The 273,601-nt window shown below is 39.4% G+C and overlaps 7 protein-coding genes and 3 long non-coding RNA genes across 15 annotated transcripts; 4 read left to right on the top strand and 6 right to left on the bottom strand.

Moving 5' to 3' along the window:
- Nucleotides 1-2,574: 2,574 nt before the first annotated feature.
- LOC119796658 (calpain-12-like) lies at nucleotides 2,575-9,235 on the bottom strand. Its single transcript, XM_038305305.1, has 3 exons — nucleotides 8,910-9,235; nucleotides 4,283-4,352; nucleotides 2,575-2,762 (listed from the first exon to the last, which is right to left on the bottom strand). Exons 1-3 carry the CDS (start codon nucleotides 9,159-9,161, stop codon nucleotides 2,575-2,577), a joined length of 510 nt encoding a protein of 169 aa, XP_038161233.1. The 5' UTR covers nucleotides 9,162-9,235.
- Nucleotides 9,236-13,097: 3,862 nt separating this feature from the next.
- Nucleotides 13,098-18,799, bottom strand: eif3k (eukaryotic translation initiation factor 3, subunit K). Of its 2 annotated transcripts, none has more exons than XM_038305265.1 (8): nucleotides 18,626-18,799; nucleotides 17,746-17,844; nucleotides 17,449-17,569; nucleotides 17,094-17,168; nucleotides 13,938-14,004; nucleotides 13,785-13,862; nucleotides 13,566-13,691; nucleotides 13,098-13,195 (listed from the first exon to the last, which is right to left on the bottom strand). In XM_038305265.1, exons 1-8 carry the CDS (start codon nucleotides 18,685-18,687, stop codon nucleotides 13,164-13,166), a joined length of 660 nt encoding a protein of 219 aa, XP_038161193.1. In that variant the 5' UTR covers nucleotides 18,688-18,799; the 3' UTR covers nucleotides 13,098-13,163. The 2 variants fall into 2 exon arrangements, with proteins under 2 accessions (XP_038161193.1, XP_038161192.1); XM_038305264.1 differs by having other exon boundaries at nucleotides 17,094-17,171; nucleotides 18,626-18,798.
- An 11,775-nt stretch (nucleotides 18,800-30,574) lies between these two features.
- LOC119796638 lies at nucleotides 30,575-35,647 on the bottom strand. Of its 2 annotated transcripts, XR_005282497.1 has the most exons (3): nucleotides 35,547-35,647; nucleotides 30,712-30,767; nucleotides 30,575-30,634 (listed from the first exon to the last, which is right to left on the bottom strand). It is a non-coding gene; the product is annotated as an uncharacterized LOC119796638 (long non-coding RNA). The 2 variants fall into 2 exon arrangements; XR_005282496.1 differs by lacking the exon at nucleotides 35,547-35,647 and having other exon boundaries at nucleotides 30,712-30,852.
- Nucleotides 35,648-35,863: 216 nt separating this feature from the next.
- On the bottom strand, nucleotides 35,864-36,033 carry LOC119796639. Its single transcript, XR_005282498.1, has 2 exons — nucleotides 36,001-36,033; nucleotides 35,864-35,923 (listed from the first exon to the last, which is right to left on the bottom strand). It is a non-coding gene; the product is annotated as an uncharacterized LOC119796639 (long non-coding RNA).
- Nucleotides 36,034-49,846: 13,813 nt separating this feature from the next.
- On the top strand, nucleotides 49,847-135,614 carry LOC119796656 (mitogen-activated protein kinase kinase kinase kinase 5-like). 2 transcript variants are annotated; one of them, XM_038305302.1, is made up of 32 exons: nucleotides 49,847-50,113; nucleotides 84,465-84,522; nucleotides 108,473-108,563; nucleotides 108,647-108,711; nucleotides 112,385-112,440; nucleotides 112,566-112,613; nucleotides 113,574-113,616; nucleotides 116,133-116,205; nucleotides 116,445-116,576; nucleotides 119,196-119,258; nucleotides 119,495-119,576; nucleotides 122,112-122,228; nucleotides 122,370-122,451; nucleotides 122,666-122,718; nucleotides 123,632-123,678; nucleotides 123,773-123,814; nucleotides 123,901-123,921; nucleotides 124,106-124,184; nucleotides 124,844-124,997; nucleotides 125,443-125,543; nucleotides 125,693-125,734; nucleotides 125,825-125,903; nucleotides 125,988-126,064; nucleotides 126,201-126,261; nucleotides 128,357-128,459; nucleotides 128,544-128,602; nucleotides 128,749-128,837; nucleotides 130,488-130,665; nucleotides 130,750-130,818; nucleotides 132,674-132,766; nucleotides 132,950-133,076; nucleotides 135,026-135,614. In XM_038305302.1, exons 1-32 carry the CDS (start codon nucleotides 49,988-49,990, stop codon nucleotides 135,120-135,122), a joined length of 2,607 nt encoding a protein of 868 aa, XP_038161230.1. In that variant the 5' UTR covers nucleotides 49,847-49,987; the 3' UTR covers nucleotides 135,123-135,614. The 2 variants fall into 2 exon arrangements, with proteins under 2 accessions (XP_038161230.1, XP_038161231.1); XM_038305303.1 differs by having other exon boundaries at nucleotides 49,848-50,113; nucleotides 124,139-124,184.
- Nucleotides 135,615-138,659: 3,045 nt separating this feature from the next.
- Nucleotides 138,660-151,736, top strand: zmp:0000000529 (WD repeat-containing protein 20). The gene is made up of 4 exons (XM_038305300.1): nucleotides 138,660-139,360; nucleotides 141,885-142,067; nucleotides 146,948-148,354; nucleotides 149,941-151,736. Exons 1-4 carry the CDS (start codon nucleotides 138,977-138,979, stop codon nucleotides 149,986-149,988), a joined length of 2,022 nt encoding a protein of 673 aa, XP_038161228.1. The 5' UTR covers nucleotides 138,660-138,976; the 3' UTR covers nucleotides 149,989-151,736.
- Nucleotides 151,737-156,510: 4,774 nt separating this feature from the next.
- hif1al (hypoxia inducible factor 1 subunit alpha, like) lies at nucleotides 156,511-170,912 on the top strand. 2 transcript variants are annotated; one of them, XM_038305271.1, is made up of 15 exons: nucleotides 156,511-156,667; nucleotides 163,959-164,149; nucleotides 164,488-164,633; nucleotides 164,795-164,879; nucleotides 164,969-165,084; nucleotides 165,583-165,767; nucleotides 165,856-165,962; nucleotides 166,553-166,700; nucleotides 166,806-167,062; nucleotides 167,141-167,295; nucleotides 167,374-167,469; nucleotides 167,561-167,724; nucleotides 168,323-168,434; nucleotides 168,637-168,751; nucleotides 169,448-170,912. In XM_038305271.1, exons 1-15 carry the CDS (start codon nucleotides 156,633-156,635, stop codon nucleotides 169,513-169,515), a joined length of 1,980 nt encoding a protein of 659 aa, XP_038161199.1. In that variant the 5' UTR covers nucleotides 156,511-156,632; the 3' UTR covers nucleotides 169,516-170,912. The 2 variants fall into 2 exon arrangements, with proteins under 2 accessions (XP_038161199.1, XP_038161198.1); XM_038305270.1 differs by having other exon boundaries at nucleotides 164,485-164,633.
- Nucleotides 170,913-185,529: 14,617 nt separating this feature from the next.
- On the bottom strand, nucleotides 185,530-195,395 carry zgc:152863 (uncharacterized protein LOC562658 homolog). The gene is made up of 5 exons (XM_038305268.1): nucleotides 195,244-195,395; nucleotides 190,461-190,567; nucleotides 189,403-189,603; nucleotides 187,218-187,353; nucleotides 185,530-186,863 (listed from the first exon to the last, which is right to left on the bottom strand). The coding sequence occupies exons 2-5, from the start codon at nucleotides 190,552-190,554 to the stop codon at nucleotides 186,536-186,538; spliced, it is 759 nt and encodes a 252-aa protein (XP_038161196.1). The 5' UTR covers nucleotides 190,555-190,567; nucleotides 195,244-195,395; the 3' UTR covers nucleotides 185,530-186,535.
- A 13,215-nt stretch (nucleotides 195,396-208,610) lies between these two features.
- Nucleotides 208,611-265,320, bottom strand: pak4 (p21 protein (Cdc42/Rac)-activated kinase 4). Of its 2 annotated transcripts, none has more exons than XM_038305288.1 (11): nucleotides 265,154-265,320; nucleotides 231,964-232,203; nucleotides 230,015-230,232; nucleotides 229,734-229,929; nucleotides 229,033-229,266; nucleotides 226,725-227,180; nucleotides 221,930-222,063; nucleotides 220,848-220,974; nucleotides 212,745-212,870; nucleotides 210,154-210,288; nucleotides 208,611-208,974 (listed from the first exon to the last, which is right to left on the bottom strand). In XM_038305288.1, exons 2-11 carry the CDS (start codon nucleotides 232,162-232,164, stop codon nucleotides 208,819-208,821), a joined length of 1,983 nt encoding a protein of 660 aa, XP_038161216.1. In that variant the 5' UTR covers nucleotides 232,165-232,203; nucleotides 265,154-265,320; the 3' UTR covers nucleotides 208,611-208,818. The 2 variants fall into 2 exon arrangements, with proteins under 2 accessions (XP_038161216.1, XP_038161217.1); XM_038305289.1 differs by lacking the exon at nucleotides 265,154-265,320 and adding an exon at nucleotides 249,630-249,786.
- Nucleotides 253,774-254,566, top strand: LOC119796648. Its single transcript, XR_005282501.1, has 3 exons — nucleotides 253,774-253,821; nucleotides 254,257-254,345; nucleotides 254,435-254,566. It is a non-coding gene; the product is annotated as an uncharacterized LOC119796648 (long non-coding RNA).
- Nucleotides 265,321-273,601: the final 8,281 nt, after the last annotated feature.

The following is a 273,601-nucleotide window of genomic DNA, read 5'->3' as shown; positions in this document are numbered from 1 at the left end:
ATTCCGTCCATAGACTTCCATTATAAATTTGAAAATTTGTAAAAATTGTTTAAAAGTTTGAAGCTTCACTGAAGCAAAACTGTAAAAGTTAGCTGAAAGCCGAGTTAAACAGTAATAGCAGAAAGACACGGAAACATTTTAAAAGTTGAATGGTGTTTCTAGCTGAAAGTATGCTGAAGTAGTTAAAGGGCAAAGTAGCTGAAGTTTTAGTGGAATTTTTGAAGTTTTACATGCATTTCAATGGGGCCAAAAATCGCAGAAAAAGCTGAATATCACGAAAAGTACAAACAATATCTTTACCAAAAGATATAGCAGAATTCTCCTGAACAAGCTGAACATTTTGATACCAAATTTGTTTAAGTCGGCTGAAAACTGTTGAACTAGTTAAACGAAGAAAAACCTACGGAATAATAATAAATATAAACAGAAAAACAATAAGTGGGAATGCATAAGCATTCCCACTTGAATATGTAATTAATACAGTGACATTTGTTTATAGAGTTATAGGAAGAGATTTAACAAAGAATAGGTCCATAAAAAGTCTGATGTGCAGGCCTAATGTTTAGCAGGGGAGGCCACCCCACTCGCCGGTGTAAACTGTAGTACCACCAGTTTAGCATTTCATCCCATAATGCACAGGCAGCGACATATATAAAAATCACACAATAAACCTCTTAATGATGAGTCTTTATGATTTCTACAGGCAGATTTACCACAATAGTAGATTCAAACCCTAAAATTATTTTAACCCTAAAATTAACCCTAAAATAACGTTTAGAGGTTTGGCTTTGTGCTTCAGCAAAAGCACAAAGCCAAACCTCTAAACTTTTATATATTTTTTAAAAGCACACTGGGAAGCAGCTGATCAATTCATCTAAGGGAGAAGGAGAGTCTACAATGGGCCATGAAGAGCTAGCAAAAAAAAAAAAATCCTCAAATTCCTGGGAAGCCAGTGCAGTAAATCTATAACGGGTTCATGCTTGCGATCAAAAAATAAAAGACGTGCCTCAGTATTTGTCTTTTTTGGGGGATTTTTACAGCACTAGTGCCTAGTTTTTTTGATAGTGGGCTGACAAGAAAGAGGGTATGAGAGAGATAGGCAGCTAGTTTTACTCACATGCCTGGAAGAGTAAAACTAGCAGCAGTTCAGTGGACAGTATGAATGAATGGTAGCCGGCACGTGCGGATGACGTCATACACACTTTTATAAATATAAAAATTATAACCGCGGACGTCTGGGTGACAGTGATTCGCCTACATGCTGGCGTACCATAAAGAATAAATTATGAACAGTTTAGTTTGTGCCTTCAAGTCGTTGCCCATAGGAAGACGTTACTTGTATATAACGGAATATCTTCAGAACTGCTCCAAATGACACAAAACTCATATAGGTGAGTAGAACATGATGTAATAACGTAAAATCAAGGGCCCAATAAAAAAACACAGCATTCCCCTTTAAGTTATGACATGTTAGCTGTTAATTAGGGTTTCCATTTTTCTTTTTGAATGGAAGATAAAAACAAAAACAAAGAGCAAAGAGAAAGGGGGCTAAAACTAGGCCTTGTGACATCACATTTGACAGACAGAATATTTGTTTTATTTATAAAAACTATTTATTTTTCAGCTTTTTTATGTCAATATGTCAAACAACTTATTGTATCTATGCAGTAGTTACTATAATTGGATTTCTACATGTGTGAAACTTAGTCTTAAGTTTAACACCCCGGCCTTAGACAGATATTATATGGTAGCTGCAGATGATAGCTCACTCTGACTACAAAGCTGCAGCCGTACTGATCCAGAGCGGGCTTGGCACAAAAAAACACTTAAACTGGTGTAGTGAACAGGGCCACTCATCGTTCTGGCTGCAGAAACGGCAGCCGTGGCAACAGAAGTTAATATTGGTACATGATCTTTCTGGGAGTTTTTAGGGCAAAGCTTACTGTCCGTGTCAATAAACAGACTTTTGCCTCCCTACTTGTGTTTTCATTTTGCCATCTTCTTTACACCAGCCAAGTTGGCATATGTTTTTGTGTTGATTATACATCTAATGCGTTAATTAATTTCACCAGAACTTTCTCCAGTCTGGCACCTGACTTTTCCTGTTTGGCTTGTAAATCTCAGAGGCTTAACATGGGGGTCGGTCAAGCAGCCTTCACGCAAAATCATAACCTTACTGTACCATGCTTAATGTTGATTGTAAAAACTGATGATTTAGGTTACTTGCACCATCACCACAGCAGCATGAGCTCGGCATAACGCAGCTTCAAAGGATCTGAAGTTTTCCCCTCTAAGCCTTAATAAACTCTAAAAGCATAAAATAAATTAGAATAAAATTATCTGCAAATTATATTTGCCATTTAAATACCTTCCACTGCATTTTGCATTCGTTTTACATTTATGCAAATAATTCCTCCAGGAACAGCCTTATTGTTTTGTAGGATGCATTTACTGGACCCCATAAAAAATATCCATAGTACACTACAATTAAAATGACACCATAATATTGCAGGGCGAACGTAGAAATATTTAAAACAAATCAAAAACCTTTAAACTATGTAATCAGGATTTCTACTAGACACATTGAGACGCAAACACCCCATGATTGGATCGTATAAATGTACTTATAGTATAAATACATACTCTGAAGGTGAAGCTGCCATTGTAGTCCTTCTCGAAGCTCTGAGTGAGAGGCACAACCTTCTTGAGCAGGTTGGGGTGTATAGCCAGAGATGCTATAGCGGAGAGCACCCAGCAGTCACCTGCAGAGGACAGGCCAAGACATCAGAGGCTGACATAAAAAAAAAATCTTTATATTTAATGAGCATAGTTCTTATTTAATTAACTTCAACCTGTTCGATGCAAGTATGAGAAGTGAAGTATCAAGCGTCTTTGGCTAAAATAACTGTCGTTATTCATGTTCCTAATAAAAATGAATCTGGTAACACAGTTTCAGTGTAAGACAAAAGTATGCAACCTGCAAACTGTGATAGATGTTAGTCTCATAACACCTAAAAATAAATACCACTTATTTAGAAAATTGCTATTGATTTTATTTTGACACTCTACAATCTAAATATAAACATTAACCAGTTTAGCTCATATTTCATTTCAAAATAAAATACTTTCCTGCCCTGGCAGATTGAAAGAGTTGGTGTTCACATTTAAGGCAACATTCGGCCTAAAAATCCCCTTATATGTATGTTGAAAACCGGTCTGTCTGGGTCGTCACTCATTATAATTCTTCTTTTGTATTTCAAAGTGTTAAAGACGATTTCTGAGCACAGTTAAAGCCTTTGCTTAATCATAACTCACGCTCTAGCACTTACAGCTCTGGACGTATACACACAACCATTGTGGGTAAAACTGTAGCGTTAAATCTCATTTTTGAATTGAAAAAGCTTCCTGGATGGGAAGCGAAACCTTGGAGACAAAGTCCAGTGGATTGTTTTTAATTTTCTTTTTTTGGAATGACTATGACTTGGATGACTGAGAATCTTCACCGGCATGTAGCGTCAAATATTTGAGCCTTTTCTTGTCAAATGGGGTATAATGATTATAAAGTAGGGGTGTAATTCGATTCATTTCATTTTATTACATGTCATGTTCACTGAGCCAGTCCAATAGAATCAGATTGGCAAAATGTTTTCTGCCAGGAAACCAGCAGTGAGTTAATGAGTTGCAAAACGAGCCTGAAGCAATAGTTGACAGAAGCTTGCATCGAGTTTTTGCTGCAATCCCTCATACCGAGCATGCATGTAGCGACATGATTTATTTTGAAAATGCACAACACTGGGCGAGTGTTCTTTCCCCTAAATGAGCACCTTAATGCTCAGATCAAATATGCAGCTGCCCACGTACGGACAAGACTCATCTGTTCTAAAGGAAACCTCATGAGTGAGAGGAGACGTTCTTGAAAAATTGACAGAATGCCAAAAAGTGGCTTTCAAATCTAAGAAAGTGTGTACCAACTGCCAAGCATGGTGGAGGCAAAAAAGTCCTAAATCTCCAACTTCACCTCAAATCAACATCTAGACCAGAGGTGTCTGATGTTATTATCTGAATGGTTCAGAATGAACCATCAATGGATCACTGGGTCTACGCAGAATTTGATCTGCAGAGGAGCTCATTCAACCATTGGAATTAACCTTGATAAAGTATTGCAATAATAATCACTATGAAACATTCTTTTATACCAAAATCTGGACATTAAATCAGCAGATTGTGTCTTAACTCCAAGCCGTCTGTATGATGTGAGAGTTGCAGGCAGAAGTTCACTTACTCAGTTTTCCCTGGCAGATATCAAGTCTTGAAGCTCCATCCACTATGAACTTTGGTGACATACAGAGTTCCTGGAGCAGTCAGATGAAAAAAAGAGAAAGAAAATTATCAGTAAATTGACCTTTGGAGCTTGTCGGAAACAATTTCCTCCATTTTTTTTTCATGTTACAAAACATGCTTTGCATTTGGACTTAAAACAATTCTGTGGTGTTGCAAAAAAATCTTGCTTCAATCAAAAGATCTTACCTTAGCAGATGGCTCAGTAATTCCGAAGAAGCTGTACTGCAGGCTCATGTTTAAATTATTATTATTTAGTCATAAAAATACATATATTCAGAGTGTTTATTTAATAGACCTGTGTTGACAAAACACAAATTTATTAAAAACAAAGTTAGTGTCCCTTTTAAAGGTCTAGACCAGGAAACAAGGGACGATTCTGGACTTTTGCACAGAAATTAGAGTAAAGTTCATGTTCTTGATGTACATGACAGGACTAAATAACCAGGATGAAGGTGTGGTAATATCGCTGCTTTAATTCAAACAGCATTTTCTGTTCTTCCCTGAACGAGTCAGTGTTTTGTTGGTGGAACAGACAAACCACCTATATTTACACCTAAAGGGGATGTAGAATAACACAGTAAACTAACACGTCAGAGGAAGTGGAAGGAGCCATAATGGAAACTCTATGCTAGAAAACCTCCAGGATTCAAACTTAAAGCACTTTCTTGTTGCAAAGTTGCAGTGCAAAGAAAAAAATTTTTCAGACAGAGCAACACGACAACCAAACAATGAGCGCCCTGCATACCGGTGTCCGTTATAAAAGAAAGCAATTAACGCCTGGAAGTCATCCAAGTGAACGGATGGACGGGAGGTGTGCCAGAGCAGGGAGACACACAGCAGGATGTTCTTCACAATGTTCACCAGACCGGTTTGCTCATCCTGCGGCCTTCACCTCAAACATTCATTGTTTGGAGAACGGTGGCTCATGAAAGACTTCTTCACATTTCCTTTAGATCATTTTCATGAGACTTCACAGACGCCATGTTATGGTGTTTTCTTTTGCTCTTTTATTTTTTTACATCTTTAAGCAAAATGTGTAATCAAAATGTATTTGTTTGGGGAAAAGAAAAAAGAGTTTTAGTTTTCTCTTATTACAAAGATATAAAGTAAAATAAACTCTCCAGGGACCAGGAACTGTGAGCTTTGGTCAGGTGATACTAAGATGGAGACGTTCGAGAACAAACACCCCTGGTTGGTCTGGTGTGACACATGGGAGAAATATTTGGAATATATAGCCTTGAATTTGTACAGTGGAGGAAGTGTGATGCTGTGGGCCGTTGTATGAGTGTGTAAGGAAATACTTGAGATCTCCCTGGGTGTGTCAGTGTCATCATGGTTGTTAATTATATGACCCAATAAATACTTGAATTTTTCACTGGACCCAGAATCAACGTTCTGATGGAGCATTTAGAAGATCAATAGGTCTAGAGGTGGAAGGAGATATGCCTCTTTTGGTGCTCCAACCCTCTGAAACACTACAGAGTAAAATCTTTATGTCGAAAAAGCAAAAGGAGGCTTGTACAAAGAAGACAGCAGGGAAACTAATAAAAAAACATAAAAACTATACCATCCGAAGATGTACTGGGTTTAACTTAACAGCTCATTTTTCATATCAGCTCTTGTTTCTGTTCTCAGGCTTTTATGACCCTAAAATAGGCCAACCTCCTGTTCCCATTGAACCTGGGATAACATTCACTGCTTTGAAGTTGGGCCATGTGGCTAAAAGTTGAGTTACAAAGCCAGTCTGGGCATGTTTGGCCTTAGACTAGGTTTTCAGCTCCAGTAGTTATTCTCAGGCAGTGGCGGCTCTAGACCAAATGTACCAGGGGGCCAGGAGGGGGCCAGAATGTTTTCATGGGGGCAAAGAAAAACATGAAATAAAAAACAGGGCAAGGGATTCAAATATTTTTAAGATACCTGCATGAAGTGAAATGTATATTCAATAAGCTTTGATTAAAATTTTATGTCATATTAAGTCAATATACATTCCTAATTTAGGATTTTTACATATTTTTAACTTAATTTAAGTGAAAATTACTGTTTTTATATCAAATCTGAATTAGAACTCAAGAGAAACTGATAAATTCACCTGTAAAAATTTGAGTATTTATTTTAATTTTTTTTGAAAAATAAAAAACATTTAGCAGATGAAAACTGTGATGTTATCTTAATACCACTGAAGCTATCACCTTATTGTTATTAAATAATTAGTGAAACAGAATTTGTAAAGAAAAATCCTGAAATAGATCCAAAGGACCTGTGAGTAACATTGTCTGCTCCTGCGCATATCATCATTAGAATTTCTTTGAGTATTATATCTTCAGCACAGGGGTCATACAAGGGGGCAAGACATGATCTACAACAGGCTCAGACTGGGAACGATTTTGGGCCCTGGCATTTTTCCATCTACACCGGCCCACTTATACTAAAGTCTATTGATCTCTTAGGCCATAAATCTAAAGAAAAACATTTTTTACCCATAGACGGCCATCCTAAACTGCCAGATTGGGAAAAATCCCAACCTGGCAACATTGCATGTAAGACGGGAAACGTTAGCCTTTAGATGCAAAACCTCATCATGCAACGCAACATATTTTTGCAAAATATTTTAACATAGATTCGCCAAATATAAGAGGAACATTGTAGTTTGGCTTAAAGGAATAGTACACCCAAAACATGATTAGCCTTCATTTTCTACTCACCCCCATGCTGAACAACACTCTGGAGTACTTTTTTGATATCTCAAATGCATCTGGAGATCTGGGAGGCTTCTTGCTGTCTGCTGACATTCAAATAATGGAGGTCTATGGCGCCCGAGGCAGAAAGGTCCATAAAAGTCCACAAAAAACGTGTCAATATTCCTCCATACTGCTCGTCCAATGTATTCCAAGTGTCCTGAGTGGGTAGCGTCCAGAATTTACTCCAAACGAAGTCATTTAGAATGTTTTTAGAGCATTAACAGTAGTGGATAGGATTTCCTAAAAGCGCGCGCCTGCGAGTTCACGAGTCTACGGAAACTGCGGCAGACCAAGCCAGATGAAAGTGCGCATTCAGCATCTGCTCTTGATAATGCAAGCGTAGAAGAAGAAATTTGCTGTTTACCTGTGCAAAGAAAGAAACAACGAAAGAAAAATGTCTGAGGACTTCAGTGTTGAGGAAGAGCATGAGTGAGCTGAATGCGCACTTTCATCTGGTTTGGTCTGCCGCAGTTTCCGTAGGCTCGTGAACTCGCAGGCGCGTGCTTTTAGAAAATCCTATACACTACTGTTTATGCTCTAAAAACTTTCTAAATGACTTCGTTTCGAGTAAATTATGGACGCTACCAACTCAGGACACTTGGAATACATTGGACGAGCAGTATGGAGGAATATTGACACGTTTTTTGTCGACTTTTATGGACCTTTCTGTCTCGGGCACCGTAGACCTCCATTATTTGAATGTCAGCAGACAGCAAGAAGCCTCCCAGATCTACAGATGCATTTGAGATATAAAAAAAGTACTCCAGAGTGTTGTTCAGCATGGGGGTGAGTAGAAAATGAAGGCTAATCATGTTTTGGGTGTACTATTCCTTTAAAGAAAGCATTTTAGTTTTATTATAATTTAGTTTGTTGCAAGGATTTTACAGTTTGAAGAAATAGAAAACCGTCACAACGATGTGCATGGATTGGAAGGCCTTTATATATACTGCAGCATCAATTAGGTAATCAACATTGTATTACTTCTTGAGCTCTTTGAGTTATTTACTGTCACAGGTAGGAACTTCGCCTGGAGAGTAAGTTTTAGGGCCGGTTTGATTTAACCCTTGCACGCTGAAATTAGGTATAACAGATTACCAGGTCTACAGGAGCACTGGCCCCTGTTGGCCCCTGTCTAGCACCGCCCATGCTCTCAGGAGCCCCAGCTTCATGTTCAGCCGACAAAAGTTCCCAAACTTCTCACCTTCTGACATATAAAATGATGCCAATATCATAACCCAATCTACTGCTTGATTCTACAAACATTTCATCCATCCATCCATTTTCAAACACGCTTATCCTAAGTGGGGACGGTCAACGGGCGAGAGGCGGGGTCCACCCTGGACAGGTCGTCAGTCCATCGCAGGGCAACACAGAGACAAAAAACCATTCACAAACACACACTCACACCTAAGGAGAATTTAGAGAAGCCAATTCACCTAACAGTCATGTTTCTGGACTGTGGGAGGAAGCCCGAGTACCCAGAGAGAACCCAGGCATGCTCAGGGAGAACATGCACACTCCATGCAGAAAGACCCCGGGCCGGGAATCAAACACAGAACCTTAATGCTGCAAGACAGCAGTGCTACCCACTGCGCAGCCCACAAACATTTCTACATATCTAATTAATTAAATCTAATAACATTAAAGCTTCAACAAAAATGTTTTTGTTTGTTTTTTTGTCCATTTTAGGCAATTGTTTCATCTATTCCTTATGATAAAGTCTTTATTGCTTAATTTCTGTTGTGGATTTAAAGAGCCCACACAGATGATCAGGGACACTAACTTTGGGAACCAGTGGACTGATTATTTTCCCACATTTTGATGTTTTACCTTCGGTCGCTTCCACCTGACTCCAGACTTCATCTCGAGGTCTCCCACGGGGAAGGTGTAGTCCACGTAGAGACCGTCCCGGCCCACGGAGCCCAGTTCCCCGCTGTCTGAGGGCATGTCTGAGGCCATCAGGTCCGCCAGCCAGTGGCGGGACTGGGAGCCCATCAGCTCATCGGAACACACCGAGTCCAAGTCATCGCTGTCCGGCGGAGGCAGCGAGTTTTCAGAGGACACGCTGAGGGACTTGATCATCTTGAAGCAGGGCAGTGTTTACCTGAGCACCGCTCTGCAGGTAGATAAAAACACCTGGAGGCCCTGCCCACCGGGAACAACCACCTGCTTTATTAAGGTGTGGCTCCTCTATGGTCTCAGCAGGGGCGGACCATGCAGGCAAAGGAAGCAACCGCCTGGGGCCCCAAACCAGCAGGGGCCCCACCTCTGAGAGGGCCCCCTGGTTGCCTACACCCCTAAACAGCACCCGTGGGATATTTAAACATGTTTGAATTAAAATCCAATTATTTGAAATCCATTATTCTGCACAAAATAAAAACAAGGAAATATCCACAGAGTTGGATTCTGGTCCGTCTTTGCACCATCTTTGATCCGTCTCTGGATCAACCAGAGCAAAGACAGCGATTAGACCTTTATACCGACTCAGAGCAGGAAAAAAGTCAGATATAGTTGGTTATATATTAACCCAGCATGACGTCAGGTGGAGGTTTGGTCTAAGAAGAGTCACTGCGGTCACCCAAAAATATTATATCTGGAATAAAAGACATTAAATACAAAAATAAGACAATCTTTCACAGAAAATGGTTTGATAGAGGACGATTACTTATAAAACCAATTGCTAAATCCAAATGGTCATTTATTGTCTTACTCTGACTTTGTTATTTGTCCAATTTCCTGTTACCCCTTGGATATGTTGTTGTCTTTGATGCAATCCGCAGTGGGTCATTAAAGCTTTCATCATCTTTACCGACACGTCAAATTCACTCCATTTATATTTATTATGATTTTCCTTATAGAAGTAAGAAAACAACCAATAAAAGGCTAAGAAATGTTTTATTACAACATGTTTTTTCCACCAGCTTGTATATTTTACTGATCCAGGATTTTAAACAAATATAAATTGGAAGTGGATTGGTTGCTCCTTAAAAACATTTAATAAACAATAAAGTAAGAGAAGTTTTATTTTTTTTTGTTTTTCATAATGTTTATCTTGTTAAAGTATTTTGATGAAAAGATATGAATGGGGTTTTGAAAGAAAAATTAAGAAAAGCTTATTAATATTTTTTGGGGATTGTAAATATACCAAAATATTCTGGAGACATATGTCAATTTTTTTTTAACAAAGAAATCGCAATATTACTTTAACGGATAAAGATGTTTTGCTTGGGACAGAGAAATGTGATCTGGTTAAAACAGATTTTTTTATGTTGTTAATTTTATTATTAATGGTAAATATCATATTCAAATCTATAAATATTTACAACAAAAAAACACATTTCCAGATTTTATCCTCTTTCATGATCAACATTGAACCCTTAAAATTTAGCTCAAATTCTAAAGTCGTTCAAATGATAACTGCCCTTAAAGAATTGCAACCCTCGAGTACAGATTTTATTTTAACATTGTAAAATACACTCACCGGCCACTTTATTAGGTACCCCATGCTAGTAACAGGTTGGACCCCCTTTTGCCTTCAGAACTGCCTCAATTATTCGTGGCATAGATTCAACAAGGTGCTGGAAGCATTCCTCAGGGAGTTTGGTCCATATTGACATGATGGCATCACACAGTTGCCGCAGATTTGTCGCCTGCACATCCATGATGCGAATCTCCCGTTCCACTACATCCCAAAGATGCTCTATTGGATTGAGATCTGGTGACTGTGGAGGCCATTTGAGTACAGTGAACTCATTGTCATGTTCAAGAAACCAGTCTGAGATGATTCCAGCTTAATGACATGGTGCATTATCCTGCTGAAAGTAGCCATCAGAAGTTGGGTACATTGTGGTCATAAAGGGATGGACATGGTCAGCAACAATACTCAGGTAGGCTGTGGCGTTGCAACGATGCTCAATTGGTACCAAGGGGCCCAAAGAGTGCCATGAAAATATTCCCCACACCATGACACCACAACCACCAGCCTGAACCGTTGATACAAGGCAGGATGGATCCATGCTTTCATGTTGTAGACGCCAAATTCTGACCCTACCATCCGAATGTCGCAGCAGAAATCGAGACTCATCAGACCAGGCAACGTTTTTCCAATCTTCTATTGTCCAATTTCGATGAGCTTGTGCAAATTGTAGCCTCAGTTTCCTGTTCTTAGCTGAAAGGAGTGGCACCCGGTGTGGTCTTCTGCTGCTGTAGCCCATCTGCCTCAAAGTTCGACGTACTGTGCGTTCAGAGATGCTCTTCTGCACACCTTGGTTGTAACGGGTGGTTATTTGAGTCACTGTTGCCCTTCTATCAGCTCGAACCAGTCTGGCCATTCTCCTTTGACCTCTAGCATCAACAAGGCATTTCCGCCCACAGAACTGCCGCTCACTGGATGTTTTTTTCTTTTTCGGACCATTCTCTGTAAACCCTAGAGATGGTTGTGCGTGAAAATCCCAGTAGATCAGCAGTTTCTGAAATACTCAGACCAGCCCTTCTGGCACCAACAATCATGCCACGTTCAAAGTCACTCAAATCACCTTTCTTCCCCATACTGATGCTCGGTTTGAACTGCAGGAGATTGTCTTGACCATGTCTACATGCCTAAATGCACTGAGTTGCCGCCATGTGATTGGCTGCTTAGAAATTAAGTGTTAACGAGCAGTTGGACAGGTGTACCTAATAAAGTGGCCGGTGAGTGTAATTGCTCTATATACTGTAAAGCCCTTATAAGTTGTATTTGAGTATAATTAGTGTTTTATGTTGTTCTTGTATGTTCTTTGTTTGAAAATAAAAATAAAAAATGAAATATAAATTGAAAAGATCACTGCAGTCGCCATGAGATGAACTTTACCTGCAGCTAAAAGCTCTGGTCGAGATGGCAAGCTGTAAAAATCCTCTCTGAGAGCCTCTAGCTGGATTTACCTCAAGGTAAAAAAAATATCTGTACCTTATTTCAGTAATAATACTCTATGGTATTGCTTTTAACACAATAAAAGATCCTTTACATCATCACATGACTGCAGTCAGTACAGTTATACATGCAGACAGAATACATGTTTCTCAATAACGTGGGAAAAACAACCTACTGGTGTTATTTTTTCTGTATTGATTCTAAACATTAAGGTGCTATATTCAAAAGATAAGCAGCCTTAAAGCAATTAATCAGTTCATTTATTTGATTACCTTTTAATTTTTCTGAGCAATGTGTAAGAAAAAAATAAATACCATTTCATGTATATCATTCTAGATAACTGAAATATTGATAAAGAAAAATGGTTCAAGAATAGGCTCTTTATTATACTTAAGGCCCAAAAGTTAACGCCATTTTCTCTAGTTTTATAGCTGCTACAGACGCTCTAATCAACGTTAATCAAATGTTTGAAAATATCTCGATATAAATAAAATAATAAAATGTGTCTTTTACATCTAAAAAGATTCAATAAACTGAACTTTATATCAGTTTCTGAGATTCTCTGAGTTGAAAGACGTTTGTTGATCAGAATGATCAAAAATTCAGATAAATACCTCAGAAGCCTGACGAGCTTCACTGAGGATCTTACAGCTACTTTTATAAGTGGAAACAAAAGGTAATTTTCTGCACATTCTTGTTTGATAAACTTCAATTTACAGCAAAGTATTTATTGCTGAAACAATATATGAATGTTCACTATATACAACTATGAAAATACATTAAATCTGGTTTATTTATGAATTAAAACAAACTTTAGTGAAGTTGAAGTAAAAAGGAATAAAAGGGCAAGTTACGATTTTCTGCTTGAAATTTTGATTTTCAAAGTATTTCAGTGAGTCAAAGTGAGAGTTAAACTTTAAATTACTTGGAGGTGAAAAAACTATCTGAAACGGGCAACAAGCTCTTTGAATTCAGATGGTTGAAAACTGCTAATATCATAACATTAAATTAAAGATGCTCATCCTAAAATCACCTAATTCACTCCTGATCTGTAGATCTAAAGGAATGTTCAAAAAGTCTCTTTTTTAAAAATGAACTGGAAACAGAAATTGATTTTTATCATCATTTTATTTAACTTTTATCAATAATGAAAACAGTTGTTGGGTCTGCGAACGTCACTGAGATGTAGCCATGATGCTGGAAACACCTGCAGGGAGAAAGAAAACAATTAGGAACAAAAAAAATTAAATAAAATTATAAAATAGAAACAATCATTTAGAAACATCCTGGTAATTGTTATTTTCTTCAGCAAACCTGGAAATGTTTGACTTTTCTCCTTTTTGCCTTCAAATGATAATTTTACAAATACTAAAATGTTAAATGATAAAACTTTTAAAAAAATATTAAACTAAGCTAAATGTTGGACAGAATGGAGTAGTTTTAGTTATTAGGAAAGAAACAGACACAGGAAGAGGATTAATGGCATGAATCGAACACCCCGATTTCCATCGGGGTGTTCATGTTTGATCCGTTTGGTTAAAACACACAAAGCCGAGGCAAAGTTCTCTATTCCTCACTCTCAAAATCTATCTTCTCCACGATGTTTTTGGGCTTGATGCTCTCCTCCTGGTTGTAGATGAAGATCTGTCCGTCCTCGTTCTCTGTCCAGCCGTACTTATTCATCCACCCCTTTAGCTGCGTGTCTGAACAAACAGGAAGCGTGTTTGTTTTCTGACCGAACTAAAACATCACAAACACCTGAACCCTGAAGCAAAGCTGAGAGCTTCTGTTCTCACCCAGCGGGTCTCCCAGCATCTCAGCCAGCAGCTGCCTGTCGATGGTCTGGTAGGTGATGCCAACAACATGACAAATGACTGAGGAGAAAAAGGAATTTATTGAACCAGCTCTAAGTGGCTTTTATCACCGTTCAGTCAGAAAGTCAAACTCACACTTCCGGACGGAGTCCTCGAAACCAGTGATGCCGTCGATGAGCTCTCTGTTCTCCTCTAGACTCGTCTGTCAGGAAGACAAAAGGCTTCCAGTGAGTTTAAGGAGCTATGATTGGTGGTCTGTCTTCTTTTTGTTAAGTCTGCCCATCCCAACATCTTTAATCAGGCGGTTTGTTTGTTACTGCTAGCGCTGAAACAATTAATAAGATTAATCATGTTTAATTGACTATTAAAATAATTGTCAACTAATTTAGTAATCAATTAATCATTAACTGGAGTTAAGAGACGGTAAAATATGCTTTTAGATGACGGAGCAACGCAATTAGAGCAGCAATTATACCAAAATATAAAACCTAAACATTAAAAATGTATAATAAAAAAAAACATTTTATCTCTCAATATATTCTATCCAGAACTCCTCAAGTGGAAAGTTTTGGTTTCACCTGGTTGAATTTTGCAAAAAGTCTTCTTTAAGGAACCTTTTTCTATCAGCTTATTAATCGAAAAAATAATCAACAGATTAATAAATTTGCAGAATAATCATTAGTTGCAGCCGTAATTACTGCCAACACACACACAGTTTTTGCAGTGGTGTAGTTCACCGTTGTGTAATTTCGTAAATGCATGATGCAGCAGGAGAGGATAAGCTCCCTCTGTTGGACGAACAATGAGGTCTAGGCTCTTTTAAGCATTTTTGCTAAACATTTAGTTAGAGTAGGCGACACACAATGATGGCATCTATGCCACGATTGCAGCCAGACTGGCCGAAACTCATTCTTTACACCATAAAGCTGGTGCAAGCTCAAAAAAAAAGGAAGCAGGTCTTAGAAGAGACTGAAGGATAACAATCGTGGCAGATCAGACTGCCGGTGTAGGTACCGTGCTCAGTAGCTAACAGGTTAGCCTCTTTTAGCTCGGTTAGTTAGCCATATTACGCTACAATCCTTTTAACTTTGTGTCAACAACAACCCTTCATTTTCCACAAGTAAAACAACAGTTTTATTTGTCTAAAATCTCCACGAAAGTAATTTTTGAGATGTCCCATTTGTCCTTCCTGTCCTCAGATCTTAATAAAAAAATTAAAATAAGCGGAGACTTTTTCTTGTCACCTTGTTAAATGGCAGAGCTCAATCTTAGAACGCAGCACTTTCTTTCAAGACTTAGAATTATTTTCAATGAAATGTAAAATAATAGCAAATATAGGCAATAATATGTTGAGACTCCAAAAGAGATTTGATTCTTAAGAAAATGTTGCAATACAGTTTGTCCGAGTGGACAAAGCTAGTAAAGACTCTGCATCGTCAAATATGGACGCGGTTAGCCCAGAAGAGCGCTTGGATATGGACTGCAGTTGGAGTAATTGGCCCGTTCTCACATGTTCTTAGTATATCTTGCCGCAGGAGCAGGGATGGTGAACAGATACTCGCCTGCGTGCACACACAGCAAGTTACGCTGCATTCATGATCACGCTCCAAAATGTGGTGGTGTTTACGTTTTTTGGCGGCCACATCAGTATATTAATTAGCATGGCTTTCAAAGTAAAGGAAGCGGAATATGACGAATCACCCGGGTGATACACAGCCTGGGGGTTCCAGTGGAAAACAGGTTACTGAAATCTAATCTGCACCATTTCGGTGTGTGTGGTTTGATAAATGAGCTGCAATATTATTATGTAGATGTAATAATGTTTATAGTAAAAGAAAAATAAGATGTTTTAAAAATGTATATTTTTGCACAATGACAGTCTTCAATTGGCTAACAAATAGGTATCAATTTGAAAAATAAGGCTTTTCAAGCAATTTATAAAAAAAAACAAAATATACTTTGCAGTAGAATTAAACAGGCGTTACACTATTCCAAAAAAAAAAAAACACCCTGCAGGACTGAATTTTGTCACCTGACATTGACTTTCATGTGGTTCCAGCCTCTGATGTTTTCCTTCTGCTGAAATGTCTGTCCCGTGTTACATGTGCTTTTCTTGTGCCGATTTTCTTTTTTATATTTGACACTGTATCCTTCCCAATGTGGCTCCTTTCTTTCAACAGAGAATAAGGCAGCGCTATAAGGAACGACCCCCGGCTTGGGGCCCTTGGCAGCCGTAAGAACGCGCCAAAGGCAGCATTCTACGGCATTCATGTCCTCAGTAGATCGTTCTCCCTGTCAGCCCCCCCACCCCAATGTATGTGAAGAATGTGATAAACGGTTTGTACTGAAACTGAAATCTCAATTACAATGTCAATTGTGGTTGACAATTTAGAAATGTATTAATTAAATGTTAAATGAAAACATGTAAACCATGCAGGTAACATCCTTATAGCCCTGAGAAATTAAAAACGCGTTGACTAAAGGAGTGCTGAGATTATTATTTAAGGGGCTTCTTCAAATTTATGAAATAAAAAAAGCTTTTGTTTCTGCAGATATTGAGCAAATCACAGAAACTTTTAGCCTTTGAGTGCTTTACTGTAGGAAATTCGTCATTGCATCAGTGTTTCTGCACCTTCATCTCTCCTGTGTTTAAGGCATGTCGAACACCCGCTCAAATTACAGCCCTTTAGCCAATCAGCATCATGTATGTCTCCATTTCTGCTCCCTCGCTGTCCTGCAGCATAAACATCACCCTGCTGTCTAAAAAAAGTCACTAAATGCTGCAGTTGTAGTACCGCCCTGCGTTAGATCACTTTTTCAATGACTTACTAATGCAGTTACTGCCAATGCTGCTCACAGGAAACAGCAGGAAGCAGAGCTGAATGGCTAGAAAAATATCATACCTTGGCAGCAGTCATTATCTACTGCAAAATAAAAAAAATAAAATCAATTACTATCAATGTTGTTTTTCTTTAAATTAGTATTTTCAAAAACTTCCAAGGGCCGTGGAACTTTTTTTCCAAGGATTTTAAGGACCTTGCAGATCCTAGTACTCAATTTTATGTGGAGAAATTTACCCCTGCATTAAAACTGTCAAGTACGGTGGTGGGCGAGTGGTGATTGGGGCTTGTAATGAAGCCAGAGCACCCGGAACCTTTGCAGTGATTGAATCGACTATGAGTTCCATATAATGCTAGGTGTTCTGTGCATCAAATCCGACACCCTAACCCGACTGAAATGCTGTGATTAGAACGAGCCGAACAAAAACATGTTTGTGTTTCAGAGTCGTACCCAGAAGCTCTGGAAGTGGCAGGTCTCCAGCAGGTTCCCCAGGTAGAGGATCTGTCTGATCGGTCGTTCCTCTTGCTGCGACACAGTAGTCAAGGAAACGCCCCCTCACCCCAAGACAGAACCCAAAACCGGCTTACAGCTGTGTGCTTATAAACGCAGAAAGAAAGAACCTTCTGCTCACAGATCAAAATTTACATGAACAACACATCTGATAAAAGAAAATGTTAGATTAAAACAATAGCCTTTATGAAAATGTCAGGGAATTCATATATATATATATATATATATATAAAAAGAGGAACTTTTTTGTTTTGAGTCAGAAGCAATGATGGACGAAGCAGCACCAAAGGGATACGTGTGTCTGGTCGATCATGCACTTGCAGAGAGTGAAGTCTGTGTGTGGCAGGTTGGTCAGAGCCTTCAGCAGAATCTGGGAAGTCACTGCAGTCTGGAAGTAAGCTGGATTGAACTGGTATCTGTGGGCGGAACCGACAAACAGTTTAGCTGGCATGTTGTTTTAGCAGGTAACAGAAGAATGTTTCTTGAGTTCTATTCAGATATATGGACATATTTTAAAGATATTTTGTTATATACAATCTTAATAACTGTTTTTAAAGGTCTTTAACACCCAATCAGTGTTACTTTTACTTACAGTTTCAGCACAGCCAGGTTTGCCTCCAGGTCATAAGCGTTTTCCCGGGCTTGCGTCTCCACGTAGCGCTCCAGCGTGGCGAGGTTCTCAGGGTTGTACCTGATAAGAGGAAAGACAGCTGTTACCTCCAATATGCTGCTAAGAAGAAAACAATTTCTCCATTTGGTTCCTTCTCATCTTTTATCAGGACATAGTACAAATCATTGTGTGTAAATTCTGAGCTTATTTTGTTTTAATCATACAGGTCTGGCAGTAATCATGGCTGCTGAGAATCAGACAGCTTCCAAAAAGCTCCCAAGTGGAGCTGGAGGAGGTGGGACTGCTGCTCCCACCACCCAGTGCCAGCTGAGTAACAATCAGGATGAAAGAAAATCAACATTTTAAAAGAGCATAATCTATTAACCCAGCTTAATATTGAATGCACGATAATCTCAAACATCAAATCTCGACCCCCTCCAAAAAATAAAAGCACTAAAACAACCTTAATGGGAAAACTTTGCCGCATCATACATCTTCCCTTAACATGAAACATTTCAGTTCCAGCTAACGTGTTGCAGACAATACGCCAGTAATCATATTTTAATCTGTCAATATCTGACGTGAATCAGAAACCGTTAAACAATAATTTAGCTTTATCAATAACTTCAGTTGAGGCTTCCAGCATCAGAAGCAGACAGGTTTAAATTATAATTATAGAAGACGCCATTACTTTTAAAAACAGTCCAAATCAAGACTAAAACAAGTGAAGATGACAGCTATTCTCGATTAAGAGTGTAAACTCCTTTTATTTAACGCTCATACTCCAAAGATGATCTGAAAACAAGCTAGGCTACTGTTAGCATTGTCCGGTTTATCGACTCCATTTCCGGATTATTTGTACCTATCGATTCCTCGCAGGAGTTTCCCCACGTTCGCCCTCATCTGTTCGAAGCTTGACGCCATTTGTTCCGCCGTTGTAAGGGTAAATAAGAATTAAATTAAAATTTATTTCACACGTGCGCCGGTAACAGAAAAGATAGCAGCGGGGGAAGGAGAAAAGGGCCGGACCGGAAGAAGAGGGGACAGAAAACTACGACCGACAGCCTGAAGCGTCACGTCAACATTATTAATGAGAGAACATTTTTATGTATAAAGCAAATATACAAATTATTCAAAAATTATTTAAATCAAAAATTCATCTGTTGAAAACGATTTACTAGCTTTCCATCATTCACGGTGAATTTCCCTTAGAACATTAGAGGTTCATCACAACCCTTTGTTTACATTTTACACGGATGCTATTATGATTTATTAAAAAATATTTTATATACGTTTTTAAACAAATAAATAGAAAATTTAATCAGTATTTAATATTGCTGGTTTATAAAAAGAAATGGTTTACATTCAGATATTTTTCTCAACTGAAACGTTGCAAAAGTTGTAGTGGAGTGATTAGGTGTTTATTTTAATCATGACTTGTGTTATAATTAGATCAATTGTTCTCAAACAAAAATTGCATAACATCCAGAATTTCGAAAAAAAAAAAAAGAAAAAAAAGAAAATTCCTTTAAATTGAAATGTTTGAGATTACCAAACCGAACCTTATCAGCTGTTAATTTAATAAGTAAAAGAAAAAGACATTTCAAAATATCATTGTATTTATTACAGGAAATAGCTTTCCAACCCAACTTGGATCTGTTAAAGATATATTTGCCACAATGTTGAACTATGGATCAACTGTTATGTACCAATTTATTTAGTTATTTTGGAGATTTTAGTTTAACTTTATCTGATTTTTACCAGATCTGCAGAACGAACCAATCATGACGGATCTAAAACCAAACTCTTCAATCCCCAAATTAAAGAATTTCAGGAACACATGTGGAAAAACATTGCTATTATCATTATGAACTGGGGGGCAATGCAACTGGGAACCTTCTCCACTATCCACACCAAGCTCATTTTTAATCTACTGTACAACAGCACTTCCTATAAGTCAATTTGTTTTATTACATTTTAAAAGCGTAATGTACCCAGTTAATTCTTCACAGAAATATTTTTGTCTACTTATCACATATTAATCACATATCATATATATATATATATATATATATATATATATATATATATATATATATATATATATATATATATATATATATATATATATATATATATATATATATATATATATATATATATATATATATATATATATATAAATGGTTGTCAATCATTTCAATTCAAAAGTACTTTATTGATTCCAAAGAGCTAAAAACATTCACTTCCTCAAAATGTAAAACACCTGTAAAGATTTTTAAACAAACTTGTCAGAGTTGGATTATAATTACAACCTAAAATCTTCTAAATAGTGATAAATTATATTCATGAAAAAATAGCAACTCTTTGTGTACTACATGACAGATACCATTGTTACTCAGCGGTCTGTGGATTTACAGATGCGGATAAAGGAGTTTATGTGTAAAACAAGAGACAGAAGAAAGATTTGTTTAAGAGCTAAAAATAGCCTCCAGTGTCTCAACCTGTTGCTAATACCTGTTAGCATCGTTAGCTCCCCTTAGAGTCTCTTCAAGCTATTTTTAGGTATTTTACAGAGAACATACAGAGTTTACTTAAAAGAGGGGTAGAATAGTTTAATAATAAAACGACAAATTGAAATCAACAAGGACTTTATTAGACAATCAGAAGATGACATCCAGTCATCTGAAAATGTCCTACTGCCCTCTGGTGGACGCGGTGTGTAACTACAATAGCAGCGAGATTGAATTTATGTTTCTTCCTTTTTAGTTCCTTTTAAGAAAAACACTAAACGTGTCACACATGTACATTGATTTTATTGGTTCAACTATTAATGATGTTTTTAAACCTATATTAGCTTTGTGGTCAAGATTTTAAATACTAAAATTTTTGTCTGCAATTCTCTACACTGCCCTCCTGTGGTCACAGATTGTAATTACACCCTAAAATCTTCTCAATAGTGATGTATTATATTCATGAAATAATAGCTACTATTTGTGTACTACAAGACATATGCTGTCATTAATCGTCGGTCTGTGGATTTACAGATCCGGATAATCAGGTTTATTTGCAAACAAGAGACGGAAGAAAGATTTGTTTAAGAGTTTTTGAAAAAGCCTCCAGTGTCTCAACCTGCTGCTAATATCTGTTAGCATCATTAGCTCCCTTAAGAATCTCTGCAAGCTGTTTTCAGGTCTGTGGAGCCACGTCAAACTCACACTTACAGACAACATGTAGAGTTTACTTTAAAGGGGGTAGAATATTTTAATAATAGAAAGAAAATGAAATCAAGAAGGACTTTATTAGATCAGATTAGATTAGAAGATGACATCCAGTCGTCTGAAAGCATCCTACTGCCCTCTAGTGGACATAGTGTGTAACTACAGCCAAAGCTAGCGAGGTTATATGTTTCCTGTTAGTTCCTTTACAAACTCTTAATACTGTTCAAGGGTGTAACTTAGTGATAAAAGTTGGTGGAAACGCTCAAAAGATAGGGGCTGATGGACCTACAGCTACTCAACCCGAACTCTTTCAATAGGGTTTATATTTTCCAAAAATGAGCTAAAAAATATATTTATTGAATGCTTTCCTATTGTTGAGAAAACAAGAGAAACACAGTACACTGATATTTATAATGGATTTACAGATCCGGATGATGTTTGTTTCTATGTTTCTGAACCCATATTAGCTTTTTGAATTATAAAAGAAACAGTTACACAACTTTAATTCCAGTAGTTGTTTTTTTTTCTTTCTATACTGCCCTCCTGTGGTCACAGATTATAATTACAACCTAAAATCTTCTAAATAGTGATGAATTATATTCATGAAAAAATAGCAACTCTTTGTGTACTACATGACAGATACCATTGTTACTCATTGGTCTGTGGATTTACAGATGTGGATAATGGGGTTTATGTGTAAAACAAGAGACAGAAGAAAGATTTGTTTAAGAGCTAAAACCAGCCTCCAGTGTCTCAACCTGCTGCTAATAGCATAGAGTCTCTTTAAGCTACTTTCAGGTATTTTACAGAGAACATACAGAGTTTACTTAAAAGAGGGGTAGAAAAGTTTAATAATAAAACGACAAATTGAAATCAACAAGGACTTTATTAGACAATCAGGAGATGACATCCAGTCATCTGAAAACGTCCTACTGTCATCTGGTGGACATAGTGTGTAACTACAACCAAAGCTGGAAAGGTTATATGTTTCCTGTTCCTTTACAAACTAACTCGTACTAATACTCTATGTACTTTAAAATTTTAGCAACAATTCTTGACATGGTTATAATTATTATTTCATAACAATTCCAGAATAATGGTGTGAATAATTATAATGATTTTAAATATATTTGTGAAAAAAACTTTGGTAAAAGCATTAAGCTTGCAAAAAAAGAAAAAAAAAGAAAAAAACATTAAAAACAGATCTTCTTAACATCAAAACCAATGTTAAACATCAAAACCTACATTAAACGTAAGATACAGGTTTTTTTTATTGATCAACAAGATGCTTTTTCTATTTATTTAAATTTTTGAGGTGAAGAAGTGCTTAGAGCTATAAACATCCTCCACCTCAGGGTCTCAGCCTGTTGCCAGAGTCTGTTGCCATTGTTAGCTTCTGCTCTGAGTCTCTGTGGGCTGTGTGTGCTCTGTGGATCAGCCTCAAATTCATGCATTGAACAAAAAAATAAAAAATACAATTGCAGGTTATGGATTTACAAATTGGATAATCAGGTTTATTTGTAAACAAGAGACGGAAGAAAGATTTGTTTAATAGTTTTTAAAAAACCTCCAATGTCTCAACCTGCTGCTAATATATCTGTTAGCATCATTAGCTCCCCTAAGAATCTCTGCAAGCTGTTTTCAGGCCTGTGGAGCCACGTCAAAATCACACTTACAGACAACATGTAGAGTTTACTTTAAAGGGGGTAGAATATTTTAATAATAGAAAGAAAATGAAATCAAGAAGGACTTTATTAGATCAGATTAGATTAGAAGATGACATCCAGTCGTCTGAAAGCATCCTACTGCCCTCTAGTGGACATAGTGTGTAACTACAGCCAAAGCTAGCGAGGTTATATGTTTCCTGTTAGTTCCTTTACAAACTCTTAATACTGTTCAAGGGTGTAACTTAGTGATAAAAGTTGGTGGAAACGCTCAAAAGATAGGGGCTGATGGACCTACAGCTACTCAACCCGAACTCTTTCAATAGGATTTATATTTTCCAAAAATGAGCTCAAAAATATATTTATTGAATGCTTTTCTATTGTTGAGAACACAAGAGTACAACAGTACACTGATATTTATAGTTATAGACAGACTCCTGCCTTTAGTGCATTATTTATAAAGGGCTCAAAAACATTAATGTTTAAAGAATGACAAATAATAGCCAATATCCGATGCCAACAGCAATATATCGTGCATCCCTAGTGTGGACCGACTTCAGTTCCATCCATCCATCCATGCATGGCTTTCCTTTAAGCTGCATCAGTGATTATCCTCATTCACAAGCAGCAAAATCAAATTCACAGCCAAAGTCTATATTGAACGTTACATTTCAAAAATCATTTAACACAGATTTTTTTATTATTTGTGCTTTAATTCTTGTAGGTTTCTTATATTTTGATTTGAAGTCTGTTTCCTGTGAGTCTGGCTGTCTCTGGGTTGGCTGGCGCAGCTGAACTGGCATTCTTGCTGAACTACAAAAGACATCATAGACCTATTGGGAATAATGCATAACATCATTTTACATGGTGAGAAAATCATCATTCCTGTTTTGTTGTCTATACAAAGTTTTGTTCCGGCATTAATAGGCAAATAGAGGTGATGGTTAGCAAATATTTGTATTGCACATAGACTTCTCAACACAGTGAAGTGACGATATGCCAAGACACACCAAGATATGTCAGACAAGCCTTAGCAGACAGCTGCTACTGATCTGTTTTTATGGAATAATGACAACTATTTTATCACTGGGGATTACAACAGTAGATATTTTTATCTAGAGAAGCTAAACAGCTTGTCAGCTAGTCCAGCTGTTTTTGCTTGATAAGGTACATAAGATATGGTGACGTCTGATAATTATCATCAGTACAATCATCACAATTGGTATAATTTATTGAGTTTAAAACTTTTGCTAATGCTTTAGACTTTAATTATGTCACTGAAAAAAAACTGTGCAGGTTTCCAAGTCTTTGTTGATTATAATAACAAAGCTGATGATAATGATGTTTTTATATAGCCCTTGAAGAGTACCACAATACACCTGCGGACAACTTTAGATCTCCGGCACACTTATAGAAGAGTTGCCTTCTGTGATCCATTTTGCTAGATACCCTTCAGCAGCCTTTGTTGTGTTTGTTTTGTTTTTGTGTGTCCTGTTTTGCTAAAGTGGATCTGGTAATAGATGTTTCAGAGCTAGATTATAGCCCAACAGGTTTGGTTTCACAAGCAGTACATTATGACAATTGCTATAAGATTCTGCTTGATACTTGTATATGAAACCTTAAAGGAATAGTACACCCAAAACATGATTAGCCTTCATTTTCTACTCACCCCCATGCTGAACAACACCCTGGAGTACTTTTTTGATATCTCAAATGCATCTGGAGATCTGGGAGGCTTCTTGCTGTCTGCTGACATTCAAATAATGGAGGTCTATGGTGACCGAGACAGAAAGGTCCATAAAAGTCCACAAAAAACATGTCAATATTCCTCCATACTGCTCGTCCAATGTATTCCAAGTGTCCTGAGTGGGTAGCATCCAGAATTTACTCGAAACGAAGTCATAACAGCATAAACAGTAGTGTATAGGATTTCCTGAAAGCGCGCACATGCACGCTCACAACGCTACGGAAGCCGGCAGACCAAACCAGATGAAAGTGCGCATTCAGCGTCTGCTCTGCCAATAATGCAAGGGTAGAAGAAGAAATGTGCTGTTTACCTGTGCAAAGAAAGAAACAACGAAAGAAAAATGTCTGAGGACTTCAGTGTTGAGGAAGAGCATGAGTTCTTTGCCGAGCTGAATGCGCTGGTTTGGTCTGCCGGCTTCCGTAGGCTCGTGAACTCGCTTTCAGGAAATCCTATACACTACTGTTTATGCTCTAAAAATGACTTCGTTTCGAGTAAATTCTGGATGCTACCCAGTCAGGACACTGGGAATGCATTGGACGAGCAGTATGGAGGAATATTGACACGTTTTTTGTGGACTTTTATGGACCTTTCTGCCTCGGGCGCTGGGCAGCTCCATTATTTGAATGTCAGCAGACAGCAAGAAGCCTCCCAGATCTCCAGATGCATTTGAGATATCAAAAAAGTACTCCAGAGTGTTGTTCAGCATGGGGGTGAGTAGAAAATGAAGGCTAATCATGTTTTGGGTGTACTATTCCTTTAATGAAAATTATTTAGAGATTATAGCTATATACAATGAACATGGAGATAGAAACGGAGGTGAGAAAAAAGAGGGTATAAGAACTAAGGGTAGAGAGAAAGAGATAGAGACAGGAAATTGTGCATGAAAAGAGAGAAAATAAAACAAAACAGCTAAAATAAACAACAGAGAAGATATACAGTAACTCCTAGAAGCCTGCTTTCACAACCGTATCGGATAAGAGGAACAGAAAACAGAGAACATAACAGCGAAAAGAAGAAACAGACAGTTAACATAAAAACAAAAGCTTTAAGAGTGGCAGGTATCCCTTAGATATCTATGTTTGGAAGGGAAAATATATATATATATCTGTTGCTGCAGCTTAGTATTTAATATTAGTGTTTATCCGTCAACACCCGGAACCAAACTCCCCTGGTATGTATGCATTGGGTGTTCATGTGTATAAAGTATTTGCAAAGCTTCTTCAGAATGAAAATATGCTTAATAGCAGGTGTGGACAGCCCCAGATTACCCTAAGGGCCCAGGACTATAAAGAGGTGATCCTGGCCCCAAATATTCCCTCTTCAAAGCGCCAGGAGGGCCAGACTGGCAGCCACCAGGAATAAGACAGTGCCCACTGGTGCAGCCAATCCTGCACCTAGAGAACCACCAGCACACCAGCAGAGACAGGCACCTGTCTAAGACTCTGAGAAGTGTTCATACTTGGGGCCAAGGATGTTTAGTAGGTGGGGCCGGGGAAGCAAACACCCAACCTGACAGGTAGACAAAAACAACTTCACATTCATCCAGTCATATTCACACAATCCCACCCTTACACCCATAATCAAATATACAAGCAGTCAACGCAGCAGGAGCACGCACTAAACATATTCTTACACTCCACATACATACACCATCCTCCCAGTTCTGGGGGCCAATCCCAGGCCCACCCAATCATCCCCAGACCCCCCAGTTTGGGAAGCAGGCATTCAAAAATTAAAAAAGTTGGGCAAGGATCAGGTGCCACCATATGGAGGACAGCATCAGTGTAGCCCAGGACTAACCCCAAACCAAGGGCGTAGGTTTGATCTTAACTTTGGTAGGGACACTATTGGTTTTAAGTTGAATTGGTCTGATGTCATTGGTCCTACTCATTATGCATGCTCCTGATTTTTTAATGCTCGATGTGAGCATCAGGGCACATTTCATTTAAAGAGAAAACAGCATTTTTTTCTACATTTATATAAATGTTATAAGCACTACACACACAATATGCTGTTTATCAATGTTTGAAGCATCAGTGGCTCAGAATAATCTAAAATTGGGACAACTTAACACTTTGAAAAGGGTTACATTTGAACTTACCAGTGACTAAGACAGAAGGTAAATACATGCCTTTTTAACCAAATACAGTCTAAATATGTCTGTTGTTTATGTATTTATCGGGTTTTTTTCTTTTGCAGAAATAGAATTGTGCAGCAGCAAACAGAGGTAAAACCCACTCATTTAAAAAAAATATATTTATCTAATATGCTGATATTCTCTGTATTGTAAAACAAAGCAAAATAACATATTCAAGGGACTGCAAATAGATGTATTGTATTACGGGAACTATAAGAAAAACTGACACTGAGCATTGAAAATATTAACTTAGATATACAAGTTGTGAGAAAAGAAGCACCTGCTGCAACATCACTGCATTGTAAGTTATAAACATGTTATTCACATAGAATTATTGGTAGGGACAAGTAGGTCGGGCCAAAAGTTTGATAGGGACATGTCCCTATGGTCCCTATGCAAACCTACGTCCATGCCCCAAACCAAACCCCAGGGGGGACAAGAGGTTGGAAAGGTGTGGACTTATAAAGTATTGTTAACGGTGTAGGAGAATCCCTGCCCTAAATTAAAATTTAAATTATGTATTTTATTTGATAGTAAGCTGTAAATTCTAATAAAATTTCTGTCTTAGTTATTTATGTATTGTATGTCAGGTCATTAATGTCTATTAATTTTAACTGGTATTCTGTCTAGAGCCAGTCCTATTTCTTACCACTTATTATAATATTAAAAGTAAGGTGTTGCTTGGCAACCCTGTTTGCTACATACTTTTGGTTGCTGTGATTATAAATACTGGATGGGAACAAATGTCTGACAGAAAAGAAACCTTTATCCGCTGTTATGTGTGAAGAAGTGCCTGCCAAATTAAGATGATAACATCAAGTTGCTTTGTTATGTTTTTTTTGTTGATTCTGCTAAAATATTGCTTTTGTTTTGCATACAGTCATAGGAAAAACTGATTAAAGCCTTTTAAAAGTAAAGTTTTCTTATTGTGGGAGAAAAGTAGCAGCCCTCCATGTGATTATAGGTGGATATACAAACAAAAAAACTTTGGGTTCCTCATAAGTTAGGCTATAGAAAAATTCAGGCAGTTTATATGTTTAACGCAACAAAACAGGAAAACTTAGAAGCAAGCGGAAACTGTCCAAGCTAAATGGATAGTTTGTATATTTTTAGACAGATAAAATGCTGTAATGAAGATAATTTAAATGATATAAAAACAACTGCACTCAGAAGCTATAGAGCTGGTTTAGTTGCCAACATTTCTGAAGCGTAAAAAACTCACTTTTTTCACTGCAGTTCTGAAAGCGTTTTGCACGTCGTTTGCATTCAATGTATTGACGATACCTGGTCTGACTAGGGTTATCCGTGTTTCATCAGTTTCCAGTCTTTCCTCCACACAGACTCCTCTTAAACTTTCTTTGTGTGCACTTGTGTTAACCAAGCTTTTCCTTTACAATGTTCAATAGCAGGTTTGGGGGGCATGAAACTGTAGCCTGGGTGCCATTCCGAACTTAGTCCCGCCCACAACGTTTGAGGTCGGGAAGTTCGGTCTGGCATTGCTCAATATTAGCGCGAGTATGCTCGCACAATATCTGGCGGGCCAATCAAATTGTCAGGGCGGGCTTTATACGATGATGGACAGATGATCAACAGTAACGTAATCAACCACGTCACCAAAGCACACTTGGGTGACAACGGTTGAGGTTGAGGTGAGTAGATTCTGCTATTAGGTCTGTTCTAGAAGATATCGACAGCAAATTAATTTTAAAAGAGGAACAGAGAAACGCGATCAAGGCTCATCTTCTTATTCTAGGCGTGTAACTGCACGCTTTGATTTTTGTTGACAACAACTATGCCTCGCTTAGCATACGTCACGCACTCTGTTGCTCTTATTGGTTGTAGGTCCATCCAATTGAGTGCAGAGGCATTTTTTTTCCTTGTTCGTTCAAAACACGCCCCATAATCACAGCTCTATGGAGCAGTATCAGACTCATATTCTCACTAGAATTGAGTAGGACTACATCAGGCTAATGAAACTGTCCCCTGGAACACAAAGCAGACACTTGGCAAAGCTAGTTTATTTATATAGCATATCTAAGTAGCGCGACAATTTAAAGTGGTGTACATTTAAAAAAATGAGGTAAATCTTAGTGACAGAATTAATTTAATAAAATTAAGGAGGTTAAGAGCCCTGGGAGGAGGAATGCTGCATAGTTTTAAAATGAGAAATAGTCAAAGTAGATGAGAAATCTGAAAATAGATTGGTCTTCCGTGCATCCAAATAACCATTTTAATCAACCCAGAAATTCTATAAAAAAGTGTGCCAACTTTCCCCTTGGCTCCCTTCTGGTTAGTTCTATACACACCTGCTCCATATTAGCTAATAACCCCATTCTTTGTTCTGTTCCCCCTAAAGGCACCACCACTACAGTTCCTGATATATGGTTGTTTTGTTGCTTTGTCTTCTTTGTCTTCTCCTTGCTCCTTGCTTGTGTTCACCCTGATGTTAAATGGATTTTCGGTTTTCAGTATTTCGGATTTTTGCCTTTGTTGCCTTGGACTTTTTGTTAAATCACAAAACACAAACTCTGCCTCCTCATCTCTGCTTTTGGGTCCTGAAAACCCTCTACCAAATCGTGACAGATATATTTGATTAGGGCATTTCATAGCGTATATTTTTTAAAGGATCCCTGCAAAATTGATACAAAGAAATACTTTGAATATGATCAACTAACATGATCAACTTTCAGCACATATACCAACATAAACCCCTTTCAGTTCTGACCTGATGAATGGTGCAATTAGAAAAGTCCTGAGGCTGTAGGACAACTTTTATTGTCACTTTGTACACACAGAGTGTATACAAAACAACACTTTCGATTTGTACAGCTTTCAGACAGTGTGGATCTATCTATTCCATTATGTGACATTTGAAAATATGGTCATGTCATTTAAAATTAGCCTTCTAACTCAATTCATACAATGGCCAAGTCAGCATACATCAAAAGGTAGGCATTTTACTATGACATATAAGACAGAGAGGAGTAAGGGCTACACAGTTTGTGATAAGCCTCACTAAGATGCACACTATCCTGAATGTGAAGGCAATGAGCAGAGACATTCATGTAAAATGTATTATCCGGTCCAAATTCAAGATAACAAGATTATATATACGTAGCTATTTATAACTAGATTTCCATTCAGTTATAAATACATTCCTTTAGCCCCTGATCTAAGGTTAGCTGAACATCAGAAAGACAGAAGAAATAATCACTGAATTCAGAGAGTTAAGGTACTTAAAGCGCTTTTGTTCATTCGTGGTTAAATTTGACTAACCTTAGAACTCTTAATTAAGTCAAAACTGATTTTTGAAAGATTTTAGAAGCTAAAAACCAAAATAATTTTCATACCATGACAAGTAAAACCCTCCAAAGGTCTCTTATGTTTTTTTGTTTTTTTAACTGTGTGTTTCATGTGTGTGTGTGTGATGGAGAAATGTGTTAAACATTATTTGCATGTAAAATGTTAAGGTCTAAATATACATGTGTACATGTATTTAGAAAATAATTATCTAACACCTTTCAGCACACATAACCTCACCTTTAGTTTGCTGTTTGTCTTTACCCGAAAGCTTTTAAATAACCTAGCACCTTTTATTTCCTGCTTCCAGCCATATGACCTATGCCCATAATGCAATGAAGACATGCAGGTTATCTGTCATAGAAGTCGGATTAAAGGAATCCACTTTTCCCATAAACATCCATCAATATCACCCCAATAACTGACTTATTTAGATGTGAAATTGCATGTAGATTATAACACAATGTATATATGCTAGCTGCTGAATAATTAAACAAAACAAAGTCATAGTTTAATATAAAGTTTCCAGCTGTTTTTTTTTTCTATACAAGAAAATCTTCTTCAAGACCTGGCAGATAGCCTAAAGCAGGTGTGGAGGTTTCTCCCATTGGATCAAATACTTTCTTGTCTTCTTTTAAGTTACTGAATGTAATGAAGGTCTTCATTACTTGGTGGTACAACACTTAAAATGTGTTAAATGATAAAAGAAATGCATGATGAAGGAAATGAACCGGATACAAACTGATTGAAATGGTTTATTAATGGTGGTTTCGGTGGCATCTCAGCTGGAACTGATTATGTCCTGTTAAAATACAACAAAGGGATGATATAAGTATTGATTGTTTAAAATGTTTGAAGGCTTGTATGGGTGTGGCTTACCTCTCTCTTCCTCTGCAGGGTGTTCAGGCTAAAAGATTCCCCGGGGGCCTGAGTACCTTTTAAAGGTTCCGGAAGAGACCAAAGCAGACGGAAGGGGGGGAGCAGAGAGTTAGACATTTTATAAACTTAATGTTGGATTTGTATTTATAATGATAAAGATGTGTTTGTAGAGATGCTGAAAATGACTAGCATTGGCAATATATATTTTGAGGATTTTTGGTAGTTTGTCAAACCTTGTTTGTGTGTATGTATTTTGTTTTACCCTGTTTCTTGGTGGGTTTGTGTATTGGAACAGCCAACAGCTATAAAAGGCTGCATGTTGGCCATATTGAGTCGTTGCTGCTGAGACCCTAGGCCAAAATGAGCAGAGTTTGTTTTGTTTGTTAAATGTTGGTGAATAAACACCCAGTTGGGGCTGCACAGTTTCTCTGCCTCAAGTCTCCTACCTCCTCCAACCGCTAAAGGCCATTCTAACAAGTGGTGTCAGAAGCTGGGGCCGGAGTCACAAAGTGGAGTTGAGGATGACAAAAGACAGAGAAAGGAGGAAACAAGACCAACAGGAGGATCCTGATGATGGAGCAAAGTCATCTGATGACCAGGTGGGCGCGGCATCCAGCAACCCTGACAAGATTGAGGAGCTTGCAGATTTGGTGAAATCCCTCATTCAGTCTCAATCAATGAGGGACCAACAGCTGGCAAAAGAAGCTTCCCGTCAAGAGCATAGATGGAAGAGTATGCAGCATCAGTTTCACCAAATACAGCAGCAAGTGAATGATCTGACACAGGATTCTGGTGGTGACCGGCTGCAGTCTGGAGCAGCACAGCCTCAAGATGACATGGATGATCCAGAAGAAGGGTCAAGTCAACAGTCTGTTTGGCCTGAGAGGGACTTCAGCATGCACAGAGAACCTAGGCTACATCCTCTATTGCCTAATGATGACATTGAACATTTTTTGACTACTTTTGAAAGAATGGCCAAAGTCTGTCGATGGCCAAAGGAGGAATGGGCTATCCAGCTAGTTCCCCTATTGACGGGCAAGGCACGAAGTGCTTATGTCTTGATGGATCTTGCAGACTCAGATGACTATGACAGAGTGAAGGCGGCCATATTGCAAAAGTATGAAATTACAGCTGAAACCTATCGGCGACGTTTCCGTTCCTTGGACATTCTTCCTGGAGAGACTCCACAAGAGCTGTATGTGCGCCTCAAAGAAATGTTTTTCAAGTGGGTTAAACCAGACAAGGCAACAGTGGAGGAGATTTCAGAGACAATGATTCTGGAACAGTTCCTAAGAATGGTTAACCCTGAACTGGAGGTGTGGCTTCGTGAGCATGACCCAAAGACAGCAGAGAAGGCGGCACAACTGGCTGAGGTCTTCACGGCAGCTAGACGAGGGACGAAACACAGTACTTTTGGCCGGGACTCCAACTTTGCCCACAAAAGTAAGTCCAATGGGGATGACCGGGGTGGTGGTCAGTTGGAGAACAGGACATTTTCTAGTGGTAGGCAACTTTCTGCTAAGTTCAAACCTGATTCTGCTAAGAATCCCCCTTTTCGTTCTGTCAAGCGAGATATAAGATGCTTTTTATGTAATGGTCTGGGCCACACTCAGTATTTCTGCCCTCTTACTAATAAGTCTAAGCCATCACTGTTTTGCACTGTCCCCAGACCCACTACCTATGTCTTTCATGATGTTGCTCATACTGCACCAGTTTTGATTAATGGGCAGCGTGAAACAGCCTTGCTAGATACAGGAGGATTTCAGACTGTGGTTATGTCTTCCTTAATACCTAGAGAAAAGTGGTCTGAGGAGAAATGTCACATAAGCTGCATACATGGGGATAAGCATGAATATCCAATGGCTGACATATATCTAACTGTGGGAGGACACACATTTTTTATGGCGGTAGCTCTTGCAGCAAAGCTGCCTTATGCTGTTATTTTGAGTAATGATGTCCCCATTATTGCAGATCTCATTCAGCAAGCAGAGCTACATCCTCCCAAAGTACTGAGGCCCACACACCCAGACAACTTTCCCCCCCAGAAAGTGACTGATACTCTTTTAGCCCACACCATAGAGTGCCCATGTAAAGTAGCCTCTTCAGGGCACAACATGGTCACCACAAGGGCTCAGAGTGCTCAAAACACCTTGAGAGAGTTACCATTTTTTGAGGAAGTATGGGAAATGGGGCCAGTTAAACCTTATTAAACCAAGGCTGAGAGAAGGAGGGACAAGATAAGAGGTTCAGCCAAGCAAACTGACACGTTTAAACCATTCCAGCTTCTAGATGTTAATCTTCCAGCTAATGTGGGTGAGCTTCAGAGACAGGATCCAACTTTGAAATGTTGGTTTAATAAAATCATAAAGGGGGATGGGAATGCGCAGGGCACTGCAGGGTTTCTTGAGGAAGCTACTTATGTAGTAAAACGGGGAATTTTGTATCAGTGTTAAGGGGATGTGGAGTCCTTAGCATTACCACAACAGTTCAGAGAGAGAGTAATGGAGCTGGGACACACAGTTCCATGGGCGGGACATATGGGATTTCAGAAAACACTGTGTAGGATTGCCAGAAGATTTGTGTGGCCAGGAATGTATACTCAAATATCACACTTCTGTAAGTCCTGTGTTAAATGTCAACTCACTTCAGGAAAAAAGATTCCACAGGCCCATCTTCAGCCCTTACCAATTATTGGTACTCCTTTTGAGAGAATAGGGATGGATGTAGTGGGTCCTTTAGAGAGAAGCTCAGCAGGCAACAAGTACATTCTAGTTATATGCAATTATGCAACTCGATATCCTGAAGCGTTTCCCCTGAGGTGTGTGAAAGCCAGAAATGTTGCGAACTGTCTGATACAACTGTTCTCCAGAGTAGGGATACTGAAAGAGGTTTTGACTGACTGTGGAACAAACTTCAGGTCTAAGCTGTTACAACAAGTCTACCGGTTGCTAGGTGTAAAGGGAATTAAGACCAGCCCCTATCATCCTCAAACGGACGGGCTTGTTGAGAGGTACAACCAGACTTTAAAGAATATGCTACGCAAGTTTGTTTCCACTACAGGAGCAGACTGGGACCAGTGGTTGCCCTATTTGCTGTTTGCCTACAGAGAGGTCCCACAGGCTTCAACTGGATTCTCACCATTTGAACTGCTCTATGGACGCCAAGTGAGAGGACCATTAGACCTCCTGAAAGACTACTGGGAAGATCCTGAATCAGCAGAGGAAAACATCGTGGCATATGTGGTCAAGATGTGACAGAGGTTGGAGGAGATGACAGCTCTGGCACAGGAGAGCATGAAGATGGCACAACAGAACCAGAAAAGATGGTATGACCAGAAATCTAAAGAGAGGGTCCTGAAACCAGGCCAACAGGTCTTATTGCTGTTACCAACCTCAGATAAAAAGCTGCTTGCCAAGTGGCAGAGTCCATATGAAGTGACTCGGCAAGTGGGTAAGGTCACATATGAACTGTTTATGCCTGACAGAGTGAAAAAACATCAGACATTTCATGTGAATCTGCTGAAAGAATTCCAGGGGCGTCAGAGACCAGTGCAGCAGCTCTTGATTTGTGAAGTTCAAGATGAGGAGGTGAAGGAGAAGTTTCTGCCCTCCGACGAAACACAGATCGGGGTGGTTGATCTGTCTCATCTGTTAGCAGTCCAGCAGGAGGAGGTTGCAGCCCTTCTGGATTCGGAACTCTTTTCAGAGGAGCCAGGTTTTACAGACCTGGTACAACATGACATCCGTCTCAAGGAGGATGCACCAGCTCGGCAGAGGAGCTACAGGATTCCTGAGCGGTTGGTGCCAGAGCTCAAGAAAGAGATCAACTTTATGTTGGAACTTGGCATCATTGAAGTATCAACCAGTGAATGGTGCAGTCCTGTGGTTCTTGTACCTAAAAAAGATGGTTCACTGAGGTTTTGTATTGACTTTCGTTATCTGAATTCTCTGTCTCAGTTTGATCCTTATCCTATGGCCAGAATAGATGATCTGTTGGAAAGAGTGGGAGGAGCAAGATACATTACTACACTGGACTTAAGTAAAGGATATTGGCAGGTGGCGCTAGCACCGCAGGCCCGCAAGCTCACTGCATTCAGAACACCATTTGGTATGTATCAGTTCAAAGTTATGCCATTTGGTTTATAGGGAGCACCTGCCACTTTTCAAAGACTTATGGACCATGTTTTGAGAAATGTGTCAGACTTTTCAGCAGCCTACTTGGATGATGTGGTTGTGTTCAGTCAAACCTGGAAGGACCACATGTTCCATGTACAACAAGTGTTGGGATGCATCAGAGCAGCTGGTCTGACCATCAACCCCCAGAAATGTGCCATTGCCCAGAGAGAGGTGGCCTATCTAGGCCACATCATTGGTTTTGGCAAAATTAGACCACAGGTGGGGAAAGTGGATGCTGTTCGTACTTTCCCTGTACCTACAACAAAGAAGAAGGTGAGGAGCTTCTTGGGCCTGGTTGGATGGTACAGGAAGTTTATTCCTCATTTTGCAGAACGCTCAGTTGTGTTAAACAACCTGATAAAGGGCAAGTCCACAAATAAGATCCAATGGACTGAGGAATGTAGCAAAGCGTTTGAAGATCTTAAAAATGCTATCTGCACAGACTCTGTTTTGCCCACCCCTGATTTTGAGAAGTCTTTTACACTGCAAACAGATGCTTCGGGAGTGGGTCTTGGGGCTGTTTTGTTGCAGGAAGTGGATGGAGAGATGAAGCCGGTGGTGTTTCTGAGCCGTAAGCTTCTGGACAGAGAAACTAGATATTCAACGGTGGAGAAAGAATGTCTAGCCATGAAGTGGGCCATCGAATCGTTGAGATACTACCTGCTGGGACGACATTTCTTTCTGGAGACGGATCACCGGGCCCTCCAGTGGCTGCATCGGATGAAGGATGCGAATGCACGGATTGCTGGATGGTACCTCGCTCTGCAACCATATAACTTCACTGTCCATTACAAGCCTGGAAAAACCAACACTGCAGCTGACTGTTTATCTAGGATTCCTGAAAGTTAAGGTACTGTGAGCTTAGGGGAAGGGGGGAGGAAATGTAATGAAGGTCTTCATTACTTGGTGGTACAACACTTAAAATGTGTTAAATGATAAAAGAAATGCATGATGAAGGAAATGAACCGGATACAAACTGATTGAAATGGTTTATTAATGGTGGTTTCGGTGGCATCTCAGCTGGAACTGATTATGTCCTGTTAAAATACAACAAAATGATGATATAAGTATTGATTGTTTAAAATGTTTGAAGGCTTGTATGGGTGTGGCTTACCTCTCTCTTCCTCTGCAGGGTGTTCAGGCTAAAACATTCCCCGGGGGCCTGAGTACCTTTTAAAGGTTCCGGAAGAGACCAAAGCAGACGGAAGGGGGGGAGCAGAGAGTTAGACATTTTATAAACTTAATGTTGGATTTGTATTTATATTGATAAAGATGTGTTTGTAGAGATGCTGAAAATGACTAGCATTGGCAATATATATTTTGAGGATTTTTGGTAGTTTGTCAAACCTTGTTTGTGTGTATGTATTTTGTTTTACCCTGTTTCTTGGTGGGTTTGTGTATTGGAACAGCCAACAGCTATAAAAGGCTGCATGTTGGCCATATTGAGTCGTTGCTGCTGAGACCCTAGGCCAAAATGAGCAGAGTTTGTTTTGTTTGTTAAATGTTGGTGAATAAACACCCAGTTGGGGCTGCACAGTTTCTCTGCCTCAAGTCTCCTACTTCCTCCAACCGCTAAAGGCCATTCTAACACTGAAACTTGTTAGATCAGTTACAGCAGATTTTAGGCTTTTGGTAATTTGTTACATAGACGTATATATTTTACGTTGCCTAATAAACATTTAATTTTGTCTGAGAAAGTAAATTGCAGCCATGCTGATCTGATATCTGAAGCATCTTGCTGCAAACACTGAAGGACCTAAACTTCCTTAGGAAGTACAGGCTTCTCTGTTCTTTCTTGTAGACGGCTTGACAGTTGTGTCTCCAGTCTAGTTTGTTATCCAGGTGAACATAAAGGTATTTATACTCCTTCACCACCCCCACTTCTTCTCCCATTATATGAATAGGATTCAACTTGTACCTGTTTCTTCTGAAGTCTACAGTCATCTCCCTCATTTTGTTGAAATTCAGGATATTGGTCCCACACTATCTCACAAAACATTTCACCGGCTCCTTGTACTCATCTTCTTGTCCTTCTTGATGCACCTAACAACTACAGAGACACCCAAGTATTTCTGTGGATGACAAGACTCTACTGAAAGTCAGGTGTGTACAGAGTGAAAAGGAATGGAGAGAGTACCGCCCCCTGTGGTGCTCCTGTGCTGCTGGCTACTTGATTAGACAGTTGACTGAAGGGTCAATTGTCAGGTAGCCTTTGATCTAGGCGATTGTTAATGCCTACACTTGAATCTTGTGGAGTTTTTCACAAAGTGAGGCCCCGTCCACACGAAGCCAACCCCTGGCCTAAACGCACAAATTTTTCACCAAACCAGCCTCTCATCCATACAAAGCCGGCGTTTAAGGGTCTGTAAACGATCTTTGATTTATTCAGCCTTCAGAGTGGGAAGATTATGAAACGCCGTTTTCGCGTTTCCATCTTTAAGCTCTAACCGCATTTTTTTTTTTACACGCATGCGTCATAGCGTCGCCTCTAAACACGCATGCGCGACACAGTATCACAACAACAATGGCGCCGTACTGTGTTGAATGGTTGCTGCAAATGCTACTCACCCTGCTGTCGGGCTTACAACAGAATCTTCTTCTTCTGGAATATCTCCAAGAAGAACAGAGCAATATCGACGACATAGTTCAGCACCTGAATTTGACTAAACCACGAAAATGGACCCGCAGGGCAACCATGTATAAATATTAGTGCGCATGCCCAACATTTCGTCACCTATTTTTGCTTTGTCACCACAGCGCCACTTATAGGCCTGGCATACATTTTGCAGCGTTTTCATGCATTCGTGTGGACGATCAAATTTATTTTATGTCTCCGTCTTTACGACAAACGTTCTGGAAAATATTAGCGTTTCGTGTTCGTTTTGACTTCGTGTGGACGGGGCCTAAGTCAGGGTGAATTGTGCTAAACGCACTGGGCAATAGAACAGGATTCTCACAGTGATGTCTGCTTTGTCCAACAACTGCTCCAGAGCGATAAGCAAACTGCAGGGGGTCCTGATAGCTGCTTGTTTGCTTGCTCAGTTGAAGCGACAGAAGTCTCTCTAGGACCTCTATTACCCCGTTTACACTACCTTGAGAAACCGTGTCGAGACTGGTCCGAGCTCAGTAACTGAGATATCTTATCGTGTGTAAATGTAAATGGAAAGCAAACTGAACTAAACCGAGCTAGACACAACCTAACCGAGCTAACTGCGGACCAGTTCCAGAGGTGGGCTCGGCTCGGTTTTTCCCTGGCTCGGTTCTCTGATAACAAGAGCGCATGAGCAGAACGCCTCATCTCCATCTGGCTGCCCATCCCGATTCACACTCCATTCCAGTAGTTGGCGGTAATGCCCCTCCGGAAGTTTTTTGCCAACCAACACAAAACAGAAGAAGAAGAACAACTAAGTTAAGGCGACTTTCTCAAGTAAATCCACGAAAGGTTGCCGTCTTCGCCTGACCCTCCTCAAACACCGAAGTACAGTAATAATATTAAGACATAACGAGATAGCATGATGTGTAAACGGTCGTCAGAACCAAGCTCGGCCTGGATAACTGATCCGAGCTCGGACCGGTCTCGGCATGGATCGGTTTTTCAAGGGTAGTGTAAATGGGGTATTTGATGTGGGATATCAGAGCATCAGGTCTATTGTCTTTGAAGATTTGTGGCTGAGTTTTCTTTGGAAGTGGAAACAGGCAGGAGGTCTTCCACATCAATGGAACTGTCTCCTTGGTCAGGTTAAAGGGCTAGTTATACTCCAGCAGCAGTGTGTCGCAGTGAGCTTATCGCTGGTATGACACACATATTTTTGATTTATGCCCAATATTGAAGTGTGGTCTGCATCCTGTTATTCCACACCAAAATGCAAGAGGAACAATCACAAACTAACTATGGGTCTAGATATGGCCGAGTTTGTGCGACAACGGAGGGACATCGAAACAGAGCAGGGATCCAGGTGGAAAATGGTCCCAGCGATCTCGTGCACCTCGCTCTTCTAGCTGGTCAAAGTCGTTTTCCACAATGGCGGTCATACAAACAAGCCGGTAAGGTACCAAACAGGAAATACGCATAGTGTAGAGCGGATGTAGATTTGACCAGTAAGAGGCCTCCTGTCTGGCACTGTCTGTGGTCACCTACAATTTAGGAGAGGTGCCCCAAAGTGTTTGCGGAAGTGGCGGGAGCATATCTGCGTTCATTGCGTCACACAAGCAGACGACCTGGTTTCTGAGTATAAATCTGCCTTAAGATTGAAGAGGTGCTGTAAAATCCCACAGAGCTGCTCTGCACAGACCTTCAGGACTCCAGGAGACTGATACAATCTGGACCTGTTGACATTAAAATTCAGTCTCTACAGTTCCCTCTTCCCTTGACTTGAGGAGACAGACAAGTGGAAAGCAGAGGAGGCATCGCCATTTTCTGACTAATAAACAGACACGCAGAGTTTTTACAACAGAATGCAACCTTGCCAACATAGCCATGTTTACTATAACAAGGTACATTTCCACCTTAAAACAAAATGGCCAACATTCTTGAAACATTAGTTGACCTGTTTTTAATCGTCAAAGGAAATTAAAGAAGCCATCATTTTTATGAACCAAACTGATGAGGTCCATTTGCCTTCATTTTTGCATCGTTATGTTCTGTCCAACATATATCAGATTATGAAACAACAGACATCCTGATTAGACAAAGATCATTTTGCTCAATAGAAACAAGCTATACATTTTCACCCTACTTTATGTGTAAAAATGACAACCCATTTTTATATTTATTTGACATACATCGCCAAGATGGTTGTCTAGCTCAAGTGGTAAGTCCCTCGTACTACAAAGAGGTGGCCTTTGTTTGTATCACAGCTGCCACTGTTGGCCTTAGGCAAGACCCTTGCTATTGCCTGCTTTGGGTGGCCTAGTGGTTAGGGCATTGCACTTGTAATCCTGAGGTTCTGAGTTCAAGCCCACTCCAACAGTGTCATGGTGTTGGTTCTGTTCCAGTTTTATCTCTGAGTTTTCATTTGTCTTGTTTCCATTTTTGTGTTCTAGTTATTTTTGATCTCCTTTTCCCTAGCTCCCTTTTTGCCTCTGTTCCCACCTGCTCCCAATCTGCTAATTAGCCTGGTCTTTGTTTCTCTCTCCCATATATTCTAATTACTATTCTAATTAATTGTTCAGTCACTCTTGGCTGGTTTGTTGTAATTTCTTTGCCTCCTTGTTTTAAGTATTCCCGTTTTTCAGTATTTTTTTATTTTTGTGGATTTATGTTTTTGGATTTTGCTTCTGTACCCTTTGTTTTGTTATTAAACCTTCAAGAAGTGTCTGCATTTGGGTCCTCCTTCAAACCTCCATCCCCACTTGACACACAGACTGCCACTGAGCAAACCCTTAACCACACACTGCTCTCCGGGCGCCGCACAATGGCACTGCTCCCCAAGGGGATGGGTCAAATGCAGAGAGTTCATTTTGTTGTTCTCTACTTGTGACAGTGCAAAGACAATAAAATACTGGGGGGGGGGGGGGGTTGGGGGGGGATAGAAAATAGGAATAGTAAGCACAATTAAACTAGTTTCACACATAATTTATTTTTGCCTGACCTTTTGAATCTTAATGTCACTTAAATAGAATCCGCATATCAACAGGAAGTAGGCTAGACAATCTCACATATTAATGGAGTTATTGACATTTTTATGTCTGAAAAACATCACAAAGCCAGTTATCATAGTCTTAATAGCCTTCTCACTTAATAAATAAAATGCTCAATAGAGCATGCACTTTGAACGCAATAATTTTTTTCTCTGTTTAATATTAAAAATGTATTATAAATTTTAAGAAGGATTCAATCTTAAAAGACGGCAAACATTTTTTTTTATACTTCTGTAAATGCAAATATATAATCAGATGAAGTAGAAGCTTTGCAACCTACTTTTAGATGCAGTTCATTTAGCTTAAAAGGTGTGAAAATGTTGACATGGTTTGCATTTGGTAAAGACTTAATTTCAGACTGGGTGACATACATTTCAGCACGTCGGATTGAGCCTGATTTCTATTGCTCTATGTTATGAAAACAAGAATGAGGGAAAACAGATAAAACTATCTTGATCTAAATGTTTGATGGCTGCTTTAGAATCTCCAAACAACTTCCCAAACCTTTTCACAAAGTGCTGTGGTTTGCTTGAACTCATGACCCTGTTATGCTTTTAATCCTTGTTTTTTACAATTTAATTTTCTTTGCTTCAGTCCTCCCTTCTCATCTTATTTGTGGCTGAGGCAGTTATTTGTGGTTAACTGGCCTGTTTTATGTCTATCACATGTGGGTGTGAATGAACGAGTATAACAGAGCTTGTGGGCTGCCTGCAGAGTTGTTTGCCCTGAGATGATAAATGTCAAATGATGAAGATGCTATCCATACTCCGCAAAACCACAACCTTGTTGGTCCTTTTTAATTTGCTTGCTTTTTTAACCTTTAATGATCCCACCCATGTTATATCCTACTGAATCTTTTTAACATCTCTCAGTGTCTGCGGTTTTTCTGAAACTTGCTTTCTAAATGTCTTATATACCCAAAGCTACCAAAGATTTGTCACACACTGTTTTGTTTTTGTTGACTCATTTCTCATGCAAAAGAGATGGCTCATTTTTATTTAGCTCTTCTCTGCACAAGTTTTCAGAAAGAGCTGCATACGACCATAAAACAGAACAAAGTTATCAGAAAGATCAACACTGCACACTTAATCCTCTGAGGCCCTTCTGCTACTGCCTGTGTGCATCTAAGGACTAAGTGTTTATGTTTATGCATTTAGCAGACGCTTTTATCCAAAGAGACTCACAAAGCAGACACAATGTTACAGTTATCATAAATAAGTTCTCTTAAGGGAAAAATCCCTTGTCAAAATCAGTGGTGACAGTAGAGAGAGAGAGAGGGAAGTGCAGAAGGAGTAGTAGAGAGATAGAGAGCTATGGGTAAGAGTTAGGATAAGAGATGTTCTTTGAAGAGGTTAGTCTTTAAAGTCGTAGGGAAGCGGCTGTTCCAACAGTACCATTTCCGAATTCTCCCGAGTGGTGCCCGACTTTATACGAGTGAATATGATTGGTCGATTCTCAAGGGGGCTGGATTGTTGTGGTGGAAGGTTCGCAAGCAAGTTTGGTTGTGGCTGGTTTGTTGAAAGCATCTTGCTAACCAGTTAGCAACTTAGTGCTAGTAGGTTCCCAATGGGAAATTCCATTGGGACCAATTAGCACTAAATTGGTGACTTAGAAACAACACTGTCAAGGAACGCTATGGACAGAGGAAACATGCAAGAGGAGGAGAGTTTTGTGTCGGAGGTTGTGGATGAGTCTCCTCCGTCATACATTTTTTATTTAGAGGAGGAAAGTGGGGAAGAAGATGTTGTGGAAGAGGACGCCAGGGCGCCAGAAGCTTGGTTTGGTTTAGAAGGCTTACAGCCTTACCTGTTTGAGCCCTTGCCTCGCAATGCTGCCAGTTCTGTTAACTCTATGGATCTCAATGGTAAAGTAAATGATTCTATTTTCTTATTTCCACCTTTGCGTATATTAGCTGCGACATATGAATCAAGATGCTGTGACTGAAAAATTTTGATTGACAGATGACTGTTGAAATATAATTGGCCGAATTTAGGTGTTCAGGCTGACGTATAACTAACTGGCCTGCATAGTTTAATTTTTAAGATTTTAAGACAGGACTTTTTTTTTAAATAGAAATTTTCTAAATTTTGGGACAATATCGTGTGATAAAGAGTACATTTATATACATGTTTAAGCCAGAATGATTTGACATTCAAATATGACTGCCGTACAACTTTAAGAGTTTCCTAAAGATAGAAAGGGGCGCTGCTGTTCTTGTAGCGCTTGGTAGTTAATTCTGCCATCTTGGGATGACCCACGAAAACAATCTGGATTGTTTTATGCGTGGTGTAGGAGCTGCTTGTGTGAACTTTGTGGTGCTGACATCCTTGATGCATTTGTTGATGTAGGCTGACACAGTCATTTTATACTCATGGGTATTGATCTTGTTATCATAATTTGCTGCAGCTTTGAACATTGTTCAGTTAGAGCATTAAAAACAGTCCTAGAGTGCCAATCAGATGGTTTTCCTTATAGAAATATGTTGAAGAATATAATTGTGTTACCTGTATAAATAAACTGAATAATTTTCTAATTGCTTTTCTCTGTGTGAGTCTCTTCAGCTTGAATTTATAATCATAAAATTCTGATTGTGCCAACAGGGTCGAAATGAAATTTAAATCTGTAGGGTGGCATGCATGTTAACATTTGTCAAGATCAAGTTTTTCTGGATGAAGCTTTCAGAATATTTTGATTATCTCTATGTGATCTTTTTCAAACCCTTTATTCACTTGAACTTTGTCTGATTTTATTAATTCCTACAGCAGATCCAAATTAGAATGATATGAGGATAAGATGGAACTAGAAATTGATTTTATCACTTAAATAAGATAAAATGGCACAGAATCAGTGCTGAAAGCCTGCAGGTTGATAAAACACACCCACACAGTCAATTAACAGTACAAGAGACCCAATCTTTGGGTCGCTCCAAGTTTTAAACTAACTGGCTTTATTTCCTGTGAGAGGTTCTCAAGCTAATCAGTGAAGAATAGTACCATTTGTGTGAAAAATAGTATTTTCACACAAATGGTCTTATCTTTTAGGAACAGATGTTTGCTATGTATCTATTTCTACATGTACTTCGTGGACACTCAGAGAAACAATGTGTTCAAACTCTCCAACAACCCCCAGTTTCCGTTTCATTAAACAAGCTACAAGAACTCATGCCTGCAAAACCGTTCACCATGACCTCATCTTACAAGCCAAAGCTTGGCTAAAATGAAAAGTATAACATTTACATGCGATATGTGTACAAACAACAGCAGAAGGCGAGAAAAGGAGAGTCATCTTCGGTTTGAATTGAAATTGGTGTTCTAGTTGTAACTGTGTCCCTTTGTTTGGACTTCAAAACTGAGAGAATCTTCATTTCTACTCAGAAGATGTTAGTAATGTAGTTGCCATCTGGGTCAACTCATTTAATTATGTTATTTTTAAAAATGAGAGTTCATTCATACAGGTGTTGAAATTAAACGTTCATGAATAAATAACTGTCAGTAAATTTATGTTGTTAAGGTTAATGTAGTTTATTTAAAAAGCACATTAAAATGTAAGGAGGAAACTATCTTTTGTTCTGCATGACAGGTTGTTGCCCATGGAAACGATTGCTTGATAGAATTATTAGAGAGCATCACTGGGACTGTTTTACAAGAAGTTTCTGTCAGGATTCCTGTCTGTGTGTTTGTGTTCTGTGTTTGTCTCCCTTCCTCCACCAGGAGGCGCCTGGTTGTGGTCCGCCTCCTCACACACCTGCTGATGGTTTCCTCGTTAGACGGAGTGTTCTTAAGCTGCTGACTGCCACTACCTCGAGGCCAGAGTGTTTGTCAGTTTTGGGTACTCTCGCCAAGCTGAGTTTTGCTGAGTCAAACTGAGCTCTTGTCAACCTGAGTTTTAACATTGTTTGTCTTTTGCCTCTCGGCAGGAAGTCATTCTGCAAACTGGATTTTTCGGGCCTTCTCTCCCTGAAAGGATCAACTGAGCTTCAAACTGAGCCGGGGTTCAAACAGGAGGTTTGGATCCACTTTCCCCAAGAGATTGTTTGAGCTTCACATTGAGAAAGGAATTCATCTCCATTATGAACCGTTCAAGTACCGCAGGAAATCTGAGTGCCAGTCACCTACAAACAACCGCATTCTGGGTAAACCCTGTTCCTCCCTCCATCGAATCAGACAAACACTGGAACTACAGCATACAGGCTGGAGTCAAAGATTCAACAACTTCTCTGGAAACTTGAGTCAGCAACCAAATCCTCTTCTCCAAGTTCACAAATCTATTTTCCCACTGAGCCTGAACTAATCGCTTTGTCTTCCCCTCACTTTTCAGTTCCAGTTGAGCAGTGTTCAGAGCAACACTTCTCTCTGTATTATCTCTTCAATAAAACCTGTTAAACCTTTTCCCCTGGTCTCCTGGTCTTCGGCATTTGGGTCTGAACTTTTGTAAAATCATGATTGTTTCACCAGAAAACATAAGGTTTATGCAGCCATTGAAATCACAGCTTTAATAAATCAAGCCTGGATATGATAACCTAAACTCACCCTTCCCTTATACTCTACAGAGACATTGCACTACCACGACCTTTACTGTAGTGATCTGCTCTTACCTTCATACATGCAGTAAAAACAGGTTGGTGATGATAGTCACAGAAAACTGTTGTTCTTAGAAAATCATCACTTGTGGAAACACACACTGTTGATCACAAAAATGAAGGTTTGTCCTTTAAAGACTGAAACTCTGTATCCATATTTTAGACTCTTAATTTAAAGTAAGAAGGGAAGTAGTTCTTAAGCTGGTCTGTTAAACTGCTGAAGTCTGCTAATAAAAAATAGTTAAAAATTGCAAGTATTTTGTACTTGAAGAAATAGGATTTTACAGTTTGAAGAAAATTACACCATATGCCAACCGTCACAAGGATGTGCATGACAAGGAAGGGCTATTTATACTGCATGCATCATTTAGGTAGTTAATATTGTATTACTTCTTGAGCTCTTGAGTTATTTACTGTCACAGGTAGGAGCTTCGGCTGGAGAGTAAATGTTGGGGCCAGTATTTTTAAAGGAGGGCCGGCGCTTGCACGCTGAAATTAAGACCGGCCCACCGGGCACATGCTCGGTATCACAGATTACTAGTCCGAGCCTGTGTGGAGCTGTCCCCCAGTTGGATATGCTGGAAGAGGAGGAGCCTGGACAGACTTGGCAGGCCCAAGCGAATACTGAGGGTCTGCTAGGAACATCTGGTTGAGCCCTCGATCAGGGGCATGCTCAACTCTCACCCCCGGGAGGCTGGAGAGTCTGAGTGGACCATGTTCTCTGCCTCCATTGTTCATGCACCCGCTGTAAATGTGGCCGTAAGCACTGTGGTACCTGTTGTGGAGGAAACCCCAAAACCAGGAGGTTGACACCGGCAGTAAGAAATGCCATAAAGCTGAAAAAGGAGTCTTATCGAGCCTGGTTGGCACGTGTGCCTCCTGAAGCCGCAAGCAGGTATTGTTTGCCTCTGCGGTTGCTGAGGCAAAATCTCAGGCCCAGGATGAGTTTGGTGGGACCATGGAGGAAGACCAGCAGCTGAACTCAAAGCGATTCTGGGAAACCTTTAGTGCCTCATGAGGGGAAAGCAGTACTTTGCTAACACTGTTTTTAGTGGAAGTGGAGAGCTGCTGACCTTGAAAGAGGACATTGTAGGATGATGGACGGAATAGTTTGAGGATCTTCTCAATCTGGCTGATACACCTTAAATTAAGTTTAGATGAAATTGTTCAAAGGAACCAGACAATTTTAGTCCTTTCTGTGAATTCATATCATACCAAATTGGTGTAGTATTATGTTTTCAGTACAGGGACCAGAAAATGGGCCAGAACTGTTCTACAAGAGCACTGGACCCTGTCTAGAACTGTCAGTGAGCTACAGTAACCAGAGTGTGCCTGTAATGTAAAGAGAAAACAACAACAAAAAAACTCACTTTTTCCGATTGGGGAGGGGAAATGTGAAGCAGATCGTGATGATTCTGTTTCAAAGTTAGGACGAAGTAGCTACTTTAGCAAATTGGCAAAAAAAGAAAAAAAGAACAGCTACAAAATAATAAAAAAAAACTATGAATGATAGGAAAAACATTATAATTTCTGTGCGGCTAAAACCCAAGCAGCAACAGAACAGGTTCTGTCTGCTAGGGTCACAGAGCAGGAGGAGTTCTGACCTCAAATGTCTCCTGGGAATCTGCTTCTGCTAAGGTTTGGTTAGATGAGGAGATGCCTTGTCATTTGAGCATTTAAGAATAGATTAAAGGTATAGTGGAGGATTCTCTTTTTCCGGGTGGATCATCAAATAAGTGGTTGTCCAAATTGTTAATCATTCTGATGATATGTTCACAAAGGGCCTTCCTATGTGCTCGTCCCCGTAGCCAGCTTTCTCTTTATGCACATGCGCACTTTTAGGCGTATATCTGTGGTGAGCTATGGTTTCAGCCAGTCATTGTAGCTCACCTTTCTCACTATGGTGGGAAAGTGTCTCCGAGAAACAAGACCAGAGTGTTTTTGGGAGATTCTTTCACTCGATGGCGTGCACTGAAAGCACAGGTCGGGCTTCCCGCTGATGCCTCGGTTCAAACACCGACTTGGTGGCAAAATGTTTCTACTCAACAGCTAAAGTTTGGCATGATATTTGGAGAAATCCATTTCACATCACTGCTGGTAAAAGTTATCTACTTCTACATTGTAACTTTCCGGTGAAAATAAGTTTATTTATTTTATAATTTGCATTGTTAGTAGTTATTCGGTGGCCACAGATCCTTATAAACCCTGCAAACATGTCCAAGTTTCCAATGCAGCACACATACACATAAAAGCAGGTCAGGGTTTTTTAATATTCCAGCAGTCTTTTTGCAGGGAAACGTTTTATAAATAAATATGTGAGAGATGAGATCCATCTGAGCCACCGTCTTATTCGGCACCTCCTCATGGTGAAATGAGCCTGTGCATGCACTACACACGTTTAATAGGCGTTCCCTCACGTGAGCGGCTAAAGGGTATTGAAGCATATTGCATTCACCAAAGAAAAAAAATCTGATCTTATCTCATAATTATGAGATAAGATCTCATAATTACGAGATACCGATCCCGTAATTATGAGATCCTGATCTCAATATTATGAGATCTTATCTCATAATTACGAGATAAGTTCTCATAATTATCAGATTATATGTTGTATTTAGGACATCAGTAAAGACATTAATTGCCGAGCTACGCTACATTAAACGTGAACAATGAGCGGTCTGTCAGATTTAGTATGCTTTTATTTCCTTTTAGGTATGCGACACTGGGAAATACTGAGTTTTCTCAATATGGATGGAATTAGTTTTAGTTTGTCAGAACTGCGCAGTAAGTCCTTAGAATTGTTTAGGCAAAAAAAGCCCACTGTAGTCTGACTCGCTGGAAGTCGCACTGTTCCTGCAGGAGCAGTTAAACCAGCACGGGATGCTTTATGGCGATAAATTAGTGCATTTGAAATCCATTTCAGCTGGCTGGTGTCAAAAAAAACTGTCTGCCGGTACCTTCTCTCCTAGATCCTCAAAGAGTACAGCTGAGGCTCCAGAATCGTTTAAAACGACCAGGTCCCAATTTTATGTGGCATGTCAATTTATATGAAAAACTAAAACCATACAGAATCTTAATTAATGGAGCTGTTGACGTATTTTCACGTATGGTCTTAAGGCTGCATGCTTAATTCACAAGTAGTAATCCCAGGGTTATAGCTAGGTACGACAGGGGCGTTGGTTGTAGGAGTTTGCCCTGAAATCGAAGGGTTGGTTCAGTCCCCGACTCCGACTTTCAGTGTCGTTGTGTCCTTGGGCAAGACACTTCACCTGCATTGTCTACTGATGATGGTCAGAGGGCCCGGTGGCGCCAGTGTACGGCAGCCCCGCTTCTGTCAGTGAGCCCCAGGGCAGCTGTGGCTACAATGTAGCTTGCCACCATCAGTGTGTGCGTGAATGGGTGAATGAATGTAGTGTAAAGTGCTTTGGTCAAGTCTCCTAACTTGAATAAAGGCGCTATATAAGTACATGCCATTTACTTTGTAGATAAAGTGTAAAACAGGAGCAGAGCTCGTACGCGTATCAGGACAGACCTGGGTACAGAGAACTGCTCAGTGGAACAGATGCAGATATTTTTAAGAAGTAATCATGAAGACCAGTTTTCTTAGAGATGCTTTATTACTGGCTCAAGTAATCAAAACCAAATATATAGACAAGATCATGTAATTATGAGATCTTATCTCGTAATTATCGGATAACATCTCATAAGTACGAGATACCAATCTCGTAATTATGAGATAAGCTGTTTTTTTTTTCATGGTGAATGCAGTACGCTTCAGTAAAAGGGTTGAGCATGTGCATTTTTTTTTAAGTGAAAGGGGCAGGTCTTTTCAAAAGTTCGCAAAAATCTCCCACTGTGCCTTTAAATTCTTAAACTCAAGCATTAAACTTACAGGTATACAGCCCAAGGAGGACATCATGGAGTTACTAATGGGGTTAATAATGTGTTGTTGTTAGCTGTTAGCAGATGGTCAGTTGTCCAACGGAGTATAAGGGAGAGCTGCATTAGTCCATCATAGAGGTAATAAATGCACATATATCACCATCTCAAGACCCTTTAAGGTGAACAGGGTTGAATTTATCGGATTGATCTAATATGATGAAAGCTAAGATTCTGATTATATTCCTCATACTAAGATGAAGTAACTTTAGGGACAAACGCTTCTTTAAAAAGTCAGTAAAAAAATCATTTCTGATGAAACAATAATCAAACAAGATAATGTTTTTTTTCACTTGTTAACAGGATGTAATGGGTGCCCCTGGTTTGAACAGGATATGAACAGGAAGCAGAAAAGGGAGCTCCAAGCATGAGTGACTCTTTCTGCAGAGATGCAGCTCACACACCCACACACGCACACACACACACATCGATCCGTGGGTGTAAAGCTCAGACTGAAACCTGCACCAAAAAAACCCCCAAACTTCAGTTAATCAGCTAAAACGCACACATGTGCAAGAAGTCACACAAGCTTAAAGCTTGTCCTCATATGTGTTAAACTGTGAGAGCAGAGACAGAAAGAACTTTGCAAACTTTTTTTTCTCTAACTGCCATTATATAAATATATATTCATATATCTATATCTCACAGGCACACAAAAGCACCCACTGAACAGGAAGCAACATTGGATTATGCAAATTACTACAAAAATGCCTAAGAGAATAGAGGGAGGTGTGAGATAGGCAGAGGGAGGGAGGGAGTGACAGAAGCAGGGAGGATCTGAGGCAGGCTGAGAAACAAACAGGAAGGTGTGTGTGCAGCAGCGGTTGAGCCAAAGACGAATCAGACGCAGCAGCTCATCTCCTCCAAGTGCCCCTCAGTCTCAGATGTGAATGACAGCGAATGAATGAGGTGCTGCACTGACATGCCTTAAGGGGGATTATTAATGTCAAAAAACTTTAGAATGGATTTCCATCAAAGGGCAGCTCTGGATATCTCCACAAAGAACCCTCAGGATGATTTTGAGATTCTGCTGAGAGTTGGAGGAGGAACTTACGGAGAAGTCTACAAGGTCAGAGTCCTCATCTCTGCTTCTTACAAGCTGCTTAAACACAACTGAGCTGCAACGAAAATCATAAATAAAATCCACATCCCAGAAACTTTCTAAAACAGTTTGATCGAATTAGATGTTAAGGTATGATGGTCGGGGTTGAATTTTGGTGATCATAAGTCAGCCGAAGAATCTCTTCTGCATATTTTTACTGTTGCTTATAGTTCCTGCTCCTCCAAAACAACAAAGTGTGAGGTTTAAATCCTGCACATTGAGTTCGGTGTGTTTGTGAAGAGTTATGAAGACTGTTGTTGAACTGGTTTATCACAATTTCAAGTTCAGTGCTTCTCTCCTTTCTAGATAGAGGAAGTGGTCTAATGTGAAGTGAACACTGCAAAAACAATCCAGAAATAAGTAAAAAATGGCTTAAATTAAGTATATTTAGCCTTAATTTGAGCAGGTAAATAAGATGATTTGCCAATGGAATGAGTATTTTCACTCTTAAAATAAGATAGTTAGATAATATTTACTTGAAATAAGACGATAAAATAGTTTTTTCTTATTTTAAAAGGAAATTGTCTTGTTCCATTGGCAAAGTGTCTTACTTACCTCCTCAAATCAAGGAAAAACACACTTATTTTAAGAAAAAATAACTTATTGAGATTTATATTTTTTGCAGTGTAAGTATTTATATGAAGAAATAAAAAAGAAAAATCCTGCAGTTAATGTGTATTATACCTGGAAAGGATTACATCTTCTCTTAGGAATCAGATTGTAAACATTCAGATGTGTGAAAAGAAGTCTTAAGCTGCTTTAAAACTCACCCTGCTTTGGGGGGATTTTTGATTATTTAGTTTTTATTGAAGTAACACTTAAACTTCCTCATGTTATAGTTGTAGCACAGCACAGCTGCATCTGTTTACTCATTAGTTTTGGGGTTGAACCCCACATTTTCATACACTTATAAATTGTATATTGTCTGTAACATACCTTTTATGATAACAGGAATTCACCAGAAATACATTTCCATGCTAAGCTCATTTGCAGCTCTCATTTCTGGATAATGGGGCATTTCCTTTTTCTTTTGGGAAAAGAAAAAAAAAAACTTTAAGAAAAGCAACTAAATCTAAAGTATGAGGCTGCAAATGTTTAAGTTGTGTGTAAATCTGGGAATTTTGGCGGAAATATTCACCAGTCTCTTTAGTCCAGGAAGTTCTGGAGTATATCTATGCCAGATTTGTCCTGGACATTTGCTGACACTGGATGATGTTGGGATTAGGAGATTTACAGGCGGTTGCTAAATGGATCTTTGAGTGTCTTTGGGCCTGCTGTTACTGTTCAGGCCGTGCTTTGTCTTTGGCAATAATAGGAGCCAAATGTTTTAGCTTTAGAATAGATATTTCTGTTGATGTTCAACCAAAATGTGTCCTTGGAATGAAGATTCATGGAGAGATTTCTCACTCTAGTTGCCTTCCAGTCGGGCCTGGGATTCCCACTTGGTGTGGCGATTGTAAAGATCCATGTTGTGGATGCGGTAGAAGACAGTTAATCCCACTAATCCAGGGAGATTTACACAGCCAAGTTGGAAAGTTGATGTGAAGTGAAATCAGTGTTGATATAACCAAAATCACCACTGTTAGTTGTTGATTCTTTAATCCCGGCTTCTTGATGCAGGCGGTCTGCAGAGCGTGATCGGGTGGGGGATGTCTGAAGCAGTTTAAAGAAGCGTTCATTTTCTTTCACTCATAAAACAAAACTGCCTTTTTTAAAGGCTTACTCGTGCTCATGTTCTCTATTAGTTATTTTACATATAATGTGTAACATACCAAAAGGATGTTTTAAGATTAAAAGTTTGGGTTACAGTCAGTAAAAATAGAAAAAAAATGTTTTATGATTTCCTTATATGGACACCTACTGGTAAGTTGGTAAAATGGTTTTTAGTCTGTTGGCTTTTTAAAAAAAGAAAAACGACGAGCAAAGTTGGTTTGTAAAAAAACTGAACTGCAGATATTTTTATATGTACTAAAATTTGCATAAGGACCCTTTGGGTTTCGTTATTTACCTGAGCTGAAGCATTTTTCCATCGTTTTGCAGATTCCGTTTAAGGGTGGCCCTGGTTTCTGCTGCAGACATTGAAGTAACTGTATAAGACAAATATTACAAAGATTTTATAGTCATGTTGGTTTTGTTAGTTGTTTTAGATAACATACTAAATTTGACAGTTTAAGCTAATATTCCACTGACAACTACATTTGAAATAGAGGCTGTAATTGTTTTGAATTATCAAAAAGGTGACAAAATGCATATTTTTATACATTTAATTAGACAATAAATCTTAAAAATTACTAAGAGTATTTTATCACCAGGTTATATTTCATCAGTAGACTACTGGCTATTTGGAATATAAAGAAAGAACGTGTCAGAGTTTACTGTTTGAATTGTTTCTGTCTTCTCTATTCATCCGGCTGGTTGTGTAACCGAGAAACATTTAAAGCAATGACATTTTTTGGCTCTGCAGCTCCACACCTGAGCTCATCTCGCCATTTTAATGAGCTGTGTTGGATGCATGAGGACATGCACGACACCAGTGCTTTGTACTTTATCAGATTTTCTGTTGCTTTTTCTCTAAGACAGTAGGCAACAGTAAGCTGCTGCAGCCAGAGCTCACATCATTATCACAATCATCTGGGAAAACGGTTTCCCTATTTTAACCATCTGCTTTTTGTATGTTAGCGTTTTTTCTTTGTAGTTTAAAGGCACACAATCAACAAATAGGACTCCTCGACGAAGGAAGGGTTGGGTTTAATAAACCAAACTAATAAACCTACATTTTACATTAAATAATTGATAGATTAAATATGTTTACTCAGACTTATTGGATGCAATTCTTGTGATCCTGTGTTCATAGTTATTTTAAGGTTGTGGTAGATGATCCAGAAAGTAGTTTTACTGGCTCCTGGTAGGTAGGAGTTTGACTGAGATTGTCTTTGAAACCTATGAAGGTATGTGGTGTAGAGTTATAGTGGCTGCAAAGTAACATTGATATACTTTATTATTATAAATGGGGCCTATATTTTATAGACAGATTTTATTTATGTTTTATTTTTTTATATTATAAGTGAAAATGTTAAAACTGTAAATTTACCGTCATATGTTTACATAATATTTTTATATACATTTCTTTACAATTTTTGAAGGTTGCACTTTAAAAAAAGATGAACTGGCCAGAAATTTCTTTTTGTTTTACACTTGTGTAAACAAAATGACAAATAAATCTGTCTAAGTCTAAGTCTTAATAATGAAAGTTAAACCATAGGTAGCTGTTGGTCTTTGCTGAAAAAAGACGGCTACATTATTGTCACATTTACCTTCTCCGCTTTGTGTTTATTTATAATATATATATAAATAAGTATATATATATATATATATATATATATATATATATATATATATATATATATATATATATATATATATATATATATATATATATATATATATATATATATATATATATATATATATATATATATATATATATATATATATATATATACTTTAAAAAAACAAAAAACAAACAGAACTTATCCATAATATGAAATTTGGGCTTAGAGAATAGATCTTTTGTCATCTTGTTTTACCTTCCTAGTTATATTTAATACAATAGCACAGTGTAGTTGAGATAAAATGCAGTCTTTGTTTCAGACACTCTTTTCAGATTGACTTGGAGATAATTATCTCCTAGATAAGTACAGAAAAACACACACTCAAATAATACCTCTGACTTAATTCACCTAAAAAAAAAACACAGTTTATGGGTAAAACAACACACAGATTAATGTTTTCAAGTATTGATAGGAATATTTTTCTTATAACAGCCAATAAAACATCAGACCAATAATGACACATATTTAGTTCAGAAATGTGAGTAAACATGTATATATTTAATGTTAAGTTGGGTAGAGGTTTTCTACAGGAGCCAAATGCGGACACTGAAGCTGAAGGTGGTTACTTGAAGATTTAATTCAACAAAAAGGGCAACAGAAGCAAAATTCCAAAAACATAAATCCTCAGAATCCACAAAAATACAGAAAAAAGGGGAAAACTCACTTGAAGGGGATGAAATGACAACAAACCAGCAACAGTGACTGAGCAGGAGGTGCATATATGGGAGAGCGAAACAGAGACCAGGATAATCAGCCGTTTGGGAGCAGGTGTGAACAGAGGAGTCTAGAAAGGAGCTAAGGAAAGGAGACTGATACCGGAGGGCAAAATAGGCCAAGCAAGAAATACCTAAGAACTCAAATACATTTTAAAAAATCACCCGAATAACACAAACTGGAAATAAAACCAATGAAAACTCAAAGATAAAACTTAGACAGAACCAATAACATGACATTTAATATCCGCTTAAAGGTTTTTTTAAATCTGCAGCCAGCCTAATCTGAATATGATTGCATTTGGTCTGGAGAGACAACATTGCATTTCAGGTTAATGTTCGTCATGAAGACTGAGGCAGACGGTAAAGACAGAAATAACCAACTCTTCTCTAGTCAGGGTGGTGATCAGTTACTTACACTTCACTAAGGCTGATGCTACTTCCACATATCACTTGTGTTTACACTTCTTGTTGGTTCAGTAGTTCCTATATCCCTTTAGATTTTTAGGTATAAAGATGTCGTTAACCTGGCAGACAAGATAAGCTATTAATTCGTACATTCCTCAAGTTTGACAGGGACCTGTTCTTATGTGTTAAAATCCAATAAAATCTGTTTCTGTTCATTCTGGGTTATATTTTCAAACATCTTAAGTGCACAACGGAGCATTATCACAGATCCTTCCTCCCAGTGGTTAGACTTTATAACCATCTCTGCTCTGAAAAAAATAAATAAGTGGTTAGATCCTTTTTTACAAGTCTTTTTATTTCTTGTAATCTTCTTTCTTGTAATTTTTTAAAACATCTATTTTTTAAATCAAGTCCCTTCAACATCAAACTTTAATCTGGAGTTGATATTAAAATTCATTCTTCCTGTCTCTCTTGTCTGTTATTTTTTTAATAAAATAGATATATTTTACTGCTTTATCTGTCAATTATATACCTTATCCACATTTCTGATGAATGACTGAGCAAAATGTGTCAAATTCAAGCAGGTCAGAAATGGAAAGAGTAAAGTGGATGTGGTGCATTTTCAGAATGAGAGGAAGGCTGTTTGGATGCATGAGTGGATTCTACATGCATCAAGTGTACAAGGGACATGGGATGCATTCAATGTGAACATGGCCTAAGGACATTTTTCTCTTTATATAGACCAGTTTGATTGAATTGCTTTCATACCTAAATCAAGCCTATTGTTGAATATCATGGAGAAGAATCTTGGAGGCATTTAGCAATGATAAAGAAAGTCATTATTCTTTTTTTTATCTAGTTTAATTGTAATTCATATTGCTTTTTGCTGTTTTTAACACTATTATCATGGCTAAAAAAATCCCTGAAAGCTCCTGGACATGATGGTGTGAGTCCCTGCTCACAGCCAGAGCTGACCATCTGGGACAGCTTCACCCACATCTAACAGCTCTATGGAGCTCTGGTTCCCATCTGCTTTAACGCTCCACCATGATCCTGCTCACCAATAAGTCCAACATATAAAACAAGCACTTTTTATTTATTTATTTAACCTCTATTTAACGAGGATAGTCCTGTTTAGGTTTAAGGAATCCTGCTGTTTTTACCTCAGAGGTCTGGTCTCCATCGAGCAGCTGGTGTTAAAGAATCTGAGCGACACCACAATGTAAATTCCTTTATGTCCCACAATGGGGAAATTAATTCTCTGCATTTAACCAATCCCCTTGGGGAGCAGTGGGCTGCCATTGTGTGGCGCCCGGGGAGCAGTGTTAAGTGTCTTGCTCAGGGAACCAGCGCGCAGTCTGTGGGGATCGGACCAGGTACTTGCAAACTTCTCAAAGCATAAGCGCACTGCTCTAACCACTAGTCCAACACTTCCCACATGTTTCCATCAATGTTTTTCTAATACAAATTTCAAAGTATTGAGCTCTCTGACATCATAAAAAAGTACAACTTTCCTGATTGAATTAAAACCTTTCTTCATTACTAATCTGTAGTACGTGCTAAATTGCTAACTTGACTTCCTGTTTATTACAGCCAGGCCAAACCCTAAACCTACGACAGCCTAACACTTTGCATTGCCTGGTTAATTTGCTCCGATTTGCATTTCCTTTTTTTTTTTTTTTTGACATTTCAAAAATGCGCTCAAAATTGGTGGATGATTGACATAGAAAATGATCCCCCTGCAGTTTTCTTGCTGGATAAACAGGCCAAAGATGATGCAGTCAGTCTTTGACACCATCTATGCAATCATCTTCCACCAGAAGCTCACCTAGAGCTCACAGTGTGGGCCTCCATCTGTTGGTGGATCAACAGCATTCCATCAGGTCAGACTGGGGAGCATCCTCTCCAGCACAAAACCCATTAGCAACCCACTCCCCTTCTTTGCCCTTCACAAAAATGACTGTGTGTCACGCGCCCCGTTTCTAAAACTATGGTTGTTGGTCACCTTAATTCATTCGGTCCTTTTAAAGTTGTCTGTGTGCAGAAACTTTTATAATATTTTTTTTAAACCACTGTTCTATGTTCACTTAAAACAGTGAAGTCAGATGGATCACGGTTAGAACTTCTGGAACCTTTTAGTACTTTATAAATCTATGCATAGATGGATGATTTACTATATGTAACAGCTTTAGCTTTGGTTGAATATAACGGGGGGTTTAACTAAAGTTTCACCACAGGCAGAGTTTACTGTGCCTCAGTGCGTCAAAGCAGCTGCAGTGGGGCTGTGCTGTTCAAAGACGTTCCTGTTAAGAAATGACGAAACTGCTCAGTCTGGGCCGATTGTTGATATTGTAAAGAAAGGAAAAGGTTGTGGGTTTATCTGCTGGCTGATAATATTAGTTTATCTTCTGCTGAGAGAAACTGTTGGAAATCAAAATGTGTGAAACTTGTAAGATGGGTTTTATATATATATATAAAAAAAGAACAAATAAAAATCTAAAAAAGCTACTAGGTTTTAGACAACTCAGATTCTTCAGTGAAGTAAGGAGAGCTTTTATTGTCATATTTCACTGCTACGCCATGTAATGGTGATCCAGGGAAAGCAAAAAAGTGTCCTCTTTAGAACTATTTAACGCAGAATCAATGTCTAAATACTTACATACTTTTTTGCTGTTTAAGAGGAGAAAGATTTCAAGCTGTCTTTTATAGAGTTGAATAATACATTTATTTAAGGGGACAGTGTGTTCTAAATTACAAGGTTCTACAGGGTTTTACCGACATAAATGTAATATATTATCTATATGTGTGTTATTTATGATCACCTGTGAACTGAAACATGTTTACCTTGCCTTAGAAAATGTTATCTATAATAACATAGGTGTGGGTTCGCATTTGTGGAGACCGACATCTTTTGTACTATGGCAGCGTAGAGCTGACAAACTAATGATTATATAGAGATTGCCATTATGCTCAAATGGGACTGCGGTAAGTTATAGACCTTATATAGAATCCTACAAAGACTAAATACATTTATGAACGTATCTATTTAAACTAGACAAACACCATTGTTATTATAACTATGACTACAACAGATTCACATCTTTCTCCTTCGCTCGGTCCATGTTATGGTCAGAGTGACCAAAACAGGGGAATGAATCTCCTGGACAACAGAGGTTAAGGAGAGACGGCGTTCCTGAGCTCAGGGAGGAGCACCAGGGAATCAGTGTGAGAACAGCGACTGAGAAGCTCCAAAACCTCCGGAGCTAAGAAACCACAGTGGCAGAGGTGGCAGCTCACTGCTGCTAGCTCAGGAAGAGAGGCGAGGAGCACTGCAATAGCTCAGAGAGGCCTGCTGGGAAACAGCGCTGATGGCCTGGAAGAGACTACAGCTGGCCTTGGCTAACTAGAGACTAACCACTGAGGATCGAAACAGGACGACATGAGGATCGGATTAGTCGGCCAGGTGGAGAGAGGTCCTAAGACATGGTTAGAGTGGTTACTGTGAGGAGGATGGCGTAACATCGAAGGAGCCGCCAGGTAGACAGAGCAGGAAGAGACAATGGCAGGCCAAGGATAGCCTGTAGAGGCTAACTGCTGGAGATAGACAGAGGACCGCTCAGGATCAGAGGAGCGTGCGCCCAGAATGACCGGGGGGGGGGGGGGGGGGGGGAGGTGTTCATGACGCTGTAGTCTGACCATTAGATGTCGATAAAAATTACACATTACAGCTTTAAAATTTATGTATAGATCCTCTTTAACCACTGAGCCAGTGTTGCCTCCAGAAATTTAGCCTCATCTATTTGGGCATGTAATTTTTTATTTTTTTTTGCTAAATGTATTTCAGCCTAAATCTTACACCTTAATAAATAGCAGATTGTTTTACTCCGTGTTCTGCAAATAAACAGACTTTTACAAAACAGATGCAAAACTAGTCCAGTGTAGAGCGAACAGACTTCCTCTCAAACAGATTAGATGACCTTATTCTTCTGTTCTGCAGAGGGAGATTTGCCTCTTTGGCCGTCGTTCACAAGAATCAAATAGGTTCCCATGAACTTATGTGATGCACAAAGGAACTGCAATGTGTTTTCTATCGAGTGTGTAGTTTCACACCATGCAGCTTATGTCACAATGGAGATGCAACACTTCTGCATCATCAGGAGTTGAGAGAAACCAGCTCTTTCACATGAGCATATTGGCTTTTCTATATATAATAACCATTAAGGCTGCAATAGGGATGTTTTATGTTTTTATTTCAGAAAGAAATTAAAGATAAATATATATTTATAAAAAAATATATTCAACGCATCTTTATATACGAAAGCTACTGGAAACTGTTGGTGCGTAACAGAAGAAAAAATATCTATGAGCTTATTTAGTAAATTACATATTGGTTGAGTGCTTTAGATAAACAGGTTCAGGACACTTTTTCGTTATGTGTTAGGAAGTTACATTCCTTCTCACTGACTGGGGGAGCAGGAGTTTCTGGTATGTGCCCCATCAGCGTCATCCAGTTTATTTACAGTAAATGCGTCACGTGGTTTATACAGTCACATACAAATTCTATTTTGGGTATTTTAGTATATCATGAATACTACTATCTGCATTATATTCAAATCAAGCCAGTTCAATTCAGTTTATTTCTATAGACCCAATTCACAACACATGTCATCTCTAGGCACTTGAAAAGACAATTCAATAAGATCATCCAGTCTGATTGATAAAAAGTTTCTATCCAAGGAAAACCATCTTACAAGCATGTGTTGACAGTAGATATTAGCATGCATTTTTTTGTTTATTCTGCAGCAATTACATTATACAGAACAGGCATGCAGTGACAGGAGAGAGGAAAAACTCCCTTTAACAGGACGAAACTGTCAAGACTCAGAACGTTGGACCCAGAATTCAGGAAGACGGAAGTGATTTATAAAAAGCATTTATTGACTGCACAGAGATCTGCAGCTCAGCAGTCAGGACTAGATGGCTGGAATCTCCGCAGAGCGAGAAACACAGGTTAGATACCATGTAACTCTGACGGAGGACGATAGCGAGCATGTGAGTCACTAACCTGGTTATAAAGTTCAGTCCGAGCCAAGAAGTCAAGGAGAGAATCTAGTTATGATCTGGCAATCAGAATAAACACACTGGTTAAGCTAGAGAGCTGTCACCTACGGCTCATATAATCTGGCACTGATGGCTGGGAGAATTTTGATTTGGAAGCTTTAGTGAGGGACAGAGAGAACGCTGGATGAGCTGATAAGGAACGAGGAGAGACATCTCTCCCTGAGAAATGCAGTTAATAGAAATATGAAAAATAAACTAGGAAGCTTGACTCTACCAGCAAAGGAGTGGTCGCCCTGCAGCTCCTAATATCTACAACACGCTAATGAGGAAATAACACACAAGAACAATCCCTCTGATCAGAGGGAGGACTCACACAAACGCATATGACAAATTCATGTTAAAGAAGTTTAAACTTGGTGGAAAATGGATTTAATAAAGCTTTTCAGCTAAATGGGGTCAGTTTGTCCCTTTTGTTGGTTTCCTTACGCTTGAGTTAGATCGTGAAGACAAACCACAGAGTCTGTGTTTCTGATAAAGTAGTTCATCTCAACACCTTAAACCCTTTTCAGCAGCACTTAAATATGGTCATATCCTATAAGTGGGTTAAGATTTGAACATGTAATCCTTCTATTATTTATATTCTAAGACGCTTTTTTTTACCCATAGCTTCCCACTGAATAATAACAGGACCATGCTTGTATTAAGATAACCTTTACCTGTGATTCAAAGAAACTATCCAGACCTCTCAAGTAATCCATTGGTTCTTCAGATGTTCCTGTCTGATAATCAGATTATTAATACTGTTCCAGGGTTTCTAAGGGTCTAAAGTGTTTATATTTGGATTTTCTTTTGGATTTTCTTTGGCTGTTTTTTGGATAAATTTAAACAGGGAGGCCTTTGATATTTGCTAGTAAGTCTCACAACTTTAGCTGTAAAATATGTAGGTATTTAACAGTGACTAAACTCAATAGGTTAACCACTGTATCGATGGCAAGAAACCTGTTTTTATAGACTGAACCCAACTTTTTCTATGCTAGTCATTTGCGTCCTCTCAAGATACTATAAAAGACTGATAGGCTGGATATATAGGAATGAGTCACTTGGAAAGATTCAAGTTTAAGTGTTTCCCACCAGTTCATATTTTTATCAAATCAGATGGTCGTTTAATACAGGGATGTCAAATTAGTTCCAGAAAGGGCTGTGTGGCTGCAGGTTTTCTTTCCAACCAAGTAAAATACCACACTGGACTCTATTCTTCTCATCAAGTCATCATGTTAAAACTGGACTCACATGATGAGATGAATGGAGTCTGGTCTGCTATTGCTTGGTTGGAAAGAAAACATGCAGCCCTTTCTGGAACCGGTTTGACATTCCCGATTTAACACCAGTTGAGGAAAAGCTGTGTATCTAAAGAAGGCCTAGTTGATTACATCAAGTAAACAAGCTATTTTTAGGTTCTGTGCAAGAATTTCTGTTGATTAAGATAACAGTTTGACCAACAGAAAATATGATTTAGTAATAATTAGTCAAATCTAACAGAGCTTTCAAAAAATGCTTGACATGTCGTCAACAATCAGTTGTCCCAAGTCTCTGGAGTAAAAGTCCAAGTTATTTTAAATGTCTCTTTTTTTTTTCAAGTCATGGCTAAAGTTACAGAAATAATCATTCAAGTGTGACTCAAGTCCAGTTCATGTGACTTGACTCCCAATTTCAACATTTCAGTATGAAAAATACATTTGTGTCAGAATTAAAACAAGCTTGACTCAGCCCATTGTCTATTGAGCAGTCATTGCTGGGAACCAAAGCAGCGAGCTACTCTTTAGTGTTTAAAATTGGCTAACATGATAAGTACATCTAGGATAATTTTTTTTTTACTCCCTTTAGCCAACAAGACCACTGCCAAACTGTTGTTTGGTGGCATTATACTGACAAGGCAAATTAATAAGAAAAGTGGAAGAATATTAAACCTTTGTACTGGGCATGCTAATACAAGTACAGTTTAAATAGGTTAGTAATGATCCTCTCTTCTTAACATTAAAGTAGCAAACATCCTCTCAAGGGCTGATTTAGGACATTTGGGGCCCTATGCAAAGACAGGCATGGGACCCTCTGAATTGAGAAGACCCATTGTACAGATACAGAAATTTGAATAGAATAGACATACATTTTGTTCTACCTTTACTCCATCTCTTCTTATCCCTTTTCTTGTTATTTTCCTCTCTATGTTTTCTTTTGTCCCTTTTTCTTTTCATATTGGCAATGTGCTCAGCTGACTTTTAAAACCATCTCCAAAGGAATCAAAGATATTCCGATCACTAAGCCAGTTCTAAATTACCTGATCACTCCTTCCAGTGTTTCCAAAAAGGCAACAGAAAAAGTCAATAACAAAGTCCTCCTTTTCACTCTAGACAAGCCATGATCTGCTTATCTGTTCTCAATTTTTCATTTAAATGAAATAATAGCTGCATGAATCATGACAACAGACAAGATAGTGGAGAGCAGGAGGCAGCGTTACAAATCTACTTGCTCTGGAGAGCAGAGTTCGGTGCTTTTATATGTTGTCGCCAAAGTCTCCAGTAACAGAAAAAAAGTTGCTAGATTTGGCACTAAGTGCTTTTTTGGAATAAAAGCACTAGAGGAGTCTGAAAAGTAGCTAAATGTAGCAACAAAAAAAACGCCAAGTTGCAACACTGCTCTTTCCGCTGTTAGTTTGGACCTTTCTGAACAAATGGACTGATCCAATGTGGTGGACACTGAAAGTGTATTTATCAAAAACATAATTAATGTGCACAAATATTTAATAGCTTTATTAACCATACATGTAAAATGAGTTGTATGAGGCCCCCAGGAACTTGGAGCCCTTGTCAACTGCCTAGTTTTGCCTAATGGTAAATCCGCCCCTGCATCCTGCATAAGCTAATTTCAGCTGTTTGAATTTTAGCTACATGGGGACAGCCCCATTACTGGGTTAAGTTGCAATTTAGCAGGAAAACATGCATAGAGAGACAAAAGTTTATTCACATTAGTTCTTTATTAAAGGTAAACGAATAGATAAAAATGTTTATTTGTCATTAAAACTTTCCATTATTCCAATGAAATTCCTCGTTGGGAATAAAACCATCACTTTAGGGAGCAGTGTGCTGCTACTGTGATGCATCTGGGAGGCACTTTGCAGCCAAGGGCCTTAGCCGTGGGGTTTGAACATGGAAACTGAATTACATGTAATACTTTAAATACTTTACATTAAATACTTTAAATGGATGCAAAAAAATTTTCGCCTTATTGATCCCTAGTAAAGACATTGTACATATTGTCCGTCTAACTGTAGATGTTTATACTTTTTTGTTTTATTTAAAAGAAGAACCCTGCAACGTCACCACAGGTTGTTAGATGCTAGGAAGTTGTTTCAGCAGTCCAACAGACTCAACAGGCTTGCTGTTTTTGGGTTAAAATGTTTGGTTCGTTCAACTTCATGAATCTCAGGTTGTTACAATATCTATTTTGTTATAATTCTAGGACTTTCCCTCGAATGCCCTTTGTTTAATGTTGAAGGTGAACATTGTTGTTTGTTTGTTTGTTTTGTAGCTGAGTTTTCTCATCAGCAGACATAAAACCAGAGTTGACTGTGTTGCACACAGAAGGAAACAATATTTCTGAAATCTTTGTGAAGATATCTGGTATCTTTGCACCTCCATTGTCGGTCTGCAACAATTCACTGCTTTTAGCTTGCACTCTTTCCTTCCTACTTTCAGCCTCTGATTGCCACTGCACTTTCTTCTTGTTTAGAGTAAGTTGTTTCTCTCCACTGTTGTCACATGCTTAAATAACTCTGTATTTGACCTGGCTCCTTAGTCTTGGGCTAATGAACAAAGGACCTTTTTCTTGACAACATATTAACAGCAAGTTTTGTTGCATATCATGGAGTTGTGGGAATTTATCACCTTCAGTCTCTGACAGCTCCTTTCTCTGCAAGCAGGCAAAATGCAGGCTCTGCAAAGCGGAGCTCTTTTACAGCTAATGCAATGCATGAGCAACTAAAATATGAGCTTTGCTTAGCCATAAGCTGACCCCAAACCTGTAAAACCCCAAGATGTTAAATCCCACTGAGGCCATCTGCGCTTAGTACAGTTTTATGCACGTCATTATGGTTTTCTTTCACAATCTCTGACAGTTAAGAATTAAGAAAAAACCAAAGCAAAACAAACAAAACAAAACAAAATAGCTAAAGGCTCTAAGGGAGACCCAACAAGATGGTCAAAGAGAGTAGAGATGGGTTTGAAGTATCTAAAATTTCACTACCTCTTACCAATGGGCGGAGTTAGCTGACATTAACCTTCAACGAAAAACCCACAATTAGAATTAGATTTGGACATACATAAGCATGTTTGTATTCCTTTGAGATTAATCTGGAGCTGCTAAATTAATAGACTTAAGGTTATAATAGTAGCATCTGGTTCTTGTTTTAATAGATTGCACTCTGTCAAATTCAGGTTTATCAAGACTGCTTTTACTGGCTGCTTCTTCTATGAATCATGAGTCCAACTGGATCACAGCCTAATCTTCTCTGTTTTGGGCACTGACTCAGATTTCAAAGAATATAGACTCTACATCTTGCCATGTCAGGATCTTCCTTCTCTTACAGTAAAAACTCTGACTTTCCTTATCTGATGTGGCTTGTGCTACAAAGCTGCTCTATAACAAGCTGCACCTCTGTAGTTTCAGGCTTAGAGCCCCGCAGAGGCTGCAGGCTGCACCTGGTGTATGCACGACCTCAGCAGCAAAATGAAGAAGTGAGATACAGGAGAAAAGCACACAAGAAAATCTGCCTGCAGAGACATAATAACCGTGTCAGGTTTCTGCTGAAACAATGCGGTCTGGTGTGTTGTGTTGGTGTGTGTTTGTGTGCGTGTGCATGTGTGTGTGTACATATGTGCATGTATGTCTTAAGGATGAGTTGAGCTTGATTTTTGGTTGGTTTGGATTTATCTTTAACCCTAAAAGAGGAAGAGAGTCAACTTTTGATGCTGAAAACCTCAAACAAATTTCAGTCAAATGCCACCTTCAACCAATACTGGCATCTGTGCCGTTTGCCTGAGTTTGTGTTTGGTGCTCTTTTTGGTTTAAATGAGAAATTCTTAAGAGAATAGTAAAACTTTACCTCATGCTTAATGGCCTTTTTTAATTCAGCTGAAAAACTGAGATTATTTAAGTTTTTTTAGTTTCCTTTGAGTAAGAAAAAAAAAAAAAGAAACACAAGAAACAGCCCAAACAAAAGCAGCAAAAACCACCAGCACGATTTTAACATAGATAGAGTCTATTCTCTGCACTTGCATTTTACTTTCTACCATTTCAGCATTTCATTTTGAGCATTATTGATCTAACTTTTAAATGCCTTTAAACCCATGCTCTCACTTTGACACTTTACTGTTGAAGTCTTTAATAGCATGCAATGGTTTTATTTGGGGAGATTTTAAATAGCTGCTGCTGTTCCTGTGTGTTTGTTCCAGCTAAAAATTTGCAGCAATAGATATGCTATTTGTTTTCCCTTTTTTTCAGTTCTGGGCCCTTCTGCCCTAGCATCCAGGGGAGTTTTGATAAGGGGAAGGCCAAAATCCAAAATAAACTTTTGTTTTGAGACCAAGCTGCACAAAATTTTGTTGTCAGTCTTGAAGTCATTGTCGCTGGGCTCCACATGGCGATTCCAATATGCTGAATTTTTTGGTCTTTTCCACCTTGAAGCGATCTGAGCACATCCGAGATATATTATCCCATCTCACTTCTGAGTTCAAAAACCGCAGCCAGCTTGCGTTCCATCACATCTAGCTTACGCCATAGCTCACAGTCCTATTCGTTCACAGCCTTTGTGATTACATCAACTGCAGCAGGCAGCCTAATCATCGTCCAAATTGCTTCCGGCATGCTCTATAATTGTAGATACACCAGGTATGCTCCAAATCCAAATAGAAGAAATCCGAGTGTCATACATCCAAACATGTATATGTCTTTCATGTCCTTGACTGACGGCATCGTAAAACACACCATCCTCCAAGCCTTCCAGGAGTCTAGGGTGTGTCCCACGAAGTATGTCCCCTCTGGACATAAAGGGTCCCCTTTACCCTGTCTTCAGGTTGAGAAAATTTGATCAGTTGCATTGAGAAACAAGCTGACCAGATCCATTATTTAATGCAAGTAAAATGAAGAGAGGACTCAGAAAGGCAAGACAGAACAAAAAGCAAGGACAGAGCAGGCAGGTACAGGAACAGCAGGAAATGTCTCCGCCACTGCCGAGATGTGTCATTCTTTCAATCACGCACTATTTAATATACAGGTATTACTGAATTTATTTACAAATCCAAATCAGAAAAATCCGCTTCTGGAAATAGGTTAGGGATTGAAACACCGGGACAGATCAGGTACACACAAATATTACAATACCTCTCATAAATAGCTTTGGAAATTGGTAATGTTGGTCTGTTTTCATATAAAGATATTGATTGTGATCCGGATGTATTGCTGGTTGTGCAAGCAGAAATTAGGTTATCGGGTAGAGTCAGGGTTTCTGTTGCTACTTTAGTGTTCAAATGTATTTTCGCCCATGTACCTCGTTCCTACCCGATTTATCCGTATGAGATATTTTTTGTTTTGTTTTCAGATTTGGGCTCTCCCTTTGTTGTTCCTTTTCTGATCAAATGCTCTCTCCTTACGTACCATCCTCTCTTCCTGGCATTTGGTATAATTGGATGGGGATGTATTAACAGTTATATCATCTTGAAAGCTCTCGCTACTTTTTCTTAATACAATGTCTGGACAAACTTGTTTTTGTATCACGGTGTGTCTAAGTCATTGGTTTGGTCAGGATTCGGATTGGTGTTGTTGACTTGGAGAAGGGGAGATTTTTCCCTCTTCTTTTCGTAGTCAGAAATTATGTTTATTTCAGATGCAGAAATCTGTAATATGATTAGTTTTGTTATAGATAGTTTGAGAATCAGAGGGCAAAAATATGAGGAAATATGAACCCTCCTCCCCTGCCATTGTGTTGCTGGTGGGTTTTCATGTGCTGGTGTGACGTAAGCTAGAGTGAACATGACTTTCTCTGAGTTGAGTGTAAAGAATACTGAGAAGTAAAACTGACTTATTTGTTGTTTTTGTAATGACCTTAAGATTTGGAATTTTCACAAGACTCTTCAGTGATGTGGATTAGGGTTGATATGATGCAAAAGTTTCAAACAAAACAAAGTAGAATACCCATGAGTATTTCCTATTCTCCAGAAGAAAAAAAAACATGTTTTAAAGGTTAAACTTTCTTGGTCATTAGGATTAGAACTGATTCTCAACACTTTGCTCTGGATGATACAGAGGCATCAGTGGGTCAGCTGCAAGATAAAGCTGATAATTAGGATGAGAAGCTGGAATTGATTATTATAGCTGAGGAGTGAGGGAGGCAGAAACCTGCAAGGTTTTGTTTTACATAAGAAACCTCAGCAGAGGAAGCACTTCCTCAGGACGCCAAAACAAGTGAAACCCTAACCCCCTCACCCCCCGCATCTTTAGCACACTTTTGAGTGCATTGTAAGAAGATGCATCACATCTTGATACAGTAAGTGCAGTGTGACTTACAGGAAGCATGTAATGTGTTGTGAGACAGGGGAACCAGAGCTGTTGGGGTCTTACTCTACTTCTCAGAAACCTTTCAAAGGCAGAGGCTTTAAGGTTTCCTTTGGGCGGGTTAATCTTCTGCCATATGGTAGAAGATGCTGTTTCTTTGACCCCACAGCAAAAAGAAAGAACAGCTATGTCACTCCTCAGACTGGAGGTGAAACCAAATGCTTACACATTGTGTGTGGGTGCAGCACACCTTAATCTATATAGTTTTATATAGATTTTAGTTTATTTTGTGGGAATACCTAAAAACATATAAGCAAGGAAACAGCTTAAGAACAAGCAAACAAGAAATTTGGAAGAGAAATTTGGAGCTCCAAAAATCTTGTGTAATCCTTGCTTGTTTACAAAGGTGCCACATTTGTCTATTCAAGCATTTATATATGGGTATTAAAGAATGGGAATGTCCAGCTAGGAAGGCGATGGGTCACAGACATTAATGCGTTTAGATGTGAAATGTGTGAGTCGACCCCATAACAAAGCCATTTGATGTTAAGATGCAGGCTGAAGAAGGTTAGAAAATGTTGTTTTCCAATTTCCTATGTCAGCGCATGCTGAATGGTCAATTAGGAAAGCTTGGTTGTCCAAATAGCATACCACCAAACTCTCTACAAAGTGGCTTAGGGACAACAGATTCTGTTTTTAGTGGCCACCATGAATTCCTAATCTCAATACAGTAGAGAATGTGTGGGCAGAAGTAAAAAAGTGTGTGTGGGTGTGTGTGTACATGGCAACTAAAGGCAGGTTTATACTCAGAAACCAGGTCGTCTGCGTGTGTGTTGAAGTTAAAGCAGATATGCCCCCGCCCCTTCCGCAGACACTCTGGTGCCGGTGACAGTGCAGGAGGCTTCTGATTGGTCAAATCTCCATCCATTTTACACTATCTGTATTTCCTGTTTGGTACCTTACCGGCTTGTTTTGTTTGTATGACCACCATTGTGGAAAACGACTGGTTAAAATGGACCAGCTAGAAGAGCTATGTGCGCGAGAACGCTGGGACCCTTTTTCCACCTGGAACCCCGCACTTTTTCACCCTCATGTCCCTCTGTTGTCACACAAATGGCTATATCTAGACCTACAGTTAGCTTATGATTTTCCCTCCCTCATTGTGGAGTGGAATAACTTAGCGCAGACCACACTTTAAAAATTGAGCGTAAATCAAAAATATTTGTCTCAAGCTCACTGCGACACACTGCTGCGGGAGTATAACCAGCACTTGAGAGACCTCACCCAGTTAAACCAGTTCTGATCGGAGGAATGAGCTTAAAGTTCCCTCAAACTATTGAGAGAAGCTGGTAAAGGACAACTATTATTCTTTCATTTAGCAAATAATGATTATTTAACAATCATAAATGTCAGTGCAATTCCAAAATTAGCCTTGCTAAAAGAGAAACGGGTCTTTTTTTTTTTACTTGCAGCCAAGAGTTCAAGCATAGTCTGTACAGTATCTCTATACAGATGGACCTCAAGTTGGACAAAGTAATACATAAATGTATCCCTTTTATTCACTGATCACATGCTCAAAAGCAAACATACTTTGGCACAATGAGGTGTCTGCTCCCAGGACCCACCAAACAGATTTACAATCCTCAGTGGATCAACATCTAGTGTATGAACGTTCTTCTCCTTTATCGAAAGAGCAGATAACATCCTCACGTTGAATATCAAAGCTCTTGGGAAATTAGTCTTGGAATGATTACAAAATATAAAAGATCTCCATTTTTTTCAACACTAAATAAACTGAGAAACTATTTTAATAAGGACTTAATAGCAGGAAAACGCAATACATGCCAATGTCTGGTGTTCATCATTACTTCATTCTTTTAACCTTACTTTGCCCAAAAGGCATACATATGTTTTATTATATTATATATAGAGGAAGATGGGCTAGGTTCTCTCTATTTCAGGCATCTTTAAAACCCTCTCTTATGGCCCTATTGTGTTCAGATTGGTTTAACATTAAGAGTTAAATATAGCTTGAAGCTTAGCTACAGCTTTGACATGTTTGGCAGCCAAACCAACTTCTAAAACCAACTTCTAAAACATCCTGTTGTCGTCACTGCTATATTTTAATCTCAAATTTTCACCAACTACAGATGAAGTATGGGAAACAATTTTATCGTGCAAAATGTAGAAAAGTTATAACTCTTCAAATCTGATCTTGATGATGTGTCTAATTAAAATGTCGAGTAACAATGCCAGGACTGGAGGGATCAGAAACAACAGTGTCACTCTACTCGTCTCTATCCCTCTAACAGAAACTTCATAGATAATCTAAAAAATGTTTCACTCTATTTTAAGGAGAGTGGTTGCAAATGAAAAACCTAAATCTAGTCTCACCTCAATCTAAATGTTAAACTGAGGAAGCCAGAAGAAAAATTGTTGTTTCAACAGGATCAGAGCTCACTTTTAGTTTGCAGCAGCGACTCAGAAGCATGAGTGGCTAATTTAGTTAAATATAAAGATGCAGGTTTTGTATTTAATGTGGGATTTTATTTAGGGGTTACAGTGCATAGTTTTAAAAAACTGCACTGTTGCAATTCAAATAGGTGCTTGCACGCCGTCCACATTTTCTTGTTTAATAATGGGGGCGACAGTGGCGTTGGATGTAGGAGTTTGCCCTGAAATCGAAGGGTTGACAGTTCAAGCCCCGACTCTGGCTTTCAGTGTCGTTGTGTCCTTGGGCAAGACACTTCACCTGCATTGTCTACTGATGGTGGTCAGTGAGCCCCAGGGCAGCTGTGGCTACAATGTAGCTTGCCACCGTGAGTTGTTTGCGTGAATGGGTGAATGAATGTAGTGTAAAGCACTTTGGTCAAGTCTCCTAACTTGAATAAAGGCGCTATATAAGTACATCCCATTTGCCAATGGATATTCATTTGAAATCATGATTTTTACCCCTCTATTCACAATAATCTACAAACCTAACAATCTACTTGTTTAAGATATAGTAAATGTTAAAGCAACACTGTGTAACCTTTCACCCAAGCATTACCTTAATTTTTAGAAATATTAAAGGATTTTTCAAGTCAGTATACAACAGTTGGTGCATAACCATACTCTATCTATCGCTGGAGGGGTCATGTTACCCAGAGCATCACTATATGAGGTCTGCTCAAACAGCGGCATCATCCAATGCATCATCCAATGCTAGTGCACACCTAAAGTTTGCACTAGCCAACAAAACTGGTCAATAAGTTTCCAGCTTCCAGCTTAACCCACTGGTTCCTGCAGAGTACAATAACATAGCGCCACTTCTGCAAGCAGGGGTTCTCTCTTTGCATCGGGCTGTTTATTCCCCAGTCTATGACCTGTGTTGTGACGTCTGAGCCGTGATGCCTGATGGGAGATGGAGTTGCAGTCTGGTTCTTTGTGGAAGGTCAAACATGCTAGTCACTACATCTCTTATAGGCTTCCCCTAAACTGAAGGCTGACGGTTGAAAAATAACAATGCTGCATCTCAGAAATGGAACATGGAGTTTCTGTATTAAGTTAAAATGCTAACCCAAATATATTGTTTCTTCATATCCTGTTCTTTATAATCATTCACATTACAAATGAAGCTTGTATATTTATTCCTTTTTAGAAAGATATAACTTCAAGCAACCGCTGAATATGAGAATCAGGAGGTTTTGAAGACTTTGAGGGTTCATTGATATTCAAAATAGGGCTAAACCTGGACGATAACGGATAGATGTGGTCGAGAGTTGGGTGTGTGGTTTTATAAACAGTAGCAAAATGTAAGAGAGAAAAGTGGGTAAGAGGAACACATTCTTTCTGCTCTATAGTTCTATGTATCAGGTGATAATTAAAGTGAACAGTTTTATACCAGGTTCCAGACTTATAACAGATTCCCCAAAGTTTTTAGTTCTTACATTTACCTTTAAAGATGAAAGCAAATGGACTACTGGAAATGTGAAAAACTGTTCGCCTTTGCTGTCCTGACAGGAAGTGAGAGGGAAAGTTAATTAACTGCACCTGAATAGTATAATATCGCTGCTGTAATCTCTATAAATGCAGGAAAATCATCAGTTTTAGACATTTACTTCTCTTGACCTTACAGGTCTCCATTAACATAATGCTAGAGCACAAAGACATCAGCAATGACTTTGGAAATTCAAATATTGTTCCCCATCAATTCAATCAATAATATGTGAATAAATCTGTGAAACAATGCACTGTGAGGAAGGACCAGAAATGTTGCGAACAAACATAACCGGTAACCAATACCTGATAGTGACAGATACTCAAAATTATTCAGAATTAACATATCTTGAAGAGTAAACTTAAAAAAGATTTTGTAAGTTGTACAATGCGGCAGCAAGGAAAGCGGTTACTAGGAAATGGCTCAATCCCCAGCTAACAACAATAAAAAATTGTGGTTTGATATCATATATGATATCTTAAGGCTAGAAAGATAACATTTAATATCAGATTAAAACAAGGCAAATTTAAAGCAAAATGGAGTACGTAGATTGAGTTCATCATGACTTTAAGGGAATATTTCATTTTAATTCGATGTAAACTGATTGCATTTTATGTAAATATACTGGTGTACATCAGAGACATGCCCTTGGCATTGTTGTTTTTGTTTATTTTACTTTGACAATAAAGAATAAAACAAAAACAAAAAGCTGCACATTTCCACTACATACAGAACCCAGTTGCAAATTTGCAGCGAACACCTCAGAAAGGAAACCTTTAGACAGCAAGTAAGAAGCTTCAACAGCGCTGCATCAAGTCAGAGTTATTATGCAGTTGCTCCTGCTTTTTTCAGTGGATAAGCTCCCCAGTAAGTGTCAAAGGCCAGTCTAAATTTACTGTTTACACTTCAGGAATTCTTTAAGTATTTCTGGCATTTTTATCAGAGATAACTGATATATAATCTCAACAAACCTCTTTTTTTTCCTGAAACATCTGGGATTTTTTTTTCTTTCAAATGTCTGACTATATAATATCAGAAAATAAATAGCTTTACAATTTTGCCTTTAACTGTGGAAATATCTGATTTTTTTAAATAAAAAATGCATTTTCCAAAACAGATATTTTCTTAGTTTTTCTGAAAGCTCTAAATATCAAGGTATTTAAAGCTACACGGCTTTCGAGCCAAGTATTAGCTTAGCTAGAGATATATCGCATAATCTTTCAGATCAATATTCAGTGCCTAGCTACCTTAAGAGGGTCAGATCACTGCACGAGTCATGTGATCCCTATGTTCATGCAAAGCGAGTATCCCTGGCATAATTTATTGGACGTAATGATGTTTTACAAAGTTTAAACATAGAAAGCAAGTGTTGTTACAGGTTGTTCATTAGCTGATTTCATTCAGTGCTAAATGCTATACGATAAACACTGAACTTAGCCTGTTAGATCTAGATTTAAAGATTTTTTTATTTAATCAAGAAGTAGGAAACAAAGCACATATTCCCTGTTCTTGTCTCTGGTAGCACAACTGTAAGATGCAAGCTAAAAAAGTTGCTTATAGCTGTATGTTGTAACTGAATTAAGTTATTTTACAATGTGCACACGTCAAACTTTATGGTTTACTAAAGTTAATTAAATCCACATTTCATAGTGTATCATAGAAAGATCTTATAGGATCGCTTAATTCTAACAGTTTAAAAAGGCCATTAAGGGACCAATTCTAAATGCTTCATAGTCCATCAAACAAGTGGAAAAACTGTTGCTGTAAATAATCCCAGCAGTTTTAGGTTGGATTGTGCAATGTTCGTAGTAATTACAAAAAAACCTATGAGCTCCATCTCAGACTCAGTGAGCAGTAAAATCCTGCCAACTAAGCAGACAGAAGGGTTGAAGCACAGAGCAACATCTCTCTAAATAGAATATGACAGCACAACTCATGATTAACTACTAGAACAAGCTCCATTAGACAGATGAGGCAAAAAGCAGACATTGTTGAACCAATCCTAAAAAAAAAAAAAGGACATATCTGCACAATTAGTCATATCAACTTTCAGGCATGGTGGTGGAGGTGTGATGAGTTGGCATTTGGTCTACCTTGCTGTTGCCAAGTCAGTCATGAACTCCTCTGTCAAATTTGGGGCAAATTCTCCAACATCAGAAGCTTGATCATCAACAGAACAACGATGCCAAACACTGCAGATCTACAGTGACCCAGAATGCAGTCTTGGAGCTGAAAAGAACTGAGACAGACGCTTGTACACCTGAGAGAACTAAAAAGTAAACACTCCTCCACAGCAAGGTGAAAGAAGGATCTTGCCTGCTGCTACTAGTGATTCTCTAAGATGTTTGATCACAGCGTGCACATAGTTTTTCACACACAGCTTTTCTGTTTAGGCCTCAGGTTTGTTGAACAGATGACAGATCAGATTGTGTTTCTATAAACCTGTGACATTTTAGAGCCTAGAAAGGACCAGATCCTTTTTATATTTTGATGCTTGATGTGTAAGGTTTTAAGAGGTTTCAGAACTTTCACCCTGTGACCTTTGTGTTTGAGCAGGTCACATCTTTATGATTCGTAGTGAAAGGAAGTAGGCAGGATTCACTTCCTTATTTCTATCTCCTTTGTTAAAGGGGATTGTAAAGATCTGAATTGTTTAACCAGCTCAAGTAGAAAAATCAGAGCCTCTCAGTGTTCCAGGAGAAGGAACCCCCTCCCCCAGCCTGAGCTGACATGACTGAAGAGGGTGGTTAACAGCCTGCGGGGTGGAAATGTTTGGTGGAAGGTCCACAGCTTCCGCTGTGACATTTACCTTCTGTGTGTTTGCTTGTTTGCCTGTTTACTGTTTTTTTCCCCCTTCGTTGACCTCTTTGGTTTGATTGAGACCAAGACTTCTTTATCTCAACACATTTTCCATTGTTGTTACCTTCATGATCTCTAGTTAGCTTTAAGCCTCTAAATCCTACAGCTGAAGAGGTTCTTCTCGAGGCTTCCCAGAAGATATTTAGCTTCTTTGAAGGCTGCTTGTGGCTCACTTAATCAGAGTTATTGTGCAAGAATCATCAAAACTTTGCACCAATACCTGCAGTCTGCTAAAGTATGACTAAACCTTCCTAGAAAAAACAGATCAGCATCAGGTACAGGTTAACTTCCATCATCTTCACATTCACACAAAATTCACTCTCTCACACAAACCTCCTTGTCTTACTATATGAAGTGAGGACACTGTGTTGACTACCATGGACTTCCACTGAATTTAAGTCATTTTCAACCCTTCCTATACACTAGCACAGAGGTGGCTCGCTAATCCAGGCTCAACCTGATTTAGAACATTTATAAATGACGGCATGTTGTCCGACAACAGTGTGTGTTAACAGTGCCTGTTTGTACGGTAAAGCCCTCCAGGACCAGGCTGCACGTGATACAAATTAGCCAACGAGCTGTCAGTCTAGGCTGTTGCCGCTAGCCACTTTTAGACACCGCAGACAAACCTGTGGCAAGCCGGGCGATGGGAAAGAAGGAGAAGACGATGAGAAAAAGTGTGGACTGCTGGAAGAAGAACTGTGGTGAACTGGTGAAAAAAAAGTGAAATGGCGTGCTAAAAGATGACCCTGCACATTTTGAGTATGTTTGGCTCAGCCTTCTGCTGTGAAGCAGGATTCTCCATCATGAATAGAATAAAAAATGAATATGGATCCAGGCTCAAAATGATATGTGCTTTAGAATGGCTTTGTCTCCATTCAAACCCAGGTTTAAAGCCTTGCAGGGCAGCATAGAGCCCACTGCTCTCATTAAGACAGAAAAAAAGAAAAAACAAAAACAAAATCAAAAAACGGTCAGTTAAGGTGTTTTATAAGATATTTGAATCAGCAAATTGTCTATATACCAAACCGAATGATCGTTGTTGTCTACTTAAAAAAAACACTTTAAATTTAAAAATGTTATAAAAAAAAAAATTTATGTTTAAATATATATATATATATATATTTTTATTATTTTTTTGATGCATGGATGCATAAATATAATTATTTCAGTTTTAAATTATGTTTAAAGTAACAAATTATAATTAGAAATGTGTCTGGACCTTTACTGGTTGTTGATTCGGACCCTGCTGATTTTTAATTGGTTACCCCTGCCCTAATCCATAACAATAACCTGAAACCTAACCATTACTTGCACATACCTAACCCTAACTTTTATCTAAACCCAATTTACACTTTATTCCTAAATCTAAACGTTAGCAAAATATGAGGTGAGGACCAGTGAGAGGTCTCATTTTGATGGTTAAACTGAGGAAAGGAGAACTTTAACACAGAGAAAAAAACATATATACCACCTAACTCTGTTGATATTTAAAATGTTGGACTTAATTGTTGGAGTTCCATAAAACAACATGTTGTAGTTGTAACTACACAACGGAAGCTGGTCCACTTATTTTTATTATGCAAATGGGTTCAAATTGTGTGGTCAACTTTTAAAAGGGGAAATCTGACAATTATTGTTGTGGATGCAGATGTGAGGGAATCACCTAAAAATATACATACCCCTATCAGATTATGGTATAAAATGATTTTCATTCAAGTTGAAAGTATTCAGTAATTTATTTTTCTCTCCCAAATGCCTTGAAAACCTTGGTAAGGGATGCTATCTACAGCAGAATAACACATTGGCTGCAAAGCAACATATCTCCTATATTCCTTGTTATAAATTGCTTAAACTGTAGTGATAATAGCTCATTATAACATACCATGCATTCAGGTTGTATTTTACCACTCACGTCTGGTGATGTTTGAGTTTTAATACAACTGGAAAAGTTTCAGGAGGTTTTTGAGGTTAGGGAACTAGTTACTATGTTATTTCCAAAAGTTCTGATGTGAGCCTGAGGAAACTTTAGGTTGAGGTTTAGTTGCATTCATGAAATTATAGAAATACAACAGAAATCAGATTTTTTTTTTTTTTATTGTTATATTATATATATATATTTTTTTTTGAGGATTTGGGGGAAAAAGTGGAAGAAAGTTCAAATACCTGCATAAGAGCTCTACCTGTTTGATATGTGAACACTTTTCCATGTTTGCAACAAAACTAGCAACAGTAGTGGAGTTCGGAGATGCAATCTTAAATCTTCTTCTTAAATCTATCTTTGTGCTCCTCATTTATCCAGAAGTTCTGCAATTGCACTTTTTCTCTCATTCCCAACTGGGTAGTCTGCGGTATATTTAGCATGTCTTCCCTGGAAATGCCTTTCCAAATTACTCTTTTTATTATTTGATAACTTTTCATTATAAAACAAACATGCATGCAGTCCTTCCGCATTGGTAATGAATTAAAAGAAAGGTGTATGCTGGTGAAGATTCTCAGTCATCCAGGTCATAGTTATTCCAAAAAAGTCAATTGTTTTGTGATTGTTTTTGTTGGGCTACTGTAATAGAGTCTCAAACTCAAAGCTATTTCTGACATTTTGAATTAAAAATGCTTCCTGGATGGGAAGTGGAATGTTTTTAAACTTGGAAACAAAGTCCACTGGAATGTTTTTAACTTTTTTGGAGTGACATTGGTAATGAAAGCAAATAGTTTGGTCCATTCTTCTTTGAACCATCTGTTCTCATCAGCTATCTTCTTTTTTTGTTTGTTTACAACAGTGACTTACTTGCCTGGCAGCACTTTGTGCTGAAACGTGTTTTGCAGGCTATGATGCAAATCTTCGTTGAGTGAAATCTTAAAATGTATTGTTTAAATTTATTTGTACAAATTTCATACAGCAACAATGAATGTTTTTTTCACCTCCTGCACACCATATTAAAACAAACAAAGTCAATCTTTTTCCATTTTCATGCATTTTTGAAAAAGCTCCAGGGGGACGCTAAAAAGCGACATGCAGCTCTCGAGCCGCTCTCGGCCGAACCCTGTTATCGATCAATAGACTATGCTGCATTTTTGAGTGCAATAAGTGGGCATGTTGCTTGTGATCTACAAACATTGCTGTACCCAATAAAATGCAAAGGTGGTGCAGTAACTAGTTACGATTACGCAGTTACATTTACATGATTCTTAAAAAAAAAGACTTACTACTTTCTGCTCTTATTTAAGTAAAAATAGGATGCAAGTTTACTACTCTTACCCGAGTAAAAACTCTGTTTGCTTTATTTATTGTGAGTAACTTTCCTTATTGTAAACAAACTCCTTTTAAGCAAAAATGCACCAGAGAGACGTCTACTTTTCTTTGTACTTTCCATCTGCTGATTAATTTAGAGGTCGAGTGAAAACACAGTTAACACCATACTATAATTTACTCAATTCTTACATGCTGCAGCTATTTATTTTATAAGTTTTATGACTCAAAAAATGTTTTGAAGTGTTCCTTCCAAATAAATGTGTAGTGATGCATTAAAAGACATTACCGTATGTCTTTATATATCTTTTATCTCATTCTTTGAAACAGCTTAAGTTGCAATTTCATGTTTCTCTGTTAAAACAAGTAGATTGGATGTACTTGCATTTCAGAGTATCTGTAGAAGGAAAATGAGGTTCTAAGCCATGTAGTTGGAGGTAATAATGAAGATTATTGAAGAAATGATAAGGAAAATACTAAATGTTTTTGTGCGCTTCCCATAGGTAGCCTTTTTTTTTTTTTTACAGCGCTATGAACAAAAGTACAAAATAAAATGATTAAAATAACTAAATCATCAGACAGAGGAGAATGGGCAGATTATGCTTTAATCAGCTGGATTTATTTCCACCATCTCCTCTCAACCGCTGCTTGAACCAATGTACTGCAAAACAAGGTAGGCCCAGAACTATTTTGTATGGAGATGATTAAGATAACTTTTGGGAAAAGAATAATCCTCCTACCCCCATGTCTCTGCAGGCTCTTTTAATATTCTATTTTTGTTTTTTTGTTGTTTTGTTTTTATAAACATGCAACAATATTCAAGCTCAGACATTTTTGTCATTCTAGTTTAATTGTATAAAGACTGTCTGCTCTCCCTCTGCATTATGATTGTTGGCCCATGTGTTTACATCTCCACAGACTCTCTCTCCATCCCCTGGCATTGTACCTTCTTTGTGGTAACAATGACAACAGAAATTTTTGCACTTGGTTTTCAGAACCAAGAAAAAGACACAAAAAAAAAGACACAAAAAAAAACCAAACTCTGCAGCCACATTTGACCTTCAGATTTGGAAAATTACTGTGCAAGAGGTAAATGTTTAAATGTACCCATCATCCTCCCTTGAATTTGCACAGTTTGACCTGCATATTGATGAAGGCACACACAAAAAAGGCGACCATATGCTGCCTGCGAAATTGCAAGTGCAAATAACTTTGTACCTCTTTGAAGAATCGATCTGCATCTCCAACCGCATTTGCACCTGTTTTAAGATACGCAAACCCTCTAAAGATCAGACCTTTGTGTATCCATAGCACCATCCTTGTGTTATTATCAAATAGTAGAGGCTTTGTAATTGATTAAAGGGTGTTTACAGTAGGGGGCACCAGTAAGAGGTAATTCAGGTGAACAGGATTGTAACATTTCCAGTCAATTAACATTCTTGGGTTCTTTGAGTTTTCTTTATTAATAACTTTAATAATTGCAGTGGAGTTAAGACAGAGGCCATTTCTCAGTTTACAAGAATGCGAGTATGGACTCGTGTCCTCGCCAAGTATGTTCTTGAGAAGAACACAGCAAAGTATGGAGTCTGGGAGAATGGGAGCATAAATCTGGGTCAATTGGAACGGAAGCGTACTTGTGATGTCACCACACGCTCAGCTTGTCTGCAACTGGATTTTACCTCCTGTTATTAATAGACTCTAGATAGTTATACTTTATGACTTTGTTCATTTATTGGGGCAATAATAGTTAACGCATTAAGATAACCGCAAATCAAACCAACATTTTGCCAAATAAAACAAAAAAACTTGCAGAAGCGGTATAATGTTCTCGCCTCAAATTATCTTAAAACTTACTTTTATTGAACAACAGCAACAGAGAAGATAACTTTTAATTTAATACTCTGAGCTCTGTGAGCGCTCCATTGAAAGCTGCTGCTGCAGTGCATGCTGGGACAGCTGTCAATCTCCAGAATGGACAAGTCTGTTCTGATGCATGCTGGGTAGAGAGGGAGAGGCAAAAACAGCATCCGGGGGACTTTGTCCATTCTCTGTCTTCTTGTTCTTGTTGCTGCAAGATTCTTTTATGTAACAAAAAGTTTGCCTCTAGTGGTAGGCGTAATAACAAAGTGGCAAAGGGGATGGAAGGAAGACAAATAGAGTCAAACAGTAAATAAAAAAAAAATCTGACTCAGATGTTAGCATCAACTTGTCTAATAAGAAAAGAGCCCGAAACAACAGTGTGAGGTTACTAAAATACGTAGCATTTCAGGTTGAACTGAATTAGGTGTGCACCATATGGAAACCCCAAAGCAGGTTTAGCAATGAACATAAAGTTTTTAGTTTTATAATAAGGGAAAAATTGTCCCTTTTGAACTCATTTTTCATTCTGAACTTCTTATTTATTTTCATCTCATTTTGGTTGAAGCTGATTTGTCATTTACAAAAGTCTTCTCTTCAGTAAGCAAAAATGCGATTGGCTCTAAATTTGATGTTAAGTTTAACACATTTGAGTCCCACTAAATGTTTTTGAGCAATGAATCAAGCTGAGGTTCATATAATCAGCAGTGATGGGCAGTAGCTCCGCTACATGTAACGAAGCTATTAGTTTAACTACATTTTCCAGTAGCTTGACCGTTGCGTCGCTGCTTTATTTATCAAATAACTTTCCAGTAGTGACGTTATTATTTTTATCAAGTACCGACGTAGCGTCCACAAACGCTACAAAATCCAGGGCATAACTAAGTAATGCAAGCAGGTTTTCTATTTTTGAAACAACAATCGGAGTTATTTGTTGGACATTCACGCATGAGCCTCTATTCTGCCTCTCCTGTCTGTGTCTACGAAACATGCGCATGCGCACTGTAGTGGAACTCAATGAACGACACCCACAGACACACAGAGCCACACACACAGGATGGAGGAGGAGACATTTTGAAAACTTGTTGAACCCTCTGATAAAAAGTATGTGTTCAAATTTCTGTTCTTGGCCATTGAGAGCTCATGTGGCCAAGACTAGCCATTTGTTTTACATAGCCAAACACTCATTAAAACAATCAACTGCAGTCAATTTTTTGAAATAAAAATGAGAAAAATATAAATATATAAACAGCTTTAACTTTATTGGCGCCTTTAATTTCCAAATAGTTAAATCTGATGAGTGCCACTAAGATAATCTCATTAGAGAGCAGTAGCCAAACTTAGATATTGTATTTTCATGGCCTAATTTACCAGACAGGATGTTTACATAAATCTAAAGGCCTATTTGCACAGATAAGATTTTTTAGGTATGGAGGAACAGCTCTCCCATATATAAAAATAAATACATGCTCAATAAATAAATAAGCATTTAATTAATAACCCCCCCAAAATACAATGAATAAATATGTAGTATGTAATTAGCTTCTTTATTTTTTCACCTTTTTTGTAAACAGTTTCATTTGTTACTTGAATCGACTGTTTAATTGAGGTCTGAAGAAGTTTTCTCTAAGGGAGACCCTAAAGAAATAAGATGCCTTTTGTAGGGTTTTGTTTTCCCTAGAGATGTCCATTGAATGTAAACTCATAGCCATGTCTCCATGTGTAGAACACTACACAGTACCTTTAATTTGGTTCTAATAACAGCAGATTGTTTACTAGTTTGTCTACTAGTAAATACTTCAGTTTCTTTTTTATTATGCTGATCATAAAGCAATGTTTACACTGTGATTTGTCATTGGCTGATCTTTAATAAATGTTTTAAATAGTGTGTCAGACTCATTTTGAATTGAAATTACCTTGGTACAACGTTAAGTAGCTTCTGATGTAGTTAAGCTACTTTTAACACATTAGTGTAACTTAGCTTGCTATAATTCTTTAGGTGGTAGCTTTTGTGTAGTGAAGCTTAATTTATTGTTGAGTAACTGATAGCTTAGCTCACTACACTGGACAAGTAGCTTGCCCAACACTGATAATCAGTTGTATTTAGTCAAATTAGATTTCAATCCTGTAGATGGAAGGTAAAATCCCATGACCTTATGGTGTGTTTGCTGTCGGTCAGAGAGCATGAAAGCTTGGCTAAGGTTAAGTAGGTAAGTGTTTATCTGATGAAATATTTTTTTGACCCCCCCCCCCCTTCTGCAACCGCACCACGCTGACTTTCCATTTTAATGTCACAGCTCTGCTTAAAGCAGGCTGAAATGTCGACGCCAAATGTCCCCGACTGCAAAATGTCGGCTTCCATTACATTAAAACGCCAGCGGTTGAGATTTTCCGACTAATTGAACCCTACACGCAGAGGAGGCCGCCGTTGCAGTCCAGTCGCTAAAAAGAATTCCATTCTCCTGTTTATGATAAGACACATTTAACTTAGTGATGAAGTTTTTCTCATTACGTTAAACCGTAATTTACCTCTGACCCAACGACTCAGCAGCATAATGATTGTAGACAAGAGTTGAAATTCTTTAGCAGTACATAAATGATTGTAATCGCCCTGTGATGACTACGTTATTGGCTTAAGAATGAACTTTATACTTTTTTAATTACTTTTCTGGCATCGTTGCTTTGGAGAGAATTGAGCTTTAAATGCCACGTGGGGTGTTTTAAAACCTCCCTCTCTTAGACTCTGAAGTTTCCGTTTCATTCTGTACAAGCTGTCCTGCCCCGGGTGGCTGGCTAAGTACGCCTATGACTCTTTTCTATTTAAGGAGTTACAATCTGAATCGGTGTTTCCTTCCCTTGCTGTGGGAGGGTTGCTCTGCCATGTGTGAAAAGTCTAGTTATTTTGGCTGCATGTACCCACTTTATAAATTTAATTGTTTTTCTACAGTATATGGTTTAGAAATGCACAGGGTTTTGTGTTTTGATATACATTTTATTCTGATTTTAATTTGACTTCATGGAGCGGATTGCAGATATTAGCTGGTAGCAGATTCTGACAACATGACAGCTTCACTATTTAGACAAAAATCTTGACAAAACTTGTAAAAAGGTCTAAAGCATTCTGGTTGACCTCATTTGCATACAGTCTTAGACTGCTGGTAATCTCTGTTAAAATGTCAGACTCTACAGTTAGATTATTTGCAGAGCTGGTAGTTTGGTGCAAACATTTGTCTTTTTCTTCTTCTACATAAATTTGATTTAATTTGGACACCAAATTCTTTTACTCATCTCTTTTGTTAACCAAACAAGATGTCTTGGTTGAGTTTAATTAAATTTGCTGGCTTCCTGTCGTGGACCCTGCTTTCAAGCATGGAGGTCAATAAGGTTAATGTTGCATCTTAGGCTCTCTGTCCCAGAATCGGTTTAAAGTCTGTTTGGGATCATTCACATATTTGAACTGTGACCAAGTTTAAAAAATCTAGCTTAGCAGTTTGCAACCTTTGAAATCCAAAGAACCATTTTGTCCTTAGTACAACTTTATAAAAGGTGTTTAGTAAAATTACATGATCTTTTGATAATAAAACACTAATTATTTTTGTTAAATAGCTATTTTAGTAAATCTGTTACCATTTTAACAGATATTTTGTAATTTTAGGTTTTCAAACATGGAAAACTTTCTATAACATATTTAATTAAAGAAAGAACAAAATTATGACCAAAATTATTTTAAAAAATCAAAAGAAAAACAACATATTTCTTGGTAATTTTAATGTAATTCTGTTGTGAAAATTAAATTCAAAATGTCTTTAAACAAACTGCTAAAGCTTCTAAGATTGATATATTTCTGTTATGCTTGATTCAAAAGCATTAGTTGGCTTATACGGGTATATAATTTTTAACCTCTATTAAGAGCCAAGGTAGAAGGTCTAAAGAGCAACTTGCAGCTCTGGAGCTGCATATTGCAGACCTCTGATCGAGCTACTGATTTGACTTTGAGAATGTAGAAGAAGAATGTAGAGGTTGTCCCTCTTCTACTCTTTCCCATCTTCTTTTAGTCAATGCATAAATAACGCGGAAACATGATGCTGGCACCACCATGCTTGTCAGTTGGTAGAATGTTAAGTTTGAAAGCCAATCTATCGATTGTATTATACTGGCTAATCCTTACAGAGAAGTTTGGGGTTTGGTGCCTGTCACCTAGATGATAGGACAAGAGGTTAAAGCCTGGAAAGTTTACCACTCTGTCACTGGGTGACATAGAGACAGCCAATCTTGCACAAATGCCCTAATGAAGGGCATTTTATTGAGACCAATCAACGGTTATGTTGTTTGGGAGAAGCTGGAGTCCCCAGAGAGAACCTAAACACGTAAAAGAAGAGCCTGCCTGGCTTTTAAAAGAGGTACTGTTTCCATTTCATGGCTGATTTAATCCTCTTTGCTTCTTTTCTTGGTCTGCAATGTCCAAAACAAAAGAAGTAAACTCCCAACTGCCTGAGACATGCTGGAACCCCAGTGGAGTTGCATGGGAGACCATAATCCAAATGTAAATCCTCAATTCCTCCCAGAACCAGTCTCTGTACAACAAAGAACCTGTATATGGTTCATCATTCCAATGCTTTGCAATACGTTTAAGTGAAATACAAAAGCAAAAGTATCTAGTGGTTTAAGTGAATTTGGTGTTTGCCTGGGCGGGAGTTTCTAACTGGTTAGCACCCAGATGTAACTAAGATAAGCCGGAGTGGTTTCACTATACTGGTGGTTGTTAAATATTTTCACAGCAAAGCTTTGCTGCTTTTCTGCTATCATTTACTTCCTGCAAACCTAATAAAACAACAACCAAATACAAGGAAATGCTAATTTCTACTACTTTGCACAACAAAAATAGCTTTCTTTTCATATCTGTGACGATCTTGTAAACAGAAATATCGCCATCCTCTGCTATCACGCCTTTAAAGGTCACTGCATGCATGTGCGTATGACTACATGTACACATGATCCCTTGCTATAAATGTAGACTTTGTTTATAATGCCACAGAGAGATGTGGGTTGTTTCTTGCTCTCCACAGATCTGGACTGCAAACCTGCAGATTCCACTGTTGCACAAGAAAACTCAATTACACAACAACTCCCGTATAACTCATGTTATGGTGTGTAACATTAATATTTCTGTGATCTGTTTCTTTTTTTTTTTCAGGCCCGCAACAAGCAAAATGGAGAGCTGGCAGCTATTAAAGTAATCAAGATGGAGCCAGGTAAGGATATTTATCTTTATGTTTTAATATAATGTCATCCCAAATAACTGTTCTTTTGTTACAATTTACATTTACTTTTTTTTGCTAAACATTAAAATGCCTTTTTCATCTAAGGCACTGTTCATTGTCTTGTTAACTTGCATTAATACCTCAAATTAGTTTCAAACTCAGTGAGGTTTTTGCAAAATATAAATCCCTTTTATAGTCCCACAATGGGGAAATTCACTCTCTGCATATGACCCATCCTCTTGGGTTGGGTCAGGAACCCTGGAACCCAGTGTGCAGGCTGTGGGGATTGAACCTGGAACTTGCAACCAAGCGCACTGCTCTAATCACTAGGCCATCATTTTAATTTATCTGATAAATTCAGATAAACAAGCTTTAAATAAATCAAACCATTTTTATTCCCTTCGTAGAAGGACCAGGCATAGATGGTTCTAGGTGTAGCTAAAGTTGTCATGATCGGTTTAAGGAATCTGACCCACATGCAGAGAAACCACTCAGAGAACACGGGGGAATGTTTAACAGGTTTATTTGATGTAACGTATACAGGAGTAGGATCTGGAACTCAGTGGACTGGTGAACCGGAACTGGAAGGTCTGATGGGGAGATCAGAGATCAGTTCAGGGACCGTAGGTAATTTGACTGCGGCTTGAGTAATGCTGGAGAGGGACTCACATTTGAGGTGGCTCTTGTCAAACCTTGAATCCAGTCTGTCTGGGGGTAATCCAGAGAAGGGGGGAACTCGTTGGACAGCAGACAGGTAGACATTCGTTGGACCCAGAGAAGTAATGGAGCGGACTGTCACTTGGATTTCCGATGGGAACTTGAACTGATCATGTGGAGGTTTTCCCCTGCTCAGTGTATTCACAGTAATTCCTTCCAGGGGGAGAAGGTTCAGGAAATCAGTTTTCACAGGAAGGCTTCCTGTCGAAGAGCGAAGACAAAAACAGATTAAACTCAGAGAAACAAAGCGTAAGTTAGACTCTGCTAATCTCAGCTTGGCTAGAGTACCCAAAACTGGCAAACTCTGGCATCGAGGTAGTGACAGCCCACTGCTCAAATACTCCTCCAGTAATGAACCAATGAGCCGCAGGTGTGCAGGGAGGACCAACAAGGACAGGGCACCACCTGGTGGTGGAGAGAGAACAAACACAAACAACCCACACAAACTGGATTCCTAACAAAAGTGACACTTGGGTGTAATTTTTCCAATGGATCTAGTACACATTCCTCTGAGTGGAAAAAAAGTAACACATCCTACTGTGTTAAACATTTTGTTGGATTAGAAAAAGAAATTTTGATGAATTATCAACAACAATAAAATCACAATGTATACCTTAAAATCAGGAGAAACATGAAACTTATTGAAGGGAAAATTTCCTAAGAAAACAACCCGAAGATTAGAAATTCTGGACTCCTTGTTGCGTTTAATGTATTATCTATGTTCTAGTAACAAAAACCCAAGTTTGGATCTTAAGCAGACGTTTCTATGTAACCAGTTAGAAGTCTCAGACAGCAGCCTGTGGCACACAGAGCTTTGAATGGTTTCTTTTTTTCACCCTCTGACAGATTTATTTCATTTCTGGCCTTGTTTTGTCGCACAGAAAAAAAAACATCTATCAAACATAAGAAATGAATAAAGATTTTATTTATTAAGACAAATAAAGGGATCCTAAAAAAGTGAAAAGTGTACTTGCTCCTTAATCCAAACAACTGTTTGTTCTACTGTGGGCAACAGCAGCTGACATCAAACACTATTTAACTCTTTGACTTCAGTCAAGCAAACAGGTGGTTTTGTTATGAAAACATCTTAATGGGATTCAGGTCTGCTACTAGGCCATTCTAGAGCCTTTATTTTGTGTTTTGCTGTAATTCAATGATTGATTTGTTGAGGTGCTTCAGCTAATGTTCCTGTGTTATTATCACGTCCATATTGTCACGTCTTGGTTATGGTTTAGAGGACCCAAATGCAGAGGCAGAGAGGCTCAGGTGATTTCTTGTAGTTTTGATGCAAACGATAATAACAGAGGCAAAATCCAAAATCCAACTAAAAATGTAACACAGACCAGAACCATGGAGACATCAGGGGAAAACACGCACAAGGAGCCAGGAAGAGACGAGGTGAGCAGAGTACAGCGACGACAGGACCAGCAACAACAAGGAACCAACAAGGAGTGATAGCAGAGGGAGAGTATATGTAGCTGACTGAGGCCACACGAAATCAAAACGAACACGAAACACTAATATTTTCCAGAACGTTTGTCTTAAAGACGGCTACCTCAAAGGCTACCTGACAGTTGACCCTTCAGTCAACTGTCTAATCAAGTAGCCAGCAGCACAGGAGCACCACAGAGGGCGGTACTCTCTCCATTCCTTCTCGCTATGTTTACACCTGACTTTCAGTAGAGTCTTGTCATCCGCAGAAATAGTTGGATGTTTTTGTAGTTGTTAGGTGCATCAAGAAGGACAAGAAGATGAGTACAAGGAGCCGGTGAAATGTTTTGTGAGATGGTGTGGGACCAATATCCTGAATTTCAACAAAATGAGGGAGATGACTGTAGACTTCAGAAGAAACTATTCATATAATGGGAGAAGAAGTGGGGGTGGTGAAGGAGTATAAATACCTTTATGTTCACCTGGATAACAAACTAGACTGGAGACACAACTGTCAAGCCATCTACAAGAAAGAACAGAGAAGCCTGTACTTCCTAAGGAAGTTTAGGTCCTTCAGTGTTTGCAGCAAGATGCTGCAGACTATCAGATCAGCATGGCTGCAATTTCCTTTCTCAAACAAAATTAAATGTTTATTAGGCAACGTAAAATATATACGTCTATGTAACAAATTACCAAAATCCTAAAATCTGCTATAACTGATCTAACAAGTTTCAGTAGCTTAAAAGAAGACAAGAAAGTCTTTGATCCAATGGGAGAAACCTCCACACCTGCTTTAGGCTATCTGCCAGGTCTTGAAGAGGATTTTCTTGTATAGAAAAAAAAAAACAGCTGGAAACTTTATATTAAACTATGACTTCTTTTGTTTAATTATTCAGTAGCTAGCATATATACATTGTGTTATAATCTATATGTAATTTCACATCTAAATAAGTCAGTTATTGGGGTGATATTGATGGATGTTTATGGGAAAAGTGGATTCCTTTAATCCGACTTCTATGACAGATAACCTGCATGTCTTCATTGCATTATGGACAAAGGTCATATGGCTGGAAGCAGGAAATAAAAGGTGCTAGGTTATTTAAAAGCTTTCAGGTAAAGACAAACAGCAAACTGAAAGTGAGGTTATGTGTGCTGAAAGGTGTTAGATAATTATTTTCTAAATATATACATGTATATTTAGACCTTAACATTTTAGATGCAAATCATTTTTAACACATTTCTCCATCACACACACACACACAAATGAAACACACAGTTTAAAAAAAAAACATAAGAGACCTTTGGAGGGTTGTACTTGTCATGGTAAGAAAATGTTTTTAGCTTCTATAAACTTTGAAAAACAAGTTGACTAAATTCTGAGTTTTAAGGTTAGTCAAATTTAACCACAAATGAACAAAAGCGCTTTAAGTACCTTAAGGCCCCGTCCATACGAAGTCAAAACGAACGCGAAACGCTAATATTTTCCAGAACGTTTGTCTTAAAGACGGAGACGAAAAATAAATGTGATCGACCACATGAATGCATGAAAACGCTGCAAAATGTATGCCAGGCCTGTAAGTGGCGCTGTGGTGCCAAAGCAAAAATAGGCGAAAACAGGCAACGAAATGTTGGGCATGCGCAGTAATATTTATAAAACAACCAAACCGGAAAATGGCCCTCCGGGTCCATTTTCGTGGTTCAGTCAAATTCAGGTGCTGAACTATGTCGTCGATATTGCTTTGTTCTTCCTGGAGATATTCCAGAAGAAGAAGATTCTGTTGTAAGCCCGACAGCAGGGTGAGTAGCATGAGCAGCAACCATTCAACACAGTACGGCGCCATTGTTGTTGTGATACTGTGTCGCGCATGCGTGTTTAGAGGCGACGCAATGACGCATGCGTGTAAGAAAAAAAATGCGGTTAGAGCTTAAAGATGGAACTGCGAAAACAGCGTTTCAAAATCTTCCCACTCTGAAGGCTGAATAAAAAAAAGATAGTTTACAGACCCCGAAACGCCGGCTTCGTATGGATGAGAGGCTGGTTTGGTGAAAAATTTGTGAATTTAGGCCAGGGTTTGACTTCGTGTGGACGGGGCCTGAGACAATGGCAGGGCTAACGAGCTGACAAGGAGCAGGTGTGAGAGGAGACAACGAGGGAGCCAAGGTGAAAGGAACACACACACAAGAGGGCAACATGGGAAAACAGAAAAACCTGAGAACTAACAAATCTAGAAACTACAACAAAATAGGAATTAAACCAATAAAACTAGGAAACATGGAGCAAAGTAAAGGACAACAGAACAAAAACCATGACACATATAATTCCACACCATCAGTCTACCACCACCGTACTTGACTGCTTCTCTGAAATGCAGTCAGTTTTAGGCCAGTAAAGCCACACTTACCTTCTAAGAAGTTTCTTTTTTATTTCCAAATACCTTTACTCCATACATTTTGAGGAAAATCAGACTTTTTTTGGTATATTAGTGAAGTATTTATGTTTTTTTGGGGTCTGCAATGGTCCTGGTCTTTAAACTGCTCCATTTTGTTGCCCATTCTATCTTTCTTACTCTTGAATCATCAACTCTGACCTGAATTAAGTCAGCTGGGTCCTGCAGGCCCTTACATGCTGTGACCTCCTGAATGAGGTGATGATGCACTCTGACTAATTTGGGCAGGTCACACACCTCTGTTTTCTGCATTAATTTTGGATAAATTAATATTTCCCATTCATTAAAATACTTTGAAAATCCTAAAATACTTAGATTTTTAAATACAAATCAAGTGTATAACTCATCATTTCAAGTTTTTCTGTCCATACACCAAAAGCTATAAATGATGTTTTATTTAATCTTCTTCAGAAGTCAAATTACTTGAAGCAAAGATCCCTTTTCAGCATAAAATTAGTCATCTTTATTGCCTAGGTCACAAAGTTAGAGGAAGAAAATAAGGAGTTACAGAGTGACCTGGGTGGGTCAAATGATGACACCCCCCTATAAGACAGAAACACACATGGTGACACATGGTTCACTGAGGTATAAAGACTAACAGGAAATCCTTTTCTTGGCTCATCTTCATTCTTTTGACGTCAATGACTTAAAGAGTCCAGAGTTATAAAAAATGCATATCATTTTTCAGCTAAACTTAGACCGAAACATCTTAAAGGTTAAGTCTTGTTTAAGAGCTGTTAACTGTAAGAACAATTATTACTGAAGATTTTATTTAAAGAGTAAGTGGCTTCAGGGATCGAAAGCCTACACAACAAAAAGTATGGCTCTGTCTAAGCCAGTGAAGAAAAATAGGCATTGCTATGGTTTTTAATGGAGAAAGTAAATGTATTAGCTTAGTGTTTCTCAAGTGAGTGGCAGGTCTTGCACGAATGGCGGCCTGGGCGAGCCTTGCTTTCCGGCAAAAAGAGTCCCACAACCAAACACGGCTCACTCAGGCACAACAGACAGATGAGGGTTTGGTTTTCATTTGCTTGTGGGCAGAAAGCCGTATCCCCCGTATCAACACTAAAAACAGCTTATAGTTATTCATTGTATCAATGATAAAACCATGTATACTTCTAGAATAAATTATGTTTTACGATTTTTTTCTTCAAATCTTGGCATTAAGCTGCAGAGCAACATCAACCGTCAAACCTTTTTCTTTTGTTTAGTAATAAAATGGTTGGGACTTCATTCATAAATTTCTGTTTTTTTTTTTTTTCTCTGCATTTTCTTTATGTTGCATTGACTCTTTTTTGTTTGTTTCTATTTTGCTTATAACGGTTATGGCAAGGCAAATTAATCTGTATTACACAGCTCTAAAGTAATTGATTTTGGGCTTGATTTAAAAGAACAAACTTGTAGTTTTCTGGAAGTTTGTTAAAAGATTAGTGGAGCATAAAAACTTAATGCTGCTTCTCCTTAAGCTATACTCTCTTCTTTTATCATTTTTTTTTGTTGCTTTTGTTTAAATCCATTTTGTTAGTGTGGGTCTCCATGATCATTTATGATAAGCTGCAAAAATCAAAATGATCTAATTAAGTAAATCCTAAAACGGATAAAAACAAATGCAAAATGAAGGCTGCAGCAAGTACCAAAAACAACAGCAAGTTTATAAGACTTCCAACTAAATAAAAACCAAATAAAAATAGAAATGCATCAGATCATTCAGGGATGTTAACCTCCACATCAGACCAGACATGCCTTAGAGGCTGATAAAGACCAGGCCAGCCCATTTCACTGCAGGTCACTTCCTGCCTTTTGGGGCATCATTATAAAGCTTCCTTACTCACAAAATGACTTGAATTCTTCATACCCCGCTGCTTGGATTTTTGGGTGTATGTAGTTCATACATCAGGATTATTTTGGTTTGTCATTGCATGTATGGTAGACAATGATGGCACACATGTTTACTTTATATGGATTATGGATTTCACGATCTAATATTGATATTGCATATCAGTTCAAAACCAGGCAAAAAACTAACATCTGAATATATCGTCTTGCACCTAAAATCTCTGATATTGGCATGCTGATAAAAAGGGTGCTTCAGTCTAAGGTTAATTTAACCTGTTGATTAAGAATAAATGGGTTAGTTTACCTAATACCTATTGTTGTTGACTATTGATCTCTCTTTCACTAATATTACTTGATCAAATCTTTTCAAACATTTCCCTCTACATAATAAGTATCAAAGTATGTATGATTATAATGGGCCAATATCGCGGTCAGCTCTCAAAGGTGCAATCATATCAGAAATGGAAAAATTTTATCAGGACACCCCTATTATGGATTATATGCATTTTTTTTTTAATAAAATGGTGGATGTGAATTTCTAAGAAGTGGCTCCTATTTAAGCAGCGAGTGTTTGTACTCATTCATATATTGTTAACTTTTGAAGAGCCGCTTCTTGTTGTGTGGCAGGGAAATTATACAGTTTCTAGTGTTTGTGTCGGATAAAGAATGGAGATAGTTATTAAAACATTGTTTTGTAGATATTTTAATAGAAATAGAAAAATAGGCCTGAGAGAAAATTTGCCACATTTTTAAAGTTTGTTGCCCTGCGATGGACTGGCGACCTGTCCAAGGTGTTCCCCTGGACAGGTCGCCAGCTGGAGATAGGCACCAGCACCCCTCGCGACCCCAGCTGGGATAAAGCGTGACGGAAAATGGATAGATTTTTAAAGCATGGAGGATTAGTCGTCCTTGACAGGTGACATAGAGGGCTCTTCTGCTCCTTCCTGATTTTGTCTGGGTTGCTGATGCATATCCTTAAAAGGCTATCAAAGTTCATTTTATAAAGTAATATAATTTTAGAAAGATGAAACTAAACAGTGACGTTATTTATGAATAGCAGCTGAAAATGAGAGCCTTAAACCGACGCATCTGCTTATTATCTCATCTACACTGCTGAGAAAATGTTTTTACAAATCACAAAGTCATGCTGCAAACCTGTTTTTTTTTATTTAAACCAATGTTTTCAGTCTACGAATAAACATCTAAGATACAGATTCCGGTTGTGTCTCTATTTGGGAGTTTGTGACATGATTTCGGATCAAGACTCTGGCGCAGCAGCAGTACGTACGACAGGAGAACTGGGTTTATTTTAAGGGTTTTTATTGTTCAGACTGGAAGCAGAGAAAACAGGAAAATCCAGAGCGGTGTCTCACTGCAAAACAGGTTAGGTGATCAGTATGAGTACCAGCTGATGTTGAGATGAACAGTGAGGCCAGACTTACTTCTCAGGGCTTGGAAACAGGTTGAGGGGGAGCAACAGTGTCCACAGAGAGGGGGGGATGAAGACCTTGGAGTTACCAGTTTCTTTAGGCGTTGGAGGGTGGACAGGCAGGCGAGTTCAGCTTTTGCAGATCTTGAAAGACAGCTCTTGGGGAGGAGTGGAAAGCACCGTTGAGGGAGGAACAGGAGCCAGCCTTCAGCAGGAGGAAAACTAAAGAAAAACAGAGACAGGACTGGTAAGTAAGACTATCAGAACAAGTTCAACTTAACTTGGAAGTCTTGAAGAGGGACCCAGTTACCACTGGTATAGGTAACCATCTGTCGTCTGCCTCAGGGAATCCACTCCTCTAAATACTGCTTGCTTGATTGTGGCTGATGAGTAACAGCTGGGAGCCTCACCTGCCTGGCACACCCTGAAAATGAAGGGGAGAAAACAGAAACTCCAAACCAAAGCAGCTCTGTGAACACAACAGTACCCCCCCTCTCAACGGACGCCACCCGGCGGACGACCAGAGGAAGAGGCAGAGCGACGCTCAAAATCCGAGATGAGGGAAGGGTCCAGGATGAAAGAGCGTGGCACCCAGGAACGCTCCTCAGGACCATAACCTGCCCAATCCACCAAGAACTGGTGCCCACGCCCCCTAGGGCGAACATCCACGATGCGCCGCACCGTAAAAGCAGGATGTCCATCAACGATCCGGGCGGGTGGAGGGGGCTTGGCAGGAGGGCACAAGGCACTTGACAGAACTGGTTTGATTTGTGAAACATGAAACACAGGATGAATGCGCAGATGAGAAGGAAGGTTGAGACGGACGGTCGTGGGACTGATAACTGTTTGGATGGTGAAGGGTCCCAGGAACCTAGGGGAGAGTTTCTTTTTGCAACCTTTGAGAGGAAAGTCCCTTGAGGAGAGCCAGACCTTTTGACCCACCGAGTAGTCTGGAGCTGGGATGCGTTTACGATCTGCAGTTCTTTTGTTCTGTGTTGCAGTGCGATTGAGTGCAGCCTTGGTCTGGTTCCAGATACGATGACAGTTCTTAAGATGAGATCTGACTGATGGAAGAACTGTGTCCGGGAAGGAGGAAGGGAGTAAGGAAGGTTGGAAACCCAGAGATGCTTCAAATGGAGAGCGCACTGTGGCAGCTGAAATATGGGAATTGTGGGCATACTCTACCCAGGGTAGATGTATGCTCCAGGATGATGGATTGGAGGCACAAATGCAGCGAAGAGCATTTTCCAGCTCCTGGTTCAGCCTTTCACACTGACCGTTAGTCTGTGGATGGTAACCAGAAGAAAGGCGGGATTTAGCTCCAAGAGCGGAGCAGAAATCTCTCCACACCTGGGAGACAAATTGTGGCCCCCGATCTGAGATTATTTCAGTGGGTATCCCATGGAGACGGAAGACGTGGAAAAACAACAGACGAGCAGTTTCAGAAGCAGATGGTAGTTTCTTAAGGGCAATGAGATGACAGGATTTTGAAAATCTGTCGATTATGGTCAGAATGGTTGTCTTATGGTTAGAGATAGGCAGACCAGTGACAAAATCAATGGCAATATGAGACCACGGTCTGCTGGGAATAGAGAGAGGTTGTAGCAGCCCTGCGGGAGGACGGTGAAGGTTCTTGTTCTGGGCACAGTTGGTGCAAGCAGCAACAAAGTCAGCAACGTCTTTGTTAAGGGAAGGCCACCAAAAGTAGCGGCGGAGTAACCCTATGGTTCTGCTGACACCAGGGTGACAAGAGAAACGGGATGAGTGAGCCCACTGGATGACCCGAGAACGAACAGACATAGGGACATAGAGGCGATTGGGAGGACCGCCTCCTGGATCAGGCTCATCTTTAAGAGCCCTTTGGATGAGAGTCTCAAGGTCCCAAGAAAGCCCCCCAACAGTGCAGGATGGGGGAAGAATGGGTTGGGGAGATTCTGAAGGTTCGTCAGGAGAGCACTGACGTGACAGAGCATCTGCCTTCATATTGCGAGAACCTGGACGGTAGGTAATGTTTAGGTTGAACCTGGAGAAAAATAGAGTCCATCTGTATTGCCTGGGGTTGAGTCGCTTAGCATTTTGAAGGTAAGATAAATTTTTATGATCTGTCCAAACAATTACAGGGAGATCAGTTCCCTCTAGCCAGTGCCTCCATTCCACAAGGGAAAGCTTAATGGCCAAAAGCTCTCGATCACCAATGTTGTAATTTCTCTCCGGAGGTGTAAACCGGCGGGAGAAGAAGGCACAGGGGTGCATCTTCTTGTCACGTTGGGATCTCTGAGGGAGGACAGCTCCGACCCCTGAATCAGAGGCATCCACCTCCAAGATAAAATGCTCTGAGGGGTCTGGGTGGATGAGAATGGGAGTTTGAGTGAACATCTGTTTTAGGTCAGTGAAGGCCTTGTCTGCCTCGGGTGACCAGGAGAAGGTTCTCTTAGTGGAGGTGAGAGCTGTCAGGGGAGCAGCAATCAGACTAAAGTTCCTGATAAACCTCCTGTAAAAATTGGCAAAGCCCAGAAAACGTTGGAGCTGTTTCCGGGATTCAGGAACCGGCCAGTCCACTACAGCTTGGAGCTTGGCTGTGTCCGTCTTCAACTGTCCACCCTCAAAAACAAAACCAAGAAAAGTTATGGATGGCATGTGAAACTCACATTTCTCTGCTTTCACATACAGATGATTCTCCAAAAGTCTTTGCAAGACCTTTCGGACGTGTTCCTGGTGCTCTTTGGGGTCCTTAGAAAAGATCAGAATGTCGTCAATGTAAACAAAGACAAAAATGTTCAGGAAGTCCCTTAGAACGTCATTGACTAGGGACTGAAACACAGCTGGGGCGTTGCAAAGCCCAAATGGCATAACGAGGTATTCATAGTGACCAATGTGTGTTTTGAAAGCCGTTTTCCACTCATCACCTTGACGAATTCGTACAAGATGGTACGCATTGCGAAGATCTAGTTTTGTGAAGATGGTAGCTTGTCGGACTGGTTCGAACGCAGAGGAAATGAGAGGAAGGGAATATTTATTTTTGATGGTGATTTGATTAAGCCCTCTATAATCAATACATGGACGGAGAGTCCCATCTTTCTTCTGTACGAAGAAAAAACCTGCTCCTAGAGGGGAAGACGAAGGTCGAATGATACCAGCATTGACAGAATCAGATATGTATTTTTCCATTGCTTCTCTCTCTGGTCTGGATAAGTTAAATAAATGGCTCGAAGGCAGAGGGGCCCCAGGTAAAAGATTAATGGCACAATCATATGGTCTGTGAGGAGGGAGAGAGAGAGCCAATTCTTTACAGAAAACCCGCTGCAGATCATGATATTCTGAAGGCACATTGGCTAGATCTGGAGGAGTGGGTTTTGGGGGTGGAGAACTGGGTGGAAGAGCTGAATGAAGGCACCTATTGAGGCATTTAGGATCCCATGACTCGATGCGTGACTGAGACCAGTTAATGTGTGGGTTGTGCTCCTTGAGCCAAGGGAAGCCCAGAACTATAGGAGAGTTCCTTGTAGGGAAGATAAAAAAAAAGATATGAGTTCATGGTGATTGCCTGACGTTATGAATGTAATGGGTTTGGTTCACTGAGTGACTGAATGGAGCGCACTACCATCTAGTGCAGATACTGGAACCGGTGCAGGGAGATCCACAAAAGGGATCTTGTACTGGTTGACGAGTTCAGGACTAATTAGATTCTGTTCTGAACCAGAGTCAACAAGGGAGAGGACTGTATAAGTCTGATTATTGACACAAACAGTAGATGGGATAGAAAACCGGAGATTATCTTTTAAGAACTGCTTGCCCGCCAGTACCCCCAGAATTACTGGCGGGCTCTGGCTTTTGGTCGCACAGGGCATTGAGGAAGGAAGTGGTCAGGCGATCCACAGTACAAACAGCTGCCTGAGTTAATGCGTCGCTGGCGTTCCTCAGGGGTTAGGTGAACGTGACTAATTTGCATTGGTTCCTGAGGTGGAAGGGGAGACGGATTAACAGGAGGTTGTGGCAGAGGAACCTCTGAACGAAAGGTTGATTGAGAGGGCTGTGGCTTGAGTCTATTTCTTTCCCGCAATCTATTGTCGATGCGGATAGCTAAGGCAATCATATCATCCAGAGTATCTGGTTCATCCCGGCTAGCAAGCTCATCTTTGAGTCTTTCGCATAGGGCGTGAAGGAATGCTCCTTTAAGGGCAGGAGTGTTCCAGCCTGAACACTGCATGAAAAGTGGGATTTTCGTCAATATACGGCACTGTAGATTGTCGTGGAACTTCAGGTTAGCGGCAGTTTACGGCATTTTGCAGGCTTCGCCGAAAACTCCCGTAAATTGTCAGAAATTGACGTGGAATTTCTTAGGCAGTGTTCCCCCCATGCCTCCCCCCATGGAATTCTAGGGGAGGCTTTAACATGTAAATGAACATGCTGTGAGCTATACAAATGCAAACCAGGGTTGCAGGGGGGGTTTTACCCCAAGTGACATCTTTCTGGGTAAGAAAATCTCTGATACAAAGAGATCAGGTATAGCCCCTTACATTTTAGCTTGAATTGATTTATTTAATTAAAGTATAGAGACCAAAACAGATCTTTAGCTGACAGAGCAATACATTTAGAGCAGTAATTATTTTTTTTTAAATTTGCATTTAAGATAAAAAATAAAATGTTGTCTGTCAATATTCTCAATTCACAACTACTTAAGTGGAAAAGTTTCAAGAAATGATTCTGAGATGATTCACTTTATAACATGGCGCATTATCCTGTTGGAAGTAGCCATCAGAAGATTGGTACACTGTGGTCATAAGGACATAGGTCAGCATGCTAAATTGGTATTAAGTGGCCCAAAGTGTGGCAATAAATATCCCCCAAATAGATGGTAGAAATAGATCAGGCTCAGTATAGCCTAATTATAGACTCTTACATTTTAGCTTGAATTGATTTATTTAATTAAAGTACGCTAGATTACTGTGTATGCAAATGTTATGTAAAAAAAAATACACAAAATAATTTACTTCAAAAATTAGTTTTACTCAGAATCAGTTGGCTGTAATGGTTAATTTTTTTTTTTAGATTTCCACTTTTTTTTTTTTTTTTTTGTTATTGAATATATAAGAAAACAATAACAATCTCAAATAACAAGTCAATAACAAATATTTCAATACAAGAAGAAATATCACAACTCCTGCTTTTGAAAAATAAAATTAAATGCACAGGCTGGAACAAAGTATAAAATAAAATAAAATAAATAAAAATAAATAAAATAATAATAGTAGTTAAAGTAAATTAATCAGTGGGGACTACCAACTGAAATTCTTCAATTAACTCAAACAATTTAATTGCATTTAAATTCTGCATCTTTCTCAGACATCTTTTGAAAAGGGAAAGTTCATTTTTGAGAGCAGAAATTGAGAGGGAGCATTTTGCATAGCGACATTTATGGATATAATACTTTGTTACAATTATTAGAATATTGATTAAAAATTCCAATTTTTTTTTCTTTAATGGATAAACCGAATCGAATGTTTTGCCAGGAAATAAAATCTAAATTTATTGTTTTAGAAGACAGAAAGGTTCGAAGTTGATCCCATAAGTTTAATAGTTCTTTACATTCATAAAAAAGATGTTTAGTTGTTTCCAATTGAGTTGTACAAAAGCCACAATTCTCAACATTAAACTTAAATCTCTCTCTTAAAAACTCATTTGAAGGATATATGTTATTTATTATTTTAAATTGTAATTCTTTATATTTAGGAGGAATTGGGAATTTCAAATAATTTGTCCTAATTTTGACTATCATAGATTTCTTAAAATTTTGTAAGAGAGCTGTGCTTTTTGTTCTTCCTGGGTACATATTATTTATAGAATATTGATTCAAAAACTTGTTGTTGCATTTATTATCTCTAATGTCCACCTGCTCAAATTCAATCTTATGGAGACAAACAATTGCAATTGCAAACAATTTATAGGTGCATTACCGCCACCTTCCAGAATGGAGCGACGCGAGCTCTTCTCGCGAGTCCTTCCGTATAACAATGACGTCGTATGTGATTGGAGGAGCCTGATGAGCCTTCGGCCCCATCGTCCAATCACGTGTGAGCTTTTGTGCACTTCGACTACTCGCGAAACCAGCATATTAGCAGACATGTTTGTGTTACTACACTCAGAAGAACTTCATCTCCAGTTACCGGGTTTGTATTTTGTTGTTATGTGAACAATGGCTACACGACGTCTCGCGTTCAACTCGCCTCCAACTGCTCTTAGTCCACAACTTTCGGCCAGCCCGCAGACTGACGAGAAGAAACTGCTGATTGCTATCAGCGGACTGTCTCATCAGCTTGCCCAACATACTGCCGACATGAATGACCGCCTCACTCAGCTGGAGAATTCGATGCACTCCAGGTTGCAGTCCATAGAGGACAAGATGGCGGCTCTGCAGTCGAGCAACTTTGCGGGATATACGAACTCGAGGAAGAGAAGACGGGTGCACAACGCCATGCTAGCGGTAAATATATGTTCGATTACTGGTAGCTATGCTAAAAGCAGCCTAGCTTAGCTAGGCAAGCTAAAGACAACCTAGCCTAGCTAGGTAAGCTAAAAGCAGCCTAGCCTAAAGCTTTATTAAAGTGTATTTTTTGTGATTCACAGGAAGCAGTATGCCGTCTTCACAACTCGGAGACTAATTGCAGGCGCTATGAACCGGAGCAGGGGTAAGGTTTAAAGAATATGCTTTCATTCTGCGGTAAAAGGACATGGATACGGATAAATACCGACCATAGCTGTACTTTTTTTTTTTTCACAGACTACAGTCGCCTCACAATGAGGCGGTGACCTCCTATTTGCCGTCTCGGCAACTCCAGATTTGCACGATGTTGATAAAGACGACATTGTGTGTAAGTGACTTGTTTTAATGTTTTCTCCTTCCTTGTTACTGTGACTTGCGTTTGATTTTTTTTTTTATTCATACCACTCTCATTTAATTGTTTTCCAGCTGCCTGTAAGACGTATTATGAGACGGTATGCAGGAGCTTCAGATACACGCTGCGTGCGGAGGCTGCCAGGCTATCTGCTCGGAGTCGGGCCAGAAGAAAGAGGGTAAGACTTTATTTGGTGACTGTTTTTCAGGTGCATTGATAGATGTGTTGTGTCCATATGCAGTGCGCTGATTCATTGTTTTTTTTTTTCAGCTGCTGAAGGCGAGGCAGAGTGTGCTGGCAGATGAGGAAGTGGAACTCTGTAAGTCCGCCACCGTCGACCTCATGTCCGACGAAGAAGATGGCGTCGGCGGCGGTGTCTCTGGATGGATTGTACGGTCGCCGCCATTTCGTAGGCCGGATCTCACTGAACTCTGTGTTAAGCTGCAGTCCCGGTTAGAAGCGATGCCGAAGTACAGGGCCGCGCACAGTAGGCGTCTGCACATCGGACCTGCCTCGGAGGGAATGCTGCCTGTTACCTCCAACCCCGAGGAAGCAAACGGACCGTTCACGGACTTTTAATTTTTAGAAACGCATGTGTTTGGATACGCGTTGTATATAGTTGTGTGTGTGTTTTAATAAAGCTCTTTCTATGCATAAACAGCTTCCTGGCAAATCTTAATTTCCTGTATAAATTCATTCATGTCCTTGATGGTAGCATAATAATTGTGTAGTAGTGTAGGATAACATAAATACACAGCATATGAATGAATAAATATATGAATATATATATGAATGAATAAATATATGAATATATATATGAATGAATAAATTTATATATATGAATAAATATATATATGTAAATATATATATATATATGCCAACCAATCACGAGCGACTTTACTTGTTTAAAAAGAAGTGGTTCCGTCCAATACTCAGTAAGAAAATTAAAGCCTGGCGTGGCCACGTGTGGTTTTGCTGCCAATCACGAGCGATATCATTTGTTTGAGAATAGTGGTTTCAGCCAATACTGAGAAGGTTATTCTGGCCAGCCGCGCGGGTTTGCTGCATTCATATGCTAATTAGGGCCATTAGTACAGCTGATCGCTCTCCACATACGTCATGGTACGTTTCCGACAATTTGTGGCACGACAAACGCGGACAAGCACGGGTTGCAAATTGTCGGAAACTGACGAAAATCAGGCAGATCTGCGGGAGTTTACGGGGGTTTACGGGGACGAAAATCTCACTTTTCATGCAGTGGAATCGGCAGCAAGGGTCCGAAATTCGATCACTAATTCAGCTGCAGATCTATTGCCCTGCTTGAGAGTCCAAAGCTTCTTGGCTGCTTCTTCCTCACTAATTTTAGGACTGAATGTCTGTTTGAACAAATCCAGAAAATCATCATAGGAGTACCGATAGATTTTTTCTTCATCAATGATGGCTTCAGCCCATCTAAGAGCTTTGTCACGTAGTAAACCAATGATATAGGAAATCTTAGAAGCATCATCCGGAAAAGACTGAGCGGACCTCCTGAACACTAGGGAGCACTGTAACACAAAACCTCTACACTTACCCAGTTCCCCCGAAAAGGGTTCTGGAGGTGGAGAGGCGGCGTCACGGAAAGCAGCAGGGGGGGGCTGAGCCACCGGAGCGGGAGAAGGAGAAGCAGAAGCAGAGGATTAGGAAACAGAAAACTTGGCACTCAACTGTTGCACCTGATGAGAGAGCTGAGTAAGCGTCTGCAGAATTGAAGTCTGTTGTTGGGCCATACTAGTGATAGCATTTTCGTGATGCCCGAGAAGAATCCCCTGTTCAGATAAAGCCGTACGTAACGCAGCTGCAGAGTCGGTTTGGACAGATGGTTCTGACATGATTTCGGATCAAGACTCTGGCGCAGCAGCAGTACGTACGACAGGAGAACTGGGTTTATTTTAAGGGTTTTTATTGTTCAGACTGGAAGCAGAGAAAACAGCAAAATCCAGAGCGGTGTCTCACTGCAAAACAGGTTAGGTGATCAGTATGAGTACCAGCTGATGTTGAGATGAACATTGAGGCCAGACTTACTTCTCAGGGCTTGGAAACAGGTTGAGGGGGAGCAACAGTGTCCACAGAGAGGGGGGGATGAAGAACTTGGAGTTACCAGTTTCTTTAGGCGTTGGAGGGTGGACAGGCAGGCGAGTTCAGCTTTTGCAGATCTTGAAAGACAGCTCTTGGGGAGGAGTGGAAAGCACCGTTGAGGGAGGAACAGGAGCCAGCCTTCAGCAGGAGGAAAACTAAAGAAAAACAGAGACAGGACTGGTAAGTAAGACTATCAGAACAAGTTCAACTTAACTTGGAAGTCTTGAAGAGGGACCCAGTTACCACTGGTATAGGTAACCATCTGTCGTCTGCCTCAGGGAATCCACTCCTCTAAATACTGCTTGCTTGATTGTGGCTGATGAGCAACAGCTGGGAGCCTCACCTGCCTGGCACACCCTGAAAATGAAGGGGAGAAAACAGAAACTCCAAACCAAAGCAGCTCTGTGAACACAACAGTTTGAATAGTTGATAAGATTAGGTATTAAACAAGAACTGAATATCTCAGTTCTGCTATTCAGACTCTCCTTTAATCTGTTTCCAAAATTAAGTTTTACAGTGTTAGTGTCATGGTCTTGGTTCTGTTGTTCTTAACTTTGCTCCTTGTTTTCTAGTTTTATTGGTTTTATTCCAGTTTGGTTGCAATTTCTAGATTTATGTTAGTCCTGTTTTTCTGTCCTCTGTTGCCCTCTTGTGTGTGTGTGTGTGTTCCTTTCCCCTTGGCTCCCTCGTTGTCTCCTCACACCTGCTCCTTGTCAGCTCGTTAGCCCTGCCATTGTCTCTGTCAGCTATATATGCTCTCCCTCTGCTCTCACTCTTTGTTGGTTCCTTGTCTTTGCTGTCCTCCCATGCTGTTGTTCACATACCTCGTCTCACCCTGGCTCCTAGTGTTTGGTTTCCCCAGATGTCTCTATAGATCTGGTTTGCTTTTCTTTATTAGTTTGATTTTATCCACAAGAAATCCCCTCAGCCTCTCTGCCTCTGCATTTGGGTCCTAAACCACAACCAACCCTGACAATAAACACTAGGAGCCAGAGGGAGACGAGGTATGTGAACAACAGCATGGGAGGACAGCAAAGACAAGGAACCAACAAAGAGTGAGAGCAGAGGGAGAGCATGGCTGCGTCTCAATTCGCAGGCTGCGTACTTGGTAGTACGCATTTTGAGGCCGGTGACGTCACAACGCTGCGCGGAGGCCGTCCCACTAGGCAAAAATTCTGAGGACGCTTAAAATGCAGCCTTAAAATGCGTCCTCCTTTTCCCCGAATTCTGAGGATGCATCGCTACCGTCCTTAGTGGCCTCGCCTCCCACAAGATTTCCCCAGGTGCTTTGCGCGCTTCTTTTTTTTTTTTTTTTAGTAGTTGAAGAAGAAGAAGAAGGTCGGATTTTCTTCAAGTTACGGACAACCGAAAGCAGCAGCAGCGCCGACAGTAGTGGGGAGAACACCTTTAAATGTAAGTAGTTTTTTTTTTTTTTTTTTTATGAACATCTATTAAAATACATGACGGTAACGGAGCCACCGGAATGTGTAGGAGCAGCTAAAGCTAAAGCTAAGAGCTAACCTGTTGATACGTAATGTTCATCAACAATTAAAAGCCTTCATACAAATGTCACTATTTTTTATTTTAACCTACATCTTACTGTTCTGATAGCCGTATCCCTCACTAATCAGATCATTTTATTCCCAGACAGTTTATTACAAAGGATTAGAACTGTTAAAGCTTAATGCAGCTGAAGAAATAACATTAGTCCAGCTGTACTGGGCTATCAATACTGCAAACGTTTTGTTTTAATACTCAATAACGTATAGTTTATTTACAGTACAGTATAATAAGGTTTAAAGTATAATTCGCTTGAAGAACAATACAGGCATAATTATACAGAACAGTCATTTTGCCTGTTGACTTAACAGAAATATGCTTTACATGTCATTTTATTCCAGGGAGCAGACAGAGGAGTGGATAAAATGACCACCTTATCATCGGGGCCAAAAATACTGCTGCAGGCGGATGGAGGGAAGAGTTGAGGCAGAATTCCATCTACATGTTGCATTTCTATGTAAAAGTCACACAAGTTAAAAGAAGTCCTGTTCAAACACCAACATACAAATATAATCTTTTGATCACATCAAATGATGCCCAGATGCCACTTTTTGTAAATCTCATATTTGTGATAGAAGTGATCCTTGTGTGGGACAACTTAAAAAAAAAAATACAAAGTATGTTCAGGTTTGGATAATGTAATGAAACACACACACACCTATATATATATATATATATATATATATATAATGTATGTATATGTATGTGTGTGTGTAGGGAAATTACATCTTACATTTATTATATTCATGTTAATTTACACTTTGAGTAAGCTTGAAAAAGTAATCTCCAGGTTACCATTCCAAAGTCTTTTTCTGTAGAATTTCATCAATCCATCCAAATCATGAAACATTCCTTTTTTCGAGCTTTAAAGAAACACTACAGAAAATAGCATCTGTTGCTACAAATTGTTTTCCTCTACTATAGGAATGCAAAGATCCAGGGCAGCGGGTCAGTGGGAAGCCTACTGCTGCCACCTGGCCCTGGTTTGTCCTTATGGAGGAGTTATTAGGACAGAGGCCCTCTGTTGCCCCACCTGTCCTAATTGCCTCCATCCCTGAGGACACACCAGGGCCAGGTGCTGCAGAGGCTGAGCAGCTTCAGGGTGAAGATGAGGAAGAGAATGAGGATGAGGGAGGAGGGAAAGGAGGAAGAGAAGAAGGAGTGACAAGTTGTTGGATTTAATCAGGGAGGATATCAGATGGCAGAGGGAGGCGGGAAAGGACGGACAGATTATTTCAGTTATTGGAGAGGATGGTGGACAGATGTTATAATTTTTTTGGTGTTTTTTTTTAACAAGTTGAAGTTCTGTGTTGCTGTTATTAAATTAAATTATTAAATTGTTTATAAACGTTATTGCTGTCGGTGTATTCTTAAAGTCTTTTAACCTTTTTACATGATCTGTTTCATCACTTCTTTGTAATTTAAGCAAACTTAGAACAACTTCTCAGTGAGTCAGAGTTTATTTTTAGAGAAGCAAGTATTTACAATAAACTATTAAACATTTTTAACTATTCACATTAGATTTTAAAATTAACTACTACAACTATTTACAGAAGATAAACAGTAAATATTACTAAAGAACATATATATACAATTGTGACTGAGCAGGAGTCCCTGGTGGTGCTGGACTGGATGCGATGCCACACAGATGAGCTTGGAGTCTTCTGACTGCGAGTGGGACATCATCTGGGGGGTGGGGGGTGCCTCTCTCCACTGCTGATCTAATCGATGGCTGCCATGTTACTAAAATTTTTTCAAAAAGACGCGGAAAATAATGACTTTACTAAAACTGTTTTTATAACCCTGAAATAATAACAGCTAAAATGTGATTCTACTTGCCATCTAAATGTAACGGTGGTCAGGTAGACCCTCCTCCAGGGCAGACACCTCGGCAGACAGCTGGTCCCTCCAGTGAGCACCACTGACTGCCTCCTACACGTTCTCCCCCTCCTCATCCTCTGGCATGTCGTCCTGCTCTTCATCCTCTGGGGCTGTTATGACCTGTAGAAAAAAAAAAGACAAAAATATTAATTTTTATTCAGTCATCTATCTTTTTTTCCTTATCTTTATTACATGATTTATTAGAAATTAAATTTAACTTCATCTAGATCCACTATTTAACTTAGTTTTTTCGTTTTTATATTTTGATTTTTTTTTCCTGTATTATGTTTATATATATATATATATATATATATATATATATATATATATATATATATATATATATATATATATAAAATTGCAAATAAAATCAGGCAGTAAGGGGATAACAATTTAGACAATGATTTATTTCTCAACAGTTTGGCTTCTCAACACAACATTAGTGACGGTGAAAGTAGTGATTTAAGTCAGTTATTTACAGGGTTTGTACACATTTAACTATTCAATTCAAATTACTAAAGTTACAAACAAATAAATCACAAACTTACACAAAAATATAAAACTTGATATTTAAACATATTCATCAATCTGCTGACAAGCATTTATTTAATAGCTGGTATATTCTGATCATTAGCAGGCCCCTGTGGGTTAGAATAATAGCAGGTAAATCTTACCTCTCCACTGCGCTCTGCCAGCCCGAGAAAAATCCGTCGCAGGTTTTGCTGCCGCCGAAGCCATCAAAGCCGACTCTCCTCCTCCAATAACAAGTAAATAAAAAAAATAAAAATTTCCATATCTTTTTTGTTGTTTCTTTCCGTATTTCTCGAGCTGTCGGATTTTGTTTCGCGCTGTGTTTGGGGTAAACGTGATGACGTCGTGTCGCAACCAGGAAGTGCTCCAAAGGCTAGACCGTCCCATTTACCAACGGCTGAGGATCCTCCGGAGCAGCCTACCGAGTCTGGGTCCTCCGGAGGCTAGGTAGGCTGCGTCCTCGGAAGTACGCAGCCTGCGAATTGAGACGCAGCCCATATATAGCAGACAGAGACAAAGGGAGGGCTAACGAGCTGACAAGGAGCAGGTGTGAGAGGAGACAACAAGGGAGCCAAGGGGAAAGGAACACACACACACAAGAGGGCAACAGAGACAGAAAAACATGACTAATATAAATCTAGAAATTACAACCAAACTGGAATAAAACCAATAATACTAGAAAACAAAGAGCAAAGTAAAGAACAACAGAACCAAGACCATGACAGTTAGCCCTCGCACAGTCTTTTTTTATTTCAGAATAAAAAAAACTTTAAATGAAGCTTTAAATGAAAAAAGTAAGGTTTTTGATTATTTTCTGCTTTGCAAAAACATTCACGCCCCTTCAATTTGTTCATTTTGTCCCACTGTGATTGATGCGATAGTACACCACAAAATTCTGCATCTTTATAAATTAGAAGGAAAATTAAAGTGTTTTATAAATAAGAAAACACGATTTATATTCCACCGCTTTTTTCTCTTCCACCCATAGATCAAAGTCACGTATTAAGTCGAGCCGAATTGTGTGATTTATTCTCACTATAAAAGCTGCTGTTTTGTTTCAGAGAAAGGAACAGAGCAGACAGGTCAGGGAGAACAAGATGGAGGAGTTGAAAGCAGAGTTAGCTGCTAGAGGTCCTGTTTGTTGTCTTGCCAAACTGAAAACACAGCAAATACCTTTCGAAAAGTGTCTTCGGTTAAAGGACGGCAGGTTTAAATGTTATGCCACACAAGCAAAACGCTGTATGATTAGAAAATCGTACTGCTTGGGAAGCCTCTGATGTTTCAGGGCCACATTCAGAGTGATATAGAGCTAAATGCAAGGTGTAAAAAAAAAAACCCTAATAGAAAAGCAACAAACTGGTATGGAGTTTTCTGTATACTGTACCAGTCTGCTTTACCAGTTTTAAAATTTGCAGATTTGGAGCAGGTGTGGACAGAGGAGTCTAGAAGGGAGCTAGGAAAAAGGAGACTGACACAAGAGGGCAAACAAGAAATCTCTAAAAACTCAAATGCAATCAAAAATAACTAGAACACAAAAAAGGAAATAAGACCAATAAAAAATCAGATATTAAACTTGAACAGAACCAAAACCATAACATTACCTCTCATTACTGGTTGCGGATATTGTGAAAACTATGGTTTATCACACCACCTGCTTTTTATTCAGATACTTCTTTCCTTCTAAGCCTCTCAATCATCACAGAGTGTGCTATCAGGCTTTTTTCTCCTTTTCTGACAGAGTGACTGCTGGTGGATTCAACACAATCTTAAAATACCAGGAAAGAGACTTGTTTACCGTCTTTGTTCAATTGTATCCCCACTTTTGGTTAGTTCCCGTTATGAAAATAGGTTTTAACATCGCTGAGGTTTTGGTGCTCGGTTGTATAAAAGTAAATACAACATAACCGTGGGATGAATTAAATTAAAGCATCTCTGCGTCAGTGTTGGGAGTAAGATCAATAAAGGCATTGTATAATAACGGCGTTAGTAACAAAACTATTTTTTAGTAACAGAGTAATCTCACAAAAGTATTTTTAAATATTGATTAACGGCATTAAGTTGCTTGCAATCTACTTTAACTTGATCAATCAAAGTAGTGTTTCATAAGCTAAGTCTCTTTCAGTGCATACATACAATTGGCTGAGGGTGGATGTGGGCGGGTGGTCGACAGGCAGAGGTGGCTCACAAAGGGAGGAGAGACATGAGGAGATGGCAGACCTGCAGAGTCAATAACAGCTTTCCTAAACTGGAAGGCATTCCTTACATGATTTAGACTTTTTTTATGGAACACCGATTCATTAAATTGCCTAAAAAGCATTATTTTTTGTAGTATTACTGTTATGTTTTAGAGAGGTAAAATCTGTTAGTGTGAATTAATATTGAGTTCTTGAACACAGTAGTAATTATAACTTGTTACTTTCTTTAAGTGACGTTCCCAGGACTGCTCTTGATGGTCTAGTCAAAGTCAAAACTGAGGATCTTTAATTGAAAATACATTGAGGTCTGTGGTTTTAGGTTGATAAAATATTAAAGTTTGGTGTGTTAATATTTCTTTGTGTAATGTCATTGATATCTTTCCATTTTTAGTTTTTTTTTTTTACTTCCCAGCCCATTAAACTATAAAAAGCCTGCTTTATGTTTTTACTTACCTTCATGTTTGCTTGATAGATAAAGACAGGATGGAATCTGGTGAACTGATGAAAAACAGGTCGTTGTTATTGCGTCCGGACTCTTAAAACCCCAGAATGGAAGGAGGCTGCACTTCCTTTTTTTTCCCCTCCCATGACTCTGAGTTGTAATTTGTAAACGGGAGGAACTGTGGTTGGAAAAAAAACAGCAACAAAAAATAACACAAACCCTTGCACCCCCATCTTAAACATGACCACAGGCATTTAGACTGAAGAAGGTATCAGAAAAACTTCAGAGCCGCAAACAGGTTATGCTTTTATAAACAAGTTGCAGCCTGATGAAACTAACCGGATCAGGATGACTCACCTGTTTCTTTGCGACAGAAGAGAAGAAATCGGAAAGTGTTGCTGCTTCTATGTCGTCCTGAAAGCTTTTTTGAAACCGCTGTTTCTCTGTGTTTGCCTCTGCAGAAGATGATTTCTCCATCATCCAGCAGGAAATCGTCATCGTTAAGAGCTGCAAACATCCAAACATTGTGGCTTATTACGGCAGCTACATACGGTCAGATATTTGGCTTCCTTTTTATTCTTATTCTTTTCTTCATTAACACAGTGGCTAATTTGGATCTTTCCATCTTCCTGTAGAGCCAACAAACTGTGGATCTGTATGGAGTTCTGTGGAGGAGGTTCCCTTCAGGATATCTACCACGGTGAGTAAAGGACTGGCTGGACTGGAAATATGTGATAAACATCTAAAGGGTTTTCTCTAAGAAATATGCCTTTGGAGAAATTAGTTTTATTTTATTTTACTTTTCAGTCATTTTAGTTTATAGCTACAATATCAAAATCATCTTATTACCATAGGAGAAAAAATGCAACAGAAATGTAATTTTTCTAGCTGCTAATTTTGTTAAACTTAAAAAAGAAAATAATTTTAAAGATAACATTTCAAAAGGGGGTTTAAAAAAAAAGTGCTGAATGTTGGAACTGTAAACCATATACCAGTCTTATGTTTACGTTTTGTCACCGCTGCACTCTTATTCCAATCTTATTGCACCTTTTTTAAGAAACTGAAAATTCAGCTGAAGGTTATCTGAGGAAAATATTTCACTTTTTAAAAGCTAAATAATTTAGTTTCTTTGTTGTTGTACTAATAAAAAGATGGCTAGAGCATTTCTTTTCTCCCCATACCAGCAGAAGAAACCACTGTTTGGGAATCAGAGAAATTGAAAAGGAAAACAAAAATGTTCAAACCTTCTCATAGGTTTAGAGACCTTTATGATTATTAAGGCAATGAGAAAGTTAACTGAAAAACATTAAAACATTTTTAAATCTGTAGCATACATTTCTTCAGGCTAATGTAACAAATGTGATTTATGGAAGACAAAAATAACTGTTGACATCTGCTCTCAAATGTTCTCTCCTTCATTAAGCTCTGACACAAAGAACAAACAAAAAATACTCCATATCCTGATAAGGGCAAACAAAATCCTTCTCTGCTCTAGAAGCTCACTAACAGCCATTCCTCTCAGTGGTCTGGCTGTTGAGTCATAATTAGAACCAGAATTGTCTTTATTATCATTCTGTGTGCATGTTATGCGCTACAGAAGTCAGTTTGAGAAATCACAGCTTTTACAACTCAAGAGTGGGTATAACATTTAGCTTAAGGAGCAACAAACTGTGCCAACATGAGTAGAAAAAGGGTTGGTTCTCTGAAAGCCCTAGGGAAGAAGTTGTCTTTAAGTCTTTTAGTCTGTGTTCTGATAATCCCTGAAGGCAGCGGCACAAAAGAGGAGATGTGAAGATCCAGGAGCTTGATCATAACATATGTTCTGTAATTCCCTTTCCTTTGTTTTACTTGTTTATTTGAAGTTGCTTTTGGTCTCTCCAAATCCACGTTGAAAACTGTTAAACTTACGTAGTGTTTACAAACATAAACATTAATATGACAATGTAATGGTCGCAGCCCCGGTAGCTGATATATTCACTCACTTCATTCACCTGCCCGCTCCCCGCTCTCTAATTACCATTCATCTAATCCACCTGCTCCTCCTGCTTTAGATACGGTTCAGCCCAGCTATCAGGGCCAGATCATTAGCTATTCATGTTTGTGCAATATGTTTTTATGTTTCAGTAATTAAGTTCTTGGTTCACGTCTTTGACTCCTGGGGGGCTGTGTGTCGAGAGGGTTTAGTGTTTAGTGTAGTCCTGTCTCCTTGTCTGCTTAGTGTGGGGGGGGTGCTCGGGTCCTGGCTCCTCTTTGCGGAGCCTGTTTGGCTCGGCTTGTGGGAGGGAGTCAGGTTTAAGTCCTGTGATCCTGGCCAGTTTAAAGTTCTGCAGTTCTCCAGGTACCATGTCTTGTCTCTGTTCCTCTCAACCACTGAGCCCGCCTGTCTCCATCTAAGCGTGTCCGTCTTAGCTCGCTGCTGGACGCATGGAATTTTGAACCTGCCTGGGCGCTCCTTGGATTCCTGGAACCCTGGATCTGTCTTTTCCTGTGTGGATCGTAACCCCTGGTCGGGCTGTGGACTCCTGAATCTCAGAACTGTCCTGTTTTGAACTGTTTTCCTGACCTGGATCGGTCTCCTGCCTGCTCACTGGGGTTGCTACATCAGGGACACTCTGGACGGCTCAGCGCTGCATCTCTTTGGAAATGCATCAGCTGGATCCTGCCTCCCCCGAGACGATGGACTGAGCTGTTAAACCAGAATGCCAGTGATGGATGTTACCCCGCCTCCCCCCGGAACCGCTGCATGTCAGAAGATCCACAGCAGCCTGTTTCTGTTCAGTTTTAGTTTTGTCTTTGGTCATTAAATGTTTTGAAACTTCCCACTGTCTGTCTAGCCTGAATACTGGGTCAATCTGCCCCATTTTATGACAGACAAATAATAACTTGCAGAGCATATTAAATAATAAAAAAAAAAAAGATATACCTTGTTGCCTGCATGCTGCAAGGAAAAGGAAATTATCAAAAAAATCTTTAAGATGATGTTTTCATTAAAGTCCTTAGCATTGACCTAACAAAAATCCTCATGAAATGCTTGTTGCTTCTTTTGTGAGAGCTCAAAGGACACCTTTTTAGACTTAAAAAAGCATTCTTACTATGCAGTAGATAATGTAATATAAAGCAAAGACAACTTACCGGTAAAAGAATTCTAATCTGAAAATTACCTTTGAAAAGAAAAAGAAAGAATAGAATTATGTTCAATAAGCATAAATGCAACAATTACATGTTCTGTCTGCCTGGACCTCCCGAAATCCACAACAATCTCCTTTGTTTCGCTTAATTTCAGGCTTATTGTCTGAAAACAACGGATCAGTTGGTGTTTCTTCTAGCTGCAGTCAGTCTCGCCATCATCTGATCCAGCTGTTTGAGTTAGCTATACCACCAACCATTCTGTCTGTCTGGGAGAAAAAAGCATTTCCAACAGAAATATTCTTCTTTTATTGGTTTTGAAAAAGTCCATCTTCCCTATATGTGTTTACCACTACCTATGTTCCCTGCACTGATGTGCAGTAAAGTTGTTTACTTCATCCATCTTCTGTTTTTGCTATAAAAAAAGACAGTCAACATATTCTGCTTACAGGTTTTTCTTCTCTAGAAAAATAAACTTATCAGTCTAAAGACATGAAAAGATTCAAGATGAAAGCTGCTATGGATACTTATCTTTTATGTTTAGTAAAGGCTTGCCTTTTTAAAGGGCATAGCTCTAAAGGGTTTCTGGTTTCAAAAACCGGTTTTAAATGACTTATCTGTTTTGAAAACCATAGAATAGCCAGATTGTGGTTTTACGATGAACTCTTTAAGACTGATGTCTTTGAAGTGAAATATGACACAAGACTCCCTTCTTCGGCTTATTTGACATGTTTTTTTTATCTAAATGATTCATAATTGAGGTTAGTGGTTTCATCAGCGGTTTATTTTTTAGTCCCCAGCTGAAAAGTTGGAGAACAAGCAATTATGTTACAATTACAATTAAAAATATCAGCATGTCCAGTTTGATATGATAGAAATGTATTTTCAAACTGACAAACTTGTCTTAATAAAGAAAGGACGGTAGGACCGTATATTTGATGCACAGCTGAGTTCAGTTTGAAAAGACTGCAGGAGCATCAAGCAGAAACAGCCAGTTTGTTGCAAAATCAAATTAAATGAAATATTTGCAACTCATCATGTTAATGCGATGCTACATTTCAGCTCTGCATGCAACAAAAAGCATCGCACTGTTAGAATGTTTATGACAACTGACTGCTTGATTTATGCATTTCAGGCTGTGATTTCTTCATTTTATGTTTTACTTTTTGCTCTCTATTGTCTTGTATTTCATTATTTTCTTCCTGTGATTCATTTCAAACATAAAACAAGTGAATTTTGTCCCACAGTGACAGGTCCTCTCTCCGAATCACAGATCGCCTACATCTGCAGGGAGATGTTACAGGTAACAACAGATTTTATTCTTCACTTTGCTCTTTGTAATCCAATAGCAATGCTGTTTTTAAAGTCGTTGCAGTTTTGGGGGAAGTAAGAACTTGAGTTGTGTTTTTTGTTTGTTTATGCACCCAGGGTCTGGACTACCTACATGCACAGAAGAAAATCCACAGAGATATTAAGGTCAGCATGGCACTGTTTGTCTGCCGGTGTTTCCTTCAGACTTTAGATAAAGAATTCAGATTAAAACAATGGTTTGCTGCAGTTACAAAAAGAAGAGAGAAAACCAGAAAAACCAGAACCTGATTGCTAAGAACCTGAATAATCAGGCTAGACATATTCCTGGAAAACATCAGTCAGAAGATCTTCGTTGCCTTTTGCAGAAGTAGATTAGTGACAAATTCTGTTCTGATGACCAGAACTTTATGATTATAAGCTCTAACAGCTGCATGGAAGAAGGAAGTGTGATGATGCTCCTTTGTGCATCTACAACCTAATATCAGAATGGTCAATAATTGGTCAATATTGGTTGAATTTTGCCAATCTGGTTGGTAGTAATGTGTCCACATATATGTGTAGTGCCTTTGAAAAAGCCAGAATATCAAGACTAGATCTACCAACACTACGGTGCAGAGCAAACTCCTGCATCTCATGCCACTGTTGCTACTAACATTTCATGGAATTTAATACTAGGAAATGCTAATGTTAAGTCAAAGGTTAATGCCATTATTTGCATGCTGTACATGGAGCACATCACAATAATTGTTCTCGAGGTCGATAACTAATACACACTACCATTAACTACAACCAACGCAGTACACCATCAGTTACCATTTTTATTGGTCGGTTGGTTAACCTATTATTTGGGTTGATCCGAAACCAATGGCTTAATCATCATATTGGTTAAACCAAATTTAGTTTAATTAAGTAGAGGTTTTTCCAACCAATCTTTTCTTAGACTGTAGGATGCGGCAATATGCATAAATAATCCAGTTTCAATCCAAACTTAAGGTTGATATTATCTCTTTCTCCCATGTGAATTTGCTTACAGATCTCTGAGCAGAACACAGAGAACAGAATTTTGGAGAAATACAAAGTTTCTGTGTTGCATCTGTTCTCATGATTCACGTCTTTTCCTTGCAGGGTGCCAACATCCTTCTGAATGATCAGGGTGAGGTCAAACTAGGTAAGTGGAAGTTTGCAGAGTGTGCACTGCACTGTATCAGAGTGTGGTTAGCATGAGTCACCCACCACAAAGGTAGCAGCTCTCACAACAATACCTCTGCCTCATTAAATCATGGCATGTTTTACGATGTGTAAGAACTAATCAATCAATTGGTTGTTGTTTTTCTTTTTGTTTTTTGATTCCTGGGAGAAAAAATGAAAACATTTCTGCCTCTTTCTTCCAAAATAAAATAATTGGAGTGGCAGAGCAAATAAGCTGGTTCTCACTTATGTGTCCTGTTAACGTTTGTTAGTCAGTCATTTAACAATCAAAATTTTCTCTGTAAACAGCAACTAAACACAAAAGTGAACCCGTAACATTGTGGTGTGTAAGAAGAAGGGCTTGGTGCACCTCACCTTTATGCTGGTGCTGGAAATGAGTGTGGCACAACAAAGTAACCAGAATGAGGACATCATTTAACAACCAGTCATAGACTGTTTGAGGACAAGCTGGGCTTTATTTAGATATTATAAGCTACATTTCAATGTCCAGATTTTTATTAAAAGTAGATTTAAATCTTCTGAAAGTGTTAGAAACAGAACTACACTGAAAAACAGCCTGAGCTCCAACATCTATGTAAAAAAAAGTGTTGATGGTAGCAGCACAGCTGACATTTCTCTCAATGATGGTGTCACAGCCAAACAGGAACAGAACAGATGAAGCTACTATGAGAAAAAGCAGAGAGAGTATAATGTTAGAGATTGAACTAGCAAATTATTCAGAGTGGGAGAATAGAGATAGAATGAAGCATAATGAGGAAAAGAGGTCCCTATGTCTTCCAGCAGTCTGACCTATAGCAGCATAACTATAGAGATACAGAGAACAGACCTGAAGACATGTGGAGGGCAAGGGAGCAGCGATGAGCAGCGCAAAACTTTAAGGGAGGGTAATTTATTCCACCCCCTAATATGTAACCTAGGAACAGCTTTGTGGAAAGCAAAAATGCCTGAACTGCTCCCAGAATCATTCTGGCTTAAACATGTAAATGTACTTATTATCAGACAATATTGTCCCAAAATTTAGAAATTTCTATAAAAATAAAAAAATCCTTTCTTAAAATCTGTGGGGGGGGGGGTTTCGTTATTTTATGCAAGCAGGTTAGTTATACGTTAGCTTCAGCTGATTTAGGTCACTTTTTTTTGGTCATTGCATCTTGATTCATATGTCGCAGCTAATATACACAATGGTTGAAATAACAAATAAGAATTATTTATTCTTTATTACTTCCACATTGAGTTCCAAGTGTTCACGGGGATGGACGTCTGTGTCTTCAGCAGGCATAGATCTAACAGAACTGGCAGCGTTGCGAGGCAAGGGCTCAAACATGTACGACTGTAAGCCTTCTACACCAAACCAAGCTTCTGCCGCCCTGGCGTCCTCTTCCACAACAACTTCGTCCCCGCTTTCCTCCTCTAAATAAAAAATGTATGATGGAGGAGACTCATCCACGACCTCCGACACAAAACTCTCCTCCTCTTGCATGTTTCCTCTGTCCATAGCGTTCCTTGACAGTGTCGTTTCTAAGTCACCAATTTAGTGCTGCTTGGTCCCAATGGAATTTCCTATTGGGAACCTACTAGCACTAAGTTGCTAACTGGTTAGCAAGATGCTTCCGACAAACAGGCCATAATCACACTTGCTTGCAAACCTTCAGCCACAACTATCCCGCCCCCTTGATAAACGACCAATCACATTCACTTTATTCTCTTGTGTAAAGTCGTGCACCTCTCGGGAGAATTCCGCAGCAATTCTGGAACAGTTAGAACGGCCGTTTCCCTACGACTTTAAGGAAATTTGACAACTCTGCTTCTACGGCAAATAAAGCTTGGTGCAATTAAACACCCATTATTTTTGCAATTATTTGATTTTTAGGTCATATAAACCGGTGAATTCAGAAAAGCTTTCTTTCTTGTAATCCAAGCACATTTCATTCTGATTAAAGAATTTCACACATGTAAACATAGTTAATGTCCTCAGCCAGGTAAACAATCAAAATGACTAATATTTGGAGGTGTAACGCATGACTCAGCTCTGCTAACAGCTGTTGGAGTTTCCTCACTTTGAAGTGGAACAAGGATTGAGGCCTCACTGTTGTTCCAGTCACTGCCTAATCTCTGCTGTGCTTCATGCCATATCAGATCACTTCCCAAAGCTTGTATATTTTTTGTTAACAAATCACCAAATTCGACTCATTTAAGGATTTGGTTCAAACCGTCATTCAGCCTGAAAGTGCTCTGAAGGTGCAGTGGAACGGCTCTGTAACATAGCAAGCAATGTATTAATTAGACACCACAAACTGATAATGATATGTGTTGGCTATAATTTCTAATTAAGGATTTTTATCCATTTAATCAGATCATTGTTGCAGTCCTATTTCTTTGCTTCAAAATATAACATTTAAAATACTGGCTGTTTATCTATTAAATAGATTTTGAATATCCTTTTTAAAATATTCTTTTATTTCCCCTGCTCTGCAGCCGACTTTGGGATCTCAGCTCAGATCACTGCCACTCTGGCTCGGAGGATGTCCTTCATTGGGACGCCATACTGGTAAGATCCACACTTAAAATCACCTCTCTTTCTCTCCGCAGCTTTGCATTAGGTTCAAATCTAAAGCAGTTGATCACTAATTTAAAAGAAACAGTAAAGATTATTTAATATTGCAGCTTTCAGCCATCTGTGTGCCTAATTTTCAAAAGTTTTGCCAAGATTGGATAAAAATATACCCTTTTTAATCTAACTTTATGCATTTTTTATCTTTACCTTTGCTCTCCCACTCCCACCTCCAGGATGGCCCCAGAGGTAGCAGCAGTGGAGATTAAAGGCGGCTACAATGAATTGTGTGACATTTGGTCTGTGGGCATCACAGCCATCGAGCTGGCAGAGCTGCAGCCTCCAATGTTTGACGTCCACCCGCTGCGGTGATTAAACTCTGACAGACACGACACCACCTTTAAACAAACATTTAGCATCAGCATCTCAGTATGAGGTGTAGTTTCTGGTTTCTTTGGAGGCAACCTTTACTGTTTTTATGGTACATAGGAAGTATGCCTTTTATTTCTATGATTTTAAGCCTCAGAAATAAATAGAATAAACAGTATTAGGTTTTAGGTTATTATTGTTTTTCTATATTAAACACATATTTCACCCTTGCTTCTTTGCGAAGGTTTCAGGGGTCACCTGAATTGTTGTAGCTGATTAATAGATGATTGATAATGATAACAGTGCTGTGACCTCTGGGATATTTGGTGACATATGAAGCATATTCAGAAATAAACTAAACCATGAAACAAGTGATGCCCACCAACATGGGAAGGTTTATTAGGCTAAAAATGGGTCAATCTCACCCAGGAGAAGAAAGTCCAGGACTTTCATCATAATCTTAGTCAGTGAAATGCTCAGAGGAACATGACCCAACAGCTCCACCTCAGACTCTGCTTAACTCATTTAGATTGTTAAATGTTAAAGTTTACAAAGGAAAATTTCATAAAAGACCGACTTGTTTGGAAAAGTTGCAGGAGGAAACTTAATCTCTGATAAAGAAATATGGCAGCACAACTAATGTTTACAAAGCTGCAGCTAAATGTACCTGTAGACTTGTCCTTTGAGTGGATGATACCATAGCAGATTTTCAAATTTGTACAGATGGTCTCTTCTTTAACACTGTGAGGGACCAATCAAGTTAGTCCTTTATATGACAGCTGTTGAGCTGTTAAATCGTCTGGTATAATTAGTTTTTACTATCCTGTACTTATATACAAGCACACTTTGAAATTTGTAGTGTGCTTTCTAAACACTAGATGTTGGATTAAAGTATATGAAAACCAGAGCTTTATTTATATGTCCTAATATGTAAAACCTTAGAACTAAAACAGAGTGTGTTGTTCAACATGTGCACATAGAATAAACACAGGATGCATTCTCTAAATAAACCGCTGGTGTGACTTTCTGATGTGAGGTGGACAGAATAATGATTCTTTTTATAGTTTTCTTTAATTTTTGCTCCATGAACAATTTTTTTTAACCATTTTTTACCATTCCTTTCAAGCCCATTAGTAATCCTTCAAAAAATATCTCACATGTTTAATAACAAAAACAGTAAAAATAGTATATTAAACTGACAGAATCAATGTTAGTATGCAAAACTTTAATTAGTTTTGTACCAAAAAAAACAGATGTTGAAATGGTTTCGCTTTTCTCTTTAAAGAAAAGTCACTTTTTTTTTTTTGATTTTGGCCCTTCCTGCCTCTTGTAGCTTATTAACAGGATTACTTTATTTGGCAGAACCAAGCTCATTTCTTAGCTCATAATATGGTGTATTTAGTTAATCCTAAAAGAAGATCTGTGGCACGTGATTATTGATTGATTGATAGAAATGCCTGAAACTGAAGATAGATCAGTAAAATATTGAATGAAAAGACCTTTAAAAGTTCAGAATACTCAAACGTTTGTGGAAACCAAAGTTTTTGTGTAAGTTAGAATAGTTAACTTTAAAGTACTTTTATTTTTTACAGCATGATTCTGAAGTATTACACAACAACCTCTATTTGCAGCTATTTTGGCAGCAAATTGCACCAAAGACAGAAGGAATTAGGTTAGAATAAAAAAAAGCTTTCTGCAACTTCCAGGTCTTCATATGAGGAACAACTCAAAACTAAAAGAATAACAGCTGATGTTATCCAGGAGAAATTTTCTAAGAAATTGTGTTTTTTTTTTATATACACTTAAATTAAAAGGAATTTAATGCTTTAGTCCAGTAAATTGTTAACACAAACTAATATTTCTTCTTAGCTTCAGAGGGTAAATTTAGGACAAGATGTTTCTTTGTTTGTGGTTTAAGAATTAGATAAACAGGCTTTAACCCAGTCTGTACAATCATCTTTCTTTTCTTTATGTGCTTCCACTCAAAAAGTAGAAGATGATGAGTAACCAGTCAAAACCAAATAGAGCAAATTGTGCTCTGAGTCATTGTTCTGCTGCTTTACCCAATTAGTTTGTGCTAAAAGAATTCCGCTTTCCTTTATTTACCGTAAGTCGTCCAGGTTGAGAAGCAGAGAAGCCATCCCAGATCATAATGCTACCACCGCCATGCTTCACTGTGAGAATGACGCCTGTTTCCTGTAATCCGGCTTTATCTTTTAACTTAGCCTGACCACAAACGTCTAATTTATCTTGTCAAATTAGAACAATTTTGGGGGGGAATATGAAATAGTCCTTTATGTTAAGTGGAACCATAACTAAAAATGTTTGAAACTGTAAATGTGTGATAAAAATGAACTAGAATTGAAACAAAGTCCCTCATCAAGCCCATAAAGCATGCAGCCATGGACTGCTCTAAAACGTGATCGAAAAAAACAAAACAAACGTGAGGCGAGGATCAACCTCAAATGTGCACAGAGGCGGTTTCCTTCTTTGTGACGTCAAACTTTTCCACCACCCACACGTCCAGCTTCACTGTCCTCACTTTGCTAAACGAAACCCAGTAGAACCGAGGGTCTGTGTCGTTGTCTCACCTTTCTTTTTCTCTCTGTCCCCCATAGGGTCCTATTTCTCATGTCCAAAAGTGGCTACCAGCCCCCGAAACTGAAGGACAAGTCCAAATGGTAAAGACAAAATCCACAAACATTTTAAACAGGACTCTCATTTAAACACCTAGCAATGATCTACTGTTGGGTAAATGAGTTGTTAAGATAAATCTTAAGCTGTAATAAACCTGCTTTGGTCAAATAATTAAAAAAATATTGGTTCTACCTGCTCCATCTGATCTGTTTGTGTTTTTAAATAACCAGTTTGCATATGAAAGTGGTCTCTGACCTCACCACTTGCCTCCTGCCCACAGGTCATCCAATTTTTACAACTTTGTGAAGGCCATGTTGGTGAGGAACCCCAAGAAGAGACCAAGCGCTGCCAAGATGCTCTCGGTTAGTACTCCATCTGTACCGTCCGAACTGTTAGGATGTCTCAGCTGCATTAGATTCACCTGCTGGTTCCGCTCAGATGTCAGATGTAGGATAAATCTTTATTGTCATAGTGCAACTCCACAACATGTAGTACAACGAAAAAGTCAACTGACTAGTGCACAGAGAAATTAACAAAAACTTTAAACAGAATAAAAACAAAGTGAAATCATATATTAGATTAATATATGTGGTTAAGGCATAGAGCTTGGAATCCTGAGGTTCTGAGTTCGAGCCCCACTCCCACAGACTGACACTCTCTGACTGGGTCCCTGAGCAAGTCCCTTAACCCCACACTGCTCTCCTGGCGCCCCACAGTGGCAGCCCACTGCTCCCCAAGGAGATGGGTTAATGCAGAGGTAAATTTCTCCAATGTGAGATCAATAAAGTTCAGTTATTATTATTAGAAAGTCAGCAAGCTCTGAATGAAGAGGCGGTAGAAAACAGCAGCTTGAGTTTTAATTTGACCATTATCGAGGATTCTCAGAAAGTGGAGAGGTTGCTGGGCCTTCATGATAATCAGCTTGATGTTAAAGTATCATGGGTCTGGGTGTGCAGGTGGTACAGTGGTTAGTGCGCATGACCCATATATGGAGGCCTTAGATCTCAATGTGGCCGGGTTCATATCCAGCCTGTGTCGTCTCTCCCCCTTCTCTCATACCCCCCTTCCTGTCAGCCCACTGTAAGAAAAATGAGCCACTAGTGCTGTAAAAACTAAATATTTAGGTAGAAACATAACAAGTGACACTTATTAAGCATCCACAGATATGTTTTGTCCACATTTCAGTGTAGATTAACTAATGATATAAGTGCAAAGTCACAACATATTATTAAAAAGTTTCCTTTTCTTCTGCTTGGTAGTTTTCCTATAAATATTTTCTAAAAATCAAACTAATTCTGTGCTCATATTTTAGCAAACCACCCAGAGCTGTTTTTCTCCTTGAAGTGTTAAAGCATCACTGGGTAACTTGTCACCAAAGTATTAGCTTTCTTTGAGATATATGAAAAGATTTAGGTCAATATACTGTAAATCTCTTTGCATGTATGCAGAATCTTTGAGAGCTCCCCTTCTCAAAAACTCGCCTGTATAACTTGAGAGGGTTACATACATCAATGAATGAGTGATGTGACCCAGAGCTCTGCTTGACGGCAGTCTGAGTTCCCCTTAAACATGAGGGCTAACTAACCTAAGAGTTGTTTTTAGCAATGGAATTCTTTTTAATTAGCGAAGAGTTAGATGCTTTTTTTCAACGAAAAAGAAAATATCAGTCTTGTCTTTATATGTTTATTCAAAGGCATTGCAGCATTAGGGGACACAACCAGTGAGAATGTCGCCCAGAGCTGAAGCTTTCCAGACTTTTTATAAAGTTGGAGCAAACACATACAGAACAGGCCAAAAATACAGATATGAAAAGTTACCCAACATCCAACCTTTAGGAGATCTGGCTAATAAAACTATGAAACTCAAAGTATCTTCAAAGAACAAAAGTAAGGTTTTTGCAGACACCATGGTAATAAACGGCCAAGATTGGGGGGCAGTCAGTTCACATGAGGTCAGCATATTCTAATTCTTCTAATTAGTAAAAATATATATTGTCATGCACAAAATTTCCCACGACATATGACAAAACAGATATAAGCAGATGTTTGGGCTATTTTACATATTTTACAAGTAACTCTATGACTTCTCAATCTGCTGGTCAAAAGTGGTCTGCTATCAGATTTCAAAACATGGAGGCAGACTTAATTTTGAGACACTACAGTGTTGCTAGGGTGATAAACCTGGAGGGTACTGCAGTAGCGCCCCCTGTGGTTAATAGTAACACAGTGTTGCCTTAAAAAGAATCACAATTTGGCCGAGGACATGAGGCTACATGCAAACCTAAATCATTAGTCCTCCTCCACCGTGCTTGACAGTTGGAATTGTGTTTTTATTTTGAGTTTTCCTGATGCGTTTTTTATTTATTTTGTTTTTTTATTTCTCCACACTCAAGCTGTGAGTTGCGGCCAAATGCCTTGATTTTGGACTAATCTGTCCAAAGGAAATCAATACTGGGTTTTTGTGGTTAATTCAGATGCAACTTTCAGAGATTCTGTCATGTATTTATTTACTTATTCTTATTTATTTTTTATTTTATTTTATTTTTTGAGAAAAGAGCTTTGAATGTATTCTTTTTTATTATTTTTGATTTTTTTCCATTTAGTCTGTTTTTCTCCCTCATTAATAAGCGTTACTATTATAGATTTGTGACATGCAGACAGTTTGCAAATGGCCTTAGAACTCATCTCAGATAAATCCCAAAACTTGCTTTTGATATGAATATTAAACATGATCATTTATGTGCATTATGCCTGCATTAAAAGCTATGCTATTAACCTCCTGTTTAAAATCCCTGCATTGTATCTCAGTGTGTCTCAAGGTTTACTTTCAAACCGATCAGCGGTTTTATGTTTCTCTTAACTTGCTCTGATGTTTTGTTTTTTTCTCTGGGTTTGCAGAATCCTTTTCTAACCCAGCAGTGTCTGAACCAGGAGCTGACTCTGGACCTGCTGGACAAATTCAAAAACCCTGAGAAACACAAGAGCTGCTTGTCGATCGAGGAAGACGAGATGGAGGTAAAACAAGCTGTGGGTTTAGTGATTGATGCTGGGATAAACAATATATAAGCTCCATATAGCCTCCCTTATATCCTCACATCAGAAACCTGCCATTAGTTGGGTTTTTAAGAGTATTTCTTTATTTCTTTGGGATTTAAGGTGGTACCTCCTGCATCTTTAAGAAGAATCCAGTCTATCAACAAACACAACCGAGCCGAGAGAACTAATTCTGACATCAGCTGTAAGAAACCGGCCCAGTTTTGTATTTTTTTCTCAATTTTAAAAGAATTTTTTTTTTTAGCTAAAACTGAATATTTTCTTTTTGTTTTTTTGTTTTTTTCAATTATTGTTTTGCTGTTTCAGTTAGAATAACATTTGTTCTGCTTAAGCTCTGATTATTTCCATTTCCGGATATTTTGCTAAAAATGATCAAATCTTTATCTGCGCCCGCTCAGTCGAACAGATTTACACTCAGAGGCCGACGAAGACCAGATCACCAAATGTAACGGTAAGCATTCGGTCCTTTGGTTTTGATATAACCTGGTTATACATCTTCATTGTGAGTCTCACCTCAAAGCAGACAGGTTTCCTTCTCCTCTGTTCAGGTTTTAATCAGATTTTTTCCATTTTACTGTTAATCTTCAAAACACTGGAAAACAAACTAAGTTGAAATTTTGGAAAATGCCAGACATACCTAAAAATGACAGTTTGAGATTAAGGTTAGCTCCAAACTGTTTATCCTGAAGGGTTAGATGTTGCAGCTCTTAGCTCCTATTTTAGTTCTTTGCTCCTGTTCTATACAGATTTGGCATTCAGATATGATTAATATTAGATTTTATTCAGAAAAGGCTCCAGATGTTGGCAACGTCAATCCTCGCGTGCCACTGTGCAGGCGCACCGTGGTCAGGCTAGGTGCTTCCTGAAGGATAAGGGTTAAATCACCTCTATGTAGAAATGTCCCATCTCCTCGTTTAAATAGGACAGGGAGGAGCTGCTGCCTAGAGAGCAGAACTCCTACCCAGAGATGCATAAATTAACCCAGGATTTTGCTGAAGGGATACAATTATAACATAATTAAAAGCTTAAAGAAGTTGATACAGGCCCTTTAAAACATGCTGTCCTTTTTTTTAAGCATCGAAAAATATAAATATTTTAATTTTTGTCAGGAAACAGCTTTGAAATAGTTAAAGTTTATTTCATTCTCCAAAATAAAGCAGCTGCTGAACTGAGGTTCTGATCAAGAAAAAGAAAATAAAGCCTGTTCTGACCAGATGACCTAAGATAGTTAGTCCAAAGAGTTTGTGTCGACTAATAACCATGTGTGAAAGTAAATAAGGTTGAAAGATTAAATCAAAACACGATTAAAACTGCTGTCCAATTAACAATAGTTAATGGTTTTCCACATCTTTCCATTTTTTCAGCTGAGGCCCTCCACAGGATCAACAGGCAGCATCAACAGCCCACCGAGGTAAACAATGAAACGATCTGGTTAATCTCACACATGCGGAACAAATGAATCAGCTCCTTCTCTATCAACTGATTAATATCTTTTCATCTCTCAGGGATCAGGAATCAGACTCTGATGACTACGACGATGTGGACATGTAAGAAAACACTCTCATGAAGTGAAAGGCCAGTTTTCCAGGAATTGGTTGTTTTTTTAACGGCATGATATTTTCTCTGTCTTTAGCCCTACGATGCAGCCCGCCTGGTAAGATGAACCAAGTCAGACTTTTCTTTTTGTTGCTGTAAACTGTTCATAACAGTTGGGATATGCTAATCAGCAATAACTGCACTGCACTCCAGACCCTCCTTTGCAACACGAATAATACACTCACTGATTTTGCCAATTAATATCAGAAATTAAACAGCTTTGCTTTGTTTCTTACATTAAGGCGACAAGTGACCCAGCCTTCTCTTTCTCACAGCATCATAATGCCAGAAGATGAAACTCCTCCTCCGCTTCCTCCAAAGGTGACAATAAACCCCAACGCTAGATATATTTCCATTAGGCTCATTAGAAAACGAAAGTGACCCTCTTTAATATTATCGTTTTTTGGAATAACAACAAAATAAAAAAGGATCTGGTTCAACAGCAGGTTCTAAAGTCATTTACATCTAAAGCATGCAGTCACATCTTTAACACTTTGATTATCTGTGGAGCAAGGGTTAGGTCAAATGGTACAGAGCATCCCTGATGCTTCAGCTGGATTTATGAGAGAAAATAGCTGCATTTGCTGTCAATAAACCACTTTGAGCACTTCTGTATTGGTGCATTAGAGCTTATTGGTGCATATTAACAGAGACAGAAAGGAGAAGGAATCTGCAGTGAGCTTAGAGGACAAACTGTTGCTGCACATCAATTTAAAAACATTTAAAGGACATTTAAAGAGAAACATTGAGGATCACTGTGGATTGGAGGTCTCAAAGCCAGGACTCTTTATAACAAAACATTCTTGAATGGAATGAGGCACTCTATTTGTTTTGTTTTAAAGCTGTCCAATTACTAAAATCAGGATGTCATGATCTAGTTTTTATTTAAAAAATGACTCTTTCTGATCTGAAAATGGATCCAAAATGTTTTTTGTAAAATTTTATATATTTTTTTTATTTTTTTATGTTTCTCCTTACAGCCAAAAGCTCGGACTAGCTCAGAGGAGAGCATGGCAGGAGAGGACGATCGGTTGAGGAAACCCAGCTCCCTGTGTGCCCCCTCCCCTCTCATCAGGACCTCTAGTGGGACCCATGTTCGACCCACACCCCACCCACGAGCCTCACGACACTCAGGTGAGCTCCCCCCATCCGGCGGTCACTAAATCCTCACAGTTTGGAGACCTTTTTTAACTTGTGTAAATATTATGTTACATCTAATAATGGATAAACGGTAAATATAAAACAATGAGATAAAATGTAAAGAACTCAGTGTATAGGTGTATAGTGTTTAGAAACATGGGCATTTAAATTATTTCATTTTCTGTTTTATTGTTTTATACTTAGTGTTATCCTTAATGCTCTAAAAATACTTCTAATGTTTGTTAGTAATTGTACAACCGTCACTTTAAAGCAGCTAAGTTGGGGTTTTTTTGTTCGTTTGTCTGGCTGCTGTTAAACCTACATTTCTGTTTAGGGCCAATATAAATTATTTTGATCTATTTTGTTATTAACATCTCATCAGAATGATTCTCTTGTTATGTAAGTTTTGTGAAAATGTTTGTATCGTTGTGTGATTCAGATCCTCCATCATTACCGGCTCAGATACATAACAGCCCAGCAGAACCACTTCCTCCTGAACTCCCTCCTAAAGACTTCCGGAGACGGAAACCAATTTCAAAGGTAGAAGAAAAGATGAAGTTTGAAAGAAAATCTACATTTTCTCATTGTTTCTTTAGTTTAAAAGCATCTTCTCAGAAGGAATAATTTAAAAAATGTATTTCTTCCCCCCTGACTTCATCCTGACAGACTCTTTTCTTCTCTTTTCTCAGGATCCTCCAGACTGTCCCAGCCCTGTATTGAAGAAACCTCCTGTCAGTTCCTCCTGGATTCAACCTCTGCCAATGAGATGTTTTAAATATTTAAGCTGAACGTTAACCCGTCTTTCTGCTTTGTGTCTTTAGGTCTATTTTAAAAAGATATTTCATGGCTCCCCTCTGAAAATAAATTGCTCCACAACCTGGGAAAACCCCTTGTCTAAAGGTTGTTTCTCGTTCCAAATACCCAGCTGTTTTTACCTTATCAGACATCTAACTAAACATCATGTCACCGCTCTTCCTCCTTCAGAGCAGCATCTGATCCTGGGGGCCGAGGAAGGGATCTACACCCTGAACCTTAATGGCGCCGAGGCCACGTTGGAGCTGGTAAGAGCCTGGTCTGATTTACTGGAAGGCTCTAAAATTATCCCCTTATATTTGTCAATAAAAAATCAATGCTGTGGAGAAAAAATGCAGGAGCGCATAGAAATAAAACCCTGGATGTTTGTGTCGTCTCTTCCAGTTATATCCTGGGAAATGCACCTGGGTCTACACCATTAATAACGTCCTCATGTCTGTATCAGGTAAAGAAAAAGGTTGAACATGTCTACTATTATCCAAATGCAAGATCAGAATATGTGATTTTGGGCATAAAAGTAATTCAGAAAGGTCAAAGTTCACACTAAAATAATATAAAAATAATGTTCCTGAGCACAACCCTTAACCCCACACTGCTCCCCGGGCGCCACACAGTGGCAGCCTACTTCTCCCCAAGGGGATTGGTTAAATGTAGAGAGTTAATTTCGTTGCTCTGTACTTGTGATTGTGTAATAATAATAAAAGCTGGGGGGAAAAAATAAAATAAAATATCTCCAGTTCAGATGCTCTTTTTAAGATGCCAACCCCCTGTTCTTCATACCAAACCTGCAGTCTTTGTGCTTGCAGCACCATCTCCTGGAAGAAAGAAAACTGGGGAAAAAAATAGGTCTCTGTTTTTCTCTGATTTATTTGGATATATGGATATTTAAGTTGATTTTTAACAGGAATAAGAAAGTCAACCATACTTGAACTGAGAGTAAACATCATGATGAGAGATCTGAAGAGGTCAAATGGACCCCTGTATGAGCATTAACCTCATTGAGCAGGCAAATATAAAAACACCAGTGCTGACAATGAAACATGAACATGCAATTGTCATGGTTTGAGATGCTTTTCATTCTATTTTCCTTTAATTTTTTAAGGCACGAGTGGTCTTTTGTTTATTGTTTCATTATTTTTGATGTTGTGTAGACAGCAAATGGGTCTAAGAGAGAGGGGAACCCATTCCTCATTGGTCATCAAGCCAGCAGACTGCTGCTTGGGGCCCCAAGTTAACTAGCGTGCTTCCAGCAGCAAGTAAAAAATATACAAGTATTTATTTTGTATGTATGATGAGTTCTCAATGGTTACAATGACTAAAGCGTGCCATTTTACAACAATAGAGTATATTTGATTATTTAAAATAATTATTATAAAATTATTAAAGAAAAATTGAACTGGTTTTTGGGGTACAGCTTGACGAGAAATGACCAGCTTTAGCTTTTCTTATAAACGTATATTTTTTAGAAAAACCAGACAGTAAACTCTCTACAGAGATGGAAAAACCTTTAAAAACTCTCTGAGGCACAGATGATGGCATTTGAACTGCTCACTTCCCTCTTTTACAATAATACAATAATTGTGAGTTCTACCCACATCTTTGGAGAACTACACAGAAAGCCTGCACTCCCTCTGCCACTGTTGCATCTGCAGAGAGAAACTTTTCTGAGCTCTAATTTATTAAGAAATATGTTAGATCTTCCATCTTAGAACAAAGACTGAGTGGACTGGCAATATTTAGTATTAGCAGAAAAGTTTAAAGGAAATATTTTTTAAATAGTTTGTTCAAAACAGAGGAAGAACAGTGGTTTAGGTAAAGATAAAGGTAATTTCATTACTTTTCCAAAGGTTTTTCTATGGTTACATACGGTACATTAACAGAGTTTTAAGACCTGCTTACTGATTACTTTTCATTTGGATGAGGTATAAAGTGTGCTTAATATTGTATTCTATTTGATGGTGACTGTTTTAATGTAATTCAATTATTTTTTACTTTTGCTGTTATTTTTGCAATGCAGATTATTTTTTTCCACATTGTGCCAGATGGCACTTTACTGTAAATAGATTGCATATTAAATTACAATGTGTAACACATTGGACAATATGAACCTGTGTGTGAGTGATGTGATCACCTGACTGTTGTTTGCAGCAATAGATGTTATAGGCAGAAATAGAGGGCCCAGAGATTATTTTAGCTTAGGGCCCCTTTGGGGCTTGGTCCGGCCCTGCCCTGATGGCCTCCATTGATGGGCCCCTCAGCTTCCGTCAAGAACTTTACCGTTTATCAGAGGGACCTTGAGGAAAAAATTTAATAATTTATAAATGAATAAAAACAGAAAGGTAGAAGATGTTCCACAAGAAGCATGTCCCTGAAGTTATTTCTGCTCAGGAAACTGAATTTCTTCTTCGCCTTTTATTTAAAGTATCTTTATTTATCATGATCATTGTCATCATCATAAACAGTATTAATCAGGGGTTTAATCATCAACACTGTGTCCTGAGCTGTGCGCTTATGTGACTTTGTTTTTTTTTTCTTTTCAGGTAAATCATCACAGCTTCACTCACATTCACTAAAAGAATTATATGAACAGGCCCGGAAAGATCAGAGGATGGTTCCCTTACCGACTCCCAGGCTGTTGTCAAGGTACCATTGGACTTTATTTCATCCTATGTTCTTAGCTGTAGAGAGGTGGAAGAATCTCCCTCATTAACACTTTCTTTCCACTAGAAAATGTCCAGTGACAAGCAAAATACCAGATACCAAAGGCTGCAAGACCTGCGCAGTCGGTGAGCAAAAGTCCATTATTACAAAAATATTTCAAGATTTGATTTTTTTTTCTCCTTCATTGTTGTCTGTTTTAGCGACAGATATGTGTGGAGTTTTAATATGTCTCAGGAAGAAAATACAAAACCTTTGTGTTTTTCTGCTTTAGGAGGGAACCTGTTCCTCTGCTGTGCTCTGGACTCCAGTGTGGTTCTGCTGCAGTGGTACGAGCCCATGCACAAGTTCATGCTAATCAAGGTAGGCTTCATTTAAAGCATTTTAAAGCATTTCATAAGAAGAGGAAAAAAACCTGTAATGTTAAATGTATTTGTTGGTGACTGCATGCAAAGATCAAACAAGTCCTGATGGGAATTTCAGGCTGTAATCAGTAAATTCATGCTTGTCTAAAAAACTGGGACTAACTAATATGCACTAAAGGATAGAAGCAAGGGTCAAAGATAATAGATTTGCCGCAATATATTTTTGGATAGTTACTGATGAGGAAGAGATTAATTCAAGGTCCAGAGGAGAAGATGAAGATGAGGCTCTTCAAAAACAGGTTAAAACTTAAAAAAACTAGACTAGAAATAACGTTCTGTCCTTAAAACAACCAAAAAACTAAACTAATTGATTGTTGTCCAGTTGTTTTGTTTTGATTTTTTTTAGAGTTCTGGTAGATTTTCAGAACAGGAAGATTATAACCGATAAACAGGAAATGTAGTAAAAAAAAAAAATAACAACAGCACAGCTAGAGTACTAAGGTATGACTTTATATTCTAAACTGGAACCAGAGCCACGATGAACAGAGGACAAAACCTAATAATAATCTATTTTTATTTATCAGAACATAGTAGGAATCATCTAATCTGCACCAGCCACTGAGAATATTTAGATTTTACTTCCTGCGTTTAAAAAAAAAAAACAGATTCAGTTATATTTTTTACTTGTCAAAGAGAGATAAGGCCAAAACGCAAAAGCTGCTAGACTTAAAATAAGTTCTCCTGGGTTTCTGAAAGACTTAATTATGACTTAACTATGCTTAATTAAGACTTAATCATGCCAATTTCTTACTGCAAAGATTTTCAACCTTTTGTATTGAGTTTAGCTCTGGTCTTTGACTAGGCCATTTCCACAACTGTATTCTTTTTTATTGACAATGTTTTGCATCAGATTTATTTGTCCGGGAACATTCTGGTTAGATCTACCGGTTACCCCTCCACCGCGAGATCGACAGTAGGAACAAACATCTTCACTTTGGTCCCATCTCTCTAAACATGTTATGACTCAGAACTTAGGACCCAATTTTCAAGGCGAGACCGACAGTGGGAAGATTCAAAGCATTTATTAAATAACAGAACGTGGAGCTGTGGATCTGCAGCGGCTGCGGGGGGAGGAAGGGTGCCGCCCATCTCTGGCAACTCTGGTTAAACAGACAGAAAATTAGATTAAAAGGGAGGGGAGAGACATTTGGCAGCGGGACTTGAACCTGCAACAGCCAATATATGGGTCATGTGCTCTAACTCCATGCCATAGCAGCACTATAATTCCTTTTTTTTCATTTGGTTGTCTTTTATGAGGAAACAGCCACTTCCAGAAGAATATTAACTGTATTAAAAAGGTATAAATGTAGATTGTTTTGGGGTGCCCTGACATTTCCAGCAGTATCTATAGCACCCCTTGGCCCGTCTCTGGGGCCGCCACTGAAGCCCATAGATTAGTGTGAACATCTCAGACAATTTGAAGGAACCCCTTTTCCCTCCATCCTTAACAAGCTTCTGGATTCCCCACAGTAAAGCTGTTGCTGGGTAGATAAATATATTAACCTGTAAAAATCTATTTTTTTTTTCAAAAGTTTTGTCTTTTCACTCTGAGATTTCTGAGTGGACTTTCTCTCTCTCCATCATATAGAATTTTGACTTCCCACTGCCCAACCCTCTGAAGGTGTTTGAGATAGTGGTAAAGCCTCATGAGGAGTACCCAATGGTGTGCATAGGTGTGTCTCGGGGGTCCAACCCCAACATACCGGTCGCCATAGAATACATCAACCTGAACTCCAACACATCCTGGTTCTTCAACTCAGGCATGGGTGAGCCGATGTTCCCCTCTGTTAATTCTGTTTCGATTGATTCTGCTGTTCCTGACTGTGAGGTTTCTTTATATGTCCCTACAGAGAAACCTTGTCCTGACATAGTTCAGGTAAATCAGCTGGACAGCAACTCACTGCTCGTGCTCATGGAGAGTAAGTAGCTCCCTAGTATTGTTCTTCCAGTATAGACCAAAATCCTCCTAGGTATAGAAAACTAGAACAGAAGCTAAATACACTATAGATCCAGAGCTGCTTCTAAGTCTTTAGCACTCATTTGTGCTTTTATTACCATATTATTATAATGGTTGGTAACAAATAACTAAGGTCCTGTATACAAAATAAGTTGCCACACAAAACAAAGTCATTCATTCATTCATTGATATTCGTTCAAAACATTTTTTAACAATTTTTTTTCAAAATTTCATTCTAAAAAAAATGAACAGATTAATGTTTTCATTGTTGTATTTCTTTTTTTTGTGATCCAGGAAGCTTAATCTGATTAGAATGCAATTCATAAATCTGAAAACCAGAAATTGGAAAATAAAAGTTGAAAATATAAAATCTGTGGAAAAAAATTAAAATGAGAAAAAAAATATTTTATATTTTAAATCTGTAAAATTATTTTTTACATATAACATTTAAAAAATATTATAATCGGAGAAAATGGCAAAGTTACTCCCAAAACCGTTTTTTAGTATACATTTCCGGATTTTATTATTGTTCAAATTTTAAATTAGAAAAAAATCGAGGAGTTATTTTAGCTCATCTAAGAGCCAAAATGCATCCTGGGTTGTTTGTGGGAAAAGAAGTTGCTGCAACGAGACAACCGCGGTCGGAATAGCGCATTTCAAAACATAACACAGAATATGCAGAACTGTTGATGAAGTCAGAGGAGGAAGAGCACAGGTACACTGTAAGCACACTAGCAGCTGGAGTTGCTCAACTGTCCTTCACCATGCTGCACCTGATACAAGTTAGCCAATGAGCTGCTGTCAGTCTGGGTTGCTGCTGCTGCTGTTACTTTTAGACACAGCAGGCAAACCTGTGGCAAGCCGGGCGACGGGAAAAAAGAAGAAGACGATGAGAAAAAGTGAAAGAAAGTGTGCACTGCTGGAAGAAGCACGGTGAACTAGTGAAGGAAAAGTGAAATGGTGCTCAAAGATGACCCTGCACATTTTGAGTATGTTTGGCTCAACCTGCTGCTGTGAAGCAGGATTCTCCACCATGAACAGAATCAAAACAAAATATGGATCCAGGCTCAAAATGAGCTCCTTGATCTGTGCTTTAGAATGGCTTTGTCTCCATTCAAACCAGGTTTAAAGCCTCGCAGGTCAGCCTAAGGCCCGCTTATCTTTTTAAGCCATTAAAAAAGAAAAAAAGTGGCAGTTAAAAAAAAAGAGAATCAGGAAATTATCTATATACCAAACTGAGAGATTGTTGTTCTCTACTTTAAAAACAATTTAGATTTTAAATTGGAAAAGCCTTCTATTTTTGTTTATTTTTTATTTAAAAACTCAATGTATAACATGGATTCATAAACACCTGCATTTTATTTCGGTGTTAAATGCTGTTTATAGTAACAGATTATAATTAAAAACGTCTCTGGACCTTTACTGGTTGCTGATTTTCTTTATTTGGACCCAGCTGATTTTAAATTGGTTACCCCTGCCATAAATGAATAGGCGATTACGATAATGGATGAATGTTCTTCCCGTTTTTCCTTTTATATATTTGTTTTTATTTACTTTGTAATTTTTTTCCTTTTTTGTCATTTTTCATCTTTTTTCTTATGTTATTTTTACTTTTTTCTTTTGAATTAGGAAAAGCATTTAAAAGATATATGAAACTCAGGTCTTTAATAAATTGGAGACAGACCTACTGCACATATGACCAGATCTCGTTGTTGCTAAGAAATTAAGTTTTCATAGTTTGTTTTTATGAGGAATTGATAAATTGCACACCCCCTGCTATCTGCTCTAGCTGTGCTCTAAAGGTGTCTTTTCTACAGGGTCGGTACAAATGGTTAACCTGGATGGAGAGCTGAAGAGCAACAGACACCATCCACAGGAGGCCACTTTCTCTCATGAAGTTGAATCTATAGGTGAGAACAACCAGCAGCCATCTGCTGATAAATGATCACTTGAGAACTCGTTATTTTCTACATAATTTTATATTAAATCTGCGTATTTGTTCAGAAAACAGACCTTTCCAACAGATGTTTGCGACGTTCATAACGTTTAATAAAGAACAAATCAGCTTATCAGAGATTTGCTTTTGTCTGCAGTGTATATCGAGGACACACTATTGGCTGTTTGGCGTCACGGCTGGCAGAGGAGAACTAAAGGTTTCACCGAGGTTCTGGAGGAGATGACAGACCACAAAAAGATCTACAGAATAGTGAAGTCAGACAGGTATGTCCCATCTACTGTCCCTCAATCCTGCCACAGATAAATGTGGATCTGGAGATGATGCTGCTCCAATCCTTTGATGCAATTTATTGCAGCTTAGTCAGCCAAATGGAAGCAGGTAGCATCAGCCAGGAAGTGGGTGCAGATTATACAACACAAAGAAAAAATTATTAAAAAAGGTGCTGTTTTATAAAAAAGAGATGCTAATTGATTTTCAAGGCAAGCAGCCTACGGCATCACCTACAGTCTTTGTTGCAATTGTTCCCAAACTTTTCTTGCTAGACCAACTTCACTTTACAAGAAAGTTACTTGCAGCAAAATACATATTGCCATAAAATTAACTACAATCTAAATCTCAAAACCTCCACCTTTAAAGAGTGATTATTTTAGGTTAAATTGTCTATTTTAGTGAGTAAAAGAATTCAACCCTGGTGTGTACAATGAACTCCCTCTAGGGGGCGTGGACCCCAATTTGGTAACTCCTGCATTAATTATATATTTTAGCAGCATTCTGGACAATAAATCAGATCAAAAAATGAAGAAAAAAGAGGGTTTATTCTTTTCTTATTGAATCTGTCAAAAATTTTGGAATGATCTAGTGGTTTGATGACCTTCTGCTTGACAAACAGGAAAATTTATGGGCATAGTTAAAGGGACATTATGTAAGGATTACTGTCATCTAGTGGGGCAACGGGGGTATTTCACTTAAACAAAACACTATACCAGAGGTCACCTTGATATGTGCTTGAGAATGGCTTTGTTCCCATTCAAACCCAGGTTTAAAGCCTTGCAGGTCAGCCTAAAGCCCACTGCTCTCAGTAAGCCATAAGAAACAAAGACATTTTTTTTTTTAATGGTCCAATCAGGTGTTTTATAAAATATGTGAATCAGGAAATAAATCAAACTGAAAAATTGTTCTTCTCTACTTCAAAAATCACTTTAGGTTTTAAAATGGAAAAATTTATATTTTTTTTTATTCGTTTTTTATTTTTAAACTCAATGTATAACATGGATGCATAAACACCTAATTTTATTTCAGTGTTAAATTCTGTTTAAAGTAACAGATTAAAATTAAAATGTCTCTGAACCTTTACTGGTTGTTGATTTTCTTTATTCGGACCATGCTGATTTTTAATTGGTTACCCCTGCCCTAGCACCCCTGCCCTAGCCTTAAACACATACTGCAGCAAAGGTAGGCGCCGTTTGTCAAAAAGCCTCGACATCGTATACGTAACCATGTCCTCGGAAGTGAAGTCTCTAGAAGCTGGAATTTAGTGTGAGAAAAAGTCAGCATTGAAAGTTAATAAACCAAAATAAACCTACAATTCTATACCAACAAGATCGGTATATATTTGCAGGATCTTCTGTCTTTATTTTATGGCAACAAGCACCACTGACTAATTAAACCGAATGGAAAAAGTTAGCTTTACGCTAATTAAGGCAGAAGAGTTCAATCACTTGTCAAGGAGATACAGTACAACATTACCTGCATTTTTCTACATTCATGCAGAGTTTCAGTTGTTGGGTTAGCATCTCCAAATGATCTGCAAGCATCGTTATTTCGTGTTAGTATTATGTTGTCCCTCGTTTGTAATTTCAGGATGGCAAACTCTCATACCGCTTCCCAAACGGGTGACATATAAACTAAAGTTAACTTGTAGCTTATAAAATGTATCTGAATATTAGTGGAGGTAATGATACACCAATAATAACATTTATGTCAATGCACTTATCGATTTCAGGCAGTAGAAAAGAGAAATTACCCCTTTAAGGTCTGATACTGACCAAAAGGAGAAACATTGTTGCTTAACGACCTTTGTGGTCCTCAGATTTCTACCATCAGGAAGAAGGTTAACTTATACCTAAACAGCAAGATTAACCTGGGACGAGATTGTAAACAAGTCTTTGAATATGAGGTAGTTCCTCTGAACCCTCTGATCTTCTCCCTGCAGGATGGTGGTTTTGGAAACGCGTCAGGTTGACGACCAGCTGGGTCTATCCAATCTGTATCTCCTGGAAATCGCTGAGAACTACGTCCTGCTGTCCTGACTCTCCTAACACTCCTGGGAAACCTTCCTGATTCTCAGAAATCATCTGGGAACAGCAAGAAAAAACACCAGGCATGATCATTTGTGAACGTTTGTTTACGGTCGGTAGGCGTTGCTGTGACTCTGAGGAGGCAGAGGAGGAAATTATGCCAGAAGGAGATTGTTTGTAGCTCTTCTCCCTCCACCAGAGGGAGTCTGCTCGTTTATTTATGCTCTTTTCAACTCTGTTGGTTACATCAGGAAAAATCTGGAGACACCAGAGAACTGAGAAAAACCCTGAAAGATTAGTGAAAAATGGTCCCACTTTAGGAAATGAAGAAGAGTGTCTCCTTCATTCCTGCACAGTATTATAGATCACAGCATGCAGGGACTGACAGATATGGCTTCCATACGTCACCGGCTCTTCTGCTGTGTTGTGTGACCTGAGCTTGTGTGTCAGCGTTGTATTGTGTGTGTTACTGGCATTACACTCTAATAAAGGTAAATAACACAACATATGCTTGGCTGTGTCTTTATTTAAAATGGGAATAATGGGGTGGATGTTAGAATTAGAGGGTGTTAGAAGGATTTTAGAAGGTTTAAAAAATTAAGCCCCTTTTTTTTTTTTACAGTGTCCTGTCTGGTGATGTGGCAATAAGAATAACTTTCTTGATGCCAAAAAAAGAGCCCAACAGATTTTACTTTCATAAGTGGAGCAGTACGGCTATCGCCATAGTGTTCTGCTTGTTTTATGCATATAAATTGCTTTATTATAATTATGCAGGGAGTTTTACAGATTATATGGGCACTGCAATGTAAGTAGAACAGGAAAGGATGAAAGAAAGAGGAGATAAAAGGGAGATAATGATAAAACATTTTCAGTCTGCTTCATCACCTGCAAAGAGATGTAAAAAGAACAGCACAACCAACAGACATGGTATGAGACATACGGTACAATAAAGCAACACCTAGATACTATTGCTGAAGTATAAGTATTATTTAATCTGACATGTAAACTGTGGTAGCTGAATATCAGAATATCGGCTTTCTTTATGGAAGTGAATATCTAAGTACCTAAGTAAAAATGCTTAATAGTGGTTATGAAGAGCCGAAGAGGCGCCCCCCGAGAGCACTGAGCCCAGTGCCGGTGCCCTGGCTGGGGCTCCTACCGGCCAGGAACAAGCCAGTAGCCACCCGGGCATCCATCCCCAAACCCCGAGCTCCACCAGTGCCCCTTTTCAATCAATATATTCAACTGGTTCAATATTTAATAGACAAACACAGTACTGAGGACACCTCATGCTGATAACCTGTAGTTGTCCTTGATGCTCTAGTCACTAGGCCACCAGTCGCCATATAACCTGTTCAACAGTAATTCATTAGTTTTCACTTGTCAGCTGCACTCACATACACTCACAACTTCTATGCTGTTTATGTTTCTTGTCAGCTGCTCCTTTGTTTAGAGTCACCACAGAAAGTCAACGTTCACACAGATTCTGCAGCAGTGGTGACTTCTCATTGAATACTAGGGAGGCTAAACCCACCTTGTAAAATTCGTAAAATGATTGGCCAAATATGCAATGCTAAACTTCATAAATTTAGTCATTAAACTGCATTAAATATGCATTGAAATTTGCCTGATTTCATGAGTATGTTGGTCTTTAGTGTGAAATAAACAGACTTAATCTGCTTAATCGTTAGGAGATACATCATTTCTAGTTTTATATCTTGAGGTAATCACCCAGTTATTACAGCAAAACAAGCTCTGGGACTGGTTATCTCCTGCTAGTGAGATCATGAATTTGTTATCAGGACAGAAACAATACTTCATCTCTTCATCTGAAGGTAAGACAAAAGAAATACCATTGCCCTGTGATGGACAGGTGACCTGTCATGGGCGTATCCTGCTTTTTGCCCATAGACTACCAGAGGTAGGCACTGGCATGATCAAAGTTATGCCAAACTGTGCCAAAATGGCACGGTAGGGGTCCACCTGAGTTTTTTCAATCTAAACATCTATAAATTCTCAGCTGCTTGCTGTATGGTGTGAAATAACAATAATGAAGAGTGTGTGGACCGGGCCCTCCGTGCGAAAGTTGAAGGGAAGGTCATGAGAGAGATGAATAAGTGGTTAGGGTTTAACTAGCCTCCCTCGTGGCAGGAAAGGAAGACAGCTGCCTTTCCTGCCATTTTTTCACTTTCACTATCTTTCATCTGGCTAGAGAAAGATGTAGGTCCTTGATGGACTGAAGTTGTTTTTCTTGGGAGTAACCAATGTTTGTGTGTAAGACGGTTTTATATATGCAGGGGTGCAACCACCCTGGCAGAGCACACTGACAGTGCACCGAAGGTGTCTCTCCATCTGCAAACGTAAAATAAATCTGTGTTCTTCCTTGCACCGTTTATCACAGTTCTCTACTACTTCACAATGGACACTGCACTGTAAGTAGAACAGGAAAGGAAAAACAGAAAAAAAGGAAAAAAGATTAAAGAAAGAGGAGATAAAAGGGAGGCAACAATGAAACATGTTTAGTCTGCTTCATCACCTGTAAAGAGATGTGAAAAGAACAGCACAAATAATGGATATAGCACCTTAGTACCATCGCTGAAGTATAAGCACTATACTACTATTTAACTGATCTGACATGTATACTGTGGCAGATAAGAAAATGGGCTTTCTGTATGGAAGTGAATCTCTAAGTTCCGGGAACCAAGCACCTGTAGTTGTTTGTGAGACTGCACTTGTACATGCAAAGTTTATCCAAAGTAAAAATGCTCAGTAGTGGTTGTGAAGAGCCGAAGACACGCCCCTCCAGAGCACTGAGGCGAGCGCTGGGGGGCCCAAAGCCCCAGACGCCCAGAGGGACCCCAAGAGCAAAGGCGCCCAGGAGGGACCAACCAAGGAAATCCCCCCCACCAAGGGAGGAGGACAGACGACCCCGAGGAAATCCCCAAAACACTGCAATGCTGAAGCCCCCGGGGAGCCGTGGGGACGAGTCCGCGGGCTCCGCCGGCAGCCAGCCACCCTAAAGTGGATCCGGCCATGGGCCCCAGGGACCAGAGGCCCCGGGGGGCACGCAGCCCCAGCCGGGCACTGGGGGCCCAGGTCCCGTGGAGCAGCCGGTACCCGCCCGGGAATCCAACCCCAAACACGGAGAACCACCATCATTTTTCAACTTACTTTCTTCATAATATTCATCATATTATGACTTTATTCTAAAAAAAAAAAAAAAAAAAAACATAAAATAAATAAAAACTCTCTAGTCTGTCCCTAATACTCTATTGTAAACTATTGCCCTTTTGTTTAATGATTTGGTTTTTTTGGGGGGGGGAGGGGGGCAGCCCACCCATGTGATTTTGTTTTAGAATCGCCATTGTACACAGATTTTTTGTTTCGTTGATTTGTTTTATTTTGTTTTGTTTGTTTGTTTTTTTAGTTTTATTTAAAATAAACTAGACTTGCAATCCCCTTGAAAGGAGCAGCAATATCTAACAAAGGTGCATCAGCAGCACCATCTAGCCGCCCTCCCTCGGACCTCCGCCGCAGTGCCAGTTTCCACCACCAGCAGCAGCAGCAGCAGCTCGTCTCACTCGCTCCACCTCCCCTGGATGATCGGAGGGACACACCGGCCCAGGATGATGCTTGCACCGGCTCCCAGAAGCTGGCTCTGCGGGGTTGGGCAGCAGGCAGCAGCGGAGCGGCTGTAGGATGCATCGGACCGGAGCGGCTGTGCTGCAGCGGGCCTGGCTGAGCTCGGCTGCTGCTCTTTCCCATCAGTCCTGATTCGGTTCTCCTTTTATTTTTATCGCAGTATTTTTTTTTTATTATTTCCAGGTCAGAATCACTGTTTCCTGTGCAGCTCGTTTGCACTGAAAATGGCCGGAGATGGCGGCGCTCTGAAGGATATCAATGAGATTAAATCCCAGTTCCGGACCAGGGAGGGCTTCTACAAGCTGCTCACCCTCTCAGATTCACAGCAGCGGGGCGGCCTGCCACGGGGCCCGACCGCCGGAGCCACTCTGGGGCCCGGGGCCGGACCCGGACCGATCCCCGGAGCAGGGGTCGGGCTGCTGCAGGGGCCCGGGGCCGCCTCCTCCTCCTCCAACGCTGCGGCCAGCTCCTCCCCGGCGGGGTTCCTGCCGCCGGTCCGGGTCTCCATGGTGAAGCTGCAGCCCGAAGACCCGAGCGAGGAGTCGGAGCGGGTTTGCTTCAACATCGGCAGGGAGCTGTATTTCTACACCTACACCAACATCAAGAAGGTGAGCCTCCTCTGCATCCAGCTTAGCCCAGAATGATCACCTGCTGATCGGCTGCTTGCATCCCAGGTTCATCATGTTTAGTCTGGGGGGCCTCCTGGATGAGATCTGCTAAAATGGATGCAGCTCATCAGGAGGCTCAGCAGGAGGCCCACGGTGATGCTGGAGGAGCAGGAAGTAAGCAGCTCTGCCTCCTCCCCACCAAAGCTCCTCTACTGCTGCAGCTGCTTTTCAGTCTCCAGAAGGCAGCTGATGGACCATGGAAGCTGAAATACTCATCAGCAGCTTAACAGACTACTGTTGATTTAACAGAAAGAGCATTTAGGCGTCTAAATGTGGACATTGGTGAAATTATGCCTGAGTTCCTCAAAAAGGCCCAATTTTACATTCAAGGAGTTTAATCTGGATCTATTTCCTCACTAAGCATTTTCCACAACCAACAGATTTGATTCTTAAATATGAATTAATGTTTTCTACAATATTTACCATCTCTAGGAGATGTTTTGTCCTTTCCAGAAGTCCTTGAACCTTTCATCTGATGGGGGTTAAAAGGAGGTATTAAAGAAAAATACTGATTTTTTCAAATAATAATAGTAATAATAATTTAACTCTATTAATCTCACACTGGAGAAATTTTAACCCATCCCCTTGGGGAGCAGTGGGCTTCCACTGTGCGGCGCCTGGGGAGCAGTGTGGGGTTAAGGGTGTTGCTCAGGGACCCAGAGTGCAGGCTTCTCAGTGCACTGCTCTAACCACTAGACCAACACTCCCCCAATCAAAATTAGGAATTAAATTACCAACCTGGAACGATGTGGAAACATAATTCCCCCCAAACCTAAAATCTGGTTCCTGCACCTTTAGTGATGACATTGATGATAATGACATGACAAGGGATTGCTCTGTTTTCTTTTCAAGTTGCTGTAATTCAGCCACACTGGAGAAACGTTTCAGTATTCAGAATGACCAAAAGCAGGGATTTTTACTCAGGACTTTCTGATACCATGACACAGTATTGTTCTTGAAAACACTCTCAACTCTCAACACTCTGAATTTTTCACCCAAGGGTTCTTTTTTGGGTAGAGTGCTTCAGGCACAGTTAGGTGTTCTGGTTGAACAAAGATCGAGAAAGACACTTTGCAACAGAATCCCACCTGATACCCGTATAAAACGTACAACTATGGGTAGAAGAAACCCTGTATTATTTCAAGGGTGTGGGCAGGGGTATAAATTAACAAAATGCGGGCAGGTATACAGAAGCTTACAGCATGAAGTAAACATAATTTTTTTCTTATTTATTAACTCTACATTAAAAAAATTATGGATTCAAGAATATCCAGATAACCTGATTTGGGCCAATTTACAGCTGTTAATCTGTGAGCACATCGCGCACTGGATGTGTTTGTGAGGCAATGATCTTTTCTGCCTCTCATATTATAAACAGGTGTGTATAAACAGTCCTGGTCAGGTGTTAAATAGGGATAATTGCGGGTAACGGATTGGGTCTTAGTTCTGAACTCCACGGCTGCGGGTGGCCCTGGGTTTTAATTCGGGATAATTCAAATCAATTCAGTTTATTTATATAGCGCCAATTCACAACACATATCATCACAAGGCACTTTCCAGTTCACTAGATCATACAGTCAAATTGATTCAAAGTTTTCTATCTAAGGAAAACCAGTTGATTGCATCGACTCATTGACTCTAAGGCAATCCATCACACTAAGCATGCTTGTAGCGACAGTGGAGAGGAAAAACTCCCTTTGAACAGGAAGAAACCTCCAGCAGAACCAGGCTCAGTGTGAGCGGCCATCTGCAGAGGCCGACTGGGGTTCAAGGAGACAGAAGCAGAGATACAAAAATCAACTATAAAAGGCGGCTCCATCCAGGAAACACAGAGCCAGGCAGTCGAGCTCCAAGCCAGCTCCCATGTCAGAGGATGAAGAGAGCACATCCAGCCAGTCACAGTCAGAGAAACAGAACTACACTGGAAAAACAGGCTGAGCTCCTACCTCTATAAACTAAGCTGATATTTCTCTCCAGGATGGCGTCACAGCCACAGGCGAAGCTACTATGAGAAAAAGCAGAGAGAGCATAACATTAGAGATTGAACTAACAGATTCTGCAGAGCGGGTATCAGGTCTGGTGTCGGTTCTGAACTCTACAGGTACAGGCGGATACATTTTTGAAAAATCAGACCCGTGTAGGACTCTGCTAGGAATGCTAGTTCTGGAACGACTCAAACCATTAAGCTACTTAAGGAACTTTCCTGAAGTCATGACCTCCGCTCTAATAAAAATGATTAATTCTGCTTAAAATCCAGGCTATCCAGGAAATGATTTCAGATTCTGACAACAAGAACTGCTGAAAATATAAAGTCATTGAGGTGCAGCAATCTAAGAAAGTTGAAGATGAAGCCTGACTCTTAAAACACCTCCTATTGTTAGATATTGACCTGATAAAAGAATATGTCTTGAGTGTCGATGAGGGGTTAAGTTTTGCTCACAGGTCTCTGCTCTGCTTTCTCCAGGCCGTGGATCTCAGCAAACCCATAGACAAGAGAATCTATAAGGGGACTCAGCCGACATGTCACGACTTTAACCAGTACTCGGCCACAGCGGAGAGCGTGGCACTCATCGTGGGTTTCTCCGCTGGCCAGGTCCAGTATCTCGACCCGATTAAGAAGGAAACCAGTAAGCTCTTCAATGAGGAGGTATGATTTCTGTTGCATGTATTTTGTTTTAGAGGAAATGGCAGAGGACATTCCTCTAGTTACTAGAGAGATCAAACTAATGGGAACTATGAGTAGAAAACTTAAAGCCTCCATCATCCAGTAGCCTTTTCACGATTGTGTGTTTCTCACCTTGTTGTGAAGGATTCTTGTGTCCAGCTCTCCATTTGACTTTGGTACAAAAAGGAAATAATGGTCAATCAGTGGTCCTGTGGCTGAAAAACAAGTCCAGATCATCATGTCTCCACCACCGTACCTGTGGGTTGCTATGAAGAGTTTGTGTTGATATGCTGTGTTTGGTTTTATGTGCTTAAAGAAAAATCTCTGCTGTGATCTATCTAAATAACTTTACCCAGAATTCTGGTTGTTTATTTAGATTTCACTTTAAAAACCTACGCCAGGCTGGAAAATGTCCTTGAGATAGAAGAGAGTTTATTTTTTAATCCCCTAAAAACAAGTTAATGGGTTTAGTCTTTTGAACTCTGACATCTGACATGCAGACTGAGGCCTAAGGAGTCTGAGATTAAGCTCTTGGCTTTTTTTTTTTTTTTTTCTCATTCCACCGTCAGACTTTGAGGTTATTTGCTTGGACATTCTCTTCTGGGTAGATTGGTAGGGATTTTAACAAATAATCAATTCTCTATTGATGGTTTATCAGATTACTTTTTTTTTTCAACCAAATAATTTATAAAGGTCACTTAAAAGGAAATTATTTCAATTTTGTAGTGTTACTGTCGTCCACTAGAGGGCACCGTTACATATTCACACCACTGATCTCTACTAATTCACTGGATTGCTGATTGCCCATAAAAAGTGAAGCCACCATCCGGCATGTTGGTACTCCCCACTCCCACAGAGACATGCAGTTAAAATGCCTTCATGTGTAGCATTTGGCTGGAAAAACAAGCAGTTTCCTGCTGTGGGAAGATGTTCCACAGGTAATTTCACAGTCAGTGGATGTACTAACCAAGAAAAACCATACATATGCCGATGTATCCCATAGTATAGTATGTAGCGTTACATTGGTTTCGCGACATACAGTGTTTGTTGTATTTGTCATTTGAAAAAGTCATGTGCTGAAATATACTGCATGTCATAATGACAGAAAAACAGCAACTTGATCATTTGACCCCTATATATATATATATATTAGTGCTGTCAATCGATTAAATTTTTTTAATCGCGATTAATCGCATCAATGCCTGAGTTAACTCGCGATTAATCGCATTTTAATCGCAAATTTTTTTTCTGATTGAAAATCATTTAAATACTCTCGATGACATACAAAAAATACATACAGGCTAGGTTTGTGCCAATGTTCTTTTTTTTAAATGAGAACAGGTCACAGATACTGATTTATGCCATAGAAACATATGGCAAGAAGATGGGGAGGCATGTAGCAAAAAATAACAAATATGTAGCCAAAAAAAGGCCCTGAAAACAGGCTGATGTAAAAGACAGTCTTTACAGTTAATACAGTCTTTTGAACAAAGACAAGCATTTTACCCTGCTGCTATAAAATGTAGTAGAGTTAACATTAGATGTTAATTAACCAAGGTAATAATGAACAATTTTCAATCAATACATCAAAATCAATAGACCGACATCACTAGATGGAGGTAGTCTATGAAAGTTACTTTTCAGACTCTTAACAAAAATGAGAACACACTCACACCCACCCACCCACACACAGACACACCCACCCACACACACACACGATACCGACCTGTGACAGCAAGAGTGCCGTAGCAGATTCCATTTCCCCTCAGTAATCTGTTTTCTCAGCGTATTTCAGGTTGCTACTAGTTACCAGACACTCAACTTGTTTGTTGGTGGTGGGGCTTAAAGAAAAGGCATTAGCGTCACCCAGTGTATGAGCGTCTTTTTTCCTTGAGGAGCTCCGCTCTAGAAGCCTATGAGAAATGCATACACTGGGGGAAAATAGCCCCGCCTTCCCGCAGGCTGCAGCGGGATGTACTTGGAAAATTTTACCATAAAACCACATAGCGTTAATCTCACGTTAAAAAAATTATCGCCGTTAAAATGGCCTCGCGTTAACGCGATAATAACGCGATAATTTTGACAGCACTAATATATATATGTATATATATAATCATGCATGCACAACTTGCAAATAGAAAAATACGATAGCATTAACAGACATGTAATTGTAATTCAGTCTTTATGTAAAATCTTGAAACTATGTGTAAAATGTAATTACCATAAAAATATAATACATGTACATCATCAATTTAGCACTTTTGGCACATCTGAATTTTTATGCTCCATTAACACATTAATTTTATTGTGATGGATTTGTATAATATGTTATTTTACATGGTTTAGAGACTTCATACTGACTATGTAATGTGATGTGCCTATTTTTTTTTATTATAAGTTACAGTAATCTACTTATTCTATGAAACAGCAAATGTGTGTGACAGTGATGAAGTTATCTTTATTTTAAAAGTCTGAAAATGGGAAAATCATCGTTGTTCATTGCTGTAGTGCACATACGGTTTACATCACGACTGCTCTAACAAGGGAGTACCAATATGGCGGCCAGTGGCTTTACTTTAACCCCGTACTACCAACGGGCGTTCAGCAATCCCATGAATAGAGATCAGTGATTCACACTGGTACCTGCAAGAAAAGACATCCCAGAGAGGAGTTATGCTGGAGCAGAAACATGATCCAGATTCTGGTTCTACATTATTTTCACTTTTTTGTAGCGACAAGGACACAGATTGGCTATTCTGTTTCTTTAAATATTTGCCTAATTATAAACCATTTAGCCATGCTGCTTGGTGGATCATTGTAACTTCTCTGCTGTGCTCCTGAGGCAAGGATGTGAAGGTAGAACAGTGGAGTTTACCCAAAATTTTAAATTATCACACAGTATTTGAAGACGGCTTTAGAGACGTCTTTAACATTCATATCAGAGCAACCAAACCCACCTGTTAAAAACTATGCTAACAGCAGAAATCGCAGCACTAAATAATGAGATGATTATAACGCTAAAAACAGAGATAAATCACAGTTTTAGTACTTTATCACCTCGCTAACATGAACTTGTTTATTGCCAGACAGTATTTTTAGAGCGACATACCCTGGTTTTTTTAAATAATTTAACATCTCTGTACATCTCTGAAATCATAAATATTTCACGTATTTTATTAATCTCTTTTTATATTCAGTAACCTAATAGGTTCCTGTTTTGTTATATATTATGAATAAGTTTGATAACATGTAATAAAAAAAAGTTTTTGTTTATTCAATCAGTATTTCATACAGCTAGAACAATACATTATTTAAATATAAGGATTTAATTTAGATTTTTAAATGTGGCATATTGTAAAAAACTATTTAGCCCCTTTTATTAAAGATCCTCTTGATATAAGAGAGAAAACTCATATATGATCAGTTAACTTTAGATTAACTGATCAATAACGTGCGTACTTAATAGCTGTTTTTAATGTTTTTTGCTTTTTGAGTGATTTTTCCCTCTATTTTGCCTTAAGAGTTTGGAAATAACCATTTAGACTGATGGGCCTCATCAGATGCAGATAGACTTACCACCACTGACTTCTGGAGCCGCGTCTTTAGGACAAATGAGGGCAGAGTAGAGGTGATCAGGCAAAATACATGGCACAACGTTTGGAGGAAACCAAACACATTTTATCAGCTTTAAAACACGGTGGAGGAGGGGTGATGAAGGGGGATTCTTTATCAGGCCAACATCGACACCCATCTCATTTTGGCCTTCATCTGTGGGTCATTAAATCCATAAAATACAGTTTTTTTTATTAAAGTTGTAGGGAAATCATATTTAAATGTCAAATCATTCCGGCTTAAACATGTTTAATGTTTAAATTTGTGTTTTTTTTTTCATTAACTTATGCAGGCCAGTTAGTTATACGTCAGCCTGAACACCTAAATTCAGCCAATCATATATCAATGTTCATCTGTCAATCAAATCTTTCCGGTCATAGCATCTTGATTCATATGTCGCAGCTAATATACGCAACAGTTGAATTAAGAATAATTTATTCTTCATTACTTTCCCATTGAGTTCCGTCCCAGTGTTCACGGGGATGGACGTCTGTGTCTTCAGCAGGCGTAGAGCTAACAGAACTGGCAGCGTTGCGAGGCAAGGGCTCAAACATGTACGGCTGGAAGCCTTCTATACCAAGCAAAGCTTTCCGTAAAAGTTTAAAAAACAATCCACTGGACTTGGTTTCCAAGATTTGAAGACGTTACAATACAAGGCGTTGTCTATATAAAGCCTCAAACTCACTGCAGATCCAGACATTTGAATTGAGAAAGCTTCCTGGAGAGGTAGCGAAACGTCTTCAAATCTATAAAACCAAGTCCATTGGATTTTTTTTTTTTTTTTACTTTTACTGAATGACTATGACCTGGATGACTGAGAATCTTCATCAGCAAACAAAGCTTCTGCCGCCCTGGCGTCCTCTTCCACAACATCTTTGTTACCGCTTTACTCCTCTAGATAAAAAAATTTTGATGGAGGAGACTCATCCACTCCGACACAAAACTCTCCTCCTCTTGCATGTTTCCTCTGTCCATAGCGTTCCTTGACAGTGTCGTTTCCAAGTCACCAATTTAGTGCTACTTTGGTCCCAATGTAATTTCCCGTTGGGAACCTACTAGCACTAAGTTGCTAACTGGTTATCAAGATGCGACCAATCACATTCACTTTATTAGCTTGTGTAAAGTCGTGCACCACTCGGGAGAATTCGGAAACGCAACCGTTGGAACAGCCGCTTCCCTACGACTTTAAAAAACAAGCTTAAGGTTTTTGTAATAACTTCCTTCACATGAGACTCTTTTCTGTGTTCTAGAGGTTGATAGACAAATCCAAGGTGACGTGCCTGAAATGGCTTCCGAAGTCAGAGAACCTGTTCCTGGCCTCCCACGCCAGTGGCCACCTCTACCTGTACAATGTGGACCACCCCTGCGGAACAACGGCACCACAGTATTCTCTGTTGCGGCAGGGTGAGGGCTTCGCTGTCTACGCCTGTAAAAGCAAAACGCCACGCAACCCTCTGCTGCGGTGGGCCGTGGGTGAGGGAGGCCTCAACGAGTTTGCGTTCTCCCCGGATGGCGTTCACGTGGCATGCGTGGGTCAGGATGGCTGCCTGCGTGTTTTTCACTTTGACTCGATGGAGCTGCAGGGGGTGATGAAGAGCTACTTCGGTGGGCTCCTCTGTGTGTCCTGGAGCCCCGACGGGAAATACCTGGCTACTGGCGGTGAGGACGATCTGGTCACCGTCTGGTCGTTTGCTGAGAGTCGAGTGGTGGCGAGGGGCCACGGCCACAAATCTTGGGTCAATGTTGTGGCGTTTGATCCCTTCACCACTTCACTGGAAGACGAAGAGCCGATGGAGCTCAGCGGCAGTGAGGAAGACCTCCATCAGGGGGCACAAAATAACCCCACGCACTTTGGCCGAGTCCGAACAAGCAGCACGCTGTCGCGGCTCTCTCGGCACAGCTCTAAAGGTGGTGGTTCGCCTTCTGTGACCTACCGGTTCGGCTCGGTGGGGCAGGACACCCAGTTCTGTCTCTGGGACCTGACGGACGACGTTCTCTACCCCCGTCTGCCCCTGTCCCGCGCCTTCACTAACACTTTTGGGCCGTCACTTCCCAATTCCACCAGCGGGGGGCTCAACAGCAGCTCGGTTGGAGGAGGGAGCAGCGGGGTGGAGGGGCATCACCACCCACCGAGCACCACCACCAGCTCCTCCAACCCACCGACGCTTCCCTTGCCGCTGCCTCGCTCCCTGTCCCGCTCCAACTCTCTGCCCCACCCAGCGGTGGCGAACGCTTCCAAGGGCCAGGGCGCCTCCGAGGGCGGCGGGGGAGGTGGAGGAGGGGGAGGAAGCAGCAGCGGTGGGAACAGCACCCCGTTCAGCATCGGCCGCTTTGCCACGCTGTCCCTGCAGGAGCGCAAGTCGGACAAATCTGGGAGCGGAGGGGTGGAGAAGGAGCACAAGCGGTACCACAGCCTGGGAAACATCAGCAAAAGCAACGACAAGATCAACGTGGCGCCCAGGAGCAACCGGCTAGATGGCGCCAAAGTCCTGGGGACCACGCTGTGCCCTCGCATGCATGAAGTACCGCTGCTGGAGCCGCTGGTCTGCAAGAAGATTGCACATGAGAGGCTGACCGTCTTGGTGTTCATGGACGACTGCATCATCACGGCCTGCCAGGAGGGTCTGATCTGCACCTGGGCGCGGCCGGGGAAGGCGGTACGTCTGAGAAGTCTGCCTTCTGAGATTCTGCTGCTTCAGATTTCTCTCTAGATCGGGGGTCCCAAACTTCTGTTCTTGTTGGCGACAACATTTAGAAATGTCCAACACAGACCAAATGGCTAAATTATTTCCTCATCATCCAGTCAAGTTATACAGATTCCTCCTGCTGACCTCTGTCTCAGAAACATTTTTTAAAAAAGAGGGAAAAAGTTGCAGGAAAAAAGTCTCCATGTGGGACTGAAGTTTGAGATTCCTGGTAGATGATTGAAGTAACAATTAGATGATCTGTCAACAGAATGAGTATTTCTTTCCCTTAAATAGGATAATTAGATATTATGAACTTGAAATAAGATAACAAGGTTGTTTTTTTATTCTTTTAAGCAAAAATAACCTTATTTCATTGGCAAGTTGTCTTATTCACTTGCTAAAGCAAGGAAACATACACTTTTAAAAAATGAACTAATTTCTGGTGGAAACCAGATGACGGAGGCTTGCAGTGTTGGTCTCCCCAGCATCTTTGGGGCAAAATAAAATCAAAGAGGAAACCAGCTGCAGGTCGTTTTTCCGGTCCCACCACTTCAAGATCCAACCATCCATCCATTTTCTGTCACGCCTATCCCAGCTGGGGTCACGAGGGGTGCTGGTGCCTATCTCCACCCGTCTACAGACGAGAGGCGGGATACACCCTGGACAGGTCGCCAGTCCATCGCAGGGCAACACAGAGACAAACAGGAAAAACAACCATTCACGCACACACTCACACCTAAGGAGAATTTAGAGAAGCCAGTTAGCCTAACAGTCATGTTTTTAGATTTTGTGAGGAAGCCAGAGTACCCAGAGAGAACCCACGCATGCTCAGGGAGAACATGCAAACTCCATGCAGAAAGACTGAAGCCCCTCTATCTGGCTCATGCACAGCCTTCATTCTGCTTTAAATAAGTCATTTTTTTAAATATATATATATATAATTGTATGCTCCCTGGTTTTGAGCAGATAAGACAATTTACCAGTGGAATAAGATGATTTAGATTTAACATAAGACAAAAAACATCTGTTATCTTTCAGGTGCAAAATATGTAATTATCTTATTTAAAGAGGAAAAATACTCTTTCTATTGGCAGATCATCTTATCTATACTTTCTATAAAATAAATATGATATGAAACAATATAATATGTGAAACAAGTTTGAAAAAAGAAAAATCTGAAATCATATATATAGCATATGCCTGCATATATTAAGCGCTGTAAAAAAAAAATTAAAAAAAAAGATGCAGGACAGTTGTTCTGCAGAATTGGACCTGATGACATTTTATAGCATTTCATATCCTCATAAACACAAGTGAAAACACTGATATAGCTTTTTAGTTTACTTGTCATTGTGTACACCACAGAGCTGGAGTTATTTGAGTTATTTTTCTTTAGGCTCCACCCAGGATAGGAGGGCGCCCAGAGCAGAGAGCACTATTATCACCTCTGTTGACCTCTGCTTTGATTTATATCAGGAATAAAGTAGTTTAGACTGTATATAACTCAGCTACTCTGACCCAGATGGTCTAATCCCTGTTTTCTCTCTTCTGTTCAGACCCTGACAGCACAGAACGGGAACTCTCCAAGTGGGACGGTGGTATAGCTGGAGGAGAAGCTTTGCACTCATTCCTTCCGCCCTCTTCTTCGGTTAACCTTTTTCTTTGTTTTTTTGATGCCACCTTCCATTTCTTAAAACCTTCTTTTTGGGGCCAACAACCAAAACCAAAGCCCCTCCCTCACCCCCTCTACCACTGCAGTATTAAACCCTGATGTGTTTCTGCTCTCGCTGAAACCAGAAAGTTGGGAAAAAAAAACATCTCATGAAACCTGGAATGCTGACGCAGATTCCTGGACATTTTTGGATAACAAATCCCATATTTTGTTTTTTTGTTTTGTTTTATTTTACTTTAGTTTATGGTCAGAAAATGAGTGGTTGTACGGAGTAGTTTGGAGCAGCTAGCATCTTACCTGCAGCAGACTGGAGTCAAATAAATATTAATTGAAAAGTTAAAGGAGGAGAGCTAATATTGAGAGCAGAAACCCATCAGTTAAGTTTTAAATTTGACCTGCTGAAGTCTAAACATTTCATTCTTCAATCAGCGGGTTTTATTTTAAAAGCACTTCAAAACCCATCTCCTTAAAGCCTCAAATTACTCCTGGAGGACATCTGCAGTATTACAGCTTCCACTGCAGGTTAGATGGTAACTCCTCATACAGACGCGCTCAGAATGGTAACCCTTTGTTCATTTATTTGAATCTAAACCCTGCAATGGAAAAAAAAGACATCTGATTCAACACTGTTATTATTTATCATACAAAGATGAATCCTTAAACAGAGTTTAGGGATTTCTTTTTGAAGGGAACGCCTGGTGCTGCTAATGTAACGCACCTGATCCACTGTCATTATTTGGAGGAGCAGGAGGTCGGGTTGCAGATACAGACGGTCAATCAAGAATCTATATTAAAGCTATTTGGAGAATTTGCTCCCTGATTAAAAGGCACATATAAAGACAGAAGAAGTTTAACTTTTAGCCTGTCTATTAAGTGTGATCCAAGTAGAGATGTCTGGAAGTAAAAACCAAATAAGGATGGGTTTATTTTGCTGCTCTGTAAAACAGTAAGGAAACATTAAATTAACAAGCAGATCTGATAAGTTTTGTTTTCCTGAAAGAATTCAAGTATATTGTGTTTTTTTTGTGTGTGCTTTTTTTCCCCTCCATCCGGATTTAAAGGAAGTAATTGGATTTATTACAGAACGTATTTGTTTTAAAATGCTGCAGTGTTTGGACTTCAGGAGGAGTTTTTATTTATTTATTTTTTTTTATCTTTTTTCCAGCCCTCCTTATCCTCTTAACCAGTAACCCTGAAGGAGCTTCATCTCATGCAACAGACTCTGAAAGCCACGGTCATCTTATTTATGTTATTTATTTTATCACAGGACTGCGTAGTAATTTATACTGTAAATATTAATGCTCTATAAATACAGTAAGGAGAAAAGAGACTCTGCAACGACGAAGGAGTAGAGATGAAGAATATTAATATATGAAGAAGCTTCTATTGTACATAGCAAGAGCAGGTGTAAACGGACTGGCTGCTGGTTTAGGGAGCCTGCAAACGTCACTGTGTTTTTATTCAGTGTTTTTTGTTTGTTTTTTTTCCTGTAAGCAGTCGGAACAGTTTGGATTCATGCCGCTCCGCACAGAACAGCACACCCACAAACAAACACGATCCGACACAGAAACACAAGCCCGTCACAGTGTAGCATCATTGACCTACTGTGTCACCTGAACTGCCTCTTGCAAGAATTTGCACATCCAATAAATCCACAGTGCACACCACTGAGCGGCTACAGTCAGGGTGGTGGTGTTTTGTTTTATTGTTGTTGTTTTGATTCTCACTCTGCAGGGAAGGCCTGGTTTCGCTCTCTGATCTGATTCTTGCATCCAGATCTGCTGCAGGCTCGGTCCAAGCGCTGCAGAATTCAACCCTGATCCTTTGCTGCACAGAGAGAGATCCTGGAAATCCATACTTTTGTTTGAATTTAAAATGCTAGTAAAAGATCTTAAAAAAGCCAACTAGAAACATAAACAAACTGCCTTCAGGGTAACCAGGGGATGGATGGATATATATATATATATATATATATATATATATATATATATATATATATATATATATATATATATATATATATATATATATATATATATATATATATATACATTTTTCAGGTTTAGATAACAATAGCTAAAGAATGGAATCTGCAGATGTTTATTTTCAACTAAAATCCTGGTTCAGCTGTTGAAATGTATTTCCTTTTCTTTATGTCCTTTTATTCCCCTTCCCTCTTTCCACTCTTTCTTTTCTCCTTTGTGAACTGGTAAAAATCTAGACTCATATTTTGTTAAAATAAGTGCATTTGTTCTTGAATTGAGGAGGTAAGACACTTTGCCAACGGAACAAGACAATTGGCATTTAGAATAAGAAAAAAACAATTGCTTTGTCTTATTTCAAGAGTATATTATCTAATTATCTTATTTTAAGAGTAAAAATACTAATTCCATTGGGAAATCATCTTTTTTAACTGCTCAAATTAAGGGTAAATACTCTAAATTTAAGAATGTTGACTTATTTCTAGATCGTTTTTGCAGTCTGTCATTACCTCTTTCCCTCTCTGTTATTCCCTTCCATCCTTCCTTTCTATCCATACTTCTCTCCTTTTTTTCCGATGCCAAGTCTGTTCATATATCCTACCTCCCTCTTTATTTTTATTTCTTCCATCTTCACTTTTGACATTCCTCTTTTATTTGTTTTCTTATTTATTTCCTTTGTTCTTCTCTTCCTTGTGTACTTCCCTATCTTTTTTCCTTCTGTCTTCAGTCCTTGTGCCCTCATTTATACCTCTCTTCCCTCATATTTATTTTTTCTTAATTCCTTTTTCTTGACTTCTCCCTTCTATGTTTCATTCCTAAAATCATTTTCTGGCCTACTTGCTCCTTTCTTTTGTCCTCCTGTCCATTCCCTCTTCCCCCTCCTACCCTTTCTTTTATAGTTCCTGTTTTCCCTTAGTCTTTCCTTATGTCTTTCATCTAACCTGGTCCTAAAATGCTGACAGGACTGGATTCCTCTCCTTTTCTCTTATGTTATAATGTTCTAAAATATATCAGCTTTACTGGGATTTTATTGATTTAATGAGCAGATAATGGTGAGTTATTGCCATGATAAATGGGATGCAGCTACATTGCTGCCAAGGCAGCTATTAGCTGAAATCAGATCAGGTTGCATCTAGCTGCATAGTGCTTCCGTTGCTGAAGCGGTTACAGAATCCATATGTATTAAATTGAAGACCAAATGTAACTAGATACTGAAGCGCTCTCTAAGTCATTTATTTCTTATATATATATATATATATATATATAAACCTTCAATTTGAAACATTTACATTTTTTCTTCAGGATTTCACTGTTAAACAGCAGAGCTGCTTACTTGACAGCAAGATGACCGGTTCGGACCTGCTGCAGAGGCATCAGATGCCCCGTTGTGTTTCTCATCTCTGTTGTCAAAGAAACGGCATGTCCTATGAGCTCAGCTTCGGATTTAAAGGCTTTTCTGAAAGTTGGTTTCAGATCGATGCCTTTTTCCCAACATTGAAGGCAAAGACACAGTTGTGTTTTCTGCAAACAGATTTTTTTTCTTAAAGCTGATCACAATGACTGCCAGAATAAACTGGAGTATCTTGTTTCTTTTGCCTTGAGTCACAACATGATCTCTATGATTCAGAACAATTAATTCTATCGGCACAGATTTTATTTAGACAATAATCACAAAGAAGTTAAAATCCTTAGGAAATGCCAGGCTTGATGTGACAAATACCTCTGTAGAAGTGTTTGAATTTTATTTTTAAAGTGTTGGAAATTTCCAGAAAAGGGAACAATTATGCTAAAAAAAAAATAAAGGGGGCCTCAAAAACAAAACCTGCCAACTTGAAGACAACTTTTGATTTCAAAAGGCTATGGAGAAAGTACAGTTTAATAAACGTATGCCGTCCAGTATCTTCTTAGAGGTTAGGGTTCAGTCTCCTATTTGCAGCTGGTACAATTTCCTGCAAGAATGAGCTTTAAAGAAGCAATTGCATGAAATCTATATAAAGAATAAATGTCTCCCATTTTAAATATTAGTAGTTTATTGATTGCTCTGCAGCTTTCCAGGAGATAAGGGTCCAACATGGGTTTTTCCCCAGGAAAGGGTGGATCATCTAGTTTGATCCCATGCTTAAAATAAACTAAGACTTGGCCAGACTCCAATGAGGCAGTGCTTATAGCACGAAGAGTGGGACTAATGAATGAAAAACATCCTGAAACAGAGGCAGTCAAACTCCCCAACACATGTTTTTCACTTTCCCAACTATCCATGTTAGCTTCTGTATAGAAGCAGGACAGAAACTATTTCTTCACTTTCTGTTTTTCTCACAAAAATATTGCTTCCAAATGGTTTCACATCCACATGATGTAAGTAATTTTCTACTCTAGTAGAAGAACAAATCTGCAGGATCTGCCTCACAGGGAGGTGCTTCTCTCCAAATTCCCTAAAGCATGCTTCTTTTCAGCTGAACTTCTCACATGATGATTCAGAAAACCTCAACCCTCATCAGCAGATTCAATGTGTGCATGTTTTTCTTCTGAGGTAAGTGATTGAGTCAAGACTTACAAATATGCAGCTATGTAGACTGATGGAGGGATTTTACGTGGACTCAACTGAATCACCTGTGTTGGTGAGAATTACAGGAATGAAGATAGTTAATTGTTTAGAATTAATAAAATGTAAAGTGCTTTTTTATTAGGTATTTATTTTTTTGAAAAATTAAAGCTTTAACCAGTAAAACATTTAACACCTTATATCTACACCGGCTCAATACTCACAAAAAAGGTTGACCCTTATCTATGACCGGTGTTGGCCAGTAGGGGGCGGCATTATCTACTGTAGGGAAACAGCCATCTAACGTTATGACCAATTTTAAAAAGACATGACCATTAATAAAACTGTTTATATCAAATAGAATATATAAAAATGCAGGTTATATTTCAATGGAAATGATAATGTCATAAAGCACTCAATAAAAAAACTTGTTTAGAGTCTATTGCTGTTGTCATATATCTTGTACAAGACATTATCCTGTCCAAGGATGACAGAAATCGCATTTACATAGATTTCTTTATAACTATTAAACATTACGATTTAATTAATTGGAATCACTAGGAGCTTATACGAGCTAAATGTATATGATATATATAGTATCATATAAGTAAAGTAAGTATAATGCATTCGTTTTTATTTAAACAAAATGTTTTTCAATCTCATTTTTTGTTTTTTATGCTCATAACTGCCCCAAACTTTCCGATTGTAGCTGTGCTGCCTTTTTGCCTTCGCGAGTTTTTCTGGCTCAAAATGGTGTCAGCCATTTTACATGTTTACAATTTTTCCTATCCTATGTAAGATAACAATCTTGATCTGCTGATACAAATGTGGTTATATGCGTCCAGTAAATGACTATCTCTAGGAAGTCGATTAGTTTCATTTTGGGTTTTTTAGAGGGGTCATACTTCTTACTTCTTCAAAGTCAACCACAGGAGACGGAAACAGAAGAAAATGACCGATCAATTTCAGCTGTTATTTTGAAAATATGGTAGTTTTGACATTTTTTTTATCTACTCGTGCAATGAAAAGAAAAACAATTCCTTGCCTCTTATATGTGCAGAAATGTGTTTGCATATACGAAATGGCCTACAGTTACCTTTATCAAAAGGGGGGCGTGACGTAGTGCGGGTGCGTCATAGCAGCCTCAAAAGAGTCAAGCTAGAAATGAGCAGCACGCGAAATCTGGGGAGCAAATGAAAAACAAAAGCCTTCATCAAAGGTGACCTACTTTCCAGGTGCCTTCAATGTCACTGGGAAATCTAGGATTCTCAATTCCCCATAAAACTATTCCAAGTCAGAGTTGTAGAAATAAGTAGGATATGTTATCCAAAAAGGCTGCGTTTTAGGTGAATGGTTTTGCAATGGTCACAGCAATCGATTTTATCTTAGTAATTTGGATTTCCATCCAGTTAGAAAAACAGCAACAGTTAATTACCATGTTAGCGTGGCATCAGAATTAAAAGAACGCACGGAAATAGCACGTTTTATCGATACTATATTAGTCTGAACGGTTCGCACAACCACGAGGTTGGAGTAACGACATTTAGCAGTTAAAATTTCGAGGTAACGCGAATGCCTCGTGTGAGTTTAAGTGCAGTACTTTTCAGTCTGAATCCTGAGGAAAGAAAGTCAGAATTGTGCGATTAAAGTATGAATTCTGACTTTTTCTTAGAATTCTGACTTTTTTCTCATATTATACTGTAATATAATTTAAAAATCAGTTCACTTTTTGTATTTTTTCAGTGGCCCTAATCCTCTTCGTAACTATACGTTGGTTTGGGCTTTTTTGTGTTTAATGCACAGTTAAACTATTACACATATTGTAAAACTGGCCCAACGGAGTACCGTAGATATTAACGTATTGTTGTATAGCTTTTATTCGAAGCGGCGCCCTGACTCTGTGCAGATTTTATTGTGAAAGGTCTAGCGGAAGTATCAGCCTTGGCCATCATTTGGCTCCGCGCGCAGTGATATCAGCTCATTCGTTGTTTTGCTTCGCTGAAGTCAACGTCGATAGAAAACACAGCCTTCGTTTTGGTCTTCTGATGAAACATGGAGAAGGAGGACGGGGTCCCGGCGGTTAAACGGTGAGATTGTTCACTAATTTAAATGAAATGTACGCGTTTAAACGGGTCAGTGGGAGAATTAGCTCGAAACGTCCGCGACGACCCGGGGCCACGAAAGCAGCAGGAACAACGACTGCTGCTTCCTGCTGGATTCTAATTAAATGAAGCAATTCCGCTGCTGAGGTTTTCTTTTGCTATTTCCATCTTTTAACTGCACGGTTTACACTGTTAAAAGTCGTATTTCTAATATTAAATGATAGGGGGTCATATATGGGTGGGCTCTGCTTGCCGTTTCTGCGCCATTGTTTACACCACAGGCAGATTGGAGGCTTTCTGCGTGGATCCACTTTTAATTCCTGTTTTTGCTCTGAGCGGAGGCGTGGGCTGAATGTTTGCTCATCTGCTGCTTATTTACAACATATCCGGTTAAGTAGTTCCTTTTTTTTCTTTGATCTCATTCAAAGGAAAGGTGTCAATATTAATAATGCAAAGTTAATTTTGATTTACATGGAAAAATGGCGCTGTGAAGTCATGCCTGGTCTCTGTGCTTGATCCATCATTGTTGTTTTAAGCTGATTTCATTTCTCATGTTTGCCTTAAAGTTTGTTTTTGTGTCCCTCCTCCTGCTGAAAGAAGCTGACCCGATGGCAATCCTCCATTATTCAGTAAACACACCTCACCCACATGGCCACAAACCAGATTATATTGTCAGTCAGGCTATGGACGCCTCCAACTGGAGGCCATGAACACACACAGACATTCAAATCAACAGTTTCATTGAGCAATAACAGATAATGGCCACAGTTTGTTCTCTGATCCAGGACAGGGTGTTCTCTATAACTCCTCCCTGGTGCCAAGTTTTTTCCTCTACTTCTTCCTTTTGTTAGTCGGATATGGACTTTAGGGGTCTGAATGTTTCCAACTCGCTTCCTGTTGTTTTTCACTCATTTTAAAAATGTTCAGATCACTTTTGGTTTGATATATTTGCAGCAGAACTGCACTTTTCTTCTGTTTCCTTTGCTTTGTCTTCAGGATCCAGTCAGTGTTTTGCTTTTAACGCTGACATCCATGAGGGTTGTTAGTCAGAATAATAATAATGCTGTTCCACCCACAGTCATGCTTGCTACCTTAACAGAGGGGAGGGGTAGTCTGTGTGCAAAGCAAAGGTGTTTTTTTTTTTTTTTTGGATTTTGAGGTCCAAGTTCTTCCTATATTAGAATCATTTTTGGTTCCAGTTGGTTTTTCTTCACTTTAATTCCAAAAAATAAAAAACAATCCAGTGGACTTGGCTTCCGAGTTTGAAGACGTTTCGCTTTTTAAATTCAAAATGTCAGGAATAGCATTGAGTTTGAGACATTCAAACTATTCCTGACATTTTGAATTGAAAAAGCTTCCTGGATGGGAAGCGAAACGTCTTCAAACTCGGAAACAAAGTCCACTGGGTTGTTTTTAATTTTTTTTGGAATGACCTGGACGACTGAGAACCTTCACCAGCATATTCCTCACTTTAAGAGTCAAAAACCGAACTAAATGAGACAGTAAACTCTTGATTGCTGTTGTAACATCCACTTTTTGAGGAGGATGTCCAAATTTGACATTTTAACCTTCCTGAATTCAGATTTCTAAGCAGATCAATTAGAACTACAGATTAGCTCCAGTCCCACATGGCCCATCATCTAGCCTCCATTCCATCGGCTTAAGGACTCGGATGATTGAATTACTTGCTCAGTATGCTACCTTCCTTTACAGGTGGATTGAAGCAGTACTTTATCTTATTTCTGCAGGAAAGCAGCTCTTGGTTATAGCATGTCTGCTGTGTGGAAATTGTTGATAGTTACAAACTTCTTTTTCACATAAATACAGAGAACAGTAAGTAATCCTGTTGCCTCTACTGCAAAGATCAGTTTGGATTTGTTCTTCTGTTTATTGTGATCATGGTGGATGGTCTTAGAAGTTTTGTTTTACACGAGTAGTGAAAGCCCCCCGACCCCTCCCTCCTCTCCATTAGTCATAATCATATGATTTGTAACTACAAGCTCTGTGAAACATGATTTTGTTTTGGGTCATTTCACTAAATTACAGTGAAGACTTAAAAGAGAGTCTGACTTAGAGCTGACTGGGTAAATAGGTGTTAAGTAGGGGACTCAGCTTTGTTGTGCTGCATTTTACAGCCTTTTTTGTGAATTTTATGGTGGCTTGTTGGTGTCTCGGTCAGTGAGCTTGTAAAAGGCTGAGGTTTGTCTCTGCAGCCATATCTGGAGGAACGACCAAAGAAAAAGGCCATTATTCACAATGAAGTTTGATTTTAGTTCCAGGAAGTCAAACTTTTAGCTGTAAAATGTATACATTTTATGTTTTAAAGTCCTTTATTCTATTAAAAAAGAAAACAGCCGTTTTCATGCCAGGTTGTTAGGTGATATCAACAAATTAGAACCTGGCCTTATACTTTCACTTTTTTGTCACCATTTGACGTAAATCTCCTGCTTATCGACAGGACTTTCAGTAAAAGTGTTTGGGCGCTTTGTGAGGAATGCTGTCGCGGATCGCTGAAGGGCCGGTGGATGCTTTCAGATCTGAGAGAGAAACGTTTTGGAATAGAAAACTCCTCAGGAATCCAGATCTTTGTTCGACAGCCTAGCAGTTGTGAAACTTTCCTGCGACGACGCAGCAGCAGGTCGGACATTTCAGGAACTTCTGTGTCTGATGTGTGGGACGACTGCATGTTCTGTTGCTGTGAATGTTGAACCATGAGCCGTTCTAGTGTCTGCGTTCAAAGTCCGTTTAAAGGCTGGAAGCTAGGCCCCTTCTAGTTTAAAGTCCCCTCAGACATGACTGGTTCTAGTTGCTTTGCATAAATTATCCCAAAAAGCTCTAATGTGTCTGAATTAATACGTTTGACTTCAGTTTAATCAAAATGAAAAGCGTTGCTGTTTTTCTCTTTGCCTCTCAGTCCTCTGTCAACCCCCTGAGTTCTTGCGGTGACCTCTGGGAGTGGCTCTGAAAGCAAAAACACATTCCTCTTTCAGACTCTGAAGCTTCCTCCATTTAAATAATCTGCTGAGCCGCTGCTGTGTGGAGCTTTTATGAAGCTCATTCCTCCAAACTCTGAGGCCTGGTGAGGATTCAGGACAGCTGTGGGAGTGGGCATGACTTGGCAAGCAGAAGCGTGTCCCCGGGGCGGCCTTTTTGTTTTTAGTTTGTTTGGCCTGTGATCTAGCTCTTATCTGCCTCCGTGTTGTAATGAAACGTGATCAAACTGAAATATGTCCCGAGCTGCAGTGTTTGTTTACGCGGCACGTTTCTGTTCTTTAAAAAGCACGCCAACACTTCCTGTTCTCGGTACACGGAGTACTTCTGTTTGGGCCCAGACAAAACAGAAAGGCGGAGGCGGGACTGATTCCTCTGCTGTAAACTGGTTAAACTGTAAACGTAGAAACAGAACAGGGAAGTTTTGCCTGTATGATTGGAAGCTGTAACTATGATAAATCATTGTTGATCCAGGTTAAAATCTAAACCTTCGGCACGATGATGCTGCTGAGCCTGCAGTAGATTAGCTTTGTGTTTTATAGACCCTATCAGAAAAGTTTAAATTCTTTTAGATTAAGTTCTTATTTGTTTTGGCAAATAATGTATGTATTTAGGCATTGAGCTTGACCAGATCATGTACGCTTTGGTCAGAGCCATTCTGCATGTTTAGCTTGGTTGTACAGCTTTAGGTTGAACCACCAGCCCAACCTCTAACTTTCTACCATTTATCTGATCCTGTTAAGGACACGCCTTCCCTCAGCATGACTCTGCCATCACCATGTTTTTCTGTTTAGAGTGATGTGCAGTTTTTACCTCTCCTGTCACCTAGTTGATGCAAACAAGTTGAGATGTTCGCTGCGTGTTTGTCATCTCCCCTCCATAGCTCATGTTGACTCTGCAAACAGGACGTTTTTTTGGGGTTTTAGCCTTCAGGCTTCTCTTCATGTTCAGATACATGGACCAGAGGTTAAACCCAACGCATTCTACAGTCTTCCCAATGCTGTTTAGAGAGAGTCTAAAAAACAGCCCTTAGCATGAGGATGAATGGATGTAAATCGACGTAATACTGATGAGTCAGCATGTCTGGACTGATCTGAGTTTTGTTTTGGGATGTTCTGACATATTTCAAGTGGATTAGCTGCAACAAAATGTGGGTGTGTCTGCAGCCTTCTGGTTCCTGAAGCCATTCCTCCAGAGGTTTCATTAGACTGTAATCAGCTCCAGGTATTTGACACCTGACCCGTCTCTGAGGTCATATGTGCCGTTGAAACACGCAGTACGCATGCAGGTCATCAGGTTTTCTGAGTTCAGCATGCCTGCCGTGTTTCTTCCTTTTTAAAGTAAAGAGGCGAGGAGGCTCTCTGCGGTGAAATGGAAGGGGAGCAGGAGGAGGGCTGCAACTCCAACTCTCACACACATCCCTCCTCCCCCCTGCGGGAACTTTCACAACGTCCCTGCTTCACGTGAGCACGTGTTGGCTTCATGAACCTTCAGGCACACGCCTGTGAACGGATCTGTCGACGTCAGAAGATGGAGCCTCGTCCAAACCGAGGAGAGGGAGTCGGGAGTTCTGCTGCAGCAATCTCCTGTTGGCTCTGAAGCCTGATGGATCCAATTTGACTGATTGGTAAACAACAGTGAAACCTGCTGCAGCCTGATGACATCATTGAAAACTCCCTGTTATTTTTTTCCTTTTTCTTTTGAATGCATCAGGCTGTTTATTTCAAAATCTCACCACCAGAAATCCTCCTTTAGTTTTCCTTCTTCCACCTTCCTTCCTCTGAGAGAAAGATTAAGGTCTCCAGAACAGAGTCTGATCTGGTCCAGAGAGGCGACTGAAAGCAGGCCCAGTTCCTGAGTCATTTTTTTAAATGTTTTTTCCCCTTACAACCTGGGAGTGTCTCTGATTTCTTCCTGATCTGGTTCTGATCCTAAACATGGACCCAGGGTTGTGGAGTCTGCAGGGTTTACCACTCGTCCTCCCCCTGTGGAAGCTCAGAGAGGCTGTTCAGAAGTCGGGTTGCTGCAGCGTTCTGTTTATGCCTGAACTCAACCAGAGGAGGAGGAGGAAGAGAAGGAGGAGGAGGAGAAGGAGGGCTTCAGGCTGAGCTTCATGTCACAAGTTACAGATCCTGCTGGTATTTTTCCACTGAGCTGAACAAAAGAATGTTTTGCTTTTTTGGATTGTAAAGTGAGTGTTTGGGTGGAAAAACTAGGCCTCAGATTTTACTCAGATTAGCTCAGACTGCCAGATTAACAATTTTTACCAATATCAGGATCTTCTTATAATTCATGACCAAATCAAATTTGGATCCAATCAAATCAACCGGTTGGTCTGGAAGGTTTTTACCGCATTTTTGCATTTAGAGACAAACAGAAATGATTCAGATCAAAGATGGATCCATCAGGTTTTTACGACCCAGAAATCAAGATCCCATCTGCTGATTTGGATTTAAAATTGTTTTTAACTATTATGGCAACAAATTACAAACACATTTTCAGTCCATTTCTTCCAATCCTAAAAAGAAAAAAAACAAGAATTAACCAGAAAAGGACAAGAAACTTGCTGCTGGCTCATAAATAGAAGCCGGTTTGGACCAATCTGAAAAGAATAATAGATAATTTAATTAATAGAGCAAGATATATTTCCTTAATCAGACTGGAGCTGAACTTGCATTGAAGAACTTGGTTTCAGAGACAAAATAAAGAAGTTTGTTTCATTTTAATAACACTGAAAAATTTGGGTTTTTATCTTTGCTTTCATAACTACCCTCAGTCTTTAAAGTTACATCAGCCATCCAATCCGGTCTGATCCGGTCCAGTCCTGCAGGAGAACCAACCTTTATAACTATGGAAAATTTTAGAGAATATTTTATTATTGTTTTTTTTTAAACAGGATAGAATAAATGCATCAAGTTGCAAATAATAAAATTGACATTAAGTTATGAAATTAATTAACTATTAAAAACAGGAAATTAATTTAAATAATACATATTATTGTAAAAAAAAATATTTAAGTCAAAATAAAGAAGTAAAAAATGCGAAATACATTTTTTAACTCACAGTAGTTCTTGTTTAATAATAGCTAGTCCTCTTAGCTTAGCATTAATTCAGGACAGAGATTATTTTGTAGCTAGAACAGAATATTGTAGAAATAACCTTCATTGTCACTCAATGTGTAAAAAAGTGTAACATTTATGGAAACCTGCAGATACATATAAAATAATCTTAATAAAAAATAATCTAAAATCTGTAAACAAACCTAAGGTTTAAGGAATAACATGCTTAGCCTTTTTTAGATGCAATCAGCATCATTAAAGAGTTTTAAGAAATGTGCAAAACCTGTTTGCTTATTTCCATATAAATAAAAAATAACAGGAATTTGTTCAAGAAAATGTGATGATCTGAGTCCTCAGAGTGGGTCAGATTACCCTGAGTGGGCTCCTCTTGTCAGTTTAATCTAAAAATGGCTGTCAGATTAGTATAATGGATGTTATTATGCTTTAAGCCGCCCATCCCCCAGACCAGTGCCGAGCTCAAGCTTCAAGGAGAAACTCATTGAATACAAAATCAGAGGGAAACACGACTACATCCACATTCAGCTGAGGGTTTCTGAGACCAGCTGCTTTTCTTCAAAGTGAGATTAATTATTACGATCCACGTTTATTGGCTGTGAGTCTGTGGGGACTGTTGTTGTGGCCCTATACCTGGATGTTGGGCCTGAGCTGAAAGCTGATCTGTGTCTGTAAATAACTACAGTCAGATCTACGGCGCTGCTTCACATGGCGTTCTGCTCTGCTCAATCTCTCTGAAGACATGTCTAAAGTGGTGTCCCGTGTCCTCGTTGTTTTTCTTAGGCGTGAGACACAGTGAGCCTGTTTTTATTGCTCCGATTACGTTCTGCTCTTGCTGGCTGATGGGAACGGAGGCCAGAAGTGTGCAGCTCGATCTGGGTCAAAGGGAAGCATGAAGGGAGCGGGGAGGGTTGAACTATCCCAGCAGCTGAGATAGAAAAGGTTTTCTTCTCTGCCCAGTTTCAGACGTTTGGTCTCCGTTCTGGTCTTTTATCTTTGACCCAGTTCTGTTTAACGAGTCCTGATCACAGAACATAATGCCTTAGGGATTTTACGATCCCAGCAACAAGAGAACTCTCTGACTGTACCGTCAAAATATGGTGGATATGTTCGAAAGCACTTTTTTTTTTTTTCAGCCTCAAAATCATCAATTTCATCTTTACTGTTTTTGTTTCATCCCACCCCTCCCGCTTCTCCTCTCCCTCCTGCAGGAGCAGCTCGGAGCAGAGGAAGCTCCGCTCTCGTGACGCCGCCAGATGTCGGCGCAGTCAGGAAACCGAGGTGTTCTACGAGCTCGCCCGCACCCTGCCGCTGCCGCGCCGAGTCTGCACTCACCTGGACAAAGCCGGCATCATGAGGGTCACCCTCAGCTTCCTGCGGATGCAGCAGCTCCTGCGACCTGGTGAGGCAGTGTGACGCTTCTAAAATGACGTAACACTAACCTCAAATGTGGAAAAACTCATAACTTTGGATAAGCCAAAAAGGAATCCACAGAACAAGCCCATATCCTCACTCCTTCGCCTCCATGCAGCAGCATTCATGTCAATAAAAGGCCGTCTTTAACCTCTACCTGAGGTCCAGTTAACATTAGGGTTTTATAACTGCTGTTCTATCAAGCAAGCTCAGTTCCACCACATTTCATGTCCTTGTTGATGTCTGATACTTCAGGTCTTTAATCTTTTTTTTGTGGTATAAAATGTACCAGATTCATCAGAAGGTTTTTTGTTGTTCCATCAGAAGAAAGCGAAAAAGAGGAGGAGACAGATGAAGATCCGATGGACGCCTTCTTTCCTCAGGCGCTGGCCGGCTTCATCATGGTGATGACCGAGGAGGGGGACATGGTCTTTCTGACGGAAAACGTCAACAAGCACATCGGCATCACTCAGGTATGAGAGGTTCTATAACGGGATCAGGGTCATAGGGGAAGAAACGGGGAAGCCTACCTGTGATTGGCTCGGTTTTAACCGTTTAATTCACCTCCAACAGCTCAAATGTTTTTAAGGGGAAAGTTGATGTTCAGTGTTTTTCTGTTACTGTTCATACACAGCTGGAGCTGCTGGGTCAGAGCATTTACGACTTTGTTCATCCCTGCGACCAGGAGGAGCTCCGGGACCTCCTGACTCCCCGTCCAGGTCAGGCCCGCCGTTAAATTCAAGGCTTTCTCTCCGTTTGGATCTGATTTCTATTTTTGAAATGCTGACACTCGCCTTAACACCCTCAGGTCTGAGTAAGAAACTGATGGCAGAACAACCGAGCGAGAGAAACTTCTTCCTGCGAATGAAGAGCACCCTGACCAGCAGGGGGCGTACTGTCAACATCAAATCTGCCACCTGGAAGGTAAAGCTAAAAATGTTTCCAAACCGCTTCATTAAGGTTGAAGTTAGGGTGGAAACAGTTTCTCCTCACTGCTTGGGGGTAAAGCTAAATTTATACCACATATGTGGGGCTGAAGTCCAGCATGAAATTGATACAAGTCGGTAATTGCTTGTCTGGAGTGGAGCCAGAGTCCCCCTACGTTCCTGTCCGTCAACACGTCCTCAGACACTCAGAACACGTCCTGCTGGACTCAGCAGAGGAGCGGATCCGTCTCCCTTTCAGTTCAGACAGGTTTCAGCAGGACTCTCTGACCTTATGAGAAAGGATCCGAGCTGGTTGGAGGAGAACATTGGTGGATATTTGATAGTATAGCATTTAATAAAAGCCCATTGATTAAATTATTTAACCCATATTTTGTTGACTTTCAGCATTTTTTTTAAAGCACACATGTTCTATTGAATTCTTTGCTTGAACTGAAGGAAGCCACCAAAGCGTGACGTCTTTTCTGTTCCTCTTCAGGTCCTCCACTGCACAGGCCACATCCGTCCATTCGGCGGCAGCTCAACATCGCCCCCTACAGCCAGAGTGATGACGCTGCTGTGCGAGCCCATCCCGCACCCGTCCAGCGTGGAGTTCCCTCTGGACACCTGTACCTTCCTCACTCGTCACACCATGGACCTGCGTTTCACTCACTGCGAGGGCAGGTGGGAAAACTCCTCCTTCACTCCTCCTGGATAGGAAATGAAAACAACTAGAAACCCTGTTTTTATTCGCCTCCATGTGTGTTTTTAGGGTCACACAGTTAGTGGGATACAATCCTGAGGACCTGATTGGACGCTCAGCTTACGAGTTTTATCACGCACTCGACTGCGATCGCATCAAGAAGAGCCTGCACACCTGTGAGTAAACGGTCCTAGAAAAATAAAAAAACATTTTAAAGCAACATAAAAATCTATTCAAGTTGTCAAAGGAAAATATTAGAAATACATTTCATAGAAGATTATAAAACTAGAAAGAGAAAACGATGCATTTCAACTGCTGCAAAAATAATCAAATGAAATTCTTAAAGATGATCCAAAATGTTGATACAAAAAATGGTAAACGGGATTAAGATAAATTAGTAAATAAAATTAAAAAAGAATAAATAAAAGATAAGACTAACTATTAAATTAAAGATATAAAAGAACATCTTGAAATATTTTTTGTTTGTCAGTTTTGATAAATGTTAATAATTCAGAGAGATCAACTATTGGTTGTATAAAAATGAACTTGATGGGAGGATTTCCAACCTTCACAGCTTGTTTTTATTGTTATAAATAAAAATCTTAAGAAAACAAAGGTATTAATTAATCTACATTACAGCCCTTAAATTTAAGCTGACATGACCCAATACATCTGCCTTTTTCCAATTAGAAAAATTAACTTTTGCAACATTTGAAGGATGTAAAGGTGAACATCTACCTTCCTCTCCCTTTGCTCTCTGCTCCAGTGCTCTCTAAAGGTCAGGTGAACACCAGCCGCTACCGTTTCCTGGCCAACAATGGTGGCTTTGTGTGGGCGGAGACTCAGGCGACCGTCCTCTACAACAACAAAACATCGCAGCCCGAAGCCATCGTCTGCCTCAACTTCATCCTCAGGTGCTTGGAGTGACAGAGCTCTTCTTTTCAGAGCTTTTAGAGGAGCAGGTCGGGAAAGAGGGAGAAGAAGCAGCTGCTCCTCTGACCCCCTGTGTCTGATTGCAGTGCTGTGGAGCAGCCAGATGTGGTTTTCTCCATGGAGCAGACCCGCGGCAGCCTCCTAATGAATACCGAACCGCTCTCCCCAGAGCACTCTGCAGAGGACAGCGGGATATCGGACACCTGCGAGTCGGACACGGAGCCCAGCGGAGAGAGGGACCCCAGCAGCCTGGGGAGGCTCTTCCTGAAGCTGAAGGAGAAGCCGGAGGAGCTGCTGCAGCTGGAGAACGAGGCAGGAGATGCCGTGGTGCCGCTGACTGGAGGTGAGTCCGGTGTTCAGAGAATGGAGTCGGATTGGTGCGATCGGCTCTTTTAAACGCAGCTCATTTTGTCTCCCTCAGGTTTGGTGGAGCTGTCGTTCGCCAGTCCTCCGGGTCCAAACCTGGTTCCGGAGCATCCTAAAGACCTGTGCAGCCCTCAGCTGAGGCAGCTGCTGTCCCCCATTTTTGATGGTCTGAACCCATCCTCATCTCCGCCCTCTTCTGAACCGGACCTGGTAAGCCAACCGCTTGCTTAAATAATTTCCAGCTGCTGGAGGCTTCTGGTTTAATAACTGGGCTCCGCTTGGTCTCAGAGTCCCTGTGAGGAGGAGGTGATGGACACCAGCGAGGTGGAAAAGTTCTTCACCACCTGCCCGGAGGAAACTCAGAAGAAGAAACAAGCTATAGAGGTGGGGAGCAGTAAACAGATCAGACCAAAGTTCAGGGTTACTTTTATCTGATCCTGGTTTTTAACTCACACTTACTTCCATCTCTTCTCAGGACATCGAAGGGAAGGAGCTGGAGATGTACGCGCCTTACATCTCCATGGACGACGACTTCCAGCTGACCTTCCTCAGCGATTTACCCGATAAAGCCGACCAATCCTCTTCGCTGTTGTTTGAAGGCTCCAATGGGCTTCCTGCTGTGACCGTTAGCAGGAAGAGGTGAGTAGGATCTCCTCCCATCAGAGCAGTAACAGGAACCCCGGGGATGTGGCTACGACCAGAGAACTTTATGGTTTAAAATACCAAGGAGGAAACTTTTTAACTGATAATTTCCTTCATGGAGATTTTTTACTCTAAAAACAAATTTTTAATGTTTTAAAGAACAATTTAATGTCTGTCCTGAAGAGGGCGCCAGAGGAAAAGGTTTCCCCCTCGAACGCTGTCGCTGAAGTCAGATCAGAATAACAACCTGAAGACTGAATCTGGATGAAATAAAACCACAGGTTGTGTTTTCTAAATGTCACAAGCGGTTAAAAGTTTTTTTTTTTTATAATCCGATTCTCCTCCTTATATCTGCGTTTATCAGAGGGAAGGTCTGCATGGCTTTTGGAACAGAGATGGGCTCAGTATCACAGATCCCCTTTTAACTATAACAAATATTTGACTCGATAATAGAGAAGAGTTAAATGAAACAGATAAATATAGAGATTGGAAATAAGTAATAAAATGGTCAGAGTTTCAGTGAAGAAAACTTTCCAGCTTTAGTGTAACTTTTTTTCTGTTTAGAGTTTGACCGTTTTGTCCGTCTCTCGTTCAGGTCTCACGACTTGGACAAGGAGACGCCGCCTCAGCTGAGGATCCAAGACAAGAGACAGAAACAAGATCTGCCCTCCATAGAAGAGGAGCTTCTCCTCAGCCACAGGCTGCTGGTGAGTCCAGGAGGATCTGCTTTACTAGAGCTACTAGCATACAGGAGCATTTAGGGGTCAGCAGATGAAGAGTACCTTTCATTTTTAATTTCTCCCTAATATTTAGATGAATTTAGATGAGGAAACTAACCTCACTCCTGGAAGGCTTAAAGTATTTGATTTGTTTAGATTTAGAATTAATTTTAAAAATGTTTTTTTTCAGGGTTCCCTGGAAGACACCGACCAGCCGGATCTGATTCTGGACTCCGGACGCAGTCAGCTGCTCACAGACAGGGACCCGGTTTTGGGAGGCGCGCCTGAGCTGTGTGACACCGCAGGTAGAGACAGAGCAGATTCTCAATTAAAGATCAAATTAACAGCTAGAAAAACTCTGAATGGACCAAAAACAAATGAGAAAACTCTTGGGTCTGACGCCCCCTGGTGGCCAGACACACACAAACAGCAAATTCCTTATTTGCATTTTTTTATTCTGAATTCCTCACTTCTTCTTTTCTTTTCTACATGTGGTTTAGTTAACTTTGATCACAATCAAAAGAGTCATGGGTACTTGTAAATTGCATTGGTACTTGTAGAGCATTAAAAACATTAAATTAGAATTATTCATTCCTGTATAAACCCTTTAATTACTAATTACCCATTTGGTAAAAGCTCCAAGTTAATTATTTTGGCGGCAGCTTAATTTTACCTTTAAAAATATAAAAATACTTCATTTATTTTGAGGTGGGTAAATATTTAGGCGTATCCTGCTTTTGTGAAGAGAATTGGGCCCCAAGCATTACAGTTCACCACTGTACCCGACAGCGGCCATGAAATTCATCCCAAATGTTTATCAGACTAAAGCACACACTTCAAATTCTCAGAGTTTAACTAAATCTATGTTTTTAAGAGATGAACTGATTAATTTCTTTATATCATTGCAATAAACATGGATGAAAACAGATTCAGCGTGAGATTAAAGCAGCATCAATCCTCTCCTCACCTGTTTTTGTTGTTTCCCTCTGCGTCTCCTGCAGCTCTGATGAGGGACATCTTCATTCCCCGTCCCGCCGACCTCTCGGCGCCACTCTCTCCGATGACCTGAAGCCTCTCCGGAGTCGGCTCGATCTCCGCCACCGAAGCAGGGGAGAGGTCAAAGCCGAGTCCGCCTGCAGACAACAACACAGCAACTTAAGCGCACAACATCAAAAACAAACCACAAATCTGAACGCACAAGATCCTCGCCTCGCACGTGCTGCTGACCATGCTGTAGGGGTGGAGCCGGCCTCGTTGCTTCTAGCGCGACCGGGGTCGCTCCAGAATGTTGGGTTATCTCGTCAGACTCGCTGTGAACCCGTCGCCACACATGGGTGATGAAATGTGAGAAAATCTGCCGGTTTCCTGGGAAACGCCAGGTGGTGCTAACTTCCTCCACCTGGGACGAAGGTTGAGCAGCGAGGGAACATGTATTTCTTAGTGCAGCTATATCAATTGTTTCATGTTTTTAATTGTTTCTGTTTTAAAAATGAAAATCTAAAAAAAAAAAAATCTCTAGTTTCATATGTGGAACATTTTCACAATAATTGCTTCTGGTTGTTTTCCTGATTACACCAAAAACCTTTAAGAAAAAAAGCGAATATCAGTGGCAATGCTGATCTCAGTGGCATCTTTTTATGACTTTTTATACTTTTATTTTTATTTTTAACAATGCATTAACTTTAGTTTGAGTTAAATGTGAAATCCAAACCCTGAGTTACCAGCCTCCTGTAAAAATCACTCTGGTGGCGTTTGTTTTGATTTTCCGGACGTGCCAGCAGAGCGGGGTTCATCCGACACTCCCTATAAGCTAATGCGAAGCGATCAATCACAGAATGGTTGTAGTAATTAACTCCCAGACTTCCCAGTGACTGAACCGCCTCCTCAGAGGAGCCCCAAACTGGAAAACTGCAGATTTGATCCAGTTTTTAAAGGAAACGATGTACTTTACTAATCCGCTTTACTGAAGCCATTATTAGCTAAGCAAAAAGTAGTGTTAGCATGTTTTTATGCTTGTTAGAAATGTGATTAAACACTAGTGTTTTCCTTTTTTTTTTTTTTTTTTTTTAAAGCTTGATTTGATGAATTGTAACAAATTATACCTCAAATCGCTGAACTGAATGTTGGCTTGTTTCTCAGTTGCAGTGTGTTTTAATGAACTAACGCCATAAAACCATGTGAAACATGTTTCAGCAGGTCGTTTCAGGAGTGCGCAACACAAACCAAACTCTGAATAAAAAAAAAAAACTGCCAGGTTGTTTCTTCCACAACTCTGTGCCTTCTCACCATGCAGTAAAAACCATCATTGATCTCATTTAGACTGTTACCTTCACCGCCAATTCTGCTCTGCACTTTCTCCCACATTTTGTTCTTTGCAGAGGGGAGAGGGTTAAATACTGTTTTCCTGTATCTTTACCGTTTATCCTGTATGTACTCTTGAAGTAAATAAAGCTGTTTAAAACAAAAGCTACTGTGTTTGGTTCTGTGTCTGCAGGAGCTGGTAGCTTGTAAAAATCTCTGGGCTCTAGGGTGAAAATTGCAGACCTGTTGTTGCAGAAGATCTCACATAATCTGAGTTAGAGGCTCAGGCAGAGCAGGGGTTAGTCTGCTGCTGACTGAATAGAACAGATCTTCTTCTCGAGTTCCTTTTTTTTATTTCAGAACAGGCAATATAAATCAGCTAACTAAACTGCATCTAATTAATGAGTTTAGATCTCACGATTCACCATGACAACGGAAAGAGGGAAGCCTGTATGCAAAGCAAGCGGGGAAGCAGCCAGAGGTGCTATCAAGTGGCTCTGACTTCTTGGTTGATAGAACTGAGGTGTTGTCGGACAACATTGAGTAGAGAGGCGATGCCAAAGCTGGAAAAATCTGAACTTAGCTGTTAAATTGTGTCCCCGCAACCAATCGGGGAATGGCTCTAGGTGTGAAGAAGGGTAAAGAAGTGAAGTCAAAGCAAATCTTTTCTCGGTTAAATGGAATATAGAGAAGAAAACAAATGGAGGAGCTTCATTTGGAACAAAAGGAATGTTCGGAAAGGGTTTTTAGCTGGCTTTAAAAAAAAAGTAAAAGCCGTTTAGAATGACTGTTCATCATCCTCCCTTACCTCCAGCTCAGACTGCGGTCTGTCGCTCCCCAAAATATCTGGTCATGCAGAGAGTGGGCTCTCTGCATGTATAGATTTACTGCCGGATCCTAACAATACTCAGTTGCAGAGAGCAATTCAGCAGCAGTCTGTGAAGATAAGTTTCACCTTTGCATTTACTGTCAAATTCCAAGAGCAAGACGTTGACAGGAAATGAACCTTAAGCATAAATTAAATCTGTGAGACTCTTATTAACTTCACCTGAACCAAAGAGACTTGAAGAATACGATTGTGTTACCTGTATGAATAAATTGAATACTTTTCCATTTGCAGCTTTTTTCTGTGTGAGTCTCTCCAGGTCAGTGGGGCCCGTATGGGGGCCCCAAAAGAAGAAAAAAAGGTCCTGCTATGTTTTTCAAATATAAAAAGAAAATCTAGCAATAAAATAAATAATCTTTGTGTTGTCCCTCATTTTTCAGCAGTAAACTTCAAAACAAAGCATGAATAAATTAGTTTATTTAAAATGAGTTGATCTTGTCACTGGAGCTACTGTGAGGCTTTTCTAATGTCATATACACTCACCGGCCAATTTATTAGGTACCCCATGCTAGTAACGGGTTGGACCCCCTTTTGCCTTCAGAACTGCCTCAATTCTTCGTGGCATAGATTCAACACGCTGCTGGAAGCATTCCTCAGGGAGTTTGGTCCATATTGACATGATGGCACCACACAGTTGCCGCAGATTTGTCAGCTGCACATCCATGATGCGAATCTCCCGTTCCACCACATCCCAAAGATGCTCTATTGGATTGAGATCTGGTGACTGTGGAGGCCATTTGAGTACAGTGAACTCATTGTCATGTTCAAGAAACCAGTCTGAGATGATTCCAGCTTTATGACATGGCGCATTATCCTGCTGAAAGTAGCCAACAGAAGTAGGGTACATTGTGGTCATAAAGGGATGGACATGGTCAGCAACAATACTCAGGTAGGCTGTGGCGTTGCAACGATGCTCAATTGGTACCAAGGGGCCCAAAGAGTGCCAAGAAAATATTCCCCACACCATGACACCACCACCACCAGCCTGAACCGTTGATACAAGGCAGGATGGATCCATGCTTTCATGTTGTAGACGCCAAATTCTGACCCTACCATCCGAATGTCGCAGCAGAAACGAGACTCATCAGACCAGGCAACGTTTTTCCAATCTTCTATTGTCCAATTTCGATGAGCTTGTGCAAATTGTAGCCTCAGTTTCCTGTTCTTAGCTGAAAGGAGTGGCACCCGGTGTGGTCTTCTGCTGCTGTAGCCCATCTGCCTCAAAGTTCGACGTACTGTGAGTTCAGAGATGCTCTTCTGCCCACCTTGGTTGTAATGGGTGGTTATTTGAGTCACTGTTGCCCTTCTATCAGCTCGAACCAGTCTGGCCATTCTCCTCTGACCTCTGGCATCAACAAGGCATTTCTGCCCACAGAACTGCCGCTCACTGGATGTTTTTTCTTTTTCGGACCATTCTCTGTAAACCCTAGAGATGGTTGTGCGTGAAAATCCCAGTAGATCAGCAGTTTCTGAAATACTCAGACCAGCCCTTCTGGCACCAACAATCATGCCACGTTCAAAGTCACTCAAATCACCTTTCTTCCCCATACTGATGCTCGGTTTGAACTGCAGGAGATTGTCTTGACCATGTCTACATGCCTAAATGCACTGAGTTGCTGCCATGTGATTGGCTGCTTAGAAATTAAGTGTTAACGAGCAGTTGGACAGGTGTACCTAATAAAGTGGCCGGTGAGTGTATATATACTTCATATATAATTATATATTATATTCATATATGTAAACATTTATATTTCACATGATAATAATTTTACATCCATTAGATTGTGTTTTTGATTATGAGTTCAGATTTGTTCAAATATTTTCATTACTGTAGTAAATAAATGCCAACACAAATAAATTAAAGTTATTCAATCAGACTTTTAACAAACCTTAATAGATTTTAATATAGAGTCTCCTGTTTATGTTGCTTTGTTATATATTGTCTCTGACTCTGAGTACATGTGCTGAAGAGATTGGGTCAAAATGTTTTAAAAAACTGTTAAATATTATGAAAAAAAAAGTGGTAACACCACTGACAAAAAAATCTGACAAAAAATCTGTTAATGTGGTCTTCAGATAAATTTAATTGAGCTTTTATTAAAAATGTGTTTCATAAAGTCATTGACTTATGTATTGTAGTTTAAATATTAGATTAAATGATAGAAAGATGAAAAAATAAGACTGCTTGTCCTTTCAAAAGTAGATTACACTAAACCAAACAAAGAAATAGATTTAGCATTTATATTTAACATTTGCCGATACATTCTGTCCGCTTTTTGTGTGCATTGACAGAAAGTGATTAATGAAGTGATTCCCAGAATATTAAATGAGTAGCAGGCCATCTACGCACAGCCAATATTACATTCTGTGCATGTGATATGAACATGAAAATGCACCCATGTGAATGTTATCTGATGCAGGTACGGATCTAGAAGGCGGACCAGGGCCACGCCAAGGTATTCAGTGGCCAGCCGTATGGCCACCCCAACCAGGTGATTTGTTCTTCCCATTGAAACATGCTTTCCAACCTCCAGAACAAGCAGTTCACTTATAAAACAGAGGGTGGCAGCAGTCCCATTCTCAGGTGGAAAGTTCTACCTTCATTTTCTTTTAAGTTGTTAGCATATAAAGAATAAACTGTCAACTAAATAAAATTGATAATTTTAATAATCATATAAAATGCTAAAGTTAAATATAACATAAACAGAATTAACTTTATTTTCAGAACTAGGTTTTGTGTTGTAAAAGAAAAGGGACCATTTTGTGTCTCTGCAGTCATCAAGTAGTCTTCTATAAAATCAGCCCATTCAATGTCTATCTTATGAATAAAAATTACCAGTATAGACAAAATACATGTATAGATATGTGTATAGATCTATTAGTGATGGATTTATGAAAATTTAATCTTTCTTTGTTGATTTATTTGGTCAATATGGATGTTTTGCTAGTTTATTTTCCTGTTGGTAAAGTTTGATTGGTGTAGGGCAGGGGTGACCAATTAAAACTCAGAATAAGGAAAATCATTAACCAGTAAAGGTCCGGAGACATTTTTAATTATAATCTGTTACTTTAAACAGCATTTAACACACTGGAAAAAATTGAAATCTATTTTTTCTTAAAATAAGTGCATTTTTTCGTGAAATTAGGAGGTAAGTGTTACACGTTTGCCAATGGAAAAAGACAATTTAAATTTAAAATAAGAAAAATTAATTGCATTGTCTTCTTTCAAGTGCATATTATCTAGTTACCTTATTTTAAGAGTAAAAATACTCATTCCATTTGCAGATCATCTTATTTACCTGCTCAGATTAACGGTAAATACACTTGATTTAAGACATTTGTACTTATTTCTAGATGGTTTTTGCAGTGCACTGAAATAAAATGCAAGGGTTTATGCATCCATGTTATACATTGACTTTTTTAATAATAATAAAAAAAATAGAAAAACTTTCCATTTTAAAATAAAAGTGTTATTAGAGTAGAGAACAAAAATCGTTCATTTTGGTATATAGAATATTTCCTGATTCACATATTTTATAAAAGGTTGGGTCCTGATTAGCCAGCAGGTGGGTCCGGACCGCGGTCTGTTAATCCGTGACCTCTGGTATAGACTGACCCTAAACTAGTCTTGGCACATAAATGTTTTCATTCTATATTTAGAGCATTTGTGCTCCAACCTCAGCAGGTTATTCCAGAAAATGACACATTTTCAACAGCTGAAAAGGTTTAATCCAAACAACCTGCTACTGAGCATAATTGTTTTCCAGAGAAGTTTGTTGTCGTAATTCTGGTCAGGGTAGCGGCTTCCAAGCTGAAACTAAAAAATCACGGATGCAGGAATTCACCTTCGCAGTCTGGATTGCCACTAACCCTGCCTTAAGAGGCCGGACCCAAGAAAGCCCTTAACACCACAAATGCTCCCTGGGTTCTGCAAGCTGCTCACTGCTCCCCAATGAAAAGGTTAAATAAGACAATTTTTACCCAAATGAAAAATTGTTATGAGAAAATAAAGCTAATTGAAATTAAATCTCCCCAGAAACAGATATCCCTGCAAAGAAAAAAAGACTAAAAACCCAGAGGCTCAATATAAACACCTCAGATAGCAAGGAGCATTTTGGTAACAGGGAAATTACTGAAAGGTGTAAAAAGTGTAATTTCTGTTAAAGGTTCAGCAGAACATATCTGGGATATTTGGTCATAAAGCTTCGCAAAATCTCTGGAGAAACTGAAGCACCTTATCCCAAAGGCAGCACAGCGGTGGAGGGGTGATGATTGGGGCTTGATCGGCTGCACCTACCAGCTTTTCTTTCTTTGGTTTCATCTTGCTTTTACAACTAACTTGTTTTTTTGTACATTTGAGGTTAGGCTGATTTTTTTTAGGAGCAGATCCTGTTTTTAATCTCGATACATAAAACCTAGGAAGTAAATGAGCTCTTTCACAACGCCTGTGATTGTCCAATTAATTAAACACGGGGGGGGACTATGCTTTATGTCTTATAAAATCAAAACATCAATATGACAAAACCAAGAAAGGATTTTGACTGTCTGCATCTAAATTCCTCCATGAGAAGATGATGAAGTCAGAAATGTATAAAAGGATCTGATTCTAGCAGCCATTAAATGATGGGCCGGGCTTTCCTGATGACTGTTTACCTGCTTCTCTTTTTCTACATACTTGTGAACTAAAAGCTGGATTTCTCTCAGTCTAAATAAAAGAATCGATTGAAAACGACTTTTAAAAAAAGCTTAGGAGGCCCTTGAAGAATTTCATTTAAAATCTCAAACTAACCTTCATGTTTAATTCAACATCGAGAAAAAAAAAAAAGAAGTAGTAGAACCTGGTGTTGGCCCAGTGGGTAGAGCAGTGCTCTGAGGAGGTTGCAAGAGTAAAGTCTGGATTTCTATGAGAAATGTTAGAGTATTTTATCTTGCATGGCAGTGACATAGCATCCTGCATCCGTTTTCTTTTCCATTTTAAACGTCTTTGACATTCTTACTTCCTCTTGGAGAAGAGTCATCCTGAAAGTGGCTCAGTTCATTTAACGGTTCAGTTACAAAGTGATAAATTAACTTTTTAGTCACAGACACCTCCTCAGATGCGTCTTATGACTGACCACTGCAGTTAATGCAATAAACTCATGACAGTAAATCAGCTGTTTTCCAAAAAGTGACAGTTTTATTGTAAACGTGTACCTTTTGTTGGAATATTTCTTTCATCACTGTTGGGATGAAATAACGGCAGCAAATGGGCCTCAGCCTGAAATACAAAACTAAAGGAAAAAAAGAAGACATCAATATGTCTGAATAATATTTAGCATAAATATTTAGCATAGGGGAGTGGGGACAATGCGCTTGACTTAGACATTTATTGTCATTTTGCATACACAGAGTGTATACAAAACAAAATTTAGTTTTCATGACATTTCCATTTTCTTAAAGTGCAGCACTGATCAAATGTAAACATTGTTGGAGAAAAAACATGGTGAAAAAAACGCATCGATATGGTCAGTTTGATGCAGGGTTTGTTACATACTGAGTTTTTTCAACATTCAGCTGTCGAATGGCAGTGGAGAAGAGGCTGTTGCCGAATTTGCTGGACCTGTATTGAATGCTGGGAAGCCTCTTCCCAGAAGGCAGCAGGGAGAACAGTCCATGGTGGGGGTCTGAGGGGTTGATATCAACATTGATGATGTTACGGGCTCAGGGCACGCAGCGCTAGGATGAAATGTCTTTTATGGAGGGAAGAGGAGCCTAGAGGATCCTTTCTCACTACTCTCCTCTTGGGTCCCAGAAGTTCTGAGTTCAAACCTCACTCTCACTCTGGGTCCTTGAGCAAGACCCTTAACCCCACACTGCTACCCACTGCTCCCTGGGTCAAATGCAGAGAGTTCATTTGGTTGCAGTATAATGGCAATAAAGTTAAATTCTATTCATTCTACTATCAATATAAATATATATATATATATATATATATATATATATATATATATATATATATATATATATATATATATAGATATATATAGATATACACTCACCGGCCACTTTATTAGGTACACCTGTCCAACTGCTCGTTAACACTTAATTTCTAAGCAGCCAATCACATGGCGGCAACTCAGTGCATTTAGGCATGTAGACATGGTCAAGAAAATCTCCTGCAGCTCAAACCGAGCATCAGTATGGGGAAGAAAGGTGATTTGAGTGACTTTGAACGTGGCATGATTGTTGGTGCCATAAGGGCTGGTCTGAGTATTTCAGAAACTGCTGATCTACTGGGATTTTCACGCACAACCATCTCTAGGGTGTACAGAGAATGGTCCGAAAAAGAAAAAACATCCAGTGAGCGGCAGTTCTGTGGGCAGAAATGCCTTGTTGATGCCAGAGGTCAGAGGAGAATGGCCAGACTGGTTTGAGCTGATAGAAGGGCAACAGTGACTCAAATAACCACCCGTTACAACCAAGGTGGGCAGAAGAGCATCTCTGAGCGCACAGTACGTCGAACTTTGAGGCAGATGGGCTACAGCAGCAGAAGACCACACCGGGTGCCACTCCTTTCAGCTAAGAAAAGGAAACTGAGGCTACAATTTGCACAAGCTCATCGAAATTGGACAATAGAAGATTGGAAAAACGTTGCATGGTCTGATGAGTCTCGATTTCTGCTGCAACATTCGGATGGTAGGGTCAGAATTTGGCGTCTACAACATGAAAGCATGGATCCATCCTGCCTTGTATCAACGGTTCAGGCTGGTGGTGGTGGTGTCATGGTGTGGGGAATATTTTCTTGGCACTCTTTGGGCCCCTTGGTACCAATTGAGCATCGTAGCAATGCCACAGCCTACCTGAGTATTGTTGCTGACCATGTCCATCCCTTTATGACCACAATGTACCCAACTTCTGATGGCGACTTTCAGCAGGATAATGCACCATGTCATAAAGCTGGAATCATCTCAGACTGGTTTCTTGAACATGACAATGAGTTCACTGTACTCAAATGGCCTCCACAGCCACCAGATCTCAATCCAATAGAGCATCTTTGGGATGTGGTGGAACGGGAGATTCGCATCATGGATGTGCAGCCGACAAATCTGCGGCAACTGTGTGATGCCATCATGTCAATATGGACCAAACTCCCTGAGGAATGCTTCCAGCACCTTGCTGAATCCATGCCACGAATAATTGAGGCAGTTCTGAAGGGGGTCCAACCCGTTACTAGCATGGGGTACCTAATAAAGTGGCCGGTGACTGTATATATATATATACATAGAGAGAGAGAGAGAGAGAGAGAGTTTACTGTTAAATGTGGGAAAAAACAATAAAATGTGAAGAGAGTAGAACAAATGTAACAATAAATATTTTGGTTGCTAAATCTTTTAATTAAGCACCCCCATGCTCTCTCTTAATTCTTTAACTTTTTTAATGTTCATGGTTATAAACTTAAAAGCTTTTATATTGATTTAAATCTTTTTTTCAGAACAAAACCAACCTAAGTAGGTATTTAATATTGTATTTAATGCATTTAGTTTTCTAAAACAATTTTGATTGTTTTTTTATTATTATTGGTTTGGAAATACCCTAATCTACTTTTTTTTTGGCTGTAAGTTTTAGTTTTCTGTCTTTTCTTTATTCCAACCGGAATAAAAAAAAATGTTTATTCCCAAAAAGACTCTAATGATGCCAGTGGAAGCAGAATTTGTAGAAACTGTTTTATTGTGTCATCTGAATTTGTCCCTTTTTGCTGCTCCTGACGCTGATGTCAACCTCTGATCACTCAACAATAAAGATTTTGTGACAAAGTAGGGACATTTTGTTATTTCAGCTGTTTCTTAATCTGGTCCCCGTGGAGCTTCCAGATTGTGACGCCAGCAGCTGAGCAGCAGTAGAAAATAATAAGTGTAACAGATCAAACTGTTGTAAAGCAAAGCTGGTGTAATTTTAAAGTCTTCTCTTACATAAAAAAGTTGCCCAACCGTCCCACCAAGCTGGTCACACCCCTCCTCAGTCATTCATTCATGGTTGCTTACAGTAAAGCAGGCTGAACAGTTCCCTCCCTTCCTGAATCGTTTGCCCACTTCTGCTTCTGTTGGTCAGAACCCTGAGGAATCAACCAAAGCAGGAAGTTGGAGTTTAAACCCTCATTTTACCGCAGTCATGTGATACTGCTTGTTTTCTCTTCTGGAAACACATTCAGGCTTCAGGAAGATTTGGGTTTGAGACACAGATCTTCACAAGTCATTTTGTCCGAGGCTCAAAAAGCCGAAGCAAGTCTCTAAAAACTTTCCCATCATGCCTAAAACATATAGAGCAGTGGCTAAAGGTTAGACATTCAAACCTGTAACATTGGTCTTCAAAACCTAATTATTTTAAAATCATTTAATGTTCATTAATAGTTCTATCTTAATAGCTGAAAAATTACTTTACTAAATGTAAATTTTTATTGTGTTAGATCAGCATAAGAATTAATGCTTTAAAGAACAACTTCTATTAATCGTTAAGGAGACATTTGTTTTAGTTTAGACAATCTGGATGCTTTTCCAGAATGAACAGCCTGTTTTTGGTGCAGCCACCAGATAAAAAAAAACTGGTTCCAGACTTTGATTAGGCCATTTTAAAGCCTTCAGTTTTCTTGGAGCCTTGGGTTTTAACCCAAGTTCGGACATTTCCTTCAGGATTTTCTGTCAAAGAGCAGTTTTCATGGATCCCTTGACTGAAAACCTAGTTGTCCAGATTCTGAAGCGGACCATAATACTACAGCCACCATGTTTGACATCTGGTATGCAGTGGGGGCTGGTGAAAAATATTTTTGGTGGGGCTGATATAGCCTAGTGTATGTCTCCAACTAATCCAGAATACGAATTCAAATAAACAATTGGAAATGAAATACAATTTAACTGTAATGATTTAATTTACTATATAATAACAGTAACAGTGATGATTTGGGTCACTGTGACGGGGTTCTTTGGCCTCCAAGAATCCAGGCTCAGTCGGGTTACCGGTGTTGGTGATTTATTGTGCTCAAAAACTCAAAACAGGGTGCAAAAGAAACTAAACATATACAAGATACTCTGGGCCTCAGCCTCCCTCCAGTTACCAGCAATGCAACAAAGAAACAGAAAACAAAAATGGCCGCTCTTCTTCCCAAAGCCCCTCCCCTCAGGCTCTCTTATTTCTGATTTCTGCTCATTAATCAGTTTTGTCCATATATTACCTCCACAAACAATTTATGTACAAAAACAAACAAATAATTTTTACAACTTAATTCCTTTACACAGATTCATTGACTTATTGAATTACACCAAACTGGGTTTGAACCCAGCAAAGACGCCGCCAGACTGAAGATGACGTAGCATAAACACGTACCCCCCCCACACACACACACGGCTAACCCCACTGAAATATTAAGTGTGCACCCTCAATATGCCAGCAGGTAACCAGGAACAGCTTGTGTGTTTTAAGTTAATGGAGCTACTGGGCTCAGCGCGAGTGTATTGGTCCTCAGGAGCACAGTATAACAGGAATGTGTGTGTGGCGCGCAAAGTTAGAGGATGTGGATTCGTCACAGTCACAATAACCATGGCATGAAATTTTCATATCCTACAACAGGGATGTTCTTCTGACAAACGGGTAGATAAATAAGGATCTCACCGAATTTGGTGGAAGCTGCACCTCGCTCGTTACGTTCGCCATCTTCCCTCTAATTGTCTGCACCTGTGCATTCGGTGCAGAAGCCTGTTAAAGGGCAGTATTTTCAGCGCCCCAAGACCATAAAATTCTGAGACGCTGGTTGGCCATTAAATTATTAAATTCACCTAGCAATAGTACATGATTGGCAGATTCTCTGCACATGTGGGGCAGTCTAATCACAGCCCCAAGACAGAGACGGTAGGAGTCTGTCTGTGGAAATCCACAAATGAATGACAATAGATTGGGAAATGTAGTTTATATAATTTGTTTTGCTTATAGGTACACACTCTAGAGAGTAAAACTGACATTTATGAGTTAATTTCTAAAAATATATTTTACGTTTCTCTCTTCTTATCAGGGAGGGCGGTGCCCCAGCGCCCCCTATGGGCCGGCCGCCACTGCTGGTATGATGTTAATTTATTCATTCCAGGCGTAACAGGATGCCAGCAGTGTTGTAGTACTCAAGATCGGTCTTGGTCTCGAGACCATTTTTTGATGGTCTCGGTCTCGTCCCGGACTTGACCGCATTTGGTCTCGGTCTTGTCTCGGGCGCTGAGGACTCAGCATTTTATTTCAAGACCGGTCAAGACCACAACTGTGGAAATAACGCTAATCATCGGAATATTATCAGTTTCTTTAAGATCCTTCTTTTTATTGGATGCTTGGATTCAAATCCAAGCAATAACCTGTCTCATTGGTTTTTTTTGTTATTTTGTTTTTTTCCCCGCTGTCCCGCCCACCCCCTTTTACCTGCGCGCGGGCTGCAGCACTTAAATTGAAAGTCACAAGTGGTTGTCTGAGAACGGCATAAGATGTCGGCCAAATCATCGGTTATAAAATTCGGCTATTTAAATCACAAAGAATATATTTGTAAAGCAACATTGAGAAAAAAGTATACAGCGCAATGTAAGTTCTGCAGTGCTTCACTATCAGAGACGGTAGGGACTACGTCCAACTTTTATCGACACCTTGAAAGAAAGCACAAAGAAAGGTAAGCTACGTGTAAAAGTGATGTTAGGAAAGCTAGCTAGCTCCTCTGTATCAAAATTCTTTTATTCTATTATGAAACTGCTTCCAGTTGTGTAATTTTATTTTTGAAACACATGCAGTTGGGCCTCTAAATGTAAGATTTCTTTATTATGTTATGTATAAGTTGCTACATTCATTCAACAGCAAAGTTAAAGATGCGGTATGTAACTTTGATAAAACAAAATATCTTTATAAAAGTTATATAGTTCTATTTTTTTTTACATATTTAAGTCATTATTTTGTGACAGTATGTTATGAGTCCGACAAGCTGTGAAAATATTGAGCACTTCTGCCTTTTCTCCATGTTCCCAGTACTAACTAGAGAAATACACCGCTTGGTCAAAAACAAACCATCTGATCCAGCAACACGGTCTTAGAACTGACAAAGGTCAGTCAGGTTTAGTGCACTTTGTATTTCAGTGGGGTTTGTATTTCTGCAGATATCAGTAGTAGCTCAGCGAGGAAGTGAAGGAGATCAATCTATTTTTTTTCCCAACAAATTATCTCTCTCATAACATATTTTCACAACTTGGTGACAGATATAGATTTATTTAAGAAAAAGAAACAAAATAAATGATTAGCATTTTTTCAGTTTTACACATTTGCACATTGTTTTGAAATAGCATATTTTAAAACAACATAAATGTATGTACTGTTCATGAAAGGCAGAGAAAATACTATTTTGATTGACTTTGATTAATTGTTTGAAATTCTGTGATTACTACACAGAAGTACTAAATAAAGATGTTTATGTTTATTCCAGTTCTGTGTGTTAAATATCTAGGTGTTTTTATGTGAATCTTTTAGATCAATTTTAGTGATTTTGATCATGGTTCATATTTTACTGTCACATACTGGCGCTGGTCTTGGTCTTGACTTGGTCTCGGACCCTAAAAGTCTTGGTCTTGTCTTGGTCTCGGGTTAGGTGGTCTTGACCCCAACACTGGATGCCGGCCTCCTGAATCTGTATAATCTCGGTGATTAAACAGATGATTTTGGTAAATGTGAGCAGAACCCTTTGGTTCTGTTGGATCAGCAGTGGTTTTGGTCTCATTAAAACATTCACCCTGATGTGAGCCGAGGCCTGCAGAGCTTTAGATGTTCTGGTTCCTCATAGGACCTCCTTGATGAGTCGCTGATGCCCTTGAGGAAAAATAATGGCATCAGTGATTTCCTGGCTTAAGCTTCAGATGTGGCTTTGTCAGCGTCTCTCGTGCACTCTTGTAGGTCTTCAGATCAGGGCCCATGGTGATTTTTGAGCTCTTTTAGCTTCAAGTCCTCAGCTTAATCTAATTATTAGTTAATTATTGTAGATTCACTCATCTCATCTTTGAATGATAAAAAGCATCCATCTTCCATCACCCTTTATCTCAGCTGGGGTCGCAAGGGGTGCTGGTTCCTATCTCAATTCAATTCAATTCAATTCAGTTTATTTATATAGCGCCAAATTCACAACACATGTCATCTCAAGGCACTTTACAGTTCAACCAGATCATACAGTCAATTCATACAAAGTTTTCTAATCTAAGGAAAACCAGTTGATTGCATTGACTCATTGACTCAAATACAATCCCTCACACTAAGCATGCTTGTAGCGACAGTGGAGAGGAAAAACTCCCTTTTAACAGGAAGAAACCTCCAGCAGAACCAGGCTCAGTGTGAGCGGCCATCTGCCGAGGCCGACTGGGGTTCAAGGAGACAGAAGCAGAGATACAAAAAGCAGCTGTAAAAGGCGGCCCCGTCCAGGAAACACACAGCCAGGCAGACGAGCTCCGAGCCAGCTCCCATGCCAGAGGACGAAGAGAGCACATCCACTCAGCCACAGTCAGAGAAACAGGACCACACTGGAAAACAGGCCGATCTCCAACATCTATAAACAAGGGTGTTGATGGAAGCAGCACAGCTGATGTTTCTTTCCAGGATGGCGTCACAACCAGACAGGAACAGACGAGGCAAAGCTACTCTGATGAAAAGCAGAGAGAGCAGAAGGTTAGAGATTGAACTAACAGATTCTGCAGAATAGGAGAATAGAGAGAGAATGAAGCAGAATGATGAAATGGGGGTCCCTATGTCCTCCAGCAGCCTAAGCCTATAGCAGCATAACTATAGAGATAGCTCAGGATAACCTGAGCCACCCTAACTATAAGCTTTATCAAAAAGGAAAGTTTTAAGCCTAGCCTTAAAAGTAGACAGGGTGTCTGCCTCACGGACTAAAACTGGTAGTTGGTTCCACAGGAGAGGAGCCTGATAACTAAAAGATCTGCCTCCCATTCTACTTTTAGAAATTCTAGGAACCACTAGTAAACCTGCAGATTGAGAGCGTAGTGCTCTGTTAGGAACATAAGGAACAATCAGATCTCTGATATCAGATGGAGCTTGGCCATTTAAGGCCTTATATGTGAGGAGGATTTTAAATTCTATTCTGGATTTAACAGGAAGCCAATGAGGAGAAGAGAGGATAGGAGAGATATGATCTCTCTTTTTAATTTTCACCAGAACTCTGGCTGCAGCATTTTGGATCAGCTGAAGGCTTTTAACTACAGCTGTCTATAGGCGAGAGGAGGGGTACAACCTGGACAGGTCTCCAGTCCATCGCAGGGCAACACAGAGACAACCAACCATACACGCACACACCAATAGGAGAATTTACAGAAGCCAATTAACCTCGGTCAACGGTCATGTTTTGGGACTGTGGGAGGAAGCCGGAGTACCTGGAGAGAACCCATGCATGCTCAGGGAGAACATGCAAATCCAAGCAGAAAGACCCCGGGCCGGGAATCAAACCCAGAACCTTCTTGCTGCAAGGCAGCAGTGCTACCCACTGCGTCACTGAGCAGCCCGATCCTGTCTGATAGAAAAACATCTGACTGATAACGCAAGTGTGATAAAGAAGCAGAGTTTAAGTCTCTGGACATTTACTACCCAGGGAAGGGAAGTGAGAAAAGGCCTAAAAACTGCTCTGATCCTTCTGTCAATAGAGAACAGTTTCAAATCCCTTCTTCTTTGACAGAGTTTATGCCGACCTTAAAAAACTTCAGCTGTTCTTTATATATACCCCCCACCCCCCGGCTGATGAAGGCAGAGAAGCAGGTTTCATTCATGTATCTCTAACTTTTCTGCTGAGCTAAAACACCTGAAACTAACGACCGCAGGCGAAACCCCTTCGGGCCACAAATCAGAGCGAAATTTCAAACAGAGAAACACTTCAAACATTTATTTCTATTAGAATTGTGTGCAATAATACAGAGAACAAATCATCAGCTGCAAGTATTACAGTATTTAAAATAGCAACACAAAATGAAACACTAAATACATTCAAGGTCTGTGAAGGCATCTCCAAAAACATCCAAGAAAGACGGAAAACTAAAAGATTACAGGTCCAAAGGTTTCAGGTTCTCTTTTTGTCTTTGTTTTTGCAGGTTAAAAAAAATAAAGAAATTAAATACAAACATCCATTAGTCTCATCTAATTTAAATTAAAATCTTTACAGATTAGATTTAAATGTCATTAAAAAAATATACACTCCACTCTGCAATGATTATACACAACAAAAATCCATTATTTCATATATTGATATATATATTATATTTTTTTTTCTGTACATTAGAAATACACATTTGTAAATAATTACAATAAATCTGCACCACAGTCTGATTGAACCTGAAGAAGCAAAAAGTCTAAGACACAAGAGGTGCCAATCACCATGGAAACGGACACGTTTCTGTAACTGCAGGCAGCCGACTTCATGGAAGAAGCCAGGATGAGCCCCGTCACTGACGGGAGGGATAGACAACGTCTCCAGAACAGCACTGAAAACACGCCTTAAAACGGTTACAGAAATTACTGTTTAACAGCTTAGAAACCCGCCAGGAATTTGTTATCAGCAGACAAATTTACCCAGAACCCTGCGTCACGTACGTCGAGTACACACAGACCCACAAAATACCATCAGCATGTCGTTTCAAATATAAAAACACCTCAGTCCTCGTCAGCCGAGAGCTGGCGGAGCTCGTCGGATCAGATCGGTCCTGATGCTGCTGAGCTGCAGCCGACCAGGGAAAGTGCAGGTAGTAAATGCGTCAGCTGTCAGTGTCGGCTGATCCACAATCATCTTCTGACAAAACGCTGAAGATTATTAGCGGTCACAATTGTGTCTCCACAGGAGATCCTCCTGAACCCCACAGCTTGCCAATCAAGTGTCTTTATCGTCTGCGAGGTCCCGGATGCTCACGCTGCTCACCCTGTCTCTGGGGTGTGATGATTGGACCTCTTCGTACGGCGGAGGGGGGTTCTCTGGACTCTGGACGAATAGGAGGGGCTGGTTGCTGCCATCTGGCTGGTTGCCCCGAGGCAATGGGCAATAACCGGGGTCCTCCTGGGCCAAGAGGAGCTGCGTCGGTCCAGGAGCGGAGCAGGGAGCAATACGCTGCCCCCAGCTGCCATAGACCGCCTCTTCATAGGAGGGAAGAGAGATGGGAAGTCCGTCCACCATCAGGTCCAACTGGTCTGAGGAGCGACAGCTGCAGGAAAACAGAGAGAGAGTGAGTTCTTTGTGTCTGAATGTACCCCTCTAAGGTGGATAAATGAATTAAAGTTCTTGAAGAAAAAAAAATTATCACTAGGTACATAATTGAGGCATTAATGTCTACATTTCTGACCTAATCTAAAGGCACTTTACTGGACAGAAAGCAAGGTTTGGATCCATTCCAACCCATCAGAACTTATGCCACAAAAAAAATCATCGTACAAAATCTAGACGTTTGCACCGACTTCCAGGCAATTAGCTAATTAGTTAATCCTTATGGCCAACCTGCTACCAAAACTTTAGTGAAACCTAAAACCACTGATTCAACGTCAAAAAACATCCTCCTTACCCTTGTGATCGGCAGGGGAGGAGGCGGGATTTGACGATCAGGCAGGCGGTGGTGGTGAGAAGGAAGATGGACACGCCAACAGCAGTGGTGGCCATGCTAGGCATGTCATTAATGTCACTCTCAGGTTTCACCTTGTCTGTGGAGAGGAGCAGAGACCCAAAATGTTTAAGAATATTTCAAAACAACGACTACACTCAGACAACTTTTTGTTTTTCTACATAATCTGCTTACAGGTGCTCCACAAGGCTGAGTGCTTGGACCCCTTTCCTTGTTAAGAAAAAAAGCTATAATCATCTACTCATTCCTAAGGATTATGATAGTAAACAGTCATACATCTTCATCTCTTCTCAAACCATATCATTTAGTGGATTCTAACCACTTTCAGGGAGATTCGTGATCCAAATATGGAGCCACAGAGGATTTAAGAATCAACAACTTTAGTTTAAGCATTTGATCATGTTGGGGAGGGAAGCCATAAATAAAACCTAAATATATGTCTGTGGGAACAGCCAGATGCTCAGGTTCTTAAACAGAAAAAAACCTTATCAGCTTCAAGACCACATTTTTAGAAAAATCGAGATTCTATTCAGTAGATTTCCATCAGTCTGACAGCATCAACGCAAAGGAAATCTATCTCGGTTATTTTGTCGTGGCTTTGCCCGCTTCCTCTTTATGCGCGCTGCCTTCCTGTTGCAGTGCGACTGACTGAATGGCAACAGAGGAAGTAAGAAGTAGTTTGAAGAGGCTGAAGCTTCTAGTTCCTCTGCAGAGAGTCAGCATGTGTCTGAGCGGATCTGGTAAATGGGTCAAAAGATAATCGTGATAAAAGTTGCTGTGTGGCACTGAAAGGAGCAGATCTGACTTTTCAGACTGTAGAGGGTTTAAATGGTTTGGGGGTTTAAAGCTGAACTGCAACGGCTTTAAAAAAGCAGAATGTATTCATATTAGAGACTGAAAAGCTGTGAAGGTGTGCAACCCAAAAAAGTCCTTCCACTAAATTTTAAGGTTTGGAAATCACAACAAAAGCCTCAAAGAATGACTAACCATTTTGGGTGAAAAATAAGCATGTGTCAGTAGATCATAAACCTTAGTAACAACTGAGAAATGCTGTGTTGGGTCAGTGCTGCTGGGAAATGGTTAGTTAGAGTTGGCCAATAACATCTGCCTACCATTACTGAAGAGCAGGATAAGAACTCTCCAGCAAAGAGCCGAGCTGCACCAGAGAACCATGCAGTTTTTCCTTAAAATATATGCTGAGTGTGAGCTTTGTGGAGCTTCTTCTGCTGACCAAGTGAAATAATCACAGAAAATACTGAATGAGTTTGTCTAGTTTCCTGTTTTATATTATATAAAGGCTTTGTCAGCAAAAAAACCCTCTTGTTTTAAGTTAGTCTTAAAGAGTCCATTTCATGTTCCTTTTTTTGTTCCTGTTGGAACCAATAGGAACTTTTTACTCTCCAAATCACCTCTCACTACTAGTGAGGGCTCCGTCTTCACTAACGTGCTTTTATATTTCTAATCAACAGGCATTTAAAACATCAAGGCAGCTAAAGGGGCACCACTGGGCCGAGTTCTCTGCCCTATTCAATCAAAAGAGATTAGTTCTGAAATAGCAGCTATGTTCATGCAGGTCAAAGAGAAGCATCATTATTAAAACACTGACTGCTGTTTAAATCAGCATTTAAGGACCAGATGGGCATTAAAAAATAAAATCACCATTATACCATCACCCTGTGATCTTTAGGTGTGGGGAAAATACATGTTATTTACTGTATTTTCATCAAGTCAAAATGCAACAGGTTAGGTAAAAATACATTGTGAAAGACCGCACATTCACCAACATGCATCTCACTTTTCTTTTTTTAGCTTTTAAACTGTTATATTTTTTGATGCTTAGTTGTTATTAAAGCTGTGGTTTTATTCTCCACTTAGTCTAAAATAAGTTGTTTCTCCTTTTGAGCATTGTGGCATTCTACACTGACAAGTAGGTCGCTATTTTGAGAGGTAAAAGAAAAGTAAAAACTTTCAGAAAAAGCTAATAATAAAAAGCTAAATATAAAGACCCGACATCACTAAGCTTTTTTAACTCCAACCAACAACTGACTGGATGTAAACCAGACATTATCAGTCCTCCGCCATGGTTACTTTCTGTATGTGGCCTGTTTAATCCCCTTTAAATTGGTACCTTTTATGGGGTCGCAGGACGGCATGGGTGTGCGCCACTTCCCCTTGTGACACTTGATGACCATTGTGTGATTGGGTGTGAATCCGTTCTCGCAGAAGATCCGGATGGAGATACCGGGATGAAAACCGCGGCATGGAGAGCGGATGCATTTGAAGCCTCCATGTTCTGGGACCAGAGGGTGCGGACAGTTGTTCACTCTGCCTGCAAAGATCATGAGATATGAGCAGGTTTTTAACACTTGAACCATTATTTTCTTATGTATACACTAATATAATATACCTAAACAAAAATAAATTCTAAATTTTAAATCACAAGGAGTTCACCTTAAGTAAATCTATTCCTTACTTTAATATTCAAGCATCTATATCTAAGAACTTGTTCCTAGAATTGATTTTCTATTGGTAATGTAAGGGAGGATTTCTGTTATTTTTATGGGCAACCTGGCAGTTTTTTTTTCTGCCTCTAAAGTGATGTTGCAGCAAACAAAAGCTAACATTCATGTAAAAAGAAGAACTAAATGCACATTCTGCCATGTAAAGGAAGCAGAGATTCACTGGTTTGTTGCATAATGACTCTCTATCCCATCTGCATGATTAAAGGCACCAAAAAAATCCAGAACTAATTTTATTGTCGATACAAACAAAATTGAAGGAAGTAAAAAAAGAAAAAAATGCAATATGATGAGAAACTAAACTGAATTTCAAACCTCCGAAACAAAAACATGTTTAAAAACAGAACATGAGAGACTCAACCTTGAGTTTAGCCTTTCAGTATCAGTCAGTATTACAAAGTTTTTTGTTTTTTGTTGCTTTTTTATTTAGAAAAACAAACAAGAAAAACCCTATAAAGTATGATGGGGATCCGTTTTCACAGACACCTAAGGAATAAAGGTTTTGAATGGACAGCATGCTTATTACAGAAGGTCAAAGGTTGCACTTTGACAATATATACAAAGCATATCGCAAGCTATTTTGGTGCTTTAACAAAGTCACAGCTGAACGGACGAATAAAAAAGTATTGAGGAACTAAAAGAGCGACACCAGCTGTGAAGAAAGTACCTGCAGAGAGGGGCAGGGAGGAGACCAGGAGCAGGAGTCCACAGACGAGACAGAAGTGTCCGCTCGGCCATGGATACAGGACTGACGCAGACATGAAACCCGACTTCCTGAGAACAAAGCAGAGACGAGTTAAAGGTACAGGAAAAAAATTAAAAATAACTAACAGATCTGCTATTATTTATAGATTTTTCTGCTGAAAATCCACAAAAGGAAATGACATCACAGGTTTAAATGATGTTGACTAGTGGTACGAATGACGCTGCAAAAAAACAAAAATAGACTCAGTTGTTGCTGGGTATCTGTTCATTTAAATAAAAAAAGTACAGATCCATTTAAGAAGAAATTGTAATGTATTAAAAAAAATAGAAAAAACACTTATTCCCAGATTATGTCTTCAGTGACTTCCACCTATTTTGGTAAGTGGATTTCTCTCTAATCTGTCCCTAACAATAAATAAAAAGGGTCTTTAGCTTTAGGACCGGCTTTGGTCCCCATGAGGCCCTCTGTCCCTGGATGGTTGGTAAAGATACCAGAAACACACACAAAAATATACTTTTGAACAAAAAAAAAAAGGCTCAGATTAAATCAATTAAAATTTAAAAACCAGTGGCTATGGTTGCCATGGTAATTTCCTCCCTCTCTGGATAGCAGGGGGGCGTAAAGGCCCCAGTGTCATACAGACAAACAAGACTAAACCTCAAATAGCTACTGAGTTAAAAAACAGTAAGTCCTTCATTTCTTTAACCGTTGGAAGTTGAAGGGAAATGTTGTTCATCCCGAATAATTTGGACTAGGATTCAGAAGGATAGTAAAATTTAACAAACATACGAGGAAAATGGAGAAAACAAGAGCATGTGCAATACTTTAGAGTACTTCTAATCTTTCTTTTTAATCTTTGGTTTTAATGACAAAGCAAACATCTGTTAGTTTGAAAGAAATCACATTTCCTAGGATTTAAGTCGCCGTTGGGTTATTTCCGTAGAAATTCAACGTTTTTAGCGCAGCAACTGGTTCGAAAGAATTTCCAACTTAAAGCAAGACATGTAAGAATCCACACCTAATAATCAGGTTTTTTATAAATATGGTAGAAATATAAAAGCCTCCCAAAATAAAACCCTGGAGAGCCTTAACTTTTCCCCTTAGGTTCTGGCAGGAAAGAGATTTCAGATAAAAGCATTGAGAAGCTTCTCCTCCTCCAACATTTATTAAAGAAAAAGACACTAAACAGATGAAACGTTCCTCTGCCCTGATAAGGCTTCCTCTACGGTGCAAAAAACAACACATAGCAATGTATCGCTTCTGTCTGGTTCACACGTCTAACTACTTTATGCTTTGCTGAGGTTAAACTGAGAAGAACATCTAACAGACCTTTAAGGAGGAATCATCTAGTTGCACGTCTGGGACCATGAAAAGCGCAGCCTTACTTCAACCTTTCAGCTAATTCAAAGTGAAACCCCTCACCTGAGAGTGTTTACAGTTTCAACACAACCCATATTGACTGACACCTGGCTGAGAAGCATCTAGAAAAGCACGGGGTTAGAAACCCATCACCTCAGAAGCTCTCGCTCCAAGTGGCTTACAGCTCCTTAGTCCCAGACAAACACTTCCTGTGTAGTGGCAGACCTTTGCCAGAATCACGCTAAATGCCACAGAATGTGAAAACGTAGGCGTCAGGGAGGGGTTTTGCCCCGTTTGGTGTGTTTTGTGAGCTTTCATATCAACAGATATGCCAGTCATCCTGAGAGCAGCTAGGGGAGGGCCCGGTTCCAACAACATCAGTGGCTTATCACGAATATGTTCACACCTCCGTCTGGTGAGACCGCGACCTGCGTGGGCGCCTCTGCTTCTTAGTCAGCACGGCCCTCTGTGATATTAGGCCTTCTGCTGGAAGGATGGGAGAATCAGAACCAGGCAGGTGGCAGAATAAAAATAAATAAATAAAAGAAACAAATGAGAAAATTAAAAATGGCTTCACTTCTACCGACCTTTAAACCTCAGAGGGTAAATTTGGCATTAAATCCATTGGAGCTGCAGGAAAACCTGATATTTCTTATTGGTTTTACTTTCTAAAATTTGAGAAGTCATTTCTTAGGGAGCTATAAATGTCAAGTTTACTGCATACGTCATCATACAGACTGCTATAATAACATTGTTTTTTAGCTTATCGTGCAGAACAATAAGATGCTTTTTTGTTAAAAAGTCTTTATCCAGTAAACTAATGACTATTGAAAGCAGTAGCTTTCACCTTGTTTTAGCAACGATACCTGCAAGGAAAGGAATGCAGCTATAGATACTCTACACTAAAATGCCTCCACACGCTGGAAACTGCTGCTCAGCACATTGGAATGAAAGAATTAGCTTTTTGGGGCTGCAAAGTTCAAGGTGAGAGTTTCAACTGAAGAGAAGAATGACTCAGGATGTTCAAAGACAGCCTCATGTTAAGATGCATGCTGCCACCAGTGCAGAGCTTGCTAAACATGGGGAGTAAGTGGGTGAAAGGTGGTCTGCATGCGTAGATTCGTAGGCAGAGATCAGCGAAAAATTCTTTCCTTTTCTGAGAGAAACTGAAATTCTGCTCCAAGTGGACCTGTGGGTCACCTGTAGAAGCGAAGCTGAGAGCTACTGTGAGATCTGTGGGGCTCCAGCAGAGAACTAGCCCCCATGCAAACCACATGCAAAGATCAGAAAACTGAAGTTTTAAAGTTGTGGTCGCCAAACTGTACAGATATGAACCACAAAGAGAAACTGTAGTGAGGAGAAGCCAGTTAACTGATCATGATGACAACAGGTAACCCACCGTCTGTCAGGATTTAGACCAGAAGCTGCATGAATTACAGGAGTCATAAAGGATCAATACTGTGTGCTCTCATTTCGGTGTCTTTCCCCAAAAGCATGAGAAAAAAATAAAAAATACTGCTGACTTTGATAGTTTCACAGGGATAATATTTCCACCTATTTCCCCTTCATGGTTGGAGCCACTTGGCCTCATGCTATCACCGGAGGCCCGCAGCAGCTCATGGAAACATGCATATATAACGCCAGACTGGATGAGTAGCATCATTCGCTGCTTTAATGTCCTTTTCGTGGAAAAAAAAAAAAAAAAAGAAGTTATGCAACTTGTTTCCAGCCACAACAATCGACTCATTTGGCAGAAACATGGGAGGAAGTGAGGTAACACCATCAATGTTACTACAGATAATAAAAAGGATGCAGGGGGGGGGAAACCCTGAGGAGCGACAAGCTGCAGGACGGAGCGCTGATATGGGCACCACAGAAGCTGCAGAAGGAACTGCAACTTTGCACTGCAGAAGAGACAACGTCCTGGGGGAAGTCTGAGTAAAAAATTTGTTTTAAAGCCTCACTGCCTCACATTTAGCTCAACTGGAGCCAGACTCTTTGTTGTTGCTCTCCCAGGTGCGGTCAGCTGTGAAAGATGCCATTTAACCAGATTCAGAACAAAAGTGAGGGCTGTAAATTCATGCACTCAGTGCATAGAGGCAAAACGCTGACGGTGCGTTATGGGATGGGGCCTTTCATCCAATCACTGCTCTGGGATCGAGATCATTTCACAGCGATCACATAACAAAAACATAAACACAGACAGTTTATACTTTAAATGACACTTCAAATTATTTATTTGAAATGCAAACATATTAGATAAACTATCAGTTATTTTCTAACACCTATGAAATGTGACGGTAATGTTACTGAACTCAGAAGAAGTTCCTATTTTACCCTGAATTATCAATGGATCACCTGAAAACCTCAAAGCTTTAGAGTCTCTATAAGAAACTTTCAAGTTTACCTTCTGTTTTAACTCAACTTATTACCGTTTTATGTTCAAATTGAACATTTTCCTTCAAACGATGCCTTCAGGGCCGGATTCAGGAGGATATGGGTCACTGGGCTAAAACCGGCTGTGGTGCCCAATTCACTTATTTTATTTCCGCAAAATACAAAGGATTTAATCACTTAACTGCATGAATTTCATGATAAGATTAAACTGTTTTTTTTCTAATACATTTTTAAAAAAAGAGACATATTCATTAAATATATATATATATATATATATATATATATATATATATATATATATCTTTTTAAAAAAAGGATTAAAAAATGTATTAGAAAAAAAACAGTTTAATCTTATCAAGAAATTCATGCAGTCCTTTTATCAAATTAACCAGGATTATTTGAGGTATTTTCAGAGATGGTTCATCCATTCCTTTATGTAGTATATATTCTGTAGCCTTTAATGCATTGTAATATAAAATTATAAAGATAGAGATGTGATTTAAAGCACCAAATATCATCCCAGAGGTTCACATCCTGCACAGAAACATCTCATCTAGCCAGCTTTCTTCACTTTTTATTTATTTATTTATTTTGGATTAAACCTCAGACTGCATCTGTTCATCATTATGCAGCTTTAAAGGGTTTCTAACCAACAACTCTCAGGCAGAACCATGAGCCAAACCTAATCAGATCCCAGCCGCACTTTAAATGACAGGGCAGTAAAACAACTGCTCATTAAGGAGAACTGGAAACCTGGGAGATTGAAACTGAAGCAACATAACCTGCAGCTTTCATCTCAATAACAGCACAAGTCTGCAGCTCTGATGGATTTAGAATAGATTTAATCGATACAGGTTTCTATTACCTGAAAAATGACCCAAATAAATCCCTAGCGCTCGTTAATTGGAGGCTTTTCATGTTACCTAAAGGTGAGGATAAACCTGAACCGCCCTGCAGCCATTACTGGAGGTCTGCTGGTTTTTCTCACCTGTGTTGAGGCAGCGCGGCGGGTCGCAGGCGGCACAGACTCCCCCGCTTCGGTTGCAGGCTCTGAATGGGGATGAGTTCGGAGCTCCGCGGTCAGCTGACGCCTCTGCCCCTGCTCAGCAACAAGTGAGACGTTTTCAGCTGCTCCCAGCCTTGACTCACCGATCAGCTGTGTGCGGCAGAGACACCCTGCCTTCCTATTGGCTGGGTGTAGCAGCCAAGCCCCGCCCGCCTGCTCGGCGCCGTTACGTTCTGGAAACGCCGCCCTTTTCCACCACAAACAGAGCCACATTTAAAGAGAAGGAAATTGTGGCCAGATACTAAATTAAAAATAATTGTATGAGAACGTGAAGAATGTAGTCAAAGAGTCTGGTGATAAAAAAACAGACTTCCTCCTACGGAATTTTATTCACCAGGCCTAAAAAGGCCTAAAAGCAGCACTAATTAACAGGATTAATGTGGACTCACCTGTGGTCACCTGCTTCAATAAACCAGCTGGCACTTTTTCTCTAGTTTCTCTTTTATTTTATCTTTCTCTGCCTGGTTGTTTTTGAAGTTGTTACTTTTTGAACTACTCTGGGCAGAAAAGTCAGCTCCTCCATGATCTCTTTATGATACAGTCATTAACATTTTATTTATTCACTTTTGTAGGAAGAATATTCATTCCATTATGGCGGCCTACTGGTTATGGCATACAGGTCCTTCTCAAAATATTAGCATGTTGTTATAAAGTTCATTATTTTCTATAATGTAATGATAAAACTTGAACATTCATATTTTAGATTCATTGCACACTAACTGAAATATTTCAGGTCTTTTATTTTCTTTATATGGATGATGTTGGCATACAGCTCATGAAACCCAAAATTCCTACCTCACAAAATTAGCATATCATGAAAAATGTCTAAACGAGCTATGCACCTAATCATCTGAATCAACAAATTAACTCTAAACATTTGCAAAAGATTCCTGAGGCCTTTAAAACTCCCAGCCTGGTTCATCACTCAAAACCCCAATCATGGGTAAGACTGCCGACCTGCCTGCTGTCCAGAAGGACATCATTGACAGCCTCATGCAAGAGGGTATGACACAGAAAGATATTTCTGAACCAATAGGCTGTTCCCTGTGGGAAGGAAAAAGTGTGGCAGAAAACGCTGCACAACTAGAAGAGGTGACCGGATCCTGAGGAAGATTGTGGAGAAGGGCCGATTCCAGACCTTGGGGGACCTGCGGAAGCAGTGGACTGAGTCTGGAGTAGAAACATCCAGAGCCACCATGCAAAGGTGTGTGCAGGAAATGGGCTACAGGTGCCGCATTCCCCAGGTCAAGCCACTTTTGAACCAGAAACAGTGGCAGAGGCGCCTGATTTGGGCTACAGAGGCTCAGCACTGGACTGTTGCTCAGTTTTGCACGTCATTTGGAAATCAAGGAGTCTGGGGAGAAGGAAATGCCAAAATGCCAGAAGTCCAGTGTCAAGTAGCCACAGTCAGTGATGGTCTGGGGTGCCATGTCAGCTGCTGGTGTTGGTCCACTGTGTTTTATCAAGGGCATGGTCAATGCAGCTATCAGGAGATTTTGGAGCACGTCATGCTTCCATCTGTTGAAAAGCTTTATGGAGATGAAGATTTCATTTTTCAGCACAACCTGGCACCTGCTCACAGTGCCAAAACCACTGCTAAATGGTTTACTGACCATGGTATCACTGTGCTCTACTCTCCTGACCTGAACCCCATAGAGAATCTGTGGCAATTGTGAGGAGAAAGTTGAGAGACGCAAGACCCAACACTGGATAAGCTAAAGGCAATGGAAGCATCCTGGGCCTCCATAACACCTCAGCAGTGTCACAGGCTGATTGCCTCCATGCCACGCCACATTTCTGCAAAAGTATTCCCCACCAAGTATTGAGTGCATAACTGAACATATTTATTTGAAGGTTGACTTTTTTTGTATTAACACTTTTCTTCTATTAGTTGGATGAAATGTGCTAATTTTGTGAGATAGGAATTTTTGCTTTTTTATGCCAAAATCATCCGTATTAAGACAATGAAAGACCTGAAATATTTCAGTTAGTGTGCAATGAATCTAAAATATATGAATGTTCAAGTTTTATCATTACTTTATGGAAAATAATGAACTTTATCACAATATCCTAATATTTTGAGAAGGACCTGTAGAGCTGGGAATCCTGATGTTCTGAGTTCGAGCCCCACTCCCACAGCCTGCCACCCTGGGTTCCTGAGCAAAGACCCTCAACCCCACACTGCTCCCGGGCGACCAATGATGGCAGCCCACTGCTCCCCATGGGGATGGGTTAAATGCAGAGTGGATTTCTTTGCTCTGTACTTTTGACAAAAGAAAAAAATAAACTTTGTGATTTCCTAAAGAAAGCCAAACGCCTCAATTTTCCTCTTTTTTTGTAACAAAACACACTTTAACACTTGCTCAACTTTGTGTTGACGACATAAAACCTCTGAGTAAAGTTTTCTCTAATAAGACAGTCAACCAATGCTAAAGATCTTTCCAAATTAAATGACCCCAGTAGGTTTATCTACCGTAAATGACTGTAATCATCAAGCCTTTTCTTCAGATGTTAAGCTGGAAATATCAGACAAACACAGAAAATACAGAAACTAGAACATCTGCTTCAGCTAAAATTTCCCTCCCTGTCTGATCTTTTGGTTTCTAGAAAAACCACAACCAGCCAGCTGTTCTTAGTAGATATTAGCATGATTATTTATTAAAAAGGGACCCTCCCTTTGACTTGTTTGCAGCTTGAGCTCCCCGCTTCAGAGCTGCAGCCTGCAGAGCTGCACAACTTCCACCCAGAGGGCGGAAGTGCTAAAAATACAAAACCCTGCAGAAGCGGCCTGTTACCGTCAACGCAGCGTGGAAAGACTTTCTACTGGGTTTCCACTCACGGTTCCGTCAGCACGTCAGGAAGCAGGTAAAAACCTTTACAGGTACAGGGTCCTGAGCTCAGGGCGGGAAAGTCGGCAGTCATACGCATCAGCTCGGCCTGATGTCATCAGAACAAATGAGCTTACAGATTTCATGAACAACTAAGTAAAAATCAAATATGAAAAAAAAAGAAAACTGCAGAATAAGGAGAACATTTTTAAAAATAAAAACTGAAATCCTTTGAAGTCACAGATATAAAAGCATGCCAGAAGATATTAACATAACCATACAGACTAAAAGACTTGTCCACACTCCCCATCTAATAGTTGGTTAAATGCCTCTTGGTAGATTTTAACTCATCAACAAGCTTTTCATGTCCATCAACGAGCTTCTGCAATAATCCTGCTGAATTAGTAAAGCTCATTTAATTACTTTCTATTTATGGAGAGGATTTTGTTTCATTATTTTGAGAACCAAAAACAGGTTTTGTAAATGGAAATTAAAATTTTTTCCCTTTTTATTTCACAGTATTTTTTATATTTTCAATATTTTTTAACATATTTGATATTTTTAAATTTCTGTTTTCTGATTGAGTTTCACCAGTTTCATTCTTTTCAAAATGCATTTTCCAGATCACATTCTTAAATGCCAAATAATTCCATTTGTAAAACTGAAAAACAGAAAAAATGTATGAAATGATAATATATTATATTATATTATATATATAAAATCTGAAAAAAGGATTAAAAAATAAAATGTGAAAAAAATCTGGAAAAAAAATTTTGGATTAAAAACTAAAATAAAAATCTGAGAAAACTCAAAACCTTTGAAAGTTTTTTTTTTTTTTTACATTTCCGTCATAGGCGTTTTTAGCCAATGTTTGGGGGTGCTGAAGCAGCCCGAATTCTAATCAAAGCACCGCTAAAATATGGGTTGTTTTTTTATACAATAATAAAAAAAGTGACATTGTAAACACTATGCAGTATTTGGTTATTTGACCCCTTCAATTATGTTCTGGTTAATCAGAAATAACAAAAAAATAAGCCTGATGGAGCTCTAACTAAAATGCTGATCAACGCTTTGAGGAAAACATTGCATTCAGATATTCCTAAAATATTTAGTCAGATTTCTGCACCTATTGATGGTGTGTTGGTGAAATGTTCACCAGTGAGGTTCTCTAATGTGTCTGAGACCGGTTAGTTTATCTTTAAAACCACAATATCAATATTTAAATTTACTGAATCTTTAGTAAATCATTATCTTTTTCAGCTATTTGAATTTACAATCCATTTCATGAATGTCAGTCTAAAGAGGGAGCGGTGCATAAGGGGGAGGAGAGGAGCAAGCTGTGTGCAAAGTAAAATGTCAAGCAGCAGTTGTTAAAATGGCAAAGAAAAACATTTCATTCAGTAGATTATTTTACATATATCATAGAAGTAATTTTGGCACACTACAGAAAACTCATTTCATGAAAACTGACTCAGACATGCTTTAATAATCCAAGAGGGAAATTACTTTTGTTACACGCTCCAGATACACAAACATATATATATACATAAATATATGCATCAAGCTGTCCCACAGCATAATGGTACCATTACTCTGCATGAGAGGTTTTGAACACCTCCTCTAAGGTACCGGTTGTCATAGAAACGGAACCAGAAATTTACTCGGATACAGCCTGAAGATGATGCGTTTTCCTCGATCCGTCCTTATTTCCACCTAATGCACCACAAAGCTAACGAATAAACGACATCTAAGTCCACCCAGCTGTGGTCAGAATGCAAACATGTTAATCTACGTTAATTAAAAAGATGTTTAATACAACACAAAAGTTTTATTTGTCATTTTTCCCCATTTAGACAAAAATATGGCTGCTGGTTTTATAAAAATGTTGCATGTTTATTACTGAAAAGGAAAAATAATCTGATTTTAAAAAGAAAACTTTGCTCAGTGAGGACCTTTAACTTCTTTAAATGGCCGGTGATGCCAGAGGTTTGGACAGCATTTCTCTAAAAGGTTTAAAAACGTCTTTCTTGTAAACCTCATCGTCGTCTTGGCGTCTCCCGTTTGTTTGTTTTTTGGTCCTCCTGATCAAAAGCATTTGGAGCTAAGGAGACATCTGAACCAAGGAGAACACAAACAGAAAGTTTCTTTTAGCAAAAATGTATTTGCAAAAACTCTTAAAGGAAATTTGTTTTTACAACAGTGAATTTTACAAAAAATGTTGGGTGACAACAATGAAGGATAAAGGGGAAACATTTTTTTTTTTTTTTTAAAGGAAGACTGACATTTTTTTTTTTTTTTACCAATTTGTTCCTTATGATCCAATGAATACAAACTTGATTCATGATGCAGACAAACCACTTCGTTCCCAGACAGAAACTCATCTTAGGAATGGATTTATTGGGATCAAAACACGAGGAATGTGAATTCACAAAAAAACAAGTACACCCTCTTCCAGTTCTGTTTTTTTTTTTTATGCATCAAGACTCTACCTATTTTTGTCCAGGTTCTGAAAAAATTTAGATCAACCAATGTAAACCAGAATACATTATTTTCATGAATGAGAATTAAGAAAATATTTTCTGCTTTCTTATAACTTTGGTATTCTTTTAACATCAAAGTACCGGAGGGGAGTCAACAGATGCGTTACCATGACGTCAGGATGGGAAGACCTCAGCAATGACCAGGAGTCCATCGCTCTACAGAAGAGGAAACGCACTCTAAAACTTCATAGCAGAAAAAAAAGAACCTCCTCGCTCCGACTTCAGATGGCAGAGAGAAACACAAGGAGTCCATCTCCAAACAGCAGCAGGAAATAATCATGGTCCTGAATCGGCCTAGTCAAAGTCCAGCGGCCAACCTGATTAAAATGGGGTAACTTAATGACAATACGTTATAAAATGTTTCTGTGTTTTTTATAGACTGGAGGTTAAATTAAAGCCTGAAAGAGGATGTACTTCTTTTTTTTTACTGTAACCATCAAAGTGTAGCGTTCAGACAAGTCATTAAATCACACAAAATAAAACAAATACAACTCCACTCAATGCAGTGGGATAATGTAGTTAGAACAAACTGTCCCAGCAGGGAGCAGAGATTCACATTGATGAAGAGGAGGAAGCCTGCATTACATCCTGATGAGACACACTACTCACACATTAAAGCCCTATTTAAAAAAATAGTTACACTTCAGAGGAAAACTAATCACTTTAGAGAAAATATTGACTTTATTTTTCACATCAAAACCACAGATTTGGAACCACTAAGTATTTGCTTTCAGATTCAGTTGAAGCTTTGACCCAAAGTAAAACCAGTTTGCCGTTCAGATGGTGTTTTGCAAATAAAGATGCAGCAGAGGGGATCTTCAGTGCATCTGATTGTCATTTGGTTTGGAAAAGAGGAGGATTTGTTCAGAAATGTTTAATCTCCAAGGAGAATCTGATCCATCCCCTTCCATCAGGGAAGAAGAATTCTGTTCCCTCCTTAAACCTGTGAGTCTCATGAAGACAAACCAGTTGGCAGTAAAGTTTGGCCCATTTCGGTTTGTGACAACAGAGAGGAAAGATAAATTTAGAAAGCCTTTACAGAGTTCATGTGATGCCAGAGCTCATCTCTGACTCAATGGAAGCCCTTTAAGCAACAGGTAGAACACCCCGTTTTTTTTCACAAAATATCACCCAACCGAGCTCTGAGGGCCACGTTTACCCATTTAAGCTGCTCTGCTTTTATAAATATAACGATGCCAGAGAAACCATCAGCTTCTTTATGAATAAAGACAAATCTCCATAGCTTTAATCTGCTTCTTAATTCGTTGGCTTTCCCATCTGGTTTCTGCATTGACCGTAAAAAATATAAAGAAATTTATCTGAAAAACCCTAAAGGGGAGTGAGGTGCCCAAATTCAACAGCTTAATCTCATGTATCAGTCTGAGGGAAAATATTTTCGTTTTTTTCATGTCCAATTTAAAAAATTTCTTTGCTAAACGTACTCATAAAAAATAAGGTTTTGACCTTTACTGACAGAATTTACAATAGTTGGAATTTAACGGTTACATTTAATTTTTAGGGGAAATTAAACAGCTGATAAGAGTGTTTCTTGTCTTTTAATAATTCTTTATCTGGTTTGGTTTCGTAGATCCAGTGTTTTATCAGCGTTTCCATTTCTGTTTCTGCCTGAAGAAAGCTGCCGTTTTCACAGAGGTGGAGGCGGCTGGATAGAGCTCGCTCAAAGTTAGCTCTGGTTTCTGTCGGTTAGCACAAAGAAAGAACAATGTGAGGCAGAGAGAGAGCTTAAAAGGCGTCGTTTGGATTGTTTTACCTCCCATCAATCAGAGCTAATGTTTTAGAGCCTCCTTTTCTTCCAGCCGACCTCGTAAACGCAGTCTGAGGCGGTTTATAAACACTGTTGATCTCTAGTGTTTATACGTCCTGCTCCTTGTCATGGCTCCAGTGGTAGAGGTGAGTATTGGCATGGATGTTGTGATATGATATAGGTCTCGTGATACTTGGGTTACAATATGATATTACCACAATATTGCAATATCACTATATATTGCAATATTTTCCCCAACTATCAAATACAATGTATAGAAAAAAGCTGTAATAGAAAATATTTATTGTTTAGTTATTTTGGTATCCATGTCATTTGGGGTTTGATTCAGTCTGAATGACTGAATGTCCGCCCTAATCCCTATATAGGGCACTATATAGTGATTACACCATTTTAGGTGAGTGTCCGAATGTCTAGTAGATGCAAAAATGGTGGACTCGAAAAGTAGAGATCATCCACGGTCACTAGACGAGCAGATATATCCCGGAATGCTTTGCGAGGAGAGTTCTCCTCGCAAAGCATCATGTGATTTGCTCTCACTTTGGTCTGCTATCGCTACCCGACAGCGGCAACAAATAATAAAGTTGGAGCAGGCACCGTATGCGAAAGCCGGTCACGTGACCGACGGGGAGAGAAAAGTACCTTGAACCCCAGTCGGCCTCGGCAGTTGGCCGCTCACACTGAGCCTGGTTCTGCTGGAGGTTTCTTCCTGTTAAAAGGGAGTTTTTCCTCTCCACTGTCGCTACAAGCATGCTTAGTGTGAGGGATTGTATTTGAGTAAATAAGTCGATGCAATGAATATGATCTGGTTGAACTGTAAAGTGCCTTGCGTTGTGAATTTGGCGCTATATAAATAAACTGAATTGAATTGAATGGTGATCATCTGTCCAAATGGTCAGTTAACAGAGTTCACCATATAGTCCACTATAGTACTCGCTCTATATAGTGATTGGACGTTCGGGCACAGTCCACGTCTCCCACTGTGACTGACTCGACTACAGATATGGCGCTGCGCCGCACAGCAAAGAGGCTCCACAGCGCTATCTACAAGAGTAGCGGTGCAGAGGTTGCCCATTTTCCCCTCATTGTTTTAATCGATAATAGGAACTGAAAGACTGATATATAAGGCAGCTGAAAATCACAATATTTCGCCCAATCCATTTTTTCCCACACCGCTAGTGTTCATTCTTTTATCGCTTTTCACTGAGGTAGCTTCAGTTCCTGACCAGATACCAAAAAGACACTTTCCAGTTCAAACTGGTAAACACACCATCAGTTCATCACCAGATTTTTTATGATTTATAGAAAATTGTTTTTTCTTTTTTTATTGATGTAGGTTCTGATACCTATTGGGGCTAGTTTTAGCCACAAGCAACCTCTAGCTGGTTAGTTAAGGCTAAAGATCTCTTGCTACAGTGAATGAGAGTCATCAGCTACTGAGGAAGAAGACATGAATTAATCTGTAAAGGCTTTATGGGGGCGGGGCCCTGACTGTTGATAATGCTAAAAGCATTTAGCCACAAACTTCGCAGGAAAACCTAAAAACACGAAAACTGTGAAGCACTTGGATGACATCATCAAGTGTTCGTGAGACCTTATGTAGAAATATTGAAGCAACATCTCAAAACATTAACCAAGAAGTTAAAGCTTGGACACAATGTATTGTTTTAAAAGCCATAGAGAGGGAGTTTATGTTTTACCACCAACTCAGTCCAATAGGAAAACCTGACATGGTTCTATCGGGAGGAGTGGGCCAAACTTCCAGAATTATAGACCACAGTCATTATGGCTAAAGCACTGAATCAATTCAATTAATATAAAAGTCAACTTAGTCATCTAATGGGCTCTATGCACAGCTCCACTACTTCCTGAATTTAAAGCAGCTCCTTTGTTTCCTGTCTTTCATTACTGGACGAACTGATTAATCCAGGTGTGTCTGGCCAGTTACTTAGGTCATACACACCTGGATTAATCAGAGCATCCAATCATGAAAGACAGGAAACAAAGGAGCTGCTTTAAATTCAGGAAGTAGTGGAGTTGTACATAGAGCCTATTGGAGGATCCAAGCTTTAAATTATGCCATTTGCTTGGAGCCAATCAGAGCAGTATTTAGGCCAAAACGTTATATGTTTACATCTAAGGTTAAAAACCTTGGTTTGTAAATATGCAGTATCCACAACTCTTTAAATGGCATTAACGTTATTTATCAATCAATTAATTGCTAGATTAAAAAACAACCTTTAAGAATCTAACTAAAAACAAGATAACCTTTTCAACACTGCTTGCAAATATTCTAATTAAACTGTAGACACTGCGAAATGAAAGTTATACGTGTTTTCACACATTAACTGTCTGGTTTCATACCTGGTAACATCTCAAAGTTATCTGGGTTTCGTATTGGGTCATGACGCCATGGGAACCAGCTGAACATGATGGGTGATCAGAACCGTAACCACTGCAAATTAGGTGTAAAAAACTGCGTTAGAATTTTCAGAATGATCTAAAAACATCAAATAACATCTTGAACAACCGGTATAAATTAACTGATGTACAAAGTTTAAGGGAGTGATAACAGTCAGGTCTCGCTGATGGACAGAAGGGTGAGGGCTTCATCTGGCGGCGAAGCTCTATTCTGTCGGGGCGAAGATAGAGCTGAGCCCATCGGAAAAGATATCAACTCTTTGGTCCTTCGAGGTTTCATTCAAACTAAGGTCATGAGATTCAGACATATGGTGGTTTCCTGCGCATGCGTCACTGGAAGAACACTCTGAAGGTCAGGGGTTTCCTCCTGGAACAATGACCTGACCCCAGATAGACGGAAGACAAGGGATGGATGATTTGATACCAAGCATGCAGGTTAAACAAGCTGAGATCTAGAACTGCTGATAACAAACGGTGTTTAAAGCTCACATATAAAATCCCACATCCTCCGTCTCCAACCGGCTGCGCTCCAGACCGTCTGAACAAAGCAAACAGCCTCTGCTGTTCCTCCCGTCTTCCTCGGCGCTGACTTCCTCGGATTTGAGGAGAAATTCAAATTCAAAGGCGCAAAACATGCGGAATTGAATGCTTAATTTAATATGAGATATTCAAAAAATCCCCATGAGCATCCAGCATATGTTCAGTTTCAATTTTATTTTGTTATGGATTTTTGTAACAGGGATAACTAGGATCATAAATTTTTTTGTATGAACTATTTGTTCTCTACTTCCAAACTCAGCATCTCTTCATCCATTCCTGCGATAAGAAGTTTTTGAAGTTGTGAGAAGTTTTGAATGGATTTGATTAAACTTTTAAGCCTCTCGGTATAAAATAAATAATTTCATGGAGATGAGAAATCTGCTTCCTGGTATGTTGAAGTACCAATAGTTTGCATCGTATCATTTAATTAAACGCTCTTAGTATTGGGTAAAATATAAGAATTATGGTCTAATGTTTAGTTACCATATCTTAATTTGACAAACTGGATCTTCGACGTTCTTTTTCCTGTTTGGTGCGAGCAAAAAATAGCTCTGCTCTGTATTTTGACGGTGACGGACGGAGAAGACGTATGTGGACGATGACAAGCGGAGGATGTGGAACAGCTCTCATTGATTAACATGACAGAGAAGTATTCTGCACGACATACACTATATTGCCAAAAGTATTTGCTCACCCATCCAAATTATTGGAATCAGGTGTTCCAATCACTTCCATGGCCACAGGTGTATAAATTCAAGCACCTAGGCATGCAGACTGTTTTTACAAACATTTGTGAAAGAATGGGTCGCTCTCAGGAGCTCAGTGAATTCCAGCGTGGAACTGTGATAGGATGCCACCTGTGCAACAAATCCAGTCGTGAAATTTCCTCGCTCCTAAATATTCCACAGTCAACTGTCAGCTGTATTATAAGAAAATGGAAGTGTTTGGGAACGACAGCAACTCAGCCACGAAGTGGTAGGCCACGTAAACTGACGGAGCGGGGTCAGCGGATGCTGACGCGCATAGTGCGAAGAGGTCGCCAACTTTCTGCAGAGTCAATCACTACAGACCTCCAAACTTCATGTGGCCTTCAGATTAGCTCAAGAACAGTGCGCAGAGAGCTTCATGGAATGGGTTTCCATGGTCGAGCAGCTGCATCCAAGCCATACATCACCAAGTGCAATGCAAAGCGTCGGATGCGGTGGTGTAAAGCACGCCGCCACTGGACTCTAGAGCAGTGGAGACGCGTTCTCTGGAGTGACGAATCGCGCTTCTCCATCTGGCAATCTGATGGACGGGTCTGGGTTTGGCGGTTGCCAGGAGAACGGTACTTGTCTGACTGCATTGTGCCAAGTGTAAAGTTTGGTGGAGGGGGGATTATGGTGTGGGGTTGTTTTTCAGGAGCTGGGCTTGGCCCCTTAGTTCCAGTGAAAGGAACTCTGAATGCTTCAGCATACCAAGACATTTTGGACAATTCCATGCTCCCAACTTTGTGGGAACAGTTTGGAGCTGGCCCCTTCCTCTTCCAACATGACTGTGCACCAGTGCACAAAGCAAGGTCCATAAAGACATGGATGACAGAGTCTGGTGTGGATGAACTTGACTGGCCTGCACAGAGTCCTGACCTCAACCCGATAGAACACCTTTGGGATGAATTAGAGCGGAGACTGAGAGCCAGGCCTTCTCGTCCAACATCAGTGTGCGACCTCACAAATGCGCTTCTGGAAGAATGGTCAAAAATTCCCATAAACACACTCCTAAACCTTGTGGACAGCCTTCCCAGAAGAGTTGAAGCTGTTCTAGCTGCAAAGGGTGGACCGACGTCATATTGAACCCTATGGATTAGGAACGGGATGTCACTTAAGCTCATATGTGAGTCAAGGCAGGTGAGCAAATACTTTTGGCAATATAGTGTACGTGAGCGGGGCGGAGTGGAGCGCTGAGTATGTGGAATCTGAGGGTGATGGGTCAGAATTGCTGCTGATTCATGGAGACATGCCATTTAAAAAGTAACACCAAGTACTGCTTGTTAGGATAATCTTGTTAGGCCTATCTTTAACACGCTTAAAGCAGAGTTTATAATTCAAATGGGAGATATTAGGGCAGATTTTTGCAAGGGTAACTGGACAAACATTGATTCCTGCAGAACTGGTCCTCAAAGGAAAACAAAGACTCAATGGAGAGAAAGTCAAATATTTACTAGAGGACACATTTTAACTTTTTTCTTTGCTTGGTTCAATTCAGATGGTAAACCGCAAATTTGTTCCTTTTTGCTGCTTTCAGGGCTCATTGGGAAATCAGGATGTGTGGCATTAATTAGTTAAAACAGTGTAGCTCACAGAGAAAATAGGTCCATCTCATTGGTCAGGAGAGACATAAAAAAACGCAGAGAGGAGGAAGAAGTTTTAGTGTTTTTTAGTTCATTTTCTAAAGTGGATAATTAAATAAAAAAACAAACAAAAGAAAAGTCTATAGTTCTAAAAATGCTACAGTTATTACAAAAATAAACAGAAATAGTTAATTTTGACTTAGTGTTATGGGACTGTGTGCCGATTGGTTATCTGATCTAAAACAAACAAAAAAACAAAAGTTTAAAAGTTTTAGTGTAGCAGACATGAACTGGGGTGCAGCTTCTATGCATCTCTAGTCACCAGTGCTTGATAAGTTTCACTCTATGATAAACAAAATACATCTATCACAAAACAGACAGAAAAAAGTCATTAAAAGGGATATAACCGCTCTATTTTCACTGTTCTTACACAAGAATAATAGAAAATTAGTGGAACAAGTCCTCTGCTACCATGACTCCAGTGTTTACATGTTCACTTAGTGTGTTTCTGCTCGTTTACAACAGGAAGCTAAGATATTTATGGCTACAAAATACAGTCCGAGTTCAAAGGTTGCCGCTGTCAGTAGTAAATTCAGGCTGCTAAGGAGTCCAAAGGTTGGGACGAGGCTCTGTAGTGAAAACGTTTGTAGATTGTCGGGTAGGTGAGGTTAAAAAGTTACTCCAAGCGTCACAGACTCCTTCAAAACATCCGATTCTGGCTGCAGACCAAACAGACCACAGAAATGAGCCTCTACAGCGTCCAGCTCCTCCTCCATGATAAAAAACAGACGGCTCCTCTGCTGCTCCTTCGCGGCTCAGCCTCCAGACGTCAGAAACAACATTACACACTCACCCACACCATCATTATTGCCTCTTATTTAGGGAACGCACTCCCCACAGTTGAGTGACTCACACCAGATAAAGAGAATACTCCTGCACAGCTGCTTCATCTTTTCTTATGGCGTTGGTGTTAACGACGCGCCTCGGATCCGTGTGCAGGAGTATTCTGTTCCACCTGAGTCGCCTTCACAGCCCGGAGGTCTTTAGTGTCACGTTTCATCTCATCCTGTTCTGCCGCATCAGGGGGACGATGCATGATGGCGGACCTGCCTTCGACAGAAACGGGTGCTTCAGGAGTTCGTCGGCCGTGGCCCGCTGGGCCGGTTCCCGCACCAACATCCGGTCCAGGAAGCCTTTGAGGATAGGGGAGACCTGCCGGGAAAATCATTTTCTTATTTCATAGAAAATAAGAAATATGCTTTCTGCTACAAAAAAAAAAAAATCTAAATAAATTGGAACTAATTTATATAACTATGAAAGCGATTCTCAGGTAGTAAGAACCTTTAGCATTCTGGCTAACCAGATTACGTCATACTCGTCAGAAACGTGATGCGGTGCACCTCAGGGTTCTGCACATGAGGCTGTCCTCTTCCGTATACATTAGAAACGTCTTTCAGCGAAATCGTCCCTTATCTTTATGCTGATGATAATCAGTTTCACTCTTCCTTCAAGCCTGCTGGCTTTTATAAACTTTCCCATCTAGTGAATCAGCATCAGTTAGAAAATAAAGCATAATCACTAATAATTCAACCCCAACAAGAGTGAAACTTTAATAAATTCCAAACTAAATTCTCCAAGAAACCTGGAAGCATTATCTGGATTTGCATTTTTTTCAGAGCGTTACAGACCTCTGCTGTAAGATGCAGCGATAAGAGATAATTATACAGGCATTATTTAATGAGTGGAAACTGTTTTTATAAGAGAGCAAGATGACTTTGCTTCAAGACTCCTAAACTGCATTTGTAATATATCCACTGCAAGCAATGCTATATTCTCTGTCCAATCTTTAAGGGCCTCTAAAACTGTTTGCTTCTTTGCTAAATACTGCTATTGCCTAATGGCGCCGCCTTTCCTGGCCATTTCACAGCCACATAGAAATGCAAAGCAAAGCGGAAATGACACCGCTGATAAGACCTAAACCACAATCATCACAAACTGATCAGCTGGACCAAAGCTGATCAGTTTCGCTTTCACCAAATACATTTGGAATATGTAAAAGTGATTTCTCAGCACAACAAATATAGATGACCCGTTTACAGTCAGCTAACTGACTGTAAACGGGTCTATTTGTTAGAAACAAACCCAGCTGTCTATGAGGGTCAAACATTTCTGCCTCATTCTGATACCTTCCTCTGTAGCTCTGTGGTCGGTATAAAAACTTCCAACATCTACTGCCTCCATTCTACGCAGTCAGTATACACCTGAAAGATGATGCGCTGAAGCCCAATCAGGTTTCACAGGGTTTAATAGGTCCGTGCATCTGTTTAATGGTTTTAGTTTGCAGGAACCCAAAACGCGTTAAAACGTTTTTTATTATTTTTAGGTTTTCACCTTGTGCAGGTTCTTCAGTTTGGGGGGCAGGTTGTCTCGAATCATCTTCATGGCTTTAAGCGGCGGCTCGTTGAAGTATGGCGGCTCTCCGTCCACCATCTCTATCACCATGATGCCCAGAGACCAGATGTCCACCTGCAAACAGCAAAGACCGAGCAACCAAATGTCTGATTAGTTCATATACGACATCTAAAGCTCAGTCTGGATAGTATAACAACTAAAGGTAACTGGCCAGTTGATTGGACCCATCTTGATGCTAACAGACAGACTCAAAGCCCTTTTTCATGAGCACTAGGGATGGGAATAGAAAACCGGTTCCGTGTGTTTAAATTCCAACTAGGCAACATTTGGCAGCTCGCTTAACGATTCTCTTATCGATTTCAGGCAGCACAACTTACTTCACGATTTTTACGCAAGTTACGCACGCGGCATTCATTAAGAAAGTACAACGTGACCAGGCATAAGTCTAGAAAAGCAAAACAAAAAAATGTCGTCCCATCAGGTAAAGGGATCGAAAGTTTGGCTTCATTTTAATGAAGAGAAAGATGGCAACAAGCCACTTTGCAATCATTGCAAGGTGGCAATTACTGGAAATACATCCAACATGCAGAAACATCTGCGCGCACAACATGGCATACATTTTAATGAATGCCATGTTTACGATGCCTTCCAGACAGACGCTAAAGTTGCGACCAGCATGGAAGGCAACTTTGGTGGTAAGTAGCTAGTTTTATATCTGTGCTTAATGTGGTTCCTAGTAAATCATATGCCATTTCTGGAAATAAACCAATTTCCTACCTCTCTTTGGGGTTATTAAGGGAGTGCGCCTTTGTTAATCCAGGCCGTCATTGCTAGCATGTTTAATTAGAACCACTGGTAGCTGGAATTCTTACATGATTCTAGCTATTGCAATGCATGTAACGAAACATGCTATGAAGTTGCTCCGCAGTTCAGGGAGCGAGAGAAAAGCGACGCTTGTTTATTTAAATCAGGGGGAGATGAGTTTATTTCCCAAAATTATACAGTAATGCTTTTTCATTAAACGGAATCGATAAGGAACTGAATCGTGAAAATCTTATTAATTCCCAACCCTAATGAGCACTTTTGCTCTTTATTAGGGGTGTAAATCACATCCATCATGGCGATTCGATTCAGTATCGATTTCCTGACCTGACGATTACTCAAGAATACACCACGATACGATTCGATAAATTAGTTCTTTTTTTTTTTTTTTTACCTTACAGGCTAGACAATGTTTCACATTTGAAATAAATCTATGAAAGCTGTAATATTGTTATGCATTTTTTAAGAAACAACAGCAAATAACAGAAGTAGAAAAGTTGCACTCCATCTATTCCTATTAAAACCTCATACACTGAAAAATAATAATACCCCTGTGTTATAGATTCTTAAAGAGGCCTTGCATCAAAAAATACTGCACAAAATCAGTGCAATGAGTGCAATGCAAAGCCTCGGCTCCAGACGTCCCCGTCCCCTCCGCAGAAGCTCCGCTGCACCTCTCCCAAATTGTAGCTGACCGCAGACAGGAGGCCGGCTTGTTTTGTTTTTGTGACCGAAATTGCGAAAAACAACTTGTGAAGTTTGACCCGCTAGAAGAGTCAGGGGTGCAAGAACGCTGGGATCCTTTTTCCACCTGGATCTCTGCACTTTTTGGCCCTCATCTTACTCCGTCGTGGGACTAAACTCGCCCCCACTTCCTCACCGCCTCGGCCGTATCTAGACCCACAGCGTGTAGAGCAGACCACGCTTCAATATTGGGCATAAATAAAAAACGTCTGTGTCAAGCTCACTGCAACACACTGCTGTAAGAGTATAACCAGGAAGCGAGGTAGGAGGGCAAAATAGGTTTAGCGCCACCGCAGCACGGGAGGGAGAATTACGTCCAGGAGCAAAAAAAAAAAAACATAAATCGATTATCTTGCAGACGTATCGATGCATCGGATTGTCGGCTGTTGGATCGATGCAAAACGATTATTATTTACCCACCTACTCTTTATGTTAAAAAACGAGAAGAGATGTGGTAAAGGCCCTGTCCTGATGCAGAAACGCCTCAGTGTGCAGTTTGTCTGCATCCTGAAACGTCTTTAAAGAAGAGATGTTTGATGATCTCGGACAGAAGATGGGCACCTAGCTGGCAGAGCAAAGTACACAAGAGTTAAACCTAAAGGCCATCTCTGTTAGAGCTGTTCCAGCCTGAATCATCGGGACAATGATCTCAAACCCAGCAGCTAATCGACAGCACAACGGATGAAAGAAAAGATTCTAGACAAAACAACGGGTCATTGTTTAGTCTATTCATCAGTTGGAAGAAGAAACTGATGAACAGCAGACAACTGAGACTCATTGCTGCTATCTGAAAGTCATGAAAACATTTAGGACACAAATACATGAGAAAACAAAATAGAACTAAAAGAGATTTAGAAAAAAAACACCAACCACCAAGATAAATGGAGTAAAATAGTGGATGTATAACAAACCCTTGGGGAACATTAGCGTCACAATATCCAGCTAAATGCTGTTTAGGGAAAGGCAAACATTTATTATAAACAGAATTTAAGAGTTAAGTTCACCTCTGGTCCATAAGGCAGCCTGGATATAAGCTCTGGAGCCATCCAGTACGGCGTTCCAACCAGGGACTTCCTCCTCTGAACTTCCTTCGAAACCTGAGCGCAGAAACCAAAGTCTGACAGCTTCACCTGAAGGCAAAGAAGAAATGTGAAGATCACGAGGTTAGAAAGATATTTCTCACTTATTTTCTGCTATTATTCACACGTTTGATGCTCAGGAAAGCTGGATTTTCCTTCCAGCTGCATTAAAAGTTGTGCTTCATTATCTGGGGCATAATTTTGCTTCGTGAATTTTGACATGTGAAAGAAACTCGATTAATGAGATTCACAGCAACCCACCCTTTTTCTTTCTCAGAAAGTTGGTGCATGTTTGAGTAATGCTGAGAATCAGCCTTTAAAGCGGACCACAAGGCTGCAGCTCTCAAACAGGGAGGGGGAAATGAAACAAGCTCACTCAGAAAAGAGGTTCTTGTTAGTACAAACGCATTCAGAGAGCAAAGGCCAGAAAAATCGCTCCTAATCAAACAGCTCAATCTTTGAAAACAGGCAGTGACAACGCAAATTAAATCAACATTAATAGAAGATAACAACAGCAGGCAGGTGCCAGAGGAAGGTCCGACACACGCCCATCCTTCTGCCGAGAAATGTTTCAGGGTTGGTTGAGTCTCCTTCCCCTGCTAGGCCAAACCACAAACTCACACCCAGACACCAAAACTCTGCAGCCAATAGTTTTCGCTGAACTGCAGACAAACAAAAAGCTTTTCCTGCAAACAAGTTCTCTTTTCCAGATATCAATACCACCGTCTGTAACAGAGAAAGAGGCAAATTTGCATCAAAATATTTTACATCTCCAAAAAGTGTTGCATCAAAGCTCTGGAGTCGTACTGCAGAGCAAATATTAAGCCTTGCAACACGTCAGCTTAATGTAGGAAGTTTAACAGATGCTCTGGTCAGCAGAGACGTGCTAGATGGTTAAGTAAACTAGCCACAGGACAGTCCTGACACATTAGAAGCTGCAAAGTATTTTAGACAGAGGATCAGCGCTCAGGTTCCAACAGAACTCAAATATGCAGCCACAGCTACAATGAAGTGGCTTCAACTAATGTATATTCAACTGCTAGAATGGCCTAGTCAAAGTCCAAAGCTCTCTGTTAAAGGTATAGAGGACGACCTTTTATTTCTGGGTGAGTCATCAAAATAAGTGGTTCTCCTAATTGTAAATCATTCTGGTGATGCGCACTTTCCGGCATATATTTGTGGTGAGCTGAGGTTTCAGACAGTCATTGAAGCTCACCTTTCTCACGGCGGTTCTTTAAAAATGGCCGAGGGTGGTAAGAGAAAATGTGTCTACGAAGTGTATGAGAAGAGAAAGGCCTCAGCAGAAGCAGATATTAATCACAATGCTTTGCACTAAGAGTTCTCCTGGCAAAGCATTATGGGATTTGCTGTATAGTGATTGAGGGATTTAGGGCGGACGTTCGGACACAGTAAGCATGTATGAGCTATGAGAACAGAAACTTTAAAACAGAGCGTGCACGAGGAGAAATGGACTCGTGCACGCTCTCGCACACGTTTAATAGGCGTTCTCTCGGGAGCGAGTGTCGGGTTACATGTGCATTTTTTTTAAGTGCGGTGAAAAAAATTCTGGAAAATCCTCCACAATACCTTTAAATCTTTATGTTTTTAACTTGGACTTAGACAACTCTTATTGTCCTGTTGTATACACAGAGTGTATTTCGATTTGTTCAGCTTTCAGGAAGTAAACCTTAAAAAAAAAACTTTCCATCTAATGTCTGAGTTTGAGATGTTTTGTAGAGAATGGTAGAAGATTTCAATGCTGGTAGAGACCAAAAAGATTTTGCTGCTTGACTCAAAGGACTGGATACAAAGGCATGCCGCACTTTTCAAAATTTCCATTTAGAAAAGTGAATTAAATGAAAAGGCCTTTTTTCTTGCATGATCATGCACTCATTTGTGGTCTATCACATGAAATCTCACCATGGCACACAAAATAGAGGTTTTATCAGGTTTTAATTAGCATACCACTGTATTAAATTTAGCATTTGTCACAAACTCATCTTCCTCTGAACTTCCATATGAATTCAAGGTTCCTTTTTACATTCTGCGGAGACTAAACACAGTTCCCATGTTTTCAGTGCCAACCTGATTGAAGGATCCAGATTATATGAAGGTCTGCTCACTGTTCTGTAATGATCTAGAGTTAGATGGGCCCGATATCAGATTGATTATATCATAGTGACGTCAAAACCTTATCTTTAGAGGTTTAATATTAACTCGCTGCAAAAGCAAAGCAGATACAATAAAAACTGCTTGATCCAAAACGTGCCTCCTCTTCATACCAAAACTAAATCAAAGTTTCCAGTTGTGGAGCTGGTTTATAACGTCTCTTTATGGCTGCGGTGGTTTTTTTGCGGCCCGCCAGTGGGCTTGGCACCATCCAATTATGTCACTTTCAACAGTGAGTTTTACATCAGCACTATCACTATTATCTAAATGTTTATCTGGCCTTTTTTAAAGCAGAAGGCATTACAAAGCACTGATGTCCCAAACTGGTGTGTTTTCATTAAGCTAACTGTCTTAATCTATAACATTGCTTTCTAGTTAAAATATCCCATCACTTCCTGGACCTGGTCACGTTTTCATTGACCAAAGTCTGTTCTGACTATGAGTGCGCAACACATTTCTAACAACACTAACCCTCCGCTTATGAAACAGAAAACCTGCAATTCTCACTATGAGCTTTGTTTTCTTTATTTTCGGTCTTGGTACTAAAATTGAAGCCAGCAGGAGGCCTGTCGCTGCAAACTTTGGGTCAGACATCAGCTCAAAAGACGCCAAACCATAAACAATTGTCCACTTCCATTGAGGATTAAACATTAGCTTTGAATGAGCTCATATGCGTGACATGCAGCGTTCATCATCGCAGGCAAGAGTCATTCCTTTCACAGATCTATTCATGGGGCTGTAACATTTGGTTTTTATAACAGGAGCACTAGTACTCCAAAACGAAAAGAAAAATCCGAGGCACAAAAAAAAAAAAAAAATATTTGTGCTTTGACTTTTCTTTCCTTTTTTAATTAAAATTAACCTGGTCAATAATTACTGTTTCTTGAGGCTGTCTTTTTTTCAAATGGGGTTTCCAGTCCCAAACGGCGAATTCCCTGCCTTATAAGGTTGTCCTCAAACTCAAACCAAGGGTAGCCTTGTTAGCAGTGTGGCTAAAAATCATCAAAACAGAATGCTGGAAGAAACACGTCCCGTTTGTTGACATCTCCCATCAAACATAAAAAATTAAGACCCATTAAATTCATCTAAACAACAATCTATCCAGGTGTTACCTTGATTCTTGTCATACGGCATTTGCTGTACTTATTTTTTGCAAGACCAGTCATGATGATGATGCCATATTAAATGTAATATTTCGGCTTACCCCTGATAAATAATATGAATATCAGAATAAATTCTTAAAGATAATCATTTTTAGACTTTATATATTCAGTGTGTCATGATTTCAGGGGCTCGCTCACTCACCACTCGCTGAAGAAACTAAACTCAGAGCCATCAGTGCATGGGTTTTGCAAAAGTCTAAAACACAGGAAATGGACTCTAGATTTTGTTGCGAGTTGTTTTTTTGTTGTTGAAAAAAATAGAACAAAAGAGAAAACTCTGAGAATTCACTAACTTTATCAACAAAGCTGTTAACACCGTGCTCACCTGCATTGGTGAGTGGATTGCAATCAGACACAGGGTTCCCGTTTTTACAGCACTTCAATAACGTTTATGTTCCAATGTGTAGGTAAATGTGTTTTAAAACACAGTTTCAGTGGCCGGTGGGTTCATTACACGTCAGAGTATCAACATATTTCCATTGTAGTTTTAGCCTAACAGGTGTAGAGCTTTCTCTTTATCCAAAACGTACCGTCTGCTGTTGGGTCAGCAGCCTGATCATCTCCCTCGGTGAGCTGATCGCAGTCTGAACGGCGCAGGGTCTACGTTCTCACAGCCCTTCTCTCATGTTTATGTGCATACAAGGTGGTAAAAAGGCGCACACTGATGTGCCACATTAGGCCTTGCTGCCAGAAATCTCTAAGGCAACAGTGACATGTCGTGACTTGTTACCCAAGTATTTTCCACTAAAAATTTACCATTCGACTTTTTCGAAAGCGTTTCTCTTTCTTGTTTATAAAAGACAAACAGATATCTTACCTAATTAAATCCCGTCTTACTTTAGAAGCAAAAAATAAAAGAGCTGAAATCTGTGTTCTATTTTTTTCCCTATATGCACAGACCTATTTTTAGGTGTAAGAGCGAGTAAAATGCTCACTCTGTACAGCCTTGATTCAGTTAATAAACCTGACTTAAATTTTGTAGTAGGGGTTCAGGTACACATTGGAGAGAAAGGCAGCTCTAGATCAGATTCCAGGGGCAAGGTGTTTTACAGGAAAAATAGGAGGGGAAAAAAGGAGAACTGCATCAAAAAAAAAAACTGTTAACATTAGGGATGCACGATATTGGGATTTTGGCCGATATCCGATATGCCGATATTTTAAAACTCATGTATCCGATAACCGATATCGATGCCGATGTTAAAGCTGGACAAAAATAAGTAGTCATTGAAAATAGCAGTTTTGTTATCCATTTCTGACACGTTGAAAAATAATATACTCAAATATATTTTCATGCTGATATCAAATTGATTTTTAAAAACGCGGTATCGATCTATTTTACTTTCAAAGTCTCGTGAAATTTCATCGTTCTGTTACAAACTCTCCTGATATTTAGCAAATTCTTGTGAGATTTTGTTAGTAAAATAGATCGATACCGCGTCAATATATCAACATATAAAAACATGGCAAAATTTGGTGAATTTTCGGGGGATTTCGTAGCATAACGATGACATATAGCAATATTTCATTAGTAAAAGAGATTGATATGGTGTTTTTAAATGGCAATATATCAGCATATGAAGATATTGGGATATTTTAATGTATCAATATTTTTTCCCTCGTCTTTAGAAGTTTTTAAGTCTGTAAAAAAGAAGTTTTTGAGGAGGAAGAAGAAGTAGTGTTTTTTTTTTTTTTTTTTAAGACTTTAGAAACTCAGAAGCTGATCAAATATCGGGTTAAATATGGGTGGGGTGGCCGATGTCCGATATTCAGTTTTAAGGCCGATACAGGCAGATACCGATAGGGGGCCGATTATACCGTGCATCCCTAGTTAACATTTAAAGTGCTGAAACAGCTATGATAAAAGGACTTGGAGAAGCAATATTTGGACTTTACAGAAAAGCTGCAGGAAACAGTGACGTTTTTGGTTTTATTGGAACCAAGTGTTTCTGTATAGTTGGTTCCTTTAGCCGGGAAGAGTATAACATAAATATTGTGGACCTTTTGTTTTGTTCTGGTCCTTGAGAACTAAAAGAAGGTCTCTAATGACTGGGGAGCCTCACATAGCCCATACCTAACCTGTACATCTGATAAAATAAGGCTATATTTACCAGGCATCTGTCCCTTTATTGCTTTAATGGTATTTTCTAAGCCTAAATGGAATTCTAGCAACGGGTGTGATAAGATGACCTTAAGAAAAGTGCCGCCATCTACCAGAAAGCCAGGTGGCAATAATTGACACAGCTAATTAAGAAAGTGAATCGTCATGGTGACTCATAAGAAAGCGACACCTTGCCACGGTTATAGACTAGGGATGCACGGGAAATTCGGCCACCAAATATTTTCGGTTGGATTTTCAGTCAAATTTTCGACTTACAGCACATCGGGCGCAGGGGAGAAGGATCGCAGGCAAACAGAGCAGCCTTCACAAGAAATGTTGTTGAGCGCGCAAGAAAATGACTGAAGCAAGAGAGCACAGTTTTTCAGAGTTGAGCACGCAGCAGACATGTTTTGAGTGAGGAGGTGTGAGTTTAAACGTTGCAAATCGTTCTCACTGCGCCATCAGGTACGAAATGCCACAGAAATCCAAACGTCTCCATAACCGTTCTGAAAAGAATAGGACACTCCGTCTATGGTGGACGTGTTTGAAAGCTCAAGAAAGTTTCTCCGTGACTCTGCCATGGTAAAGGGAAAAACAGGAAAAGGTCAGTGGTAAATAAATATTTTTGATTAGTTTGTAATTGATTTATTGAAATGCCTCGAGTTTAAATTTCTTTATGTTTTTTAAGAGGGTTAGTGAACGTCGTGGTAAAAACTGCTATGGTTCTAATATTTTTGACAGTAATTTTTTCTGTGTTTTTAATTTCCAGTTTTTGGCCTCGGTTTCCTCAATTTTTTTGTTTTCAGTTTCAGCCAAGAGTTTTCATTTCGGTGCATCCCTGTAATAAACCAATCAATATCAACTTCATAAACCGATCTACAGCAGCTCTTAGTTAAAGTAAATCAACATACATAAAAAGGGCTTTATTTACTAGAAGAAAAAAAAAAAATCTGTAAAAACAAAGCCTAAAACACAAAAATAAAAAATAACACAAGAGCAATCCATCAGAAAAACTTTGAATTAAACCAGAGGAAATAACCAGAGTATAGATTTTTAAAATGTCATAACATGAATGCACCTTTAGAAACAGTTGCTTCTGTATTTTATCCTTTAAGCTCAAAGAAGATTCTGAATGATTCAGATATTTCGGAAATAGTGACAGAAATATAAATATGTATATAAGCTCTATATATAAACTGTGGAAGACAGTAAATGACTCATTAATTAAATGTTAAAAGTGGCCCAAGAACAGAACAGAACTTGGGAAACTCCGTGTCCAATACCCGATTGTTGATCGTGGCAAAAAGGCACAAAATAGTTTTCGATGCCATAAACTAGTTCTTCACCGTACCACACAATCTATCCTCCATTTTATCACTCAGGATGTTATAATTAACTCTTCTGAATGCAGAACTGACATTCAAAGATAAGACAGAAGACGTCAGGTATGCAACTTTAAAGTCCCTAAAAGGTTTCAGTAAAATTATTACATTGTTTTTCATTATAAAAATTATTTATTTGTTTATAAACTCTTTCAAAGGATCTTTTCAAAAATCCAATACAATTTTAAAAACATATTTGTTACTGATGCATGCAGACATTAAAGCTCATTTTTCACCTGATGATAGACTGACCATAAAACATGGAAGCAAGCATCTAACACAAACAGTCGCTGTAATGCTTTCCTTCTGCTCATTACTCAGCTGAGCTAACATTACAGCTCCAACCAGTGTGTTATAAACCGTTCTGCTGACTGTGACACAAAACAAACTGAGGAGTTTTTCACTTTGGAGTTGCTATGCAACCAGGCTGGTTTCATTTTCTGCAGAAAGCAGAAACTTGCCTGTCACCGCGCAGGAAGTAATTTGGTATCAACTGCAGCTCGCTGACAATAGCGTTTCAAAATTAGGTCATTTCTCCAAATCACCCAGCTGTTATTTACATCTTTTCTTAGTTACACCAACAAAAGGGGGGATTTATTACTTATTATTGCCTAAAAGACGAATTTAAAAAAGCTGCATAAAGAAGACATGTACTTTAATGGATGCAAGTTATAAATAGAGGATTTATAGAGAACTATGTTAAAACCACAAACATCAGAGCCTTGGTTCTTTGATGATAAATAAAAGAATGATGGTAAAGATCGGCAAAAAGCTTTAAAAAAAACTGCAGCAAACTGTGATATCTGTGGATCAACAGGTCTGCATTACAAACAGTAGAGGCTACCTGCATGCCAAAAGGCTGGAATAAGCCATAACAACCATCAACATGTGATTTAATTTTTTTAGGAGAATCATGTGTTCTGGTTAGATCACACTACGACTTAGAAGTTTGCACCAAAACCTGCAAATGAGTTTGATGGGAGCAGAGAAAAACCTGCAAAAGCAGATTTAAAAAATGTAATGTCAGATTTTTCCACTTTGAACATCCTGATTGGTTGACTCTGTAGTAGCAGTACCGTGTCTAGATTGTTGATGAATCTTTAATGTTGTTTCTATTGAATCAAACTCAAAAATCATCTTATTCTCTTTTTAAAAATATTTTTTCACTAAGAAGCAGCTGCTGTTGGAGCTCCTCATACATGTGAGCTGTACGTACCCGGCCATCGTGAGTCAGGAGGATGGAGTCGCTCTTGATGTCTCTGTGGATCACACCCTGGGTGTGCAGGACAGACAGCGCCTTCAGAACTGACAGACACACGGTGGCGATCTGTTCCTCGTTCATCCTGCACAGTCAAGAAAACAGCAGAGGCGTCCGAACAATTAGGGTTTTTCCTTCCCAATATTTCTGCAGTGATGTGATTCATTTCGTTGAATTTTGTGGCACAACTGAATTTGGTGGCCATGTTATTACATTTCACAGATTTATCATACAAATAAGTGCATTGGCACTGAGGATATTAAAAATCTGCTGCTGTGGAAGAATACCACATCCAACAGCTTGTCAGAACCAGATCCTTGTAGCTTAATGCAACACTGCCCCCCAGTGGACTGTTTTATTTCTGCCATGAGAAAAACTGATGAAAAAATTAACTCCATACATCAGTTTAACTAAACTTTGTAGATTCTTGGCATTAGTGAATGAGTGCTTTGAAGTTCTTAAAAACTAGAAGAAAAGCTGCAGAAGCTGAACTGAAACCTGAAGAGCCAGCAGAGCGTTTTCCCTTTGGTTCCATCTTAAAAAAGGATTTCTACATATTTCAAGCATCCTCATTGAAGTTTCTTCATATCTTTAACATTAAGCACATCTAAGGATCAAACATTTACCAAGCCTTGATTTCTACCTGCATAATAAAATATGCAAACAGGTTTTATTTCCCTGCTTCTTTTGGATCTGAATAAACTTGGATCCACTTTACTAAGTGAAAATATTTAAATCCCAGTCTGTGATCTTTGGCGCCTTTATTTTCTGTTTGAACATTGAAAGAATTTTAAAGATGTGATTCTGCATCTAAACCTAAATTCTTAACAAAACTTGTACCTTTTACAAATCCAGTTTTCTAGACCCAGATATCCACACGCTTTAAAACAAAACGAACAAGGTCTTGGCTTTTTTGGGGGGGAAACAGATGCCTCTAATAAAAGCCTTGGAAAAAATAAACTTTGCAAGATAAAAACCCAACAGGCAGTAATGTCACCATGACGATAAGAACCAGACTGCCATGGCGGACTTGGTCTCACCTGGTGTGGGTGACGATGTCGGTGAGAGCTCCTCCCTCCAGGAACTCCATGACCACCCAGAGCTCATCCCCCACCAGGTAACTGTTGTACATCTCCACCACGTTCTCATGGTGATAGTCCCGCATGATCACCACCTGTAGGAGCCAGAGAAAAAACAACATCTTTCAGTTTGTGTTTAAAAGTGTTCATTACACAGCTGAGGTACCACTGAGACCTCCAGGTCCATTCAGGGCAGAACGAAAGCTTATTTTTACTAGCAGTTTTTGCTAAAATTTTTATTAATATTAGGGCTGCAACTAACGATTATTTTAAAAATCGATGAATCGGCCGATTATTTTTTCGATTAATCGATGAATCGGACAAAAAAAATTTTTTTATATTAACCTCTTTATTCCAAAATAAACATTTTAGACAGAACAAACAAGCACACAAGTACAGGTTGCTCATTAACTGTACTGGTGCAATATGAAAAATAAATGTTTGTGTAAAAACTACGCAAACTTACATGAGAAATGTAGCTGTACATCCACAAAATATAGGCTACTTTGTTTCATAAAGCGCAAAAAGAGACAGGCATTTTTGTTTTTTAAAGCCCCTAAGGGGTTCAAACAATAGATCCCCCCATTTCAACAAATGAGTTTTTTTAGACTAGAAGAGTTCTGCCTTTTAAGACAGGAAAGTATAGCAGTTAAAGTTGCTGCTTGAGAAAATACTGAACCATAGAGATAAAAATAGCCCTGTGATTCAAATTATAAATTGTATTTGGAATAAAAATGACACATCCTCCAAAGACAGATATTTACATGGGAATGTGGCAGATAATTAATTGACATATTACTGATCTTGCTGGATTTTGTTCTGCTTTACTTCCATAAATTGCAGGATCTTCTTTTCTTTATCTTTGCCAGAAGATTTAAACTTTAAAAGCCTTGCCCTCATAATTTGCAAGTTAATTTATTTATAAAGAAAATATAAACGCTGCTTAAACAAATTTAAATGAAATTAAAAGTAAAATAAGTAGCCAACCTTATCACTGTCTGTAACCTACTAACAAGGTAAGGAAAGCATCAGATGAGCTACCTGAGAAACTAACGTTACGTTTCCCCACTTTAAAATGAAACAAACATGGTTACTCATCCTGCTGATCAGCTCTCTTCACTGCCATTGAAGGCTCCAACGTGTTTTCTTTTCAGGTGCTGCGTCATAGCAGTGGTGCTTCCGTGCCATGTTCATTTGTTTTTACAAAAGTTGCATGTTACGACTTTTTTCACTTTACAAAGCGCCGGCTATTTTAATTATTGTGATCAATTTGCGCCGTCAATCCCGGCGCATGCGCGCTTCATTTGCAGTCTGGACGCTGAGGGTTAACTCCTCACTAAAATCCTGCGGCTCTGACTGAGAGGGATTCCTGTGGGAGAGGGAAAAAGGCGTTGGGATGGGGGAGGCGCCCCAAGGCAGGCAAAAGCCGCCAGTGACACCGTAAAAAGTCGCCAGATTTGTCGCTAGTCGCTTTTTTGAAAAATAGTCGCTGGAGGGGTCTGAAAAGTCGCTGAGTTGGCAACACTGCAACTGCGGCGCTGACTCGCTCCGCCATATTTTTTTTTTCTTCCCCCGGTTGACGGCGGCGGCGGATGACGCATTAATCGCGCGACACAACTAATCGATGATTAAATTCGTTGCCAACGCTTTTAAAAGTCGATTTATATCGATTTTATCGATTCGTTGTTGCAGCCCTAATTAATATTGACATGTACAGTAATGTACCCTGGCCTGAGTTAACATTCCCCATTAATATTAGCCTGCTGCTGACAAACCAAACAGCAATAGGCCAGAATAGGAAAGAGGAAAAATAAAAATCAGCCGAAAATACCAACTGGGCGATGTGTCAGTCTATTAACAACTGGTTCATAATCTTGACAGTTTAGCATTAAGGAAATAAAGGAAATGAGTCATAAACTATGAGTGTAAGAAAAAAAACAATAGAACCATTAATTCCTCTTTAAATAAAAATTACATATGCCAGGCATTTGTCCTGATGGTGTTTATTTGGTTCTTTTTTAGCCATAGTTTTTCCTCCATGTGCTGCCAGTATTTACTTCCCCATCCAACAGCTTGGCAGCTTCAGGTCCTGCTTCACTCAACATCAACACTTATGTTGTACCCTGAGCTCTACTTATGTCTTCTATATTTCTTTGCTCCTTTTAACACTTGATCTTGACCTTTCCTCTTTCCTTTTGCACCTCCATAGACAATCCTCCATTACTTCCTTGCTCACTCATTACTTGCATGTGCAATATTGTACCTATGGTCATGTGGTTTTTGTTATGGTAAATATACAAAGCGCTTAGTTTACTATCAAACAGAGCATTTAGAAGGTCTAAAAAACAGAGATAAAATATAAAGTAACAGGGAGCAATAATTTCATTCTGAAAGCATTTATATGCAACCAGAGTGAGCTGGAAAAACTGAGAACCTCCAGGGGAAAAACGTCCAAAAACCCACCTCAGGTCAGCGAGGAACTAATAAGGAGTTGATAAATGAGTTTAAACAAATAACTACATCAAAACAATTAGCATATCAATTTAAAGCTTCATTCCTGTAATCTGTTAATACAATATTACAGTTTTCCTATTATAGGAAAAGTTAAAAACTGCTGTGAAATCAGCCTTTTTTACCTCCCCCTTTCAGATAAGAGCAACTCCTCACAACGAGTCACTTCTCATTTGTCATCCTTCTAGTTGACAGTTTTACACATTTTTTCCTTCAGCTTGGCTCCTTTTTTTGGTAAAAAAAAAAAAATCTAAAACTTTTGCATGAAGAGGGTTCAGATGTTGTCGCTCTACTGCTGTTAAATCTGCAGCCATAGAAGTCGCTTCAGTCAAGAAAGTGCGTCAAAGTTTCAGAGACCGCCTGCGATTTTTGAAAATAGCCTTTATGTTCAACAAAATCTGATTGAAAACAGGGGCACTTTTACTGACAGCAAAGTGTTAGAAGCACTAAAATACAGTAGATTTAATGTACATTTAAAGAACATTCAAATGGGGGAGGCAGGGGAGATTTTAAGAATAATTGTTAGCAATTTCCTCTTATGCTTCTAATATTTTTTAAACTCTGTTTTGCTAATAAACTTTACCTCCATCGATAAAGAACACTTTGGACCAATGAGTCCATTTCTCTTGAATTGAGTTCAATTTTTCTTCAGTGTGGGAAGAGGAAGGACGTGTGGTAGCTGGTGTGTAGGATTTGACATTTCAGGGGTGCAGTTCTCCCTGTTGCTAATGTAACTTTTCCTTCTACACTATATAATTTTCTACAATATAATAATTTCTTTTTGGATTTTTATCATCAGCAACAAATGAAAAGCTTAAAAAATCTTTACCCATGTTTAATTATGTCTAGCAACTCTAGGTCCATCTCCGTGACCGTGATATCTTGCAGACGCGCCATTGTTGTTTTGGAGGATAAACACTGCCGCCTGTTCCACGGATGTTCTTGTGACCATCCGCCGAAGTTCTCGCAAGTTCCCCAATAGGTTCCCCCTTGCACTTTGGTGGAAAACTGTTGTACGTCCCTAGAAATTCCAGACCGACGGTGCGGAAGCATACCAGCAAAATTGGTTCCAGACCAAGGCACCATTTGATGTGTGCGGTTGCAGAAGTTTAATCTGCCCTTTATGCATTGAAATGAAGAAAGTTGTGGATAACTGTAAAAACGACCTAGGTACTCTGATTAGCGTAAAAATAAGAGGCAGAATTAAATAAGAAATAAATCATCCAGTCTGCCATGAAACTCTTAAATTTAGATTGTTTTTCATTTTAGTGGAAAATTAAAGGCATACTATGCAACATTTTTCAGTTAATTAATGTGTTCCATAACGTTTTGGATGATTAAATGAGTCATTTCAGGTTGAACAAAGGTATTCTCGGCCGCCCTGGTGGTCTGTGGGGGAAATACCGCACTTGCAATTGCAGGAGCCCTCGGCCCGCACCCACAGGCTCAGAAGTCTCGCGAGAGTCAGTCTTGCTTTACGGCGAGAACTGCTACACGCCCCCAGTTAAAAGCATGCTCGTTGCTAGCACAGTGGCACAGGGCTCCGGACAGAGAGAGGAGTCGTACACGGGTGAACATCGGGCAAGCTTTTTTCCGAATGGCGAGAGCTAAAATAAAAAGAAGGACCTCGCGTTTCTGCTGATGCGATTGTAAGTAACATTGGAATGGTTTCTCTCTCTCTGTGTGCATGTTCATACTTTCACTGTGTTAGTCATTCGTTGCGTTCGCCTGTCTGCTAAGCTCAAAACAACCGCGCCTGGCTTGACGGAGAAACCAGGAGAACAGCTGTGCATATTTACGACAGTGCACTTTTACTTTCGCCCTCTGGGGGGAGCCTCGATGGAAAATCAACACCGGTTGCATAGTATACCTTTAAAGGCTGGATTTTCTTAATCTTTTATTGTCAGTTTGTGAAACATGAAAAGACAATCAGGGATGGGTTTTTAAATGCTAGAGAAAAAAAAAACAGCCTCTACACAGATAAAATAAACTTCCAGGATTTAAGCTATTTTAGATGTAAAATGTTAGATTTTTTTTTTATTTTCTTTTAAATTCATACATCTTTTTTGGGCGTTTGTACAAAGACCTTGTTTCCTACAGATTTTGTTTGTTTACTTGAAGGTTACAGTTTTGGTTCTCCTCTCAAGAGGTCCTACAATCCCACAAGACATATACGTAACTCCAACCCCTGACCTGCCGTCTCTAGGGTTCAAGCTCAATCAGCCATCGGATGTAAACCTCTTACCTCGTTAAAGAGAAGTTCTCGGCGCTGCTGTTTCCGAAGGTCCATCTTCTTTACGGCGACCAGTTTTCCCGTGGTCTTCACCGTGGCGATGCACACAATTCCCGTGGAGCCCTCACCGATCTTAATGTAGTGATCCAGGTAGGTCCGCGGGTCGCCAGGATCCACCACCATCTGCAGCGCCGCTCTGAACTGCTCGTGGGAAACCCTCTGGGGTTCCCTCTGGGGCGAGCGGCCCTGAGACGGAGCTGCTGACCCCGGGGGCCCGCTGGGCACAGGGGGACGCGGGGCCGGGACATTGGGGTGAGGGGTGTGCGGGTGCTGAGAGGAATCAGGGGTGAGGATGGGGTGGGAGGCGTGATGGGTTGGAGGATGGCTTATTGGGGGCTTGGATGTGGAAGAGCCTCTGGCGGAGCTGCTGGATGGTCCATTCTGAGGGGATTCATGGTGATGGCCCACCTGGATGGAAGAGATGAAAATCTGCATCAAAACTGGGTCCAGTTAGAAAGAGTTAAAGAGCTTTTATGCTTCCTTTATTTCGGAGAGCCTCACTTTGTTTAAAGAAACACAAATTTCACAATATATTTTTATATATACAGGTGCTGGTCATAAAATTAGAATATCTATATATATCTATATATATATATATATATATATATATATATATATATATATATATATATATATATATATATTATATATCTCTATTAATGTGCTTGGACACTGAGCTCTGTGAACAGCCAGCCTCTTTAGCGATGACCTTTTGTGTCTTGCCCTCCTTGTGCAAGGTGTCGATGGTCGTCTTTTGGACAACTGTCAAGTCAGCAGTCTTCCCCATGATTGTGTAGCCTATAGAACTAGACTGAAAGACCATTTAAAGGCTTTTGCAGGTGGTTTGAGTTAATTAGCTGATTAGAGTGTGGCACCAGGGGCCATCAATTTTGAACCTTTTCACAATATTCTAATTTTCTGATATGATGAATTTGAGATTTTCATTTGTTGTCATTTGTAATCATCAAAATTAAACAAAATAAACATCTGAAATATATGAGTTTGTATGTAATGTATGAATATAATATACAAGTTTCACTTTTTAAATGGAATTACTGAAATCAATCTACTTTTTCATGATATTCTAATTTTATGACCAGCACCTGTAAAAGTCAATGGACAGCAGAATGACAGTGAAATAAATAAACTCATTAATTTTACTCTTACAGCTGCAGTTACGTAAATCAATGATACATTCATTCACAACTGGGCAAAACGTCAATTATGAATTAAATGAATATTAAAGGGATAGTTCGGGATTTTTGACATGAATCTGTATGGCATCCCCATCACCAGTGTCATGCAATCACACTGACTTACCCCTGGCAGCGTCCTGTGAGCAGAGTTCTCGTCCAGTTTTGGTCAAGCTGAAAGTAGTCCGGCAGGTTTGCTAGACCCAGCGAAATAAAACGTTTCTCTTCCCAAAACATTATGTGTTCAAAAGAGTGATATTTTTGCATCCCAAAAACATTGTAGTGGAAAAAGTCACACGTCGTTATCACTTGGTCCTATTTTCTCTCTGTTCGTATCAGTGCGCGCCGTCATTCTGACAGCGAGCTCAACAACAGCCAGATGCATGTCTCCCTCCGCCCAGCTAGGAGCTAGGCGGAGGGAGACATGCATCTGGCTGTTGTCAGGTTAGTAGGCCCTAGCTGTCAGAATGACGGCGCGCACTGATACGAACAGAGAGAAAATAGGACCAAGTGATAACGACGTGTGACTTTTTCCACTACAATGTTTTTGGGATGCAAAAATATCACTCTTTTGAACACATAATGTTTTGGGAAGAGAAACGTTTTATTTCGCTGGGTCTAGCAAACCTGCCGGACTACTTTCAGCTTGACCAAAACTGGACGAGAACTCTGCTCACAGGACGCTGCCAGGGGTAAGTCAGTGTGATTGCATGACACTGGTGATGGGGATGCCATACAGATTCATGTCAAAAATCCCGAACTATCCCTTTAAGTAATAAAAGCTCCCATCTGTCAAAAAGAATAAAGAATATCGGAGATTTTCTGACCTGCAGATGTTGGTTAACCAAAAAAAGAAAATAAAAAACAATCCAGCAAAGCCTTGTTTTTTTGGGTTACTGTTTAAAACCTCGAAATCTACGCTATTCCTGACATTTAGAACTGAAAAAGCCTTCTGGGTGAGAAGCGCAACGTCTTCACACTTGGAAACAAAGTCCAGTGTGACCTGGATGACCGATAATCTTCACCAGCATGTTGGTTAACATTGCAGAGGCCGCTGAGGCTCTTACCTGTCCCGTGGGACTGCGTCCACCTTCACTGTCTGTCCGCGGGTACGTGTTGAAAGGCCGTGTGTTCTGTTGGGCGGTCTTCATCACACCCTCAGTTATGGGCAGGTTTGGGGTTCGGATGTTTGGTCCAGAGAGAGGCCTCTTGTCCCTTGGAGATGTTGGACTGCCCTCGCGTGCAGCATAGCTGGACTTGGGCCTGTGGTCGCTCTGTTGGTCCCGGCAGACCACCTGCTCCTGAACAATGTTAAAAACAGAGCACTGTTAAACCTGAGCAGTTCTGTTTCCGACATTCAGGAAGAGATACGAGCAGATTTAAGAATTAAACTGAACTAAATGCCTTTCAGTCTGATTTAAAGTTTCCTTTGAGATGTGAAACTTTGATTGTTTTTCTTACCAATCATGATTTAATACATTATGTGCCACCTCCACCTCTTTCTACTGAATCCAACAAAGAGAGAGGATTTCAACAACGTTCATAATTTATGCATGAAAATATATCTGATTTAGCCAAAAGAAAATACTAATTTATGAGGTTATCCGAGATGTTTATTTAGAATGGAGTTAGTGACAGAAGGAAAACAAAAAATGTCTTTCTTCCTGTATTTTAGTTGCCAGAAGGCAGTCCAATCTCTGGCAGGCAGATTTCTTTCAGTTATGGTTAGGAAGTGTAAAGAAATCCTTTGAATCTCTGGTTTCTGTACCTGCTCCCGAGGATCTCTGTCTCTGTGAGCAGGAGGGTGCTGACCCGAGCCGATCCGGTCCCTGTACGCCTTGCTGGGCTCTTGGCCCCGAGGCTGCTGCTGGGGCCGACCCTGCATATCCTCGTCTCTGGAATGTGGATGGACTCCACGCTGATGGTGGCGGGGCTCGCCCTGGTGGTCCTGTCTGTGTCTGTCCCTGAGAATCAGATGGACCCAGTTAGTCCAAACCTCTAGGGTCCTGCAGCTCTTCTATTGTTCACACAACCTCTCTGTTTTCTGACCTGTCTTGTCTGTCTTGGTGTGCGTAGTGCTTGTGCTGAGGGTCTCCATTCTCGTGCTCTCTGCCTACTCCACCTGAGGAGCCGGAGTCCCTGCGAGGCTGAACGGGAGGGCTGCCTCGTCGCAGGGAGTTGGAGCGAGTCACAGACATGGTGTCGAACTCATCGAGCAGCCACGTTAAGGAGCCGTCTGCTCCCAACTTGCTGCCTCTAACAATAGTCTGAGGTACAAGAGGTGAGAAAAAGGTTTTGACTGAAAGAAGAACTGGAAATGAGATTTTGATTCAAATTAGCAGACCAACACAAAGTAGTTCACAGATGTGAAGGGGGAGGAAAATTCTTCTTGTTCACAGAAAACCGAAATAGTGTCACATAAATTTGTATTTGGCCTTTTTGACTCTGCTCCTGTAAGGAACACAATAAGACAGGTCAAGGAGGACGTTATATAGAAGTTTAAAGTAAGGTAAAGGCTCCTTCATTCAGAGCTGAAGCCTTTTGGATAAAAAGGTGAAACATCTTGAAGACTAGGGCCGGGTACCGAACTTCGGTTATTTTGTGGTACCGTCCGAAATGCTTTGGTGTGGAGGAGTATCAAAACATGCCTCTTTTCGGTGCCAAGTTTCAGTGACTGGCTGTAACATTAAATGTTATTGCGTCACCCAGGAAAAATACATATGTGGTCACGCCAACCCACAGGGTTCAGGTGTATCTGTTGTGAGTCGATTGCGTGCATCGGGGGGGATCGGCCTATTTTTAGATCGGCTTGTATTTCCAGTGTAGTCCTTTTTCTCTGACTGTGACTGGCTGGATGTGCTCTCTTCGTCCTCTGACATGGGAGTTGGCTCAGAGCTCGCCTGCCTGGTTGTGTGTTTCCTGGATGGGGGCCGCCTTTTACTGTTGATTTCTGTCTCTAATTCTGTCTCCGTGAACCCCAGTCAGCCTCGGCAGATGGCCGCTCACACTGAGCCTGGTTCTGCTGGAGGTTTCTTCCTGTTAAAAGGGAGTTTTTCCTCTCCACTTTCGCTACAAGCATGCTTAGTGTGAGGGATCGCCTTCAAGTCAATGAGTCGATGCAATCAACTGGTTTTCCTTAGATAGAAAACTTTGAATCACTCCGACTGTATGATCTGGTGAACTGTAAAGTGCCTTGAGGTGACGTGTGTTGTGAATTGGTGCTATATGAATAAACTGAATTAAAATGCCATCCAGATCAAAAGTGTGGGTTCACTTTATTAAGATTAATGCCAATAGTGCGCAATGCAATATATGCAAAAAAGACATTGTTGCTAAGACTGGCAACACGACTAATTTGAAGAAAAACTTAATCGTGCACTTGATCAATTTAAGAGCAGAAAGTTGCTCAGTGTTTGACTGCAAGAAGCGTGGACCGCAGCCAGCCCAGCCATCCTCCGCTCAGCAGCCAGTGGGCAGTGCAAAACCGAGGCGGAGTGATTTAAATAATCATCGAACTCCACCTCATCAGAGAGTACCGAAGACGCTGTTTGCAAGTGTTCTTTTGTACTGAAAAAAAATAAAAATAATAATATATATATATATATATATATATATATATATATATATATATATATATATTTTATGTAAGAGAAGTGATTGGAATGTAAAAATCTGAGCGAAAAATAAAACTAAAGATTTGCACTTTATGTTGTGTTTTCTTTTTCTTAGAATTGATATTATAAAACTGGTATTGAAAAAAAGTGTTGTTCAGGAACCGATATTGGTACTGAAAACGAAAATTTACCCAGCCCCTTTTGAAGACAAGAAAAATCGCCCATTAATTTAATATATACTGCACTAATCATTTAAAGCGGTGAGTATTAAAAAAGACCAACTGGAGGTTTTCTTGGAATCACTCCATATCAGACAATGAAAGTTCTTCTATCTCAGGTGAGACCATTAGACATTGAGAAAGTACGGTTTTCAGCCCTCCCTACCTTTCGCGGCTCAACAGTCGTGATGATGGTTGCGTCGATGAACGGTTTCGGCCTCTTGGCGGTGTCTTCGATGAGGGACTGCCATTGGCGCGGCAGCCCAACGAACTTCTGCTCCTGTTCGTCAAAGTCTGTGTGGACACGGTGCTCAAAGTTGGATGGAGCAGAGATCTGGACTCGAGGCTTCTTCTTTTTGGTAAACATGGTGCTGATGGAGGAGGCTGCTGCAAGCAAGCATCAGATCTGCATCAAGGAAGAATAAAAGAGAAAAAGATTGAAGGATAAAATTCAGATTGAAAATTACAATTTAAAAAAAAGCTCCTTAATTAGCAAATGAGTATGAATGAAAAAACATTTATAGCCATCTTACATTTTCCTTAGTGTGATGCTATCCAACTTTTGTCACCGATAGTGTTATGCATATATCTTACAGAATTAACCACTGCACTTCAACTGAAAGATCATTAGGCTGGATGGTGGCATTAATCTAGCTCTGACCTTTAGATGAAGGTTATCAGGTCAACCAGAGCCTGAAGCCAATATTCAAAGCAAGACAACAGCTCTAAGGATTTCCTAATGGGAACCTACCAGCCAGTATGGAGAGAGATAAAAGTGGAGATGGAGCGGCATCTTTGAAAAGGTCACTTCGCGAACATAACAAGCAGCTTTTATAAATTATTGGAGGTAAATACATTTCAGCTCTGAGCTTTTGAGCTTCGTTACAAGGGAGGTAAAACAAAATATAATCTACAAGGTGAAAATTTACCAAGAAGTCAACTTAATGTAAATATTGGGTCCAAAAAAAAAACAGGGATGTATGATGATGGAATAGGGATGTCCCGGTTCGATATTAGCCCAAAAAAAACAACATAAAAATGTTGGATTTTATCAGCCGCCATTTAAAATCATGCTGATAGAAACACTCTGCTTCTGTTAATATTACATGATGATGAGGCCTTTCTACATTCTACTAAAATAAAAAAAGCCGGTATGATTTATGCTAGTATTATATCTTTTCAATATTGATATCGGCCAATTCTCAAAGCTGCAATGTCAGAATCGTATAGGAAAAGAAAAGTTGTACCTGGACACCCCAAGTACTTGATACACATCACTTTAGGGCTGGGGCACATTAAGAACAAAATAGCTAAAACACTGCAGATCATTGCAATAGTTATAAGATTTTTGTTTCTTTCTGTGATGATTTCATAGTAAACTGAGCATTAAAATAAAAATATTTCAAATTAAACAAATTTTTTTTGTCTTAAGCGCCTCTGACTTCCAAATCTTTTCATGTTGCATTTAACTAGTGTCAGCAACAATATCAGGGGTACAGTTGGAATGCATGAATTTCGTTGTCATATGCAATTTGCATACAGTAATATTACATTAAAGCTACAGTGTGTAATTTTAAGCAACATCTAACGTCCAGACTGCAGACTGCAGCAACATGAACATCTTCCCCCCACCGCTTTTCCCCCCCAACAGTACGGCGAGCGTTACGGGACAAAATGTCTTCCACGACCTCCGCATCACCTACCTTCTCAAGTGATGAGGTTTGTTTACATAGATAATTTGACAGATAGTATTTCATTAGTCTGTGTGGGTATAGATTTCATGTAGACTTAAGATAATAAATATACCAGTTATTTTTTCTACATCGTTGTGACGTTTTGGCGATCTCGCAATCGCTAGTTTGTTGGCTCTGCGCTGCCGTAGCGCAAAGATGTCTGCGAGACCCGCTCCTATGTAATTATAAATAACGAATTCTAAGGCAACGCAAATATTAAGGTTAAGAGGCTGAGCTCGTAGATGATGATAAATAACATAGTTATGTATAATATATTACATTTCTGACTGTATAGCCCTGTAATTATTACACACCGTAGCTTTAACAAATATGATATAACATAGATAACAGCTACCAATTTAAACATAGGATGTCAAAGCAGAAGTTTAGTTTTTACGACTTCATACTCATCCAATTTTATTTAATGTAATTATTCTGAGCCAAATGAAAATTGCTTTAGAAATGAATGAGAGTATAAATGTAGATTTTTAAATGTATCTTTAAAAAAAAAAAAAAAAAGCTTTCTTTCACCAGAAGGCCTTATGGATATTGGCAGGTCACTTTAATCTCTAATATTTAAAGAAAAGAATTCGCAGCAAGTTTAAGAAACCAGGAACAAAGAATTTAAATAACTCAACAATAAAGAAAATGAAAGTAAAGAAACATAAAACAAATTGCTCGAATAATGTGTTTATCTTTTAACCCTTTAAAGCCCGATCCAAGAATTAAACAAAACAGAAAATAACTTTTTTTTGGTTTGAAGTCCTTATTTGGCCTTTTAACAAAATATGTAAAAAGAAAAAACAGAAATACATTTTTTATATTAATAATTTATTACTATGCGATAAGTCAAGATTATTTTTTTGTGTAGTCTTCTGCCCTCTGTTATCAGGTATATCTGATTGTGTACAATAGGATTTTGAGTAAAGTCAGACGCAAAACATTTCAGAAACCGTATGTATCAAATATGATACATTTGGCGTTATAGGTTTAACAGATGTTAACGACTGTTCCAACCGTTGCATTTCCGAATTCAACCAAGTGGTGCCCGACTTTACACGCGTGAATAAATTGAATGTGATTGGTCGGTTATCAAGGGGGCGGGATTGTTGTGGCTGAAGGTTCACAAGCATTTTGGTTGTGACTGGTGTCTCGGAAGCATCTTGCTAACCAGTTAGCAACTTAGTGCTAGTAGGTTCCCAATGGGAAATTCCATTGGGACCAAGTAGCACTAAATTGGTGACTTAGAAACGACACTGTCAAGAAAGTAGGATGTAGTAGATTAGAAGTAGAGATTTAGCAAATTATTCATCTATTAATCTAATAATTATTTTAATTCAGGGAAACTATGGTGCTTTTTCTGCATTAGCAAAAATAATGACAGTTTTGGGAAAATGTATGTTCCATAGCTTGAATAATTGGGTCCAAATTTTTTTCCTTTAACATTTCAGTGACAGAGGAGCTCTGGAAACACTCAGCCTGCTGTTTATAGGAGCTTAGGCTCACACAGCACGTGGATGAGATGAATTAGGAATCCATAAAGGAAGTCCGCTTTGTCAACATCCTCCTCTCTCCCACCTCCTTCAGGAAGGAGCTGGCTCTCCGAAGCAGGTTATTCAGCCTCTTCCTGCTACGCTCGCTGCTGCCACACCCCCAAGCAGATCCTCACCACAGTGTCATAGAAAGTTTATCAGGACCTCAGACTGTTATGGGTAAGATGTGACTGGATCAGGAGGATTAAACAGCCATCAACCACACAAGCGCACCTGGAGGAGGTGATCATTGGATCTAGACAAACCAACTGTGGGGTTTGCTTTAAATGGAATAAAAAACCTTGGACATGAAAAGGTCCTCGGCTAAATTTATAAATTCAAGTATTTGCAGGAATACTTTTCCCTGGCAGTAGAAATAATTATCAAAATGGAAGATTCCTGTTTAGATCAACTAAATGTTGAAATAAACATCTATTTGGCAATAATAAAAAACAGAATTATTGTAGAAATAAAACATATCAGAGCATATGTTAATGACACTACAGTTTACTGAGAATAAAATAGAAAATTCCTTTATTTTCAACAAATGAGGAATTTTTTTTGTGCAATAACAGCAAAGTGACAGGAATCTAAAATAATAAAACTCACACAAAAACTTACAATTATGTATAAAAAAAATAAAAATTTTACATTAGGAGCCAAAATAACCAAATACTGTGCTATTATTAACAAAATGACTGAATGTAGAGCTGATTATAGGTTAATCTAAAAACACTATTTTACAATAAGCGACAGTTAAAGCAACAAATTGCAAAAAACAGTGAAGATGTTGCTAAAATGAGCGAATAAACTACAAACAGCAGCATGTATGTAAACTCCTACTGAGCTTGTAGGGAGCAGGGATGGTTTTAACGTCTTTCAGCTGCTGGTAGGAAGGATCTGTGATAACGCTACCTGCATGTTGAACCACAGGCTAAGGCCGTTTCTTCAGGAGTAGCAGATGATCAACATAAGGGCCTTAAAATAGATCTAGCTTCTGATATTAAATGCACTCAGCATTAATGTGATACAGATATTTTCTAGCATGAGGAATAAAAGCCGCTTCCAGATGTGCTGACAGGCAAAAAGATCCTTCTCCTTAAATATTTAAATGCAAGATGTTTACATTTCAGAAGGTTAATGTGAGACAAGCTCTGCACACTAAGGGTTGGTTATCCTTCCGCAGCAGTGTGTCGGAGTGAGCATGTCGCAGGTATTTTTGATTTATGCCCAATATTGAAGCGTGGTCTGCCATGTTTTAGTCCACGCCACAACGCAAGAGGAACAATCAGGAACTAGCTGTGGGTCTAGATACGGCCGAGGCGGTGAGGAAGTGGGGGCAAGTTTATGCAACAACGGAGGGACATGAGTAGGGCTGAGTAAAAATCAATTTAATCGATTTTGAATCGCTTCCTTTACATGTTTGCAAAATCGACGTCTAGGGAATGTGATAGATTCATTTTATAGCGACCCACATCACGTTCACATTCAAATAAGCAGGAAAGATTACTTCAGACTCAACACTACTTCAAGCCAGATAGCTGCAAATATAGCCAATAGGTTGACTGAACACATTAACAAATGGGGGCTGACCAGAAAACACCCTGTAGTTGTTACAGACAACGCTGCAAATATGGTTTGTCTGCTGTGTCACGTCTGCTTGCTCGAGTGAGGCTTCACTTTTTCACTTTTCACAAACAAGTTTGGACTTTTGAGACAGTTTTGTTCACATCTCAAGTTTAAACTGTCTAATTTACAAGTTTGCACTTTGCGTTTAATGTGACAGGAAAAAACAAAATACATGAATATTTTGAAACACAGTTAAACTACTTGCATTATTGTAAAAACAGATCGATTCGAAATTAATCGATTTAGAACGGTATGAATCAAATTCGAATCGATTCAGGACTTTGGCGAAAATACCCAGCCCTGGAAAATGAGGGCAAAAAGAGACGAGATCGAGGTGGAAAAAGAATCCCAGCGTTCTCGCGCACATCGCTCTATTAGCCGGTACAACTTCACAGGCCGTTTTCCACAATGGCGGTCATACAAACAAAACAAGCCGGTAAGGTACCAAACAGGCAATATGCAGATGTAGATTTGCCCAATCAGAGGCCTCCTGACTGCGGCACTGTCTGGGGTCACCTACATCTTTGCAGAGGTGCACCACAGTATTTGCAGAAGGGGGTGGGGGCACATTTGCATTCACTGCGACACACACGCAGCCGACCTGGTTTCTGAGTATAAATAAGCCTTAAGAGCGTATAGGCAAGGATTACAAATGCTGTATTTAAATGGAGAGATAATGACTGGATTTTTAAATGTGTCAGTAAAATCAAGCTTCCGGTGACCAGCCAAATAATCGCTGCACCCTGATTTTTTTACTTGGCCTACTGAATGGCAGCGATCTCATACCATTGTAAAACATTGACGGGAAGTAGAGGAACATCAGATCAGTCCCCACCTACAGCGCCAAAATTACAAGCAAAAAAATCAGAATCTGTTGTGGTTTGTCTAATTAACAATCTCCATGTTAAGGAGAAAACACTTCCATACATTCCCAGCAGTAAAACCCGAGTCCTGCTGGTTAGCAACATGCAGAAAAACATGCAGAAGCACACAAGGGCTAATAATGTAGCACTGGAGCAACTGAAACAACATCCTATGATTAGAAACATCAGCACAGGTAACATAGCAAGACAAAAAACAAAAATAGATTGAGACAAATAGCATCAAAACAATGATGTTACAGTCATTACCCAGTAAGAAACAGCAGCCATCTTACACTCTCTGCAGACTGGCTGGTAGCAATGCTACAACAAGCTAGGGCTGCAACTAACGATTATTTTAAAAATCGATGAATCGGACGATTATTTTTTCGATTAATCGATGAATCGGACAAAAAATATTTTTTATATTAACTTCTTTATTCCAAAATAAACATTATAGACAGAACAAACAAGCACACAAGTACAGGTTGCTCATTAACTGTACTGGTGCAATATGAAAAATAAATGTTTGTGTTAAAACTACGCAAACTTACATGAGAAATGTAGCTGTACATCCACAAAATATAGGGTACTTTGTTTCATAAAGCGCAAAAAAAGACATTTTTGTTTTTAAAAGCCCCTAAGGGGTTCAAACAATAGGTCCCCCCATTTAAACAAATGAGTTTTTTTTAGACTAGAAGAGTTCTGCCTTTTAAGACAGGAAAGTACAGCAGTTAAAGTTACTACTTGAGAAAATACTTAACCATAGAGATAAAAACAGCCCTGTGATTCAAATTATAAATTGTATTTGGAATAAAAATGAGAGAACTAGGGGTGCTAAAAAACACATCCTCCAAAGACAGATATTTACATGGGAATGTGGCATATAATTAATTGACATATTACTGATCTTGCTGGATTTTATTCTGCTTTACTTCTATAAATTGCAGGATCATCTTTACTTTATCTTTGCCAGAAGATTTAAACTTTAAAAGTCTTGCCCTCATAATTTGCAAGTTAATTTATTTATAAAGTAAATATAAACGCTGCTGAAGCTAATTCAAATGAAATTAAAAGTAAAATAAGTAGCCAACCTTATCACTGTCTGTAACCTACTAACAAGGTAAGGAAAGCATCAGATGAGCTACCTGAGAAACTAACGTTACGTTTCCCCACTTTAAAACCAAACAAACATGGTGCTTCCGTGCCATGTTAATTTCTTTTGAAAAAAGTTGCATGTTATCACTTTTTTCGCTTTACAAAGCGCAGGCTATTTTAATTATTGTGATCAATTTGCGCCGTCAATCCCGGTGCATGCGCGCTTCATTTGCAGTCTGGACGCTGAGGCTCTGACTGAGAGGGACTACTGCGGGAAAACGCGGTTGGGGTGGGGGAGGCGCCCCACGGCAGAGTAGGAACATGCATGCTTTCACGTAAGAGTCTCCAAAAGCCGCCAGTGACACCGAAAAAAGTCGCCAGATTTGTCGCTAGTCGCTTTTTTGAAAAACATTCGCTGGAGGGGTCTGAAAAGTCGCGGAGTTGGCAACACTGCACCTGCGGCGCTGGCTCGCTCTGCCGTATTTTTTTTTCTTCCTCTTTCAGTCAAGAGGCAGTGATGATGGCGCGGCGGATGACGCAATAATCGCGCGACACAACTAATCGATGATGAAATTCGTTGCCAACGCTTTTAAAAGTCGATTTTTATCGATTTTGTCGATTCGTTGTTGCAGCCCTACAACAAGCCTACAAATTATGATGAATAATCCTGTAATAAGTCTGGAGAAAACACAGCGGGTAATAAATCTGGACACAGGCTTATTACTTAGACGTTACAACACCACTGCAGTCACTCAAAACATCTGAGTGGGAAAAACAAAGACTACAACGGAGGAAAAAAAACTATAAGACTCAGAAGATGGGCAGAAACAGCCTTAACAAACATTTAAACCAGCTTAAAAGTTTCAACAGTCTGAACCAGAGACGTAACAGTGAAGCGGTCTACAAGGACGATGGAGCAGAATCAGTTCTCAAGGAGCCTTAGATCCTTCAGTGTCTGTAATGTCTGTCATCATCTGACAGTTGGTAGCATCAGAGCCACTGACTGACAAAAAAAAGTCAACAAGCGGATGAAGAGGCCTGATTCTGTTCCGAGAAGACTACACACATTCTCATCATTCATAAACCTGCAGAGCATCTTCAGTCAGAGGCTTCTACGGATCTGCTGTAATGCAGACCTCTATAGGAGATCGCTTCTCATCTCAGTTATCGTCTACATAATTTTGAAGAAACCTGTATCATTAAACTTAGATTGGATTGAAATAAATTTGCCGTATAAATTAATGAAAGATTAATGCACACAAAAGGGTTTTAAAAAGGACAGTCCCCCCCTCTGACACTGCACATGTAACCATTCAGCTCTTTATGAACCCAACATGCATCAAACCGTGAAACGCTTTCAGGCATCCTGTCTGATGACCTTCAAGGGCTGCTTATACTACCACAGCAGTGTGTCTCAGTGAGCTTGTCACAGATATTTTTGATTTATTCCCAATATTGAAGCGTGGTCTGCCATGTTATTCCACGCCACAACGTAAAAGGGACAACCACTAACAAGCTGTGGATCTAGATACGGCACATTTGCGTTCACTGAGACACACACGCAGACGACCTGGTTTCTGAGTATAAATCAGCCTTCAGTCCTCAGGCTATTGTTGGGACTCCTCGGAGTCGATTCCGACACCATTTCTACAGACTGAACTTGTAATCCAATCACTGTCTGTTCAACACCAACCAGATCGTTGCTAACTCATTTACCCATCTTTGATCTGCATGTGCAGAAATACTTCAGGCCATTTCTCCACATTACTTTTCTGTTTTCTTTGTCTCCGACGGCATTATTGGCATGCAAAGCACGAGCCGACAGAAGCTCAAACAACGGCCTTCGACAATTCTTTTGCTTCAAATGAAATACATTAAATGTATTTTGCAGTTCTAATCTAAATGAAATAAACAAGTAAAAGCAAAGCACACTAGAGTATAAGCCACCAGAATGACTACAGTAAACATTTCTAAGGATAAATCATTCTGATGTTCTTATATTTACAGCCTGGGAGTAAAAGAATTATTTGGCTCTCAAACCCTGAGATTTCTCCTTCATCTTATTCCAAAACCCAAATTTTGAGTGTTTCTGAGATGTGATGCAATGAGAGAATATGAGCAGATCTCTGGATGGGAGTCAACTAATGCAGCTTTTTAGGGGCTGATTGATGGTAACTAAGCAGGCTGTTGACAACTGTTTGAATCTCATACCTCCTTGTGGATCAGCAACTGAAATATACTGAGGGATTTTTAAGGTATAGTTACATATAGCTGGGAGATTAGACCTGGAGGAAGTCACAGGTGAGTTTCTTCAGTTTCCTTTGCCACTACAGAGAGTAGCAAATCATAGAAACTAATGCTGCTGCATTTGTCTTCCCTTCATTGATCATTCTTCTCTAAATAACTTAATAAAAAGAAATAAAAATCTTGCATCCAGCCCTCTTTGCTTCCTTTCCCCCCTCCTTCAGGCTACATTCAGCCTCCCCATCCCTCACACTCTCTTCATGCATGGATCCTTCTAAGCCGGGCTGAACAATGAGAAAGCCCGTCTGCTCTGTGGACCGAGCCAGGCTGATGAGCTCTGGACGAAGCTGCTGTCCTCTGGCCTGATTCAGGCATTGTGCATGGGTGGTCTCAGTCTGCACTGTGAAAAATGCCAGTTCTTTAGTAAAATGATAAAAAGCTAAACTGAATCCAGATGGGAAAATATAGGAGAGGCTGATTATGAGCTAAAGGACAAAATATGCTCCAGATTTCTTCCTCTATAATTTTAAACTATTACACAAAGTTGGAGTTACTGATGGCTGGGGGAGGAGCTATTGGCTTAAAAAGCTGAGATGATGCACTGATACTGGTACTGGGCCCTAAACACATGCAGTTACTCTTAACTGTAAATGTCCTTTAATACAGCCAAATATATTAGCTTTTATTCAGTTTTTTACTTTTCCATGGGGAAAAATTTCTTTTGTGGATTATCATAACATGCAGTTTAATTTTGGGAATAACAAGAAGATATTATATACTATTTATGTAGAGTCTTACAGACCAAATAAATCCATTTAAGCCAGGATAGAATGTGTTTTGAAACGCCAGAAGACAAAAAAAAGGCAAGTGAAAATTATGAATTTTATTTTTAATGAAAGATTATAGGATATTAGTGTTTGTGCAGTATAGTTGGCTTACATTTGAGTTTTCTTTAGGATCGCTTGATTATAAAGAGGTACAACGGGTTTTGTTTAGATGGTGGAACAAAAGGTGACGTCAAAATGATGATCAAACCTCCAGGTTTTATCATCTTATTCTGAAATAGAATGAGATGATAAAACCTAACAAAGAAGTCTCTTTTTTTCCTCAAGCCGTGCTGTAGAACCCCCACCCCCCATATTTGTACATAAGATTTGCTAAAACGGTTATTTTCCACCAATCCAATAGATCAACACTTCTAATATTTATCATCTTTAAATTAAAAATGTTTAAGGTGGAATGGTTAGCAATGCAAAGCCCCTCCAAACAGGGGCTTCAATTTGTACTTTTTAGACACTTTGTTACATAATACTTGTATAAATGCACAACCCTAAGACCGAATCCCATATGGGAAGCTGCAGAAAATTTTCCACGTTTCCAAAAGTCTTTTCTTTTTCTTTTTACAAGAGTTGCAATAAAAAACTGACAAGCTAAGGAGCAGCTGCCTCGGTGTAAGTGAATAACAAATTTGCAACCTCAGGCTTCTGCCTACTATTATTCCTCCCATCTAACTCAGTCAGGAGCATTGGGAATAGAGTTATCCAAAAATACATGTTTGCGATTCATTTTGCTGTAAAATTAATCGCAAACATGTATTTCATTAAAAATAAAATTCATAATTTTCACTTCTTGTCTTTACAGGTTTAATTACAAAATTGTAAACAGATACACAGAATTAAAAGAAAACTACCAACTTTAGCTAGCAGCAGCTATACAGGTGCTGGTCATAAAATTAGAATATCATGAAAAAGTAGATTGATTTCAGTAATTCCATTTAAAAAGTGAAACTTGTATATTATATTCATACATTACATACAAACTCATATATTTCAGATGTTTATTTTGTTTAATTTTGATGATTACAAATGACAACAAATGAAAATCTCAAATTCATCATATCAGAAAATTAGAATATTACTGAAGACCAATAAAAACAAAGGATTTATAGAAATGTTGGCCAACTGAAAAGTATGAACATGAAAAGTATGAGCATGTACAGCACTCAGTATTTAGTTGGGCCTCCTTTGGCCTGTATTACTGCAGCAATGCGGCGTGGCATGGAGTCGATCAGTCTGTGGCACTGCTCAGGTGTTATGATAGCCCAGGTTGCTCTAATAGTGGCTTTTAGCTCTTCTGAATTGTTGGGTCTGGTGTATTGCATCTTCTTCTTCACAATACCCCATAGATTTTCTATGGGGTTAAGGTCAGGAGAGTTTGCTGGCCAATTAAGAACAGGGATACCATGGTCCTTCAACCAGGTACTGGTAGCTTTGGCACTGTGTGCAGGTGCCAAGTCCTGTTGGAAAATGAAATCTGCATCTCCAAAAAGTTGGTCAGCTGCAGGAAGCATGAAGTGCTCTAAAACTTCCTGGTATGTGGCTGCGTTGACCCTGGACCTCAGAAAACACAATGGACCAACACCAGCAGATGACATGGCACCCCAAACCATCACTGACTGTGGAAACTTTACACTGGACTTCAAGCAACGTGGATGAAGTGCCTCTCTTCTTTTCCTCCAGACTCTGGGACCTTGATTTCCAAAGGAAATGCAAAATTTACTTTCATCAGAGAACATGACTTTGGACCACTCACCAGCAGTCCAGTCCTGTTTCTCTTTAGCCCAGGCAAGACGCTTCTGACGCTGTCTGTGGTTCAAGAGTGGCTTGACACAAGGAATGCGACAGCAGAAACCCATGTCTTTCATACGTCTGTGTGTGGTGGTTCTTGAAGCACTCACTCCAGCTGCAGTCCACTCTTTGTGAATCTCCCCCACATTTTTGAATGGGTTTTGTTTCACAATCCTCTCCAGGGTGCGGTTATCTCTCTTGCTTGTACACTTTTTTCGACCACATCTTTTCCTTCCCTTCGCCTCTCTATTAATGTGCTTGGACACTGAGCTCTGTGAACAGCCAGCCTCTTTAGCGATGACCTTTTGTGTCTTGCCCTCCTTGTGCAAGGTGTCGATGGTCGTCTTTTGGACAACTGTCAAGTCAGCAGTCTTCCCCATGATTGTGTAGCCTATAGAACTAGACTGAAAGACCATTTAAAGGCTTTTGCAGGTGGTTTGAGTTAATTAGCTGATTAGAGTGTGGCACCAGGGGCCATCAATTTTGAACCTTTTCACAATATTCTAATTTTCTGATATGATGAATTTGAGATTTTCATTTGTCGTCATTTGTAATCATCAAAATTAAACAAAATAAACATCTGAAATATATGAGTTTGTATGTAATGTATGAATATAATATACAAGTTTCACTTTTTAAATGGAATTACTGAAATCAATCTACTTTTTCATGATATTCTAATTTTATGACCAGCACCTGTAGATCTGATTAAAGTTAGGAGTTTCAACCTAAAGTATGTTAGATTAATACACTTTAATCTTAAGGGTAATCTCAAAATGTAATAACATTCAGTAATTATGATTTAATTATTTGAATTCAATCCAGTAATATAAAATCTTCATTTGTAGCTACAAAAATATACCAAATTGCCAACATAAACACTGAATTTAAATGGAAATAATCAAATTTATAATAATTTTACAGTACTTTTTTATCTAATAAGCAAAAATATTAGCTATACTTGTCTTAGTTTTTGAGAGCTTATTGCAAAAATATATTTTCATTGTAGGTAAGTAAAAGGAGGGATGGTCCCCTTTAAGCCAGCTAACAAGCAATACCACAGCAACAGACTGGGGCTCAATAAACAGCAGATAAAAACAAGGGACCTTTGCCATTTCTTGATGCTAGAAACCGAACCACACATCATGCATGTATGAAAATATGAATATCGCATGGAAACGTGTGGATTTAAAAATAATCAAAGCTTCACAAGATAATGAAAAGCAGTTAAAATCAGCACTTCAAAGTGTAAATCAGAATCGCTACCAACTGCATGGTAGGGATGGGGCCAAGCCAATCAAGCATCGATATCTGGCTCCGATTCCAACGTATGTTACAGATCGGAAAATTCCAATCCAACCCACGGACATTTCCGATTCTTTAGCTCAGTGTTCTGTAATATTTTCTGTAGGAAAGTCTCCAGTCTTTCTGTCGGCTGCTCTGCTAACTGTGAAAAGGTTTCAGAAACGCAGTGAGTTCCCTCTGCCTCTCATGAAAAGATCTGATTCCGGTCAAGAAATCAGAATCAGAATCAAGTTTATTGCCAAGTAGGTTTGCAATTACAAGGAATTTGACTTGGTGTTGTTGGTGCAAATCCAGGTTACTGTTAATATTTAAACATTGATGGTTGCTTCCAGCAGTAGTTCCGCCTATCCGTAGCCCAGTTAAGGACCCTGCTGTCCAGCTTTGTGGGACAAATCACTGGAGCTCAGACAGGAGCAGTGGAGAAATAATGCCGAACACCAGCAGAGAGAACGAGAACCTGTGGAGCAAAGGTACCACAGTGGGAGATCAGAAAAGCTGCCATCGAGACCAGAGTGGGAAGAGGCGCCAGTGCTAGCTCAGGAGGAGAGTGGAGGAGGATGGTGGTTGATCGGTTCAGTCCACCAGGCAGGCCGTGCAATAAAGAGGCTGGGGAAAGGCTGCGGCAGACCGAGTGCAGGACAGCGGTACATAGGAGGAGTCCACCAGAAGGACAGAACAACTGGCCAGGGCTAACTGTATAGGTGAAAGGAGGAAGCTGTTAGAGCCGAGCAGACAGCACCAGAGTGTGTGCCACAGTCACAAACAGTCCATCCGGGACTGAATTAAAACAGCTTTTTTAAAAGCCACCCACAAACCTCGTCAGAGCTTTCCACACTTTGTCAACTTTATTTCCTCTTATCTTCCAATTTGATTCAAAAACGCTCATCTCCCCTGTAGGTCACAGCCACATCCAGTGTGTGATTGGATTTATTGAATTTTTAAACTCCTGCGACAATATGATGGGGATTAGATTATAGCAAAAAGAGCTCTGATATGGAAAAGTTAAAGTATCAGCTCCCAGAAAAGGAAAACTGTTATTATGGAAAACAAGGAGAGTGAAAATGACGAGAGAAACAACTCAGTTTTCCAATCTCTGGTTTTGTGCTGTTAACATATGGCGTCAATATTAGTAGGTTCTCAATGGTGAAATATAAGTTTCCTATTGAAAATGAACAAGTTGCATCAAGACATCCATATCAGCAACGTTGACGATCATTAAAGCATTTCACCTTCAATCCAGCTGAACAAATGTATGTAGTGCTGAAACAATTAATTGGATAAGATTATTGAAACAATCGTCAACTAATTTAATAATCGATTAATCGTTAACTGGAGAATAGAGACTGTTAAATATGCCTTAAGCTGAGTTAGAGCAGTAACTATATGAAAACTGCAACTTTCTGCATTTAAGTTGAAAAAAAACAAAAACTAAAATTTATTCGTCTGTCAATATGCTCTATCCAGAACTCCTCAATTGGAAAAGTTTGAGTTTCACCTGGTTTAATTTAGTAAAAAAAAAATCTTCTTTAAGGAATGTTTGGCCATCCGACTATTAATCGATTAATCTAAAAAATAATCGGAAGATTAATCGATTTGAAAAATAATCGTTAGTTGCAGCCCTAATCTAGAGTCACAAATCCAACATGACTTTTTGAAATAAAATAGCTTATTTTTATAATACCTGCAATACTATTACATTCCTAAAGAAAAACTATTTGTAAGGTTTAACAATTTTCCTTCACTGGAATGTTACATTTTAATAGAACATTAGGTTTAAGCTGTTAGGTATAACAATCGTTAAGGTACGTTCACACCAAACGCCTGCTTCACAGCTGGATCAAAGGATATCCAGGTTATCTCTATGTAGAGGGCACATCTGGGGCGTATCGAGGCAAAGCTGGAAGGTTTAGGGAGGCGAACGGTACAATTTTGGCAAAGTTGGCGACTGTTAAAAGCGACCATCATTCAGACCTAGTCTCTGGAGGAAGTGATGGCATTCACCGAACTGGTTCCATCTCTGGGAATCTGGTGAACCTAGGAATGCCGACAGCCTTTTTTCGACTTTCTTAAGTTAAAAAAATACTTCCAGTTGCTTTGTAAATCCATGTCCACCATTAGGAGGAGAAACCACCAACCAGCAGACTCCTTGGTGTAGGAGCCTTTCTCCCAGCATCCGAATCCGCCTGAAGTACAAAAGGCTTTCAATGGCCAGGCAAATTTCAAGGAGAGTAAAAGCTACTAAAAACAAAACTGTCAAAAAAAACTAACGTAAATATTTATAATCTAATTTAGTTGCAAATAAAAAAGCATTCCTAAGTGTCTCAAAGTCCAACATGAAAAATGTTTTCCAGCTTTCCTTTTTCCCCGTCCTGCACGCATAGATAAACAAGGTGGTATCAGAACATAAAGCAACCATGTTTCACACTTTTATAACTACCATATAAATCACCATCATGTCAGATTAGTAATCAGTTTTGGTTTGCAAAAAAGACATTCTTCCAACCTCATAACAGTCAGTGCTGCTATGCAGAGGGTAATTATTTTACTAGTGCTTGTTGGAGCCATTTATTCTTTATTTCTTTATCCATTTGAATTGTATTAATTCCTAAATGTATTTTTTTGTATCATTTACAGTTTTTATTTGCAAGTTACTAATTGTTTATTCTATTAATGTTTGTTTTATTATTTTTATTATTATTTTTTTTCCTTAGGTATGACAGGAAGTGATGTGGATCAGTGCACTTTCTATAAGTGTAAGGGCCGGGGAAAGGACCAGGAGGCATTTTGGGTTTGGGGCCTATGGTTTTTACCACTGCAAGAGAAGTAGAACAAAACAAAAATAAAATAAAATAAAATAAAAAAATAAGTATGTTCTCTTTAATTGCTAGCAAAAAATAAAACAAACTAGGGCTGCAACAACGAATCGATAAAATCGATAAAAATCGACTTTTAAAAGCGTTGGCAACGAATTTCATCATCGATTAGTTGTGTCGCGCGATTAATGCGTCATCCGCCGCCGCCGTCATCACTGCCACTTGATTGAAACGTGGGAAGAAAAAAAAAATACGGCAAAGCGAGCCAGCGCCGCAGGTGAGCAAAGGCTGTTTTCAAAAGGCAGTAATGTCAACAGTTCTAATGACCGATACCGCAAACGCAAGCTGCGTCTCAATTCGCAGACAGCGAATTGAGACGCTTTGTAAAGCGAAAAAAGTCGTAACATGCAACTTTTGTAAAAACAAATTAACATGGCATGGAAGCACCACTGTTATGATGCAGCACCTGAAAAGAAAACACGTTGAAGCCTTCGAAGGCAGTGAAGAGAGCTGATCAGCAGGGTGAGCGACCATGTTTGTTTCGTTTAAAGTGGGGAAACGTAACGTTAGTTTCTCAGGTAGCTCATCTGATGCTTTCCTTACCTTGTTAGTAGGTTATAGACAGTGATAAGGTTGGCTACTTATTTTACTTTTAATTTCATTTGAATTAGCTTAAGCAGCGTTTATATTTTCTTTATAAATAAATTAACTTGCAAATTATGAGGGCAAGGCTTTTAAAGTTTAAATCTTCTGGCAAAGATAAAGTAAAGAAGCATATTATGGAAGTAAAGCAGAATAAAATCCAGCAAGATCAGTAATATGTCAGTTAATTATATGCCACATTCCCATGTAAATATGTCTTTGGAGGATGTGTTTTTTAGCACCCCTAGTTCTCTTATTTTTATTCCAAATACAATTTATAATTTGAATCACAGGGCTTTTATTTATCTCTATGGTTAAGTATTTTCTCAAGTAGCAACTTTAACTGCTATACTTTCCTGTCTTAAAGGCAGAACTCTTCTAGTCTAAAAAAAAACTCATTTGTTGAAATGGGGGGGCCTATTGTTTGAACCCCTTAGGGGCTTTTAAAAACAAAAATGTCTTTTTTTGCACTTTATGAAACAAAGTACCCTATATTTTGTGGATGAACAGCTACACTTCTCATGTAAGTTTGCGTAGTTTTAACACAAACATTTATTTTTCATATTGCACCAGTACAGTTAATGAGCAACCTGTACTTGTGTGCTTGTTTGTTCTGTCTAAAATGTTTATTTTGGAATAAAGAGGTTAATATAAAAAAATGTTTTGTCTGATTCATCGATTAATCGAAAAAATAATCGTCCGATTCATAGATTTTTAAAATAATCGTTAGTTGCAGCCCTAAAATAAACCCTCCAGGACCATTATCAAGACTGGATATTGAACCTTCTTTCTGTCTGCGTATAGAAACATGACCCTAGTGCCTTAGTAGTGGCTTTAAGGAACATTAATTGGATGTTTGGACTGGCAAACAATCACCACTACAGTGCTGATAAAAAAAAAAGAAAGAAAAAAATGGATTCTCCCAGGCTTCAATAGGAAAGAAATCAGCTTCATGATCAAACTAATTTGCATCAAACAGATTTTAATTTCTGAACATAAACCAGCCCAACATAGTCTTCATGCAGTTTAAACCTGCAAACATGCCCATCCTCCTCCTCCTCTCTCCATGTGTCACTAACACTTGTGCAAATAAAGACAGATGAGTGTGATGGTGGAGTCCAGCAGCTGTCTCCACAGCCAGCAACAGGTCTGAATGGGAACAGTGGGAGAGAAGGGAGCAGTCTGGTGCGAATCATCCCATTAATAACAATAAACTTATCATGCTTATTTCCTTCCACTTTAATGCGTGGCGGTAGATTTTATCACGCTTTTTAAATGGAGTGAAACAAATATACTTCTTATGGTAATAAAACAAAGACTTATGATCGTTTAGGCTCAATAATACTCACTTTCAGCGGAGCTAAAAGCCGAAGAACCGAAGCCAGCCGATAAAAATGTCCGAACCAGCAGACACGCTGCAGCAGCAAAGTTATTACCGCGGAGAAAGCAAGCAGCCTGCGGCGGCATTAGCCGAGAGAGCAGCGGAGTGTCCGTGGACTCAGAACCACGGAGCGTGTCGCATTCCTTTGGTTTCAGTATCGTGACGTTACCGGGTGAGACAGTCGGTCAGAGGAGGGAGGGGGGAGGTTAGCATGGCTGTTAGCAGCCGCTCTTCCTCCTCTCTTCCTTTTCCCGCAGGTGTTTAGTTACCTGCAGTCACGTGCTGCAGATTTAGATTTTTTTCAACCTTCCTGTTGGCAGGTTCATCCAAAGGCTGTTTAAAATAAACTAATATATGTAAACGCAGACGAAGAGTTTATCGCCCCTGAACCGTGATGTGTTCACTTACTGTCGGTTCAAATGCTGACTGACTGAAACTTGGACAGAAACTTAGAAAAAGCCTGTTTATAAGAGTTAAATCTGCAAAGGAAGAAGACCACAGGACATATGGCATGTTTTTTTTTTTCTCCTGCTGCTCAGTAAATAGAAATATTGTAATAATCTTGCTGGGTTTATAATAATAAACACTATAACTTCCAGTGCACTTCAATCAAGGAAATAAACAGTAAACTAATGCTTTCAATATCTTGGGATAATTTATTTTATGTATTTAAATGTGTAAAGTATAACACTGAGGGGCAAAATCCAATTTGAGATTATTTAACAATAAAAAAGTAAAAAAGTCTAAGCTTATAAGAAAAATACTAGATAAAACTGAGTTCATGTTTGAACAAAATCCTGAACTTGTTAATATTTATTGCTTTAAAACAGGGTTTAATTCACTTGTGTGATGTTTGGAACCTAGTTTCCCAGCTTTACCTGAATGCAGCATAAACAGCTTTTTGGAAAATCTGGGATTTCTCCTAATCTAATCTCATAGGATGCAGAGAGTTTGTACGGAAGAGGATTATGGCCACTGAAAAAAATTTAAAAAAGGACAAAATTCTGACTTTTTTCTAGGATTTCATACTTTTGTCTCATATTACACTGAAATTACATTTAAAAATCAGTTAACTTTCTTTTTTTTCAGTGGCCCTTATCGTCTTCCGTAAATTTTTGGTTGATTGAATGCTAGCTATTTAGTTTTTTCCTACAGTACTGATTATGTTTACATTATTCCAAGTGAATAATACAATTAAATCTGAAGTGAGCTATGGAAGTTGTTAGGGTCCGGTTCAGTCAACCTTTCTTTCTCTACAGCAGCTGCACCTTAATATTCCCAAAAAGAGTTTAGTGATAGCCAGGAGTTCTGTACGTTTTGTTATGGTGTTATATTTTTAAATCCATCTTTCAGAAACTCAGCCTTTTATACAAACATTTTACATGCATTTTCAGAAACAAATAATATAAAGTCACACATCCAATAGGAAAGGCTTTAGCTCAAAATTAGAATACATTGTGCTTCTGACCTCTAAAATGCTTATTTTGCCTCTTGATAATTACTCCCTCTTACATGTCAAGCTGTGACAGTCTGCCTTAAATTAGCCTGTTTATCTAATCGAAGCATGCTGCTGTGAAATACCAAGCCTGCCTGTTAATATAAACACATTCATCACCAAGCACGCATAGAGAAAAAGCCAAGGCCTAATTACAATACATGATTTATGACATTTGGTCAAGCCCCTCCAGACTGTTTGATTTGTTTTCAAGAATAAATTTAACAGAAATAAGAGAGTGGATCACTTATCACCTATTACCCCCCCCCCCCCCCGTAGGTTTATTTTATAATGAACCTATACTCAGACTAGAAAGCCTTAGCCCCAGTAAGGAGAAAGCCTGCTGACATTCCTATGAGTAAAAATATAGCAGAAACTGGTTCGGCCGACGTATCAGAGCCAGAGAAGCACAAAGCTGCCAATCCGGAGGCCAAGTTCAAACAAAGCATGCAGTGTTGGAGCCAATGAGGGACGACTTTCAAAAGGCAGGTTGTGGAATGTGGAAAGGTCAATGATAACAACAGAGAAAGCAGGGTAAATGAGTACACAAGATAACTTCCTCACATTTAAACACCAACAGAGAGCAGACATTTTGATTGTGAGTTTATTGGCTTTGTTAACATGAGGGTTATTATGGGTACAAACAATAATTTTTTTTTTTTGGACGGATTCGAACCCCGGTCGGCCTCTGTACGTGGGTTGTGCTCGCTAACAGCTGTGCCACCTGCACGCTCAGGGTACAAACAAAATGAAAGGGATGCTTGGGAACAGAAAAGTTTACAAAGGTGTCAGAAAATATGATCCCAGTATTTCAGGGATCCATAACCCTGATAGTTTTGTTTTACATCCTTTTAATGCAAAGGCAGTTTAAGTAATTCTTTGCACTTCTATTCGAAAAGAGAAACTACTATACACTTCAGTGTTACTTTATAGTATACTTCTTCATAAATTACCAAAACAACCTGAAAATAAAATAGCTCACCTCATCTTGAATCTACCTCAAATAATTAAGAGGAAACTTTTTTAGATGAATTTGTTATAAAACTGAAAATGAAGACTCCACCATTTTATGTCTTGCATTAATTTCTCATGAAGACCAGTTACATATATACATATACAACTCCTGCCAAACATGACAGTGTAAAAAATATGTCTGGGGGAAATTAGTATATTAATTATGATAATTATTGACAAGATTTAATGCGCCACAACATCATTGGAAAAGAAAACATTGCTGCATCTCTCTGAGTTTTACACTCAGTGGTAGGCTTATAAATTACATGCAGTTCACCAAGGCAGCTGTAAGGGGGAAGTATAGTTTCAATCACCCGGTAAAGGGCACCATAGAGTCGGTTATGATGAGTGGAATGTTTTCTATAATTTTATGTGGTTTATTTGACACATAAAGTGGCATCTTTCCCTTGGGGAAAAATAAAATTTCTTTGGTAAGCAAGGACATTTTGCGCAGCAAAATATCATGACACCATCTGCTGCATTTTCCCTGTTCTGACCGGCTACAGGGGGCGTGTTCTGGACAGAGAGCAAGCCAACAATACCACACTACACAGGAAGTAGAAAACGAGGCCATTTACAACTATTTCAAAACATCTTCATTCTGTTCTGGAGGGACTGTTTTTTATTTCATTAAGTTTTTCCTGCTGCTCTCTTGCCATGTTTTCTGCATGGCTCCGTCCACATAGTTACACATTTTCCTAGGTGTTCCGTGCAGAGGGGAGTGGAAGCCCAAAATGACGTAATTTGGTATTGTGGACGAGTCAAGCATAAATGGAGGGTTCGATTTCAGAGGCTGCGTCCTCCAAAGCCCCGATCTATCTGGACCGGGTCCTTTAAGGTCTGTGAAAATAAGGAGGCCAGAAGAGTTTTGGGTATGGATTCAAACAGCTCCAGCCCTCTCCGGCTACACTTTGTCGTCTAGAAACCACAATAGTTGAGACAAAAAGCAGGCAAAGAATGGATTCCAAACATCTCACTATTGTCCTGGGTGCTAATAACATTTTCGAGGAGCTTCAGCAGCAGTACCGTCGTCGTGTATATAAGATTATAGCCCCACAATTCAGATATATGGTCATCTGAACTGAAATATCAGTTAAATATATTTGCACAGGTACAGATAAAAGCCTTTCAATAAACAAAACATTACCTGCCACTAGGCTTGTCAAAAGTATCGATACTCAAAAAAGTATCGATACTGAAAGGTTGTATCCCGATACAATACTCATTTCCAAAAGTATCGATACAGTGCTACCACCAGTGGCACCTAAACAGTCATTCATCTAAAATGCAGATTAGAGGAAAATGCACTTTCTGAACACTGTGTGATTGAATAATAGCTTGGTTTCACGTGACGTCACAGTGCTGCGTCACGAGCCCGCGAAACTCAGATGGAGGGCAGGAAGTGAAGTAGCTGAGGATCTGCCGTCTGAAATAATGCCTATGTTTTGTGTAGTTTACGGCTGCTCCAATCGTTCTAACCGAGAAAAGGAAAAGAGCTTTTACAGAGTACCAAAGATTGTCGTCCATAAAGGTGAAAATTGTAAAAAGCTCACAGAACAACGCCGAAAAAAATGGATTCCTAACCTACGTCTGCGATCTGAAGGAGCAGAGTCTGCCAATGCCCGTGTCTGCAGTGACCACTTCGTCGGAGGTAAGCTATAACGTTATGTTAGCTAGCTAACTTTTTTTTGTGGTTGTGTTTATATAGCATAAGGTTGTCATTAAATGCTCATGTACTTAGTAATGATTAATAAGTTACCGGTAGTCTAATATGGACTTCATTGTGACTGTTTATGCTGTCCTAGCGCTTTGGGTGACCTTGAATCGGTAGACTGGGCTCCGACGGTCAACCTCGGTTATCAAAAAACCAAGCCCAAATCAGAAGCATCTCTTCAATGAGAGGAACATAAACAACTGTGAGGCTAGCCGCTACTGCTAACGCTAGCATCTTTTAACACATAAAACAATTTAAGAACAAACACTAACCCTGGCGAAGACTAGACAATAATCGTTGTGGAGACGTTTGGTGCCGAGGTTGTGGACCCACCCGCTGACAAATAAGTTATATGCCTTCATACATTTATAGGCCTTCATTTGCTGTTTGGTGTAATACGACGTCTGAAGGACCAGATAGTTCGTTATGTCGACGGCCTCCACTGTCGGCAAATCTTTAAGGTCCACCGAAAACTTACTCATCTTCATGAGGTACGGGTCACGTCCAACATATCTGTATATCAACTCCTTGTATCTGTGTCTTGAAACAGGCTCTAACTCCATACAATACGGGCTCTCGGTAACGGTATCCTCCATGTTTACACTAACTTCATAGACTTCCTGCCCTCCATCTGAAATCGCGCCCCCTGGCCGCGTCATAATCGTCACGTGACTGAAACCCGGCTATTCTGTGCACTTTTCAGTTTCAGACTTTTTTTTGTAAAAGGTGGAGCTGCTGAGAATTATTCTTGTTTCTTAACCGGTTTGGCTAGTGTCATTGTTATGTGTGCAAAGAATAGCAAAGGAAGGAAAACTTAATGTTAATTTTGTACGTTTTATCAAGCTTGCTTAATACTGTGCACAGCATACAACCTCAAAATATTGTTCTTATTGTTTATTGTATTTATTTATTGTATTTTAATTATTGATCAAAATATTTCTGTTGAAATTTGGAGATTTTATTCTTGTGGTATCGAAAATGGTATCGAGTATCGAATATTTTCCTTAGTATCGGTATCGAGTTGAAAAGTTTACTATCGGGACAACCCTACCTGCCACATATTTGACTGAATAACCATTAAAAACAACCATTTTCATTAATTTAAGACGGAACTTTTCACACACTTTTATTATATTAAACTGCACTTACAATATTCACCACTGTTCAGCGCCAGGTACCTTTTTTGGAGCATGGAGCAGCCTAGAGTCCTGCAACGGGTCGGGTACCTGCGGGTCCCCGACGGGTCACCCGCTAAAATGCTCTTTTGCGGGTGAAAAATACATAAATAAAAATAAACGGGTCGGGGGTCAGGCGGATATTTTTTTAGTGCGGGCGGGTAGTTGGTGATTTTTTTTTTATGCGTGTGTGTTGTTACGGACATCAGAAATGTTATATTAATCAGGCACTGGGGTCACCCTTGTTGTAGCTTAAAGCCCTGCCGGCAGTGTGGGCTTCCCTCCAAAAAGGCCGCAGTCAGTGCATACACGTCTGCTGCAGTGTTAATGGCGCTGTTCTGCAGCGCAGCGTACTACAGCCTATTACTTGATGTGTTAACAGGTCGGGTTGCGGGTTAAATATCAACGGGTCGGGTCGGGTTCGGATTTGAATTGAAGATATCCCCGGGTGACGGGTCGGGTTCCGTAGTCATCCTAACGGATTCGGGCGGGGTGCGGGTTGGTAAAACTCGACCCGTGCAGGAGTCTAGGGCAGCCAGCTTGCTTGGACTTGCAATGAATCCTGGGATACTGAAGGCTACGTAAGATACACTGGACCCGTCCTTCATAACAGGCAAAAAGAAGGATGCATTTTTCGGCTGCATAACGAGGAGTCTTTCGATCTGAACAGGCCTTGGCATCGAACTGAATCACTATAGGAGTTTATACCTACTAAACCTTTGCTGCTTGTTTTTTTTTTCCCATTACCCTCTTTTGTATCTATAGATGCATGATTCTGTTTTTATGTCTGCATGTTGTTCATAGATGGAGCAGTGCACACTTTTACAAAATTTGAAGGTGAACAACTAGGCGGTAGCGCACAGGAAAGGAGGCAGCCCAACCCCGTCACTGTTGATGCAAACAATGGTGCCCTTTTCAATAGGCCTAGTATAAACCTAGCTTAAGGTTGCCTCTTGGAGCTCTTAGAAAACCCCCACTGTCTTTAAAAACTGAATAAAAAGTGATTCAGTCAGATAACATCTAACAGCTAATGTTCTAAGATTAATGACTGAAAACATTATACGGTTAAACAGGACGGTTTTTTTCCATTTTTGATTGGCGAAATGCAAAGTTATGCAATAAATTATTAATTAATATTTATTATTTCCTGATGATGCCTTAAAAAAAAAAAGACAGCAAGCCTGAGCACAGAACATGTTGTTCCTTTTCTTTTTATACTGAAAATAAAACCCTCAAATTGTATTTATAGATTAAGCAGTTAAAAATATATTTTGGTTCAATACTGCTGCTAAAAACAAAGTCAGTTAAAATGAAGGTTTCTATGGATTTTAGAATATGAAGGTGTAACATAAAGGATCATGGCAACAAGAGATCAACTGAAATAGGTTTTTAAGGCTAATGGCCATTATTTTGACACTCTTCTAACAAATCCTTCATATGTGCTGCCAAGAGATTAATCCACAAACTATTTGTTTTTAGCACTAAAATTAGTTTAACAGGAAACAGATTAGGCTGAAACAAAAGTAGTCCTGTCCTTGATTTGCTTCAATGGAAGCAGAAATTTAATGACTCACCAAAGAACTGGAAATGATGTGGGGATATCCAACTAACAGGACCGTCCACACTAATGATAAATACAACAGCAACCACAGAGGCACAAAAAAACAAGTCGGACAGGTGTGTACCGAGACCTGATACTTGTTAGCTCATGCTAATAATTAAAACAGATTTTTATACAGACTTTCAAAAAATACATTCATTGAAAACAAAACTAAGATTATGACTATCTTCTCATTTGAGCTGACATAGTTGATGTTAAGTAAAATATTCAATGTGCCTTTCTCCCAGCAGCAAACCAGTAAGATTTTAGTTCAAACTTGGTCTTTTAATTATTTCTTACCATCAGACAGACAGTATTTATGTACATATAACTGGGTCTGCATGCCTGGAGGTCACTGTTTACCAATATTACATAAGGCAACAGTTTCTAAAAGGCTAAAATATTGAAATATACTTTTTTGTAATAAATATAAGAAGCCTGATCTTGGTATTTATATCAAAGATGCACCAAGGAGTGGAATAGTGACTAAAATGACTATCTGATAGTGATAGAATAGAAAGTCCCTTTATTGTCCCACAATGGGGAAATTCTGCTGTTTACAGCAGCAAAAACATTACAGAAAAAAAGGTAGCACAAATATGGACCTTAGAAAATGTATGAGAATAACATAATAGTGAAGAGTTAAAAGATAAACAATAGAATACTGTACTTTAAAGCGTTTATTAATAACCAATATACAGCTAAGGACATTTTTACAGTAATGGATATTTGAAAATCGCAGCAACATAAGAGATGTGCAAAATTATAGCAGCAAGTATTTTTTTACTGACTAAGGTAGAAACTGTGAAATCAGCATGAATGTAACAACTTATTGAGGTTGTTGGGAACAGTGGTGGTTCTAGAGTCTTCCAGCTGCTGGGAGGAAGGATCTGTGATAACGCTCCCTGGTGCATTTAAGGTGCAGCAGTCTGTCACTGAAGAAACTTTCTAGTTCTGCAACAGCTTCATTCATGCGGTGGGAGACATTATGCAACAGAGATGTTCCTTTAATTAAGATCCTTTTGTTTACTTTTGCTAGTGGTCAGAAACCCCCAAAAAATGACCTTTTTTTGGCCAGTAAATACATTTCAGCTAAGAACTTATCGCACATTCTTCAGTGTCGATGCAGTTCCTCCAAATTTCTAATTTTGAGGCGTTTCGGAACAGATTTAGAAAAAAACGTAGAGACGTAAGAAGCTACTTCATAAGAAACTACTTCCTACTGAAGCATGTCAACCCTTCATTCAGGCTGTTGGCTTCGAACAGGATGCAAAATCTTGTCATGACATATGCCAAATATTAAAATCAAAGGTCTAAATCTCGAGGCACAGACACTGATGAAAATTAATAAACCTAAGAAGTAATATAGGATGCTTAGAGTATCCTAAATAGTTTTTCCTTATTTTCTTTTAGTTTGCAATTAGTAAAACATTAAACTGTGTCATTTTGGTCTAAGAAACCCTTTCATTTACTCAATGCTTACCTTAAAATACACAATGTCAGATGTGATGTGATGGTCTTTATCATTATGTGCAGTTTCTATTCTGCTCAATGATCAATCATCAATTCCTTCATCGACACAAGTAGTCACTAACTGCAGTTTTTTACTCACTTTTCCAGTTTTTCTTATTCGTCAGTTTTTCTATCTAAAAACCGATAGCTTTTTTTTTTCTTCTTTTTCACAGCACTAGTGGCTCGTTTTTTTTTTTTTTTTTTTTTTTATAGTAGGCTGACAGGAAAATGGGTCTGAGAGAGAGGGAGAGACATGCGGGAAAGGACCACAGGTCGGATTCGAACCCAGGTCGACCGCATCGAGGACTAATAGCCAACTTATGCTTCTGACGCATAGCCTCTGCAACAGTCAAGTCTCTGTGCGTGACCACGACCCCCGCACAGAGGTTCTGCAACCATCGTCAGGCACCGCAAAAAAATCCTGACTACGCGTCGGACGGTCGCAAAGCGAAGTGCGCAGACAAAAAGCAGCTGTGATTGGTCCTTTTATTTTAAAACCGAGGAACAACTACATGGACAACTACGACGAAAGGTTAATCGGTCTTTTTGCCTTTTTAACAGAACATTTTCCTCTTCGAAGTCTAGCAAATCTAGATCCATCTCCGTAACAGATATCTTGCAGACGCGCCATAGTTGTTTTGGAAAATAAACACCGGTTCCGCTGAAGTTCTCATGACCATCCGCTGAAGTTCTTGCGAGTTCTCGAATAGGCTCCCCCTTGCACTTTGGCGGGAAACTGCTTTGCGTCCCTAGAAATTCCAGACAGAAGCATACCAGCAAAACTGGTTCACGACCAGACCAGTTGCAGAAGCATAATCTGCTCTTTAGGCCTCTGTAAATGAGTTGTGCGCTTAAACCACTGCTCCACCAGTTTTTTTTTCTTTTCATTTTAACATTTTCTATATTCATCTGAGTCAGTGTTCCTCTCTGTTGTTGTACAGTTTAACTTGTAGAGTCTCTATTTCATGTCATCCGGTCTTGTGTGTAACTGTCTTTTGTCTACTTGTTTTACCAGACACACCTGAATTTCCCCAGAGTGGGACAATAAAGGTATTTGTATTCAAGGACCAAAGATACAAAGCTATTCCATATCTCCTGTCAGGTCTGTAAAAGGTTAAAGAGGAATGTAGAGGATTGGATGTCAAAATCTGATTCTGCTCAGTTTAATAAATAAAGAATGTCCATAAGTTTATGATGCATCAGTCACATAAAGCTGCTGATAGCCACCTGTTCAGTGCGTTGTTAGACATTTGAGTCATGGTAGCACTCTCATTACATAATGAAGTCATGGGTTGTAAACAGAAGCGATGACAGGATGATATTCTCTTGAATCACATCATCCTCTCCAATTAGGAAGGCAACAGTCATTGTGTGACCTAATATTAAATGAGAGTCCTGAAAAACACAGCTGTTTTAATCAGCCACCGCTACGCTGGAAAAGTTCAAGTATATCCGTCTGAAAATTACTCACAGTCTGAAAAATGTGGAGGGATTCTTTCAAGGCTCCTTGTTTTGGAAACAGTAATAATAACGAGTACAAGAGGTGGGACCCGGAGTGAAAATCATGGAGTTATAAACAGGTCGAGTCCTGTTCACATCATCCAGATTGTTGAAACTTGAGAGCAGAAAGATTTCCACCATCTGACTCCAATAAAGTGGCGTCCAGCAGAAACACCACCGGAACGGAGGCGACACGCCGCCATCATCCAGAAGTCTCTACCTTTTGTTTTTGTTAATCCTCCATAACAATCAGAGCTGGAACTGGCAGCAAGAACACAAAGCAAAACTAACATTTACCGACTGAAGAAGAGGGGCAAAGAATGCATCCGCCATTCAAAAAGATCAAATTAAAAATGGAATGAAGGGGTTATTGTTATTTATACAGTTTTAGGCACTGAATCTAGCATCAAACTGCCTCTGTTTCTATACACACAAAGAGTAAAACTCGAACTTAATTTGATTCTGGAAAATCCAATTACTCCTACTACAGAAAAAAAGAAAAAAGTGTAAAAAAAATATGTAGATAAAATATTATCTACATATTCAGCAAAAAAAAAAGCTGCCCAAATAACACCTTACTTATTACCAAAGGACCTCTGCATCACTTAGCAGTAAATAAAGTTTCTTTATATCTTATCTGCTGCAGCAGCAAAGGGAAGCTTGTCCTTCACCTTATCAGACCTAAAGCTTTCAGTCGATACCAACAATAACCAGCCTGCTGTTCATTTTCTCAGTCTCTAAATCTTCTCATTTATATTTGTAGAGTCAGATCTTAAAAAGCAGCCTGACCTCTACAGGTCAGAGGTAAAAACTGCTCCATATTGATGTGAGGTAGCAGAAGCAGCGAGATGAGTGATGAGTTCCCTCCAGGACGACAGTCAGCAGCAGAGCATATTAAATCTAGCTGAAACTTGTTGCAGGGATTTCTACCGCTGGTTTAAAAATCTTTTTTCTTTCTAAATCGTATAAATGCTTCCAGCCCTGTTTTAAAGTTGACGCCCTGCAGCGTACCTTAATGAGATGCCATAATTACAGGTTTATAACCAAAGACTAATGCTGTTGGTTGATGGAACATGTCAGAAGTTGATCTGCTGCTCCTTTAACAGAAAATCTTTTCCATGTCAGGAGAAGCTGTTGTTGCTTCTGATCCTGCAGGCCTGTGTTGGCTGGTTCAGTCATTCCTTAGGGGATTTTTCTTTCTTTTCATAAATTCTACCTTTCCCCCCCCCCGACCAGGACTTATGTAACCAGGCTTAGTTTGATCCTGCAGACATTGTTCTGGTCATAAGGTTTTTTTCCTGCTCACATCCCTGCACACCTATTCTTTAGTCTTTGACTCACTTCCATAAAAATTGTAATTTTAACAACACTTATTCCTGCAAATCTTCATCTCTGGGGGATTACAGGGCTGGAATATTTGGTAACCTCTAGATTGTTTTTTATCCTTATTTTTCTCTGCATGCAAGTAATATATTTGGTCGGTTGCCTGAGCTTTCAGTTGGCTTAGTGCCCACACCAGTAACAGATTTCAGAATTGAGACCCTAAAGCTCACAGAGGAGCGGAACACTACAGAAAAGCAAGGGTTGAGGAAAATGTCACTAAAAGCATTAGTTCCATATCTAGCAAGCATGTTATACCATCATGTCTGAAATAACAACGATCCAGCATATTTGGACGCCCCATGCCATCTTTTTCTGTCACACCCAACAGTGAACTTTTAAAGTCGTAGGGAAGTGGCTGTTCCAACCGTTGCATTTCCAAATTCTCCCGCGTGGTTCCCGACTTTACATGAGCGAATAAAGTGAATGTGATTGGTCGTTTATCAGGATTGATCGGGATTGTTGTGCCGGAAAGTTCGCAGGAAGTTTGATTGTGGGCGGTGTCTCAGAAGCATCTTGCTAACCAGTTAGCAATTTAGTGCTAGTAGGTTCCCAATGGGAAATTCCATTGGGACCAAGTAGCACTAAATTAGTGACTTAGAAACGACACTGTCAAGGAACGCTACGGACAGCAGAAACATGCAAGAGGAGGAGAGTTTTGTGTCGGAGGTCGTGGATGAGTCTCCTCCGTCATACATTTTTTATTTAGAGGAGGAAAGCGGGGACAAAGATGTTGTGGAAGAGGACGCCAGGGCGGCAGAAGCTTGGTTTGGTGTAGAAGGCTTCCAGTTGTTCATGTTTGAGCCCTTGCCTCGCAACGTGAAACAATACAAAATACAGAGTCTCGACACACAATTTCTCGTCACTAGATAAGTAATTCTCTTAAAACTGCACACTATAGCCTAATAAGTCTCAACAATTCGCTCTCCAACTATACTCCTGTAACTGTCACCACTATTTTGCGAAGATTGTTTCAACCTTTGGGTATATTAGCTGCGACATATGAATCGTGATGCTATGAGCGGAAAAATTGTATTGAAAGATGACCGTTGATATATGATTTGCCGAATTTAGGTGTTCAGTCTGACATAAATAACTGGCCTGCATAAAATAACGGAAAAAACAATAACACAGATTTCAAGACAGGATTTTTTTTTTTTTTTATAGAAATTTTCTATTTTTTGGGACAAAATGGTCTGATAAAGAGTACATTTATATACTTGTTTAAGCCAGAATGATTTGACATTTAAATATGATTTCCCTTCGACTTAGATGCTTACTGATGTTCCGTTAAAAGAAGAAAAATAGACAATCATTTAACAACTTTTTATGTTAAAATACATGACTGAATAAACACCATAGCCAACTCTGTTGCCACATAGATGGTTTGGATCAGGAAAACAAAATCTTTACATAAAAAACTAACATCTTTCTGTTATGAATCAAAACCATTTGAAGGCAATTCATTTTTTCCAAATATGCTAAGAGTCAGAAAAAATAAATTTTTACACTTAAAGATACTGATAATTTCATATCAAAGCTAATAATAGTATGAACATTTCCTCAGCAAAGTTATCCATAGACCAAATTAAAACCATGAGCTTTTACAAAACTGAACTCTTCTTACACCCAAATGATGAAAAGCCCTGACCTATCCAGCATTAAAATCCATCCCTCTAGCTTCACCCTTGTTCACCTCTCCTTTGAGGAGCACAGAGACAAGGCGTCTGCCTGAGTATGATGTATAATGTGAGAGAACAGTGACCCCTACATGCACCTCTGGCATCCCAGGAATGTGTTATGTGTGCCCAGCAGCAATCGTACAACTTTCCTAATGCAAAATCTTCTTTCCAATCACTGCAGATGCAACGGATCACAGGCGTGACACCAATGCAGTAGTTCTTCCAGAACAAATAGAGAAAGCAGGAAAATTACGGAAGGAAAAGGAAGTATGGCTGACATGTCTGTCTTCATGGCAGAAATAGTCATTTTAAGAAAAATGATCAAATAAGAAACGTAGATTAAGTCAACATTTCTGTGTGTTTCTGATATAATATCAGAGACACACCTATACCTCTGGCCTCAGTCTTGTTTTGGACTGCATGAGGAAGCTGGAGTTCCCTGGGTGTCAACCATGTGCAAATTGATTTTTTTTAGAGACTAATCAAACCAATCAAGGAGGATTGGCCTAACCGTATTTCCATATTAATTTTATGCAAATGATTGGGCCTTTTAATGCCTTTTTTAATGTCATGTTTTTAAATTTGCAGATGACACCATTATAGTTGGTCTGATTGACTGCAGCAGTGAAACTTTGCAAGGAGCCCAAACATAAATCAATCTCCTATATTACATTTTACAGCAGCCAAAAAGGTTTGAAGTTTCTAATGTGTGACTGCCAAAAAAAAAAAAAAAGATTTATTGAACTAGAACTGAAGCCATTTTATCAGGTTAAATGGATTATTCTTTAAATAAAATACTCCACTACTTAAGTCATCACGCAATCATTAACTGGAGTCAAAGGAGTTAAAACATTCTGCTCGATGACAGTCCTTTTAGAGCAGCAGATAAATAAAAACTACACCACAAATATATGCATTTCATACATATACATATATACAAACATATACTAGGGATGGAACGGTTTATGAAAACCGTCCGAACCGTTCGGTTCGACTGTCTCGGTTCGGTTCGCGTGTGTTGCGTTCGGTTCATGCGCTGCTCCTTTTTCTCATAGGGGAAGCGTGTTCACTCCAGAGCAGAAGGTGGCGGTACTGGTTCCAAAGCCAACCACCAGTAGTAAACAAGAAGAAGAAGAAGCGAAGCAGCGTAGCCGGGTGTAGCAGGAAAAAAATCAGTTGTTGTGGAGAATTGTGTGGGTATGGCGAGTGGGAAAGAACAGGCGTTGGAAGACGCGCCAGCAGCACTTTATAGGTCTGCTGTATGGGACCACTTTGCATTTAGAGTGACCTACGATGACGGCGGAAAGAAAGTTGTGGATAAAAGTGCAACAGTGTGCAAGCATTGTGCAACACGTTTTGTTTATGCTAACAGCAACATGACTAACATGTCATCCTAACCCCGAAATCCCTCATACTCCGTCATGCTCCCCTCCGCTCCGCCCCGCTGCGCTCCAGACCGCCTGCAAAAAGCAAGGCATACAGCCTCCACTGTGGCTCCCGTCCGCTCCGCTCTGAGTTCCTTGGAGATTGTAGAGGGCATGCGCCAGATGATTAAATTAATTAAAAATAATTACAATTCATTAATTTTTTTGGGATTTTTTCATTAATTTTTATGGGATTTCGGTGTAACAATCAACATATACCGAACCGAAAACCGTGACCACGAAACCGTGATCTGAACCGAACCGTAGATTTTGTGAACCGTTCCACCCCTAACATATACACACATGTATATATATATATATATATATATACACACACATACACATATGTACATACACATATATACATATACATACATACATACATACATATATACACTGTATACATATATATGTACTCATACACATATACTCGTGTGTGTGTATATATATATATATATATATATACACACACACATATATATATATATATATGTGTGTGTATATATATATATATATATATATATACACACACATATATATATATATATATACACACACACATGTATATATATATATATATATATATATATATATATATATATATATATATATATATATACATACTAACAGACACATCTGAGATCGAAGTCAGAATTCAAATGTCAGAATTCTGACTTTTTTTCCTCATGCTGAAATAAAATTTAAAACTCAGTTAACTTTTTTTTTCAGTGGCCCTAATCCTCTTCCGTACAAACTGGCATTGAGAAATGATTTAGTCAAGCTGGGTTTGTGGCATAAATATTAATCATTGAACTTTCCATCTGCCTGTGAGCGAGTTTTGAGTGGAACAGAAAGAGGAGGCAGCTCTGCTCCCATCGCAGACAGCCGTGAGCGAACACAGCGGCTAACGTTAGCTCCTGTTAGCCCCCGACCGCGGAGAGGAGCCACAAAAACAACCTTTAAATACTTTTATTGCGCCCGAAACCGTTTACTCACCCAGAAAAGCAGAAATAAACTTTTCCTGCTGCCTCGGAGGGCTGTCTGTTAACTTTCCTGTGCCTAGAAGAGCATGAGCGGGACAAGTTTGAGCAAACTGTCTGACATTAGCTGAAGTCTCTTACTTTTACCAGCGCCATGTTGAACAGGGAAAAAAGGTACATCCGGGAAACTTAACCGTGCGTCACCATGGCAACGGCTCCGCGTGGATCAGGCCCGCCTGGATTTTTGAATATTGCTCTCATTTCCGTCTTTCATGTTCTAAAAAAACTCACTCTGAGGACAGCAAAGGATTGTTTATGTTGAGAAAAAACGTTTAGCGACAAATCAGCTTTTATAGCTTTAAATTAAAGGGGAGCTAATGTAGTAATTTAATTTAAATTCACTTAATTTTGGTTATAAAGGCCAAACCACTTGGTGGGGGGAGGAGAATAACACAGGAGATTCCATTAAACTTAACTTTGATTATTTATCATACATAAAGCCATATATTATCTTTATCTGCAATGCAACATAATGATAATGCAATGCAGTTCAAAAATAATTATTTTTTGTTTGACAAAACAGATTAACAGCAGAATACTACAATACTACAACAATAGCTGAATAGAATAGAACAGAACAGAAAAGGAGAGAATAGAATAGAACAGAACAGAATAGAAAAGATAAGAATAGAACAGAATAGAACAAAATAGAATAGAACAGAATAGAACAAATGACAAAACAGATTAACAGCAGAATACTACAATACTACAACAATAGCTGAATAGAATAGAACAGAACATAAAAGGAGAGAATAGAATAGAACAGAACAGAATAGAAAAGAATAGAACAGAATAGAACAAAAAAGAATAGAACAGAATAGACCAAATGACAAAACAGATTAACTGCAGAATACTACAATACTACAATAATAGCAGAATATATTAGAATAGAACAGAACAGAATAGAAAAGAATAGAATAGAACAGAATAGAACAAATGACAAAACAGAATAACAGCAGAATACTACAATACTACAACAATAGCAGAATTGAATAGAACAGAACAGAACAGAAAAGGAGAGAAAAGAATAGAACATAATAGAATAGAACAGAACAACAGAATATAATAGAACAGAATAGAACAGAATAGAATATAATAGAACAGAACAGAATAGAACAGAATAGAAAAGAATAGAACAGAATAGAACAAATGACAAAACAGATTAACAGCAGAATACTACAATACTACAACAATAGCAGAATAGAATAGAATAGAAGAGGACAACAGAACAGAATAGAATAGAATAGAAGAGGACAACATAACAGAACAGAATAGAATAGAATAGAAGAGGACAACAGAACAGAATAGAATAGAACAGAATATAATAGAACAGAACATAATAGTCATTGCAAAATATGAGATTAAAAATCCTCTCCCTTTAAGGATAAGAGATGTACTGAAAATAAAAAACACATTTTGTGAAAAATCAATGTATTAACTGATACAAAAATAAATATTTCACAGATGACTATCATTGAACGGTCAATATGATGCTTAACAGTGATTAATAGTATGTTGCTCTGTGATTGGGCGGATACTTTGGGGGAGGACATGACTGTTTGGGTCAGTGCATATGACAGTTAGAAGCCGAAGGAAGAGTCATGACTCTATTTACTGTTTCATTTATTGATTCATTTACTGATTCATTTAGAGACAGAGCAGAGTAACAGATGGTACTTATATAATATCAGCCTCCTACTTATGGACAGGTCTCTATGTGTTTTGTTGCAGAAGCAATTTGGAAGTAAAGCAATGAGAACGCAACCTTTGATTCTGATTTAGCACCTAGACTTTGATGCTGTTTTGTATTTTTTCCCTTTTCTTAAACAGTCCTATGCATCTGTACCCCCTGCAGCAGGTGTGTAATAAAATGAACATAAAGTGAAGTAGACGGGGAGCATGAGGATTAATATGCAAAATTAAATCACAGCCATAAAATATAAGAAGTTTGTGACAAAGGGAGAAAAGATTCCAACTGAAAAATAATCTGCTGGAAATTGTTCATGAATAACAGGGTCGCTTTGCTGTGTAGAATAAATCAGTGAAACGATTCCTGAACCTGGCCAGCGTGCAGCAACATGGGGGGTGGTTACGAAGACATCTTCTAATGAGTCTGGATGTCTTCTTATTTAGCTGCTGAGATCATATTCATGTTTCTGACCACAAAGTGGAATGAAGTTTCCTCTGCCTCAGGGCAAGTGCTGCTGAAGGCTGAGGAAGATGATGGTGGTGACAATGATGATGGTGATATTGGATCTAACAGAAATTACTCTTTTCCTCCATTGACTAAAGAAAAACAGTGAGTAACAAAATGTTATTGAAGTTTTGAAGAAAAAAAATTAAATATACCTTAAAACAATAAATACAATTACCTCTTAGATGTCTGCTGTTTCACAATATCCAACACTGACCTCTAGTGGTCAAATAAAAACACAGCACCCAGCTGTCCTATTTCTACACACTTCAATTTGCTCAGGTGGACAAATAAATAAATGAAATATTCTGACGTTTATATTCACTTTGACTTTATAAGATATTGACATAATTTCAAATATATGAATATTTTTGAGTCTCGTTGAACTACAAAAGACAAAATCATATGTTGAATTTTATTATAGCATTGCATATTTTTCCTTATAAACTTGGAGATATATTTTATTGCATGTTGCATATCCCAGTAAATCTGTTTCACCTTTAAATCTGCAGCTGTCCCTAATTGTGTCTCTTCTCTGCTTAAAAGCAGATTTATGAACCTGTCTACCAATATAATGATGCCTGAGAAAATCATTTTCAGAATCTCTAGAAAATCTGCAGTCTGATTCTCCGTTCAATAAGAAAACAACAGATCTGTGTTCATTTTAATCTGTAACTCCGAGTATGGTCCTGTGAAGCCCAGCTTTTTTAACTCATAAATGTACAATCTGCTGCCATTTTTAGCTGAAAAAGGGCTGTATGTGTAACTAACGGATTTTTCGGTGGCGTCTCTGATTTTCTTTAACCAACCAGTGTCCTAACTTTTATTTAAACATATATCGGAGTAGCTGCCAGTTAAAATTCACTGAGTGCTGCTGCGAATTTATGTTAAAACGGCTTGCCATAGCGGGGTTCAGACGAAACCGACTGTATGTTATAATGGCTTGCCATATCGGGTATCTCTTTTCATCCTTGTAGCGACTCTGTATGCAGTGAATGTCCCCAAGCGACAGATCCGATGATGCCTTTTCCCTCCTCTCTGCTCCCTCTTAGTTTTTATTGGTTTATTATCCATTAATCATTAACCATAAACGGAGCATAAACCCGACCACCTCAAATTAAAAACTAAAAACCTCGGTGGATGGTGAGCTGAGCTACTGGCTGAAGAGGGAGAGACTTCAGGTTAACAGACAAAATCGGCCCCCTTTATGAATCCTAAAATCAATTATTTTGATCACGCATTCATTAAAATAACGAATTTGTGGGCGGGCCCAGCGAATGGGAACGCCCCCACACTGACGTAATCGTTCTATAAGGGCGTGGCAACGTTCTTTGGAACTTAGCCTTACTCAGCCAAATCATTTCCCTCAGAGGCATCGTTGCAGGTGGATCGAAAGGATTTTGTCCATGTCGACGATAGAAGGACTAAAACCCACATCAGAAATGGATTTTTCAAATCAAGAAATGAGCAGAAATATTTCCATTTCCATTCCAGACCTGGAGGAATTAATCCTCCCACAGCTGGATACATTATCTCCAACAGACTGGACCCTGCTTGTACAGGGTTTAAATGATTCACACATTACTGAAGTCCTCGCAGACATTCTCACCAAAATATTTCAGAAATGTGTGGAGCAGACGATAAAAACCCTACTTCCAACGATTGAAAAGATTATGGCTGATGAAACACAGCCTGAAACCATTGGAAAAGTCAATGTGAGATTAGGCAGCCAGATTTCAACAGTCTTTGCAAAAGTTATGCAAGTCAAACCAGAATTCAGTGCTGAGGGAGAAGAGTTAGATGCATTGATGGAACAGGAGGTCTCCGATAAAGTTACATTGGTGGTAAACGAGATCATAAAGACCCCTGAGTTTCCAGATGAACCAGTGGTATACGTCAGCCGAGGCTTCGGTAAACTGCAAAACTTTACAAAAATAGTTTCAAACTCAGGTAAATGTCTCAGAAAATATGTGAGCAGAGTCCGTTTTAATTTCCCTGAGAGATACTGGCATTCATTCACAAGGAAGAAGGTTTCAAATTTGGCTTCACACGAAGAAGAGACACCATTGCTCTCTTCAGAGGAACGTGTAATGACTCCGTCCTTGCAGGAGTTTGTGAGCAATAGCGTCGCTAGTATAATTTTTAATTCCACAGACGTCTTAGATGACGAAAAGCCAGAACAATTGGTTGATCCATTTGAAATAGCAGACCGGTTAGAGGAAATCAGCAAAACTGTCATAGAGGAAATCAGTCCAGCTGGAAAACCACAGAGCCCTTCAGGTGGGCCCGCTTTTAACACTGAAAAAATCGTGTTCCACCTCAAAAAAATTTTCAGATCAAGGCTCAGAACTGGCAACTCAGATGCAATCACCAAACCTGAATTCTCTGAGTTTGTCAAACGGCAGTTTAAAAACATGGTGGTTGCTCTGAAGAAAGCTTTACTAGCAGGTGAAACAAACGTGGTGAAGCTGAAGAGTATATGGTTACATATACTTTTCTTTGGATGTCCACCACAGGTTCCATCCTCCTCAGATGAGGACATCCCATATACACTGGACTACAAGGACACAAAATACATTCCAAAACCAGATTATCAAACCATCAAATCTCAAATTGACCGCTTGTGTGCAGAACCTTTGGAAAATCCATTCCTGGGTGACATGATCCAAGAATTTGCAAAGGAACTGACTGATCATTTATACTCAGACATCATGATGGAGCATTATAGTAAAATCCCGTCTCCTCCAAAAGGAAAGTGGCTGTCAGATTCTGTCTTCTCTCTGAAGAAAACTAGAGGCACCTCTGGGCAGATCAAAATTTGCCCTGAAGTTTTTTATGCCATAACTGAAGACGAGGTTAAGCTTTTCCTTGGAAAAGTCTTTCTTTGGATCAAAACAGAAGAAACAGAGGGGATAAGTGAAGGAGACAAAGTGTGCAGCGCAGTCTCGAAGATCGATAATCTGGTGGAAACATTGTCATGTCGAACAGAAAGCCCAGAAGCCAGTGTTGAAAATGTCGCACTGAAAGAAAATGAACCGGATGAGCATCTTTTTCAAGATCTAGGGCCGAGCACTCCCCAACCCCAAAATGAAGGAGACAATTATCTTTCCCGAGAATCAGGGTCCATCGGTACAGTGACAGACAGCAAACAACACACCCCATGTACATCGGAGGGAAATGCTGACCAGTCTGCATCTGTCTCTAGTAATCCCGCTTTTTCATTTGAAATGAAGCCGTTTGATCTGCCCAGGAAAAGACAAGCAACATTTGATGAGAAACAACATTTGGCTTTCTTTGTAATGGCCACAGTGTTCAATTGTTCACAGAAAAGAGGTGGAGCCCTGACGTCCAAAGAGATAAGACACATCTTATCAAATCTGTCGGGAAAGAGAGTAAAGAAACTTGCAGACCTGAATAAAAATGAAAAAGTAGTAAAAAAGATCGTTACAGACATCTGCAAACAACTGAGAGAGGAGTTTGGCTCGGATCAAGCAATATACAGGGCTATGGCATCACACCCTGTTTGTCCAGTCGAGACTGTGGTGTTAAAATATTTAAGAAGTTATCTTCCTAAACGCCACGATTGTCAACCTAATAACTTCTGTTATCTTCCTAAACCCCACGATTGTCAACCTAATAACTTCTTTGCAGGATTTAGACAATTTTTTAAGGGCCTGTTCCAAAAAAAAAAGCAAACCTCTACAAGCCTGTAGATAAAAACTACAGGCTCTATCTGTCTGTCTGTCTGTCTGTCTGTCTGTCTGTCTGTCTGTCTGTCTGTCTGTCTAATTGGTTTTCTCCAGGTACTCTGGTTTTTCCTTAAAAAAAAAAAACATTTTTCCTTAAAAAAAACAACATTAATCTAAGGGCCTGTTCCAAAAAAAAAGCGAACCTCTACAAGCCTGTAGATAAAAACTACAGGCTCTATCTGTCTGTCTGTCTGTCTGTCTGTCTGTCTGTCTGTCTGTCTGTCTGTCTGTCTGTCTGTCTGTCTGTCTGTCTGTCTAATTGGTTTTCTCCAGGTACTCTGGTTTTTCCTTAAAAAAACAAACATTTTTCCTTAAAAAAACAACATTAATCTAAGGGCCTGTTCCAAAAAAAAAGCGAACCTCTACAAGCCTGTAGATAAAAATTACAGGCTCTATCTGTCTGTCTGTCTGTCTGTCTGTCTAATTGGTTTTCTCCAGGTACTCTGGTTTTTCATAAAAAAAACAACAACATTAATCTAAGGGGGTATTCAAAATATTCAACTTCAATGGGACGGTAACTTTAAAAGCAACAAGAACCATTTTTTTATACCTGTTAATGGAAAGCTATGTGTTTGCACCTTGAAGCTTTCTCTCTCTGCTTCTTTTTACTCTTAGCAAACTCTTTAAATAACACTTCATAACATTTACATATTAAATAACCATGAGACATGACAACAGATTTTGATAGAAATTGTAATCCTACTCAGATCAAAGAAGTTGCTTAGAGTTACAGAAGGCAGCTGCTTACCAACCGGGCTCGCATCTGTTGGAGTGGCCATTATTCACAGTTAGAGAAGCATTTTATCCAGTCCAGTCTGCCACATCATCACATTATTACATCTTTACATGTTAGCAGATGAGGAGACATTAATGGCTCCAGCCTTATCACAATATTACACATTGTTCTTAGCTTAATCAGTTCTTAAAATAATATAAAGCTGCATTGGATTTAGAAATATTTTTGATGAAAAGTTAAATAATTAAGATAACCGCACAGATTTGAATTCTCAACCGACAGCCAAGCAGAGTTAGAGGTGAACCAGATGTTGTGGACTTTTTCAAAATGTGCATTTTATTGTTTAGACTTGATGAAATGAGATTTAACTTTGGGAATGGGAGTAGAGAAAAAAAAGAATAGAACAGAATAGAATAGAATAGAACAGAACAGAACAGAATAGAATAGAAAAGAAAAGAAAAGAATAGAACAGAACAGAACAGAACAGAATAGAACAGAACATAATAGAATAGAACAGAATAGAACAGAATAGAATAGAACAGAATAGAATAGAACAGAACATAATAGAATAGAACAGAATAGAATAGAAAAGAATAGAACAGAACAGAATAGAATAGAACAGAATAGAACAGAACAGAATAGAATAGAATAGAATACAACAGAACATAATAGTCATGTAAAATATGAGATTAAAAATCATCTCCCTTAAAGGATAAGAGATGTACTGAAAATAAAAAACACATTTTGTGAAAAATCAATGTGTTAATTGATACAAAAATAAATCTTTCACAGATGACTATCATTGAACGGTCAATATGATGCTTAAGAGTGATTAATAGTATGTTGCTCTGTGATTGGGCGGATACTTTGGGGGAGGACATGACTGTTTGGGTCAGTGCATATGACAGTTAGAAGCCGAAGGAAGAGTCATGACTCTATTTACTGTTTCATTTATTGATTCATTTACTGATTCATTTAGAGACAGAGCAGAGTAACAGATGGTACTGATATAATATCAGCCTCCTACTTATGGACAGGTCTCTATGTGTTTTGTTGCAGAAGCAATTTGGAAGTAAAGCAATGAGAACGCAACCTTTGATTCTGATTTAGCACCTAGACTTTGATGCTGTTTTGTATTTTTTCCCTTTTCTTAAACAGTCCTAAGCTTCTGTACCCCCTGCAGCAGGTGTGTAATAAAATAAACATAAAGTGAAGTAGACGGGGAGCATGAGGATTAATATGCAAAATTAAATCACAGCCATAAAATATAAGAAGTTTGTGACAAAGGGAGAAAATATTCCAGCTGAAAAATAATCTGCTGGAAATTGTTCATGCATAACAGGGTCGCTTTGCTGTGCAGAATAAATCAGTGAAACGATTGCTGAACCTGGCCAGCGTGCAGCAACATGGGGGGTGGTTACGAAGACATCTTCTAATGAGTCTGGATGTCTTCTTATTTAGCTGCTGAGATCATATTCATGTTTCTGACCACAAAGTGGAATGAAGTTTCCTCTGCCTCAGGGCAAGTGCTGCTGAAGGCTGAGGAAGATGATGGTGGTGACAATGATGATGGTGATATTGGATCTAACAGAAATTACTCTTTTCCTCCATTGACTAAAGAAAAACAGTGAGTAACAAAATGTTATTGAAGTTTTGAAGAAAAAAAATTAAATATACCTTAAAACAATAAATACAATTACCTCTTAGATGTCTGCTGTTTCACAA

Source organism: Cyprinodon tularosa, unplaced genomic scaffold (genome assembly GCF_016077235.1).
Source record: "Cyprinodon tularosa strain WSP-4 unplaced genomic scaffold, ASM1607723v1 ctg554, whole genome shotgun sequence".
Classification (NCBI taxonomy): domain Eukaryota; kingdom Metazoa; phylum Chordata; class Actinopteri; order Cyprinodontiformes; family Cyprinodontidae; genus Cyprinodon; species Cyprinodon tularosa.
The sequence above is the reverse complement of the archived record's forward strand: the minus strand, read 5'-3'. Positions and strand labels throughout refer to the sequence as shown.

Excerpts from the sequence above, each read along its gene's own strand:
- LOC119796658 (XM_038305305.1), bottom strand. The coding sequence starts at position 9,161 with ATGATCAAGTCCCTCAGCGTGTCCTCTGAAAACTCGCTGCCTCCGCCG. Across the intron at positions 4,353-8,909 it reads TCAGGTGGAAGCGACCGAAG|GAACTCTGTATGTCACCAAA; the intron begins GTAAAACATCAA and ends TGACTGCTCCAG. Across the intron at positions 2,763-4,282 it reads TATCTGCCAGGGAAAACTGA|GTGACTGCTGGGTGCTCTCC; the intron begins GTAAGTGAACTT and ends TGTCCTCTGCAG.
- eif3k (XM_038305264.1), bottom strand. The coding sequence starts at position 18,687 with ATGGCGTCAAGCTTCGAACAGATGAGGGCGAACGTGGGGAAACTCCTG. Across the intron at positions 13,863-13,937 it reads CGAGGACTCCGTCCGGAAGT|TCATTTGTCATGTTGTTGGC; the intron begins GTGAGTTTGACT and ends TTTTCTCCTCAG. Across the intron at positions 13,692-13,784 it reads GATGCTGGGAGACCCGCTGG|ACACGCAGCTAAAGGGGTGG; the intron begins GTGAGAACAGAA and ends CTGTTTGTTCAG.
- LOC119796656 (XM_038305302.1), top strand. The coding sequence starts at position 49,988 with ATGTCAAAAAACTTTAGAATGGATTTCCATCAAAGGGCAGCTCTGGAT. Across the intron at positions 112,441-112,565 it reads TCTGCAGGGAGATGTTACAG|GGTCTGGACTACCTACATGC; the intron begins GTAACAACAGAT and ends TTATGCACCCAG. Across the intron at positions 130,666-130,749 it reads GTTCTTCAACTCAGGCATGG|AGAAACCTTGTCCTGACATA; the intron begins GTGAGCCGATGT and ends ATGTCCCTACAG.
- zmp:0000000529 (XM_038305300.1), top strand. The coding sequence starts at position 138,977 with ATGGCCGGAGATGGCGGCGCTCTGAAGGATATCAATGAGATTAAATCC. Across the intron at positions 139,361-141,884 it reads CCTACACCAACATCAAGAAG|GCCGTGGATCTCAGCAAACC; the intron begins GTGAGCCTCCTC and ends TGCTTTCTCCAG. Across the intron at positions 148,355-149,940 it reads GGGCGCGGCCGGGGAAGGCG|ACCCTGACAGCACAGAACGG; the intron begins GTACGTCTGAGA and ends TCTTCTGTTCAG.
- hif1al (XM_038305270.1), top strand. The coding sequence starts at position 156,633 with ATGGAGAAGGAGGACGGGGTCCCGGCGGTTAAACG. Across the intron at positions 156,668-163,958 it reads GGGGTCCCGGCGGTTAAACG|GAGCAGCTCGGAGCAGAGGA; the intron begins GTGAGATTGTTC and ends TCCCTCCTGCAG. Across the intron at positions 165,768-165,855 it reads TTCACTCACTGCGAGGGCAG|GGTCACACAGTTAGTGGGAT; the intron begins GTGGGAAAACTC and ends GTGTGTTTTTAG.
- zgc:152863 (XM_038305268.1), bottom strand. The coding sequence starts at position 190,554 with ATGTCTGCGTCAGTCCTGTATCCATGGCCGAGCGGACACTTCTGTCTC. Across the intron at positions 187,354-189,402 it reads GTCCTGCGACCCCATAAAAG|ACAAGGTGAAACCTGAGAGT; the intron begins GTACCAATTTAA and ends TCCTCTCCACAG. Across the intron at positions 186,864-187,217 it reads CTCCCCTGCCGATCACAAGG|CTGTCGCTCCTCAGACCAGT; the intron begins GTAAGGAGGATG and ends GTTTTCCTGCAG.
- pak4 (XM_038305288.1), bottom strand. The coding sequence starts at position 232,164 with ATGTTTACCAAAAAGAAGAAGCCTCGAGTCCAGATCTCTGCTCCATCC. Across the intron at positions 222,064-226,724 it reads GAGAACTTCTCTTTAACGAG|GTGGTGATCATGCGGGACTA; the intron begins GTAAGAGGTTTA and ends TGGCTCCTACAG. Across the intron at positions 220,975-221,929 it reads GACATCGTCACCCACACCAG|GATGAACGAGGAACAGATCG; the intron begins GTGAGACCAAGT and ends TTGACTGTGCAG.